General features: G+C 41.8%; 4 protein-coding genes across 8 annotated transcripts; 1 reads left to right on the top strand and 3 right to left on the bottom strand.

The window, feature by feature from the left end:
• Positions 1-3917: 3917 nt before the first annotated feature.
• REEP5 (receptor accessory protein 5) lies at positions 3918-22245 on the top strand. The gene is made up of 5 exons (XM_063424056.1): positions 3918-4111; positions 4219-4312; positions 15953-16091; positions 20332-20500; positions 21906-22245. The coding sequence occupies exons 1-5, from the start codon at positions 3994-3996 to the stop codon at positions 21953-21955; spliced, it is 570 nt and encodes a 189-aa protein (XP_063280126.1). The 5' UTR covers positions 3918-3993; the 3' UTR covers positions 21956-22245.
• Positions 22246-37400: 15155 nt separating this feature from the next.
• SRP19 (signal recognition particle 19) lies at positions 37401-41984 on the bottom strand. The gene is made up of 5 exons (XM_063423283.1): positions 41882-41984; positions 40737-40812; positions 39728-39799; positions 38653-38764; positions 37401-37730 (listed from the first exon to the last, which is right to left on the bottom strand). Exons 1-5 carry the CDS (start codon positions 41923-41925, stop codon positions 37597-37599), a joined length of 438 nt encoding a protein of 145 aa, XP_063279353.1. The 5' UTR covers positions 41926-41984; the 3' UTR covers positions 37401-37596.
• Positions 41985-52594: 10610 nt separating this feature from the next.
• On the bottom strand, positions 52595-172216 carry APC (APC regulator of WNT signaling pathway). 5 transcript variants are annotated; one of them, XM_063423790.1, is made up of 17 exons: positions 127083-127180; positions 116457-116609; positions 100505-100589; positions 99389-99590; positions 92955-93063; positions 91278-91391; positions 85589-85672; positions 79078-79182; positions 75257-75379; positions 71546-71924; positions 70332-70427; positions 69634-69773; positions 68522-68599; positions 66450-66566; positions 65587-65801; positions 59314-65171; positions 58789-58960 (listed from the first exon to the last, which is right to left on the bottom strand). In XM_063423790.1, the coding sequence occupies exons 2-17, from the start codon at positions 116589-116591 to the stop codon at positions 58932-58934; spliced, it is 7869 nt and encodes a 2622-aa protein (XP_063279860.1). In that variant the 5' UTR covers positions 116592-116609; positions 127083-127180; the 3' UTR covers positions 58789-58931. The 5 variants fall into 5 exon arrangements, with proteins under 5 accessions (XP_063279857.1, XP_063279859.1, XP_063279856.1 ...); XM_063423787.1 differs by lacking the exon at positions 127083-127180 and adding an exon at positions 171917-172216 and having other exon boundaries at positions 52595-65171; XM_063423789.1 differs by having other exon boundaries at positions 52595-65171; positions 75281-75379.
• Positions 172217-265074: 92858 nt separating this feature from the next.
• On the bottom strand, positions 265075-275666 carry LOC134564426 (serine/threonine-protein kinase PAK 1-like). Its single transcript, XM_063423279.1, has 5 exons — positions 271590-275666; positions 270018-270605; positions 268938-268986; positions 268520-268632; positions 265075-268260 (listed from the first exon to the last, which is right to left on the bottom strand). Exons 2-5 carry the CDS (start codon positions 270095-270097, stop codon positions 267891-267893), a joined length of 612 nt encoding a protein of 203 aa, XP_063279349.1. The 5' UTR covers positions 270098-270605; positions 271590-275666; the 3' UTR covers positions 265075-267890.
• Between the last annotated feature and the right edge of the window lie 12692 nt (positions 275667-288358).

Genomic DNA, 288358 nt, shown 5'->3' on the forward strand with positions numbered 1-288358 from the left:
GTGCTTTCATAATTAGATCAAATAATTTATGATCTAAGACTTCGGAGGTGATCATTAATTTAATGGCAATAACATGTATTGTTTGACATACATGACATGACATGCTACAGGTCAAGAAGTAGGACTTGTTTAGGCAACAATGATCTCAAACAGGCTTAACCAGCTGGTCCAGGTAACACATCCCTTGGGATGTGATCATCCATTCAAACTCCAAGTCAAGCAGACTGCTGGAGGAATTCCAGCTCTGGAGCCCCCAGTTAGGGGGAACATTTATTTGCTGGAGCAAGTCCAGAGAACCACAAGGATGATCAGGGAGCTGAAGCACCTCTCCTGGGGAGATAGGCTGAGAGAGATGGGGTTGTACAGCTTCCAGAAGAGTAGATTCCAGGGAAAGCTTTTAGCACCTTCTTACACCTAAAGGGAGCCTGCAGGAAGGATAGGGAAAGACTTTTTGCAAAGGCATGTAATGACAGGACAAGGAGGAATGGTTTTAAACAAAGAGAGTAGGTTGAGATTAGCTATTGTGAAAAGACTCTTTAACTGTGAGAGTGGTGGGGCCCTGGCAGAGCTTGCCCAGAGAAGTTGTGAATGCCCCATCCCTGGAAGTGTTCGGGGCCAGATTGGACAGGGCTCCTGGTCTAGTGGGAGGTGTCTCTGCCCATGGCAAGGGGGTCAGAATGAGATGAGCTTTAGGGTCCCTTCCAGCTCAAACCATTCTGTGAGTCCATGAAGTACACACCTATGTACACACCAGTGTCAAGCTGACCTTTAACTCTGGGTTGCTTATAGCAGTGGACCACAGCTCAGGGTGAAAAGACAGTTGAAGTGTGTTGAAGACAGTTAAAGTAAGAGAGCTATCAAGTGACTAGGCCACTCTGATCCTAAACTCGGATTAAATAGCTTAAAACATCAAAGAGAAAAAGTAAAGATACCGATTTGTATTAACTGGAAAAATAAAGGAAGAGAATAAAGGACACAAAAAGGGAAAATGAAGAATGGAGTATCATGAAAAGGATATAAACCTGTAATACACTATTTTCAATTAATTTGTTTCAAAGCACAACCGTCAGCAGGCAGGATAGGCAGCCTGCCATTCTGCATGTGGTGTATAATTCTAAGGGTGCAATTCCTCTCCCTATCCAAAGTGTGTCCTGTAGCCTGTGATTTTAGATGTCAGTTCTTGTACTTCATGGTAATCTACAGATAGTGGCTGTGTAGCCTGACAAATGGGCTACTGTTTTATGTGCTTTCATGCTGGTTCCTGCAGAAGCTGCTTGAGCAGGTCACATGATCTGCCTTTAACCTTCCTCTCTAGATCTTTCAAGTTACAGTATTCCTCCCCTGTTCATTTTTTCAGGTTTTTCTGGAAACATGGAAGGCCACTGCCTAATACAGCATATTCTCTATATTGAGCAGGAAGACTGTTAATTTTTAGTACAGTATCCTGCCATTATTTCTATTTGACTTTCCAATTTCTTTCTTCCAAAAACTCATTTTTTCTCTTGCTCTGTAACATAGGTATCTTAAACAAAACAATTACGCAACTTACCGCCTAAAAGAGTTTACACAGCACACTGTAGTGCACTGAAAACATTTGTCTATCATCGATCAGCTGGGAGCTATTAATGCCACATTTTATAGTTGAGTTTTAAATAAAAGAACAAAAGAGTTATTATGAAAACTCAGGAGGAATTTAGTTGGTTTCAACATTTTTATTAAATTCTCTTTTTCTATAATACTTTTGTGTCTTACCTGCTGTCCTCCTTGGTCCTTCAGTCTTACCGGTATGATGAAAAAAACCCAAATTTTTAAAGCAACCTTATTAAGTGCAAAGAGAGTGAGCATGAGAGAGAAACAAACTCCAAAAGACCAAAGTAAGTTTCCATGAGGTTTTTGCACTCCTGCAAACCATGATCCAAGTCTGCAAATCTTAATTTTGAGAATTACTCATTTAGAATTTATAAGGTCCTGTACTTTCTCCACATCCCAGCATAATCATAAGTAAAATGAGAGTGACACTGCTTTCTGCAACCTTTGGTGATGCTTACCTTGTTTCTCTTTTAACCTTTAGGCACATGAGAACACTAAAGTTTCCTTATAAGACAGGGAATTTCTGCACAGTAATGTCTTTCTACTTGACAAAAAGGGAATCTCAGTTGAGTTGCTAACATTTTTAATAGTGCTGTATTTAAAATTAAGGTGTAGAATTTTGTTCTGCTTGAAGCCAAGAATTAAATCTCTCTCAGATTTGTTATGGAGCATTTCTTAAGGTTACATGGCACTGTTACAATCTTTATTAATTTGAAAGCATCAGTATATCCATTCATGCTAGGTAATTCCAGTCCAAACAGTTTCCCACATTCTCTGTAAAACCCAAGGCATATCAGATGGATCCAGCAGAAAAAGAAGGGAAAAGGAAGGGGCTGGAACACATGGCATAGGAGGAGGGTCAAGGATCTGGGACTGTTGTGCTTCTTCTCAGAAGTGAAGGCTAAGTAGGGACATCATTGCTACCTTTAGCTGTCTGGAGGTTAAAGTGAACTGGACCCTCCTCAGAAGTAAAAAAATCAGGGCAAAGGACAAGATGGAACAGTCACATGTGACATCAAAGGATATCTCAATTTCAAATGTGAGGAAAAATACCTCTGTGGTTGCAGTTAAGCATAGTGAAGGGCAGTCCAAGGAAGCCGCAGGATTTCCATCCATGAACATTTTCAGATCCTAGGGGGTCCAAATCCTGAGCATCAGGGTCTAGCTTTAGCACTAGGCATATTTTGAGCAGAAGACTGCATTACATAACCTCCAAAGATCACTTTTAACTCTATTTTTTTGTCCCATTTTAAAAAAGCAGAAACTCTATCACAAACCAAAACAAAATAACAAACCAACCAACCGAAACCAAAAACCCAACCCAAAACAAACAAGTTACAAGACAACTCTTTTTGCCAGGGTTATGGACTAAATATTATTCTCCCTCTTCACCTCTGCTTTAATAAGACAGTTACTGGAAAGCAGAAAATGTATTTCAGCAATTAAATTGCTTTCCAAGATGCTTTAGAAAAATATTGAGAGCACCAAAGCACAATACAATTTTACATTGTATTGTGCTTTGTTTACATTTAAGGGTTTTTTTACGTTAAGATAAGACAAACACAAAAGAAGACTGATTAGTATTTTCTCTCACACTCAGGTGCAACAGAGATTTGAAGAGGGCATGAAGAGTTCCAGTACTGGTTATAATGCGGAGTCAGACGCAGAGGAGTTGCTCGGAAGGGTCAGCCCAGCCGAGGAAGTTTCCAGGACTACATCACAGCCAACAAATAATATTTAATTGGCAAGAACATTGCCCACATCATAAATTCAGGGTACATTACACCAAGGCACTGCTGCCCTCGCCGTGGTCACACACGCTTTTTGGGTACCCATAAATTGTCATAACCTTTCTTCTATATCACGTCAATGCCTACCATCTGTTTCTGACTCTTGCTTACCGTGTCTGATGGTATCACGCGCTGATTTTGGGTGTGGGGGGACATTCTAGTTGTAGGCAATTCAAGCCGGCTACGTGCGTGGCTTCCTTCTCTTTGCTATCTTTGACACAGGGAACTCGCTGTTTGACTACCTGAACGAGGCACACCATCCTTGCAGGGATCTATGTCCCTGGCTCCCCTCTACGATTAAAAATCTACCCCTGCCGGCGGGGCAAGGAGGGCGGGAGGCCGCGGGGGGACTTCGGCTCTGCGCACCGCGCCCGGTGCCGCATCCCGCCCTGTGCCCGGGGCCCCCCAAAACCATCGGGGACCGGGTCTGCCCCGCGAAGTGCGCTCCCACACCTCCATTTCGCGCAGGAGCGGGCTCGGACCGGACCTACAGCCGGCGGAAGATGGTTCCCGGGCGCGGCGCCACGGGGATGGGCGCTGGGTACTGGGGCGGCGCCTGCGCTCGACTGCGGGGAGCGCAGGGCTGCGGAGCGGAGCGTGCGGCACCAGCGCCATGACCGCGGCGATGCGGCAGCGGTTCGACCGCTTCCTACACGAGAAGAACTGCATGAGTGCCGTGCTCGAGCGGATCGAGAGCAAGACCGGTGTCAGCCGCACCTACATCGCCATCGGTGAGTCCCGGCCGCCACGCCGCTGGCTCCCCGCGGGCGGCCGCGCCCTTGCCCTCGCCTCCTCGTCCCGCTCCCTCGGTGCTGATGGCTCTCTTCTCTCTTCTCAGGCATTCTGGGGGTCGTGGCCGTGTACCTGGTGGTGGGATACGGCGCATCCCTGCTCTGCAACGTCATCGGCTTCGCCTACCCCGCCTACGTCTCGTGAGTGTCGCGACTCCTGCCCCCCATGCCACACGATGGTTCTGGGTGCCACCCGCGATGTGGTTGCAAAATTGTATCCCTTGCGGCGGTGCCGAGCCTGTCTGGGGTGGCATTCCGGGACCGTGCTCCGAAGTGGGGTTTTTTGCCGCCCACCCGTTTCTTTGAGCAGGTACAGGTACCAGGTGAAGAATGAGGCTTCTCCCAGCTGGCGAGTGCTACATCAGGAGTTACAGATGGGAGATGCTGGGTGGTTTCCACACTTGATAACCGATTCCTGTAACGGGTTATGCTTTGAGGTTGGGTTCCCAGGTTTGTCATCTCCAGCGGGAAGCTGGATTGTGCCTGGCTGCTGGTAACGGGAGGGAGGATCGCCGCTTTGAGGGTGTTTGTTAAAACTCGCCCTGATGGTTTAGGCGGGCAGGAAGGCACTGGCGCAGCGTCAGAGTACTGGGTACTGTGGCGGGCTGGAGACAGGTTTATAAAGGAGTGCTGTTTACTCCAAACCTGCCTGGCTGATGAGGGATGGAGGAAAGGAAAACGCGGTAACTCTTCTTGAGTGTGAAAGACTTTTAAAAACTTCCTTTTTCAGAGGAAAGGCTCCTTAGATAGTCTTAAAAACAAAGTAACTGTTACCTTTCACGTGTTATATAGTCCCTTAGAACAAAATGCATTTCCTGTTAGGCAGGACCACAGTCGAGTATGATCCTAAAGGCTGCATAGACATACTAAATAAAACCTTCTGTGTAACCTAATACATCCATCAAATGGAAGTCCTTCCCAGCAGGACTGCTATATTGTTGAAACATAGTGCTTTCCTCTTATGTAACTCTATTTAAATACAGTCACCAGCTTTTAAAAATATGTTCTCTGTAATTGGATCCTGGGCAATACAAAGTAAGTTCTTTTATTTTTTTAAGATATGTGAGAGGTTGACTTCGTTGAGACTCTTGAAACATCCTGTGGTTATGATTCTTGAGACCAGACAACATTTTTCTAAATACCATTCCTGGTGTTTGCTAATTTTGGAGATTATAGGCTAAGAACTCTGGAGAAATGTAGGTTTTGTTTCCTAGATGATAATTTTTAGTGAAAAGATTAATTTAAAAGTATTATTTCATTACAATCTGAATGGGGAAATATCAGCCAACCTGCAAAATAGTGAAATAGTTGTGTAGGAATTACGTTTATGTAATATTTTGTGTCTGACTTAGGTCACTTTTTAAATTATGTAATTAGTTTCTAAAATCCCATTTAAATAATTTATTTGTTTTAAAACTGGTTTGGGATTATATTTTAAACCTTCCATTATGCAATGATACTAATAAATTGGTAACACAAACTCTTGGAACTGCAGAAGCACAGCAGTAGCAAATCAAATACGAATAATAAGGTTTCATTACCAATTTTTTTCTTTCAAATCTGGGATTTTTAAAAATCTTGTTGTAGAGTGTCTCCCTTTTTCACATTGAAATGTGTTTTTAAATGTATTTTAATGTGAAAAATTACCTCCCAGATCTTAGTACTGTGGTGTGTTTCAGTTTTTTGAGTGGTTTTGTTTTTTTGGTGGGTTTGTTTTGTTTTGTTTTGTTTTTTGATTTTTTTTAATAATGGAAGCAATGTCCTTGGCTACATGCTTTACTTAAACAAAAACAAAAAAGAACTCAAATATAATGCCAGTTCTGGTTTTGTTTTTTGGGGTTTTTCCCCAGTTCATGCTCAGGTAATGCTTGTCCTTTAGTTGCCTTTTTAATGCTGGAAAACATTTATAGTAGGAAGTTATAATCCTAACTGAAAATCTTATATAAAATTTGTGTGGTGTGCTGCATGCCACTGTCTTTCAGTGGCAGCCTGTTGACAACACAAGTGGGCTCAGTCCTCCCCCCAGCCCTTCCCTTTAACTCCAGAGCTGGTATGTAGACTTTATCTACATTTCACTCTGCCTGCTTTTGTTTTGGTTGCTCTGGGTCATGTACTGTAATCAGGGTGCTGCTGAGTGCTGTCCCCCATGCTTATAAAGCAGAGACCCAAATCATAAAGAACACTACCTACAGTTGTTTGTTTATTTTCTTCTGCTATTTGGTCTGTCCTCCTTGTAAAGGCAGATGAAGGGTGTGCTGTATCAACTGACAGTAGTGGATTTGCTTCCTAGCATTGAACAGAAAACAGTTTTCAGCTGTTCTCATCAGCTGCATGCACCCTCAAATGCCTTTTGCTCTAAAAGCTGTGGCTTCTGGAAGAGGTCAGGAGCAGTAAATGGAATGTATTGTGCAGAGTGTTAGTTTGATGTTTACACAGGTGTTTTAACAATGAAACCAAGCCTGAAATGTCTCAGAAAGGCATTGAAAGAGGAAAACCAGATTACTTTTCCTTGGTTAATTTACTTTCTTCTTTTGTGAAGTAGGTCAGTGTATCATTTCTCCATTGTCAGTGACTGAATTGTTTAAGTGAGAAACAGGGAATGGTTTGGGTTGAAAGGAACCCTGAAGGTCGTGTAGTTCCAGCCACCCTGCCACCACCTGGGACAAAGTAGTGGGTCAAGCTCTTCGTCAGCAGAAAAGGCACTCATGAAGGAGTGGGACAGATGTCTGTGCTCTGCAAGGGTCATCAAGTCCTTGATGTTACAAACATCAGATGTTTTAAACAACTTAAGCTGTTTAAAATGGCAAACAGGCTGCCTGCTGGGTGACCCACAGGCATGTTCCAAATCTGTTTTACTGGGATTTCAGTTCTGGGATACTTTAGTCATGGTAATTATTGTCCATCTCTGTGCTTTCCTGAAAGAAAATATATTGGAGTCATAGCAAACCCAGAGACCCTCAGTTCAGAGTTAAGTCTGTTCACGCATGAAATCAGGATAGTTTTGTGCAGGTGTTTGCCTGTCAGGCTTTGTATAAATCTGCAGTTTATTTTCTTTGGTCTCTGTCATTCTCTGCATTCACTATGAGCGTGTGCAGTGCAGCAGGTGTGAATTTCAGTGGAGGAATGCTGGAGGCTGTAACTGCTAGACCAAGCAGGTGGTGTGAAGTGGTGCAGTTACAGCTGCACTGCTGCCTACTTTCTCATCACTGTGGTGCAGTCAGTGGGAGGGGAGGGGGCAGCTCCCTGATCAATGCCTGATACAGCTTTGGGCAGGCACAGCTGTTTCCCTTTTTATTCCTCCTTGTTCACCTTCAGCTTTGCCTTGGGTAGCTGGTGGTTTTATACAAAGAGGAATTTCTTCTTTGGCAATACAAAATCTCCCCGTAGATCCAAGTCAATGACACGTCACAGCAATGGCCCACATAAGTCTCTTAACATAGGCAAAATGAAGCAGTAGTTCTCTGGCTGTTTCCCCAATAAGTCAGATAATCTCTATTCTTATTCCTTAAAAGTCTGTAAGTGCTATGTGATGAAAGAGAATAAATAGTTTTAAATTGAAATCTAATGACTAATTTACAGGCTTTTGTGGTTGCAGTAGACCAGCACTGAAAAGTTTGCCACAGGTAATAGACACAACTTTTTAAACTTCTAGCAAACTTTAACTGCACAAGGCTAGAGGTGGAAAAAGTGAGTGTTGGCAAGTGCATAAATACCATTGCCAGTATTTTCACTGCTTCTGTAAACTTTCCAGAGCTAGCATGTTCAAATGTAGCTCCACCCATAGTTAGTGGTGGTTAACTGCCTCAGAAAAATTAGAGTGAAAGCAGGAAGGAAGCCTTTGATGACTAAGAAATATGTGCAAAGGGTTGGAAATTTCTTAAATGCTGTCATGCTTAGTTTAGAAATTGCAAAGATGAAAATAGCTTTCGGCAGTAAAACGTCCAAACTTATTACTGATGTCTTCAAGGGAGAAAAGCAGTATAGTCCAATAATGTCTTTGTCGGCTTTGGCTAATTTTATGCTGTTATTCAGTTTAGCTGTGTTTACTATGTACATATTGCTCATGGCTTTTTACTAGCAGGAAACAATCTGGATTGATTGTAGAGAAATATAAACAATTCAAGTTTGAATATTGTCATGGTGTCTTGAGTCTGTCTCCTAGTTCCTTTTCCACTTTTATACCTGTAAAACAGGAACACTACTGTTTTTTGGTCACAGTTATTTAGAAAAGATAAAATTCTTTGTGTATTTCTTGAGAACCAGGACAGCAAATTTCTTTTCTCTTAACAAGTTTTAAGGTGAATGCTAACTTTCTTCCTTCATGAAAAATGATGCACGATGTGCTAAAGTTCAGAAGTAATACTCTGCTGCTTTTTCCTCTTTGTTTCAGGAATCTAGCTTTGTGCTGAATTAACATGTAGGCTGTAAGACTCCATGGGTGGGCAAAATGGCATGTGCTCCTCTTGCTGCTTCAGTCCGCATTTCCTTTCAAGAAGCACAGTTAGAACCCTTTGTACTACTGTCATGTAGGTTTTTGGTGTATTCTAATAATATCTGTCTGTGCATGGTCAGTGAAACTCTCCCTTGCTATCCTTCATGAGTTTTTTCTGCTCCCATCTGCTAGATACACAAAATTGTGAGAGAAGGGAACTGGTAGACTTCAATTACAGTAGTTTTGTAAGTGCAGTTGCAGTCAGTGAGGAGGAAGAAAGATGGAAAGCAGAAGGCTTTTAGGTGATGGATAGAAATGTAGAAGCCAAAATGATAAAGCGAATCCAAGGGCACAGGTACTTGTTTCACTGAAATTATGTGAGATGTCAGGGAGGCAGCCTGCCAGGATGAGACTGACATGAGAATGAGAGAGAGGCACTAAGCTAAGGAAATCTGGTGGAGTGGAGTGTCTGGGTAGATAGTGAGATTGATTCTGCATGGGTGTCTAGATGCTTCTAGATAGCTAGAAGCAAATTATTTTACAATCTGCCATAAAGACTTAGGGCAGACCAGTAGGCATAAGCTCTAAAAGAATATGTGATTTCATGGGGTTTTAAGTAAAATGAAAAAAGAAAAAAACACTTGGCTAAGGGTATGACAAATATGTCTACCTACTCACTCTGTATAGCACTGATAAAAAAACTGAAGGAAGGATGCACAAAATGGTCCAGTCTTTTCCACCTACAACATGAGCACTGGGTTGAAGGGAGACTGATCTCTTGCCTTGAACTTGTAACTTTATACAAGAATCCTCAGGTACACCTTAAAAATTGCAGGGATGCTTCTATGAGACCACAGCAAGAAAAATTGGTATTTCTTAATTTCTGCCTCCCACATCTGAACTCAGCTCAGTAAAACTCCCACTCCAAACTCATAACTTAGCCTGCGAGTACTATATGTGTGAATTTACTGTAACAAATGATTAGTTATGCCTGAGCTAATTGAGGAACGACAGTCTCTTCTTGGAAAAGAGCTGATTTTTTTGTTGTAATGAGTCAGATGGTCTACAGGAAAGAACTCCACTTGGCAACTTACTAAAATTAGACCCGTGTCTGTTACTATCAGTAACAGGATAAGTAACCACACAATCTAGGGTTCAGTTTGACTGATTTTAGGATGCACAGGGTCAGAGCTGAGCCAGTGCTCTGACACTGTAAGTTACAGAGCAGACAGGAGCCTTGGGATGCTACAAAATGTGACAGCCTCCGCTCTTCCCTCTTGGCACCACCAGCTAGCAGGACTACTGGGGAGCAAATCTGGCTGAAAATGAAGTTTTTCTTGGCTCCCCATCCATCACAGTGCTGGCCCACAACAGATCATTTTCACTCTTGGTCAGGCAGCTGTTTTTAAAATAACTGAGCTGTGATATTTATTATTTAGGCTGCTGGAGCTGTTCCTAGTGATTGCTTTTACCTCCAAGGTGCAGAACTACTGTAAGTAGTTGTTTGAGGCTCTATTTAAAGTCCTCTACAGTTACTGTATAATCAGTATAAAAATCCTTGGGAATATGCAATTACTGTGCACAACTATGCATAACATCTGCATAGTTAAATCAGCAGTAGACAAAACAGTATCATTTTTTAAAATCTGAAGCTATTGTCTTTGGACAGTCCTTCATTTGTTAGAAAATCTTAATATTATGTGTTAGTGAGACTGACTTATTTGCTCTTGCAACACAGAAATAATTTATAAGAAGGCAATCCTAATGTAGGATGTAGTGTCACTGCCTTTTGGTCTGTAACTTTTCACTTATTGGTGGAGATTGCATTTTGAATATCAGACTGCTTCCTTGGTGACCTTACATGGCAAAGAATGAAGTTTTCTTGGCTTGATGTAATGTCTATGATGTCTCTCCTAAGCTTAATTGTACAGGGCATTACACCAGGAAAATACCTCTAGAATAATTTGGAAGACTAAGTTTAATTATGATGTGATTCTCGTGTTGAAAAGAGTGTAGTTATAAATGGGTAAAAAATCCCTTTCTGTTCAGATATTGTACGTAGCTTACTGTGCTTGTTCTTGGACAAGTACTATTTTCTATGACTTACTATTGAAATAGTGTGTAAGTAGCAAGGGATGGGGGTAACTTTTGCCCTTTTATTCAACAGGGACATGTTATGCTGGATTTCTCTGTCTCATCTGAGGGACATACTTTCCATTTCAAAGCAGGATATTTATAAAATACTTGCCTTTCCTTGACTTCAGTTAAAACTGTAATTCACGGGCCTGCTGTAACCTGCTTTCCCCTCCTTCTCTCTACCCAGCTGGGACTGAAGTCATGGCCAGCAGGAGTAGTTTGAGCTGATGTAGCTGTTGCCTGCTGGCTGTGGTAGAGGGCTGCCCCTGACCTTGCCCACCACGATCAGACCACTGTGAAGAAGGGGAGATTTTCCCTACAGTGTGTAAGAAAACAGCCACGTGTGGATTTAATGCTGCATACATCAGCTGGCTAAATCAGATGGGGCTTTGACTACTTGTAGTGCTGCTGCTTGTAGCTCTCTTGACAGTAAAAGTGTGTTGTTCACGTATCCCCTAAGGAACTATAGCAGCAGATGGTGAACGTTCAAAGGGAGCACACCGATGGCACTGCATTTAGGAGCTCTCAAAGGCCGTTTGTTTCCAGAGGAGAGAAGATAATAGAGTGTGACCCATTAACACAGTGATATGCCATTTGCCTTTTGCCACAAAATTGAAGATTCTAAGCTTTTCTTAATGAAAACTAATTTTTCTGGTTACCGAGATGACTTTAATAATGTTAAAAAAGAAAATGAAACAATGCTCCCTTAAATCCATATACGACTTCACATAGTGACTGGAAAACAGGAGTGTGAAAAAGGCATATTGTGGGACTCTACGCAGATATTTACTATATGTAAAACGTTAGGTAGAAAAGTTATACTGTATTAACATTTGAATAATATAGTGAATATAGTTTTGTAATTAACATTAAGCTCTAGTAATTAAAACTGAAGCTATGTGTGTGGGATATTCTTTTTAACTCAAGAAAGAGAGCAAATAATCAAGAACTCTTTGCACAGAGATAACGGTTGCAGAGACTTTAAATTTTCTAGGGAAGAAGAATTTATGGCCTTCTTATCAACAAAAAGGAAAACTTTTGAGGACCCACAGACTTACCAGCATCTAGAGATTAACAGAAGACTTTCGTGACATGAACCAGCTGAAATTAACTGTTTTAAATAAAAAATGCATAGTCATGAGGATGATCCTCAAAAGAGAGGGATTTTTCCCTAGTTTTTTGCCTTCTCCTGACTAGCCTTTGTCTGGGACGGGGAGGGCCGCAGCCTGGGCTGCTTCTCTTTGTTTATTGTCTCATAAATTGTCCTACTCTAAATTGTTTAACTTTTATTATTGTTGGTGTATTACTAATTTTTTTCTATAACCATTTTTATTTTTATTAAATTTCCAAAAATCACAAAACGAGTGATTGGCATTTATTACAAGGAGACTGCTGCCAGTTTCACTGCAAAGTGTGTTCTCACAAATACCAAACTAAGGTGCTTATTTTGGTAATATAAGCCTTCCCCTCTATGCCTCTAATGGAGAAATTGTCAGCAGAACTAAAGGAATGCACATAGTGAGCCTCTACAGCAAGTTTTCATTAACAGAAACTTTCCAGTTGGTTCCTTTCTCTTCTCCATTTATCCACCACTCTAACATCCTCACTTTTGCTCCAGAGTGCAGTTTCACACATTGAAAATAGCTGTATAGCCATCTTCTTTAACTCCTGTGGTCTCCAGGGGCTGTTTTTGTACAGACCCCTCACCTGGTCTTACTAGAATACTTCAGAAGTGTGAGTGTGGAAAAGATATGCTTTACAGTGGGAGTAGGAGCAGCTGGAGTTTTCACTGCCTTTGAGCAGACTGCTTGGACTAGAGCTGTCTGTGATGATAGGAACGGCAGGAATTAGATCTGCTGTTGCAATACCTGAGGAAAACCTGTTCTTCCAGGTGTGCTGGTGCTGTGCCTTTAAGATCCTCTTATTGATGGGATATGGCAAGGGCTGCTGCTTTTCCCACTGCCGGATACTGCTGGCCAGCCTCACACTCCAGTAGAAATAATGCATGGATTAAGTATCAGATCCTCGTACTGCATTTCAAAGTAATTTGATCCAGCAGCTGTGCTAGCTCCCTCTGCATGTAGTGGGTTTGCTAGTGCTTTTGCTAAAACATACAGCATGTCACAGGAATTATTCCCCCCAACTCCCCCCGCTTTCCCTCTGACTTAGGAGCTAGGAAGAGGAGAAGAGCCTCTCCCACTTCCCTAGAGCTAAGAAGTGACAGATTCCAGAGTGTTTCTCAATTCACAGACGAGGAAATGGACTTCGAGCCAACTTTCTGATTTCTGCCTTGTAAACCATCCTAACTCAGCCTTTTTAAGGGAACTAACAGAAAACTTGGCACTTTTGGTACATCTCACACATGCTGTTTCAGAAACAATATAGCTGATATTAAAGGAAAAAGTGATAGAAGAATTTAAATTAAATTCATTAAACTGAGTCTACAGATTTTAATCCTCCAGCATGAGTGGAGAGGACAAATGCTTTCTAGCACTCTCTAAGCTTGAAATTATCAGGCTTAGATTTGCTAGTATTTTCTTTTAATACTTCTTACAAATCTAGGAATTTAGTGGCTTCAGAAAGTCCACTACTTTTACTGAAAGAGCACATGTGCATCTTCTAGTTTCTGATTTTTAGAACTGTATAAACTTGAACTGCATTCTTGCAGCAGATGGAGAACAAAAGCTCATTATGCAGAAAGCTGAATACTTTATTAGAGGTTGTTTTACCTTGTTTGTAATAATTTAGTCTACCTCAGACTCTGCAAGTCCTGTAGGAATTAATTTATACAGCAATTCACTGGGTGATGCAAATACATATTCCTCAGCAAATGGATCTGGATCCCGTCTGCTTATGTAGACCAAGTACACCTTAGGACTTAGAGCAAATCTTATGGATAAGTTTCACTCTTTTCAAAGAGGAATCTAGTGCATGTATGTACAAGTACATTTAAAATGCTATTTATTAGAACTAACTACGTAAAAAACCCAGAGAATAGTATAGACAGTCTTATACTACTGGTGGTGCTGGGAACCCCAAGCTGTGCAGCACTGAATTAATTTCTGATCCACATGTAGCCCACCGTGTGGGCCTTGTCTGGGGGCAAGGTTACCCCATTTTGATAACTTAAGGTATTGTAGAATTTTTCATCCAAGACAACAACTCTGTTCATCATTCCTTTCCAACCACCAGAGAAGGAGGATGGTCACTGATGGGTGTAGGCAAGGCCAGGCAGGTGTTGTGATCACTGGCATCCTGTGCCTCACAGGACTGGGCTCACTCAGGTTATCTGCTATGTGGATGTTATGGGTTAACACAGTTTGGTTTTTAGTTAAAGAAGAATATGGACTATTGCCCTGTTAGGACCTTAGATTTCTTCAGAAAAGCCAAGGACTTATCAAGGGCCAGTTCTTGACTATTGGCATGTGGTTTGACCACCGAGAAAACAAAATGCGACTTTTGGTAATACCCATACAAAAGTGAGGCTTTGTTCAAGCTCTCCCTCTCTCTTTTCTCCCGGTGAGCCACCAGGTAGCATCGTGGGCCACAGTGGGGCCCGACTTAGGCCTGCTCTACCTTGGGCGGCCGGCCGGGCCCAGTCAAGTCTCTGGGAGCTGCTGCCATGGGGAGTGGGCCGGCCCGGCCGGCTGAGCCCCTTTTCTGTCCCGGCTGCCGGCGGGGCAGACGGGAGGCTCTGGCTCCACAGGGCTGGCCGCATGCCAGAGGCTGTGGCAGAGGGGGCCAGGCCATGGCCGGGCCCAGGAGCAGCTGGCAGCGAGGAAAACATGGAGCTTGCAGACTCTGATGGCAGCCCCGAGCTGAGCTATCTTGGATCATACCGAGGAGTGAAAAAGAAAACATCCACCCACCTCCTTCTCTACTGGCATGGCTTTGAGATCTTTTCAACTGCTGCTCAGCAGAGACCGCATAAGCACCGCAGGCCTGGGCAAGCTTTAACTCTTCCCTGCCAGCAAATGGAACTCTTAAGATCACTGCCCCTTCCCGAAGTGAGAACAGACAAAGTGATTGAACTATGAAGAGACATAGCATGAAACTTGAAGTCGGTGAAGAGTGAGTGAAAAGACTATTTAGAACAAAGGAGAAGGAGGGGCCTAATTTGACTGGACGTCTCTAGTAAACGATGGATAGTGGACTTTTTTTTTTCTTGTAACATGTGAATACTGTTGGGGGCGGGGTGTAAAGCTCTAGTTAAAAGTGATATGAAGCTCTCTGCTCCTAAGGAAAAGGAGATTTTTAGTTTTTGAGATGAAGATGACTTTGGAAATAGAAGAGAATCTTTGTTTTTTACTAGAAGAGGCATCTTTAAACTGTACCCCTAAAAAGTAGACATGGCCCATATGCAGTGTTGGGAAAGCTGCTATTGGGAAGGGCCTCACAAAGGCAGGTTTCTGGGTGGCTGTCTTTGTGAGAGATGGGACCCACAATAAAACTTTTATGTTGTTAGTGGAGAAATTCCATAGAAGTTTCTAAGAGAGACCCCTTTCCTAAAAGAATTGATGAAAGATTATTTTTGAATGGTAAAACTGACTGAAAATTACAAGTTTTGTCTCTTTATGTTGTATGTGAGAAAGTTAACCATTGGCAGGGGGGGAGGAGTGTTTTGAAAGCTTTCATTTAATTTTTTTTTCCTTTTCCTCTTTCTTCTGTTTTGCTTTTTCTCCTAATCTTATTTTCACAATAAGAAAATATTTAAACCACTACACTAAATTTAACAAGTTCAGCAAACATGAAACCTCTACATAATTTGGTGTTTCTGCCCAGTTACGAATTCAAAACCATTACAGTGATCAATAATGCTCTGATGTACAGTAGCCTTCTGGTGAGGATTACGACAATGCCTCCAGAACTGGAACTATGGCCAAAGATTATCCCTCCCTTTCTTGTCCCCCAAAATGTTTCATGAACAAAATCAGAATGCTCACTGATTTTGTTTGGGCTTTTTTTTCCTCCTTGTAATCCCAGAGCTAGAAATAGCTTGAGTGTCTTTTAGTTTTGAAGTGTGATATGCAGGGAAAAGCTTTGCTATTCAAAGATCTTGACACACTGTCTGTATGATAGATACTAACTGGTTTTCTTGGTGTAATTCAGTTATGGAGAGTCACATAAGAAGAAGAATCTGACTCATAAAATCCTCATCATTATCGATGGGACTGATGGTACTGTTCTACTCACTTGATTTGTTTTCCTTGCAGAATCAAGGCCATTGAAAGTCCCAACAAAGATGATGACACGCAGTGGCTGACTTACTGGGTTGTGTATGGCATTTTCAGCATAGCTGAATTCTTCTCTGACATCTTTCTGTCCTGGTTCCCTTTCTACTACATGCTAAAGGTATGTTAGTTCATGTGGCCCCTCTCCTAAAATGGGTCCTTTTGATATAACTGATCTAACGTCTCCAGGAATGGGTAGATGACAACAGATTTATTTGGAATTATTGCCAGGCCACACTATTTTTTTAGATGCAGGTTATGTGTAATTTAGTACTGTGCAAGTGACCTATTTACAACTGATGGTTTTGTGAGGCAAGAGGGGAAGTTGGGGTAGGTGGAAGGGAAAGGTCCGCTATGTTTTAGGAAAGAAAAAGAGACAGTGTAACTGTCCCATTAAAAAACCAACCAAACAAAAAACACCCCAACCAACCAACAGAAAAAATAAGACAGTTCTTTCTCTTGGTGCTCAGGTAAATTTGGACAAAGGACAAACATGGTAAGCCCCACAGAGTGGCTCTACTTTTGCTTTAGGAAAAGCGGAGAGCAAAATAATGAAGGCTGTTGAAGGACATAGTAACATCTGTGCTATTGAAGCAAAGGAGGAAATTGGAATACAGGAATAGTTTGTCCTACAGCTTTAAGTTTTTAATTAAGCTCAGTTTCCTGAAAGGAACTGGTAGGTATTGGTGGAGATGGTTACTAATGTGCATTTGTTAATGTGATTTGGGCTGTTCTCTTCCTTCTCTTCTGTTTTGTTAGCCTAGTTTAGTCTCACCAAAGTTGTTAAAACAATTTGCTTGCCAGCTATTGTGGTGGGGTCATTTAAAATTTTAATGATAAGATGATGCCAAAAGCTGTTTCCAGGACATGCCATATTTTATAGACAAAAATTGACTGTGACAGCTGGTTTATACATCTGCCTTGCTCCTTTTCAGTCTTTAACACGCCTCAACTGTGGCAATCATTTGGACATTTTCTGCTTTAGTAGAATTATGACTTTAATCCATCATCTGCAGTGGTATAGATGCACAACTCTGAATTCATACAGTGTATTTTCAGAACTTCTTTTCTAAGTTCTTTTCAGTGATTTCTTCATGCCACCACAGCTCTCTTTCTGAAGTGCACATGACTGAGATTCAGATTGACTTTGTAAATAAACCACAAATGGCTCTGATCAAATGGTATCAGGAGTGCCACAGTTACATGTAGTATTGTAATCAAGGGAAAGGCACTTTTCTCAGTTCTGCAAAAGCAAACACAAGGAATTATGTCAATACACAGCCTTCTGTGGTAGCTGCAGAAGGCACATAGAAGCCAAGTGTTGGCTCTCAGTAGAGGTTGGTAGGAGAGGTTTGCTTTTGTTGTACAAAGGCAGGCAGGTGTTGGCTGAGAATCAGAAAACATTGCTGAATGGGTGGAAGGATAGAGGTTATTCCACAGGGGGAGAAGGAGGAATCAGGCAGCTTCCATACTTCATTCCATCCATGAACTAAAACCTCTTGGAGAGTAGTTATGATGTCTCCATATCTTTTTCGTGAAGTAGAAGCCCAGCTAATGTCATTCGTGAAAATTTTCAGCTTGCTTTCATTCTCAAAATGTGCTAAATGTACATACTCACACCTGCTTGATACAGCTTGTAGCTTCCACACCAGACTGAGATTTAGTTGCTAAGTATTTCAAAACACCTTCATGTGCATGGCTGAGACATTAAGCACTGCTGCTTCCAGAGTCCCCAAAGTCAAGAGTTTGGACTCTGCGACATTAAAGTTTTCAGCAGACTAGAAGATTTTATGACTGGGAGAAAGGTACAGTGAAGAACTCCTTTAAATATGTTACAATGTTTGTATATACTTTTGTTCTCCAGATGACACTTCTTGGATTTTATGGGCTTTTTTTCTTTTTTTTTTTTTTTCTTTTTTTTGAATGCCCACTTCTTATTTATCTGTTTGGTTTTTTTAATCTCTGAAGCACAGGACATGCATGCAACTCATAATTTCTTGTGCATATGATTAGTTTTTAAGTACTTCTGTTCAAGACTTAAAGATTTCTCTAGTATTCAGGTATTAGAGTACAGTAGCCAGTAAAAAGTAGTAGAGTTTATCATCCTATGAGTATTCTTGGTGGTGGGAGTGAGAGAGACTCCTTACTCTGTGCCTTGAAATACTGTAATGCCATGAACAAAATTGGTGCTGCCAGGGCAAAAACAGCTGCTAGGAGCAGGTCCAAGAGGATTCCCTCCTCTATCTGGTCTGGAGGGTTGCAAAGGGTTTTAGGTTTAGGGTTTTGTTTTCTGGTTAACAATTTTATCACTCTGAGCTTGCTGGAACTTCTTAAACTTGCTTTATTTTCAATAGCCTATGTTAGTTCAGTTTTGTAAGAGACAAGGTAAAATAAACTAAGTTAGCAGTCTAACATTCTCAAGCTTTGAAGGAGTGAGAATCTCAGCTTTGGTATATGTCTAATAGAAAATGCATATAAACATCTGTTTCAGTACAATTCAAAACTAATGGGTATTTGAGAACAAATCAGTAATTACTTTTTTATCAACTAGACTGGGACCAAGCTGTTAAATCAAAATTACTAATTTTGTGCATAGGCAGGGAAAGGGAAATTTCAATTCCTTTTGGTTTTAGAGGAAGTTGGACTCACATATGAGGGATTTTTCTAAAACAAAGGAGAACAAACTTTTTTGTGTAGAAGTTGAGATACTTGTACAGTTTTGTGGGAGAAATAACTTCCAGTAATTGATCAGATATTCTTGAACAGGAAATAAAGTCACTGTACTTCTCAGCTTTTAACGAAAGATAACAACATATGATAGCACCATGTATTCTTTCTGTTATGTTAAGCACCAAAGAATTGAAGCTTTTGAAAATCAATATTTATATTGATAAAGGCACTTTTTGCCCTAATTTTCTCTGACCATACTTAATAATTCATCAGTTACTACTTACTGGTGCCAGATTTTATTGCATGTTGAATTATTTGTTTTAATTCATTGGAATTTTCCTGATGGGTCAATCTCTCTGGTGAAAACTTTACTTTAAAAAACATTTCTTTCTCTTCTGGGCAAACACTTCTTTCAATCATTCGGTTTTGACACCACTATCAAATAGTTTAACGAAGAAATCTTAATGCTTACCCAAAAGGGTGGTAAAATGGTTTGGCACTGCAGAGAAGACAATGCCAAAATTTTACAGATGTGAAGAGCAGAACCTACAGAACATTCAGTCTCAGTATATCTTGTTGGGAAAGAACAGAGGAGGTATATTCCAATATATTTGAAGGCTTGCTTGAAGAAGACTGTTTATTTTGTTTCCTTTCCGTCCAGAAATATGTGGAAATCCTCTAACATGGAATACTTTCTAACATGAAAATAAGGCATGTTTTGAGGCTGAGCTTGTTTTCTTTTGGGTTTCAGGAAAGGGCAGCCTTCATTTTATGGAGAGGCTTTTGACGTGGAATAATAGTGTACTATTTGTGTACAGAAAGAACTGTACAAATGCTGAGAAAATGTACTTCATTGCAGTTGCAGTTTTCTTGCAGTTTTATCCTGTAAAATAATTATATATATATCTTCATAGCTCAAGCAAATTTATTGTATGGCACTCTCTGTCCCTTAAATGTTTTGTCTTACTCTGCATGGCTGTATTTTTGTGGCTGTATGGCAATGAAACTGCAGCCAAATAAAAGTGCTTCAGTAGTAAAGACAGGGATTTGTAGTACATGTAACTTTTGTAAGGTGCAGAAACATGACCCCACCCTGTGGTCTTTGATTTTTCTAGACAGAAGATGGTGCTCTAAAAGCTATACCTAAACTGTAATCCTGAAGCATTACTCTCGTTTGTGCATTGGGTGTAGCTTGGGTTTATCTCTCCTCCTTGTCAATTTACCTCTAGGCTACACACAATCCTATTCTTTCCCCCACTGTGTTTTCAAGGTAGAGAGGCAGAGAGGACAGGGATGTATTTTGGATGAATTGAGGTCATTTAGAGACCTAGACGTTCAGTCAGACTTGTGCCATGTGTTTTAGAAATACTGAGAGAGACTGATGTTTTTGTAACTGGGTTTCATAGTTCTACCTTAAAGAGAAAAAAAAGTGCATGTAATCTTCATACACCTGACACCAGATTAGATTTACTGCTGCAGCCCTCCTCCTTTGTCCTTATACTGTCCATGAAGTTATTCCAATATAAAGATTCACTGTGTGTACCTGTCCTGGTGTGTGCCCTCCTGAAGCCCTGACCACACAGGGAATGACTCACTGTTCTCAGTGTGCTCAGTTCTGTGGCACTTAGGAAAGGCACCTTGTCTGCTACTCATGATTCCTTCCACATATGCCAATCTTCTTGCTCTCACAGTGTGGCTTCCTGCTGTGGTGCATGTCTCCAAGCCCTTCAAATGGGGCAGAGTTTCTCTACCACCGGATTATCCGTCCTTTCTTCCTGAAGCACGAGGTCCAGCTGGACAGTGTTGTGCAGGACCTGAAAGACAAGGCTGCAGAGACTGCAGACACCATCGCTAAAGAGGGTGAGCAAAAGGCCCTTCACTGGTCGCAGCAAGTAGGGGGAATTTCACTGGGGAGCTCTTATTATTTATCATTTGGAGGAAACAAAAATAAATTGCAAGAAGGTGATGTAAATTACAATGGAGAAGTTAAATTTGGGAAATGGAGGTTGCAGTGGATCTTGCTTTCTAGAATTGCAGTTAAGCTAGAATGAGTGGAAGAACTGGAATTGTTTCTGTCTCTTCCCACCATTCACACCACTGAAAACATTCTCTCTAGACGCAGGTCCAGACATACCTTTCATAAATACAGTTATTGTTTCAGGGTATCCTTATATCTCCTAAAATACTCCCTCAAATACCTGGTAATATAGAGGGGCTCCCAGTTGTGCAGTAAACAATTAACAGCAACACACAGCAACATGGAAAGTGCAGTTTTCCCATCTATATGTTTTGCATTTTTCCTTTGGTGGTCAAAGGATTCATCACTCTTAAAGGAATTACTTATATTTTATTTTTATGTGTTAGCACAGCCTGTAGGTTGCTTAAGTTTTTTATTTCCTTGCATTCTATAGTGAACTCTTGCATTCTAAAATATCTGATTATATCTTTATGAATAAGAGAAGGAAGTAGCTAAAATAAAGGGGTTTTAAAGTTTCAGTTGAAAGGAATTTTATCTGTATGCTATTTCAAAGCATCTTAATTCTCCTTTCCACTAAACAATGAATGCAGCCTTATTTCATCCTTCCAACTTAAGCAGTTTTCCTGCTTAAAAGATCTGCTTTGCTCAAGTATTCTTGGAAGTTTTGCTGCATGATTCCTCCCAAGTCCTTGTTGTTAGGCATGTATCTTAGTTACTGTCCTTCCATGTTGCATGTGGGATATTCCTGTCCTCATTTCATCACTTAGTCTTTCTTTTTCCTATTTTTATATATAAAGATTTCCACCAAAAAAACCCCAACAAACCAAACAACAAAACAAACAAACAAAAAATTAAACAAGAACCTACCAAAACACAAAAATCCACCAAAACAAAACCACAGGCTTTTTTTTTTTAAGAAACCATGCACACACATATGTATGTACACAAATATTAGCATTATTCCAATCTGGTTTCATTATGATATATTTCTTGCTGCAAACCTGTATATTTCTAACACTGTGAGCAGCCCTGTTTTAACAATATCATAGTTATATATATATTACCCTTTAATGTTTATTGTACTGCTCATTGCTTATGTTTTATTATTTAAAAATATTTTTATGATGAGTTTTATCACTTTTTCTGCATGTATACAAAAGCTATGATTTTATTCTGTGTTCTTTTGCTTGAGAGTAAAAGGAAATCTTTTTTCATGCATCTTAAGAACATCTGATAACCCACTTTTTCTGTAGGCCTACGACTAAACTTGATTTTATTTTCCTGCAGCCAAGAAAGCAACAGTGAACTTGCTGGGTGAAGAAAAGAAGAGCACTTAAACTGGATAAATTTCTCTACTGCCTCCTTTGTGCAATTTGATGTTACTGGGTACTATGGTATAAGTTCAATAATACTGCCTTGGAAACATTTTGATATACTAAAGGAATGTGCTATAAGTGTACTTACTACTTTGCTGTGATTGATAGAGAGTATGCATTTTTATTTAAAAGCAATGCAGTGGGCAGCATCTGAAGCTTAATGAAAATAGCTTATTCATCTTCATCCAGAATAAGTCTTTCAGTAATTTCTTTCTGTAGTAACATTAATAAAATGTATATATCCCTCAGGCTCTGCGCTTCAGACTTCAGTCTCTTTGTCTGTGAAATTACTCTTAACACTTTGATTGTGGTACGTCTGATAGCTCAAAGCTATTTCACAGGGAAAATTCTGAATGGATATTCTTGAATATACAGGGAATTATTGTGAGAGATGGCATAATGGATGTATTCCCCACCACTAAAGCTGTAAATTGTGAAATTATGTGTTCTAGACACCTGATTATAGCGATTATTCACTGTTACATGTTTTGTTGTAACACAGTATTTGATACAGTGTATGTATTCTCAAATGGATAGATACTAACTCAATGGAAAGAATAACTTCCTTGGAGTGATCAAGCTTATATTGGCCTGAAGTGATTTGCAAAAAGTGGATACATTAAATTGTACTAGATTAACACAATGTGACTGAAGGACAACTTCTTCCCTGTTCTTGCTAAAACAAGTTGTTATCCAAAATTGTTAATGGAGTGCTTTTTAAGATCACACTCAAAAGCACAAGCCACCTTTAGCTAAGGAGTGGTACCATTACAAACACTTTTTCCTGAATTCCTTTTAAAATATCAACTGCCTTGGATGTCGGTCCTTGGAACTACATCATTTTCTGCTCATAAAGATCTGCAATCTCTTCTGACTATACTAAGAAGAACTTTGTATGAGCACTTAAACTTCCTGAAGTGCAGATGCTCTTGTTATTTGATATATTACTGACCAATCAATAAGAGTGCAACCAAAGTTACTAAGAGAATAAAGGGATTTTTACAATCAATTTAGAAAAATATATTTTTGCTTAGACTTGCATCTGTACTCTTTCACGCTGCTGTATTTTGAACAAAAAGCAATTACATTAATTAATTAGGCATTAATTACTGAAATTTCCCTGTTTTCATCTCTATGCTGATATTTCTTTAAAGCCTGGAGTAATGGTATGGCAGTTCTGAGCTCACAGAACATGTTGAAAATAAGCTTAAGCTTTTGATAGGATAAAAAATTATTTCCAGTCCACAATCTTGAATTCCAAAGACTTAATCTTAAAATAAAGTTTTGAAGACTTCTGGTTTCTGCAACAAATTGTTGTATAAACATTTATTATAAATGCTCAGATGCAAGAACTGCAAAAGAGTGAAGCATACAGCATACAGTGCAACTTAGCAGGTCAGTTTTAACCTGGAGTTATAGGTATGTTTTATAAGAGGGGATGTAAAAGTGTCATTAAGAGAAAACATTTTAAGCTTTGAGCTGGAAAACCCCTTGGGGCTGGCAGCTTGGATAGGGAAATATGAGACCTGCTGTACCTGATGTTCTCCAGGATAGCATGCAGTTAGTAATTTGAAGAATGATGAAAGTTAATCATTCCTTGACAATTTTTTGTTAGGAGGGGATGTGCTGAAGAAGATAAAGTTTACAGCAAAGTTCTATGTTTTAAGCAAGTAAAAAGTTTGAAGTGTATCACCATTTAACTGATTTAATTTCTTGTCTTAACTTCTTCTGTCATAAACCCACTGAACTTTCTTGTAAGCCTTACCTTAGTCCTGTGTTTTAAAATCTATTAGTTGTATGTAAAGGACTCATGTGACTACTGTAATTTAGTTTCACTTCTTGAGATTAGAAGAAAATAGATAAAAATAAATGAGGATTCTTAAACGACTGTTTGGTTTCAGTGCAAAGCACTATGTAACTTGTCTAAAAGCTTACAGTAAATTTTAGACTTTACAAGCCTAATGATGTCTGTAGCAGAGACAGGATTTACTTTTTATTTCTTATACTACTCAGCAGTTCTTCCACTGTTATTAATGGGGATAAAACATTCTGGGTAGGTGTTAGGTAGGTGTGAAAACAGTCCCTTGCATCTCTCTCAGAATCTGAAAGGCTTTAAATCAACTTCTTGTCTTTACCAACTTGATATTACCAGCACATACAATCAGTGCTCTTTTCAGTGCAGTCAGATTTCTACTTGAATTAGAACTACAGTCTGATGTTAACAAAAGTTGCCCTTGGTTTTTTGCCTTGATGCAAGTAGAAATCACTGAATTTCTGCAGCAAGTTATCCTTTCCTGAAAGTAACTCCACTGGGCTGGCCCCATAGATCAGTGCTTTTCTTTGTGTCTTCACAACATTTATGTGCAAATCTTGGTACACACATCTGCTCCATGGCTTTGCTGAAGTTGTAATGTGCTAAATAAAAATGGACACAAATAAAGAGATTCTTACAGGACTGGTATGATGCCTCAGTATTTCTTAAGAACCTTGCACCTCAACAGTGAAAACCTGGCTACTTTAGGTAAGAAGAAGGCTACTTTTTTCCCCCTCACTGAAGTTCATTATTGTGGAACCAGTAGAAACCTCGTAAACTCCAAAGGAAGTACTTCTGCTTCATGCCAATCTGAGGGTGCAGCCAAACAGACTTAGAGCACCAGGCCCTTACAGAAGAGTTTGGAATGTAGAACTCTTCCTAACAGTGAGCACCACAAGCATCTTTCTAGGCTTAGTAGCCTGGCTTAGGTGAGGAGTCAAGGTTTAGGATTTTCTAGAAACATAGAGAGGAAAGACTAAACTGCAGGGATTTTGAAGTGTTTCCTCTCCCATGTGTTTCCTGGTGTTCCATAAATTACCTCAACAAACAATGCTGAATACTTACTGGCAGTGGTGTTACACATTAAGACTTCTGTTGATAGGACACTGTCTACAGGACATTTCATCTGCTTTATCTGACTGCTTTCTGAACTGAGCAGAAAAGGAAAATAACTTCAGAAAAACATAACCCCCCCCAATGATAACATCATCACTAGTGATCAAATAATGAAAACTCTTCAAACGAGAGTAAGCCAATTAACAAAGCATAGAAATTCTTGTAAGTAGTGGAAGGTGTGACTAGTATTTGTCAGGTCAAACCCTCACTACTTTTAATTTACCAGTGTTGCCAACTCTTTCTAAGTAATCTGATAATCAACTAAAATTTTTATGCCTAATTCCTTAGTCACCTTCCACCTCCACTTCATATTCCACAAACAATAGTTTCCTTATGCAAGGGAGGGAGAGTGGCGTTTCCTACATTCCTACAAATCCTTGTAGGTCATGAGAGACTCATTTTCTGTAAAGGGCACCTGACAAATACGATGAACATCTTTTCTTCTAGAGAACTTCTACATCCAGTGTGGTGGAATCAAACTACTTGAGGAATTACAGCTCAGGACTACTAAGGAAGCCGCAGTTGTGCAACTGTGTTGTTATAGCTTTTTGAAAATTTTGTTTCACACTGGTACAGAAACCATTAAAAGATTCTGTAGCAAAAAATATTCAGATGACAACATGATCTCATGAACTAGTCAAGTAAAAAGAATTGAAGATAAACTTTGAATTTAGCATACTTTGGAATGCTATGTAGTTGACACTTCGCTGAGGTATGGAATTCCTCAAAACTTTATATTTTGTATTACTGCATCTTTGCAGGAAAATTCTTAAAGACTTCTTAGAAATGTCTAAGTTCTGCTACTTGAGAAGCAAACAGAAAAAGCCCAAAAAACTACACCCCAAAGAACCCCCAAACCTTGATAGATGAAAAGAGGCACACATGCTGTTTCATAGGAAATAGCACTACATTTCAGGCTACTCAGTTCCTACCTGGAGTGTCCCCTGCTCTTTTCCAGATCCCAAACTACCAAAGACTTGTCTGTTTCTTACCATCTCCCTTACGCAGTCACTAGGACAAGGGGTACTTTATTAGTAGTAGTATTATTAGTAGTATTATTATTATTATCTAAAAACCTTGTTCTCAGGGTTGCTGTTCCCTGAGATTCTCCTTGGGGTTGCTGTTCCCCAAGGTAATAAGGTTTTCTCCCAAGGTTGCTGTTCCCTGGGAGTCTCCTCAGGGTTGCTGTTCCCCGAGGTAATAAGGCTTTTCATCTTCTCTTTGCCCTAAGTGTTTCACACCGGAGGCAGAGGCGACAAGCTGAGTCCACCAGTGCATGTTTCCAAGGTTGTTTATTCTTCATTATCTCTCAGTTCTTTCTCAGCTCTGCCAGGGCTCCCTGGCAGGGTACCTTATCTTAGTTCTTTCCCAGCTCTGCAAGGCATTCCCAGCAGAGCAGGACATGTGGCGGACTGGGCGGATCAGAGAGCCCCACACCTTATGTACAGTACCCTTGACCCAACCACCATCCAAAACGTACTTTTTATTTACAAAATTTTACCAATGCCTATTACCTGTGCTAACATGTCGTTTCTACTCTAAACCAATCTCTAAAATCCAACTCAGCAAAAGATGGGGGATGAGAGCAAGAACAAGGAGCACAGGGGCCACTCCCCAATTCCTCCATCTTGTCTCTTCAACCCCATATACTAAAAATCCTAGATTCTACATTTAGATACATCTATGATAATAATACTACTTATTTTGAATTCTCTCAGCTTGTGATTCTTCATACAGTGTGGGCATTCACTCCCATGGCCAGGGATCAGAGGCAGTGTCCTCCTGGGCTCTGTGTGAGGCTGGTTGACCCCTTTGTACAGATCCCAGACCCCCCCTGTCTGGTCTCCAAACCCTCCAGGGTGGCCAGAGGGATATTCTAGACTCCGACAGTCAAGGGTCTCAACTCCACCTGGCTCACTGGCCAATGATATGGGTGCATCCATGCTTCTAAGGGGTTGGCTGAGGTCCTCTGTCTGGGTTTGAATCCAGCTTATCCTTGTTGTGTCCAGGGACTTGGTTACTTTGAGCTAGGCTGGTTGATCTGGTGTCTGTTAAGCCAAATCATCTGTGCAGATATATTCCAGCTATATCTGTTACAGTTTCCCCTTCTCAGTTTAATAAAAATGCAAAGCATTCTCTGTTATCTTACCTGCAAGGACCTTTTGCAGATAAAATGACAGGACAGCATGATGACACATATGATTCTACCTAACTTGGCAAGTCTAGTCTCTCCCAGCTAGTGATGCATCCTACATATCATTGAAAATGGTACATCTATTCCCAGGAGCTGTCAGGCAGGATTACCAACAATACAAGTTTTCAACTTGGCACACAGCAGGCTTATTACTTGGAAGTTACAAACTTAAAACTTAACTCTATGAACAAGAAACATTTCAACTTTAGAACTGTGGGAAAAATATAGGAACAGGGAATGCACCTTGTCCAGTTCAGGTTTTTGCCTTAAATAAACTTATCATCTCAAAAGGTCCCAGAGCACCACCACCATGTATCAATTGCACATGTCATTTAACTCCTTGGTCCACCACATATGCTGTAGCTTCATCAGGAAGATGTTGTCTCTGGTCTGAGCAGGGTGTAGAGCAGGGAAAACACACCTGGCGGGTATCTGTCATGTTCCGGTGTCCATGGAAACACAGGCATACACATATCCCCATGTAATGAGGTCCCATGGAGCTTCCCACTTGTTCGTGATAATGTCTTTTAACATCACTTTAGGTGTCTGGGCATCTCCTGATGTTTGCAGTGATAGGAAATGATTTAAGATTACTGCATTTTGGGGTTGTTCTGGTACTCTTAAGTGATTCAATGTGTAAACAGCTTTTGCTACTCTGCTGTGTGGGATTGCACTACCCATTCCCTTCTTTTGTCTAATACGTGTTTTAAAGTGCCACGTGCACTTATGTTTTATTCTTTATATTTCATGTGTATGTTCAATAATGGCCTGTCCAGTTGCTAAATGGGGTATTACCAGTTTGGTGTGACACACACCAGAGCTGTAGAAATTGTCTAATTTTTTATCATGTGTATGCAGGTCCATTATCTCTTTTGAGGGATACCCAAAGCAGCAAAGGCTAATCGCCAATCTGCAATGGCATCCTTGCCTTTTTCTCCTGAGTGGCCTGATGCCCATGTGGCAGAGGAAAAAGTATAAATTGATACATGCATATAGTTTAAGTGCCCAAATTTGGGAATATGGCTGACATCAATCTGCCAGTTTTGTAAAGCTTTTAAGCCATGAGGATTAACTCCCATCTGTGGTGGTGCATGTGGCCTTGGCAGTCAGCACAAGTATTGACTGTGTTACAAGCCTCTGTGTTCGATAGCAGAAATTGCCTCTGCAGAGCTCAAACACCTTGATGAAAGAAGTCAGGTAAAGCTTTTGCTTGTGCCAGCATGTCTGGCTGTGGTGCTGTCCAGGCACGGCTAGCTAGGTGATCTGCTTGTGTGTTGCCCTCTGTAAGAAAACCTGGGAGATTTGTATGGCTTCTAATGTGTAGAACATGGTATGGGTAATTTCTTGTTTGAATGGTGTGCCACAAAGTTTTTAGTAGGGCAAATAACTGTGCATTGTCAACTTCCTCCAACAGAGCTCAGTCTAATCTCTGTGTTATGTCAGCAATGTAGGCAGAGTCAGTGACAATATTTAAAGGGGTATGGGGAAAACACTGAAAAGACATAGCTACAGCACGTAGCTCCACCAACTGAGGTGAGCCATTCTCACTGCCTTCCAATATTTGCCATTTGCTTTCTTCCTTCCATGTCACAATTGGCTTTCCCATTTTCCTAGAACCTTCTGTAAGCACAGTTATACCTTTTAAGGGTGTGTGACTGTTCAGGGGTTTTAGGGACAATGCAATGGTTTTACTCGTTTGCAGTAAGGTATGACTCAGTAAATGGTAACCAATTTGCCCTGGGAAATTTTGTAAGGCACTTTGCAAATCAGTGCTGTTGTCACAACACCTCTCATATTCTTCTTGTATCACAGGTAAAATTACTTTTGAAGGACCTCTTGCAGTCAATTTTAAACACCTTTGACAACATTTCGCAATTAACTGGGCAATTAACTCAAAACTGGTAGGGGCTGTTTCTCTAGGTTGGTGAGGTAGGAACATCCATTCTAAAACATGCAAAGGGTCAGACCACTGAGTATCCCACTGTCCAATAATAGCAGGAGGATGGAAATCAACAATGAAAATAAACACACTAGTACACACTTCTAGGCATATTCAGTGGATTTGTCTGTTTGTGATGGCTTGCTCTACTATCTCAAGAGCAGGGTTAATTTCCTGGGAGAAGTTAGATCAGCATCACCCTTTAGCAGGTGAAATAAGGGTGCTAATTATGGAGTGGTCAACCCTAGGTAGGGTTTGAGCCAGTTGATGGTACCCCAAAGTTTTTGAACATCATGTAAATTTTTAGGTTTTGTCAGGAATTGAATTTTCAGGGGCTGTATAGTCTAAGCCATAATTTTGAGACCACAGTACTTCCCACGTGGTTGCTGCTATACCTTTTCTGGTGCTACTTCCAGCCCAAACTTTCTTAATGCTTGCAACAGGCTTGGCCTAATCTGTGAGAGTTTCCTTTTCGTTTGGGTTGCTATCAAAATGTCATCCAAGTCACGGTAACAGTATGCCCCTGGAAACTGTTCTCTCACTGATGAGAGTGCCTGTGCAACATACCGTTGACAATTTCTAGGGCTAATTTTAATACATTAAGTAAGTATTTTCCATTAATAATGCTCCACTGGTGCAACGTTATTAATAGAAAGCACAGTAAAAGCAAGCTTTGGGGTATCATCTGGATGCAGTGGAATAGTAAAGAAACAATCTGTCAGGTCCACAATTAGAATATCCCAGTTGGCAGGAACCATTGTAGGAGATGGCAGGCTGGAGGGTGCCCATGCTCTCCATGGCCTAATCTTTCTTAGGTCACAGAGCAACCTTCACTTACCAAGCTTCTTTTTTATAACAAACACTGGAATGTTCCAAGTGCTCATGGGTGGCCCTATGTGCCCTTGAGCCAGTTGTCCCTGCATCAAAGACTTAAAGGCAGAATCTCAAGACAGAATCAGCTTTGGGATGAACAAAGAAACAACCTTGGAATGGACAAAGTTGGGACAAGATCTGAAGTTGTGGTTTTATCTATGAAATGCAAGGCTGATTTTTTGGAACATAATGCTTACTTACATAACACAATACTGAGTAGACACACACAACCTGTAAGGTTATCCAAAGGACAGTGAGGAAGACTGCAAGCCTTCATCTGGAAAAGACCACCATAATGACACAAGACCCCTAGCAACAAGTGGAGCATATGCTGTGCAGTATAGTGACCTAGATGTCAAGAATTGGAAATGGGAGGGGATTTACGGGAAGTAATAATGAATATGCATGAACATAACAGTATATAAGTGTAGTTTGGATAACTCTGTTTTGTACGTGAGGAGGGAGATGGTCCCTCTCCATAACCTGATCAGTTTTCCTTATGCCTTATCAGAACCTTAATCAGACTTAATTAACCACTGCCAAATTTATTTTGTATATGCTTGTATTTGTCTCAACTAAAAAATTGCTGCTAAATTTAAATTTTGCTGTTTATGGGACTTCATTCATAACAGAAAGAACTGGCCACTGGAAAGGGGTGTACTTGTCAGTAATTCTGTTGCTTCTTATTACTGGATAAATGGCAACTGTTCCATCCTCAAGCTCCTAGTCCCCCAACATGGGTACATCTATGAGTTCTGCCCCTTCATAGTCCCCACTAGCAATAGACACCTGTTTTACTTTTTGTCAGACACTCACAGGATCGGGCAGGGCTGTTGGCAGTGCAGCGATGGCAGAGATAATATGGCATTCCACAGGGGGACGATGGCTCTGTCTCTCTCTGATGGTCTCCCTTGTGTCCCCTGCTGGTATACATTCCAGGGACAGCTCTAGATCCAGTAATGGGGGTGCCCTCACGGCAGAGGCAGAGGTGATTCCAGGGTCACTGAGTCTGCTGTTACTTCTGGGTATTGTATCTCCAGGAACTGCTGGTGACGCATTTCCCCGACCTGTCCATAGAGGCTGGGACGGAGGTGGAGCCATACCCCATGGAGGCTGGATTGGAGATGCAGGCACGCCCCACAGGTCTTGGAGCTGCCCCACTTAGTCTTAGGAGGAGGCAGTCCTAGCGTGCATGTGGTAGCGGGAGGTGTGTGCGGTCCTAGCGCGCACTGATCTGGTGGCTGCGCGGGCGCGGTGGGAGCTGTAGGATGCTCTGTTTCCTTGGGAACGGCGCAGCTCGCACTGCTAGGCATGGTAACAGAATGCCTGCAAAAGCGGCTAAATTGTGACAGTAGCTGAGTGCCTGGCAGGAGCTAGGCGCTGCCTCAGAGCGGCCGGATGCGGTCTCAGGGGTCCCAGCAGACACAGCAGGGGGCAGAGCAGCAAAGCACAAAGGCAGGTACAGTTTTGTGGCAGCCAGACAGGGAGCATCAGCATGACTCCAGATAGTTTCGTGGCATGCTGTGACTTCTTTTCCCATCCTCCTCTCCCACTTGCCTGGTGTGGCGTCTGTGCCCCGTTTCCCCCAGTGCCGCGCTTTTGCTGCTTGCCTTGGTGGATGGTACCAGTCAGTGGCGATCCCTCTGCTGTCTTTACCTACCACTGTCTCTTCAACTGTTCTAATAAGCCCATGATGAACCTCCAGGGTTTTATAATATTAATGGCAGTCTCGTTGCCAGTTGAAGCTGCTGATATGTCGACCAGCTTGCTCCCATGTTTTTACATCTAGGGTAGCTCCTTTGGACACGTCCAGCCTGTGGCTTTCACACCATGCTATTAGGGCTAGTAAAGCCCATTCATTATATTTTTCCCATCTATTTTTTAAAACTAGTGTCCATACCTGCAAGAGGGCGTCCTCTGGTGTCAAAGCCTGCTGCCCCCATGTTCCTGGCAGCATCTCTAATCCACAAAAAAGGGAGTCTAGGCCTATGCAGCTTTCCCCACTGCTCCTCAATGCACTCCTTGCTGCCCACGGCACTCTTTGCCACCTGCAGCTTTCTTCTACCTGCAGCTCTCCGCTACCTGCAGTTTTTCTTTACTGCCTACAGCTCTCTGCTGCCTGCAGTTTCCACAACTCTCTGCCTGTGGCCCTGTCCACTGTCTACAAAAATTTTGCCCACAGCTTTCTGCAGCCTCACTGGCTGCCTACAGCAAGCCTGCTGCTTTGAGGCACCATGCCACAGCCCCGTCTCCCTGCAATACTGCCACCGCTTGTTGCAATCACACTGGGATCACTAAATGTTGCTGTGGAGTCAGAGACAGGGATGTGACATTATCCCCCTGAGATCATGCAGCAACAGCCCTGTTTATTGTTTGGCAGCTCCTTTTATCAGGCTTTAAAATTTCCCATGCTTACAGACATGATTGGTCAAGGGTCTCAACTCCACCTGGCTCACTGGCCAATGATATGGGTGCATCCATGCTTCTAAGGGGTTGGCTGAGGTCCTGTCTGGGTTTGATTCCAACCTATTGTTGTTGTGTCCAGGGACTTGGTTACTTTGAGCTAGGCTGGTTGATCTGGTGTCTGTTAAGCCAAATCATCTGTGCAAATATATTCCAGCTATATCTGTTACAATTATTTAAAAATAATAACTATTTGTCTTTTTATTTAGGGGAAATAACCCCTAAAAGGGTATCCCTTTTAGTGAAAATAACCCCACAAAGGCCAGTCTGTAACAGGAAGAAGCTAAATACCTGGTGTCCAGTGACAGAACATGTGGGAATCATTCAAAGCTGTGCCAGGGGAAGTTCAGACTTGACACTGGGAAGCATTTCTTTATCAGGAGGGTGCTCAGACCTTGGAACAGGCTTCCTAGAGAGAGTATGCCCCAAGCCTGTCAGTGTTGAGGCATTGGGACAATACCCTTAATAGTGTGCTTTAACTGTTGGTCTGCTCTGAAGTGGTCAGACAGTTAGTTTGGATGATCATTTTAGGTCCTTTCCAACTGAAATAGTATATCCCATTCCATTCCATTCCATTCCATTCCATTCCATTCCATTCCATTCCATTCCATTCCATTCATGTGTAGCTCCAAAGAAGGAATCAAAGGAGCCACCATCTCTCATGTTCCCAAGTAGAGCACGTACAAATATCCCACAGGTATATGTGCCCCAAAAGGGAGTTCTGGCTACAGAATTCTTAAGTTTATCTTAAGTACACACAAGGAACAGGATGTACACACATGCAGGTTTTTTTAAGACCAGTTATTTTTTGCAGAGCTGGTCATTGAGTTACTTCATGGCTGAAAGCTGACAACTACATACAGTCACACGTTATCGTCACTTCCCAAGTCAAAATACATTTCAAAATAACCTTTTAAAGCTCCCTCTCTACTTTAAGAATTGAGTAATTATGGTTGTGCTTCTGCTATAGCAGCCACATACTATACATCTGAAAGAACAAACCACGTATTTCACAACAGTGCTGAATTCTCATTTTTAGTTATTCTGTTACTGATTGCCTGTATCGTCACACTTTTCTGATGCTCAATGTCAACATTATCATTCATTCCTGACACAGAAATTGTTGTAAGGATTGTTATAAGGGTTTTGAGCTCAGATGTCCATTTGAAATGTTTCATTTTTGCTTAGATACCTAGAAAACTGTATAGGGAAATAAGAGACATGTACTTTTAGAGAGCTAGACTGGGACACTAGCTCATTATCCATATTCCTCCTGTCCTGGATGCTGAGTGAATTTCTACTCACAGATGCACGGCTTCCTTTGTTACTTTTGCGACCTAAAAAGGAAATCTTGGACCAGAGTGTCTTTTTAGCAATGATGCTGCATAAGTAAAACCTCACAGAAAACTGTAAAAGCAAGGCAGGTGTACTAAAAGGACATTCATTATCACTCAGCTTCCCCCCAAAAATAAAATAATAATAATAATAAAATTATTCACAGCATTCAGACTAAAAGTTGCAACATTTCTGTATTTTTACAGAAGACTTGTCTGTACTCCCAGTCCCACAATGAACCATAAGATTTTTCCTGTTCCCAGAAATGAGGCATAATCTGTGAACTGAGGAAGAACTGAGGTGGTCTTGACCTGTTTGTTTTTAATCCTCCAAGGAACCCAGTATATTAAAATATGGAAATGAAAGTCTAGTTTGTAATCATAACTCTGTCAGGAAAAGAGGAGTTGTGTTTAACTTTGCGCTGCCTTATTTAGGAACAAATATTTCTCATATAATATACTTAGTCTAAAGACAGAAATCATAAAAAGTAAAACAGTCCCATTTAAAGATGGGAGGATAAGCAGATAGGAGTTAGGGAACTCAGTCTTCAACTTCTTAATGGTAGTGGTCATTTAATTTCCTAGTAGGGCTTTAAAAAAATAATCTGCTTTACCAAAACTACCCACAGAGCTTTCTTTGTTAGTTTGACTAATTTACATTTTATGTTTTTGAGCTCAATATTGCCGTTTTCAGAAGTCTTTCTTGTCTTTCCTTGCAATATCCCTGGACTTTAAAATACCTTTATTATTTTGGGTTCTTAGATCAGGAAAGTTTGCTAAGCAATGCCACTAAGACTCTTTCTCACACATACAAATAAGTCAGACCACTTCTGAAGGTATTTCATTTCAGACCACAGTAAGTTATATCCCACAAGACTTAATCTCCACATTTTTCAGCTGTCTGTAGTCTAAATCTCTGACTTTAAAAAGTTAAGCATAACATAATCATAACTTGGCTGGAGTCATCCTCTCTAAGTTTACATCATGAAGATAAGTTACCTTGTACCAATTAATTTTCACAGACCTCTCCATTAAAAGCTTCAGAAAAATTACTTATCACTCAACAAAATCCATGAATAATTTGATCCTAACAATCTGTGGGCAATTATGGTCTTTTATATGACAAGCATATCTTCCACTCCTGGTTTTTTGCCCCATGTTGCAACTAGCTTTAGCACTTCCCTAGACTGGATGTGCCTTAACAACTTCTAACCATGTCCAGTTGTTTTCCGCCACAAAAAACCTCTTTTCATATAGCGTTTGTTTCCACATTTCATACCCCATGACACTTCGTCAGCTCACAGGGATACCATTTAACTTAACTTCTCAAAATTTAGGCCAGACATTCCAAAGATAACTTGTATAGACTCTTACATTACCTGCCCACCCCGCCCCTCAAAGACCTTTGTATATGACCACGGTCAATTACAGCCTTAGAACACAGGACTTCCTCTCCTAAGCATTTCTGGTTTAGAGAATCTGCATACTGCTCACACTGAAAAGCAAGAATTCTCCCTAATAGTGAAACGAGAGCAGGAGGGATGTGTGTGTGCACACAGACAGTCATTTTCTGCAGAATCCAATATCACTCTGGAATGAATCATGGGGTGACACAGGCAGGGTCTTGTCCTAGCTGAACTGATGTTTGAGGGGTGGACTTGAGCATGGACACTACCACAGAGGTTATCCATGGATGTGAAACAGGCAGTGTGATTAAGCCAAACAGCTAAAGCTTCTCTGGTATGGAGGATGATGGCTGAAATGTCAATATGAGGGGGCCAGGCATCTTGAATGTATCAGTCCCCCAAATCTACCAAGGCGAGAGCCATGTGCTCACCGTGGAAGGATCAATCATTCAACCATTGGATGGCTGGAAGCACTCTTTGTACCACACCATGGTCCTGGGCCTTGAAAAGCAGGTCTTATTGCAGCATAGTACACCAGAAATTATCGAGTCAGAAAATGGGAAGGGTTTCCAAAGCAACCTTATAGACACTTGGGCCAAAGAGCATGGCACTGAGTGGGAATATCACATTCCTTGTCATGCACCAGCCCCTGGAAAGATCATATTATGCAATAGATGGCAAAAGACCACACTCAGAGCGGTGGGTGGAGAGACCTTCACACCCTGGGATGCACATTTATCAAAGGCTGCCTGGTCAGTCAACACCCAGGGATCACTCATTGACCTGGTGCCGCCTAGTCTAAACTTTTGCTTATTGTACAAGGGGATAAAGTTCCTGCAGTGAACATTAAAAACATACTGGATAAAAGAGACAGCGTTATCCCTACCTCAGGCAAAGGTAAACCCACCCCTGGGATTGCTTTTGCTCAGGAACCTGAATTCATGTGGTGGGTCCTGTGAAAGAATGGAGAAGTCTAGTATGTTTCAAAGGGATCTGATTTTGGGAAAGAACAGCCAATAAATTAATTACTGTGAAACACTGTGAATTATCACTTCCATTAAGGCCCTGTGCCCATCACCACATTGGCCATCCTGTGGTACCTGTCTGTGCCATGCTGGACTTAGGGCTCTGACCTCAACTCCCTTTTGATCACACATGAATGAAGAACGAACTTTGATGGAACCATGAGCACAGCAGTAATGGACTCTGCTTTCCACATGCAACAGTTCAACATCACACACTCTCTTTCCTGCCTGAAAAGTGGTTCAACAGATGGAGCCCAGGGTCATGCACTCAGTGGGCTTTTATAGGGATGGTCCATAATTTAAGGGAATGTTATCTGTGTACACAGACGTACCAAATGAGAGGAAAGTGATGGGAGTTTTGGGAAGTGGTACCTGGCATTATAGAAATTACATGGAATAAGGGGTGCCTGCTGTCCTGATTTCAGCTGCAATCCGGTTAATTTTCTTCCCAGCAGCTGTTAGTGCTGTCTTTTGGATTCAGTGTGAGAATAATGCTGGTAACACACTGATGTTCTGCTTGTTCCTGAGCAGTGCTTATCTTAAACCCAGGACTTTTCAGTGCCTCATGCTCTACCTGTGTGGCAAGAAGCCAGGACAGGTGACCCAAGCTGGCCAAAGGAATATTTCACATCACAGATTAGCATGTCCTGTATTTAAACAGGGGGAAATTGGACTGATCACTGCTGTAGGTGGGCTAGGTATCAGTCAACAGGTGGTGAATAACTGCATTGTGCATCACTTGTTTTGACTTTTTTTCTCTCCTTAAAAAAATTGTAATTATATTTTATTATAATCACTATCACTTGCATTATTGAATTTTATTTAGTTTAAATTATTAAAATGTTCTTACCTGAACCCACAATCTTTTTCTTTCCTGATTATCCTTCCCTGCATCCCATTGAGGATGGGGACTGAAGGAGGGGCTGGATAGTGCTTAGTTGCCAGTGGGGGTGAAACCACAACAATTAGGTTGCCCAAAGTCCCATCCAGCCTGGGCTTCAACACTTCCAGGAATGGGACATCCTCAACTTGTGCCTCCACTACCTTCATGGTGAAGAATTTCTTCCTAATACACAATAGCACAGAATTAAGACAATTGCTTCACTATCATAAATAAATAGTTTACTAAGGCAACCAGATTTCAAAAGGTGCATAATTCTTTCGGGAAAAAAAAATCTCCCACCCACCCCATTTGCTTATGTTCTTCCACTATTAACATGGGTGCTAATGTCAGACTTGCAGGTTATGTGTGAAAAGAGATTTATTGTTACACAGATGCAAGGCAGTTACAAGCATTCCAGTTCTGAGAAAAGCAGGCAGTTCTACTCAGCTTCACATCTTCATTTCTTGCTTGTATCTTCACTTCAAAGTTGCTGCATGGTGTCCATCTGCACTTGTAAGTACAACTATGCGATGCAATAGCGACTCCAGATGTTGATTTATTTCTTTTTCTTCCCTTTACCTTTCTTGCCTCCCTCTCCTTGCTGAAGGCTTTGATCACTACCTCCCATCTTCTGAGTTCTGGTTTTCAGTTTGGGAATGGTTTCTGCAGCATACAGCATCACTGACTTACCTAAAATACAGGGAGAGATCAATGCATACCTAGGAATGGATATAAAGCCTAGGATCTGCTTCCTTCCCCTGGTATAACACGTAGCTTGTGAAAAGTTCTTGGGGGAAGGAAAAAAGTGCAGGACTGATAAATGTCACAGTAGACTGGAAAAGCCACATAACCTCTAAAGTGTCTACACGCTTCCTGCTACTCTTTCCCTCCACCTCCTACTGGCCCAGAACACTGGGGACAGAATGATCAGACAAAAGCCACAAAGGCACTGCTGCCTTCCAGCAGGAATCCAGTTTTAAATTATCTCACTCTGTTACACTTATGCTAACGTACACCCAGCACTCTTCTTGCTTTTACCTTAAGATATATACTGTTTCCCTTTTACACAGGGAATCATCTTCCGAAAAAATGCAAAAGATTAAATTGTCATTCAAGATGAACAATTCCTATTAATTAGTTAAGGGCAACTGCTTCATTGCTAGTTTATGAAAATGACCAGTGGAAAACTCTGTTGAACTCAGTATTGGGTTTTATCGATTTAGCATCTACTCTGATGCCCAAATGATGTATTTATCCTAAGAAAAGAGTGGAATTTAGCCATTTAAGCAATAAACTGTTTTAAATGTCAACAAAGCAGTAAGCCAGAACTCAATAGATGGTTTATTCAATGCAGCACTCACACAGCCTTCCTCACACGCCCCCTCCAGTGACACTGTTGCAGAAGCAGCAGAATCAAAGGCAACTGCATTTTACAAACTTTATTCAGTACTCGCAACTTAATTTTGTTGACTTACACAGGCAATAACATTTAATTTAAAACTGTAGGATTTATAATAGTTAAAACTAATTAAACAGGCTGTTTAAATAAAAGAAACCAAATCTTTCTGGTTTATTAACAGGTGAAGTACCTTAACCCAGGCACTCTACTCACGTGTTGGAAACTGAGGCAAGCATGGGTTGCCATCATCTTGTTTGAGCTGGATTCGTACTCTACCTCTGTACTGTACATCTCTGTTCCACTCTCTGGGATACATCTTGTTTTTCTGTCATACAAAAGGAGAAACATATTACAACATGCATTGAAGACAACTGTTTCCGAGGCATTGCTGAAAAGAACTCCTGGTACTGAGCAATTTTGTGAGTAAACTTACAGGGATCATTTTACGTCCCCAGTGGTCTGGACCATAGGGGAACAGGTTTTTGTTTTATCTCCACTGCTACAAACCCTTCTGGAGACCTAGGGATAGCAAGTGATAGGTCACAGTCACTGCTTTTGGCTAATTATACCCTCCACTCTTGAGGAAACATCACAGGTACAGACGATGTGCACTGCCCAGATGCTTTGGAAAAACCAAGTGATTTTGCACCAGGCTTTTGAGTACTTCTGGATGAGGACCTATATTCTTCTTAGTAAAAACAACTATTAAATAATTTCTAAATTAATAATTACTTCAGGCAATGACCTGTGAAGTTATCTCTCTAGAAATCTAGACTCATTACCTAGGAAAAAGTAACCAATAAACTATTTAAAGAGCAAGCACATACTGCAATAAAAAGCTAACATTCTCTGGCTGAAACATAACTCCAAAGGAGTATGAAGATTCCAATTATCAGAATCCTATTCCTATACAAGACTCATTGCAAAGATCATCACCTTCCATTAAAAACATTCCCTTTTAAAAGCTTAATTTGCAGAGTTGCAGCTTGCAAAAGCAGCTTTTATTCTGACACACTTTTAAGCATCCAGAAAGTCTTCTAAGAAGGATGGTAAACCAGAAGCAATCCTTTTATAAGCTTTACAAGTCACACTGTCTGAGAGATCTTAGGTATTCCTGACTTGCTTCAGTTTTCCAACATTTACTTCATGATTATGGTCAGTTATATAAAGCAAGTAAGGCTAATAACAAAACTTCTGAACTGCATATTATAAAAGAAGATATAATGAAAGAACAGACACAACAAATTTGGGGGTTATTTTTGTATGTGGGGACTTTTGTTTAAATTACCTCTAATAGCACATTGAATCCTACTGCTGCACATACATCTTGGATTTCTGTAGATGTTGGATTTTCAACAGCCTGTTGAAACAATGTGTTAACATTAATTAGTTTCAACTATGACCTGCCTATACAAAAATAGTTACTAGTTTCCCACTCTGTAACTAGAAAAAGCTGATGGGGAAAGGGAAGGTACAAATCTAGTGTAGAAGTCATCTGTCAGTGTTGCTGTCGTTTAGAAAAGATTAAAATAAAATAATAAAAAAAAAGAGCTAAGACATCAGGAAACAGATGAGATAAACTCACTACGACAGGAGAGCAAGTTAAAGAATTGCTTAGAAAAAGTAATTGAATTTAATTAACAATTATTATATGTACAGAGATATCAAAAGCTGTGAATCAGCAACAGCAAACTTACAGCAAGGACTGAGGAGGAAATAAACACAAAATTTCTATCCACAGGGCAACAGATTCCTCCCATAGGTGGACTTTTGACTGGCAACTTCCATAGTCAAGAAAGATTTTATTTCTAAAAAAATGCCAAACCCAAAGCAGTAAGGAAAGCCCTTTATATTTCCAGAACTGCTTGCTAAAATTTTTACAGGTGAGTGAGATGACAAAAAAATATTTCTGGACAGATTCAAAGCAACAGTAACTACCCTGCCTGTGTGTCACATGCACAGGACACAGATTATAGGCTCATATAGTCAGCCACCAGAACTCTTTTCTCTTTTCTGCACCTCTTTCAAATTCTGCAAACTACCTGTGTAGGCAACTGAGTGCATTCAGTTGCTCATTATTTAACTGCTTGCTCAAGGTGTTGCTCACATGAAAGCAAACACTTCCACCCAGGGCTTTCCTACTAAATTTTCATGCTGCCACTAGGTTACCTTCAAATACACTGTAATTTCCACACCGTGGGGGAATGGAAAGATCAGAGAGATGTATTTTCCAGCACTCTACACACTGCTACACAGCAAAATAAAACGTTGTATTTCCCTGCCACCCATGAAATTACCTTATCTATAGGTATCCTTCTTCCTTCTGCTATTGTCTTCTTGTTATTCAAATAAGCTGGATAAATGCAGATGAATCTAAGAAGAGAAAATAGTGAGTTTAAGCAAGCTATATCAACTCCTTAATGCTTATGCAGTATTTTCCTAGTAAAACAGAAAACAAATGTCATGGCTACAACACAGAAGTTCCCACAGCAGCTTATAACAGTTATAACAGCCATTTATTTTCCCTAGACTGCTTAGTAAGATGCTGCAAAATCCCACTTTGATCTATCATGGACACTGCATAATACTATTTTTGGGGGGACTATGTACAAGGGATGACACTATCCATTCTGACAGAAAAAATAAAAAAAAAAAGAGGCTGAAATAGAACCTTTTGCCCTATTTCTTACAACCTTGAAACCTGGAACACGCGTACTTCCCTGAAAAGAATTAACATTTCCCTAAAAGGTTTTACTACAATATTAGCTAACTAAGTTCTGTGATTTTTTTTTTTTTTTTTTAATTCACACACAGATCAACCCAGATTTGGGTACATTTATAAAAGCTACTAAAAAACTGCACTTAGAAACTTGCTTAAGATTTTTAATATATTTACATTTGTCAAGCACATACACAGGATTAGCATGACAGAACCTCTATTATACTAATTAGAAAATTCAAAAAAAAATTAGCTGAGACCAAGGAGATGGTGGAAGAAGGCCTACATTGATTTGAATAAGGATCCATGAGAGCGTAAGAAAATAGAGGAAATTAGTAAAACATATGGTGCAGACAGATTCCAATTAGCTGAATGACAAGAGAGTGACAAGGATCACGTTTCTTGCTGTCTCTAAAAAACCGAATCACCTCACCTCTTACTGTTTGAAAACCTCTTGTCTAGTGGTTTTCTCCACTCTTTGCTACTGCCGTCTTTATGAGACAGTTAGGGAATTCTCCTTACTGACTTCTCAACCGCACAAGTGTCACCACCACCCCTTGTCCTACAGGGATTTAATGTCAAGCACCATCATCCCTCGGTCCACAAGGATTTAAATCACCACCCCTTCCTCCGCTCGCGTTTTCTTTCTAGCGAACCCTGAGTAACATGTAAACAAACGAACCCACGAAAGACCTGACCCTAAACAAGCCGTGACCACGGTACCTCTCCTTATCCGCTGGGGACGCGACGCCGGCGGCGGCGGCCATGACATCCGCATCTCCCCGCCCCGCCCCGGCCGGCGCCACGGCGGCGGAGAGGGCCCGCCCCCAACGGCCCAATGGGAGAGATCATTGGACAGCCTGGCTGTCTGTGAAATGCCGCACCCTGTGAGAAAGCGCGACGTCGACATAGGGGCTGCGCGAGCCACTTCCACCAGGCTGAGGGAGTGGAGGCGGGAATGGCGGCAGGAAGGGTGGAGGAGGTGCGGTGATGTACGGAAACGTCGTGACACATGCGCGTGAACAACGGGCTGCAAGCGCCAATGAAACACGAGCCCAGAGGGTGGCGGTGGGCGATGCAAACTGTGGTCGGAGGGCGCCAAGCCGCTGTGTGGTGCCCTTTGCTCACAGAGCTCTAGCGGTGTTTGAATCAACGGTCTATCTAAAATGCTGGGAAATGTTTATTTGGTATTACCACAGCTTCCTGTACAATTACGTGAAAAAAAATAGGCTAATGCTACGGGGTTAGTAGTGCGTCCAGTCCTGTGTCACACCTTCCTTAACGCCGTGGATGAGGGGCAGGTGCACCCTTGGAGATGATGACATGGCGATAGTACACCCTTGCTGGTGACACCAAGCTGTGAGCGGGGGCCTGATAGACCAGAGGGTCGTGGTGCCATCCAGAGGGACCCGGACAGGCTGGAGAAAGGAGCTCACAGGAACTTCAAGCAGTTCAGCACGGGAAGAACCAAGTCCTGCAGCCGGGGAGGAACAACCTCAGGCACCAGCACAGGATGGAAATGCCCAGCTGGGAAGCAGTTTGTCAAGAAAGGCCCTGGGGCTCCTGCTGGACCCCGATCCAAATATAAGCCAGCGATGTGTCCCTGTGATAAGGCCACAGTGGTGTCTGGGCTGCACCACGAGAAATGTTGCTGGTAGGGCAGGGGAGGTGATCCTGTCCCTCAGCACTGGGGAGGCCGCACTAGGAGTGCCAGGCCCAGCACTGGGCTCCCCAGGACAAGACAGACACAGAGTCTAGTGAATGGTCACCAATGCCATAGAGGAACTGGAGAAGCTCATCCAGGAGAAGGCTCAGGGGATCGCACCAATGTACGTAAACACCTGCTGGGAGGGTGCAAGGAGGATAGATCCAGGCTCTTTCCAGGGGTGCCCAGTGACAGCACCAGAGGTAATGGGCACACACTTGTGAAAAATATGGGATGTTAATTTGTGTTCGTATGGGTTATGGTATGTTAGAAATTATAAAATCCACTGTATATGTGTTATATGAGAATATAACCTTAGTTTCAGCCTGCCTTGGAATTCACTGAGACTGGAGGCAGGCACCACCCCGGAATTTCCATTTAGAAAAGAGACAAAGGATTTACGGGAAACCCAGGCCTTCTCTTTGGCATCAGAAAGAAGGACACATTAAGCAATCAGTCCTTCCTACCATGGGCGGCAGAGCCATCAGAGCACTGGCAGAATCATCAGCACACCATCATCACCCGGATCCCTGGAGAAGAACGCCCCTCCATTCATAAACTTTGGTGTCCATTCTCCCACGGGAAACCAGAAATTGACACCTTGCAACAGAGGGGGAAACTCTTTTCAGCTAGCGAGAGACGACTATGAATTAGAATAACCAGCCCTGGAAACAAAAGGACTATAAGGAAATTTTGTGCCAGAGGCGGAATAAAGTGTATAAAATCTAAGCCCTGAACAAGGCCAATTTGTGAACTCTGGGGGGACGGCAGCGTGCCAGATACTTCGTCCCAGTTTGCCTGCTGACAATCCCGGGTATATTGTCAAAGTATCTCCGCTGGGGGCAGGGTTTTGCCGAAATTCTGTAATTCGATTCTCTTTAATAAATCAAAATTACATTTTAATTGGACTACTGGATTGGCATTTATAACACACTGAAACACAGGAGGTTCCCTCTGAACATCAGGAAACTCTTTTTCCCTTTGAGGGTGACTGAGCACTGCAACAGGTTGCCCAGAGAGGTGATGGTGTCTCCATCCTTGGAGATATTTAAAAGCTGTATGGAAGTGATCTTGGACTACCAGCTCTTGGTTACCCTGCTGAAGGAGAGGTTGGACCAGATGACACCCAGAGGTCCCTGCCAGTCACAACCATTCAGTCACTCTGTGAATTTCACAGGTCATACTTTGTGCACTGTTGCACTCTTCATACAGCAGCAATTTACCAGGACAAAGAACTGAAGTTATCTATTCAATATTTATTTGTGGTAGAGTTTTTTAATTTTTCTGCTCCACCAACACATCCAGCTGGCAACGAAATACTAAAGAGGGGATGCTAGGACTCAGTGCACACAGTTTCCCCAGGGGAGAACTGCAAGTACTGTTCATGAAACTTGGAAGAGTTAAGAGGTATGGAGAAGCTTCAAAAAGAATCAGGGTGACACAGATTAAAAACTTACTGTCTGTTATAAATGTTCAGTCCATTCCAATTAATAAAATATTTTTATTAATTAAAGAATTACAGAACAAAAATTTTAGGCAAACCAGCAATCAGAAGTTCAGTGTCAAGACCTGGGATCGGAGCTGGGTAAACCTTAGCCATGGCCTGTATCTCACCACAACTCCCCCTGTTCACGAATCTAGTCCTTTTCAGGGTCTCCTTTTATACAGTTTATTTTGCCGGTGGTGGAGTATTTCCCCACAGTTCTTTGTCTGGTCCTTCTTCTTCATATTCAATTCTGCTGTCTGGTCTGCTGAATAGGGCTTCCAAGGGAAAAGGAATATTAAGTTTGTTCCTCAGAAGCATGAATGGGGAGATGAAATCATGAATGGAGAGGCGTTTTCCCCAATCCATATCAACCTTGATGGCTGGGTGCTTCACCGTTTCACTGGCCCGGAGGACTGATTCTGATCTCGGTCCACCCTCTTTTCTGGTGTTAATGTTGCGCTTCCCAAGTTCCTGGTAGGGGTATTGTTTCTCCTGCATTCCTGGCCTTGGGTGCTGTCCATCCTAAAATTCATGGGCTTCATACCTCACCAGCTTGTACATTTTATTTTACAAGATATTTTTTACATCACATTTTATATACACCATAACACAAATTATTCTACTGCATATATCACACTGTCTATTCAGGCTTTTGAACGAAAAGCAGTTTTGTTGTCTTCTGGTTTTGTTCTCATTTTGTCAGAATGAATGCACTGTACAAAGTACTGCAGAAAACATGAATAGCACAACTGTGTGGCATCAGCAGGAGCAAGCAGCTCTTGGAAGTGTGACTGTAGCTGTCTGGGACCAACTCGGCGATTTGACAGCTCCTCATAAACATGACTCAACAAACTCCTCAGCTGAAAAACAATGTTATGTAAATGAGTTGTGCCAGTTATGTAGGAAGTTTTTTATGCAATACTTGTCCAGTGGTAAAAACAGGTTTTTTGAGGGTTTTGTCAGATTACCATCAAACTGACTGATACAGAGGCAAATGCAGCTTTCCAAGAGGTAATCCATTACAAACAATTACTTAAGATATTTTGTTGCTTAGCAACAAAATGTTCTCATCTTGTTAGCAGTAGCCTGATAATGGATTTCCTGTGTTTTTTTCTTTGCACAGTGTTTTTTATTTTAAATCTCCATTACTTGCACACACTTGTCTTTCTATTTAATGACTTTTTATTGAGATCCCTAACACCTAAAAAGTGTCAAGAGCTGCCAGTACCTTGGAAGTTGTCCTGTTGTCCCTGCTTAAATCTGTGCATCAGCCAACATGGGCAGAAGCTTCTTCTGTCAACTGCTGTCACCCGTTTTTAGCAAGACAGATGTGGGCTGTCGGGGAGGAGAGGGGTGTTAGTGCACAGTGTGCACAGGGTGACCTGTGGACAGACCAAGGTGCAATATATTCATTGTCTTTGTGCAGGCATGGAGTGTGCAGGGCAGGCTCGTTATCTGACCATTGCATGAAATGTGGTCATCCTAGACCTTGTTATAAAATATGCTTACTTTGAGTTTGAACAATATGCATTGCCCTTTTCTTCTAGGACACAGAGGTCTGAACCTACTAAAAGGGTATAAATATTAAATCTCCCTCTGCAGGACAGTGCTCTAGCAGGGTTTGAATCAAAGAATAATCACATTTAATCTTTTAGGAATTAATGCTAAGAAATATTTATTTGGCATTGCCACAGCTTCATTTTTTTACAATTGAAAAATAGGCTAAAACTCAATGAAAAAATACTGAAATTTACTCCATACCCTTTCCTTGGATTTCTATAATGATTTTAGCTTTTCAGTTAGATTGTAAAGCAATTTCTGGTGCATTACTTTGAGAACAGTGCTCTGAGACTATGTTAAAGGCAGTGAACACAGCTGCAGTTTGTGAGTACCATCATTGAATATTAATATTGCCCTCAGTCAGTCCACCTAATTAAGGGCACAGATAAAAGGTATTTTCATGTTGTTTTATTTTATTGTATTTTAATGTTGTTTTATTTGATAGTTGCATGGGTTTTTTTCTTCAAATTCACATTGCTTTTAAATACCAGCATATTGATGGCTTATCTTGTAAAACAATATTTACATTTAGTGTTGAAAAAGATACATAGCCTGTATCAGCACTTGTGAAATACAAAGGGTACAAAGACAAAAATTACTTCCCCATCATTTTCAGATGGAAAAATAATTTTTAAATTGTCACAAATGGAGTTAGTGGAATTACAGATTCGATTACTTAGCAGACCACACAGGGAAGCATGGGGTTTATTTTCTGCAGATCTTCTTATTACTTACCAATCTCCTTTATACGTGCTGGAATTCACAGTATTTTGAAACCAGGATGCCTAAAATGAAGCAGTGAATAGAGACATGTCAGTTTAATCCCCATCATCACTGTAAAATTACTTCATTGAGTATATGGCATCCAATCACTACATTTGTTCTAATGCCATAAGAAATACATTTCAAAGTTAAATTCTGCAGATTTCCAGCCTGAGGAATTCAGAGACAGAATTAGGTCACAAACATTCCAGCTCAGGCATGCTGTAGCTGCATGCACTTCCTGAGTATATGCTGGCCCTGGACTCAGAAATGGAATGAAGCACTGCAGGGGTTTCAGGTTGCCAATTTCCGTTTCCCAAAATTAGTGTAGTGGTTTGAGTGCCCATTAGAATTATCTACTAATTTTCTGCTGTGAGATAGGATTAGGAGAGAAGCGAAGCAGGTTCAAAACTTAAAAGAGTATAAAGACAGATTTATTAACAAAACTACAAGACCAAAAAAAAATATACTAAGAATCAGAATGAAACCTTCAAAACACTTCCCATCTCCCACAAATTCCTTTCTTTCTTTCTGGCAACATGTAGAGACAATACTTGAAACTCTATGGCAGTTTACCACTTATAAAATAGTCTTTCATCAGTTTTTTTTAGAGAGAGAAGTCTCTTTTGATATGTTATGGTAACTTCCCCACAAGAAAGAACTCCTCTTGTGGCTTTTAATTCTCATAAAAGCAGCCACCCAGAATTCTGCAATTGTGAAGCCCCTCCCATATTACACAGCTTCCCACAGCTGCATTATGGGCCATGAAACTCATGGGGTATCATTTTAAAGACAAACAGTTCCACAAGCAACAGTTTTTCTTCATCTCTAGGAACACAGATCTTTTTCTAGGGGCAGATCTCCATCTTCATCTCTCTCTCTCTGTTCAAGCTTCTCATAAGATCACAGATGCTTCAATATTTACTTAGTCCACCATAAATGCCTTTGCTTGTATCTGCAACCTGAATACTCTCATCTCCCCAATGCCTATTTTTCCCTGACTTAAAGGGATATTCTAGTATATTACAGTCCATTACTATGACTTACAAAAGAATTTCAGCCTAAAACTAAGGCATCTTCTTGTTCTTTTTCATCTAAGATTCAAGTCCTCCTTCGCTGACTTTATTAATAGTGTTCATGTTGTCTCTCCATATCTTCACTCTGTCTTTTCTCTCACTCAGAGAGGATTTAATATTTAATGTTTTGCAAGTTTCATCTGTGCAAGAAAAGAGTTAACAGCCTGCAGAGGGCATTATGGTTCTTCCCTGGGCAGTGACAGAAGGTGGTACATTCAGGCCACACCAGCGCTGTGCCAGGATTTCGGGGGCCCCAGCTGCACTGAAACTCCAGATGCAGGTCCACTCTGCACAGCCCCCTCCCCCAATTGGATGACTTGGTAGTGGTAGCCAGAGCTGTTTCCGGTGAAGGATTCTTTAGAAAGCTGCGCTAGGGGTGGGGGTGTGGGTTGGGGGGAACAGGGGCCTGGCTCCTGGCAGGGGCTGCCCGGCCCAGCTAAGCCTCCTGGGTCCATGATGGAGGGGTGGCTTAGCAGCAGAACGATCCGGCTGGGATGGGGCTTACTCTCCTTCTCTCCTGGCCTCAGGCAGGGCCTGGCTGGCCCAGCACCTGTGGCAAGGAGGGAGCCGGGGCTCCCTTTTAACATGTTCCCAGTCTGGAAGGAAAAGAGAGCTTCTCCTGATTTTCTCCGATTTTTACCCTGTGTTTTCACAGAGGCATATCATCTTCCTAATGGCTTTACCAGATGTCAATATTCAAACCTAGTCACTGATTGGTTTTGCTATAACTTTCTTGAAAAAGTCACTTCCATGCAAAACCAGCACAAGCACTCAACACCTGACAGCTTTTTAACAATTAAAAGCAGTATGAAGGTACAATTGCTCAGGATAGGATTGTGAGGATAGGACTTGTACACATCTGCAGCAAAATATCAAGTCTGCAGCGAATGCCTTTGGAGAATCGTAGCAGGGATACTGGTCATGGGAAGCTGTGTGTAACTCGCTGAGGTTATTTCATCTGCAGCAACTGCAGTGGAAGGGAAGGGGCAGGGAATGAGAATTATGCTACAAAACCCTAAAGCAGAGAATTCTTTATGCACCATCACCATCAAGTCAGGTGTCTTGACTGAGACTCTACTGTTAATGGTGTTTGGGGAAGAAAAATAACAAAAAATCAAAAACCAAAAAAAACCCCCCTCAAACCTCAAAGAAAACCCATTCCCAAACAAAACAACCCAGCAACAAGAGCCCTGTACTATTGCATTTCTCTGAAATGGTATGCTCTGTGTCACCCCTTGAAAGTGTATGGTTTATTCCAAATCTGTAACCCTCCCCTGAAGTATCATGTGTCTGTAATTTCATTGGTCCAAGTCCTCTTCCATTTTGAATCTCCCTCTTAAGCTGTGCAGAGAGAGAAGTTTCTCTCTCTCTTGCTCTCTAGCTCCCCTGCTCCCTACTCTCTCCCTCTCTTCACCTCCCTTCCCCTTTCCCCCCTCCCTTTTTCCCTCAGAAGCCATGCTGCGCCCTGGCGTGTGACCTCCAATAAATCCTCCTCTAACTAGCACCCCCAGAAGCCGTGTGGAACCTCACTGCCTGCCTGCAGCCACCAACGAACCCACAGCCTAGGGGACCCCCCGGGGAACCAGCCTGGGGGACCCCCAAAACACACTGCAACACTGTACAAATATGAAATAGCAATTCAAAGTGGTTGTGATATTTTCCTGCAATTAACTTGGGGTAAATGCAAATGCCCTAACTGAAAGTGGGAGCCCAAGAAAACACAGGCGGTTTGAGGTCACACAGTGTTTTACTAGAATTGTCATATACACCTGCTTTTCAGACCTTGCATTCATGTTCAGTTTCTTCTCACTTGAGGCTACATTCCGTAGTCTAAACATGCTAAAAATACCTATATAATAATAGGATTGGTGAGGTTATTCAGGAGAGAGCGGATTTTCAGCTAGATTGGTGGAACAGCTCTGTAGTGGACTGCAGATGAAATGCAGGGATGTAGAGAGAAATCTTGATTTGTTCAATGGTCACTGAAGGGAAGGGGGCAATAGAGGAAGGATTTTCTTCGCAAGTTTTGTAAATTAGAATTCCAAAAGGATATTTTTAGGTAAAATATAAAGGCTGGGGAAAAAAAACCCACAAAAGTTTCATTGTGAAAAGCCGTTCATGAATTATGACTCGAGTTGGAAACAACAGGCAGGTCTGTGCAACACTGAATTTTCAACAGCATAGAGAGAAAATGATGCTGTCTTTCATTCAGTTTCATTTTGCTGGTATTTACTTACCATGAACATCAACACACAGAATTAACCACACTAATTGCCACTTTCACAAGACTGTATGCACCATTTTCCCAAAGCAAGTGGTGTCCCTACCCATGCACAGTTTGAACCCAGAACTGGATGATTTCTAAGGTCCCTTTCCTACTCAAGCCATTCTGTGATTCTGTGATTTTAAATCCATAGACTAACCCTTCAGTTTTAACAATCCAGAATCCTCTCTGCTACATAAGTGTTTTCAGAAGAGGCACTACCTCATGCCCATGCAGAGAACACCAACATAGCATTCTTTATGAATCAGCAGAAGCACCACTTCTGTTCATCTCAACGGCAAAAGTCTGTAAACAACGTCAATAGCTTATTTAAGGAGCATGAGATGTTCTAAAAGCCGCTTGAGGCTTAAATGTTTCAATCTGTCTAAGTGATGCACCACCAAGAGCAGCTGACAAGTGGTCTTGAAACAACCAGCCTGACATGTAGAGTGTTTGGAGCCAAAAGTCTTTTGGAATATGTCACCTAGACCCAAGCCTTGACTTGCATGAGTAAATGTAGGAAGTAGAGCAAACAATATATACAGTGTTTCACTGAGATCCTGAGGAGAATGCTGGGCACCACACTGCCAAGATTCTGTCCAAATCCTAATTAGCTGGCCAAAATGGAACTGGCAAAGTGGAAAACCATGCATTTCTACCCATCTCTATTCCTTCTGATTGCAAAGACTGTATCTCTTAAGTACAGACCTCCGTTTTACACCCATTCTTCATCCCAGCATTGTACAGCAACTGACAGCTGTGTAAATTCACAGCTGTGTACAGCCAGCATCCAAGATTAAAAGAAACCATCAGTTATCTGTGGCAGTAATACGGCATTTGCACTCAATTCATAGCTTTACTTCAGCTAGATTTTCACTTCTAACAAGTCCAAATGGTTTATGTTCTGGTTTTGGCTGGGACAGTTAATTTTCTTTCTAGTAAATAGTGTAGTACTGTGTTTTGAACTAAGTATGAGAATGTTGAAAATGCACTGATGTTTTTTGTTGCTAAAGCAAGTTTCTCATGTCCTGCCAGGAAGAGAGCTGAGGGGCACAAGTAATTGAGGTGGGACACATAAACCTGCCAGAGAGATATTCCAGATCTTATGGCATCATGCTGAGGATATACCTGTGGAGAATGTTGGCTGGATGCTCATGCTCAGGGATTGTCTAGATATCACTCACCAAGTGGTGAGCAATTGTATTGTGAGTAGTTTTGTGTATTCTCTATTATTATCATTATTTTCTTCCTTTTCTGTTTATTCAACTGTCTTTATCTGAATCTAGTTTTCTCATTTTTACTCTTCTGATTGTCTCCCCCATCCCACTGGAAGGGAGCAAGTGGCTGAGTAGTGCTTGGTTGCCAACTATGGTTAAACAAAGCCACTTTAAAACATTAAAAAGTGTCAAATAATCCATCATGGCTGTTCAGCTGCTCAGTGTAGTAGAAAAAAAATGATGCCAACTCCTTTTCATCACCCAGTGGAGTAACAAAATACTACTAGGAAAAAAAAAAGGAGGGGGGAGTGTTCTCGTAACTCATATTATGACTTAGTTTTTACATCTCTTTTTGTATTCTTCCACAGTTACTTCCAGTGTGAATGTGTGCCATCCCAGACATTAGCAACGGTCAGATAATGTTGCACAAGCCTTCCCCTGCTACCAATGTGCTTTTTGTACAGAGGATTGTTAAGAGAAAAAAGGGCAGAATTAGGCTTAGCCTGCCTTAATTTGTATTTAGTATAATCATCACTTGAAGTCTCCTCGTTTTCATGATCCCTACTGATTTTAAATTGCAGGTGATAGTTGCAATGCTTTTAAAATTTATTATTCTTAATAAAACATTTACATTTCTAGCAAGGCATTTTCTTTTTCTATATACAGACCAAGACTTCAGTGAATTTTTTTCTAGAACAACTTGAAAACCAGACAGACACCAGCTATTCAGTCCTCAAATTAGAACTCAATATGAAAAAGTGGTACAACTATTAGAAAACAAGGGATCTTAGTAATCAGCAACAATACCCTCTTAAAATTTTAAATACTTTTGTCAAAGTCTAAAGTGAATAGGGGAGTGTAAAACATGTATGTAAATATAAATAATATATGTATATGTGTGTTGAGAATTAATCAACTTAGGTCCCTTAATAGTCTCATCAGGGACTAAACAATTCATTCATTATAGGAAAGAAAGACTTTGAAATTAATCGTCTCTGCTGTGCTTATAAGTCTTAATGAAATAAACCCTGTGAAACTTTTTTAAGTAATGGAGGGATTATGGAATTACACTGGTGTCAGAACTAGATTTTGTTTTGTGCAGTTCCTTCTAAGGTGAAACACAGAAGAGAACAGAGAACTCTACTGGTGAACCAGGTTTTCAAGCTTCTTTTTCCACTTATTTGTCAGAAATGTGAGTATCACTAAAATGAAAATGCACAGGGTTTTTTGAGCATTTTTTCTGATATACTGAATTACTGAAGTGTCCTAACAACAAACTCCTTTTTAAATGAAATCATATTTCTAATACAGTGGTCAGACACCTAACTTTCAGTGGTAGCCAAGAAAACAATTCCACTCTGACAAGGTGCAATCAGGAGGAAATTTTATGTAACACTGCAAGTAATAAATAAATTATGCATAGCAAGACTAAATTCAGAATAAGTATACTGTGAAACAAAATACATTAGAATAATTGAAGAATTAATTACAGAGTTAGAATATAAACAGTAACGCATCTTAGGCAGAAGCAAACAACAAAATTGAAGGAAAGATAATTGTGGGCCGAGTTTGTTCAAGAGAAACAACATTTACAGGTGGGTAAATTAATCTGATCTCACAGGATGACAGTTGCAGAGAACCACCACAAGCTTTTTTCATGTTAGATCCCACCAGAAAGGATGGCATTAGGTATACTGTTTGTATTATGGCTTGAGCTCTGGACAGAAGTGCATTCTACTGAGTGAACCATCTCCCCCTACATCTTCCTGGTATCTTAATTGCAATTCTACATCCACTCAAACAATGTTTTCACAAACAGCAAAATTCAAATAATTTCTTTAAATCTTGAAGTGGCACAGTGGAAATTTCCTAAGAAAGGTATTTTGCCAAACTATGCTAGGGAGGCGTTCTGCAATCTTAGAGGAAGTAAACAGCATATCTGGTAAACTGAAACTTGACAGCAGAAAATTCATCTTGGCATCACAAGTTGACACCTGCATTAATTATGTTGTGAACTCTTAAAGTTCTTCTGCACCACACCAAATTCCCTTGCACTTCCAATATGTAACCAAACACAACACGTAAACAGTTAACTTACCATTCTGACTAAAATCTCAACCTCAGCTACGTAACATTCTCTATAAACACATTTACAAACTGTTATTCAGCATATAGGAATCTATGATGCAGGAATCTTATTTCTACATGTGATCTGAAATGAAATTAAAAGTGGGCATCTCTTCTGGTTAAATGTCAAAGTGCAAAGGCTGTGGAACCAAAGAGTGAATACACTTGGGTAATTTGGTATCAAGAAGGTCCTTGGAGTTTTAAAAATGTGGAGAAAGTCATGCTTTACATTAACTGATACTTCACTTCTGATTCACAGCTTCATCCAAATCACACATCTCATCAAGAACAAAGCTGACGCACAGGTGGATCCAACTTTGCAAGGCATTACAGTAGATGTAGGAAGTTATGTTTAGGTGAAATCTACGTGTCATTTTTAGTGATACTCTTATGGGTGTTCATACTATTTCATGAAAGGTAGATTGCAAAGACATTTGGGAGTAACTTTAGAAGAGCTTGTAAGAAGAGTCCACCTGAACATTTTCCAGGTCATCCCTACAATACTAACATTAAGAAAGGGAGATGTTACTTCCCTCTTCAAGCCTCTTCAAGGAAAGAAATAGTTGCAATAAGTCGTTTTACTGGAAGCATTTATTGCATTGAATTTAATACTGCAAATCTAAAAACTGTCTCCCAGAAGTTTACATATGGTACTTTTTTTAGGGGAGTATATTTGATGAAGAAATATACCTTTTCCACATCCATATACTGATGTAATACTTCTGAAGTTAGTTGTCAGAACTTCCATGATTAAGGACTTACCTGAACATAAGGTATTTAAATGCAAAGCAGTAGAGGCCATTAGGCAAAAATTCAGTAAAAAAAAATAAATCCAACTTTAATTTGCTTTTGCTGTATCAAAATGGGTGAAGGTCTCAAACTTGGCATATAGGCATAAAATTGCCTCTAATGGCTTGATCCAATGGCCCCCTGTAAAGGAAATGATATCAACCAGCCCTAGCTGTTTTCTTTTTTGCTGGCTGAGGTGGCACTTGTCCAACCATGCAGCACTAGTCCTACTACCCCATCAGGAGAGCAGGTAAGAGGTGAGCAAGTCCACTGAAAGGTCACATAAGAGCCAGGATTAATAGCCAGGAGCATGGAATGGAGAAGAAAACTTCTTTGAACAGCACATGCCATTTCTTCAGTTCTAGAAATAGTATGGATCATTATCCTTAAGAAGAAAGAGGAAGCTAACAGACTTAGCTTTCTTGAGAGTATCAACTTCAATTAAGGGGATCAAGGAGATAGACTGCTATGATGTATTCCAAAGTAGACATCAAATATTTCAGTTTCCAGATTATTAGGCAAAGGTTCTGCAGTTTTTGTGGTCTATACTGGTATACTTCAAAAGAATGCCTCAATAATTTGTGCACAAGCTGTTCTCTCTCTAGTGCAGTTTATGTAATTTACTGAGTAAAAAAGGAAAGTACATCCCTAGGACGACATGACTCTCTGAAACTGTCCCTTTTCTATCCCTCCTCCTCCTCTACCAAAGACAGTGCAGCCAACTTTCCAAAGGCATCAAAGGTACTAGTCTATGTTGAAGAATACTGGAGCTTACTGACATTTATAGCATAAGCTATACCTGTATTCTGCAACTAAATCCTGCTTGAAACAATATTCCAGTCTCATCAGGAAACTGTGTCAAGGCTTTCAATTTTCAAGCTATCATATCTGACAGAGCTGTGAGCATTATAAGGGGAAAGTACTCCCAAGAGAGAACTTCACATGAAAAATAGAAATAGATTAGTTTCCCTCTGAAGATTGTAATATTTAGTCAGAAGAGCTTACACAGAAATTGAGCAGTAACCTTAACAGTGGCACACTGTAAGAAACTAAAAAGGAAGCACATTTTAAAAAGTGAACTAATTACAAATTTTGAGGAGGTGAGATCCCCACTTTTCACATGAAGAGGACAAAGCTGGAAGACAGTCTGAAATAAGCTTTATGAATTATTTTTTAGTATAAACTGATTTTTAAGTATAAGTTTTGGTATGCACTAGATATGATAAGCTAATTCAAGGACAAATAAAGGTCTGAGCACAAGTCACAAAAAATTCTACCAAAATTGGTAGAAAGAAAGGCAGTGCATCCCAGAAGAACAGTAAATTGAGTCTTGGTTTCCTTAGCTCCTTGCTATTCTTTGTTTTGTGTTCACATAAATAATGTCCTCTTACCTGCTGTGGCAACTTCATACAAATGAAACCAAAGAACAAGTGGTTATCTTTAGCAGCATAAATCAAATCTGACTATCGTGACTGACATCATTAATAAAATCCAAGACCAAATATACTTATTGCAACCATTTTTCATGTCTTTGATTTTATATTTCTGGGATCTGTTTTTAGTTAACTTACAGAATATAACTTCATATCCCCATCATAAATCAAACATCATGGATGTCTTTAAATATTCTGAAAGGCTCTTAGTGGATACTAAGTATTTTAGATAAAGAATCAGAGAAATGTAGATCTGGAAGAGATTTCAAAAGATCACCCATCTCTGCACAGGCAATATGAAATATACTACAGTCCATCCCTATGAGATGTTTCATAAACCTCTTCTTAAAACTTCTATAATGGAAATTTAACAACTCCCATGGGAAGCATATTTTAGTGTATCACTACCCTTATAGTTGGAAAGCTTCTCTAGCCTGTCTTTGCTACAAATATACTTAAGTGGATACTAAGAGAAGCTTTCCAATTATAATGATCATGAAGTATCCCCAAGTCCATGTCAAGAAGCCACTGTAATTTTCAAAGACATTCTGGTGTTTGATATGCATACAATTATTTATAGTTTCATGTTATCTTCTGATTAAAAAACTGATTTCAGTCATTTTTTCAGTAACTAAAACCAGAATTTCTTTTCTGAGACTGTGTTTACCTTTAATTCTTAAACTGACAGAACGAATTTGTAATGCCAGTGTTAAAAACTATTCTGGATTATGTTGTATATTTTTGTGTTAGTTGTTAAAAGCCCAGCACAAAATAATGATTAAAAAAAATCAAAACATTTACAACAAAAGTGGTCTTTCATTTTAAACTCAAGGATTGAATTCTGTATTCTACTCCAGCAGGAAGTCCTGACTTTAAACACATGACATAGTCTGTTTCTATCTCATCTTTAAAAGCACACTAATATTCATTCATATTAGAAGTTTAATGAGCATACTGTTTGCAAAATATTTCAAATGCTAACACAAGGAGTGCTGCTTCTTAACAGGTTCATAAAGTGATACAGGAACATGGCGTATCTCTAAGTAAATCTCACAGGAAGCAAAGATCAAAAGAGCAGTTAAGATATCCCTTCTGCCGAGCAAGTATTTTTGGTGCTGGCTTTATATAAATTGACTTCTGTCTGCTGACAGTGTCTTGATTGTTCCTAATCAGTGCATGACTTATAATGAATTCAACTGATTCATTATTTCGGTATCAGAAGTACAAAAGCCACAGAAGTAATATATACTCTGCAACAGTGTTAAAGCTACCATAAAGGTAAATTGCTCTATTTCAAGGCTTCCTGAAATCAGAACATTCTAACATACCACTTCTTTAGAAAGCTACTTTTAGAACAGTCCAGTTGAGATACAATGAAACTGTTTTACACCATTTCATTTCATGGTTTGTTCAAACATGTACAGAATTATTTATGTTCTGTTCTCTCATGTTTTTCCTTTGAAGTAATCCTTATCTAAATTCAGACTATATGTATATTTTTAAAGCAAAATCTCTTTTTCTTCAGCATTGTTCTAGCACAATCTATACTTATATCAAAAAGGCTCGAGGCAGAAAATGTCATGTTTTGCATAAAATCCTTTTTCTACTATGGTAACAAATGTCTTGGTGCCATGGGATTCTTGCAATATTTTTCCCTTCATATTTAAAAAAAATAAATAAAAAAATGCACAGAGAGCACAAATAGAAGCAAAATTTCATCTTATAGTCACTATCTCACATTCTACATTATATCCCCAATCAAAAATTGATTTGTTTTACAAATAGTATTTGTATAGATATAACATTGTTTCAGGCTGCAGTCATGAGAACAATTACACTCCGTGGCTACTGGAAATACCCTGCCTTTAGTCTTGTTATGCACCTGAGATGTGTGAAACTGTCTCAATTACAAATATTTTACAGAAGACCAAGGGCCTGATTCTGCAAATGTTAAAAGCATCCTACAACAGCCATTTGCCTGCAATAAGGAAGAACAGATATTGGAGGTGTAGGATTATCCCAAATCAGGCCTTAAGTGTTAAGTGCATACAACCACATTGTATGGTGACATCTTGAAGTAAAATCCTGTGTTTTTATGTAATGCAGAAGTAACACACACAACTTACATATAGTAATAATTTATTCTGAAATGATCATTTTAGTCTCTGTTGAGACATCACCCACGTCTCATTAATAAAAAGAGCAGCCATCTCACCTCAAATACCAGAATATACAACAAGTTATAGCATAGCAAAAAAATTCTACCTACTTTAAGATAATATCTAATTCAGGTAAAATAATTTGTTCAAGGTTTTACAGTTACACAGTTGTTTTTTTGTTGTTTTTTTTTTCTTTTTCAGAGCACAAAGTAAATTGTTACACCATAACTATCTATGTATCTATGTGACCACAGAAATGTTAATCATTACTTCATAAAATGAACCATCAGTTCCATTCATGCAGAAAAGCAGGCTAGGAAAGCTTGTTCAGCGGAAACCATATTACTGTGAATTTCACAGCCACATGATTAATTATTGGGTTAGATGAACTCACAAATACTAAACACGATTATATTTTTTTTCATAAATAATACCAATTGTTCCCTGATGTAATTTAATTGGACTGTAATCTAGAAATTATTGGTAAAGCAATATGACTGCATCATTTCTATCTGTGCTATTCCATTACTTCAATGACAAGCAATATTCAAAGGATAATGGGATGGGATGCATGTCAAACATGAGAATACATGTTAAATATACTGTAGAAATACACTTGCATTAGCAATTTTATTCCAAATGGTCAATCAGGTATTCCTGCAAAATATCACCAGCGGAGACAAAGTATACTATCAAATATGGCTTCCAGAACAACGACCATCTAACAAGAATCAAAGCTATTTACAACAAATAAAAATGACAAAAAAAAAAGTAAAGTAAAAAAAAAATCAATCCCCTTTTTTTGCTTCATTTGAAACAAAGTTTCTAAGTATCTGCTGTATATAATACATCAGTTTGGTTGCTTTTGTTGCACCTAAACAGAAGTTACCAGGTAAGAGCCAGAGTGACGTTTAGGGCTTTGTGTTCCACTGGAGTCAGTGCTTTCAGACTTGGTGTCACGTTTCTTGGTGCTATTATTCACTGGGGTTGGTATCTGTGAGGGCCGAGCAGAACTATTGTCCACGCTGCTCTTCCTGCGGCTTGGGTTGTAGTTGAAAGGAGTCACCCTTGCTGCCACAGCACCGATGGGGGAGCTGTGCTTGCTTGAGCTACTGGAACCGAAGGGAGTACGGTCACTTACAGTACTTTCGTTAATTTCTGGTGCAGGAATGGGATTATTCTGCAGAGGCTTTGCTTCAGTGCCTTTCTTGTCTGGACTGTCTATCTGAAAGAAAGAGTTCAGACGGTTTTCTAAGCCAATGGTACGAACAGGAACACTTCCATTCCCTGAGGTTTGCTTTTCTTGCATCTCTTTAGGATCTTTACCATTCACACCCCCTTTCTCTGAAACACTGTCAATAACAGGGGGAGTATTTCCAGTTGGGGACCTTCCAGATCGAGGGTTGTTAATTGGGCAGTCCTCTATCCTTACCCACACATCCTCTGTCTTAGAGACAGCTGGAGCCATCTGATAGATAAGGGTTTTGGAATCAGAGCCATTTGTGGCACCTGAAGAAGAATGTTGAGGATCATTCATTATCTGAGGAATTTCATTTTCTTTTATTTTTCTCCAAGTACCTTTTGTTGGTGCTTGGCTTTCTTTACTTTGCTTGTGTCCAGGAAAAGAACCTCCATGCTGCTTTTCATCTTCACTTTTTGCCTTTTCACTGGATTCTGAAGAAGCTGATAGGATTGAGGAGGAACTTCCAGTTCTTCGCCAAGTGCTTACACGAGGAAGTGATGAGGAATGCTTACTGTGCTCACGCTTCCATGTTCCCGATCTGTTGATCAGCAGCCTAGATGGACTCTCAGAATGGGAACGAGCTATGTCATGACGCTTTGCTGGTCTCCCATCAAATTCTATAGTAGGGCTCTGATTAGGGGCTAATTTTCGCCAACCATTATTTTGAGCAGGTGAGTGAGTGGATAAAGACATATCAGGAAGAGAAGGACTTAAAACTGGGGACTGCAGTTGGGACCTTGTGGGAGAATCTGGCCTGGAAGGTGACAGAGATTCAAATGAAGCTGATTCTTCTAATTTTCGTCTCAGAGTTGGGCTTGGAGCCTCTTTAATAAAAGTTGACTGACGAACAAGAACTGGTCTCTCAGATCTGTCAGATTCACTTCCACTAGACTTTGCAGATGACATTCTGGATAGGTCAGTCTTTTTGTTTGATCCACCAGTGCTGAGAGTTTGATTTAACCCCTTTGAAGCAGATTCACTTCGTGGAATGCTACTGGTACTCTTAGGTAAGGCAGTTTGCTTTGTAAGGTTTTGCTGGCTCATCTGCCTGCCTGGTGGTGTGTATGACATTCTACTTGAACTTGAGGATTTAGTTGAAGCTGTGCTAGGAGATGATGTTCTTGGCAACTGTGACAGTTTGTTGGGAGGACTGATACCATTTCTTCCTGGGGAAATGGAGTTTCGTCCAGGAGATTGCAGAGGCCTAGTTAATGGCTGCTGTTGAGGTCTAGAAGGAGTGGAATCTCTAGATCCTGATCTAGAAGGTCCTTTACTTGATCCACTCTGGTTCAACCCTGATGGCTGCCTAGTCACAGGAGCTGGATCAGGTTTCACTGATGATTTGGCTCCTCTTGGAGAACTAGTCAAACTTTGGCCTTCACTGGGACTCTTGGAGTTCATGTTTTTGATTGGAGGTCCTTTTTTGGAAACAGGACTAGTACTTGAAGAACTATTTCGAACTCCTGGAATATGGATCATTGTTCTACCACGTGAAATTGAAGGCACATTTGTCTGCTGTGGTTGCTTCAAACTTGAAACTTCTGAATTGGAGCGTGCTTTTCCTGTGATAATACTTTTAGACACTTTCTTCCCTCCTTTGATTCCCCTACTTTCTGATTCTACTTTTTTAGACTCCAGTGTACTCTTCTCTCCTGGCTTAATAATTCTTGGACCTTTATTACTAGTGAAAGGTTTTTCTTCTTGGTCTGGGGTAAGATGAAATGGTGACCCTAGAGAAATACCAGATTTTAATGAAAGGATAGAGTCAGAGTCTGATGAAGCTTGTCTAGACAATGATGCAGCAGCTGCAGCTTGATGCAAGCTACTAACTATAGAGTTTGCACCTTCTTGTATAGCTTTCCAGTCAAAGTTCTCTGAATCAGGCGAAAAACCATGTTCTGAATCTGGCCTCTGTATCTCTCTCAAATCCAGTGTTAAATCTTCTGCTAGTATACCACCTGGGTTTCTGGAATTATTTTTTTCACCATCACTCTTCATTCTTGAGGGCTTTTTCTTTTTAGGCATAGCAGAACTAATGCATTCCTGCAGGAGATCATCTTCTGAGTCAATGCTAAGAGAACTCAGAGAGCTGTTTCTAGAGAAGCATACAGGAGTATCTTCAACATGAAATGATTTAGGTGCATAACCAGAAGTCTGTGGTCTGTTGGATTCTACCTGTGGCTCAGGAGCCTCGGGACGTTTTGCAGGTTCCCCTTCTTTGTTGTTATTGTTTTCTTGATCAATATCACTGAGGGAGCTAAGAGACGAATTGCGAGAAAAACAAACAGGTGTGTTTTCAATAGCAAAATTCTGCATTTTCTCATCTGTAGCTGCTCCTCTGTCTGGAATATTTTTAGCTGACTGAGAGAAAGTTTTTGTCTGGCTTCTGCCCACTGGATGTTTTTGACAAACTTGTGTCCTGTTACTTGGCTGCTGATTTGACAACTGTTCTGCATTAGAGCAATCTTTACTTTCAGCTTCCTTTCCTTCTTTTCCTTTTCTTAATTCTGCCTTTTCGCTTGAAAGGTCAACATCATCATCATCAAAATCTAAAGAACTCAGGGAATCATTCCGTGAAAAACAATAAGGAGTTCCCTCAATAGGTGTGTAATGATGAGGGGAATCAAAAGCAAAGCTCCCTCTTACACGCTCTTCGTTATTTGGTAATTTGTCATGAAAATCTCTTGAATTATTTTTAAGGTTCTGTTTCTTTGCATCTCTGTTCTCTGGATAGCCTCTTTCATTACTAGCATTGCTTTTCGGTTCTGTGCTTTTTCGGACACGTGCTCTGTATTCATTGTTTTGGGAAACAGGTTTTACTGGTGATGTTGGCTTCTTTTTCTCACTTTCTGGTTGGTTTTTATTACTCAGGGATGAAGATGCTTGTTGAATTTGATCCATTATCTTCTTCACTCTGAACGGTTTGTGACTTTTTCCTTTCGGCATAGCTGAGTTAATGCACTCAGCCAATATATCACCCTCTTCTGTTTTGTCATCATCCAGGCCAAGGGGAGTCACGGCTGAGCTTTTGGCTCTCTGAGAATCATCAGTACTTCTGCCTTCTGTAGGAATGGTGTCCCGCTTTTCAAACTCGCCTGACTCTGCTCCCACACCCACATTTTCTGCATTAGCCAACTCACTTGGTGGGGATTCTATTGTCAAGTCACTCAGAGATGTGGCTGTTGAAAAATTTATTGGTGTACCCTCAACACAATATACCCGTGGCATATCATCTCCTGGTGTAAAAGTCACATGCTTTTGTGACTGCAATCTGCTTTGTGAAGGCAAAAGTTTGTAAACGGGCAACTGGCTGGGCTTTCTGGCTACAGGAGGAGGTATTTTTGGAGCAGATGCTTGAGGAGGCTTTTTGGCTTTACGTGAAGACTTTGTTGGCATTGCAGAAATAATACACGCTTCCAGTATTTCAATATCATCATCAGAATCATCCAGAATGTCTTTTTCTGCTTCAGCTGGCTTCTCTGCTTTCTTCTCCTGGTTATCCTTTGTATCATCTGACTGTTCAGGTTCTGCTTCATTTCCATGCTCGTTTTCATGAACTGGAGGCATAATTCTTAACTCCGCATCTTTCTGTATAAATGGCTCATCAAGGCTCAGAGCACTCAGGCTAGAAGAGCAAGAAAACCCATCTGGTGTGCTTTCTGTGGCAAAGTGTAATAGTGTATCAGCATCTGGCAGCACCTGAACTCTTTGAACAGCTGCATTTACAGCTGCCTGTCTAGGACCAGGCTCTCTCTTCTCTGTAGTGGCTGCTTTTCCTTTAGGTAGCTCTCTTTTTACTTGAACTCCCTGAGCAGGTGGTGGTGTTTTACTTCTGCTTGGAGGCATTGTTTGTCCAGGGCTGTCTGGAAGGTCACTGGGACTTATAATACCACTTACTATTCCACTGCAAGGCTCACTTTGAACTGAACTAGCAATTGAACGGCTTTCAAAACTATCCAGGGAACTTACAGAAGTACATCTGCTGAACATGAGTGGTGTTTCCTGTACATAATGTTCTGGTGGACTTTTAGGAGTTTGGGCACCACTCTTTGAGGGAGATTTGGCACCTGAAGAAAATTCAACAGCTTTATGTCTGGAGGAATCAGAAGGAGACAAGCTAGAAGTCTGAAGTCTGGTGGATTTTGTTCTGATGTGTTGTGCTGTTGATGTGATTTCACTGGCTGCACCTTCTGTAGGTAGAGCCCCATTGTTCTCCTTCAGTTCTGCAATCTGCAGTGTGTTATTGGCATCTGTGCCACGTGTGGATTGTTCACGTCCTATTTCATCTTCAGCTGATGACAAGGATGACAAAGAGCTACACCTTGAAAAGCATATTGGGGTATCTTCCACGCAGTAAGTTTGTATCGTTTCCTGATTAATAGAGGGAGTCTTACAGGAGGGGTTCTTGTGTGCATGACCACTTCTATTCTGTGCAGAGCCCGGGTGAAGCTGGTTTTGCCTCTTTGAACCAGCTGAGGGGGCTGATGTACTCCCACTGCTTGGGGGAATATGGTCAGTTTTATTGAGCTGCACTGAAGAAGTCTTTGGAAAAGTAAAAGATGGCTTCTGAGAAGATGCTGGAACTTCTGTTGAATATTTTAAACTATAATCAATAGGCTGATCAACATTATGTTCCTCTTCATTGTACTTTATGCTGTAATTAGTTAGTCTGTCTTCCTCTTCATGTTGCTCCTCCTCAGAATAACGTTCACTATAGTTGGTTGGCTTATCATCATCATAATCATCAACCTGGCACAAGGACTGGTTTACTTTCTGATTCATTCCGAGAGTTGGGCCTACTCTGTTCTGATCTGAGCCACTAGATCCTCTTGATCTAAATGAAGAAATGCACTCCTGCTGTCCAAAAGGTGTCTGATATTTCATGTGTTTATCATCTCCACTTTCAGTGTACGCAGAGTAGGCTGCATTTTGGTTCCTTGACTGTCTTTGTTCATTTTGTTTCATTTCATCATCTATTATATGCTTAGGCCTTGTCCATCTTTCATTCTGAGAGGGACTTTGCCTTCCAGAATTTAACTGCTCATCTGAGTATTTAAGACTATAATTAATAGGAGTGTCTAGTTCTCCATCATTGTCATCCATGTGATTTGCACTATGAATCTTGTGTGCCAAGTCAGCTGGATATTGGCCATAACTACAGAATTTACTTTCATCATCTTCGGAATAAGATTCAATGGAAGGTTTCATTTGGCCTCTTTTACCATAGCCATCACTGCTGCTGACACTATTTAAACTATCATTTGAAGCTCTTTTGTATTCCATTTTTGTATAAGGCACAGGACATGTCCTGTTTGAGTTCTCAGATTTCGGAAAGTACGTATTTGAGTGAGTATGGGCAGAGGCTGATCTCCTCTGGGCATTTCTGTCTTCCGTCAAACAGTGTATTTCAGAAGAGGAACCAGAACTTCTGTCTTCCTGTGGAATGTGCATGCTTGTTACTTCTTCCATAACTTTGGCAATCTGAGCTGCAGCAGTAGAAATCTGCATTCCTATTCTCTTAGAGGAATTCCCAGAATTCTCTGCAGCTTGATGATAGGTATTTAAACCCACAGTTCGGTCCCTTTCTACACTCCTGTCTTTCTCAGAACGAGAATTTTCCGCGTTTCCTCTATTGGAAGAGGAGGAGCCAGGCAATACTGTAGTGTTTACATATGGTGAGAGCACAGTCATATTGCCAGCATTAAAGGTCTCTGACCTGCACACCCCATCGTCATGGCGGCTGGTGTCTAGGACATACTCACTGTATATATTTTGTTTATGTCTCTGCTTATTGCGGTGAGATGCTTTTGGGCTTAAGTTATCAATGTTGTCAAAAGTCTCTGATAAATGCTGAGCATCTAATTCCGCTTCCAGTGCCTTTTGCTTTCTGACATGGAGGGATGGGAGGCTTGATCCTGGAGACATAATGTTGGCATCCTTGTACTTTGCTGGCCTGTTTGCCATGAGGTTCCGTAGAGCTGCGGCACTACCCATGGCTATCATTTTGTGTTTTGAGTGAATCAGGTTTTTCAGCATGCTCACGGCTCCCATGTCCCACAGCGCTTCCTGATCCTTTGCATTTCGAGCAGAGAGATTCCACAGGGTCCCACATGCGTTACTAACTATTGTCAAACTGTGTGACTTCAAGTGCTGTAACAAGGTTTGTAAGCAGCTGTTCTCTCGTAAGATTTGCCTGGTGTTGAGTAATTGAAAACAAAAATCTGTAAGTGGCATTTCAAATGGGTAAGAGAAAAAGCAAAACAGAAATCTATTATTCTAGAAGCAAGTTTTGCCCTTACAAAGGATAATTAAGAATTCTCCAGTGCAAATAACTCGCATTTCCACTAGCTTTTACCTGAATGCTAACCAAATCCTATTACAAATATGCATAGTTAGCTTTTAGTACAGTTCATCATTAACAAGCAGTAGCTCTTAATCCGTTTGCATATTCCTGTGATGTAAGTGAAATCACCACTTTATCAAATGTACTACAAATTAACTGGCTTTAGTTACTATACTTAATACATGCATTCATATTAAGGCTTGGTCTTAGAAACTATCTTAAATATACATGTGGAACTGCTAAAAATTGTCAGAAGTGTACCTACCTGTGATCCTCATTAGTAGCAATTAGGCTAGAAACATTTCTTAGTATTCCTCCTCCACTTTCTATGATGGCTAAAGTGTTTGTTTGGCTTCGGTATGTCAGTGTGCTGACCAGAAATGCAAGAGCACCATCAACAGCACATATGTCAGCTTTATTCCCAGTGCAGTGTGCTGACAAATTCCATAAGGCACTCAGAACGCTTTTCAGGGTGGATTCCTAGGAAAACAGCAACATGACAGGAGACATTTTCAGCTATTGATCTGAAGCTCTCAGAAACACATTAAGTTAGCTTCACGGAGCTGTGTACATTCCAGTTCTGCTACATGAGGTGGTAAGCTGGGTGCAGGCAGCAGTGCACATGTATTTTGTTCACTTTGCTCCTTCCTTCAGCCATGGGTTTGGTACTGCCTGCCCAGAGACATCAGAAATATGTGCCTCATTACTTGTTTGCTGCCACAATGATAGAAAGCGGCTTGAAGACCAGTTGTCAGGAGTCTCTGAGATGGAATATACTCCTATCTACAAACCAAAGAAGTGGTAGATACCTACTAATTAACTGAAAAGAGCTTCTATTAAATGACAAAATTATAAAAAAGACTATTTTAACAGCACAGCTCATGCAACTGAAAAACCAAAGAGGTCAACCCTCTAAAATAAAATCATATCAACACTAGTTTTGAGGTGCCATTGCTCCATTGTGGTCTGCTGCTATATTAAATCAAACTTTTCTTCAAAGCAAATCACCTGAACCACAGCAATTGTTTGAATAACTGCTGTTACCAAAAATGGTCAAACAATATTAGCGTTTTGTGTAAAATAAATGAAATCTCACAAAAATTCAATTTTATCACTTATAGAAGGTACCTTTTTAACTTCTAAAGCACATTCCATCAATGCTTTCACACTTCCAACCTCTCTTAGAGTCTTTTTACTGTTTACGTCTGCTCGCCAGGACAAGTTCCTCAACACACTTGCAATGACCTGCAAAATGTGAAAGAAAAATAATGTATTTCAAGATAGATACTTTCTTAGCAGGTTATCAGACTCTCCTCCTAGACTTACCAAATGCTATAATTAATTAACAGTGGTCATGTTCAGTTTCTGAACTAAAATTTGCTGACATTTGTCGTATGGTTGTATTGTCTGCTACACTGGTCTAACGTTTCAACATTAACTTTGATCAAAGGTTTTTGTGTGCTCATACTTAAAACAGAGATTTGAAATCAGGTCCCCTGCTCCCACACAGTAGAACATGTGTAGATAGATTTTTTTCTCTACTGTTATGTCTGTTCTAGAGTTATGTCATCTCAAGGGAGAGATTTATATAATATTTTTCTCAGCTTTTCCACTTAGAAAATAGAACAGTATCACTTGCCTGTATCTCACATATTATTATTTTGATGTTTATAAAGCTCTTTAAAGTCTTTTTAAAATATACTGTGCCTTTTACAACCAGAATAATTATTTCCAGAAGATGTCCTTGTACTTGGCAGCAGTTAGACTGAGATAGGTTGTCACTGTAGTGGGCAGTCATTACACATTAAACTCCATCCATTCATGAACAGCTGTAAGAAGCATGCAATATCCCTCATGAAATGAATTTGATAGAAAACTTTTGCGTATGGATGTTCCCATGGTCACAGAAGTCCATAAACTTTACAGGTTACAGTATACTCCCTTGCTCACCCCCACAGTGGAGCAGAGGAAGCCAGTGGCTCATGGAAAGGCCTGGGAACACCCTGCCCTGGCTGCTCTCAAGGAGCCACCAGCCCATCACAGCCCACGTCGACACAGCCAGAGGAACAGAGGAGCCCAAAGCCAGGTGGGAACTGTGCCCTGTCCAGGCTCTTCCCAGGACTCTCCCAGGGGACCCACCATCCCTCCATTCAAGGGGAGTCTAAGGAAGCAGCTCTCTGCCCCTTTTGGACTGGGGATGTGGTACACTTTTTGGGATCAAGGGGAAGAGCATTCTGGAACTGTAGAACACTTATTGTGGGATGGCAGGACCCAAAGGTTTCAAAGGCAGGAAAACAGATGGACTGAAGGGAACTTTCAGCATAGGGAAGCACAGGGGACAGAAAGGCACAGTGACATCTGAACAATGCCTTCTGAACATCTGACTGGCTGATACAGTTGTGTGGACATGCATTTTGAGTATGCTCAGTCCCATATTCTTACTAAATCCCATTTATAACTTGTCCTGAGCGGAGGGCTTCCTGCTCTCTGTGTGTGTGTTGTGTCTAGGTGCCAGTGGCTGGAGACACCCTGGAGGTCAGAGGGCCCATGGGGCTGTGACTCTCTTTTCAAGAATATTCAATACCTGTCCTAATACCACATCATGGAGTTTATCCAATAACCTCTACTGTAATTCTAATATCGTCCTCAATTGTAACTAGTGAGCTCCTCCTCTTAAGAAGAGAATATTTCATTAACAGCATTTTAAGACACAAGGTCAATTTTATTTAAAATTGATCTTTTATCTGGTGATTCACTCAGACTGCATGGGAAACAGGGGTTTTCTTTTAAAGAGCTGTTCCACTTTGTATGCAATAAGCATTATTTAAAGTTGATTATAACTGAATATTTAATACTTTTACACAAGTTCCAACAGTTCTGCTCTCTCAACTCTGAGGATTACTCTAAAGGATTACTTCCTAAAGGCTTTATTTTCAGGCTGTTTTCCTTACACAGCAGGACATATTAGAACAGACACTAACAGATCAGGGTCATAAAAATAAGATTTAAAGCCCATGCATTATTATTAAAAAAAAACAAAACAAAACAAAAGAAACACACAAAAAAATCCCAGAACATAATCCCACAGATAAGAATGTTTTACAAGAAGAATGTGCTTCCTAATCAATGAAGTGAGAAAAGTTTCGCATCAAAGTTAAGGCAGACAAAACAACAAATATTTTATCTCAAAAGAGCATTACCTGCTGCAAGTCTTCACTTTCAGATTTCAGCTGGGCTACAAGAGCTCTCATGCAGCCCTTCATGGAACATAATGTAGCCTGGTAGGAATCAGGAGAAAAAAGAAAGTGAGCAGTATGAAACAGCAAGTTAGATGGATACTTTTGCAAAATGTTTTGATATTTTAAGCAAATCATAAAGAAGGTTCAATAGAAACTTAGTAAATATGTTGTCAACAATAAATACTTGGTTTACAACTACTAAAATATTCAGCATAGTTTCAATACATAAGTGGTAAAATTGTGCTAAAATTTTCCATTTTTTACAGCAGTTCTAGGACATGATCTGGACTTTACTACCTTAGAAGCCTTCTTTCCTATGCACCAGGTAAAAACCCCTGTGTGCCAGCAATGTGTTGTTACCTACTGCCTAGTGAGAGAACAAATACCAAGTTCTCTGAAGTCTATTATTTTGAAACATTTACTTCTGAAATGCCTTCCCTCTAGAGCAGAAAGGTCTGAAAGCACATACGTCTTCAGTATGGAGTTATTTTAAGATCCACTGGCAAACTTTGGGGCAAAAAAATCTATTGGAAGTTTCTAGCCTTTGAAAGAAATGTCCTTGCCAGAAATTAGGGGAACCAGTTTTTTCTTACAATGATTGAACTAATGCCCAGTTTGATCCAGATATGCTCCAGATATTTAAAAGCAAGCACAAGCCTGAAGAGGTTTGAAAAATTTCATTAGACAGTAGGAGTATTGTTTAATAACTGAAAACCTCAGAAAACTTGACCCAATTATGAATTTTAATTCTATGTTCTCAGAAAGAATCAGTTACTATAAAATCACTGTGTGTCCTACTAACCTAGTTCTCATTAAAAAATCAGGCAAATAGATAAAATCCTTTATTTCGGTGACAAAAGTGACTTGGGAGCCAATACCATACTTGCATGATGCAACACTGTTTGTAGTACTCTCTGTCAGAAACAGGATGGAATGAGAGAGGGACTTGGAACTCTTGCCTTAAGTTTAAACTCAAAAGCCTATCTTGGAGATTATAATCACCTGTGTTGAAAGCTGTAATTTAAACAGCTATGAACTGAAATTACTGCAAGTTTACAGTAATCTACTCTCACCTTGTTTGCCACATCTCCAAATGTCAGGTTTGTCAGAGCCATACCAGCATACCTCCTTAGGGTAACACTATAGTGATCATTAGTGAGTCCATACATTTCACAATCCACTTGCAGCAGTTCAGCAATGGCCTGCAAACCTCCTTTAGAAAGATTCAGGTAAGAAAAAAAAATTCTGTATTCTAATATTTTAAGTACACGACATATACTGCAAGGCACAGATTGCATTTTTATGTACAGAACAAGCCTGTAACATCTGAAAACCACAATGCTCAGAAAGACACATGAATTGCGAAAATTGCCTGCATTGAATTTACTGAGCATGGACTAAAAAAGTTCAGGCTGTCAAACAAGAACAAATGCAGGATGAAAATCCCCACTAAAACACGAACTAAAAAAAACACTCACTCCCAGGAAGTAGTCTCCATTTTAGATCCAATACTTGTAAAATTGCAAATATTTCCACAAGAATACTACTCTTCGAAAATTCACAATTCATGCCAGAAAAAACAGTAACTGACATAATAATTTATCCACTGGGAAACAGTGTGATTAATTTCAACTGCTTTCAGCACTTAGGGGGCAACAACTGACACATATAAATTGTTGTTAATAGCTTAAACTGTTAATAAAAAGAAGCCATATATGCAGTGACATGCACAAGATCATGTTTCTAGCAAGCTTCTCAAGCCTGATCTTACCAAGCTCATTCATTGCATGTCTGTGTTCTTCATCAAATGAAAGTTTCATCAAAACACACACAGCAGGACAAATCTGATGATCCACAGGAGCAGGCACTGATCCAGAAAAAGGTAACAATTAGTACCTCCCAGGTGATTTTGTCAAGCTCATAAGTTTTCCAGAGCAATTCTAATCTTAAAAATAAATCACCTGCAGTTTGGTCAGGGGTGTATCTTCCCAGTAATCCATGAACAGATGATTAGTTAAGACTATTACTAAAGAAAGTGTGTACTGTAAATATATTTGATGCTTGAAAACAAATATGGGAGAATCCTGAATGTATGTGCTGACTTAGAAACATGACTTGCAGTGCAAAAATATTACCTTATTACTCTTAGAAGCTGACAATCTTTGTGAAATAAATCAATATAGTCAAATATTCTGGTGGCAATAAATATTGTTTCTTTGGGTGCTTTATCCTTATGAATGCTTAATTAAACCCTTAGCTTAATGAGCTAGAAATTCTGAAGTTCATACTTTTGTGAGCTAGGTTCTGGATAATGCAGAAATGGTACTGATACAGCTTGTGCAGAGCCCACTCCTGCTGAACGGCAGCAGACACAAGGCAGTCCTGATTTCAGTCATGTATCTGCCACAGACACCTATGGGCTGCACTCATGGGATGCCCTCAATTCAGAGAAGCAACTAAACTAACTCTAAGGGTTAAATCTATTTTTCTAACTGTTCCCTGAGAAAAAAACCTATTAATTTACATTTCTCACATACAACATTATAAACAGCAGTTCATTTTGATAGATGGAGATTATTTAACTTGTGCTCTCTGCCCCTCTCCCAAATGGAATGTGCTATCTCCTAAACATTTGCATGAAAAGCAATTTGGGATTGTTCATCCATAAAAGTGTAGAACAGAATGAATACATATTCAGTATTATTTTACAAATTACAAATACAAACTACTAGAATTGCTATCTGGAAAGCACACCAAAATCTAAGATTTAAATTAACGGCTTGTAAGTAGGGTATCATACCTGTGACACATACTATTTCCCAACACTAGCTGAACTTAAATAAAGAGGAAACCATGTACACACATATAAGTATATAAGAAAACTTGCATATATTCAACAAGAAGTCAGATTAAAGTTGTACTTTTTGTAAATTCACTCTTTTCAATATATCCTCGAAGTGTTTTTATATGGCTTGCGGAACCTACTTGGGTTTTTGTCTTGGTCCATGCCTTGTTCATGTGCCTCCTGCCATTCCCAACATGTTTCACAGTAAGCACGGATTTGCTCCAAGAGATGAAGCACACGGATTTCCCGTCTGCCTCGCTTATCATCAGGCTGGGAGTGAATGATGTTGTGCAGTGCTGCGCTGGCTCTGGCACGGGCCTCTTTACTGCCACGGGAGTTTCCTAACAACACAGAGTCCTTATCGTTGCCATGTAAAAGCTGGATGAGGAGAGGAAGACATCCAGACTGACGCATGGCTATGCAGCTGTCCTGGGAGCTAGACATTGCTAGCAATGTTCTTGACATGTCATCTTTATCATGAGTACCAAGCATCGATAACAATGAATACACCATTTCCACCTGCAGGTCAAATGATTTTAAAAATACTGTTATGTTTTAAAAACACACATCAAATTGAAACGAGATTTGAATGAGCAAAAAACTATCTTACTTCACAGTGAAAAAAATTGTGCTATTTAGAAGTAATTAAATGCTATTACTACTTAAGCATTCATACTCTTAATAAATTCCACTTAGTGGTTAAATGGCTGGAAGTGGGGGATAGCTGTGTGTAACTGTATTAATCTACCAAATCAATAGCAAAGACTTCGAGATTTCCATTGTACAAAAAGATTTACTCAAATGTATGAAGTGTTTCATTTTGGGAAACAAAAATACTTTCAAAATTACATGCTTCTTTAAAAAGCTATGGTCTGTGTTAATTGATTACACTTTATTTATAGTCTACATCATGCTGAAAAAACCCTGACATCCATGTATTTTAAAGTTTTCCTTTAAAATACCTCAAATTAACCAATAATTTTTTGTTATGACTGACTTTTATATGGACCAGATTATTTAGAGTAAATGCAAAACTAAAGAGTTAATTTAATACTTTTTCAAGTTTACAGAGATAAAAACAGTAAAGCAAACAAACACTTATTCAGTATGTATAAAATACCGAGCATTTGTCAAATTAAGTCACGCCATGAAAACCCAGCACTACGCATTTAGTAACTCAATTTTTAAAAAATTTAAAATAGTGATTTTTGAGTGATTTCCTTGGATTTTATATAATATTGTGGTCAAAGTACTGTTTGATTTGTACTCCCTCACTTAAGTAACAGCTTTCAATCAAGAAACGTATTTGATTCTAGTCAACTTTTAGCAGAATAACAAGATATAGAGGATGATTTCAGATACTATCTAAAAACTCCCAACTCCTAAACCAAGATAAACCGGAACATTCAAAGCCAAAGCACAACATAAATAAACTATCAAAGGGAATTATAAAGGAGCAGCATGTGAGTTTCTCTAGAATATAGTAATTAAGGAAGAAATGAGACTTTGGACCATTATAAAAATTTTCCTACTAATAAATAGGTATTTGCACTGGTTACCCTATCAATGAATGATTTGGTGTCTTCAGTGACAATTTCAATGTGCCTGAAGATTAATACACATACTGAGTTAAAAAAAAAAATGATCAGCAGCAGGCAGACTAAACAGCAAGTCTGGTAACACGGACTTCTCTAAACACTACAGGATTGCTGAGACAATACAAATTTTAGAGTCTGTGAAACTGTATGGTCACATAGCAAAACTCTTTGAAATACAAGCTAGTTCTGTGACAGTCAAGCATCTCAGTTTGGAGATCCTATCTTCCTGGTCTGGGAAACCCCAAATGTAGCAATTAAACAAACCCTTTGATTCTTAAAGGAAAGTGAATTTAATTTATGTGTATGTCTTTGCAAACGTTTCAACTGACACCTATAATCCACTGTTACTTGGATTTGGAAGGTAAAGTTTTTGCCACAGAATAAAGCTGAAGAAGCCACCAAATCAGGCCTCCCAGTTGCAGCTCATGTATTATAGGAAAAACAAACAAAAAATCTCTTTGTATCTCTACTTTACACACACTGCTGACAGACTCATCTCTTTTTGCATTTGTAAATGCACTCCTCCATTTAGAATCTCTACCATTTTCGCTTTTTGGGCATTAATATTAATAATTTCTTACCCCAGAGCACACTCAGTTCAACCTGTGTCTTTGCCTGTATCCTTCCATACTCATTCCTGTTCCTGCCTACAGGGCTTTCCCACTGTTCGTAACTTTGTGGAGTTCTACAGTTTGAGTGAAAACCAGCAGACAGCTAAGTCACCTCCATTTAGGATACACATATGCTGTATGCATGTGGGATATGCATACAGCGTGGGACTGAAATTACAACATTGTAACACTGTTTTAAGGCCCAAAATAATTAACACAATGCAAAATTAGTACATCTAGCTTCCCAGAGGACTGTGTTCAGCACAGCACCCACAGTATCCATACTGCTGCTGATTCCAGAGGCAGTATGAGATCCAGTGGCTCATCATTTTGCCCTTTTCCTCCCCTCTCTTTTTATGCTCCATATGTATTTTTGAGTGCAGTCTTCTATCTGCAGATGCTGTGGAGGGTTACATAATTTTCTGTCTGTTTAATTTCTTGGCAACTGTATCTGTTCTATGGATTTGGATTCTGCAAAAGTATTTGAAGAAGTGCTCTTAAAATGGTTAATTTTCATCATTGATTATAAAGCAACATCACAAGGTGTCGGAGTCTAGAACATCTCTCTGGCCACCCTGGAGGGTTTGGAGACCGGACAGGGGGGTCTGGGATCTGTACAAAGGGGTCAACCAGCCTCACACAGAGCCCAGGAGGACACTGCCTCTGATCCCTGGCCATGGGAGTGAATGCCCACACTGTATGAAGAATCACAAGCTGAGAGAATTCAAAATAAGTAGTATTTCATTTATCATAGAATGTAAATGTAGAATCTAGGATTTTTAGTATATGGGGTTGAAGAGACAAGATGGAGGAATTGGGGAGTGGCCCCTGTGCTCCTTGTTCTTGCTCTCATCCCCCATCTGTTGCTGAGTTGCATTTTAGAGATTGGTTTAGAGTAGAAATGACATGTTAGTATAGGTAGTAGGCATTGGTACAATTTTGTAAATAAAAAGTACGTTTTGGACGGTGGTTGGGTCAAGGGTACTGTACATAAGGTGCGGGGCTCTCTGATCCGCCCAGTCCGCCACGTGTCCTGCTCTGCTGGGGATACCTTGCAGAGTTGAGAAAGAACTAAGATAAGGTACCCTGCCAGGGAGCCCTGGCAGAGCTGAGAAAGAACTGAGATAATGTACCCTGCCAGGGAGGTCTGGCAGAGCTGAGAAAGAACTAAGATAGTGAAGACTAAACAACCTTGGAAACATGCACTAGGGGACTCAGCTTGTCGTTTCCGCCTCCAGTGTGTAACACTTAGGGCAAAGAGAAGATGAAAAGCCTTATTACCTTGGGGAACAGCAAACCCGAGGAGACCCGCAGGGAACAGCAACCTTGGGAGAAAACCTTATTACCTTGGGGAACAGCAACCCCAAGGAGAATCTCAGGGAACAGCAACCCTGAGAACAAGGTTTTTAGATATTCCAGTAACTTTCAGAATTGCTTGTTCGTTACTGTAACAATCCTTAACTCATGATCAACAAGTTAAAAAAAAAAGATTTCTGTGCATATATTTTCAAAGTTGAAAAAATATCCTAAAATTTTAACTTAATAAAAATTACTATGTAAGGACAAGACTGTTCAGATAATATTAGTACTATTGGCAGAAACAACGAGGTTATTGTATTAGTAAAAATGTAGCATTAGCGACCTGTGGTTTGTAATCTTCGGTTACCTTGGTACCCAGATGACTTGTCAGTCTGCGAGGAACAGAATAGTTACTACTACAGCTCATAACACTGGCTGTCTCGTGGTCCACTCGAGCAGCAGAACCCTACGGATTTAAACAACAACTCATATAAAACAAAGTCTGAGCAAAAGAACAACATCGGCTAATTGAGTTTCAGCACTGGATGATGCAGTCGTCTCGACAGCAATGAACTGCCAACCTGTTTCTGTTAGGTCCTCTCTGCCCTGACGCAACTTAGAGGTCACTGTTAAACCTGGTTTTATTAACTCTTTTTCATAAGATTCAGTCTCAATAGAACTGTATTTTCAACTGAATGGATTTATAGTTATTATTTTCACTAAGAAGAAGTGTATTTTGGAACAAACAGAATAATAATTTTGACAGAGTGAAGAAAACAGACTCCATTTTTATGTCAGCTTTTGTAGTGCATTGGAATAGGTATCCAAGAACCCACCAGTAACAGGAGACTGATCTGGGCAACACATAACTCTACTTGAATCTGTACATTTCAAAAGCAAATTATAAGTAGTTGCATAGATTTTTTTAGTGAAAATTATAAAATAATGTTGACACTACTTGATGTAATTTTCCTAGAATCTAGGGATGCTCCCACCTGCAAGACTCAGTTATTAGCATCTTTGTTCTCTTTCATTTAATTTCATGTATTTATATTTTTCCTTCTTCTGCCACTTTTTATCCACTCATATTCTTAATTTTTTTATTTGCTGTAGTTTTCTTTCTAGCTGTGAAGTTTCCCTTACTATCACTCTGTCAGTCCCTTCTAATTTGCTTGGGAGATTAAAAATATATTTGTTTCGAGAACACTTAGTATCGATAACTGTTTTCCTGAGGTAGTCACCAGTTTTGCTTGATCCTCTAAAAAAGCTAGAATCTCTTAATGGAATTATTAGCCTAATTTGCAAAACATTTTCAAACTATCTACGGATCTCAAACTATCTATGGATTTCAAACAAACTATGAATAAATGAAGACAGGGGTTTTTTTCAGTAAAAGTAGGTAACACACTGAAGAAAACTCCGTGGAAGACACTTGGAAATAATGTCTGTTTCTTCTATGAGCTCCATAAAGAAAGGAATTTTGCAGTTCATAAAGTTCAACACCTTAAAAGCAAAGTTGAAAGAGACTGTAAGTTGAAAGTAGGAGTAACTTAATGAAGTGTTTGTATAGACAGAAAAGAATCTAGTTATACTGGAATATTTAAACACATTAACCTTATTATATTCATTTTACTCTTGCATTTCAATCCAGAAGGTGTGATACATGTTCCAGCACAAGTATTTTATGCTACAAGAGTGTAAGTCGAGTTATTTGTATTATCACCATTTATTCCAATCTGTATTTCCTATGTAAAGAAACCCTTATTTTCTCTACTGATTACAGGGAAAAAAATGAAAACTAAAAGCTTAGGAAGAAAATCACACTACATTTTCTCCATTATTCATTTAAATAATGTTCAGTGCTAGGAATATGGGAATGAATTCCCAGATTTTTATACCATGCAATTCCTTCATATTTCCTCAAACTACATTCAAAAGATTACAGATTCAACACAATGTATGTATCAAAATTATTTGCTATTAAGCTCAGTGTGATTGTTTCACCCAAGAAGGTAAAAATTACCTTCTGGTAATCTTGTTTCACCCAAGAAGGTAAAAATTACCTCTGGGGCACTATATATTAAAATTCACCATGGTGTAGATGGAAATAGCGAAATTTTTGTATTGTTTCCCCTGAACAGTATCAGCCTCAGTTCAGGTAACCAATTCCTTCAGAGCCATCACATGCTTGGGGGATGCCGGGCTGCTCAGCTGAAGAGTAACTACATTTCTCACAGACTTGTGAAGAACTTGGAACTAATGTCACGTGAGCAGCCATTCATCCAAGAAAATGGGAAATGTCAACGAAATGTTACACGGATCCTTCCTGTGTAGGACCTCCTCCTTCAAAATCTGTTCCTATCTACTTCATCTTGTTTCTGCCTCTTATACTTCACTATCCTTCAATTATTGTTTTATCCTGCTGTTTACCATGCCCATTGAGTAATTTTCCCTGTTTTGTGACATATTTTCTTAGCAAGAAATGTCGACGTATTGTCCATCTCAACAATTTCCTTTATGGAACTTGCAAAACAAACCTATAAACAAAATTTTACTTCAGTGGGAGAATAGTGACTGCAATGGAAAAGACAGCTGAAAGATGGTGCTGAAAAGGACACACTTAAAACAGTGAAAAATTCTGGATTCAATTAAAACTGACTACAAAACCATGTAGAACCAAATAAATTGGTGAAAACTTTTTATTTTTTCACTCCACTGAATGGTGATTGCTCTAAGTGTATGGAGCTGGTTTATCAGAAATAAACATTATCAGAAATAAACATGCCCAATCTATTAAACCTTCTCTAATTGGACTTGCACTGAAAGCAAACAATCCCCAGATGACTGTTTTAACACAAATGCAGTGCCGTGGCTCTATCGCCCACCAGGAGGAAGGAATATGTATGTTTATACATTTTTACAAGGCAAAAGTCAAAATTGCACAAATCCTCAACGTTAAGGCCTCAACTGAATTATGAATGGATCTTCCATTTGCATAAATCTGCCAAGACATGACAAACTCTTCTTCCCTCCTTCCCTGTAAAATACATTGTCCAGGAAAAACTCCTAATTCATTTTCTGAAGATGGATGCAACAATGCATCAATTATTTAAATACATTAAGCTTTAAGCCCCAAAGTAGCAGTGAACTATTTTCTTCGCAAACAATAAAGCTGACATAAGAATTAAGAATCAGAACCTCAATAAGATATGGATGATAGAATTTAATTCCAAATGATGAACAAATGTATTTCAAAAGCAAAATTATGGTGTGTGCCTAATGTTTAATCAAATGAAATATTTCAGCCAAAACCACAATTCTTTTCGATAAATCTTCTACAAGACACTTTTGGAAATATTTAAATAATTCTACTTCCCTAGAGTAACACAAATAATTTGTATATGAATTCAGCTATTAAATCTGTAGTGTAAAGTTTTAAAAACAAAAAAATTACTAGTGGGAATGTCTAAGCTACAGATGGAAACCATGAAGGAAATAATCATGGTAAATAAACAGAAGTATTTTTAGCCAAAGAGAGAAGTAATAAACATTGATAAATATTGGGTTTAAAAGACAAGTAAAGATTTTAATGTATACTTCAAAATATTCCACTATTATATTTCAGTAAGAAAAGGAGGAAAAGCAATGAAAAATTACTTTGAAGCATTTAAATAAACCTTCAGCCAACTTTCAGGAAATTAACTCATAGATATTTCAGTTTCAAACCTTTAGATAATACAGTATTAAAGAACCATTAATGATAAACCTGTCATTTAATTATTTTTTTAAAAATCACCAATATCTTATCAATTGGTAATTTCTAAAATGAAAATGTGAACGATTTTCCATGATTTACTAAGTCTTCTTATATTACAATTCACCTACAATGAAATACATTTTCTGTAGTTATTCGTGCTATCTCTTTCACACCATTAGGCTCATTAATCATTTTAAACAAAAATACTCCCTACATTATTGAATATTAAAATTTATTGAAACACTTCCTTCCAGTAAATACATGGCATTTTCCAGATACAGATGGAAAGAAGAAAAACATGCATTTTTCAAATGTATAGGCATGCAAACAAAGTTAAATACCAACATGTAAGCATCATATGCCTCAAATATTTAATTATAGTAAAACAAGCAAAATACTCCATTTACCTGACCAGTACTGCTGGTTGGCATGCTGATTTCTGCTGCTCCTTGACCTTCATTCTGCCTGTCTGCATCATGGGAATCTGCCTCATGCTTGCTTTGAGGTACTCTCTGTTAATACAAAAGTTTATAAAATTACAAACAGAAATGAGATACAATTTACCATTCCAAGTTTTCTTGGCTGTGAGCACATCAATACGGCACCCTCAGGAAGCCACTGAGCAGCACTCAGCTTTTCATAACCCTGAGCCTCAAAAATTAACAGCCGTGACTGACAACCTTCAAAAACCTGCAAGATGAAAGAGAAGCATTTCCTCTGAGGATTACAGCCCTGCAAGACAAAGGATCCACTGTGACACACAGCAGCACCATTTTCCACCAGCTGTACTCACATCCCTATCAGAAATGTAACAGAATTGGAGCAAACAACTGTCTGCTCTGCTTGGCCACGTGATCCCTGCTTTTACTGGGGACCATGGTCAGCACTGTTCAATTAAGCTTCACATTCAAAGATGAATGATTTCTGCTTGAACAGAAAGACATCTGTACCGTAAGAATCCTTCTAAATGTCAAGGACAAACACTGCAGGAATTACCACTTTAAGAGAAAAGAAATTTATATAGCCTGATACTGATCCGTCTAAAATGTTGTCAAAATAAATTTAACCAACATAGCAAGCTAATACAGACAGGTTTCAGTTCCTTTAGGAAAACAGATTTTTATACACCTACATAAAAATTAAAACTGGTCTCCCTACCACTGATAGGCATTTGTATGAGCAGTTACAAAATATGTGAGGTATCAAATATCATCTACTAATGTGTTTAAAACATTTCAGATTTTCAGAAAGACATGAAAATTCCATGGAAATAGCTAAAGTCTGAACCTGAAAGCAAGATTATTTTTAAGTATTATTTTTTTGTTGCCAAGCTTCATTTCATAGACTGAGAGGCTATTACCTAACAGACAACACGATCTTAATTAATTTGTTTAGCCACATATGGTGTATGTCATGCAGTTTCTATGTGGCTCAGCAATGTTCTTGAGCTGCAGACCTACGATAGCACAAACTGCCTCATATTGCTTTAAGGATATTTATCTCTGACTTTTAACAATACCTCTCTTCAATGTACACATCCTGAAACATCTTTGGATACTCTGCGTGATTAAATTCATACAGTATCACTGGCAAAAATATCTCTGTTTTGCTCATCTAAGACAGAAGAATCTCACTTAACATGGAGCAGAATTTTAGAAACCAGTAACCAGCATGTGAAGTGATAATTCAGGCATAAACTTAAGTGTAAATATAGTTTAACTAAAGGAATAAGATATGTCAAAAATGCAGGGTATTACACAAACTAGTAATATGAGAAAACTGGAAACAACTATTGGTAACAAATTCCTTGACACTGTATTTCATTTATGGAAAATGAGTAAGCCACAAAGCAAATCTCAAAGAATTTTAGGACATACAGTGTTACTACTATTTAAAATCTGATCTCAAATTTTCACCTTGTCACTGTATGAAATGAAACCGCTATTGATACTCATACACTAACTGAAGAAACTTTGATTCCCAGTAGAAGAGTGGGGCACACAATCAAGATCAGGCCTTGCTGTACATGAGGTGAATTCAGTATAATGCTGAATTCCTGCCTCCTAATACATTCAGTGTTGAATAACATGTAATTATGAGTTTGACAAAATTTACATCTAAGCCTCCAGTGTAATTGAAGACATAATTTTCCAGTCACTAAATGACTTTTTGAATCCCACGAAGAAAGCAGTACTGAACACACCTAGGAGTAAAAATCTGAATGGTTCATTAGCAGGGCTCTGATCCACTGGGTTACCTGAGGGGGCATAATACTCCCCTTCCAAGAACACTCTGGCAGTTGGGGCAAGGTGGTGAAAATGGGGTGTATCTATTAAATAGTTCTGCTGCATCCAGAGCACAGACACAGAGATATTTCATTCCCTAACAAGAAAAGTTTCTCCTCTCCTTCACTCTCTGCTCCTATACGTTTGTTTGCTACATGCTATTTATGAATGAAATGCCTTCCCATTCCCTCTAGGCACTCTCAGGAATATGCCAATACAAAAAGTAGTCAATACACAAATTAATTTGCAAGGCAGTTTTTAACAGTTACTAGCAGGATTCATCTAATTTGAAATGCAGAATGTGCTCTCAGCAGGCAAACGCTTTACTGTTGCATGAGTTAATCAGCTGGACTTCAACATCAAATCTGCAAGTTCTCCCACATCAAGTCTGTGAAGACTCTCTACCACTTTGGTCACTGAATTAATTTGAAGTGAGCTGTCCTCTTTATGCAGACTGGCACAAAGGAGTTAATAACAACACAGGCAGCAGAAAGCAGGTTATTAGTTAAAAACCGAGTATTTATAAAAATGTGTATTTTATATATACGTGATTACACATATTTATTTATTAGATATGAAAGTAGCACATATCCATGCACATGGATAATGTTATTTTAATAGATACAGTATTACTGTAAACAAATTCATATTCATCTGACAGACTGCAGATTAATGGTTAGAAAGGCAATATAACCATGGAAAGTATGTCCCTCTTCATGGTGCTTTTCAACACAATACAGGACCTACCAACCACTACAGCAAAGAACCAGAAAATGTGAACAGCAGCAGGCTCTGTAAGCCCTACGTGAGGCACAACTACCAGAGAATGGTACTTGGGTCTCCTGAGTAACTCAGGGTTAAACTGCACAACCTGTTTTGAGGTACTGCTTTTGAGGAGGCCTAAGCTGGGTCTGTAACCACTGTCATTGCTGAATTTTGGCAACACACTGTGAAAGTCAGTTTGATAGAGTTCACTTGTTTGCTTTTGCAGCAAAATTGCGGGAGACTGCATGTGCCAATTACAAGGACATGGACCTGCTCCTTCCATGGCATTTGCCACAATTTTTTAAGTGCTTCTGAAGTCAGCAAGCACTATCATTATCAATTATTAATTTCCATGTATTTATTAGCAGAAAATAATAAACTCTAGCTAGCACAGTAGATCTTGACTTTTTCTGCTAAGAAAGCCAATTACAAATAATTTAACCTTATACTTTGTCCATACCTGAGTTGCCAAAGCAGACACTTACATATTCATTATATTAAATGCAATATATACATACATGTATAAGTAAGGCATATATAAGAAAATGGAAAATGCAACAAATGAAACTAATAAACTATAAGAAATAATTTTGCTACAGTTGATTCAAAGACAAAAGAAAGTCTTGTGAGTCAAATCCTTGAGAATACTCCTGTCTATCACCATTTAAAACCTGGTAAGCATAATCTCAGGAAGAAAAAAATGCTCCACATTTTATCTACAGCAACACTGCATAATGGAAGTACTTCACATATTTCAAATTACAGATATTATGAAAGAATGGCCTGTACTACTACTGCTAAAAATTTCTTTTCCTTTAGAATAGTTTCCTATTGTATCCAACAATCATAAATTCTTTTTGGACAGGTCTAACCCTACAATGGATAAAGATACCACCACTTGCAGGCAAATGACTTCAATCTTTTCTAGAATCATTCATGATATTTAGCAATTTGTCAAATCTTAAAAATATGATACAATACATGTGAGAATTTTCTCTGTTCATTGATTTCCAAAAGCTGCTTTTATATTTGCAGTGTTATATTTAGTCTTACTCGTCAAGATACACTGCACTTGAATTCCACAGTGACTGGCATCTCTCCAGGGTCTAGTGTATCAGCAGACAAGGTGTGATATTTATTATTGTGGTTACCAGACCTTTATAACATAAGGAGCACATTCAATTTGGTTATTGGCATGAAAAACCAGGAAATAAACTCTCCAACAAATTTACCAGGTTAGAAAGCCAACATTTCTTTATTACCAGTGCTGAACACATGGGGAATTCTCCTCAAAGCATGATCAGGAACAGACTAACAGACCAGGCTATATTCCTGAAACAAATACATATTCATCACATTTCCTGAATACACGCATTAATTATTTCCATGGACTTATCTGGATATGGTTCAGATCTTCTGATGAATCTTTTCTCCTTGAGAGTATCTCAAATATGTGATCAGGCCATAATGTACTTCTTTTATCATTCTTTGCTGTCACACACAATCCTTTTTCTCAAAACTAAGATACCAGCTAGTACATATTAATTACTGATGTAAGTAAATGAGGAAGCATTAGTTGGAACACAGCTTATTAGTCACAGATGTAGGGAGTTAACACAACTCCAGGCTAAACTCTGGCATTTGTACGAAGCACTGTATGGTACATAACTAAACATTAACCACAAGTATAGGGATAAAACACTATTGTGCTAACGTTAAAAAAAATTTCCAGCATTTTCCGACTGCTGCATAGACTTCTTAAAGAAATACACTTGTTCGGTAAGAGTATGAGGCACAGGATAAAAATATAAAATATGTCTCATGTTTGTATTTCTCGATTATATGGACTTTTCAGTGTGACTGCACCACCAGACAATTTCAGAATTAGATCTACATGTTCTCTGTAGGAGATGAGGTCAACACTTAGAAATTACTAAAACACACTACAAAGACTAGTGAATTACTGAAACACACATCAAAAACACTTGTGGGAAAAGCACCATAAGCATCAACATTTAGTGGAGTTGGAAAGCTACAACTTTAAGCTATAATTTTTTTTTCTACCAGAGTAAAAGATAAACACTCTGGGGATAGGATCTATCTGATTATATGGGGCAAATGTATCGGTTCAGAGGCTGGTCAACCAGGCTTTACACCAGAAATGACAGGGGACGAAGGGTAGGGCTGGCAAGGCAGGAGCCCTAGCTGGTGGGAACACAAGGGCAATGCACACAGCTGAGATAGGAGGAATGTCCTTGGGCACAGGCATGCAAGGAAGAACAAGGTGCAACAGAACTGCCTTGCTGGGAAAGCTCCCAAGCCTCTGCCGGGCAATGGGCATGGCCAGGTGCTGCTCTCTGGCACGTCCCTGCATCGGTGCTCATGGAGCAAGCAGGAGGTGAGGGTAGAGAGATATGGACTGAAAACTGCTGGAATAGCTGGGAATCAGGGGGTTGCAATCAGGAGCACAAAGTACAGCTGGAGGCAAGCCAGAGTTAAAACTGAGACCAATAGTGTCCAACAGCTGCATGTCCAACACAGTGCACCCTCCCCAAGTTGAAGAAGCTGATACAGCACAAGAGTTCAGCTGCCTTTCCAGAGGGTGGGTGGGAGGAATGGGCTGAGGGGAGGCTCAAGCTGTTCAAGGAAGGGAGTGCAAAGTCCTGCACCTGTGAGGCAATAACCCCAGGCACCAGCACAGGCTGGAGCCATCCAGCTGGGAAGCACCTGGAGGTCCTGGTGGGCCATCCTTTCAAAGGCCTCGTGGCAAAATGTCCAACAGTGCCCTGTGCTGCAGTGAGGGACATATTGCCAGCAGGGCAAGGGAGGTGGCTCTTCCTCTCCACTCAGTATCCAAAGTCCTGTTGAGGCTTGCCCAGCACAATAAAGCTGGATTTACAATTAATTCACTGAAACAAGTCCTGCGCGGGCTACAACAGCCCTTAAGGGTCCTGAGCACCTCTCCTACACAGAGAAGCTGAGAGAACTGAGACTCTTCAGGTGGAGAAAGAGAAGGCTCAGGGAGATCTTGGCAATATCTAGAAACACGTGGACTGACTCATGTCAATAGACCAGGCAACTTTAATTTCACACACTATGGTCTGCATCACTTACAAGAATTGATTTCCTCCCAAATCCTGGAACTACAAAACCAATATTATACAGAATTGGGAAATATACATAATTTAGTGATGCAAATAATGCTTCGAGCTTTTCCTGTAGTTATTTTGGGTGAAGATAAGTCATAAAATATTCATGTCAAACACACAATTTAATTTATCAGTACAAGAAATGGAGTTGACATTCTAAGTGAATTTCCATGAGAGCAGTTTTTGCTAATGGCAAATTACTGCTATGGACTTTGTAATTTACAGGAAAGAGCCTCCATTTGTTAATATAGAACCCTGTACTTACACACTAAAAACATACCAGGCTTCTATAATGAAGTCTGACAGAAGCTCTATTCATCCTTTTTTTACATCTTACCTCTTTCAAAAGACAAACAAACCATGAACGTGCTTATCAGAGATTCATAATTAGAAAGGCTTGTACAACTGATTGTTTTAATTATTTTTAAAATCCGGACTCAGCCTCTATAAGCACAGTGTACATTGATATTTTTATTGAAATTTCAAGCTAAACTTTAAACTTATATATGATTATTGATTGAAACTCCATAGTAATATGAGGAGTAATCCAAGTACTCCAACCTCAGTTCATTAGAAATATGGTAAGTAACAGTGTAAGAATACTGACTACCTGAGAGATGATAGGAGTAATCCTGCCTACCACTTTAGTCAAATATTTTAGGTTTTTTAGAGAAAATATACATACCATAATAAAAAAAGGCAAGTTATTGCTCACTAACCTCTGTTTCAGCTGCTTGTGTTTGCAGGAGCTGTCGTATACGAAGAATGTCCTTCTCTATTTGTTGAATTCTGGCCACCCTTGCCTGAAATGAATAGATTTTCCCATTTGATTTTGTTCAGATCTCATTTTACTTACTATACAGACTGATATTTATACAGGAAGAGTTCTTGGCAAATACTGACTACAAAACAAACCTTTTAGGTTTATAGGTACATGCAGCAGGTACTACATGCAGTAATTCAAGTGTTCTTCATAATGAAAGGAATGATTGCAAGCATTCAAAACATGAGTAGCTGGAGTTTAAATAATATTGAATACTCATTTGGATGTAACAGGTCATCAGACAGCACACATTTAGGTATTAAAAATGGTCCCCTTAACTTGCACAATATTCCTGTTTCTGAAACTGATATTTCATGCTGATCTTTAGCAAATTATTTCACTTTTATCTCAAATGTATGATTTTTACTTGCATTACATAGATCTGAGACATACTTTTATTTGCGGAGTGTCTTTGAAGGTATGAGACTCTGACAGATTTCTATTATATTCAGTTGCTGTATTGATTTGGGAATTTTGCTAATGCCCAACCTCTGAGATATTCAGGCATATTGATACTCATTTCCCACAGCAATCATTCTGTGGTTAGAAAAGGGAATGTTAAGAGACTCCAAATGTAACAGGATACATGTACTCCAAATTGTACAGTGAAGCACAGGATGCATTATCAGTCTGTGAAACAGTAAGTGCACAAGCTTGATAATTTAATAAATTCACATTATTGGACTTTAAATGTGGGCAGAAGACCAAATTGATTAAATAGTTTGGGGTTTTTTTTGTGCCATAGATAGATTAATAAAATGGACATATGGTTCAAAAAAGTTCTGATGCCTTTACTTGATTAACATTTACAGTGCTATACTAAAAAAGCAATATAGTGGACACCGTAAAGATCAGCATTATAACTAACCTTAGTTGACACATTTATAATCTAAAAATGGAAATAAGGTGAACTTTCAAAAGGTGCTAATGCCAGAAGATGCACAAGAAATAGAAATACAATCCTATCTAGAAAATTTGGAAATACAAACAAAAACATAACCACCAAATATGAATTACTGAAACACCCATCAGAAACACTTGTGGGAAAAGCACCATAAGCATCAACATTTAGTGGAGTTGGAAAGCTACAACTTTAAACTATAAATTTGATTTGATTTTGTAAAGCAAAATATTGGAAAACACATAAAAGCTTCACTACAGAGGCAAATAGATAATTTATCCCATCCTTTGCTCATGGTTCAAGAAGTTTTTAAATATTAGAAAGGTAATAAAAAATATTTCTGGGAATATCTATGCACTGGTGACATGATGCATGACTGACAAAATATGTCTCACTGTCATTAAGAATGATTTAAATTTTATAGAATTATAGAACAGTCCAGGTTGGAAGGGACCATGGAAGGTCATCTATTCCAAACTCCCTGCTAAAGTCAGGAACATCTTCAAGTAAATCAGGTTGCTGAAAGCCCTGTCTGACCTTGAATGTTTCCAGAGATGGAGCCCCTGCTGCCTCTTGGCAACCTCTCCCAGTGTTCCACCACTCCCAAGGTAGAACATTTCTATCTTGTACCTAATCTGACTCAATTCTCCATGAATTTAAAGCTATTACCTCTTCTCCTATCACAACTCCCTGATAAGAAGTTTCTTACAGGTCCCCTTTAAGCATTCAAAAGATGCAGGTCTCCCCAAAATTTCACATAAATTGAGTTTCTTTCTGTGTAACTAGCAATGTATCCAATAAAGGGCATCAAGAAAATCTGAGTATCTTTATACATGCACCTAAATGCGGGAAAAAAATTTGTGCAGATGAAAACAATTAAATACTGCATGATTTGCCAAGTATTACTGACTGAGTCCTTCAAAGTAATAGGAATTCTACATGCCTTTTCAAATTTTAGTTCAGAGATTTAAGCATCAGATCGTTCTTCTAATCAATTTTTTTCTATTACAGGGAAAGTGGGGAGTTCCACTAACCAGGAGCATATTGTATGCCAAACACTGTAGAAGCAGAAAAAAAGAAATGCATTTCTTGCCACAAAGGGGTAGAGCCTAATGGCAAATGGGCAAAAGTCTGAGATACACAATGGAACAAGCAACAACAATGTTTTTAACTTTAGAATCTATCTGAGAAATAATTACCTTTGATTTCTATTTGTCCGTACTACGTTCCCATTTACTGTTATATTTACTTGTAACTTTTATTAACGTAAAGTAGTTGTATAAATAACTTTAAATTTGAATTTACATATTATTTGGCTTTCACTGCCCCAGTAAGGTGTCTAACAAAACAAAAATAAAATTGTCACTTCATAATCACAGTGACAGAAAAATAATCATACACATAGAAAGTATATAGAAAGTAAAAGTAAGGAATAACATTTTGCTTTAAAAAATGATGTCTGCCTTTTTTGTTTGGCTGGGTTTTTTTCCAAAACAAACATATACAATAGACAAATGCATTACTGGCTTGATGTACATACAAGACCACTGTATAAATAAAACAGTGCTGAAATGTTTATCTGTGTAAAACTATAGGATCTAAAATTTCTTGTATCTTTAGTGCTCTGCTGTTTTAGCAAACTGTTACAAATCTTGGGATAAATTCTTATAAGAATGGTAAATTCATGTAAGATTTTAAGGCACTCTTAACCTCAAAAAAATTAGATCCTTTTTGTTCTGACTTGAAGGAAAAATAAATTCTATGTGAATATGAATTCAGTCTTAGAATTGAGGTATTTTTAATATATCTTATAGTAATTAAGTTTTCTTCTACTTATTACTAAATATATGGGCTACAATCTTTGAACAGTAAAAAATAAAGCATACCTAAGAATAGCTCTTTCTTTTTTAAAGTAAGCACTATTGTGTGAAATTACCAACTTCAGAGAATAGTTACAAGTTTACAAGTTAGTATAAATAATTAGGGTAGCTGAAATAAATTGCCAAGAGGCTTCTTATCTATCTTTCTGAACAACTACTGGGCACATGCTTGTCAACTATCTTCAACAGTGAGTTGCTGTGAGTTAAGTCACTTCAGAAGGAAACAAGGCCTAATTGTGCCAGACAAAGAATGGGAGAAAGCCATTGTTTCAAGGCCACAAGACAGGGCACCTACAGAAAAGTGCAACGACTACTTAGGCAACTACAGGTTACCAGCTCTCTCAGAGAATAATCTCTGGGACTCTTAATTTAGAGATGTCTGCAATGCCAGCCTTTATGTGGCTGAAATGTTCCCCCCCTTCAGCCTACATTTTGCATAGTACTGTATATCCCAATCAGTTTGGGTGTATAGAAAATACTGAGCAAAAAGAAAATGTTAAAATTACTAAGTTGAATATCCTTGCCAGATACAAATGTTTAATTTTGAATATTTAAACATGACAATGAAATAATGCAGGAACCACTCTTATGTATTTGTACATCAATGAGCTTCTATACATTTTTGGCCTTGGCAGAAGGTCCTTGGCAGAATGAAACTAAAGGGAATTACCAATTAAATTCACAAGAAGCACATGCAGAAGTAGTTACTTTGTATTCAGTAATTTTTACATAATCACAATAGGAACTGTAATTTCTGCAAATATGTGTTACATAGATACAGAGAGAGAGTGAAACAGCTTTGACAAACCCCATGCCAAACATTATTTCAGGAACCCATAGGATGTTTCAAAATCATCTTGGCAGCACTCTTCTCCCCACCAAATTTAAAACTCCTCAACAATCAGGGAAGAAGCAAATTCAGGGTCAGCTTGATTATTTTCATACAGTAAAGTAACTACAGCCAAGTTTTATGTAAGAATAATTTCTTTTGATCCCTGCCTAAGTTTATTTAGAATGCTGCCAAGCAGCTTAGCCTGCCTATTTAGCTCAATTCACATGTCTTAAATTGTAGTGCAAGATGTAACCAAAAGTATGTATTCTATTACCATCTGTTAAAATCAGGTGGGGCAATGTTCTTTAATTCTTCCATGACCCATCCTCTGCCCAGGGAGATATCTTCTGGTAATGGGCCAGTGAGTCTCACTGCATGACTGATAAAATTATATCATCCCATTGTGAGATGCTCACATCTCACATGCCAAGAATTCCTATCTGGATATAATCTGAGAGTCAGAACACCAAGGCAGCCTGTTTTCCACTGGATTCCCAGAGGAAGACTGGACCCACCTCACCACCACTGCACCTTCAGAGGAAGACTACCCCCTTCTACGGGATGATCTCTGCGCTTCAACAGAACCACATCTGTTTGTTTCAGTTTTTTTACTACATTTTTATTTAAATTTTCCTAGTAAAAACCTGTTATTTCTATTCCCATATCTTTGCCTGAGAGCCCCTTAAATTATAAAAATTATAATAATTCAGAAGGAGAGGGTTTATGTTCCTGTAACAGCAGCAGAACTTTCCCAGGAGTTTTGCTGTGCTGGACCTTCTCTTGGGACAGGTTGACACAAGCTGAATCTGTGGAGGGCATCAGCCCTTCTGATAAACCTCAGTAACAGCCCTACAGCTTCCAGATCAGGACCAGTGACTCTCCAAGCAGACTGAATTTGGGTCTGAGAACATCAGCACAGACAAATCCCTGCACACATAACTTGAGAGCTGCAGGGTATCTTTTTGGCCAAGTACTTTTAACTGTAGGAATTTTCTGAAAAGTCTTACTAGATTACTCACTTTAAAGTTTAAAGCAGCTATTCTAACTACCCCTTGTAATCAGAACAGCTGCTTTAACTTAAATGTAAAACCAAATTAGAAATGTTTCTCATGTAGTAAAATCTTGTGTTGAGTCAACCTAGTGAGGAAGACAGAGCCTAAAAAGACTTTGTATTAAAAATACTGATTATTGCCACATTCACCATAAAACCCCAGATCTTACTCAGTTGGTTATTTAATACATCTAGAAATAAATGGAAATAAATAATTCAAATTTTTGCTTTCCTACTACAGGGGATTATTTTTTATAACCAGCAATCAAATGATTATTTATGATTTGCACATTATTACATTCTAATTTATACTTCCAAATGGGTGTGCCATAAGATTAGATATGTACATATCCTCATCAAGAATGCAAAACAACTCTTGGTGAGAGCAAACAACTTCCAGATATGTATGTCAATTACATTTTACCTGAATACCTTGTTTGAAAAGCTTATCCCCTGATAAATCTTTTCTGATCAAGGAAAGTTAAGAACAGTAGCTGGATTTTATTCTAAACTTACAAGCATGAAGAAACCCCACAAAAAATATGCAAAATAAAACAATTGCAAATACATTGGCTTTTCTAAAGCTAAAATGGTAGAAAATTGTAAGGAAATTATAATTTAAAAGTATTTTCTCTTGAATAAATTGTTTGCATCTGCTGAAAAAAAAGGCTTACTTACAAGAGGCAGATGAGGGTACGTTTTGCCAAGCAATTATTTCCCTGCATCCTGATTCCTATTTTTTCTTTCAAAGAGCTAACTAAGTGCTGTGTCTACACACAGTTTAAAGATACAATTACCAATAATTTAATAAATATGCAGGTGTCTACACACAGCTTAAAGATACAATTACCAGTAATTTAATAAATATGCAGGAAAACGAAAATCTTTTCCCTTACTTCTAACAGTGAGAGACAACTCTACCTGTGCTCGCTTCTCCATGTCCTGACAAGTGCCCAGTTGCTCTTCCATTGCAGCTCTAATTTGCCTGGCCTCGTATTCCAGCTGCCTTCTGGTCATATCGGTTTGCAAGGAGAACTGAAACCAGAGTACAGAAAATTTGTTTTTAGCAAATAACATTTATGTAAGCAATGTGTTTCTCAGAACAAAAAGCAGAACAATTACTTTTCTACAACAAATTTCATAAACAGACAAAACATAGTAATACATTCTTAAAACATGACTGTGTTATGAAAAACAAGAACACAATGATGTTCAACCAGCAGACTACAGATGAGTTTTGTCAAATATAATAAGCATTGAAAAAGCATCATTCCTTACAGGAACATCTGGCTGCTACCAACGAAACTGTGACATGTGCTGCCTGAATTGGCACTTTCAAAAATATTCAGAAGTATCAAGCTACTCCACATAGTGATGGTAATCATAGTGCTGGTATTTACCTTATTTCTAACTACCCTGTAAAAAGAGCACAAGTGTTAAACCCAGGAGCAGCAATACAGCCTAAGGGAAGACTTTTGAACTAAATGAAATTTCGAGGCAGGAGCAAAGCTCTTCACTGGCTTTGGACAATTACTGAGTCTGTAAATAAGTGAGTCTCCAATAGCAGTCCTTCCAGAAGACTTCACCAAGGTCATTTCAGAAAGTCAAAACAAGACAATCATCTGCAAGCACCAAATGGGACTGTCATTTTGCTCTGCCTGGACTAAGTAGTAATGGATCTAAATTGCCACAAAAGGCCTTTAGCGTAGATGTTAAGTAACGCATTCTAATCCCAAGAGAAGCTAAGCGAATCTTATCTATGGAACAGAGAAGACAACCTTAAAACCTACAAGAGAGTGACACATACAACTGACAGTGCTTTGAGAAAGGATTGCACTTCCTCCAAATCTTCCTCCAAAGTAATTTTCAGGCCTTCTCCCTTGGTTCTGGTGCTCTGCGCTAAGATCGGCTATGACTCAGTATTACTTCTGCCCACTGAAGAAGTGTTTCTGTTGTCTGTTTCCATTTCCAGAAGGCTGACTGATCCTTCATCAGGTGTGACTCTTTCAACCACACCTTCCCAACTCTATGCATGAAGGAATTCACTGCAAATACATCCATGTTGCTGACATCTAACAGGAAATCCTGAATTATGTGGGATATGAGACATTTTTATTATCCCAAATAATGGTGACTTGACTATAAATAGTTTGGAGGTGACAAGGTAAAAGCTTACAGCAATACCTGCATAGGCTACAGAATCACCTTACTGATTGTTATGAAAAAACAGCTTTTGTGTACATTGTCTGATGCTAATATTAGTCTCAAAAACTAGAAAATCCACCAAAAAAAAGAACTGGGGGAACAGAGTTAAGGAAGTGTACTGACATGCAATTAATTTGTCATAATGGCTTCTCAATGCTCCTCTGATTTCACTGATATTTACATTGATATGCATGAAATCTGATATGTAAAATTCTACGTGAAAAATTTATTATTTAGACTAAGTTATCATTACATAGTGAATGAAAAAAAAATGAAGTAAAATTCTCTACTAAAGTGATAGTAGAGAATGCCACCAAATTAATAAAATACACCCTGCATCTGAACAGAGAATGTAGCAGTAGACACCTCATGAAGCACTCAGAAGGTACTTACATTTTCAGTTAGGGGGAGACTATCAATCCTTTTAGTCAAGTTCTGAAGCTGCGCATAATACCAGTCCTTTTCTTTCTCTTCCTTCTCAAGCTCCGCAAGCAACAGAGATCTATTAAAAGCAAAAGGAGGAAGTGTCTCACCGCTAATGACTCATTTCCATCTGGAGGTTTAAAGAAGGCACTAAAGAGACATTTGAGTTCAGTTCCCTGGCCCTGGCTAATCAATCTGTCCACTCCTCTGTCCTAAGCATTTCAAGTTCTCATCTATGAGAGAGAAAAGTATACATATTTCTCTAAAAAGTCCATTTTGAAATCCAAAGCTAAGAGATCTTATGTGAAAGCAAAACCAGTTATCAGTTGTGTGTTAACTTGTATCCTGCTTCTTTAAAAAATATACTTTGTATAGTGCAAACATAATTTAAGAAAAGGTCTGTCACAGAAGCAAGCACAATCCTCAATCCTGTTACTGAATTGAGAATCTTCATGTTTCCACTGTCCTTTTACTCATTTTGCCACCCACAGCAAAACTATGGGTAAAGCATACAAAAAAGGCTTTTCTTTGAGTGTCTAAAATACTTTAAAGCAGTATTTTCCACCAAATGTTATAGACAGTATACATCTGCAGCTGTTAAAAACATTTTAAATGAGTATCATAAGCATACTACATACCTGAGTAATAACTCAGAAAGACAGAATGAATAATATATGCAGACTACCAAGGGAAAAAAATCTATTTTCACATACTATTTTATCAATCCTGCATGCACTGAATTTTATATAATTTTTAATTTTATGAATATAGTGAAATAATGCTCATGGCTACTATATTCCTAAAAATATATGTTAAAAATTTCCAGCAAAATCTGGCTAGTAGGAATAAACAGAAAAGCCACTCTTATTTTTTTTAATACAAGTTCATTGTTTTCTTTCTAATGTTTTCTGTGAGTATTGGTCTTCCTTCTGATGTTTCAGTAATGCTCATTAACAGAAAAAAAATTACAAAATCAACAGTTAACCAGGAGACAGAAAGCTCTATACAAGTTTGCCCAGTATTATTTCCCATCCCTTAACCTTTGCATCCCTCTTTGGCTGTGGCCTTTCTAAGCAAGAGCATATAAACCTTTATAAACCCCCCAACACATATTATGGATAATTATTCTAAGTCATTAAGGAACAATTACACAGGATACAACTGAAGTACAAATTTCCCCCGTCTATTTCCATAAGGCATCACAGACATGATTTGAGAAGGTAATCCATCTTCCACACAAAACAAAGAAGAAAGAATTTTAAAATTTGTATTTTAAATAATCTGTCTGACTTATTTCCTGCTTTAAAAATGTTTCAAGCTAATTTTGATGATTTTACATTTATTCCATATCCAATAGAAATGACTTGGCCTGTGTACAAAAGGAAAATTACAAGAGATAATCCCTCCCTTCAACATGAAATTGGAAAACTACACACATATAAGAATGCTGAATAGTTGTAAACAATAACAAACTGACACAAATTTCCAGATTTGATCCAATAGTCGTGTTGGAATGGATTTGTTCTAATGATGCCAAGGTTTACAATAAGAATAACTGAAAAGAAGTAACAAGCAATTACCGTAATTCGGCAGGTAACTGGAGCAATATCACAGGACAGCAGTAATTCTTCAGTCACAAATGTAGTGGTGTGGGTTTATATTAGTTCCATGTTTATGTTACGTTAAATGTGCTTTGTATAATGGTTTATTCCTTGTACCCCTGTTGTATCCCTAAGCGGGTTGTCCCTGAAATTCCCCTTGTTATGTAACCTATCAATCCCTTTCCCCTCCCTCCTTGGAGCCTGCCTGTCACTCCGGGGCCCTGCCTCGGGACTAGAAAGTTCTGTGGAGCACATCAAGTGATAGGCCAGGTCCAGGGAAAGTCCCTCCCTTTACCCTGTGGTTGGTCCTTGTATCTGCCCCTCACCTCCTTGTTACCACCCAGGCCTCTTCCTTACCACCCCTTGTACCACCTACCAATAAAATGGGCTGTCACAAGAGCCCCAACGGCTCAGCCTGAGCATTCCCCAGGTGGAAAGGAGGTCTTTACTGACCCCCAATAAAACCCCCTTTGGTTTACTCGGCTGGCTCCTCTCTTCACTCCTCCGATTCAGTCAGCAATCCTCCACCGTGTCTTTGAGTCTCGGGAACCAAGACTCACGGGATCGGCTGGCTTGCGCTGCTTGCTTGGCAATACCCACTGCATGCCATGGTGCCTGAGCTAGCCCGGCAAGCAGGAACCGAATTCCTACAAGGCACCGCGACACACAAGGATGTGGCTAGCAGAAATTCCTAATGTACTTTGGACAGACTAAAGGCAAAACTAATAGATGGTGCTTGGGGAAAGCTTGTTGACAAAGTTTTTTTTCCCTTCCACTTGCCCATTCTCTTGCCATGGACAGAGTGTAATTCTGCACAGCTTTCCTTTTTACCACCTTGAATGCCCAGGCACCAGTTGTGTCCAGGCTGTGAAATGAAATTTGCAAAAGTACAATAATGCAATCCTTATAAAAAGTATTGTTACTTTTGAGGACTTGCAAATGTGAAAGGACTGACTATTTCTGCCTCTGGATGTCAAAGAACGAGTAGAAGAAATTGGAGGGATAACTTTCAGCTAAATAAACATGTGATTAAGTTCCTCTTATGAAATGTAGGGTATTCAGTATGTGAGACAGTGTGTCATTCAATATGTTTTGACATGCACAATGGATACTAGAAGCAAGAAAATAACTAAGGAACCATCAATGCTGCATAAACAACATGACCTGAAGGTGACTTGTTGAATTTAATAATGTCATTTCATCTTCTGAAGTGATACTTCATTTGGGATTACTAGCTTGGTATCACTGCACTGTGAGAATACAGCATAAATTCTTTCAGCAAAAAACCTGAAGGGTCGCTACAACTACAGCAGGCTGCACTTCAGTTTCCTTGAAAATAAGCAGCAATAAGGGGCAGTTTTCTGTAGATGTGTCTGTAAGCTGTTCCCCACATTAGTCTCATGTACTATTCCAACTAGAAGTACAGCTGCCTCTCAGCCTCCTGGAGTTTCTTGGGGTTAGCAGAAAAATTTAAAGATTTAAAGCAGAAAGCTGCTACTGTTCATGAAAAACAAGATAATAAAAAAAACAGTGCAGTTATTCTTTTTTATGCCCTGAAGATGTTTACATTAGGACTTTCACAGCATCAGAGAAAATTCTGTTCTCTGTCATACCCTGTCAAGTTCACTGAGAATTCAGCAAAGCAAATGGAGACAGCATTTGGAACTTTACACTATTTTTATGAGTTAACAAAAAGTTTTCAATTTGAACCGGTCTTCTGAAAGGGTGGGTTTTTCAAAGGCTTCTCATGTGGTACTTTTGAAGTTCCCAAAAGAGGAAGCTGAATGAATGCAGAAAACTCTTTACTTCTTTCGGAAGTATTTTCTGCATAATTATGTCAGTTTTATTCCTAATGGCTAAATGGGAGAAAGGAAACAAACTATATGCTACTCTACTTCTATTATGTAAATTACAACTACAATTAATACTTTCACTTCAACTGGTGGGAGATAAAATCTTGAAAAGCAGTGCTGATGCTGTGAAGTTTGAAGCAAGTTTTACTAGCCAGCCAAAAGAAGATAAATATAATGGAGGAAAGAAGCCATGAGACAGAAAATGCTTCAAATCAATATTAAAGAAATAAAAAAGGAAATGGCATAAACCAGAAGGAATAAAGATGGCAGACAAACATTTTCATACAAAATTTCTCAGAAAACTGTCATCTCTCGTGGCAAATTACAGAATTAAAAAGGTGAGATTATTAAATTTGCTAAATTACCAAGGGCAAACAAACACAAAAATTGACCTGCAGTGTGCTCTGAAAGATTTTGTTGTTGATATAATGCTCCTACCAAGTATACCTGCAAATAGCCAGAGAAAGCAAGAGATATTTGATGATTAGAGAATTCTAAACAGCCAATTTAAAAGCACAGTGCTGCCACTGCCCATTTTTCTTTTTTTTTTCTTTTTTTTTCTTTTTTTTTCTTTTTTTAATTTTTTTTTATTTTTTAAAATATTTTGGAGTTAGAGGAGAGCCAAGCAAATGAGATATGCACCAATACTTTCATCTTTATTCTGGCAGGTGAATCAATTGATGGATTTTCTTCCCCTCACAAGCTCACTTTCAGTCATGTGTAGTGAGTTGACCCAGACTGGATGCCAGGTGCCCAACAAATTGCTCTAACTATTTAAATGCATCGTTTAAGTCCTCATGCAAACACTGTTGCCCAAAAGCAGCATATATTGTGCCAGTGTCTTCAAATACTGAGTGGAAATGCTCTCCTGCTGCATATTTCTGAAATGTGTTATTTTATTCTAAATTATTTTAGGCTTGTCAAGTTCCTCAAGTTCCTGAAAATCTGTTTAACTGCAAAAATCAAAAATCTACTAGCAAATATATACATTTACATACACAAAAATTTAGTAAGTATGTTGAACAAGTTTAGACACAAAACACAGAAAAATAAGTGGTTAATTTTCTTTTAGAAATGGTAGTGATTTTAGATGCCCAGTCCTATACCCTCCCAATGTTTTGATTGATTTTGCTACGCAGGGTTCTCATCAATGCCCTAGATGCTTCCACAGATACCCTGAAACAGCTTAAAGAACAGAGGAGTTTTGGATTATCTGTCATTGTACTAATAATGAAGCCAGATGTGATCTGGCCATTCCTCCATAGATCCACCTTCTCCACAGCACAAATATTTAACCCATCAGCTACGACAGTAAAAATGCCTAAGCTAGTCTGAAATTAAAACATGCTCATCCCTTTTCTCCAGTTTTATTTGGAACACAGACTGGCTCACTGCCTAAGCAGTCTTCATTGCCAAGAAAAATGTCCAAAGAATATCACCTCAGAATCCACCAGGGTGGGGAAGGATCACAGATCATAAATCAGAGGTGCTAACCATATTAAGGAACTCTGACTGCTATAAATGCTGCTTGTTCCAAGTGAGCAGGAGTTCACTGGAACCACACTGAAAGTTCCAACTCTGTTTAAAGATTTTAGTATCATCTGCAGTAAAACATGGCAGATGAATACAAATAAATGCACAGTTTGTTAAGACGATAAATAACAGACACATCAGACTCTTGAAGACTGAGTTAAGCAAATAGATAGATTCCCAAATTCCTAAGTATTGTTATATAGCTCAAGAATCTACATTTTATGCAACAGAACAAGTATCATTAGTGGTGGCCCTGGCTAGGAGAAGGAAAAAAAGAGTGGCTGCTAGAACAGGCTCAGTACAGACCCATGGGAAGTTGCTTTCATTCTGCTGATAGGACCAAAAAAAAAAAAAAAGGGGACCTGGACATAGCATCTTGGAAGAAAACGACTTTCAGGTCTTGGCTGCAAAAATTTTGCAGAATTCCAGAATAAATCCTTTAGAGGAAGGTTTCTAAAGGGCCGTCCACAACCCACTCATTACCCACAAAACTTTTCTATTAAAACTTCAAAATGAATTTTTTTGCTTGTTAATGTCTACTAGGCATAAAAACTGTTTTGCAGTTTATTTAGTTTTGCAGCCACAGTCTTGATATCCCATCCATTAAGTAGGGCTAAATCTTTAGGAAACCCCATCTTGTAGATGGGTTTTTGAAAACATCTGGTATTTCAGTCAGGTTCATTTTAAGAAATAAAGATAGCTTCAGTGGAAACAGCTGCACGTCTCTTACTTTGCATTTCCTTTGTAAGTGACTGATAAAGTACTACAAATCTGTACTATGACCTGAAAGTATGTTCTTCCTAAAAATGTGTACCAATGCCTTTCAAGAAAAGAAATTCCAGGATTTTGTCAATACAAAACATCTGATGGGAACATCTTAAAGATAAGAACATGTATTTTGTTTAGCTGATACTTTCGCTGAGAGAGTAGAGTCACTAGGTAAATGTCTGCTAATAGTAAATAATTGATAAACCAGTTATGGTACTTAATAACCATTTGCCAAAGAGAGAAAGTGATTTCACCAGCATGTTGTAACAGCTTCAGAATTTATCAACAGAAGTGAGGAGATATGAAGGTGGTTAGAATGTTCTACCCTTGCTGTTTAAATATATTTCAGACAGTGACAACCTGCTTACCAAAATTAAACAAACCCTTCAGCCAACAAAGAGTAAAAATGAAATGCACACATGAAGAAGCACTAGAAACAGAATGATACTTCCTTTTTTTTTAAATATTTTTCTACACGTGCATCTAAATAAAATGTAGGTTCCTTGTTTCTTACCTGTCAAGGTAAATGACAGGTAAATGCACCACTGATCAAAACTGTATTCATTATATGACTATTAGGTGTGTCAGCAAACTTCCACATTAAAATTAGAAGTCAATCTATACTGGAGGAATAAACAAATAAATTTACCTCTCTTTTTCTAGCTCTTCTAAGTAACCAGTGCTTTCTCTGCTTCCATTCATAAAGCCTCTTCTTGGAAATGACCCCATGGGGACTGGACTGCACTCCCCTGAGCGGCTCGACACAGACCCTTCCCGGCTCCCATATGAGCGCACGGACACCTTTGGCCTTAACTTCACCCCAGCAAAGCCGGTGCTTTCCAAATTCAGTTCTGGATAATAAACAGCAAACATTTTTCAGAGCTAAAGGTTCAGCAGCACAAAGTTAAAAGATAATTTCTAACTTAATTTCTTACTTCCCGAACAAATCTATGGAGTTTTTAAATGGAAACATTTTGCACAGAAATGCAGCAAAAATACTGTGAACAAAAACAATGGATATCGTGGACTTGGAGAACTGCAGCTATCTGAGCAGATGGCCAAACTGCAATCCTGGCAATCAGAACAGTATCCCCACAAAAGGCTGCTTCCATCCTTCCCACAGGACTTAAGAAAAACGGCAGAGTTTTGCATAAACATCATGTGAATTACCTTGTGGCCCATTTCCTAACAATTTCTTTTCCAGAGATCCTGCAAATGCTTCACTATCACGAGCAGATGACTCTGTTTATGACAGGGCTCTTAAACACAGACATCCCTATGAAATTTCTAGGTCAGTGGCAGGGATGTATACAGCGAGTTAGAGATCTGGGCTTGCTGGCATTTCCCATACAATGAGATGATACAGATTCCAGCACGTGCTATAGGGAAGAGGCCATCAATTTTCAGCATGACAGAAACAATTCCAGTAATATGACATGGAGAGGGCAGGACATGCGAACAAGTTTAGAAAATTGGTGAAACTACACCAATATTAACTTGTAAAATTTTTTTTTCTGAAGAAAGAAACGTGAGTTATAGCAAAAGCAATTTATAGGAAATCCTAGAGTAAACAGTAGCAAAAGTATAAATGGAGGAGACTTTTTTTTTGAGAATGCATCTTCAAATGTTTAGCAAAAATATTTAGGCATTGAGACTATGCCTAATCATTAAGGTCAGCACTGGAAAGAAGATATAAACAACTTGGAAAATTTTATTAAAGAGTTAAAAAGAAATGAACCTATTTAAAACATAATTCTAGATTTACCTTTAAGTCGTTCCAGTAAGTCAATTTGTCCAGAAGATGCTATTGCCTCATCTTCAATACTTCCTTGTAGCTGTTTCAGTACCTCCTATAAGAAATTAATCCTAATCAAGAAATCTTTACAATAATAACCCACAATGTAAATACATCTTATCTTACGCATACACACTCATGTAACAGCTGCTGAGACACTGATGTAAATTATATTTCATGTGGGCAGTAATCAAGTGTCATAATTTTAACAGCCATCAGAAATATTCTACAATGTTTCCCCCAGCAATGTCATGATATAAAGTGTATCCTGCATAAACCCATCTGGCTGTTCAACCTATTGGATTATTTGGAAGGTCTTCTTAAAGAGAATAGCAGTTATTTTGAATTAAGAGATGGAGAAATGCAAGCACAGAGAAATCAGACAGTCTTGTAAAAATATATTTTGGCTATGCAACTAACAGAAAAGTATTTCAACTAGAAGTAATCCCCAGGATTTGTTTCCTTTGAGACCTTAGCACCACTGTAAACCAGCAAGAACGATGCTATTATTACTACAAATGCTACCATTACCATGCCTGGGAGCAAAAGATTAGGTTTCCTTCACAGCATCTATTATTTGCATTATTACTACTTCTATTCAATCATCACCAGGCCCATCAGAAGAAAATGCAGACTCCTTCATGCAGCTGAAGCTTCAAATCCAAAAATAATGCCTGGTACTATTGAAACTATGTATGATAAAACTATACAGCTGAAGGAAGATAGTTCTGATGCCCCAAAAAAATCATTGTAAACAATGACTATTACACTAAAGAGGCTTATAAGCCCCCAGGTCCCAAATGCTCAGTGGCCTAAATTCAGGTAGAAAATTAAATGCAAGTTAGTGAAAGTCTTCCCAATATCATCATGACACATGCATCAATAGCAAGAACCAATAAAAAAGACTAGCTACAAGGCAAAAAGCATTTACTGTTGTTTAAAGTATCATTTTTCATACTGTGCCAGAGAAAATATTTTTAGATGCAGCAGCGGTCAGGAGACGAAAGCAATTCTGAATAATGGAAGATATTCTCTAATTTTCATACACAGACTCTACACACAGGATTGTACTTCTGTTAAGATCTGAAAATTAACGAATTCTAGGCAATTTTAAAAGATGTCCATACCAAAGTTTTGTTCTTTTAAGATGCTAGCACACCTTACTGTCAATATTGATGGGGTTTGCAGCTTACACAGAAGGTACCTGTTAAACGCATTTTCCTCTTTTCATGAGAAAAAAATTTGCCATTTACAAAAAGTCCAGATTTTCTTTAACAAGTGCAGGGATGAGCTTTTCTGTATTGAAAGTTGTGTTACTTGTAACAAAAAAAAAAAAAAAAGAGTAAAAGGATTATGAGTACAGAACCATGCAGAGTTCTGGGGAAATAATCTGGAGCCTTAGACTCAGACCAAATGGTGGTAGCCCAGTTGCTGTAGCCCCTGCCATGCTACTCTGGGAGGAATAATTCTGGAGTACAGACACCCAAATTTTCAGTTTACTGATGGAGTTAGGGCATTTGTACACATTCATGTCTTTGTTTGGACCAGTCTGATGCCAAACTTCCATCCTCCCTGCTGTACCTGGATTCTCATCCCAGGTATCTCGGAGCATGAACCAAATCCCTCCTGGATCAAGCCAAACCAGCAGTTACACCCAGGACTCCTAATGGGCATTCACTCCATGGGACCAGGCTGAAGCTAGTCTAAAGACAAAACACCCTGAAATATACATTGTATGTGCTGGGTCCTCAACAGAAGTCATCTACAGACCTGCTCCTACTGTACTGCCTGTTAATGTCAGCTTTGCCTTTAGGATCAAGCCTGGGGTGATAAAATTCATACTCTCGGAAAGATATCTTCCCTGTGCTTGCACTTTTAAGTGTGTTCAAGGGCACCATCATCAGCCATATGGCCCAGCCATATCTGGGCCACATAACATCTTCCCTGTCAGCAAAGACAGACAAACAACTGATGTGATTTTTTTCAAGGGCTCCTTGCACTTATACAAGGGCAGATCTGCACACAGCACTCTTAGTTTAAAGTCTAAAACGGGCAGTGTGGATACGTGGAGTAGCCTTGAGAGAGTTTTGTAGTCCTACTGGAAATCTGTCAACTCAGATAAGTTTTGAAATAACTAACAAATCATTTTTCTCTGAAAGCAGCACTGTTTTACAAGGAAAAAAACCACCAAAACCACACCTCTCCTCCCATTCCCTTTTTTTAGAAGACTCTCTCTCACATGCGTGGCACATCTGCTGTTTCAGCATGTTCAGGATACTTCCCTATGTAACGAGTCTTTCTGCTCTAAGAGCCAATATGAGAAGCTAAATGGAACTACTATCAGCTTTTTCTGCCCTACCGAATTATATGACTGAGGTGTCCAGGCAGCAAGGGCCTGCTCTTTCTAAATACTGGCAACAGTTAAACATTAGCACACTGGATCATCTTGCTCAAGTTTTCTGTTTCAATTAGTTATTTAAGTTTTAACTTTTAGTTTTTGTATCATCCCATTTTTCCTCCAATAGCACGTGCATTTTTCTTAAGTTAGCTTTTCTAAATTTTTCTACATTTCTTTTTTACAGTGCCATTGCTAAGGAAACAATGCCATTACGAGGATATGACATCAACTTCAAACTCCATCACAGTACACTTCAAAATTTAAGCTGACAATTCAATAGGCATTCAAATAAAGGAGACAAAGATTAGAGAGGGAGATGCAGCCCCTGAGCCAAGTATTGGTGGAAAATGAGGCTGTGTGCTAAAATGAAAAGTTAGGGAATTTGCAATTTTACTTGAATAAGGAACCGAGAAGTCTTCTGCAGGAACTTCTGTTCTGGAGGAAACATGGCAAGTTATCTGCTACCATGCTAATGAAAATTTTTTATTTATTCATTATTTGTAACCTAGGATTCAACTAGTTTGCACGCATACAGTGCTTTAAATTAGTACTTTTCCATGATAATTTTATATTAAATTTGATATCATGTTTGCTAAAGCATAAAATAGTCTCCAAGGTTCAATTAGCATCTGCTTAGTTACACAAATTTCAGTAACCATTTTAATTGTAGTTTACAGTATTATTCCAAGTAAATTCTTTAATGACTTACTGAAAAAACACACAAATGTAAGTCTATAAGAAAAGGCTGCAAGGTTTTTTCTGTTCTTCTAAACAATGCAATTCCAATTATTTTAATGATCACTTCAGTATAACCTAGTTTATCTTGTTCTGTGCAAAAATACAAATGAATCTTTCTGGAAATGGAGCAGGCAGATTATGACTTATCATCATTTAAACGGGTTTCTGTCTTCACATTCTGTGGACTGTGAAGTACTGAAACATTGCCTACTTTTTGTCTGGTGGGTTGGGTTTTTTTGTTTGGACTCTGTGAATATAACCCTGACGTAAAACCTACTTTATGAATAGTTAAATAAAAGAGATCAGATTTGTCAGCATATGACTACACAATTATGGTAAATAAAAGCACCTTGACTAACAATAGATGCACCTGGCTAAGTGGTAAGGGTTCTTGAAAATAAAATGGTTTAAGGACTGTGGATTTAGTCAAGCTGCTAATAAGGAAAGGAACCACAGAGCAATAAAGCTTTCAATGGCAGATTTAAAATACCAAGACTTAAAGGGTATTCCATTTTTGAGAACTGTATGTATAAATATTAATACTTAGGGATATTTCAAAATATGGTATATTGAAAAAGACATCTTGATGACAATTCAGTTATGTTTGGTTTTCTGTAAACACTATTCTTTCCCCATCACTTTTAAATATTAAGCTTTATTATTTGTATTCACTTTGTCATAGCTATTTGTTTTCAGTGAAGGCCAAAATATATGAAAATCGTAATGAAAATGAAATGCATGAAATTCCTGGACACAGCACACCAGGTATACTCACAGGCCAGTTATCTCAGTTACCATGGCATTTACAACATTTGAGTGTAAAACCAGGCTTAATTGCACAAATACAGAAAGTGTTCACAATTTCAGAGAGTGATCCAACATCTATTAGAAGCATACAGGATGGGAATACGCATATTGAATGAATAAGAAATCATGATTAACCAAATCAGCATTATTTTAAAATTACAGTATTTCTGACAGCATTGGTAGTCATGTTTTTAACCTAGTATACTGAAAATGTAACATAAAATTTCTACATTTAAAGTAATTTTTGACTTCCAGTGGACCTGAACGTTGTTTCAACTAATATTTAGAAGAGCAGAAAAAAAGGTAACATACTAAGAGAACATCACTCAAATTCCACAAAACCATTAAATGTCAGAACCATGTGGGGGTGGGGGAGATATCAGAATACTATTTTTTTTTAGAGATAGTAGAAACTTAAGTTCAAGATCTTACATGACCTGTCATAACTACATGAATTTGACAGTGCATTAATTCTGTCATACATGGTACAACATTCACAGGGGCTGAGATGCCTCGAGAGCTTACCTAGGACAGAGGCTAGACAGTGTTAAAGCAATAAAGTAGGTATTTATTAAAAGGCCTTCAAAGAGCAGTACAAGAGCCCAGCTGTGGCTCCACCCAAGATGGACAATGGGTCACAAGTCTCCATACTTTTATAAGTTTTGGTCGATTTACATATTGGGGTTAATTGTCCAATTACAGCTTCAGGTTATGAAGTCCCATCCTCCCAGATTGCTCTTCTCAATTCACCGCTGTTTGTATTTTTTGGGCCTGAGACTGTAACGGTTGTCCTTGGATCTCAGCTGAAAATGGATTGTTTTGTCAAACTAAGCTGTGAAAAGAAGTTGCTAACACTTTGTATGAAGTTACATACTAATGCAGTACAGAATCTGGAAAATAAGAAAGCTAAAACTTAAGGCATTACTTGGAAGGAGCTCTTTATCTGACACATTTTGGTGAATTATGCTGCTGCTTAAACAAGCTTAGTGGGAGCCCTTCTAATTGCCCCAAGTGCCAAAGCACTACTTTGGCTGCTCAATCCTGTAACCAGGTCAAAATGATAACACTACCAGACAGCACTGCTGACTGAGGTGGAACACTGGGGCAACTCAACTTTCACCCTTGTAGAAGGAGAAAAGCACTTCTTATGTGAAATGATGTTGTTCAGTTTAATTTCCAACAATGTCATTTTCTAAAAAGAAAATATTCAACCAGTGCCACCAAACTCGTACACTGTCACTTGCTGTAACCGCTTACAGAAGACAGTACCAAGTTTTTAGTACAAGCACACTGTCAGGTCAACTTAAGTTATCTGATGTTATGCTCAGAAGGAGGGTTGTCTAAAGTTATGGCATTAGCTATATATATAATCAGCTCAATTTCACCTAAATTAAAGTGAACAAGTATTTGTTTACTAAAGTAAACAAACATTTTCTCAAATTTCCAGCCAATTTGGATCCTGGCAGAAACTTTAGAATTGCAAAGATCTAAAAATATTACTTATTGTAAAATCATAAAAACACACAGACTCTCAATAATATAATGCCACTGCTGCTTCTTTGCAGATTAAATAAATTCACCGATATTTTAAATATATGTGTTTTGTAGGATGCTAAATGACTTTTGTAACATCATTTTAGTTCATGTGACCTTAAAAAGATGCCTGACTGCATTAGTTCAGTCACTGATTTCCCAGAACTTCCCAGAATTCATCACTTGATACAATTTGTAAGAATCAGTTCAGCTTTTGATAGTTTCTTCCACTAAAACATTAGAATTTATCAAATGATCAATACACATCATTATTTTCAAAATCGGTTGTTTATTTTGGATGATATAACCATTGTGCTATCTCCTGCATTATCTACCAAACTATTAGCGCTTTAATTCCCTGTGCCACCATCCTCATGTGACAGTCTACTTCATGTGCCTTCAGAACAACATCCCACGTCCTGCCTCCTGAAATGCTGGAGTGCCTGGGGCACAAAAAAGCATAACAAACATTCTGCAGATGCAAAATCCAAATAAGAGCAAGTGAAATAATTTGAGAATGAAGATGCAAGCTCACATTGGGGAAAAAAATAAAAAGAACATATAATGTTTCCTGTGATTACTGTTTTCTCTTGCAAGACTTCAAAAGTTTAAGTGTTTACACGCTGGGTGAGGATGTGCTGAAATTAAATGAAAAGCAGGCAGATATTGAAAGGAAAATACGGGGTGAATTCACACAGCACAAGTTACAGAAGCTGAGAATTTAGCACCTATTTCACAAATATTAACATGCAAGCAATGCTACTGCTGAATCAATCCCTTTTCTTCCTATTTGTTCACCAAACACTGCATTTGCTTGAAAAAGAAAGGAAACAAACAATTTCACTCTCAGACAAGACCATCTATTATCATGTATGGTAAAGCTGTTCATACAGGCAGTTACATACAGCAAATATGAAAAAATCAGAAAGCTTGCATGTCTACTCAAAGAATAAATCTAAGCTACATCATATTCTGTCCATTTTTATCACACTTGTTGTGCAGAATGGGATGAATCCAAAGCTAAAAGAAGCTCCCAACTGAGAGCAGGGGCATATATGCACCTGTTGTGCAAGTGCCTCTATAGCTAACCCTTTAGAAGAGACCTGACTTTTAGACTGTCAGATACTCTGCTACTCTTATGTTTCCAATGTTCTCCCTTAATAAGCAGGTAAAATGTTAAATTTCTACATCTAGCTGATTCACAGCTAACATACTATTTTTAAAAATCTGTATTATTTCAGAATACAAAACACAGTTGGGTTACCTTGAAAAGATTTTGTTAGCTTGTTCTGAATGCAATTGGATTTTTGAGCACTGTCTGTTCAGTGCCATCTGAGGCGTGTATCTCAATTCTCACTTAATTCTTCCTTACTAGCTTGGCTGTCCAAAGACAGTGTTTCTGATGGGGACTGCAGTGGTGCAATTTCCAGAAGGTATGTGACCCACTCATAATGAGACCACAGTCATTCAAAAAGACAGTTTAGCTAAGAAATCCAGCTGACAGAAGATGACAGTTTACTTTTAATAATGTGAAAGAAAGTATTTTCTAGCAAAAAATCTTCAATTCTTCCTGTAGACTCAATTTCTATTAGGGAGTAACTTTTAAGAGAAATACTTCACTCATTACGCAACACTATATGCCCAAAAATACGGATTTTAAAACTTCCTTTGCAGAAGTAAATTAGAAAAAAACACTATGTTATACAAGTATATATTTTCATCCGTCCTGGGAGCATTGAGCACGGTGACCTTGTAAAGTTTTTTTGTTGAATAGGTGAAATTGTATTATAGGATGACGGACCAACTGGTAAATCAGGATGGCATTTTCTGCCTAAAAACTGTCATTTCCTTACTATTTCAATGTGCAAACCTAAATAAAATGCCTTTGTTTGGTTTTTTGAGGGTTGTTGTTTGTTTTTAAGTCTACAAGTGAGAAAGAATAAAAATACATTCAGTTGTGCAAATTATTACAGGTTTTTTTGTAGTTTACCTGAAACACAAAGTTTGTTATTGCTACAAGCAAAGAGCAGATCTGGTGGTCAAATTCTGATACAAACATGAATAGCACATAAATTTTATTCATTTATGCTTCTAATTTATTGAATCCCTGACATAGCTTCTTTCTCAAAAGCAGGAAACTTATTACACAAACTCTTCACTTGTTACTGCATCTTCAGCTGCTCTTCAAAGCACTTCCAAATCATTCTGCATTTCCCTTTATCAATGGATGGAATTTATGTTTCTGCTTAATGCTCTTCAAAAGGGAACAACAAAATCCAGTGAAATATCAGAGAAATCAGGACAAAGCACTTCCTGTGAGCCACACAGTGTATGGATCAAAACATTTAAAAGAAATGTAAGTTTAGAGAAGAAAAACAAGCTCTGTTAAGACAGCAGAGCCTGCAGTACCACACAAACAACTCCTAAGAGCCAGGAGTACGAAAGTGTTAAAAAAACCCAACCCCCTTAACTTTCGCCACATCAGCCAGAATGCTGAAAAATCAGTCAGACAAAATGAAGTTGACTCATTAGAATTGGCTGGAAGCTGCAAGGACAGAATGCCAGACAAGGACAGGACAAGGGCAGATTCAACATAGGCACCACTTTCTGAGGTACACTCCTTTGCACAGCAGTGAGAAAATGAAGAGCGTTCTACAAGGTTCTCTTCTTTGGTGACACAAAGGTTAATTAAAGAGGGAAAATTTATGTTCATAACTGCTTCAAGTAGGAAGCAAAAAAAAGTTTCTTTCACTACAATCTGTATCCAGGTAAACAGGATTCTTCTCTGAAGAGCTGTAAGCCAGACATGCACAGAAAAACTTAAGATGATGGGCAACAAATAAATGCCACAACTGAAGGCAGTAAAAGTGGTAATGTGTCTGCAACCCCACAGTAGCATAGTGCTGACATTACAGGATAACCACAGAATCATTGAATCTCTTAGGCTGGGAAGAATCTTCAAGATCAGCCATTAAACTCACCACTGGATTAGTCCTGCACAAAACCATGTCCCTCAGTGCCACATCTACACATCCTTTAAATACATCCAGGGATGGTAATTCCACCACTGCCTTCAGCAGCCTGTTCTGCTCCTGGGCTTTTCAACTCCTTCAGTGAAGAAATTTTAAAATCCAATTTAAACATCTCTGGTACAACCTGAGGCAAATTCCTCTTAGCCTGTTGCTTGTTACTTGGGAGAAGGGACCTACCACCCCCAGCTCACCACAACCTCCTGTCAGGAAGCTGTACAGAGTGAGAGGTCCCCCATGAGAATTGTTTTCTCCAGGATGAGCCTCCCCAGCTTCCTCAGCTGCTCCTCCTATGACTTGTGCTCTAGACAAGAATCAAGAACAGAATCAAAAGCAAACTTCATCCTTAACAATGAGAGAGACTAAACATCTTTCCAAACCAACCTCTTTCTTCTCCAACAGCAAGAATCTAGTGAGGATACATGAACAAAATCAACTGTTATTTCTCTTTTATGTCCTCTCCCCAGATTCCCTCTGGCCTTGACTTGCAGACTTCCTGAAACCACATCTCCAGAGGTTCTACCTCTCATGTAAAAACACTTGATACAAAACAAGCTTTGTTTGGTTTGTTTCCCACTGGCTATCTCACAATGCTATTTGATGCCCTTAGATCTAGTATTCAGGAAAACTACTAATTCCCTAATAACTCTCCTCATGACACTTATGATCCTTTATTAGAGCTCAACAGTCTTCCTCCCATCACATCCCTCTCCTTTTCCTGTGTCTTCACCTGAAAAGTCACATTTTATTCAATCATGTCACTTATGGAAGATTTTCAGATCACTTGATTTTTCTGGCACCTAATATGATCAGTTCTACTAGGTCTCTCCTGAGGATGTTCATCAGAATAGAACATAATATTTATCTACTGGATCAGCATGTATTCATCCTGACACAATTGTAACTGTTCTGTTTCCCTGTTTATGCCCAGTAATTTCCAGTATCAGACCAACTTTGTGCATTCAAACTAAGCACTAACCTGACACTACATGGAAAAGCCTTTTTATTTTTCTGGTATTTAAAGTATCTCTAATACTTCTTTCTAGGCTGTTGCCATATGAATTCAGTCCTCATGGTACACATAAAGTTAAGGCTCTTTTCTAGAAGCTATGATTCTTCTAGACTTTTGACCATGGAATTGTATTTGCCATTTATTCAATTCACTCACTCAATACCAGAAGATTCTTTTGCAACTGTTCACACTCCTGTGTTTGTTTTTACCACCATGAAACTCATGGGTCAAACTCTTCTATCTCACTCTTTTTTCCACATGACTTAAGACTGTTGAAAAGAAATACAGGTAATGGCAGAAATCTCACAAAGATACCGCTGGTTTTCTAAAGTTTAAAAAAAAAAGAAAAAAGAAAAAGCCTATTTATTCTGCAGTTCATTTTCTACCTTTAAGTTGAGTAATGACCAAAGAATCAAGAAACTTAGAATTCCAGATAGGGCCACTAATATGTTCTCAGCATAGTAGGGAAACATCCTTAAGTTCTCCATGATCAGTTCCTGTGGAGATATCACAGCACTGGTTTTGGTCCATGAAGCAACTATAATCCACTATGTCATATCTGACTTGACTGCTTAGCAGAAATAACAACATACCAGACAACTCAGATCAGTCAGAAATCAAGATTCTGGAATCTAGATCTGGAAATAATGCTAATATTCTAATGTACAACACGATACAGTAAGAAATGTGTATTTTACTACATTCATGATTCAAATAAAACATCTCAGGTTATACTGCAGTTTAATTACTACAAGTAGCCTACTCACTAACAGCAATTCCAGATCAAATATATATTTTTAACATTCTCTTCTGAATGGTTTGCTTTCATAGTTTAATGTAATTTTGCAGTTGTGTTTTTCTATATATGCCTTGGTGAAACACATCACTGTATGCACTGTATTGCCAACAAAAATTCTTTTCTCTGAAGGTAAAATGAGAAAAGGAAAAGACAGGATGCAGCTAAAAACACTCTCCCTTTGCACAGAGATGGAAAAGTGATGTTATTTGACACAGTAAGTATCCCCAGAAAAATGCATAATTTCTGGTACCTTAGAAGTAAAACTGTAATTAGATTTCCAAAGATGCTATTGCAAACCTGGGCATCTGTCAAATGTATTCATGTACCACCTACTTGAGGAAGCACACATACAGACAGACATGGACACTGCAGGTGCATATAGCACATATCGATATGTTAAGCAGTGTGTATCAGAGGTCTCTGTGAACATGCTGGGCTTTGAATTCTAATTTGCAAGCACTGGCTTACCACAAGACATTGAACCAAAAATTGCTGTGCCAATTAGAATAATATCTCCAGCACCTTCTATGCTTTACAACGTCGATCAATAAACAACAATGATTAGAGACAGCTGATCAGAACAAAACAGGTTTTCAAGGTTAAATATCAGGAAGTGGTGGCTAAGCAGACTATAAGGCCAGAAGGTGTAGTTTGTCAATTTAAAAGAAAATGGGATCACCTGCTTACCTGATCCGGGAGACATCTGGTAAGAGCAGTTAATCATTCCTAAAGAGAGAATTGCTCAGTAGACATTTAAAAGGAAACCTTAAATTTGGTCAAGGGGCATAATGGGTACAAATAGTACCTGAAATCTTACTCCTAAAAAATGGTGTGATTAAGCCATGAGTATACCTGATGTAAAGGATCAGCACTTTTAAATTTTTAACTCTTATGACTTACAGATCACAAAGTACAGCTTCCAGGTCAAAACACTGCAAGACAGTTAAGCTGGTATCTGGAATATTCTGAACATCCATCTTCTCTTTTTTATAGACAAACATAGGCGAATAAGGTCCAATCTGCAATGAGCACATTTTCCAGAGTCCCTCTTCTTAAAATGAGACAAACAAGCTACTGTAGCTTCTAAACTGCTAACTTGCTGGTCAATCTGGTATTCCTGATAAGGATTTATATATTCACTGTTTCAAATAGTCATAAAAAGATATAATAAGAAGTTGAATTTGCAGATAAAATAAAATACAACTTGATCATATTTAGACATAGAAGTACACTGTAGTTCTAATATGATATAAGCTTTCTCACAATTTTTTCAAAGCACTCACGAAAGAATATGAAAATCAAGCACCATGGCATCTTCTCTAGCATTGTTTTTTACCTTAATTTCTTCTAATTTGAGTATTAATTCATCAACATCCCAAAGTATGCACAAGACTGAAGTAAGTCTGGGATATTATATGCTGGAGACTTAATATTCCTTTTGCTACCACATTAAATAACCGTAGCTTAATATTTTACAAATACATTCAAAATAAAAATCCTTAAAATAAAATATCTTCATTCTTGCTTTTTAATTTAGTGAAATCCTATTTCAATCCAACATAACAGCATCACAAGTTTTACTGCCTGGCTGTCTAATTATCAGAAGAAACTCAGGAACACCATCAATGTCAAAAATCATCCTCTGGATCTGCAATGGACATGATCATTATGAGCTCTCTAGGACTTTGCCTTTTAAATATTAATTCCTTCAAACAAACAAGCTAAATAAAAACTAACAAATAAACAAAACTCCACAGAAAATAAAACTAAAATGTTTACATGAAGAAAATTATCTCCCTAAACACCACACTCCACAACACATGAATGAACAGCTCAAGATTTTCTGGAAAGAGTTTAACCACTACCATGTTTCTTTATACTGTATATTTATCTCGTTCAAACACTTGTCCAAAAAAAATCAACAAATTTGAATCACTTCTAGGAATAGTCTTCGTATTTTATTTTTGATACATGTAGACACAGTACAGAAGACACTGAATAAAGTGAAAAGTCACATGTAGAATAAAATTTTAAGTGCACTATATAAAAATAAGAGACAATGTTTTGCTCACATATACTAAAAATGGTTTTCTTACACATGATATTATGAATTACTGACTTACTGTAAAATTAAAGCATTCAAACAGTGAGTGTGAAAATCAAGCATGATGTCACTCTTATGCTACTTTTAGAGTTCCAGAGGTTAAGGTAGACATATCTGTTTTCCACCAGATTTTATATGAGGGAAAATGCTGATATTAATTAGCTAGGACATTATAAACAAACAAACAAATAAACAAACAAAAAACCTGTCTTTAAAGAGAAAAATACTTACCTTCTACATGAACCAGGCAGGAAAGTCTCACAAAGTCTTCTAGAAATGTGGGAGACATGTAGGTATATGCACAAACTAGTATAGCTGACATTAGATTACTTCATGTCTCTCCATGAATTTTACAGGTTTTGAATTCAGATAAAACTGTTCATATTTTTTAAAATTTGTCCATAGTCCATGTTTTATGCGAATACTCTTACATCTAGACATTGAAACGATTTTTCTTTAGTTATGGGCCAACACTGTTATTCCACTGACCATCAAAAACAGTGTATTTGTTGATTTAGAGAGACACTTTATCATACCAAACTGCTGTATTTCATCTGACAGTAAGCCAATAAAAACAACTGAATTTCCCAAGTTAGTCATAATACTCTGAGGGATTTCTTCTGTTTGAACAGCTAATCCCTAGGACAACACAAATTGAAAAACAAAGTGGAGATTGTTTTACTGATCATTTTGGCACCTCCAACATTATCACATTTCTCTTTGATAATACCAATTAGCACATTTCTCTTTGTTTAGCCATCATGTTATGCTCTGGTCAGCAAATGGAGTTTTAACTTTTAAATAAGAGATTTAGCTTTAAACAGGAAGTATTCAGACATAGTTCTTGTATAGGTCAGCAGTAGTTTACAATAAACACATGTGCAAGATGGGGTCATGTTAAGCTTTTAATTCCTATATGATTGCCTTACAATTCTGAAATGAAGGGATTATAAAGATGGGGCACATTTACACAACGTTTTAACATTGTTACTTCCAAAACCAAATTCTTTAAATATCATCTTTAAAATGCCCTTCCTAACTACTGCCCTTCACAGCGGATTAAAGAATATAAGGAAATGAAGAGACAAAGAGAGCAGCAGTCCAAAGAATCACTGTGAGATGTCCTTGCATTGGGCCACAGATCAAAATTCACATTGCAAGAACAGGCATGTTTGCCATGGAACCACAGCTTGTTTCCCCCACTGCTGCTCCCCTTCTTCCACTAATATCTGGAATTTCTTGGCAGGACAGGTTACAAGGGCTCTGTGACACTTTTGTGCTCCCAAAGAATCATGTTTTCTAAGACACTGGGGAAAGTTTTTGACTGCATATATGGTAGTCAAAGGGTTTTTAAGCCTGACTGCTCTGGCTCTGCTAATGACTTTGCTTGTAATTATCCCTAACTATGGCACTGGAACCATACAAAACATGCAGTTTCTTTAAGTGCAAAAAAAGCCAACACATACCTTCTCCGAAAGCCTGCAAAACTAAAATTATCTTCCAATTAAAGAAAATCCTGCACTGATCTCCATCAAGCTTCACCCACAGATTCCAATTTGACCCCAAGATCATTCCCACATCATCCTTCAGATTCTAGTCAAATCAAAACTATGTTGTGTCCCTTTCCAAAGAAAAGGGTCTGAAACAAACAAGGGAAAGACATGACTTCTTGGTTCAGGTGAAGGAGCAAACACATCTTAGTAATGAACCCATGATTTCCTAATAGAACATGGTTTTAAAAACTCCGAAATTCTTAACAATCTCTTTTCCACCCATCTCCCAAAGTGAAAAGAAACATACTGAGTTTGATAATTGACTTGGAGGGTTTTTTGTGTTACATTCTTTAGATCTAGAACAGAACTTTGGGATAGAAAAAAAAGAGTCCTCTACTCTGGGTATGTTCATAAGCACAGAGGAGTGCAATAGAGCTAAACTTTCAGTTTAGCAGTCTGCCAGATTTAAAGTAAGAACATAAAGCCATTCCACATCCCAAATTAATGCCCTAGAGACCAGTTTGTATGGCTGGACTGTCTTTAGGTCACTGGAAATTTAATTATCTGCACAAAAGCTAGAAAAACCTCAACCAACTAAAAACCAAAACACCTGTATGTGGATGAAGAAGAGGAAAAAAAGACATTTTTACTCTTGTTTTGTAAAATTAGCAGGAAAATCATCTGTCCTGTTCTTCCTTTCCTTATTTTAGACTGCAATGACAGGGAGTAGAAAGGAGTTACTGACAAATTTGTTGTAATAGTATCTTAAGAAAAATCATATAAATGACAGAACTAGTTTTCAGACATGTAACTCAGCAAACAACCCTTTTTTCTGCAGCTGCTAATGATATCCATTTCAAGCAGCTGGTGTAAAGGACTATAATTTCCTTTTAATTTAGGTAGGAAAGCCATGTTTCTTTTACACTGCAATGCAAGGATTAAGTGCATCTGAAACATCTATGCTTTTTTCAGGGGCTGTAACCAGTGTTTCAGAAAGCAGGAGAATTTTTCTTCTTACAGTTAATATGCAGTCTACATGCTGGAAGAGAAGAAAATTTGAGTTCAAATATTTTTAATTGCTATATTAATCGAATTACCATATTTTTAAAATTAAAGATTGATTATAAAGGAACATTAAGTCTATCATAAGAAGACTGGGAAGCAAGGAGATGGAGAATAAAATTTTGTTTAATATTTAGAATATACCTACCCCATACAGGAGTCTACACAGAAATACCAACAATTTTTGAGACCTTGCAACTGAGGTACCAAAAGCAGACCAGTTTTGATGGCTGCTAGCAAAAAGCAGCAGGATTTGTCAGCTTAGGAAGAGCACTGCATTAATGCAGCTCTAAGGCTTGCAAAATTCTGCCTTGTTCAGTATCATGGATCAATCATATAGATGCAGCTGGTGATGTACTGTCCCACTAATTAAAATCCATCTAAATTCCACTTAAGCCTAGTGTTTGCTCTTGGATGGGTGGCTGTGAAGGCCTACATTTAGCCAACAAACACCAGCAGGAATGGATCCGAGTGAATTTTTTAAGTACTCATTTAGGCTTGCTTTGGGAGAGGTTGGAGAACTTGTGGTTTTATGTTAAAAGGAACTTCTCCTGTTAAATAGACCTTAAATACTGCAATTATAGTAAACCCCCAAATTTTTAGCATTACCTGAAAACACTGAAAACTTCCAGTGTTTTCCATGTTTTCAAGAGCTGAACAATACTTGCTCTGTCAGCCTTGGTCAGCACTCTGGACTTCCTGCTGGGAAGTACAGCTGTGCTAAAAGGGTAGTGTTTATCACAGCACACTGGATGCTCTTTCTAGAAAACAGTTTTGAAATTAAAAAATAATAATAATCAAATGTAGCTTTGACAGTTTTTCCTTTACACAGTCTGGAAAAGGACTTCCATAGGAATCTAAAAAGCACACAAAACTCTGAGCGATTCCCAGTCCATGACACAAAGGGCAGTGACAGAAACCCCAAACAGGCACAGAGCTTGCAATACCTTCATAGTGGATGCCTCGGTTTCCAGTTTTGTGAGGTGATTTGAGTTATCCTCTAGCTCTTGCCGAAGGTTGGAGTTCTCCATCTTTAAAGCCTCAACTTGCTTTAACAATTGATCATATGAAGCTGCAGCCATCCTGGGCTATCCCCAGGCCTTAAAAAAGTAAGAGAAAATATTAAATTTAAGCATTTTAGAAAAAAACCCTTCACTACCCAAATGTATCTAACTGCAAAATCAAGTCTCTCTCCCATTTATCACAGGACCTTCTAAACATTTAATTTAAATCCATTACACCAAACTGTTAATGACCAGAACTAATGCCAGATCAAGACTTTTTCTTCTGTGGGCTTCCATTTGGTATGCATGATTAAGCAAATGAAAAACCTTAATTGTCAATTTCATCAGATATTAGGGGAAGCTAGAATACATGAAAGAAAATCACGGCATCACACAAAAGCATCTTTATTATTGTCACTTCAGTTTCAACATGGAGAAATTGCAGATAATATACCATATATATTAATTTTTGGATAGATAACAAGCATCTTCACACATATCTAAAAGATGCTGACTGCCTGCTTATTTTAGGAAATGAATGTTAGTCACAGATGTTCAATGTTTCTAGGAATAGCAGAATGCTGAGGGAGATGCTATATGAAAGGAAAACAGTAAATACTGGGGAATTTTAACTATAAAAACACTCCACACCATCAAATGCAGTAAATATGTAGGTATTTTGTAAAAATATACCTCAAGGCACGACTAAAATCATGACTAAAATCACGACTAAAACAAGTCTCTTTCACATGAAGTGGTCATACTGCACCATTTAATTTAAAGATGAAAGGCCACTCTTGATATCAAAGCATACCATACTGTTTCCAGTGAAAATGTATCACAGTCCCAGAACACCAGGACAACTACTCAGCCATTATAAAAGAGAAAGACACAAATACTTCAATTTCAATTATAAACTAGAAATTGTTCCCCACTTTCCAAACCAAAAGCTGCCAGAGTTGTTAATCTAACAACATGTGGCTAATGAGTGTTTGCAGCTTTTTAGAATTAATGCTATCAGTTTCTTATTCATCAGTCATTCCAGAAGAAAAAAGGAAGCCTAGCGTTTCACAAAACACAAGTTATCCTTCCAATGTCATTGCAGACATTTCATATGCAGACATATGGCCTGTAACTCAGAGGAAAAAAAAAGTTAAAAAACTTACAGTGCAATATTCTCTTTCATCATTACTTCAGTACTTTGAAAAAGATGAAACAATTAAAAGCTGTTATTTAGCATTTTCATTGTAACCTCTGACCAAACTTTGACATTACTGTTTGTGTCACCCCTTATGAAATCAAGTTTCCTCTTCCTGATGAAACTCAATTGAATTCTCCAGTCTACTAACAAGTAGGTAAAATTATCTAAAAATGTTTTAGTTCTTCAGTACAAATTTTGAAAATTGTACTTAACCTTTCTAAATTTATACTGAACAAAATGTAAAGACTGTACACAACTGAAAACAAGAAAAATAACAGAAGTTGTAGTGCATTTAATATGACTGGTGTATATCCTTTCCAAGCACCTGCCACCAGCAAAGACGGGAGAAGGAAGACACCTGCCACTTATGAAATTGTGATTTCCATGAATGAAAAGAATCTGTAACATTTATTTTTCAAAATTTGGTCATGCTTTACTGAAGACCTCATTTTCTGAGAAATAAAGGCGATCTGAAGTAACTACTCTACAATGCAAATCTTGGGATTTTTACCATCAGGTTGTTTCACCTAAAAGGTTGAGTCATGTCAAGGAGAGTTGCAGTAAAAACAAAACAAACACACAGACACCAGAAAATCACTAACGCTGGACTGCTTCTGTTACATTTCATGTATACTTTATCTATTAAGTAACAGTTTCCATTAATGATATTAATAGCTATAGTTCACATTTCAGAACACACTAGGTGCACAAGTCCAAGGAAAGGCAGACAGAAGTGAAAAAGAATGGGAACTTCTTCCCATTGTTTGTCATGAATTGACACTATATTGTCATACTGATAGAATATTTTTACTGAAGTACATCAGTAAAATATATCATATTTATTCATCTACATGTGATTTACAGAAGCTTCTCTGTGCCACACAGTTTATTTCTGGATAGAGTATCTTTTTCTCTCATTGCTATAATTCATTACTAATATGAAAGGATAGGTAATAAAGTATCCAGTTTTTCCATTTACTGTCCATTCCTAGGAATTCTAATTTACAGATCTGAAATTCAGAACTGTCAGGTCTATTAACAAGATGTACACACTCAACAAATGGAGAAAAATGGATTAGGGGAGGAGCACAGTAGGAAATACATAAATTGCACAGCTCTGGTATTTTACATGCATAACCAACCTAGGCATATTTTTGCTAAATGAGTAAGGATCCTGAAGGGGAGATTTGGTTTGGCTTTCCACCCTTCTGATCTAAGTTCCTAAGCTTCCTTTATTCTCAAAACATGGAAGCAGGACATCGCCACTAAGAAACAGTATCCTACCTCATACTAGGAGTCACTTCCTGATTTATTCAAACGTCAAGCTCTGTGGGTTTTCAGATTACAAAACAAAAACAATAAGAACAAAAAAAAAACCCAACAAAAAAAACCCAACAAAAAACCCAAAACCAAACCAAACAACAACAACAACAACAAAAAAAAAAAAACCAAAAAAAACCACAACAAAACAACAAAACAAAACCAAAAAAAACCACAAAAAACCCCACAAAAAAACCCCAAACCAAACCAAAAACAAACAAACACACACAAAAAAAACCCAAAAAACAAACAAACAAAAAAATCACACCACCACAACAACAACACACCACACACCAAACAACAACAACAACAAAACCCCAACAAACAAAAGAGCTGATTACCACAACCAGGGTAACCTAAAGCATTTTTTTCTGCTAAACAGATGCCCAAAGGAAGTGATACTGTCACCACAGTTGCAACACAGATGAACAGAAAACTGTACATAGGTAAGGAGCTGTTCAAAGACATCAAGACAAACACAGAGCAGTGCTGAAAGCCAAATTATTGGGCTGGAGGCAGGCTGTCAGCAAAGTTCCCCCAAAACTAGACTGTGACAGGCATTTTTAAATGTTTTGATATTGACTTTGGCATCAAAACTTGCTTCCATAAATTCAAGAGACTGCACAAGGTCAGAGGACTCCAAGTCATGCACAATGAATTTGATGAACTGAGAAATAAAGCAGTAGAAACAGGGTGGAATTGCAGAACATAACAACACAGGGTCACTGACAAAGGAATCTCAATGTGGAGCAGTGAAGCTTCTCAGCAGCCAGCCTGCAGGGCACTGTGTGCTGCCAATGAGACTGGCACAAGGAGAGTAAACACAATCCCCAGAGTTATCAAATCATTTTACAAAGAGGTGGGTAAGAAAAGTGAATTTAAGTGAGTGCAGAGAAAGATGTGATCAGGGGATGAGAAAGTATCTCAAAAGAGATTAGCCAAGCAAACCGTGGCTGCCTCAGCACATCAAAGGCTGACATGACAGAGCCATACTTTGTTATTAGGGAGAGGAAAACACTGAAGAAGGAGAACAGTATTTAAGTTAAAACACAATACCGACATAGAACAAATGGGTGTAAATCATTTGTCAACCTAGGCTGGCAACATTAATTAGAACTTGTAGTTCAGTGAGATCCTTGCCAAGCATACTACACAAGGAGCCAGAATTCATGGCTCGGGAAATCCCATCTTGTATTCCTGAACTTCAATATAGACAAATGCTGTACTTCTGATGTATTTTTCATATCTCCAAGACATTTGCTACTTCTTCTGAAAAAATGCACTGCCGAAGTATTTCACAAAAGACACCATTATTTAATTTTAAAATGAGGGAAAATGACAAAGATAACGTATGACCACAAAGCAGCTTAGGCTTTCTGATGCTGAAGTGTCATCTCCCAGGCACGTGATTTGTAGAGTGAAGTCACAGGTTTCCATTACACATAAGCTGTTCCATGCATGAGATAAACCACTCAAAATTAAAATCTGCCTCTCTTCTGAAAATATGTTTTTACCAACTGCCTCAAACTTGATACATCAGATCAGAATTCAGGTCCCAAACCAATCCTTGGATTTATGCTCTGAGTAAAAAAAAATCAAACTTATAAATTAAAATAATTTATAAATTATATATTATAGGTTTTTTAAACACAGAACAGTCAGCATAAATAGAAACTGACTGTACCACTTCATCCCCTTCTTGAAGTTTCTCAGTGGTTAAATTACTTGCCTTGAGTAAAGGGTTAAACTCTGGACCCTCTTGGCCAGGCAGGTTTCCCAGCCACATCCCACCTCATTCAGAGCAGAATTAACCAGCCCAGGGGAAACACAGAATACTTTAGACACAGCCCACTAGTCTGAAGCTCTACCATTGCATACACAAACATGTTCAACTGTGTCAGAATCAGCTGGATCATGAGTAAACAGTTCTTCTTCCCCCGTAGGAAATCACCGTAGTAAGGGAGAATGGAAGAGAAGGGAAGAACTCGGACCTCCAGAATCCATTTCACCCAGCCCAAGGAAAAACGTATCATGAATGCAACACAACCCACCTTTGAGAAATTTACTATTACACTTCAAGTCAAACTCCCTTTTACATTTTAACTGCATTGTTCCTTCACAAAGTGGTGATCAAAGGCAAAGAACAGATCCTGAGTTCTCTATATTTACTCTGAAAAATAACCATCTCGGAATACAGAAACTTTGAAATTCAATACCGTCATGTAAGAGACACCCAAAATCCAGCTGTGCTAGTTCCCTGACCCATATTTCTAATCATTAAGAAGCTTCTTCTCCATCTCCTATCAAAGTAAGGTGAAATTGTGACAAGAATTTTCACACTTTACTGAATCAGCACTTTCCATGAATATACAAATCAAACAGGAACTTCAGGCTGGATAGAACTCTTTTATGCACTAAAATCAAAACTAATGAGAAACCTTAATTTATGCAAACAATGTTACGATTTAGATATGCGTTTTCCTGTATTAAGAAAATTTTACCACTGCCACTGCCCAGGCAGGAATTTACATGTGCCCATTTTGATCTCAAATCCCAAGAGATAGGAAAAAATGTAATGTCTGAAAACACAGAATTTCTTAATTGATCAGTCTTCTTCTGAAATCAGCAAGCATATATACTCAATATGCCCTGAAGAGGTTCTACATAAGAACCCTGATTTGTCATATATTAAATCACCTTATGAAAATATTTCAGACTCCCATTATTGCTTTTATCCATAAAATCTATCAACACTACCATCACACTGTACTACCACCAGTAAGCAGATATACTCCTCTGCTTTGCCACTCAGATTTTTCACAATGTTATTTCTCTTCTTAATATAACAAATTTAACTCTACATATACATACAATGTATTCACATTCTTATAAATTTTGATTTTTTAATCTCTGTATCCAGATTTTGAAATTTTTTTGTATCTACATTTAAATATTGATTCTGTTCAAAGTTCATGAATATCTAAAATATAATTTAGTAAGCATGGGAAGGACCATTAACTCTGGTTTCTTTCTATATCCACAAATTCCATGCAACTCTTTAGTCTGGAGTCCAGTATCTCATCCTTGTTATTCTTTACCATTCTATTAATTGTTGACATTTATTTATGGGAATGAGTCTAACGGGGAATTGTTTCTTCAAGGGCACACTCCACTGAATTCAAGGAGGAAACGATGACACTGTCATGACATTTTTCCTATTAATTTCTCTAAACTACCTTTAAAAATATATTATTTTTAAGCACTAGGCCTATGGGTCCTCACAACCAGTGCCTAGTGGTGGGGTGGCCAGAGGGCTGTGCTGGTGCCTCTCCAGCAGTCTGCCACACCCATCTCTGCAGGGTTCCCACTCAGGGAAAAAGAGAAGGGCTCAGCTGCTCAAAGTGGCAACTGCTAAACCAGGGCAGATTACTGCGGACTGCCAAGGTAATTCGAAATAGGTGTCAGTTTAAGCTTACTGTGCAGTTTAAGCTTACTTAGCCACGATGCTTCAGCAGCTGTTGCACAGCTGTTTCCAAAAGAGGGGCAAGGCTGACAAAGCAGGGCCAAAAAATCCAGCACAGCTGTTCTCCAAGGTAAGTGAGCTCCTTAAGTGGACCTTTTTCATGCAGCTTCCTTATCTATACACTCATAACAAGAAAGTGTGTGAGGGTTTTGCTGTTCTTATTTTGAATGTAACCAACACGTCAATTTGCATTCAACTTCTCTGTTGACTGAATCTTGTATTGAATTTTCCATTATTTTGTCTGAAGCTTGCCTTCAGGTTTTCAGCTCTAGCAAAACACTAGCCCAGTAAGTGCTGTGTTCAAGAACTGACCAAAAATGAGTACCGCTGTGTCAGGGACTGTGTTATCCATTTCAGTTTGGGCACGCTTTCAAGGTTTGCCAATCTAAAAACGTTTATCCTTCACTGGCGTGGTCTAATTCTCACTTTCCCTACTCACTGAAAAATACTCCACTGGCCTCAAATCATAAAAGCCCATTATCCTGATTCTCTCCAAACAGCAAAAAAAAAAATTTCTGCTTTCTCCAGCATGACACTAAAAAACTACATTATTTCCACCTGATGATAAGTCCATCCTTTACTAAAATGGCCTTTGTTGCCAGCGTATTTGATCCTCCTATCCCCAGTCAAACTTAAGAACAACCCCCAAAACTTGGAGCCAGGAGCAGCTGAAAGAGAAGCCATTTTGTTTGGGTTCTCTTCAACTGGGCAATGCAGGCACAAAAATATAATTAGCTGTCTGGAAGTGGCTTTGAGTGTGGTTAGAGACAACTAAGAAAATACTCAGCCCAGAATGAGAATTGCCCATGAGTGGAGCAGCAGATCTGTCCGTGTTCTCATTTGCTCTGCTTTAGCACACTTAGGTGATCAGAGATGGACTATGAAAAACAATCATCACAGAAAACTGCTCTTATCCAGTTTATTTTAGCAACAAGGGCTTTGATAACAGAAGATTAATTGCAAGTTATATAACACTACTCTTTTTAATAAATTTGAAAAGGATGACATTGAAAAAAACTGATAACAAATCATACCAAATTATAACCTCTAGATTATGCATACTGTGGATTCCTGGAGTTTTCAGCCAAGAAAAATAAGGCAAAGGCCAGATAAAGAGCCATTACTGTTATTAGTTATCCTAACACAATCTATGAAAGTATTAGTACCTTTAAAAGAAGACTACACAATTTTCTCTGAACTTCAGTAATGTGAAGGTTTTCTTTTTAGTTTTAGTTTTTCTATGCAGTTCTGCATATAGGCTATTTTTGTGGACAGCAGACTAAAACACTCAAACATTACTACACCTGACCTTCCTAAATCCTGTTGAGTGGGGATTGGGTAAAGACTGGGATTTTGTGTTTAATTCTTTCAGAAATTCATTCATAACTCAGCAAGTGATTTCAATCTATGGATTACATTTTGGGGTATTTCTGCAAATTCAATACTTGGCCTGAAAACACCAACCATGAACCATCTGTTCACCTTAACCAGAAGTGGTAAGTCATCCATGTACTCAGCATTCTGTAAAAGACTGTGAGGGGAAGGAATGACACCACCATGGTCTGAACACTTGTGTGCCCCATCATATGTCAAGTATGTATGTATGTTTGTGTAAAAAAACAGCAATAATTTAATGTTTGGACTTTGACTAAAGAATACTAACAATGAAAAAACCATTCTTATTAATATGAAAAGAGTAAAACCAAGAAGTCATATGTTTCAGGCTAAGAACTGTCAAGTTCAGCTTCTTTACACTTTCAAGAAAATTCCCATTTCTTCCTTTATAATTCTGGGTTGGGAAGTTCCTTAGCTGGTTAGTGATGCTGTATTCAGAATATGACTGTGAAAATTTGAAACATGATTTGCATTTAAATACTACACAAACCGCTCCAGACATTATCTGAATCATAACTTACGTTGGATCAGGAATGATTCACAAGCCTGAACACTCATCCTTCAAGATGATCATCTTTGTAATTCATGACTAATTGTGTATGCCCTCACTGCACATGACCTGCTCCTGTTTACTTTTCCATTTCTTGTAATCTGTAAGGATTCAATTCCACGAAGTTTAAGCCATTAAAAAGCCTGAGACAGGTATTTCCTTTCCTATTTTACCTGTAAACACAAACTCAAAACAATAAATGAGAAATAAATCAGTTGTAATTAAAAACATTATACATACTATAAAAAATTCTATTATATATTACAGGAATTATTTACAATAAGTAAGTATTTCTCCCTCTTGGGCAACTATCAGGGCCATCTTCAGAACTTTTAAGGACCAGAAGACCATTTGTCTTGCAAGAAATGTATCAGCACCTGATCACACAGGTGCTGCATGAATTTTAGAAAACCATTAGTGGAAAGTAGGTCTTTGCTGACAATGATTTATCATCACAGCACATCATTAGCAGTATGGCCTATTGAAAAAGGATTTTGCCACATAGATAATAAAAGAATTGACCACATGTCATCAACATAAATATTTTACCAACTAAATTAAGATGCACATTGAAATCCAACACAAAAATTTAGAGACCAAGGGAACCAATTGTAGCCATATACATTTCCAACTTGTGCTGCATTATTCCATGCCAATATAACAACGGCATACTGTGACAAGATGTATCAAAATATTTATCATAACCAAGTATTTTGTATTTAAGGGATGATGTTTAGGAAAGCTTGCACCCACACATAATTTAATGTGTTATATTTTAAAGTGATATTTTATTCAAGTTACCATTTTTTAAGAGTGTGACTTACAGAACTACTAGAGTGGTTACACTGAATGATACCATTAAAGAGGTACAGGAAGAAGTATCACCATAATAATCATAATCACTACTGTGCTTTTGTCACTCTCTTTCCTTTTAGAAAAAAAAAGGGTGAAAACACCTCTACATCTTCTGATTCTCTGAACATTTAAGCAATTTTAATGAAGATTCAAAATGCCAAAGCAGAAATATCTAGTATCCCAAATTTACCTTTTGAAACCAGCTATTCCAAATAGTAAGTTCTCAAGTTATGTTTTAAAATGTAGTATTATCCAAAGCCTCCCTCACTGGTAAGACAGGAGACTCATGATTCTAAAAATAATGGTATACACAGAAAATGTTTTGAGGGGATGTATTTAAACTGAAACATTTCATCGTCAAACCTTTTTTGTGCATCACTGTTATTTAACAGAACTGGGAAGGAGAAGAGCATTTTAACAGTTACTTCAAGTCTCCTCAAAAATACAGAGGAGTGTGGTTCCAGGAAATGGCTTTCAGTATACATGCTTATGTATTTTCAAAGAACTATAATCTTGACAAAATACTCATTATTATTATCACTATTACCTGCATTAGATAACACAAAAAATTAACCAAATAGTAAAACGACATTATAAAAAAACATGAAGAAGCATTTTCAACAGAACAAACAGCAAAGGCTGAAAGACGTACTTAAAAACGAAAATAGATCTATATTGTGCTATACAGGTATACACATTTACTGAAAATACGTCTATGCACACTAAGAAGCTGTGTGTTTCTTGCTACGCCTTTAAAAGGCCATTTTCAGGGTATGACTCTCCAAATCAATCAAAACCGGACCCTACTGTTCCTCTGAAGTAAATCCTACCAAAAGAAAAATGCCCTTTACAGCCCACCGACAAGGTCCTCCATGTGACTCAAGAGGAATACTGAATCTTGACACGAAACCCGAACAAGATGAAACGATCTGGCAGCATACGAGTCCTCCAAAAATCGCAACACATTTTTGCAGAAGCAAGGAGCGCTCTGTTAGCACTGACCTAATTACTAGCATAAAAGCTGCGTATCTGACAAAGGGGAAGAAAGGACCCACTGCTTCATACATAATTTATTAAGATTTCCCACAGCATTCAGGTTAAGTCGCGGACCTAAGCACCTCTTTGTGATGTTAAATAAATCTGTGAGAAGTCAGGGGATCCCAGGGCGCGCCAAGCTGCCCCCCGAGCTCTCCCGCCGGCCGCCCACCCGCGCGTCCCCCGCGCTGCGGCAGCGGAGGCGCCGCCGCCGCCCGTCCCTAACAAAGCCAGGCCGGTGCCACCCGCCGGCAGCGCCTCGCCACCCCGCGAGGGGCACCTCCGCGGCTCTGCCCGCCCAGACCCCTGCCTGCTGCTACCCCTCCTCCGCCCGCTCCTCCCGGCCCCGGAACCCGAGCAGGAGCGCCGCAGGGCTTTGTGCCTCCGGCCGGCGCGGCGTGCTGCGTTCGGTCCCGCCCGTGGCTCCCCGGCATGCCTGCCTGCCCGCCCGCCCCTGCCGCCGCGGGGCTCCCCTCCCCGCCGCGCGACAGCCCTTTCCCGCATCCCAGGTTTTCGGTTTTTCTTTATGGTTTTCCGGGGGGGCAGCGGGAGTGGAGGAGGTGGGGGGAGAAAGCAGTTTGGTGGGTTTTTTTTTTTCCTTTAACCCGCGAAACCGCGTTCTTCCCCCTGCCCATCCCCGGCGCGGGGAGCCTCGCCCGCGCAGGAAGCCGCCGCCGTCGCCGCACTCACCCCATGGCCGCGGCCGCCGCGCCTCCATCACCGCGCCAGCTCGGGCCCCGCCCGCGCCACCGGCTGTGCCAGCGCCGCGCGCACGGCGCGACCCCGCGGGTCACGTGCGGCGCAGCCAATAGCGCGCGCGGCCACCCCCGCCCCGCCCCGGGCGGAGCTCCGCGCGCGGTCCCGGCGCTACCCGAGCGCCCGCACACGGAGCGCGCGCTGCGGAAAACCGCCCGGGCGGCTCCGCTGCCGCTCATCACCCGCCTGCCCAAACCAGAACATCTGACATTGTTAATGTAAAAATGAGGTTCTGCGGTTCTAGCATTAAAGCTGGTACAGCTCACCTAAAAATAATTTGATACACAGCTTATTAGAATTGCAACGGGAAACGTGTCCTTCAAGGGCATCTCAGATTTCTCAGCGGTTCAGTAAAATACTGTTTTCATGCGCTTTTCAGATAAGAAGTTATTACTGCTACTTGGTAGCTTAATAACAAATCCAATATATGTACATTTAAGCTATGTTAAGTCAGAACAATAAGTAGTAGTTGGAAAAATTCTAAAAGACAAATGCATTTATGAAAGAAATCAATTTATGAAACTGTTTTATAATCTCCTTCCAGAAATTATCTGTCTCCAAGGGTAAGGATGTAACAATGTGTTCATGAGGATGACTTAAAACCTCACAGACATACACTATTAAAATCCAAGAGACAGCAGAAATTAAGCCATATTTCAGCTGTTTGTGTTTTTCACTTTAAAAAACAACAATTATCTATATAACAGGTTCTGTAGGAATCTTTTAAAAAACTTTGATATAAAAGTCTGCTTCGCAGAGACAGCACAATATTAAACCTTTTAAATCTCCTACAATAATTCAAGAATAGATCTATGGGCAGTGCAACCCATCCCAACTAAATAGGGCATGATAGAAGACATCTGAAAAGGTGCAATGGTTCCTCGACTAGAGCAGAACAATGCTCTTCCCTGTGATATTACATAAATTATGGAGTTACATGCTTATACAAGGGGTCATAAGGATAGGTAACTCATTAAAAAATATATCCTGATATGCCTTTTTATAATTCTTTATTCTACCTATAATAATATGTTTGATTTGTACGAGACAAGCAGACATGTAGGAGCCTCGTGGTTGGAATGAGATTAAAGGCACTGCAGGCCTGTGCATGCATGCGAGCAATTGCACCACATATTACTTAAATGCTACTAATTTCATTTCAGCTGTTTCCTCAAACCTCCTTTTTCCAGTCAGAGAACACAACAATCCACACTCAGAAAAGATGGTCTTTACCAGATAACCTTTTATCAAACATCTTTACCATTAAGAGGATGTGTGGTGTAATCTGCTACCTTCAGGACAGTTTTGCACAAAATTGTCTCTCATTTCATCACTCAGGCTAACTGCAGAGGTACTGTCACTTCAGCTGTTACGGTAAAACACTTAAAGCCAAAGTTCAGTGGGCCATTAGTCAAGGGTGTTCCAGGTTTTATGATTTTTTGCTATAAAGCTTCTATTAATTCCAGTAATTGCTGACATACTATGGTTTATGGTGGTTTATGATCCACTTGATTCCATTTCAGAGCAACCAAGTTCATCCTCCCCCAGCTGTAACAAATTGTCACAGTACTCTTAACAGGTTCAAAGTTTAGAACCTAGCTGGGCATTAGACCTAAAGCCATCTTACTCGGTATCTTGGTGATATACACCACTGCTCTACCACTCAGAAAAGCAAACCCAAATGCTCCCAGTTGTTATTGTGAAGCTCTCCTCATCCTAAAATTCCTTATGTTAATGTAAGTGTACATTCAAATAAACACAGACACCACTCAACACCTGCATTATCAGTTGGCAAGTTGTTGCAATAGACGTTGTAGCTTAATATCAAATCAGTTTGCTCCAGTAATAGTTTTAAAACTGAAGAATGGCAAGTTCAGAAGTGGCACGTACCACACAGCCTGGAATGACTACATGTGCAAAGATGACATAAGAGAGCCAAAGAAACTGAAATGCTACATACTTTAAAGCTAAATTCCACACTTAGAAGTGAAAAACTAAGCTTTGAGAGGTACAGTGGATTTCCTGGAACCCAAACCAGGTGTTTAAAGACGGAAGGCTACAAAATGTATTCATTTACACACCATAGTGCATTTTCTGCAGCTCTGAAAAACTAACTGTAGTTCCCACTAAGTGAAAAGATTTTTGCTACTCCTGGAACTGGCTAATCATTTTCGAGTCTGGGAGTCTCACTCTGAGCAAATTCACTGCTCTGTGGCCTGAAGTCCCACATTTATTTGCAGAACAAGCAGACGAACAAATTCTTTAACGCTATCTGCCAAGATGACAGCTGAGTGGGGGGGGGAAAGCCTTCCCTTTCTCCCTCATAGTAATGCCCATTCTGTTATGATTTCATAAACATGGAAGCTTATGGTCTATGTCAAATGGACTTGCCTCTGCAGCAAAATCCAGTATTAAGTGAAATTCAGTTTAATAAACAGCATGCTTTGACCCTTTCCATATTGCAGTTTCCAGTGGTGTCAAACGACTGCTATACAAGTGAATAGATTTCCTCAAAACTGCTTTCTATGTGCAGTACTGAATTTTCCTAATAAAACTGATACTAATGAAACACTGTTTGAGGAAAAAAAAAAAAAAGGTCAGGGTTTCAAGAAAAAAGAGGACTTGTACAGGAAAAATCTTTAGACTAAGTTTATTTTTGGCTAGCTATTTTCTCTCTGACAGATGGAACAATATGACTTTTTCATCCTTTGAAAGAAACCATTATCAAGACAGACTTAGCAATACCTACAAGATATTACATAAATCCACCCTTTAAAATCTGTTAGAAGACTCAAATCTCTGCATTAGTCATGTAAGCTATCAAATCCAAAGGACAGAAAATTTCAGTATTTGTATCCCAAATCATGGAAGTATTTTGAAACTATTCAGTTTCAAAATACTTCCATGATTTGGGATAAGATCCTTGAAGTCTACTCAGCCCAGCATTCTCAGTCAGATGGGAATTTGGGTCCAGAAATGGAATTGGCAATATTTTTAATGCAATTTTTGACGCAATCTATGTGGTGTTTCCCACTGCATTTATAGAAATACATTTTGAGACCACATAAAACTGTCATTAACTGTTATAACCCACTACAAAGTAGTGCTAATTATAATCTCTGAGTAGATTAAGGTCTAAATTTTTAAAAACATAAAGTACATTTCCCCAAAGTATTTATTCATACTCTTAAGATCATGATTACTACAACAGAAAATGTGTCGCTGATGTTGGAGACAGGAATGCAACAAGAAAACACCAACATCGTGCAGCAGAAGTTTATTGTTGGGAATTCTCTTTTATAGGGGCTTCAAATTTCCTGTGCTTACATACATGATTGGTTAAGGGTCTTAACTCCACCCAGCTCACCAGCCAATGATATGGGTGCATCCACCGTTGAAAGGGTTGGCTGAGGTCGCCTGTTTGAACTTGAATCTATCATTATTATACTTCAGGACTTGTTTACTTCTACTCTCTAACGAGCTAGGCTGGTCGAGTTGGTGTCTCTTACGGCCAAATTACCTGTGCAGCTTACAGACCAGCTGAAGTTGTCACAGTTCCACCTTTTCTGTTTACAAAATGCAGAGTGTCCTTTGTCATTTTCTGCAGAACTCCTTGTAGATAAGATGACAAAGACAGCATAATGACAGAAATGATAAGCCTAGTTGGAATAAGTCTTTTCACCCAACTCAACAAGCCTAGCCCATCCCAGCCAGTGATGTATCCCATGTATCACTGAAGACCTAACCTGCATTCCCAGGAGCTGTCAGGCGGGATTACCAACAATACAAATTTTGAAATTGCCACACTGCAGGCTCATTACTTGAAAGTTACAAACTTACAACTTAACCCTAGAGACAAAAAAACATTTCAACCTTAAAACCATGGGAAAACCAACAGGGAAAACAATCTTAATTTGGGATTGTGATTAATTTCCTCAAATAGATAAAATCCTTAGTCCTCATACCTTTAACTATATAAATCCTTCTAATGGTGTCAAGTGATTTAAGGTATAGATAGCACCAGGCACTCCCAGGTTTTCTGTTTAAAAAACGCTTAAAATGCCATGTGGGGAGCACCAGTGTGGTGTAACACATCCCAGAGCTGTAGGAGTAATTTTGTGTTTAGTGAGGCATACCACTGCTTTTGAAAGTACCATTTACCAAATCAGTTCAAAATTATGAAAGGAAACATTTCCTTGTCTTAGGTTTTACTGGATTTCGCATTTACAGGTTTCGCATTCTGGCATATGATTAAAAGCCACACGTCCCTGTATCAGTAATTTCCTTAAAAAGATGTGATTTTTGAGGTCTTTGAGTGAAGTCAAAATAACAAATTGTAAAACAAACAAATTGTTACTCCTAGGGTCCCATAGATGGTACATGATGTATATTTGGAGCTTTTGGGTTTCCCTTGTAAAGGCTTCTTTGCTTGATCATGATCTTAACTTATTATTTGATGGATAAATATAATACTAATAACATTATTATTCAGCTGTATTTGTAGAATCGTTTTGCATAGTCACAATGCCAAAAACAAAGTGCAAAATCAGTTAGGCTATCTCCACACATACAGATAGCCTGCAGTACCACAAAAGAGAGTCATCAAAACTGGACCATCTTGCTATCTAAGGGCATCTATGAGGTTGTTTCTTGAGGTCAAAGGGAACCAAGTTATTTACTTACACAGTTATTGTACTGAGTCATTCACTGTAAGAGCTGACACACTGTAAGTTTTCCAGAAATTAGAAGAATTGATACTGATTTAACATAATCTTTGTTATTTGCATAGGTGGTGAGCACAATGCAGGCCTAATTAAATGATATCTGGTAGTAAGGGTTTCAGTTTACTTTAATTGATGGCACATCATTAGGTAAGTGAATATAAAACATCTGTTTTGGTTTGGGACTCTGTTTCCTCTTGAATGCTGCAGTACTTAAACTTGGCAAATCAGCACTTCCATGAGCATTCATTTTGCAGAAATCAGTATTGGGCAATAGTTATGAATTAAAACAATAACATTCCTCTGTATAAATTAAATCATATTTTAAATAAATGAGTCCTAGGAGTTATGTACAAAAGAATCCAACAAGCATTGTTCAAATTAAATGCAAAAATGTTACTCCTGCTGTCTGAAATACCTTTAAATAAATTTAACACAACCTTTAGAACATATTTATAGGTCTACAAACAAATTTTTTAAAAAATCAAATAATGTCAAAGAAATTTCTATAAAACAATAAAAAGCATATGTGTGTTTTCCTTATAACCTTGGGATCTTACTCCTTAAAGTTGTTAAGTTTCCTTATCAGTCTGCAAGGTACCTGTTTGTCCTAATAAGCTTTGATTGCAAATAAAGCATTGCACCTTCTTTTAAATCAAGGCATCTGATCTTAAATTATAGCGCCAGGTATGCACAGGTCACATTGTATTCATTGTCTCAAACCAGGTAATCGTAAACAAATAGATCCCTCCAGGCATGTAAACATGCAGTCTGTTATCCAACTGCATGAACACCTTCTCTCCTAAATCAAATCAGCACCTCTGTTTGCTTTCATGAACTTAGGAAGTTCTTTTCAGGACATTTAAAACAAACAGTGCCTTTGAATTTTAAAACGTCACGAATATTTAGGAAATCTATGTTTCAGTGAAGTTGCCTTCTGTGTGAGAGGAACTGGCAACACCATGTACGCCACCCCTCCCCACTAGGCAACCAACTGGGTTATTCATAGGGTAGATTTGTAATAGAGGACAGTACCTCTGTAACACATGACAGCTGTTTTATGGAAAGTCTTTCAATGGGAAATATTTGTAATATGGTTGGAATTGAAGTTTTAAAATATTAAAGGTATCAGCTTTATTTGTTAGCAAGAAAACGTCCTTTAGAGTAACATACTACTTGTCTTCCTGATTAAAACTCAAGGCACAGCAGTCTAGAGATGGATAGCAAAGTATGTATAGTCCGATACAAGGTGGTGAAGTCCAGGCAAACATAATCATGAGCACTGATGCATACAAGATGTATATAAAAGGCTTTCTTTTTACAAGCATATTTGTGGTGGTCTCTATACCATCCACAGAAAATGATCCACTTCCTTAGAAAGTGTACAACCCCTAACCTGCCTTGGTACAGTTACTCTCCTTTGGCAGGTCCCTTTTAAAGATTTGCTTGTAGCTCAGGGTAAGCAGAAGCGCTTCAGCCCATGAGCAGCCCCTAGGCTGCCTCAGCTCACAGTGACTCTCCTTTGGGAAGTCCCTTTGAGAGATTTCCTTGTAGCTAAAGCTGAGCAAAAGTACTTCAACCCATGAGCCTCTGCAGTTTTATGGTAATATTTCATACCCTATTGGTTATTCCCCTTGTTCCTGGTGTTTACCCTTCCCGATTAGTTCTTTCTGGAGCCTTTCCCTGATTGGCCCCTTTCCCAATTCCTTGTCCCAGTGACCAAGTTGTGAAACCCCACCCCTGGCTACCCTATATAGTCCCTCTTCCCTGAGGCCATTTAGCTCTTTCAGACCTAGTGGAATAAAGAAGCTCTCCTGGAGATTGGAAAGGCTGCTTTACTCCCGCGTCACCAGGGGTGGCAAGCGTGGTTCTGCTGCTCAGGCAGCCTCACAAAGAACTAATCACTCTGCACCTGAGAGTCTACAAAGAGTTAATCACTCTATGCCTCAGAGTGCCTGTATCTCTGTTGAGCTGGGTGTCTATTTTTAAAGACGCTTCTGACAAGGAAGACTGCAGCACCTCCAGCACTGGACCAGACGAGTGACACATATTTAATAGGTTTCCTTTTGATGTTTTCTCAATAATCTTCTAAGCTTTTAGAGCTTTATTTTGGCTGGTTTGATATAGACTTGGTAACTTTGACTGGTTTGCTATAGATTTGTTAACTTGTCAGATAAACCAGAAATAGCCAACAGTTTTTTATCCCCAAACAAACTGCTTGCATAAATTTAAATGACCAAGAACAAAACCTAATTTTAGATTTGGAAAGCCCATAACTGAAATTGTAAAATTTTTGGAAGAGGAAAAGAAATATCTTAGTGCTTCTCTTTCTTTGGAGGGTAAAAATAACCTAGAAAATCACTGTGAGTTTTATAAGGAAGAAAGTTATTAAGTTAAATTAAAGTCTTTAAATATTACACAGTATTATACCAAAATTCAATGCACGTTTGAAAGGATCTAGCATTGCCAACCATAATCTGAGGACTAAAACTGTGAAGGTATACACAGAAACTAATATTAGAATGGTACCTGCTTTTATGATAACTTTTTGCCATGTTTTATGTTTGAAAACCTTTTAAAAGGTTTAAAATGAGGTTTTAATGTGTCTTAACTCTGCGGTAGTCACTCTGGGTTCACCCTGCATGCCAGGCACTTGCACTGCCAAAAAGTGAATGACTATGGTGGGCTGTGGTGCCCGGGCAGCCCCGCCATGTGGCATCTCTTTAGCACATCTGTATTTCACCTGATTGTGCTGCTGCAGGAAGAAGAAATGGGATTTGCAGTGGCTGTCAGAGAATGCTTCGGCCCTGGAAAGCTGCAGCAATGACCCCACCAGGGACAATGACTGTAGTTATGGCGGGCAGCAAACCAGAACCTCAGCACAAACCAGGGCTGCGCCAGTCCCTGATTTTGGTACTTCTCTTCTCAGCAGCGCCAAGGCATCCCTACAACTGCCAAGTTGTGTTCTGAAAGGCAGGAGAAGGTTGATGTCTCTGCCTGCTGAGCTCTCACAGTCCCAGTATGGTGGCTTTTCAGAGCTTCCTAAGGTGGCAAATTTTGGCATGGCTGAACTCACTGGGGTCAAACAGAAAACTACATTGCAGTGCTGACTCAACAGCAATGAAGGAGTCTTCTCCAGTGTATGTCATTTCTTTTATTGGTGTGTATTTCAGGGATAGCTCCATCTCCAGTATTAGCAGTGCACTTGAAGCAGCAGTGGTTGATCTATCATTGCCTTTGGGTATGATGTTCAGCTGCAACCCAGGCACTTCTGATGACATGTTCCCAGGGTCTACCCAAGAGCTGTAATGATGGCTGGACACACCCACAGGAGGCTGGGTTGAAGGCATGGTCTCTGAGATGGCGCAATCAGCTCTGGGAAGAGGCAGTCTGGGCATATCTGTGGTGGTAGGGGGCATGTGTGTCTCTGGTGCACATTGTTGGGATGGCTGCACAGGTGCACTCGATGCAGCCACAGGGCACTCTGTCTCTAAAGAAACCATGTGGCCAGCACAGCCAGACACGGTCACAGAGTGCCTATCTGTCACAGCCACAGAGTACAGCTCAGCAGCAGATGCAGCTTGCCATTAGCCAGGTGCCTGGCAGCAGCCAGTGGCAAGTGCAGCCTCACAGCAGCCAGTGGCAGTTGCAGCTCCAGGGGTCTCAGCTGGCATGGCAGGGCACAGAGCGACAGATGTGGCTTGACAGCAGCCAGGCACTTGGCAGCAGCTGAGTACAGTCGCAGGGGTCTTGGCCAACACAGCACAGCAGGGAGGAGCTGCAGAACACCCATTTAACGTGGCTTGGCAATGTAATGATTCTTTGTCACCTGGTTCAGCAGCAGCACCCTTTGCTGACAATGCGTCCCGGTGAGGGCTAGCTCTACCACTCCATGCAGCTGCAGGGCATTCTGCTGACAAGTCATCCCTGTGGTGGGACAGAGACACAGCCCCAGGTGGCTGCAGGACGTTCTGTGGGTGACTCATCCCCACCTGGGGAAGCTTCACAGCTCCACTCAGTTTTGTGATTCCCCCATCCGCCTCCCCAGCATGCTCGATGCAGTGTCCATGCTTCCTGCCACCTCGCCCAGCATCCTGTCCTTACTGCACACGTCAGTGGGTGGTGCCCCAGCATCCCCTCTGCCCTCCTCGCATCCTGCTCATTCCCCAGCTGCTTCAGTAAGTCCAGGATGAGTGTCCATAGCTTTATAACATTGATGACAGTCTCGTTGCCAATAGAGGCTGCTACAAGTATATACTGGCCAGCCCACTCCCAAGTTTTTAAGTCCAGGGTGGCCCCTTTGGACACGTTCAGTCTGTGGCTCTCACACCACGTTATCACGGCTAGTAAAGCTTATTTATTGTATTTATCCCTCTTTTTCTTAAAATAAAAGTCCATACCTGGAGGGTAGGGTCTTCCAGTGCTGAAGCCCACACTCCCTTTTTTCCCAGTAGCATCTCTAATTCTCAAAGAGGTCTGGACCCACATGACAATCTCCACTGCCTTCTGCAACATTCTCCACTGCCTGCAGCAATTCTTGCTGCTCCACCAGGACTCCACAGCAATTCTGCTGCCCATGGCTTTTGCTGCCACTCTCTGCAGACTTCCCTGCTGCCTGCAGCAATCTCTGCTGCCCCATGGCTTTCCCTACTGCTCTCTTCAGCCCTACCAGCTGTCTGTAGCAATCTCCACTGCCCTGCAGCTATCCTTGCCACTCTCTGCCACTGTACCAACTGCCCACAGCAAATTCCACTGCCCTCTGTCTCTTCACAATACCGCAGCAGCCTGTTATATCATGTCGGTGGTCACCAATTGTTGCTGATGTTGGAGACAGGAATGCAACAAGAAAACACCAAGATCATCCAGCATCAGTGGAAGTTTATTGTTGGGAATTCCCTTTTATAGGGGCTTCAAATTTCCTGTGCTTACATACATGATTGGTTAAGGGTCTTAACTCCACCCAGCTCACCAGCCAATGATATGGGTGCATCCACCGTTGAAAGGGTTGGCTGAGGTCGCCTGTTTGAACTTGAATCTATCATTATTATACTTCAGGACTTGTTTACTTCTACTCTCTAACGAGCTAGGCTGGTCGAGTTGGTGTCTCTTACGGCCAAATTACCTGTGCAGCTTACAGACCAGCTGAAGTTATCACAAAAATGCAAGAGGTTTTCTGGTTTTAGATAGCTGGCCCATAAATGGGACAATTCTTTCAACCTTTGCAACCTTACCCTCTGCATCAATACTCTTCTCCCTACAAGCTTTTCACTATTTAATATATTTAAAGTGATTGATATTTTATTATTAGTCATTGAACATGCACAAAACTACCTACCTCAGAAACCCTGGGCAGGGAGTGGTTGGGTAACGAGCTGAATTCTCTCTCTGGTGCCAGGAACTATTTTGGCATTACTTGCAAATGTGAAACAATAGTGCAGCTGAGAACTTGTCTTCAGAACTTTCTAGTGTAAGATTTAGGCATTGATTTATATTAGACTGCACTTTTTAGAAAGATGGTACTTTACAGATTTCATTAACAAAATGAACTGAAGGCATTTCACATGTTTTATACACAGGCAAAAGTTTCATCTCAATACAGGACTTGACGAATTTTAGCAGCTGCTATAATCAAAGGTTGTCTTGTGCATTTCAACTTTACATGTGAAAAAAAAAATCAATGAAGCTAAACATTCTCTTTGTTTCTCATTTTCTTTAGTACTGTGAAGGTACACTCATGTCTCTCACTACCACACAAAGACCAGGTTTCCTCTGAGGCCTGTTCTTACCATGTTACCAGGACCAGTGAAAGTTTGTATCACAGAATCACAGAATAATGAGGTTGGAAGAGATCTCAAAGATCATCAAGTCCAACCTATGCCTTAACACCTCAACTAGACTATAGCACTAAGTGCCATGTCCAGTCTTTTTTTAAACACATCCAGAGATGGTGACTCCACCACCTCCCTGGGAAGACAATTCCAGTGCTTTATTATTCTTTTAGTGAAATTTTTTTTCCTAATATCTAACCTGTACCTTCCCTGACGTAGCTTGAGACTGTGTCCCCTTGTATATACCCACTTGAGTAACTTGCTCCCACTGGCTCGTAACTTGCTCCCACTAATATCACTGTTAAGAACTGTAGGTTTGCTTTCTCCATCATAATTCTCTCAGATATATTGTATATTATTTCCCCAACTATAGGAACTTCAAACTTGAAAGGTCATAAAAAAAAGGTTTCCTGAGGATCAAGAACCTAAAAGACTGCCTTTTGCAGGCAAATGAAGAAAGAATGAAAAGAACTGTCATTGTTCCCAATGCATCATCCAGAACACATGCAGCAGTCCTACAAAACCAGACAGGAATTTTCTGTACTGAGAACAGATTTTCTACTATACTAATGTACTAAATTCCACTCTTTTTTTCCCCAGGAAGTTGTGCTACCAGTTCCTGAACTTGAGAAGATTTTTCCACAAGCAATGACAAGGTCTGTCTTTCACAGGGGTCAATTAACTACCTCACAGACATGTATCATAAGCTAAATGAGAAAAGCAAAAAAATTCATGCTGTTTAGTTATTTCATAACTAACTCCGAGTACAGAAATACATCGCTTGCTCTTTAAATCCTTTACCATGTATTTAATGCTCTCTACTGTTTGCCAATTCCTTGCTCCTGTCCAGAAGTAGTCTGTTCTCTGGGGCATCTCCCACTTGTACTTTCTTCCCTCTTACTGAGTTTTTCCATCTGCATGAAGCTTTCTTGCTTGGAATTTAAGAGAAAAAGAAAAAAAAATCACGTAGAAATACTGCTTTCTTTTTCACATCTGTTAGCTCTACTGAGGAGCCATGGCCCAGTCTGCAATATTAGTTACATTTTCTAAAAACACTAAAGCAATAATGAAAACAGTTTGTTTAGAAAATGTTAATCCAATGTTGCACCATCCATTCTTCTATCTCACCTATATAATAAGCACCACTTGACACAACTTTGTGTCACATTACCTATGATTTCCTCATTCATGAACTAAGAACATCACACTATCCTGGCATTATATCACTGTGGATGCGTGGCTAGAAAAGCAGGGACATGTGCACAATCCTGCTTTTAGCCTAAAGGATGAGTAGAAGCTGAAACATCCTTGAACTGTTCTTTAGATGGGATAAGCATGAAGCAAAGTTTGGAACAACAGCTGTAACAGGATGCTAGACAGGATGCATTGACCATAAGTTGGAGAAGGCTCACAGCATCCAGCCACATGGACAGAGCTTCTAAGCCAATTATGTGTACCGCAAGGACGCATGAACCAATGATGTTCAGAAGTAGGTGCATGATACGCTTAGCACAGTATAAATGTATGTCAAACAGCTGAATAAACTGGCAAGATTTTTAACTCATATTGAGTGCTGCCTTGACTCTGGCTGATCTCCAGCAACATATCACTTCATTTCCTTTGCTGTAGTTCTTTCAGGTTTGTTAGGTAGTTTACTGTATCTGTATATTGCAAATTTCACTTCTTGCTTCACAGACGGTGCTTATTCAATCCACTAAATGGCTCAACCTTTGAAGAAATTTGGAGGCTGATTTTAGAGATGTGAGCTAGGAATCTTATCATTTGTCTGTGTCCTAGGGTGACCTTGTGATGCTTATATCCCCAGTCATCTGTTCTGTCTGTGCTGTATATTGAGATCTGTGCCTTTAACACTGGCTCTGAGAGCAAAGCAAGGAATGAACAAGCACCAAGTTTGTTTTGAAAACAGCTGTCATGCTGGCACATTCCTCTCCGGACTGTGTTCATCTGAAGCACAGACTGGCAGCTGGGACAGAGGTCTTTTTTTGCTTTTAGTTAGTTTTAGCTAGCTAGGGCAGAGAAGTTCCCTGGACTGTTTTTTTTTTTTTCCTTTTTCTTGGGACTCTTTAAATCTGGACTGAAAACCCCAGAGGAGCACTGAGGGATAGCACCTGCAGCCCATTGGGCCTGGACCTGGGCATTTTGTTTGTTAAATAAATAGTTTTTTCCACTTTTCTCTGAGGAAGTTCTTGTCCTGGACCAGCTGGGGGGAGGGGCCTTTTAGATTTGCTTTCCAAAGGGACTCTATTCAGAGGTTTCCTCCCAAATTTGCCCTAAACCAGGACAATACATTTTGTTATTGGCACCCAACTGTGGGGCTCGAGAGACTGGAAAAAACTTGTATTGATTATTGATTGCATTTTGGTTTTACTTTGTGTGGGGATAAAACAGTTAGTTGCCACATTGCTGCTTGAATTCCTAATGTTTCTAGGAATGGAGTCCTTCTTGTGTTTCTGTTCCCTAGGCTTTTTTGAGGTTTTAATACCTCTCTGGTCCCTAGGTTTGTTTTTTTATCCGGAAATAGCTCCAATGTTGTCTCTAACACATAGCTTTTACACTGGAGGTGCACAAATTAGGATTGTTATTTTGTTGGGCTCGGTGATCATGATTTATAGAAAGTTTATAAAGGTACCAGAGTTTGTGCCAGGTATGTGTAGTTTGTGGTTTCTTCGTCCTAACCTGCTGGAACCTAGTTCCAGTAGCATGTTTTGGGGATTTATTAGTAACTGTACCCAGTTTGTTAGAGGAGGAGTAGGGGATGAAGCTTTGCAGCCTTTCCTTTCCTTCTTTTCTTTTGAATTTGTTATATCATGTTTTGAGAATGTTCAGTGTCCCCTGAATGTTAAAGATACCACCCTCTTGGTATTTCATCTGGTAAGCTTCCTCTGTATGGTTTGTAGCTTATCTAGAGTGAAGTCTGAGATTTCCAGTGGGGCTGATGAGACCCCTGACCCAGAAGTAGACCCAAGTGTGGGTCTACATCCTGAGTGGTGTGGAGAATGGGAGAGAATGGGCCGAACCTTGAAGGAATTTTCTGATCCCCCAGCTTGGGAATTTTCAAGTGAACAAATTCAGAACCCAGATGAGGTGGGGAAATATCTGGAGGAGTATTGTCATGATGACTCTAAGGAGAAAAAGCTCACTGCAATAAGCTGGGCCCTGGCATATGCTTATCGCATGCTAATAGATACCGTAGGGCAGCAGATAGAGGCAGGGGGCCAGGGAGATAAGTCAGTAGCTACCCCAGTCCCTCAGACTACAGCCAACACCACAGCTACTCAGACAGCAGCTAAACCAGACAGTGAGCCTAAGACACTGGCAGTCGCTGCAAGAAAGAAGGGAAAGAAGCACACACAAAACCAATTGACCAGTGGATAGTGATCCAGGTGAAGGACCCTCAACGCTTCCTGACACAATCAAAAGCTGAACCAACTGGCACCCAATCAGAAGCCAAAGCAACTGACACACCAAGCCAAATCAATTGATACACAAACAGAAGCCAAACCAACTGATATAAAATCAGAAGCTGAACCAACTGATACAAAATCAGAAGTCAAACCATCTGGCACAAGATCAGGAGTGTCCTGGGGGGACAGGACATTTTCATGCTTTGTATCCCAAATCATTTTTTTTTCCCTGTTCCCATGTTCCCAGTTTGTTTTGTCTATAGCTGAGCCCCCCCCCAGCTGCTTGCTTTTGGCTTGCTTGCTGCTAGCTTTAGGCTGCTTTGCTGGCTTTGCTCTCTGGCTTTCTGCTTTTTGCTTGCTTTTTGCCATTTTCCTGCTTTTGTGTTCCCCCTTCTTTCCTTCCTCCCTTCCCTGAAGACATTGGACCTGCTTCGGGCCCTGATTCGGGAACATCAAGGGAAAACCCCTGGAGTCTGCACCTGAAAGAAGCTTTGGCACCCTCCCCAGCAGAGACTGCTCACCCTCTCTTGGACTGGTGAAAACATTTGTTGTCATCTCGGACTGTTTTTCTTGTGTTGGGGAGTGTTTTTTTGTTGTTTCTCAATAAACAAGTTTTTTCCACTTTTCCTCTGAGGGAATTCCTCCCAAACCTGGTGGTGGGGGAGGGAGTTGTGGGAATTTTCCCCTAAATTTGTCCTAAACTAGGACAAACATTTGTGGTGGCCCGAAGGGTGGAGGATGATGATGATCCAAGAGAAGGACCATCACCAAAATCAGAGACCACAGCAAGTGGCATAGATTCCGGAGCCCATATTGATTCCTTCTCCCTGAAGGACCTTCGAGGCCTTAGGAAGGATTATAGGCGACGGCCCGATGAGTCTATAATTAGTTGGCTAGTCCGCCTTTGGGATGCGGCAGGGGAGGCTACCATTCTGGATGGCACTGAAGCAAGGCATTTAGGATCCCTGTCACATTATCCTGTCATTGACCAAGGCATGATGAGGAGGGCTAGCCCTCACAGCCTCTGGGAACAGGTCCTGGACAGCGTAGCACAAAGATACCTGTGTGCAGATGACCTTTATATTCAGCAGACACGGTGGAAGACCATAGAACAGGGGATCCAACGCCTGAGGGAGATGGCAGTGGTAGAGATCATTTTTTCAGATGACATAACAACTAGGAATCCGGACTTCGTACCGTGCACACCTGTAATGTGGAGGAAACTTGTGCGCCTTGGGCCACCTGAATACGCTTCTGCTCTAGCAATAATGAAGCGGGATGAGGTATATGAGACTGTGCTCGATATGGCAAAGAAGCTTTGGGCATATGCAGATGCTGTACATGGCCCGACTCATGCCAGAATTGCAGCTGTGGAAACACGACTGCAGAAATTAGAAGATAAAATAGAGGAAAGTCGTAAGAAACTCAGGGAAGAGATTGAGGAGGACCTCCTCCAAATCTCAGCTATACAAATTAGAGGCCCTAGTATCCAACGCAGACGTTCCTCTGTCGGGGAGAGAAGGTACACCCCACGAGCTGAGTTGTGGTTCTTCCTACGTGAGTCTGGAGAAAACATGAGGAGATGGGATGGGAAGCCTACTGCTGCTCTGGCACAACGGGTGCATGAATTGAAGGAAGGTAGGAAAAGGGAAGCAGCTCCAGTTGCCCGTAGTCGAACTGTCAGGCATAATGATGACGATGACTTGTCCGATCCCCTTGAAGGAACCTCCAAGACATATGTCTCAGGAAAGAAGGATAACCAGGCTTAGAGGGGCCCTGCCTCTAACCAGGTAGAGGTTAGGGAAAACCGAGTTTTTTGGACAATATGGGTTCTATGGCCTGGCACATCAGAGCCACAGAAATATAAAGCTTTGGTTGATACCGGTTCTCAGTGTACCCTAATGCCATCAGAACATGAGGGAACAGGACCTATTTCCATTGGTGGTGTGACGGGGGGATCACAAGAATTGACCCTGTTGGAAGCCAAGGTGAGCCTGACTGGGAAGGAGTGGCAGGAACATCCGATTGTGACTGGCCCAGAGGCTCCGAGTATTCTGGGCATAGACTGTCTCAGGAATGGCTATTACAAAGACCCAAAGGGGTTCAGATGGGCTTTTGGAATAGCTGCCGTGGAGGCAGAGGGCATTAAGAAATTGAACACCTTGCCTGGATTATCAGAGAACCCATCTGCAGTAGGACTCCTGAAGGTAGAAGAGCAACGAGTACCTGTTGCCACCTCGACAGTGCATCGCCGGCAGTATCGAACGAATCGAGATGCTGTGATCCCCATCCACAAGATGATCCGAGAGCTGGAGAGCCAAGGGGTGATCAGTAAAACCCACTCACCCTTCAACAGCCCCATCTGGCCTGTGCGTAAATCTGAAGGAGAATGGAGATTGACCGTGGATTACCGTGCTTTGAATGAAGTGACTCCACCGCTGAACGCCGCTGTGCCGGACATGCTGGAACTCCAGTACGAGCTGGAGTCCAAGGCAGCAAAGTGGTACGCCACAATTGACATCGTTAACGCGTTTTTCTCCATTCCTCTGGCTGCAGAATGCAGGCCTCAGTTTGCTTTCACCTGGAGGGGCGTGCAGTACACCTGGAACCGACTGCCCCAGGGGTGGAAGCACAGTCCTACCATCTGTCATGGACTGATCCAGACTACGCTAGAAAAGGGTGAGGATCCAGAACATTTACAATACATTGATGATATCATTGTGTGGGGAAACACAGCAGCAGAAGTGTTTGAGAAAGGAGAGAAAATCATCCAAATTCTCCTGGAAGCTGGCTTTGCCATTAAGAAAAGTAAAGTAAAGGGACCTGCTCAGGAGATCCAGTTCCTGGGAGTGAAGTGGCAAGATGGACGGCGCCAGATTCCTACTGAGGTCATCAACAAAATCACAGCTATGTCCCCACCAACCAAAAAGAGGGAAACACAAGCTTTCTTAGATGCTATAGGTTTCTGGAGGATGCACATTCCTGAATATAGTCAGATTGTGAGCCCTCTTTACTTGGTTACCCGTAAGAAGAATGATTTGTATTGGGGCCCTGAACAGCAGCAAGCGTTTGCCCAGATCAAGCAGGAGATCGCTCATGCGGTAGCCCTTGGCCCCGTCAGGACAGGACCAGAAGTGAAGAAAGTGCTCTACTCTGCAGCCGGGAACCATGGCCTGTCCTGGAGCCTTTGGCAGAAGGTGCCTGGTGAGACCTGAGGCCAACCACTGGGATTCTGGAGTCGGAGCTACAGAGAGTCTGAAGCCAACTACACCCCAACAGAGAAAGAAATCTTGGCTGTGTATGAAGGAGTCCAAGCTGCTTCAGAAGTGATTGGTACCGAGGTACAACTCTTCCTGGCACCTCGACTACCCGTGCTGGGGTGGATGTTTAGAGGAAAGGTTCCCTCTACCCACCATGCTACCAATGCTACATGGAGCAAGTGGATTGCCCTCACTACACAGCGTGCCCAAACTGGGAAACGAAATCGTCCTGGGATTTTGGAGGTAATTACAAATTGGCCTGAAGGTGAAAGCTTCAGTCTCACTGGTGAAGAGGGAGAAGAGCAAGTGACCCGTGCTGAAGAAGCTCCACCATATAACCAACTGCCGGCAGAAGACACACGCTACGCTCTTTTTACTGATGGTTCCCGTCGCCTTGTGGGGATGAACCGGAAGTGGAAAGCAGCCGTATGGAGCCCCACATGACAAGTTGCACAAGCTATCAAAGGAGAAGGTGGATCGAGTCAACTCGCAGAGCTCAAAGCCGTTCAGTTGGCCCTGGACATTGCTGAAGCAGAGAAGTGGCCAAAACTTTACCTTTATACTGACTCCTGGACGGTAGCCAATGCTCTGTGGGGATGGCTGAAGAGATGGAAGGAGGCGAACTGGCAGCGCAGAGGAAAACCAATTTGGGCTGCTGAAGAATGGAAAGACATTGCTGCCCGGTTAGAGAAACTACCTGTGAAGGTTCGCCATGTAGATGCCCATGTCCCTAGGAGCAGAGCTAATGAGGAGCAGCAGAACAATCAGCAGGTAGATCAGGCTGCAAAGATAGGGGAGTTGAAGATAGATCTTGACTAGGAGCACAAAGGAGAGCTGTTCCTAGCACGATGGGCCCATGATGCCTCAGGCCACCAGGGTAGAGATGCCACGTATAAGTGGGCACGAGACCGAGGGGTGGATCTAACCATGGACAGCATTTCTCAGGTTATTCATGACTGTGAGACATGTGCTGCCATTAAACAGGCCAAGCGGGTGAAGCCCCTCTGGTATGGGGGGTGATGGTCCAAGTACAAGTATGGGGAGGCCTGGCAGATTGATTACATCACGCTGCCTCAAACCCGCCAAGGCAAGCGCCATGTGCTAACCATGGTAGAAGCCACTACGGGATGGTTGGAAACCTACCCTGTGTCTCGTGCTACAGCCCGCAACACCATCCTGGGCCTTGAAAAGCAAGTTCTTTGGAGGCATGGTATCCCTGAGAGGATTGAGTCAGACAATGGGACTCATTTCAAGAACAGCCTTATCAACACCTGGGCTAGGGAACATGGCATTGAGTGGGTGTACCATATCCCCTACCATGCACCAGCTGCAGGTAAAGTGGAGAGGTACAATGGATTGTTAAAAACCACTTTGAAAGCATTGGGTGGGGGGTCTTTCAAGAGCTGGGAGCAGCATTTAGCAAGAGCCACCTGGTTAGTTAACACTCGAGGTTCCACCAACCGAGCAGGTCCTGCCCAGTCTGAGCCCCTTAATATAGTAGATGGAGATAAAGTCCCAGTGGCCCATGTCAGAGGTTTGTTGGGGAAGACAGTATGGATTAATCCTGCCTTGAGTACAGGCAAACCCATTCGTGGGATTGTCTTTGCTCAAGGACCAGGTTATACCTGGTGGATAATGCAGGAAGATGGGACAACCCGTTGTGTACCTCAGGGAGATCTGATTGTGGGATGATATCATTGTTCGCTGAGCGTTACCACCATTATCTGTACGTTAGATCATACATATATGAGACAGAAGGAAACGTGAAAGTGTCAAAGCTCTGAGCAAGTAAGATGGAAGGAAATGTGTGCGGAAGGTTTGAGCAAGTGAGAAGAAAGTTTTTTTTTCATTGTGTTCAGTAACATGTTCACGATATGGGATAAGGGGTGGAATGTCCTGGGGGGACAGGACATTTTCATGCTTTGTATCCCAAATCATTTTTTTTTTTCCGTTCCCATGTTCCCAGTTTGTTTTGTCTATAGCTGAGCCCCTCCCCCGGCTGCTTGCTTTTGGCTTGCTTGCTGCTAGCTTTAGGCTGCTTTGCTGGCTTTGCTCTCTGGCTTTCTGCTTTTTGCTTGCTTTTTGCCATTTTCCTGCTTTTGTGTTCCCCCTTCTTTCCTTCCTCCCTTCCCTGAAGACATCGGACCTGCTTCGGGCCCTGATTCGGGAACATCAAGGGAAAACCCCTGGAGTCTGCACCTGAAAGAAGCTTTGGCACTCTCCCCAGCAGAGACTGCTCACCCTCTCTTGGACTGGTGAAAACATTTGTTGTCATCTCGGACTGTTTTTCTTGTGTTGGGGAGTGTTTTTTTGTTGTTTCTCAATAAACAAGTTTTTTCCACTTTTCCTCTGAGGGAATTCCTCCCAAACCTGGCGGTGGGGGAGGGAGTTGTGGGAATTTTCCCCTAAATTTGTCCTAAACTAGGACAAGGAGTCAAACCAATTCACACAAGATCAGAAGGCAAATCAAGTGGTGCAAGATGAGGAGTTCGACCAACTAGCACAAGATCAGAAGTCCCACAGACTGACACAAGATCAGGAGCCACTATTGAGTCCTTCTCCCCGAAGCACCTTTGTGGCCTTAGAAAGGATTACAGTCAATGACTTTATGAATCTATAATTAGTTTGTTAGCCCATCTTTGGGATACTACTGGTAAGGCTACAATTCTGGACGGTACTGAAATGAGGCATTTAGGATCCCTATGACATGAGGCAATTATTGACCAAAAAATGATGAGGGAGGCTCACCCTTGCAGTCTCTGAGAATGGGTCCTGGGAAGTGTGGCACAAAGATATCTGTGTGTAGATGATCTCTATATGCAGCAAACCCAGTGGAAGGCCATAGAACAAGGGATTCAACACTAGAGAGAAATAGCAGTCGCAGAGACTGCCTTCTCAGATGACCTAAACATTAGGAACCCAGACTTGGTACCATGTACACCCATGATGTGGTGAAAACTTGTATGACTTGGGCCACAAGAATACTCTTCTACTTTAGCAAAAATGAAATGGGATGACACAGAGGAGACTGTGCAGGATATGGTGAAGAAGCTCCAAGAGTATGCAGATGCTGTGCATGGCCCAACACATGCAAGAATCACAGCTGTGAAAACACATCTGCAGAAATTAGAAGACAAGATAGAGGAGAACCACAAGAAGCTCAGGGAGGAGATTAGAGAGTAGATGAAAAAGGGCTTTCTCCAAATCTCGGCAGTACAGATCAGAGGTTCTGGCACCAAACGCAGATGTTCCCCAGACAGGGAGAGAAAGGACACTCTACAAGCTGAGCTGTGGTCCTTCCTGTGTAATTGTGGAGTAAACATGAGGAGATGCGATAGAAAACCTACTGCTGCTCTGGTGTGACAGGTGTCTGAATTAGAGGACAGCAAGTCTCAGAGAGGAAGTTCTACCAAAAAGGAAGCAGCTCCAGTTACCCAGGAAAAGAAAGATAACCAGGCTTAGAGGGGCCCTACCTCTAGCCAGGTAGAGGCTAGGGAAAACCATGTTTTTTGGACTGTGTGGATTTGTTGGCCTGGGCACATCTGAACCACAAGGGTAGGAGGCCTTGGTTGACACTGGTGCGCAGTGCACATTAATCCCATCCAGATATGTAGGGGAAGAATCTGTTTCTATTGCTAGCGTGACAGGGGGATCACAGAATTTTACTTTGGTGGAAGCTATTGTGAGCCTGAATAGAAATGAACGGAAGAAACACCCTATTGTGGACTGGCCCACAGGACCCATGCATTTTGGGCATAGATTTTCTCAGAAATGGGTATTTCAAGGACCCAAAGGGACTTTTGGAATAGTGGCTATAGAGACAGAGGGTGTCAAGCAATTGAACACCTTGCCCGGACTATCAGAGAGCCCATCTGCAATTAGACTTCTGAAGGGGGAAGAGCAACAGGTGCCAATTGCCACTTTGACAGTGCACCACTGGCAGTACAGAACAACTCGAGATGCCGTGATTCCCGTTCACAAGATGATCCGTGAGCTGGAGAGCCAAGGGGTGTTCAGCAAAACCCACTCACCCTTCAACAGCCCCATTTGGCCTGTGCACAAGTCTGATGGAGAATGGAGACTGACTGTGGACTATCGTGCCCTGAATGAAGTGACTCCACCGCTGAGCACTGCTGTGCTGGACATGGTAGGGCTCCAGTATGAGTTAGAGTCCAAGGCAGCAAAGTGGTATGCCACAATCGACATCGCTAATGTATTTTTCTCCATTCCTCTGGCTGCAGAATGCAGGCCTCAGTTTGCTTTCACCTGGAGGGGCATGCAGTACACCTGGAACCGACTGCCCCAGGGTGGGAACAGAGCCCCACCATCTGCCATGGACTGATCCAGACTGCACTAGAAAAGGGTGAGGCTCCAGAACATCTACAGTACATTGATGACATCATTATGTGGGGGAACACTACAGCTGAAGTGTTTGAAAAAGGAGAGAAGATATCCAGGTTCTCCTGAAAGCTGGTTTCACTATCAAGAAGAGCGAAGTTAAGGGACCTGCTTGAGAAATCCAGTTCCTGGGAGTAAGTGGCAAGATGGATGGCGTCAGATTCCCACTGAGGTCATCAACAAGATCAACAGCAATGTCTCCACCGACCAACAAGAAGGAAACACAAGCTTTCCTAGGTGCCATAGGCTTTTGGAGAATGCACATTCCTGAGTACAGCCAGATTGTAATCCCTCTCTACCGGGTAACCCGCAAGAAGAACGATTTCCATTGGGGCCCTGAACAGCAACAAGCCTTTGCCCAGATCAAGCAGGAGATCGCTCATCCAGTAGCCCTTGGCCCAGTCAGGACAGGACCAGATGTGAAGAACGTGCTCTACTCTGCAGCCGGGAACCACGGTTTGTCCTGGAGCCTTTGGCAGAAGGTGCCTGGTGAGACTCGGGGTCGACCACTGAGATTCTGGAGTCGAAGTTACAGAGTCTGAAGCCAACTACACTCCCACAGAGAAGGAAATCTTGGCTGCCTATGAAGGAGTTCAAGCTGCCCCAGAGGTGATTGGCACAGAAGCACAACTCCTCCTGGCACCCCGACTACGGGTGCTGGGGTGGACGCTCAAAGCAGATGTTTCATCTACCCACCATGCCACCAATGCCACATGGAGCAAATGGACTGCCCTCATCACTCAGCACACCCGTGTGGAAAACTGAAAACTGGAATTGCCCTGGGATTTTGGAGGTAATTACAAATTGGCCTGAGAGTGAAAACTTTAGTCTCATGGATGAAGAGGAACAAGAGCAAGTAGCACGTGCCAAAGAAGCTCCACCATATAACCAATTGCCAGCAGAAGAAACACGCTACGCTCTTTTCACTGACGGTTCCTGTCACATCGTAGGCAAGAAATGAAAGTGGAAAGCAGCCGTATGGAGCCCCACATGACAGGTTGCACAAGCCACTAAAGGAGAACGTGGATCAAGCCAATTCACTGAACTCAAAGCTGTCCAATTGGCCCTTGACATTGCTGAAAGAGAGAAGTGGCCAAAGCTCTACCTCTACACTGCTTCGTGGATGGCAGCCAATGCTCTGTGGGGATGGCTGGAGAAGTGGAAAAAGGCTAACTGGCTGTGTAGGGGAAAACCAATCTGGGCTGCTGATGAGTAGAAAGATATTGCGGCTCGGGTAGTCAAGCTACCCGTAAAGGTCCGCCATGCAGATGCCCATGTCCCCAAGAGTCGGGCTAATGAGGAGCACCGAAACAATGAGCAGGTAGATCAGGCTGCCAAGACAGAAGTGTCCAAGGTAGACTTAGATTGGCAACACAAGGGAGAGTTGTTCCTAGCTCAATGGGCCCATGATGCCTCAGGTCATCAGGGTAGAGATGCCACCTATAGGTGGCACGAGACTGAGGAGTGGATCTAACCATGGACAGCATTTCTCAGGTTATTCATAACTGTGATACGTGTGCTGCAATCAAGCAGGCCAAGCAAGTGAAGCCCCTATGTATGGTATAGCGGGTGGTGGTCCAAATATAAGTATGGGGAGGCCTGGCAGATTGATTCTATTACACTGCCCCAGACATGCCAAAGCAAGCATTATGTGCTCACAATGGTAGAAGCCACCACGGGGTGGTTGGAGACCACCCTAGTGTCTCTCACTAGGGCCCGTAACACCATTCTAGGCCTTGAAAAGCAAGTTCTTTGGAGGCATGGTATCCCTGAGAGGATTGAGTCAGACAATGGGACTCATTTCAAGAACAGCCTTATCAACACCTGGGCTAGGGAACATGGCATTGAGTGGGTGTACCATATCCCCTACCATGCACCAGCTGCAGGTAAAGTGGAGAGACACAATGGACAGTTAAAGACTACCTTGAAAGCATTGGGTGGGGGATCTTTCAAAAATTGGGAGCAGCATTTAGCAAAGGCCAGCTGATTAGTGGACACCCAAAGTTCCACCAACAGAGCAAGCCCTGCCCAGTCTGAGCTCCTACCTACAGTGGACAGAGATAAAGTCCCAGTGGTACATGTGAGAGGTTTGTTAGGAAAGACAGTTTGGATCAGATCTGCCTCGAGTACAGACAAACCCATCTGTGGGATTGTCTTTGCTCAGGGACCAGGTTGCACATGGTGGATAATGCAGAAAGATGGAACAACATGATGTGTACCTCAGGGAGATATGATTGTTAGGTGAGAACCATGTGTAAATATCATTGTTTGCTGAATATCACTGCCATTGTCTGTATATAGTTGTATACTGTGTATATATATGCACGTATGAGGTGTGTGTGTAGAGTTAGAATTTATTTAGTTTTGGTAGGAAGTTGACGATATGGGGGTAAGGGGTGGAATGTCCTAGGGTGACCTTATGATGCTTGTATTCCCAGTCATCTGTTCTGTCTGTGATGTATATTGAGATCTGTGCCTTTAAGACTGGCTCTGAGAGCAAAGCAAGGAATGAACAAGCACCAAGTTTGTTTTGAAAGCAGTTCTCACTCTGGCACATTCCTCTCCGGATTGTGTTCATCTGAAGCACAGACTGGCAGCTGGGACAGAGATCTTTTTTTGCTTTTTAGTTAGTTTTAGCTAGCTAGGGCAGAGAAGTTCCCTGGACTGTTTTTTTCCTTTTTCTTGGGACTCTTTAAATCTGCTCTGGACTGAAAACCCCAGAGGAGCACCGAGGGCTCGCACCTGCAGCCCACCAGGCCTGGACCTCCAGAGGGACTGGGACTGAAAAAAAACCTGAGTGATCTGAGCCACCCACGGCACAGATTTTTTCAAGTTTGCCATCTCTCTTCAGAGCTGTGAGAGGTTTTATTGTTTCATATTATTCATTCTTTATGCTTGTGGGCATTTTGTTTGTTAAATAAATAGTTTTTTCCACTTTTCTCTGAGGAAGTTCTTGTCCCAGACTGGCTGGAGGAAGGGGCCTTTTGGGTTTGCTTTCCAGCAGGACCCTATTTAGAGGTTTCCCCTCAAATTTGCGCTAAACCAGGACAGTCTGTAATGTCCAGTAAGTGAGTTCACAGTAATCAGATAAAGAGCTGACTTTCAAGTGTAGCTTACCCCAGTGACCAGACCGTGTTGGTACCTGCCAACTCACTCACTCCAACTGCTTATCCGGTGAATTTGAAAACTTGTAATTGCACCTTTTAGCACACCTGTAATTCTGTTTCAGTAGTCTGTTAGTGGTATGAAGGCTGAACATCTTCAGTATACCTCAGGGTATACTTGGTATACTTGGTCAGCATACCTCAGGGATTCTCTGGTGATTTTTTTTCAGATGAAAGTTTATTCCTAGAGGACTTTTTTTCATTCGTACTTTTTCTCTTTTCCCTATTGGGGCTATAGACTAAAAAATGTGCTTAAAGAAAGGTAAAAACCAGTATATTTTCCCATGTTTCTTGGGAGGTGTCAGACTCTGGATCTGTCTGATGGCAGATCTGCACTGAATGCACACTTGCAACACTTGCAATGGCCAGTGTTACAAGATAATGCCCGATCTTGCTTCTTCTTCATACTCAGCTTTAACCATAGGAAGTTACAGTACTCACATGACACACCGATGACTGCAGGTGCAAGTGGATGATCAGATTCAGTTTCCTGTTACACTGCAATTGACAGAGGTCCCTGCTAAAAGACGGATACTACACGGTTATATAAGCTTTACAGTGCCCAGAAGCATCCCAGAATTCTACACCACTCTGCCAAATGGAAGCTCCAACAGTGGAATATTGCCTTTTTCCTCACAATCTTCTTTTCAGTCCTCCTTTTGGTTGGTTTGAACCAGATTTCTTAATGCAAGAGCTGATGTTTTGTAAGAATTTTGACATTTAGTAGTAATAAATCAGTTAGCAGAAGGTCATCTATTTAGCTAAGGGTCATCAACACATTTTTTGCCACTGGTATTGAAAAGGAAAGAAAGTTAATTTTTGTGGAGTCCTATAATCAAGGACCTTTTCCAAAAAATGTATATTAACCATGACCATTCTCCAAGTCTGCTAAGATTAAAAAAGTTCCAGCTAGAGACACGTTTCTTAAAACCCACTGCATTATGAAAGGCTGTGACAAGGTCTAGAAACACAAACCTCTTGCTAGATCATGGCTGTGAGTTCTCTCATATAATAAAAGATTATTATAATAATAATCTTTTGAACACTTAAAATTAAGGCTCAAGCCTTAGAGGTTCTTAGCTACAACAAGACAACTATATCAAATCAATCTAGAAAAACTCATTTACAAGATAAAGTGTTGGCAAGGTATCTGAGGACACATATGTCATACTCAAAAATATAACAAATTCCACATTTCCAAGTAATTACTAGAGAGTTTGAAGAAAGACCACAAATAAAAGTGGCTTGTCAAGGAAGATTTATGCTGTATGGTTTAATGTGTACAACTTAGCTGGTTTAGAAAAAAAAAAAAGGCCATTCTTAATCACTGTATACTGAAAATATTTTTAAGTGTCATAAGTTTAAAGAGATCCATCAGCACAGATCAGACAAACTGCAAATGAATTTTCCAACATTGCTGCAGTTAATCAAATCACAGAAGTTCAGTCAGGAACTGAGCCCACAAGTTGAGACAAGGTATTTGAAAAAATACCAACTTTTACTGTTCTACAGACTCTAATGTGAGGGTCACACTGAACATTGCTGGGATCCATTCCAGGACTGAAATACATTAAAGTTTACAGTTCAGTTAGCATGGCAAGAATTTAATTCCCTGCAGTGTGCATGTAGTCATAATGTCTTGGAACAATTATAATCAAGTCTCACACCACCAAGATTAAGCTGATTGCTTTGTAAAGTTAAGAAAGAAAATCCCCCAGCTCATTTCTCAGGACCGATGCAGAACTTCCCCATTTATTGATTTCTGTGCCTGCAGAGAAGAGCTTCTGTGGGAGGCAGCACTCCTGCAGGAAGAAAATCAGCTCTATCTCAGCTGAAAACCAGGACAAGAACAGACTTGTGCTCTCAATTAGCACAACCCTCCAAGACACCTGGCCAACAGGCAGTTTTTCTGCTCATGCCCTAGTAATCATTGCAAATAATGATTCATGTCATATTTTTGGGTTACCTTTTGTTTTGGAAGCATTCTTACCCTCCTTAGCTTATTATTCACCATAAAAATATGTCATTGGATGATTCAGGTTTGACTCCCTTACTCGATTGCTATTACACAAGCCTCTAGGCAATGGTGGCAAACTAGTTTTTTTCCCTCCTCATTTGGCACACAGTTTAGTCAGTTTATTGAAAGTTAAAAATACACAGCCTCAATTCAAAATACATGTTGCTGGTATGGGTGCTAGAAGTTACATTTTTCTGTTGGGGTTTTCAATGAATGACATATTTAAATCTTAATTTCAGTAACACAAATGAGGTGGGAAAAAACATTTTCCTTTCGTTGGAGAAGGAAGTGTTTTTATAAAGATCTGAGAAATCTATAACATCTTATGATAGATTCTCCTGATAATGAAGGTCCAGCTTACTGAATAGCCAACAGAGGATAAAAATTCAAGCATAAGCTGCTCTGCCTGGTATTCAAGCAGCATGAATACTTTAAAAAAAATTATCTACCTGCAGAGTAGAAAAGGAATACAAATTCAAATCGTATTTCTAGACAAGCTGCTTCCAGTACCAAGCTCTACACATGTAGCAACAGTGCTCTATGATCCACATTTTTTTGAGTCACAAAAAACTCTTCTTTCTTTGGGCCATTCATCATCTTGGAAATTATCATGCATCTTCAAAGTAACAAATCCAGCATCTGAGACAGATACAGAAAATTTACCACTACCCAGGTTACTTCAGTAAATACTGGGAAAAACAGTTGAAGAAAAAGACTGATAGCCATGCCTAGAACAAATAAATGGTCAATGGAGTAAAAGTGCAGAAAAAATACATTTAAGTCTGTCAAAAACTGAGAAGGCAGGAATTCCTTGATCTAGATGGAATATATATATTTCAGTGCCAGCTTCTCCTCCCAGCTTGAATTCAAAGTCACCAGCTACTCAACCAAATATTTAAACTGCATGGATTAAATCTTAGAACTCATTGCATGATTAAAGTATATAATGCTGCAACTCTATAAAAACAGATTAAGATGTAACAATTTTAAAAACTAAGATTACTGGTGTACTCTTGCATGTTAGATTCCAAACCCTATTGCCATGAGAAGGGAAAATTTTAATTAATCACAGAAATATTATAAAAGCTCTCCATCACTAAGTGTACTAGAAGACTACTTTTTCTCCTAATACATAACCCAAATACTTCAATCTTAAATGAAAAGACAGTGTATTCAAAAATCTCCAGTGCAAGTCAGCTAGAATACCAGCACTAAGTCATATTTGACACAAATGGTCCTTCTCAGCATGGATTTGCATTTCATTGATCCATTACTCTTTTATAAATGTATGTATTTCTAATCAATACTGAATCTGTTGCTAAAAGTAATTTGTAACATTTAAATCTTGACCTATTCGAGCTTAAAGTTTGCCACACAAACCCAAGAAAACCTTGGCAAACAATGCATTCTTACTACACAAAGAAAAATTCCAAATAGAGGTCTTGCAGTGAAACTTAATGCCTGAAAATCAAGGTAAGCTGAGAGCTCAAGAATTTTAAGTATTTCCCACAACACTGAAGGAGTTAATTTTGTAAGGTAATTACCTCAGCTGGCAAGAGAAAAGCAGAAATCTTCACAGTAGGTAATACTTGTCCTAACAAGGAAGAAACAATAGGAGAGATCCCATGCCATTGACAAAATCCCTTCTGTCACTCAAACAGAAAACCAAAGTCCTACTCCAGAAACACAACAGGCAGTAATTGAAATTTTCTTATTCAAGACTATGAATGAGCTGTTCTCCAGTCTCACTTTATTCTTCTGCTTTGCTTGATTTTTTGCTCCATCTTGCGACCAAACACTTGGAAATCTCATGCGACATTCACATCATGGCACTCATTCATCATGTTACCACACACAGGGGTGACTAAAGTCACCTGGATGAGTGACTCGACCAGAACTATCCCTGTGTGCCTACATGTGCACCCACCACAAGAGGGGTGGGAACGCACCTGTGACAGCACACGGCTACTCCACTATATCCAAGCACTTCCAGAAAAGGTGGGAGTCACACATGACTTCACTGTGTAAGCTACAAGAGCAGGGGCTTTCTAGTCTACACATGGCTGACACTTTTCCTGAGGTTTTCATATTTACTGGTTTTTGCCCTTCCTTTCTTGGAGAGCAAATGCTGCCAAGTGCTGGTAGTGTGGCTCATGACAGCCTCATTGCCCAAGGCACTGGACTACCAGCCTAAGTGCCTGGTAGTATTCTGCACCACAGACTATGAGCAGTGGAATTACTTTAGCACAAAAATTGTGTATTTTTAAGGATTTGAGGTTTCCTCAGCATAAAGCCATTCTGAAGCTTTATGGGGCTCCTATAGAACAGAAGAAATATATTTAGAACACAGAAAATTCAGAACAGAGGCAAGAATGATGAAAAGCACTATCCATCCATGTTCAGAAATGGTACAGTAACCTTAAAGGAACACAGATTGAATAAAATAGACAGTTCTTCTTCAGTGAACCAGGTGGCAAACTGGCCACACGATTACCTGGCATTCTAAAGAACCCCATCACTTAAATGTCACCAGTCAGAAAATTTTCAAACAATAAACACTAAGGGATGAACAGGTAAGTACTTTCCAAAGTACTTACTTTACCCACATTCAGAGCAGTTGACTTTTAAGACAAGAGTTAATACATCTTCCAGTAGTTTATGAACAAGTTAAAATATTCTAAACCACCTGAGACTTCTAAATTAGAAAACAGTGAATCACAACCAGGCTTTATCACTACAACTAGTTTCAGGTCTTCCTTGCTGCATGCATACCAGACTGTCACATGGACTCTTCTCTACCTTTTCATCATTCTGGGCACTATTTCACTTGTGGGGAAAAAAAACAAACAAAACAAAAACAAACAAACAAACAAAAAACCCTGGACATCTTGCTCACAATTAAAATTGAGAGAGTCATTTGGAACAGTATAAAAACAGTCATGTATGGACAACTACTCTTTCACGGAAAAAAGGAATACACAAATCCACTGGTTTTAGAAGAAGACAAGTTCTCTTTCTCCATTCAATTAATTCTTTTCAGCTTCCCGCACTTGAAACTTTTTTTTTTGAAAAAGCTTTATGAATCAGGTCTAGTTCTCAAGGTCTTAATGACATTTAGACATTTAATTAGCCAGCCATCACTTGGACCGGCATCTGAAGCTTTTGTCAGAGACCTAATTCCATGCCAATTCAAACATCCCATTAGTCTTATATTAACTAAAAAGAAGCCTTGTAATATTCTGGCTGCTTGATTGCACTGGCATGCATTAACACAACAGTGGAATGAATCTAACTGAATGCAAGGATATAGATTTACAGTGTATTCATGTTGAATTAGCAAAGATGTTCTAGGACAAAAATACAATAACCATATATGTATACGAACAGGTACTCAGGCATACTTTATGCTTCTTGATACCTGTATGAAATGTCAGTGACACTCAAGTGAAAAAAAGAAAAAAAAGACAAAAAGATTGACTTAATTAAAATAGTTTAATTGATTCCAAGCTATGCCCTTCTCTTAAAACTTTCTGGAGCTCATTCTGAACATACTTAGACACTTATACGTGTGAATTAAGTATCTTTATTCTATGTTGTCATTTCTCCCCCAAGACATGTTCAGTACATCAGATTTCTAAAAAGTTATTAACATGTATGACAATACATATAAACAAATAAATTATATTTGGAATGAAAGAAAAATCACAGTAGCAAGTGTCCTTTTTCATCTTGTAATTCTAATTTAGACCCATAGTTCTCATTGAAATAACAGAACAAAATGTAGAAAAATGCTAGAGCAAATGCTTGAAATCATTTGCATGCATTCTGTAAGGTTTTTTCCTTGCTTTTGTGGAAACAGAGTCACTGCTTCACTATAATGGGCTAAAATTATAGTCCTATACAATGAAATGCTTCTAGTTGAATAATTTGAATACCATGTGTACTGGTTTTGCATTAATTGACACTTGGTAAAGAGAGAAGAAGCCACCCATGGAACTGATTTTTCCAAGAGAAGCTGCTAGCACTTTTCTCTGTGCCTGACAAAACCAATCAGTGGCAAGTTTGAATACTGACAACCTGTTAAACCAATTAAAGACCTGAATATGCCTGCATGAGATTCATATGTTAAGACAAACAAGCCTGGGAAAAGTCTCTTTTTCTTCCAGACTGGGAACAGGTAACAGTCCTGCCAGCCCCCTCCATGCAGCTGGGTGGGCCCTGTTGAGGGGCTAGACCCCTTCCCAGAGAGCCCACTGGCCCCCATCCCAGCGGCTGTTAACATCTTGTCATCAGGCTGGTTCCCTCCCCACCAGTGCAGTCAGGCCAGGCTGCAGCTGGAATTAAACACAGTACAGGCATGAGACCAGCCTTGCGGCCAGAGCGGCCACCATTCTGGCTGGGCCCCTGCAATCCTGGCACAGCCCCAGCGCGGCCTGAATCTACCACCATGACTGTTGCAGCCACTGCACTGTAGAAAACCATCACGATCTCTGCAGGCCCCAGTGAGATATTAACTCTTTCACTGCACAAATAAAACTTGCAGAGCACTGATCCTCTCCTGAGTGAGAGAAAAGGACACAGTGAAGACAGACAGAGCAAAAACATGAAGCCACCAAGGTCAGTAAATAAGGAGTCAACTCCTAGATGGGAGGAGAATGAGAATATGCCTTAGTCTTCGACTGAAATTCTTTTCCAAGGCCATGGTGCTGGAGTGTGGTACACCAGAATATTCCTTTACTTCATGACAGAAGTTTGGGGAGATGGAGTGTTCAAATTGCAGACATGAATGAAGGAATTTGTGTTGAAGCAAGTAAATGCGATCTCATGAGAAGCTTGAACAGAGAGAGGGAGAAGAGTGTGATGAAGACCCTTTGCCTCCAGGGAAAGAAGAAGACCTCTGCTCCCAGAAATGAAGATGATCTCAGAGATAAATGAAGAGAACCTTTACTTTTAAACAGCTCATCCTTAAAAGAGTACCTCGTAAGTTTGACATGGCCCATGAACACAGCTGTGTGAAGGATGCATGAGATGGGAGGGACTTCATGATTGCAGATTTCTAAGCGGCTGCTATTTGTGAAAATTGAAGGCATGAGATAGCTGTTTTCTTGTGAAGAAGTCTCCATAACACAGTAAAAGAGACTCCTCTCCCTAAGAGAACTGATGAAAAACTATTTTAGAGGTGATAAACTGATGTAAGTCCCAGGTTTTGTCTCCATATGTAGTCAGTGGGAAAGAAAAGAGGGTTGTGGCAGGAGGAAAAGCATTCTAAAGGTTTTATTCTGATTCTTATTTTTTTTCTTTTCTTTCAGTTCTTTTTAAATGAAAATTTTTTATACCCTTTAAAGTTTTGAGCCTGTTTTGCTCTTTTCCTAATCCTATCTCACAGCAGAAAAAGAGTACATAATTCTAGTAGGTGCACTGGCATTTAGCCAACAAAAAACTCACTACATTACTTGGTACACTGGCCAAACAATCTCAAATTAGTGAACCAAAACCACTGCATCATGGAACAAAATCCTAATACAGTAATTCTGCTGAAATACAGAGAAGAAGTATATAAAGAAATTAGCAAGTATACAGTTGTCTTTAAATCTGGTATTGATAAATTCTGTAAACAAATTTTTTAGTATATTTATTTTTAAAACTCAGTTTAGCTTTATGTTAAAAAGCAACTGTGTGGAAGGATATATGATCATTTATTGGATTTGCTAACCTTGGAATCTCATGAATTTCAATACTGCCTGCTGACACTATCTTCTCAGCAATGACAGGTGACAATTGTAGCATCAGGGTTACTAGTACTGAAGCTTTTACTCCAAAACTGTTGACAAATACACTATTGATGCCAGAAGTAAGTAAATTGTAACATAATCAGTTTTTGGTTTTTTAAATTGGTCTAGAGCTGGTGTATAGCAGGTGCTATACAGCAATTATTTTTGTTGTACAGCACCTGCTGATAGCCAGCAATTTTACTCAAACTTCATTACACATCCAGATCTTTCATGACCAATACAGACTAGTCAAGGAGACTTTACCTGAGCCCTTGGATTGCTAATTCTGTGGGAAACAGCTTAGAAAGAGTAGAGATCTTAAATGTAGACCTTTCTGAGCAGAAAATGCAGATGTTGCAAACAATCTCAGTGAGAGAAGGTGGGCATTTAACTCCAGAAATCCCATTATTCAAGGCATATACAGCATTTTCTTTGAAGAATGTCTAACTCAAATACTTCTGTTTCTTCCTTCACAACACAGCAGAATTCTTAAAGGCACAACAACAAAAAAAACTCAAAATACACCCCCCTCCCCCCCCCCCAAAAAAAAGTATGGAGGGGTGGAGGGGTTCAAGATGATTTTGGTCATCCCTTCCACTATTGTAGAAGAAGAGCAGCCACTTAGCTTTTTACAACCGATGCTTTGCACATCATAAATGGGAATTTTTCACTCAAAGAATCTCTAAACATGACGATAAGAGACACTCTTTCCTTCAGGCAAGAATTAGGGGCTTTGGAAGGGCACTGATGCAGGCCTGAAAGTACAAATTTTTCTTTCAGAACGAAAGTTGATTTCCCTTTGTCATGAAAATGAAGTGTCTACTTATGTTCTTGAAGCTTTTACTTAACAGCAAAATGGTAAGATGGTCAGCATTTTCACTGAAAAAAGCAAGTTGCTGCAGAATACTACAATTTCAAACCAGGAACTACATCAGCTACAGGAAAAGTATTTTTTAAATAGGCAAGAGCAGTGCAAAGGTCACCCACTTGGGTCCTTAAAAGATAGTAAGTAGACTTCTGACAATGTTTCAAAGCATTGGGCACTAGAACTCACTATTTAATTGCATGAAAAAGCTAACAAATGATGGCAAGCCAAATTTCTGGTCCTAAGAACAAGCTTACACTTTTTTGAATAGTAAAGACCAATGTGACCAACCATCCAGATCCATATGATTATCAAAAGACTTTGCAACACACAAAAAAATACTTTTAAATGTGTCTTTTCAAAACACATTAAATATTAGGGTGGTGTTTTGGAAACAATGGAAAAGACATGAAAAAGTATGAAATCTGAGCAGCACTAACCAAGATGGACAGCAGCAGTATGACACTAAGATGTCGGCAACTTGAGACAAAGTGGAAGTTCTTTGCAAGACTTGCATCTCAATTTAGAACTACAAAGACAGCACTACTATGGCCTGTGTCCAAGAAGAACAGCTGAGGAACTCAGAATTTTTATTCAGACACACAAAATACAACACTATACACAAAAAATACAACTTAGTAAGAGCTTGTTCCATCAAACTACTTCACATCATTTCCAAAAGAAATGTCTTGTTTCATAGTTTGATGAAGCTTAGCCTGCTGCAAAAGATGTCAGACTTACAAATGCAACTGAGATTACTGTTGATGACTGAAATTACAATCAACACCGCTGCAGTAAAAAACATGTTACACTACCCGACAACCTCTTTACAGATGGTTCAAGCAGGAAAGGAATGGAGTGCAATACTAAACTACATCAAAGAAATTAGGGAATTTTTACTCCACATTTTTTTTAAATAAAGAGGCATTTTAAATGTTTCAATTATCAGTGATATGTTTCCACTAAAATGAAAATTAAAATAAAAGCTGTTGCTACATCACACTAGTAGAAGAAACCTTGACCATCTATGAGGATAACAAGCAGTACGACTGCTTACAAAATGAACGTATCTGCTCAAATTCTTACACCACAGCCTCACAAAACACTTTTCCTATAGCTAGTGAGTTACATGACAGTATTGTGACTATGTCTGTCTCCAAACAAAGTTGTAATTTTTTTAAAACAGAGTCTATGTAGCAGTGGGGGAAAATGTTGAAAAAATTTTATAACCTTCACACAATAGTGTTTGATCTCTATCCACGACTAATGCTTAGTTTTCTACCATATAATGCTTAGGTAATGATATAACTTTCCCAATAACTTTTCTAATTAACTATTTTAATTAACTTCTCTAATTTATTGTTTTAATTAATCATTAGTAGCGTGAGTTTCTGTTCTGTCATCTGTCACTGTAGCCAGCATTTAGCAAGGTTTGTCATAGCCTGCTGTTGTGGGAACGGAGTTTGGGAAAATTGCTGAAACTTCTCTAAACCAATTCCAATCCATCTGGATAAGCTTAAGTGAAGTCAGACCTAGGATGACGTTAACAAAGCCTGGAAGAGAGATCTATTGCTGAAACTGGACACAAGGAATGCAGAATTTATGGACCACAAGGACATTTTGCAGAACCCTGAAATAAGAAAGTAACAAAGAAAATTCAGCAATAGTATTGAAACTTTTTCTTTCTGCGATAAAGATAATAAAAAGAGTGAAAATGTGGGCAATTAGGATGAGAAGCAAGAAATCAGTAACCAATAGAAGACAGAATACTAACTAATGAAGATAATTACCTGATTTATAGACAATGAACATTAATTTTTTATTTCTACAATGTGTAGTGAAAAGTTCTAACAGTGGGTGTGGATGTTGGGTGGAGCTATACCCATGCACTCAGCAAACTGAGTAATGTTGACTTCCAAACTTAACAAACTGGTTGGAGAGCTTATTTCAATGACAAGTCTGAAATAAAAAAACACTTCTAAAAAAATTACTAACTAAACCAATGTACTCTCCCAAGCTGCTAAATTCGAATGTCCAAAAGTAGGTATCAACATGGTACACTTCCTTCCCATTCCATCCTACATATTCTCCCAAAGACAGCCAAAGAAAGATTAATATTAACTATGCAGCAGGACTTTCCAAAACTATGTTCAGAATATAAATCGTTTGTACATTAAAATATAATACACACTATCTGTGAAAAAAATATTATCCTCTTGCCTAATAAAGAGCCTGCATACCTGTGAAAAAAGCCATTTTGATAGGCAGTCCTCTTGTAATAGCATATACTACTGCTTTTAAACAGACTATGTAAGCTTGATCTTCAGGTCTGTGCTGCCAGCAATAACTAAATCTACCTCTTCACCTCCCTGCAACAAAAACACTGAAATGGAGATCTAGCTATAAACTCACCACAATTTTACCTTTCTCTGCAGCACTAACTTTTTTGTAGTTGTATGTTGTAATTAAGAGAAACCAAGGAGTGGCATGAAAAGCAGTAATACTTTAATCAAACTCCACTACTTGGCAAATGAATAATTTCTGAGAACAGAGATCAGTGTCAAGCAAGAGCTTCCTATGCACACTAAGAAAATACTACCTGTGGCAATCAGGAAAACCATCTTTATAATGACTTGTCTAATGAACTGTTGAGAAGGAAAGAGTCTACAACTCTATCCCAACTGAGAAGAACACAAATTTATTACAAAACTACTTATAAAAAGCCTATTAATTATAAAATCTAAAAATAAGAAACACTTGTCACAACAAGATCTCTGCACACTATATGCAGTGTTTCTTAGTTTCTAGTAACACACTGGAATTTCCATTAAATTATTCTAACACAAAGCCACATGACATATAACAAGTAGATTGGACAAACTCCTTATAATAATTCTGATGTAACACTTTGTTTCTATCACTCTGAAGTTTATTCTGTTTCTCCAAGCACAACACAAGCAGCAACATGGAATACAGCTCCATTCTGTATATATCTGAGCATGAAGTCTGTGATCAAAGATAATCACACAACTTCTGCACAAAAAAAGTCTTGCAAGACACTGATGAGTAACATCCATTGAAGTTAGGTGGATACATTTAATGTTACAGTATTTTTTATTTTCACCTCTATGTTTGAACTTCATTTCTTATTTCTATAATCAGTATGTATGATATTTTTATTCACTCTCTTACCTTTCCATATTCCCAAAAATAGCTACAAAATAATACAAACTAAAATCACAAACCCCAAAATCAAACAATTCACATGTTAGAAGACAAACCAAAATAAGGAGCAGGAATCCACTTCAGCATATACAATGACAGCCGAAAGTTCTATCCTGACATGCTTACTAGCGTTCATTTGCTAGTTTTTTTAGGATCAAAGAATCATTTACGTTAGAAAAGACCCTGAAGATCATCAACACCAATAACACTGCCAAGCCTTCACTAAACCATGTCCCTAAGTGTCACAACTACATGTCTTCAAGTACCTCCAGGGACTTAGAAATGACAACTTTTCTTACAACTTTGTGATACTCCATCACTTCCTCTGTCAGCCTGCTCCAGTGCTTGAGAACCCTTTTGGTGAAGAAATTTTCCTTGCTATCAAACCTGAAGTTTGATAACTTAGGATAACTTTGATAAACCTAAACCTCCCTGGTTTAACTTTCGATTGTTCCATCTTATCCTATCATTTGTTACCAGGCAGAAAAAGATCTCCACCTCATTACAACTTCCTTCCAGGCAGTTGTAGGGAGCAATATAATTCCCGCTGATTCCTCTTTTTCTCCAAGCTGCGCATCCCCAGCTCCCTCAACTGCTCATTTGACTCATGCTCCAGCCCGTTCCGCAGCTCCCTTGTCCGTCTATGGACACAGTCCAGCCCCTCAATGTCTTTCTACTTCAGAGGGGGCCAGAACTGGACAAAGCACTCGAGCTGTGGCCGCAGTGGTGCCCAGCACAGGAGGACGGTCACTGCCCTGCTCCTGCTGCCTATTGCTGATGACCTTGGCCTTCTTGGTCACCTGGTACAGCTGGCTCACATTCACCTGTTGTTGACCAGCTCCCCCAGGTCCTTTTCCCACTGGGCAGTTTTCTAGCCACTTTTAACAGAGCTTGTAGAGCTGAAGGGGTTGTTGTGACCCAAGGCAGGACTGTGCACTTGCTCTTTTTAAACTTCAGGTTGTTGGCCTCACCCACTGATCCAGCCTGTTCTGATCCCTCTGCAGATCTGACTGGCTCTTTGGCAGATCAACACTCCTGCCAACTTAGTGTTGTCTGCAGACTGACTGAGGGAACACTCCACTAAATAGGACTGGTCAGCCACCAGCTGGATGTAACTCCCAGGGTCCAGACATACAGACAGTTTTTCACCCAGTGACACAGCACCTGTCCAAGCCATGAGCCAGTTTCTCCAGAAGAATGCCATGAGAAATAGTGCCAAAGGCTTTACTAGAGCCCAGGCAAGCAACAACCAGAGCCTTTCTCCCATCCACCAAGCATTCACATTGTCATAGAAGACCAGGTTGGTGAAGCCAGACTTGCCTTTAAAAATCCATGCCAGGATCCCAGATAGGATGGGCCTGATCCCCCTAGTCATCCTGCATGTGCTCAGGATGGCATTCAGCACAACCTACTCCACAGCCTGCCCTGGCACTGAGGTCAGGTTGGCAAACCTGAATCAGAAGTCACCTCACTACCCACACAGAGTCTTCAACTCATGAACTCCAGTACAGTCTGTAACACAAGCCAATGGGGGCTTGAGGGAAATGTTTCTCATTCATCAGCTGAATTTCTACTTATAGTATGCAAATAAATTTAAATCTTACTCCAAGAAACAGCAAAGCACAACCAAGTCCTATATTGAGTTTTATGACTTACTTCACTTAAAGTGAGAGAACAATGAGACAAAGTAGCCATATTTGAGTAATATGCCTAAATTTCTCCAAAAACTGTGTTAAATCAAAAATTTTAACACTGTTCCATAAGAAAAATTATTGCTTAGTTCTAAAGAAATTCTTGGATGAAGTTTTTTAAATAGAAGAACTGCAGCAATGTGGACTCTCCCATAGCAGGGGTTTCAGAGAAGAGAAAACGTTCATGTGATCCTGGGAACCTTTTTCCATTAATAAAGGGAAAGCCAACTCACACAATTTATGCTTTCATGATTTCTTTGCACTCTTGTCACACAACAATGAGAAGTCCTAGTTTTTCTTCCAGTTCCCTTCACATGCCAGTTACTACAAAAAAAGCCCAATCTACTAACAGTCAAACTCAGTTTTGTGAAATTCAGCACATTTCAGAATCTATTTAAAGCAGCCAACAATCATACCATTAACAGCACAAATAAGAGCTTTTTTATTGATATCTGGTTTCCAGAAAATTAAGCAACTTTCACTCCAAGACTTTAACCTATGTGTAAAAAGCTAAAGTCTTAAGTAATGTTTGACTATGTCACCAGTATTCTATTAGAGGGTAAGAATATAAAACTTGTAGCTTCAAAAAAATCACTGCATTAAGAGAGGTATCATTATACTATTTTGCACAGCCTAAATTCTTTTTATTTTGAAAATAAAGTCTACATGAATAAGGTCTCTTCTTCCATTACAGATTAATATTTTATCAGTTTAAGGTTAAAATGCACCCCTGAAGAATAATACTACACTTAAGAATGCTATATCAAAATGCTATTGATATTTAAACTTCAATGTTTTAGTTCAACATTTCCATAGAGAAATCAAACTACTTGTCCTCTAACATAGCTGTATTTACTTATTGTCGTGGTTTAATGAAGTCTGTTTTCAGTTGAGGGAGAAAGTCCCTGGGCTGCAGGGGTGGTTACCCTGTGGGGACCTGGAGGAACCAATCAATTGGCTAGTTTTAAAGACTGACACCTGATTAAACCACTTAAAAGAGTTAAATACACCTCCACAAAACACATTTTAAGGACACGATTGCCCAGGAAAAACTCTCTCGGCTTCCAGCCTTTGAACAGGTCAAGTCGGGTTGGGCCAAGCCTATGAGGGCCCCCCACAGCTAGGCTACACCAGGCTCTGCTGCAGTGCTGGCCCTTCCCAGGAACCCCGCTGGGCCCTGTGCCGTTGGGGCTGGGCCTCTTTTGGGAGAGCCTGCTGGTCCATGCCATCCACGGGTATATACTGGCGCCAGAAGCAATCATGCAGCCAGGACCAGCACCAAGAGGAGCAGCTGGGGCCAGGACTGGCTGCCACCAGCCCAGACTGGGATTGCGCAGCCAGGATTGGCATGACCAGTGCGGTGCTGCATGACTGCGCCTGCCTCAGCATGACTCACAATGGACTTTATTTGCTTAGCCACTTTTAGCCAGCTATGCTGCGGACAGAAGGACAAAAGTGGTAGTAGCAGCTTTTCTTGGTTTCGGTGCTCCGCATGAAGGAAAGCACAGAGTACAGTCAGCGGTTGGCATGGCTCGTACAGTGTCTGTGGAGACCATGTGACCAGCAGTGAGAGACATGTCGAGTGATCTCTCCATTGCAGAGTCTGGATGAGATCGGCCTTTCGTTGCTGCAAGCTGTTTTGACTGATAAAGCTTGAGAAGTGATGGACTTGCGAATGCCAGTTCTCTCCTGAATCGGAAAAGGGAAGGGGTGAGAGATGGGGTGAGGACACGTGGAGAGAACATGAGACACTGAGGTCAGTAAAGAGCGAGTCAAATTCTAGATGGGAGGGGACTGAGGAGATGCCTTATTCTTCAGCTGAAATTCTTTTATGAGGCTATGGTGAAGATATCTTTTTGATATATCGAACTTGGTTTTCTCCCTGTAAATTCATGGAATGCATTGCGGGGATGTCACATTCTACCATAGTCATGAGCAAAGGCACCAGTGTTCAGTGTTGCAGCAAGCAGATGCTGAAGCAGTTGTAATTCAATGAGAAGCTTGAACAGAATATAGAGAGATGAGAGAAAGGAGAAACCTTGCCTTGGGAATTAAAGCGGAAGACCTCTGTTCCCAGAGATTGATGAAAAGAACTTTTGTTTTTATGCTTTAACAGTCCATCTTTAAAATCGCACCCCAATAAGCTGACACGGCCTACAAAAGCAGCTTTGGGAAAGTTGCAAGGCATGGGAGGGAGTTTTCACACTGCAAATAGACTTTCCTTTCCCAGGCAGCTGGTTCACTGTGACACTGAAGCCACAAGAGAACTGTTTCTTGTGGAGAAGTCTCCGTGGCATGGCAAGAGAGACTCCTCTCCCCAAGTAGACTGAAGAAAGATTATTTTAGAGATGGTAAACAGACTTAAAGTTCCAGGTTTTGTCTCTTTACATTGTCAGTAGAAAAGAAAAAATGGTGTGTGGGGGAGGAGAAGTATTATGAAGGTTTATTTTGATTTTATTTTTCTTTTCATTCTGTTTAATAAAGTTTTCTTTATACCCCTAAAGTATTGAGCATTCTTTGCTCTCCTCCTAGCCCTTATCTCACAGCAAAAGAGAGAGTAAATAATTGTAAATAACTGTAAATAATTGTAAATAATTATAAATAATAATTGTAAATAATTGTAGCGGGTGCCCTGGTGTTTGGCCAGCACTAAACCCACTACATAATTGGTGCATTGGCCAGGAAACTTAAATTGGCAAGCCAAAACTGCCATACTTATTCAGATGATAGTCCTGTCTACTGAATTTTATTCTTTATCTTCTGCAAATCCATGTGGAAGTAATGGCAAAGTGAATTCTCTCAGATCTCAAAAAGCATTAATGTTTCTAAAATTTCTTGTTTCCACTACAGATGACTAATATTTAATAAAGAACAACTGCTTTAAGACACAAATGAACCCAATTAATCTTTGACAGTCGGTTTAAATTAGCATATACTATCTTTGTTACCATGATCAGCAAGCACTATCAGAGGTACTGTTACAGTAGCACATGGAGACACCAAATCCAAACATGTATTTATCTTTTTAACCTTTCTTCCAATGACATACCTATCCTTCACTATCCCTGTTAAACTGACGTACAATATTGAGCAAATGCTCACTGCCCAGTAACTTTATCACCCAGCTACAACTGATGCAATTCAATGCTAACTTTCAAATAAAGCTCAATAGCAATCATGCAACGATTCACATTCTATGACAGCTCACCATGATTTGCTGTTGAAATAACCATCACAGTTACTTTAAATACTGTTTTAACCAAAGTTACATTTGTAGTCAATTCAAGTTGATTAGAACCAAAATCCCAATAGTGTGTGGTATTGAAATTTTTTAAGTTGGGTATGTTAATCTGAACAGTGTCAAAGTTATGGCTATGAAGTAATAGGGGGTTTGCTTTGCCAATACTGGTAAAAAAAGGATTATGAAAATGCTATGAGCTTGAACAGCAAATAATTAGAAGATTCACTCAAAAATCAGTAACAACTATTTCCCAGCAGAGTTCACATACAATCATTCTTTATGTTTAGTACATACATTTGTAAACTTATAATGGAAACTATGAATACACTTCAATGATCATGGAAACTATGAATACACTTCAATGATCATAAAATAATCCTAATACACTTTTTTCTTTTAACATTCATAATATTGATACTTCCATTAAAACATGAAATGTTAACCAAGCTCATTACCTACATAAATTCAGTTCATTAAATGATTGCTTATTCCATCAATATCCTGTAAATTACTAAAACCATACTGTGAAAATATGGTAGCTTGACATAAAAAGACTACATATTACTTTCTAATGTCCCAATTATAGTGCGACAACTCAAAGAAGAATATGAGGCACAATAAAATCCCAAAGGATTCTTACATTGGCTTTCAGGCAACTGTGAGAGAAGATCACAAAATTAACAGATTTCTACTGTACAGTGCTATGGAATAACTTCTGAGAAGCTGCAGAAGTCCAGACAAGATGCACACTACCCTAGATCAGTGGTGTGTTTTCACCTACCACTCACAGGAAGGGTAGAAGCAACACAGTAGCTCATCTGGTCCCTCCCCTCTATTCCAGCAGGGTCATCCTAGAGCACATTGCTGAGGATTGTATCCAGGTCCTGGAGTATCTCCAGTGAGGGAGACTGCAGAGCCTTTCTGTGAAATCTGTCCTAGTGCGTGATCATCTGCACACTAAAGAAGTTCCTCCTTATATTCTGATGGAACTTCCCGTGCATCAGTTTCTGCCCATTCTGCTTTTCCTATTGCTCAGCACCACAGAGAATAATTTGGCTCTATTCTCTTGACACTCTCCCTTCAGATACTTACAGACATTGATGTGATTATGGTCTTTTCTTCTCCAGACTAAACAGGCCCTGCCCCCTCAGCCCTTCTTCATGGTATTTCATGCACTCATGATACTTCAAACAGCTTGCTAATATTTCCAAAAGCATACCTCTAACACCTGTGTGACTAATGCTGTTTAATATTACTGAGCTGCTTGAAGCACTACAAAAGTCAACTGTTAAAAACCAATTGAACCTATTTTGCTTGTGCAGAAAAAAGGAATTTTCATAGTTTAGCTAAGATAAAGTGAGTCAAATCAAAATCTTCTTTCTTGATCATGACAGGATTAAGAAAGATTTATTGTTAACTAAGATGTTTAGTTTTAAATACCATGTTAGAGAGATATAACTGCCTTACTCTAGAGGTTATCTAGATAGAAAAGATTCTAAAAATAACCTAGAAGTATTTATGAAAAATAAATTCTTACACTGATTTTTAGACATAAAATGTATATATTTGTGTATTAAGCATACTTGAGATACTGCATATGCAAAATGCAAGTGTTTGTTAGGTCAACAGCTACTAGTTTACAAAAGCTACTAGTTTTCTGATACAAAACGGTATCAGAAACTCACTGCACACAGTACCATAGCACACTGCTGACAGTATCCATTGTATGTTCTAAAAACCCTTTGTATTTGTGATGTCAGTTACGTGAGGAATATTTTGTGCAACAGATGCCTGGGTACCAACACTTGACATACCTGAGCATCAGTTTCATTGCATGAAGATGTGCATAAAGGCCAGCTGTCATAAATGCTTTATGCTCAGCAGAGTTTCTTATTGTATTTCTTAGGAATACAAAACCATTCAGTAACTACATTACCATATGGTTGTCCACAATTTTTTTTTCTTCTTTATGCAACCAAGTACATATACATCCTTAACCAAATATACTTTTTTGACACCTAAAGCATCTAAGGAGAGCAAGTACTTGCAAGGCCTTTGTCAATGGGTACAACTATGCTATAAATAGTCTTCACTGTAACTACAAGAAAAAACAAATCAAGGAAGTTGAAGCTGAAGCATAACAATGATCTCAGAACATTCACTTTAATATTTCTTGAGTGCTTAAGACTGGATGAATCTATCCGGCATACAAGTTTTTTCAAAGACAGTTTACAAATGTAATATTATACCATGTGGAAAAGAAAAAGTTCCGTTTCTCTGCATTTCAATTAATGACCTAATAATTAATGACCTCACTTAACTCTTGATGTAGCTTTAACTTACCAAAACATTGGCAGTACTCCTGAAGCAAAGTTTTCAAACCTGTGCTTCTCTTTCTGCACATAGAACTATCTCCTCTTCAACCAGTAGCTGGTAGAAGCAAGGATATGAAAACAGATTCTGCAGAACTACGTTTTATTTTTTCAGAAACTTAAAAAGTTTCTGTGACAGCCTTACCAAAAGGCTTGTCTTACAGCTCTACAGGTCAGCACCATTATATGGTTTATAGGTGGGGGGAAACACACAAGGCAGCAGCGAACAAGTCAGGTAGTTTAGTATACCTGCATCTTAATTTCTCTGCACTTACTCAATGAAGTCTGATATTTACAGAAATCTGAATTATTTTGCTTTACATCCAGTCAATTCTGAAGCTGTGAATGGCCACGAAGGCTAAAATTACTAGAGAATCTGAGGCTGTGGTCACAGACACCTGTACAGGCCCGCCCTTCATGACCGGGGGTCAGAGGGCATATAACAAAGAAACAAAGCCGCCTAACATAGAGATTCGAGGTTAATGACTCGTTTAATAGTGGAGTTTTTAACTAAGGTTTTTGCAGGTCGAGGTCTTTAAATATCTTTACACAGGAGACAGCGGCTCAGCTCTTCCTAAAACGCAACCTTCGTATTCCAGGGGTATTCTAGCTATGGAGTACCTGAATGCTTTCACTTACTTTGAAGGACCAAACCACTAAATGACGCCAAATTACATCGCGATACTGCAAAACAAAGAGAAAATCAGAGCGGCTGCATGGGCTTTGAGTGACACGTACTGGACCGGGCGGGGTCAGCGCCCCGAGGACTCCTCCCAGTCCCAGCACTCACCTGTCCGCCTTCCTATGCCCCAGCCAGCGCCGCCGCGGTTGCTCCGACGTCTCCGCCGGGCCGCCGAGCTGCCGAGCTGTGCCCCGACCGCAGGGCAGTGAAGGGCGCCAGGCAGCCGCGCATACGGGGCAGTCCCGTTCCCTCCTCACCCGCTCCGTGCCCTGGCTCCACGGTTCCTCATCCCCGCCGCAGAGTTCCGAAGCACCCCCGGCCGCCTCCTCCCCAGCCCCTGCCGCTGTCTCTGCCCGGCAGCCGCCTTCCCTCACCCGCAACACCAGAGCTAGGTTCCCCCCGTCCCTCACTCGCCGCCCCCGGCCCGTGCCCCCGCGGCCGCCATCTTGTCCGGGAGGAGAGAGAGGCGCACGCAGGCGCGGCCGCGGAGATCTCGGGACCTCGGCGGCAGCCGCGCGCACGCGCGGGGGCGCGCCCCGCCCCGCGAGCGCGCACCTGCTGCGGCGGGTCCGGGGCGTGGGGACTTCGTCCAGTACCCGGGACTGGTCACTCGGAGTCGGTCACTCCGAGTCAGTCATCTGCTGCGGGTTGGTCACTCAGGGTTAGCCACTCAGGGTCAGTCACTTGCCGAAGATTGGTCATCCAGTGTCAGTAACCCCCGGAGGGTCAGGTCACCCGGAGTTCATCACCCTCACAGGGCCCGTCGCACCGATGAGAGTCAGGGTCAGTCACCCGGGGTCCGTCACCCTCGAAGGGTCGATCAGTCGTGGAGAGCCGGTTAGTCACTCGGGGCCGGTTACTCAGGGTCGGTCTCTTGAGGCTGCGGCTGCGCTGCCCTGGCAGAGAAGGTGGGCGGCGTGGCACGGTCCGAGTGGCTGGCGGGCAGTGAGAGCCCGGGGCTGCCGGGGTTGCATCAAACACAGGTCCCTGCTGAGGCGTGGGTGCGAACAGCTCTCAGGTGTTGGGAGGGACGGGATGCTGGCGGAAAGCTCAGAGTGCCCACGGGCACTGTGGAAGCTGAAGGAAAACAAGGGATGGACCCTCGTGATGCATTTCTTGAGACCCTCAAGCAGCAGGCAATCAGGCAGTTTGCCCTTTAAAGATCACAGAATCACCGGATGGGCAAGGTTGGAAGATATCACAGAAGCGCATCTGGTCCGACCTCCCTGCTCAAGAAGTGAGTGGCACAGCATTGTGTGCAGACAGTTCTGAAACATCTCCAGGGAAGGAGTCTCCATAACTTCTCTAGGCAGTCTGTCACTGGTCACACGTGGATAAAACCTTCCCTGTGAACCCCGTGTGCTCAGTGAGCTTTGTCACAAGTGGTTCAGCTTCACAATAGATGAGGTCAGCCTCTCAAGTTTCTCCCTCTCGAGCTCTCGAGTCTGTCATGGCAGTGATGCTTTGGTGGCCACCTCCCAACCATGAGGGTGCATTCTATGCCGCAACCAGTAGTCTCACAGTTTGGTAGCTGAGGACTCTCATCACTTGTGCCTCAATGTTGCCTAGTTTGGATGACTTCCTTCACTTACAGGTGAAATGTTTGCACAGCCTGTATTTTTCTCTCCTATATAGGCTCCTATTTCCTGTGAAGTTACTCAAGTGGATGTAGATCCCATTCTCCTCAGTGGGAGGCAGGTCTGGTGTCATGAATCCCCAGCATCTCCAAATGCAGCCTGGGGCAGACAAGTTTTTGAGCTTCCCCACTGGCTTTGCCATCCTTGACCAATCCCTCCTACTCCCAGTAGGAGTAATCCCCAGTAAAGACTTTTGCTTTTAACCCATTTCATGAGTTTTGTAACTATGTTCTTTTTTTTCATGTATGTAAAGACCTTGTTACTACCAGTCTGAGCATCCTTTGCAAGGTGTTCCTCAAATTATTTTCTAGTCCTCATTTCCTGCCTTGATGTGACCTGCAGTGTTTTACAGCTTTCCATTCTCTTTATTTTGGTCAAGACAAGTTCTGCCGCCTCATTATCAAAGGAATTGTCTTGGGCAGAGATCATACTAGAGCCCGTCACAAAAGGCTGTCAAACTACAAATGTTTGTGAGTGTTAAACACATATTTAGGAAAGCTGGTACATAACTGATGATACTGTGTCTGTGCATTTTACGTTTTGATATCATTTTCTCTGCTTGATTTAGCAGTGAAATTTTCCTGGGATCCGAATATAATTTTTAATTGCAATTTCTGTCATTGCTGTGTCATGATTATCACTGTTTCAAGTGTCATAAAACTATATCCTACAAACCGTGATCATGAATAACTAGGTATAGGCTGATACAAATTTGACCAATATTATAAAAACTGGCACAGTTCAATATCTGGAAGAAATACTTTACTATGAGGCTGTTGAGGCACTGGCACATGTTGCTCAGAGAACGTGTGGCTGCCACATCCCTGGAAGTGTTCAAACCTGGGTCCTGACTGGATGGGACTTTAAGCCACCTGTTCTAATGGGGGTCTCATGACAGGGGGTTTGGAACTTGAAAATCTTTATAATGTCCCTCCCAAACCATTCAATGATTCTGTGATTCAGCTGTTCCAAATGGTATCTTTTACAGAGGAATATAATGTATTACACTATTATGTTTTTTTGAAAGACAATTGTTCTTGGTAATATTTTTCAGTCACCTTTAGTTTTGCTAGTATATTGCCTAGAAGTTGAAGGATGAGAATCATAATAATTTTATATTCTAACAAGTTTGGATTAAATCAAAGAACGTTCAGCTGTGTGACAGTCTAAATAAAGACAATTTTAAATGTCTCTGGTACACACAATAACCTTCCACTTCATAAAAGGAGAGAAACCTTCAACTGTTGTAGTTTAAATTTTGGGGGGCTCCTGGGGAGGGTCCCCCGGGAGACCCCCGGGTCCTTGGGTCGTGGTTGTTTCCGTGCTGGCAGGCAAAGAGACTCAGACGCCGGTGGGGTGCTGATGAGATGAGGGTTTATTCAGAGTCCCACTCCAGGCAGGGAGCATGGTCCTGCGGGAGTGGGGGAAGGGAAGGGGAGAGGGGGAAGGGAGGGGAAGGGAAGGGAAGGGGAGCATCCGGAGGCCTCCAGGGGAAGAGGGGCAAAGAGGGTGAGACCCCTTGCATTAGCACTCTTAACACCGAGGTTCAAAGGGGCACGGTAACATTCTCCAGCCAATCAGGTTACAGATACAGAATACTGCAGGGAGGTTACAGACTTGGAATAAACCATACATTTTCCAGGGGTGAACAAGAGCAAACCATTTCCATAAAATGCAATCCCACATTCAACTTTTCTTGAATCCAATTTATGAGAATGTCTTCGAACAGATTTACTCTTGACTAACACAGTAGCCCTCTATTGTGGAGTAACTGTACCAGTGGACAAGGAAGAGCTATGGGCTTCTGTAAAGCTCTTGGTACAGTCCTCCACTGACGTGGCCTGGGGGTGTCCACCGAAGGCCACTGACCGCCTCTGGTCAGCTACCCCAAGACTTCGGGGTGCCGCGTCCTTCCACGGCAAGTCGTCCTTAAAAGGACGCTCCTTGCCTCAGAGGCACAGGCAGTCCCCAGTGATTCAGCTCAGTTGTGAGAGTGGTTGCAGAGGCAACCGAGCTCAGAGGCCTGCAGTGCCCTCTGAGGAGGAGCGGGTGGAACTGCTCAGCCGGGCAGTTCTCCTCTTCAGATGGAGCAGGAAGGAGAGGCGAGAGTCAGGATGATTCTCCAGAGTCTTCTTTATTCAGAAACCGACAACCCCAAAGAAGCCTAAGGGCTCAAAAATGCCCTGCTTATATAGGGACTGAAGGGGGCAGGGCTTGCCACTAGGGCCTATGAGAACACGGATTGAAAAACCAACCGATCAGGGGAAGGGTGTGTACCAATCAGGGTGCAGGATAACAGGGAAGTGTAACCTTAACCAATGGGGAATAAAGGATTAACATGGGGGCAAGGGCTCATGGGACTATGCTCTAGGGAGGTCGCCCTATCAGGCTAGAACATGAACCAAGGAGACTCCCCACAGGGATGATTGCCTTTCTCTCCAAGAGAGAGTGCTATTCTCCTGGAGAGCTTCTTGGGCTCTTGCGCTCCCCAGCATTGTTATCTTTAATTTGGAGAGATTTGATCTTGATAGATGGGCTGTAGGACAAAGAAGGAAGTGCCTGGGTGGCCACATACAAAGAGTTGCAGTAATTGGCTCAATGTCCAAGTGGAAACCAGTAATGTGGGGTGTCTTTCAAGGAACTAATCGTACTTAATGGCTTTATCAATGAGAGAGACAGTGAGTGTACACTCTCAGCAAGTGGACAGATGACACCAAGCTGAGTGATGAAGCTGATGAGCTTGAGAGCAGGGATGTCACCTGGGGAGACCTTGATAGGCTTGAGGAGTGGTCCCATGTGAACTGCATGAAGTTGAACAAGACCAAGTGCACGGTCTTGCACCTAACTTGGCAAAATCCCCACTATTAACACAGGCAAGGGGATGAATGGACTGAGAGCAGAAAGGACTTGGGGATACTGGAGTATGAAAAAATGGATATGAGCCATCCATGGGCACTGGCAGCCCAGAAAGCCAAGTATGCATGCAAAGCTGCATCCAAAGCCCTGTGGGCAGCAGGGGAGGGAGAGGATTCTACCCGTCTGCCTTGCTCTGGTGAGACTCCACTCTGGGCTCTCAACACAGTAAGGCATGGAGCTGTTGGGGTGAGTCCAAAGAAGGGCCCTATCACTGACCACTCCTTCCAATCCCAGCTAGCCCCCAGGAGAAGGAGGGTAGTGATAAGGTCCTTAAGCTGTCAAGGCAGCGGCTGCATGGCTGAGGATTGGCAAAGGATGACACAGGACCAGTGTGCAGGCAGTTCCGGACCAACTTTATTATCCGCAGGGAACCAGGCTACACAGGCGCAGGACAAAGGCTTGCACAGCCTTTTTGAACAGGGGTGGTACAGACAAGAGGATACATTCTCGGGCCAATCACATAACATGAGGGGAGGAGGGAGGGAATAACAGGCATAAGGTTGAATCAGGGCATAACAGGGGAGTGGCTGGGACAAGCCAGCCTATGAAACATCAAACTGGGGAGAACATTCTAGAGAGCTGGGCTTGGTCCTGGGTGATAGACAAACAGTGGGAGTGGGGTAAAGTAACTCTTCTAACTGAGTGACACCAGGGCAAGACCATTAACAGGGAGGAAAGGGATGAACTATTCAAACAGATTACCACATCTCCCCCTTTTTTTCTTTACAAATGAAGGTAGGGATAATATTATTGGGGGTAAATGTCTTGAAACCATGGGTTAGGAGGTTCCTGGGGGCATTCTTCGTCTTCTCTTCCATAGCCAGGGGCAGAAGGTTCTGGGACAGGTTCAAGGGCATTAACAGAAGGGGCAGAGAATAACTGGGATAAACAGCATTTTTTAAACAGGCCAAGCATAAAGACTATGAGAAATAGTGTAACAAAAATCCACACAATTGAACGAATGATGGAGGTGACCCATCCAGACACTCCCCATCCAGAAAACAATTGGGAAAGCCAATCTCCAGTCTCTTGCTTGATCCTTGATATCATTACTTGCATGTCCTTGATGGTTGAGTCAATACTTTTCTTCTTTCTGGTCAGGTCCATGCAACAAAGCCCTTCAAATTCGGAGCAGTCATGGTTGTGTAGAAGCAGCAAGAAGTCAATGGCCGCGCGATTTTGCAGGGTTGCCTGTCTGGTAATTTGCTCGTCTTGTAGGAGGTCACTTAGTGCAGTTGATGTTAACTTGGCCTGCTTCACTACCCAACATTCTAAGTGTCCTAATTCTCCAAGAGCCTTTGCTGCGGCCACCCAAGGCAAGAAAACCGAAGCAGCAATTCTCTTGGCCTTTGACCAGTGTATTACTTCGGCATCACAACTGTCATCAAGATCTTTGAGATCTCTTTTTTTCAATGCCAATTTCATTGCACCTTCTGAAACTTCTTTGGGTCTGTCCAATGGGCTAATACTGTTTGTATTACCAATTGGTTGTGATGCGTTCCGCCAATTAGCAATTTGCGTGTTGTTGGGCGTGAAGAGACTCAACTGACCCAAGGTGCATGGGCCTCCGACAAGGTGAGTAGGAATTCCAGCAAATGCTCTATCCCCACAAATTAAAAACATTCCTGGTCCAAGGGAACGGGGGTAATCATCTTGGGTAGAGGGAAGGGGAATCCGTGCTAAATGGGTACACCATTTGCTTGCAGTAAAAGTTTCCTTGTACTGTTTTAGGTGATGAGGGGTAAACTGGAATGGGGGATCCACATCAAAGTGAACACAAAATGGGTTGCCAACGATGAACCTAAAAGTTCAAATTCTTGGGGTTCTTCGTGGGTTTTGGGAAGAGATCGGACCCATTCGGTCCATAACACAAGGGGTTGCTTTATTGGAAGGGCAACTTGATATATTTTAAAATCAGCCTGAATTGTACACACCTTTCCAGGCCTTTTATGTATTCTATTTCTCAAGTCTAATAATGAGGCGGGGAATTTGTCCACATCAACTGGAACTCCTACCAGACATGTTGAGAGTGGATTGTCGGTGGACGAGGCAGAAAGGCATATATGTTTTTGCTTCATGGCTTCTGCCAGAGCAACCCACACATTCTTTCGTGGCTGTGGGACGACCCACGCAGAAACACCGACTGCAAGGATCAGGAACACTGCACTCGTTCTCAGGGGGTGCATGCTGGAGATAGGTCTTTTTCTGCAAAAGAAATCAAAGGAGGGTCAATTAAATGGGGAGAACTGAGGGAATTGGAAAGGGTCCTCGGGCCATCTCTGTAAAATGGATTCAGCTGGCGTGACATTCCCATCCGGGGGACGGACTGGATGGCGTGTGACATACGGTTTTACCCACTTTTGTGGGATCCACCGCAGCCCTTGAGGGGTGGATACGCAAGCCTATCCACGCCCCCACATCACTAACTCATGGGGTCCCTCTATTTGCCTGCTCTCTGGGTCCTTTATCATGACGCGTGGGCGTTCCTTACTGTTCAGGTCCGCTGGCTGAAAATGTCTGACTGCCGGAGGAAGCGGGTTGTCAAAACTGCAGTTCAGGAAGTTGATAGTAAACAAGGCTTTACATACCCGTTCACTGGGGGTAAGGCCTCTCGCGCCCTCCCATTGTCAGAGCAGCACCTGCTTGAGAGTTTGGTGGGTTCTCTCAACTATGGCTTGACCAGTGGGGGAGTGAGGGATGCCATATTTATGCTCTACTCCCCATTCTTGCAGGAATTCGTTCAGAGCCTTGGAAATGTATGCTGGGCCATTATCTGTTTTGATTTCCCTAGGAACCCCTAACGCAGCAAATGCATGTAACAGGTGGTTTTTTACATGATCTGCCTTTTCCCCCACATGGGCAGAGGCATAAACTGCACCCGAGAAGGTGTCCACAGAGACATGAATATATCTGAGCCTTCCAAATTGTGGAAAGTGGGTTATATCCACCTGTCAGATCTCACAACTTCTGAGCCCTCTAGGGTTCACCCCTGATCCTAGCGACGGGAGGGCTAACTTCTGGCACTGGGGACATGTTGCCACAATTGCCTTCGCTTGGCATCTCCGCAAATGGAACTGTCGTGCCAAAGCTGGGGCATTCTGATGGTACATTTCATGGCTGAGGCGGGCCTGTCAGAAAAGGTCGGGCACGTTAGCGAGATCAACTGCGCCGGCAGCAAGGGAGTCCGCTCTGCGGTTCCCCTCTGCAATGAAACCAGGTAAGTCAGAATGCAATCTAACGTGCATCACAAAAAAGGGATGCTCTCGGTGGGAGACAGCAAAAATCAATTCCGAGAGCAAATCAAAAAGACACTGGTTGGGCACTTCCTTAAGAACTGCATTCTCTGCTCTCGCTACAACTCCCGCCACATAGGCTGAATCTGTAACCAAATTAAATGGCTCTGCAAACCTCTTGAATGCCCTGACAGCTGCGGCTAACTCAGCGATTTGAGGAGAGCCCTCAACTTCCTCAACATCTGTCTCCCATCACTGAGTTTGAGGATCTTTCCAGGTCAATACTGACCTGTGAGATGCTCCAGACGCGTCCGTGAACACTGTCAAGGCCTTCAGAGGCCTACGGCTCTGTTTCTCTTTGATAGTCAATTTGAATTTTGCGTTGAACAGCTTATGTGCCAGGGCCTGGACTGAAACCTGCCCACTGTAGCCTTGAAGAGCAACTTGTAACGATTCTTGATTCTTAAGCAAGAACTCAAACATGTCCCTGGTTAACTTTTGTGATCCTACCTTTTTCATAGAAAGTCCAATTGGAAGGTGGATGCACGAGAAATCACATCCAGCCAGTTCCCTGATACGTGTCCTCCCCTTCTCCACAAGCTTCGCCATCAGCTCTTGTGGCATAGTAATGTTCTTGGACTGGTGGTGACTGAGGAACACCCACTCTATGATTAAGAGTGGATCCCTCTGGTCCTGGTCCCACTGGAATAATAACTCATACAAATGTGGCAACTCACCTAAGACGATAAGCTGAAAAGGAAGATCTGGTTTGTATCTGTGTGCCTGTCTCCGGGATAAGATGTTTCCCACCTTTTCCAGCACGGTTCTTGCCTCTGGAGTCAGTGCCCTAGGAGAACTAAGCTCTACTCCCCCTTTCAATAGATTGAAAAGGGGGGCTAGGTCCTCAGTAGTGATGCCTAGCCAGGGCCTGACCCAGTTTAAAGTCCCACATAGGGAGTGGAGATCCGCTAGGGTTTTGGGATTACTGTTCAGGGCCAATTGTTGCGGAACAATGGTCCGCGCAGTAATCTCCAGACCCAGGTATCTCCAAGGAGGCATCCTCTGAACCTTCTCATCTTGGAGAATGAATCCTGCAAGTGTCAAAATGTTGACTACTTGGTCAAGGACACGCTGTAGGTCTTCGTCGGTTGGAGCACACACAAGGATGTCGTCCATATAATGGAAGATAGTGGCTTGGTTTTCTTTTGCACGCAGTGGGGACAGCAATGAAGAAAGATACCATTGGCAAATGGTGGGCGAGTTTTTCATGCCCTGGGGTAGAACTTTCCAATAGTATCTTCTCATTGGGGCTTCTCGGTTGGTGGTGGGAACTGAGAATGCAAACCATGGGGCGTCGGCAGGGTGTAGGGGAATTTTGAAAATCAATCTTTAATATCGATAACGGCCAATTTCCAATCTTGGGGGAGCATCGTAGGGGAAGGCATCCCTGGCTGAAGGGGTCCCATGTCCTCAATAACATTGTTGATAGCTCTGAGGTCGTGGAGGAGCCGCCACTTGTTTTTCCCCGGCTTCCTGATAACAAAGACCGGGGAATTCCAGGGGCTAAACGTTGGTTCAATGTGTCCCTGTGTTAATTGCTCTTCCACAAGCTCATTGAGCGCCGCTAACTTTTCCTTATTTAACGGCCACTGATCTACCCAGACTGGTAAGTCAGAAGTCCAGTTCAGTTTCTGGGCGGGGCGCTCATCTGTGACTGATATTAAAAAGTCCCGAGGGGTTTTCGGGATCTCAAGTCTGACTCCCCATTGGGACATGGTATCCCTCCCCCACAAGGGTACCTTATAGTTGGTAACGTACGGCCTTACACTAGCGAATAGGCCGTCTGGCCCCGTAATTTGTACGACGTCCTTGCTTATATAAGCCAATTGAGCACCCCCTATGCCCTGTATCTTGCCTGCCACGGGTTGCAATGCCCAATGCGACAGCCATCCCTTTTCAGGGATGATCGTGACATCTGCCCCCGTGTCCATCACACCCTTGACATTAACATTCTCCCCATTCAGTGTGAGGGTACAGGTAAGAGTAGGTTTGTCTACGCCCACCGCTTCTGCCCAATAGACTTCCGGGGCAGTTTCATCAACCCGGACAGTCTCCGGGAAGGGGATTGCCTGAGCTACTGTGGTTTCTGCTGGCAAGAAGAAAGGAGGATGGACACAACTTACTAAGATTAGGTAGCTATTGTCGAGCCTCCCTGGCATGATGAGAGGTGCCACCCTAATCTCAGCAGGTGTGCATTTGGTGTCTCCAACGACCAAGTACTTACAGAACCGGACTTGGTCTGACAATGGGCTCTCCAAAGGGCAAACCTGCACAGGCGTCCACTCCCTAGAATTAAAAAAAACTGGTGTTAAAATGACTAAGAGAGAACGCATTTGAGGGACCCAGTCAAGAGTAGTCAAGGCCGATAAAAAATCGTCATGTCCAGAAGCTGGTCCATATTTCACTGGCCCTTTCTCCCCTGCTCCATTTCTGTCATTGCGCGGGGCAGGGCCGCGCTGCCTTCTTAGTTTTTTGTCTGAGGAGCAGCAGATTGAGATTGTTGTTGGGAAGGGCTTACTCGTCCAGGCTGTTGCTGCTGAGCTCCCTGCGGGTAGGGGGCTCAACAGTAACGTGCCACGTGTCCTTTCTTCCCACAGCGTAGACAGACGATGTTACTCATGTCCCTTCTAGCTGGTAGCTGATGAGCGGGTGCTGGTACTGGTGCAGTGGCTGGGCTTGCCACAGCCCCATTCTTGAGAGGTGTAGTAAGTGGTGACTGTGTCGACATCAGCAGGGGTGCCCTCTGCATGCAGGCCTCTATGATCACAGGTAGGGACGGTGGTGGGTCCAATGGGAGGCTGAGGATGATTTGCTTGCAGGCTAAGTTCGCATTGGCTTTTGCCATTTCCAGGAGCATCGGTGCAACGAGGTTGGAATCTGTGACCTGCTTCTCCATTTGTAGCTTCAATCTATTAACGAAAGCTGCAAAATTCTCTGCTTCCCCCTGCTTTATAAAGGCAAAACCTGGGTGTGGGTCACCAGTGGGCAATCCAGCAAACGCTCTTTCTGCGGCATCTTTTATTCCTTTTAATACTGTTCGGGACAAAGCTCTCATTTGATCCCGAGGTTCTGCCCATTCCCCCTCACCACACAGGTGATCCATAGTGATGGCCTGGCCAAAAGTGTCAAGGCCATCTCCCGAGCTCTGCAAAAGCTCAGTGTGGAAGGTCTTAAGGAGACGCTTCCACCCTGCTTCCCAAAGCATGTACTCTGAGGCCGATAAGAGACATGCGAATAAATCTTTTATGTCATGTGGGAGTAGGGTATTCGAGGAGCAGGTAGCCTTCAAGAGTCCCTTGAAGAACTCCCCTTCTCTCCCGAATTCTTTCTGGGCTCTGCAGAGCTCTTTCTTATTCTGAAAAGAAAAAGGTTCCCAAGTGGGCAGTGTATCTCGCTCATCACTAAAGGTCACAGGCAGTGCGGTGGGTATGTTGTCACATTCCCTGTTCCGGATTCCAGGCCCCTCATTTCCGGGTTCCAGACCGTGGGAACCGGATGGGGGGGCGTGGGAACCGGAAGGAGGACAAGGATGGGCGTGTTTGCAACAGTGGGTGTTACCAGAGGTGGGACAAGGGGTGTTGCCCACCTGACGAAATGGGAGGGGACACGCAGGGGTGGAGTAGGGGGCGGACTCAAAAACAGAGGAGTGGTCAGAGGAGGGGTTAGGGTAATAAGAAGGGGGGGTATCATCAAGGAAGGGGTTGGGCAAGGGGAGAAAAGGGTTATGGGAAGAAGAAGCACAAGAAGGGGGGTCGACCATGTGGTCCCCTCCATCTTGTACTCCTCGAGGCTGGGCGCCATCTTGTGCCCTAGGGGGTTTGGGGGAAGGTCTAGGGGAATAACGAGAGGGTTTCGGGGAATACCGAGGAAATCTAGGGGAATGGTGAGACAAGGACGGGGCTGGGGAGGAGGATCGACATAAGGGTTGGGGTGAGGGACTCGGGGTCCGGAACTGAACAACTTTTGGAATAGAAACTGGGGTAGCAGGGTTGCGGGTAGGGGTCTGAGAAGTGTGGCCAGCACTCCTGAGACTAGGGGATCTGGACGGACGCACAGGGCTGGGGAGACTCTCGCTCGATCCCCGTGCTGGGCCGCTTGCTCTGTGCCTCTGACCAGGTGAGGGATGTGGGGATCGGTGAGAGGGGTTAGGAGAACGGGGGGAAACATTGGTCTGGTGAGTGGACGATACCCTCTGGCCAACTAAAACCCCATGAATCAAAACAAAACAAGGGAGAAATCGAATTCCTTCTGCATCCCCTTCTCCAGCTAAATCTGTTAAATGAACACCGACCTGATTCCAAAAATCAAGGGAGGTAAGGTGTGAGGAAGAAATCCGAGGGTATCGCTTCAGCAACCACCTAACAAAATCCCTGAACAACCGTTTTGAAAACTTTTTCCCTCCCCCCTTTAGGATGCCCACAACTTGGATATAAACTGCGCGCTGAGGGGCAGACAACGACCACACAGCACCCATTCTTCCACTGCCCTCTCAGCTCCACCCGCACCTGTCACAAAGGCAAACGTAAAAGAACAGAATAAAATGGTCTGCTATCCTGTGTGCGCACACACTCACAACACTCACAAACACTCCCCCTGTTTACTTACAAAAAGCAACGTGGAGGGAGGCAGGAATCGCAGACAGGGTGACAGGAACGGTCCAATCCTCGGCAACGGCCTCTTAGCTGCGTTGAGGGTCCCGTTGCCACCCTCGGGAACGCTGCTGATAAAACTCAGCCTGCTGCGACCGAGGTGGTTCAAATCCCCAAAGGAGAGCAGACAGGCTCTTGAAATCCGTGAGCCCGGGTGAGGCTAGAGCACGGTGGGGTTTGACCGTCATGAGCACTGTCCTGAGCATGTTGGGTGCCAGTTATCACTGACCACTCCTTCCAATCCCAGCTAGCCCCCAGGAGAAGGAGGGTAGTGATAAGGTCCTTAAGCTGTCAAGGCAGCGGCTGCATGGCTGAGGATTGGCAAAGGATGGCACAGGACCAGTGTGCTGGCAGTTCCGGACCAACTTTATTATCCGCAGGGAACCAGGCTACACAGGCGCAGGACAAAGGCTTGCACAGCCTTTTTGAACAGGGGTGGTACAGACAAGAGGATACATTCTCGGGCCAATCACATAACATGAGGGGAGGAGGGAGGGAATAACAGGCATAAGGTTGAACTAATCAGGGCATAACAGGGGAGTGGCTGGGACAAGCCAGCCTATGAAACATCAAACTGGGGAGAACATTCTAGAGAGCTGGGCTTGGTCCTGGGTGATAGACAAACAGTGGGAGTGGGGTAAAGTAACTCTTCTAACTGAGTGACACCAGGGCAAGACCATTAACAGGGAGGAAAGGGATGAACCATTCAAACAGATTACCACAGGGCCCCAGGGCTGGTCAGAGGGCTGGAGCACCTCTCTGATGATGAAAAGCCGAGGGAGCTGAGGTTCAGCCTGCAGAGACCTTGGCTAAACAACTGTAGGAAAATGAACCTACAGCAGTATTAATTTTCAATTTGCAGTCCCTTGGTTCCTTGAGGTAATAAAGAGAACACATGCATTTGAGCATGAACTGCACATGAACTGCAGCACGGGAGTGTTGCCACAGGTAAAAAACAGGGAATGTATCTGCCACAGCAGTGTGATCCAGCTCACTGGTATTCTGAGAGCACTTCAAGCAGCTGCTGCAGAGCTTTTGCAGCTATAGATCCTCCCTGGCCCCTGTGGCTGAACACCTGCAGCTAGTAGAGAAAGAAACTTAGGCAAATACACCGTCTTCATGAAAAGGGACAGTAAGGCACTCTCAGGCAAACCTGCCTCACAGAAGACAAAGACATATGAGATAGGAAGAAAATAACTAGTTAGGATTTTCCAGGGACTTGGCTGTAACTGCTCTAAATTATGGCATGATGATTTCTAATGGCATGACACATGCCATTAGAAATCAGTAGGAGTTTGCTCCAACTATTTGCCCTAGGGAAAAAATATAGTCATGTTAAAATCTCTCTTCTTCTGTGTATAGGAATAACTTACTGCTACGACCTAGCTATGACCTTTCCTTTCTCTCCCACTGTGCCTTCTGCTGCTAAGTACCTATTCTGGAAGTAAACACAGGATTTGTCTGTGTGCTGGATGGAGAATTCACTGAATAAAGGTGAATGATATACTGTGGTAGCATAAATGATGTGGATGAGAATATGTTTCTCAAAATAGTCTTTGAAACAATCTGTTGCCTTTTCAGCTTGCTGGCTAGTCACTCAACTGGAGATTTTTACCACTTGTTGTTTAGTTTTTAAGACAATGTTCAGATGATGGTCAGATGAATATTCCATTGCACTTAAATGTTTGATACATGTACGTAAGTCGATTTCTGCCCTCAATCAGTAAACATAAAAACATACACGAGAATAAGCCCAGAATCTACTGAACAATATAAAGTGACAGCAGCTCTAATTCAGTAATTTGACAGTTCAATAAGATGATTATACTGAATATTCACTCTGAAAAATTATAGTGTGTCCTAAGGGGAATTTGCCCACCAAGACAAATTCTCTAGCTATTGGTTCATTTATTCAGATGTTTGTTGTAAGATGGATGTTTTCAGAAGTATTTTCATCAGGGCACTTCTGTGGCTCACTGTGAAAACCTTTTCTGTAGGACTACATTTTAAATAAAGGCATGAAAAATGTTGATGTTAACTATAATACTAAGTAGAATAATATCCTCCTCACTGGAGAATATAATTATTGGACAAAAGCATTTCTCACAGTTGGCAGTTTGCTGTGTTGTGTATTTAACAACATTTTGTAGGAGCCATTTTGGCAACATTTATCTTTCAGGATAAAGGCCAATATGGAGAACCTTGAGTAAGTAAAAGTATAGACAGAAAAGTTTAGATAGTAGTTTTACAGATGTGTGCTAAAGAGGGACTAGCCTTCTCTATTTATGGATTGCCAGTTATGAAGAAAATTCACCCTTAAAAAGAATGACTTCCCTTTTTTGTGTTTGCTTTGAGTAATTAATATTTTAATATTAATAGGTCCCTCATTCATATATTTAGTTTTGTGCTACACAACAGTAAGTTTACTGGAGATAATTTCAATCAAGAGAAAGAAATAAGAAAGCACGAACCCACAACACCCTATGTCTTGAGTTTCAAGAGGAAAAAACTAAGAGACATTTTTCAGGATAAATAGTCTAAATTTGTACATTCTGTAATCCCAGAATCATAAAGGTATAATTAGAACCATAAAGCTTGTTGTTTTTCAATAATTTTATTTTTGGTGTAGTTAAATATCAATGCTAATTAGATCAGAGAACTTGAAGCAATGAAGCATGTGGTGGGTAGTTTGGTTCATGTTAAGGTTCACATTTCTAAGAGAAAACAAAGGGGAAAAGAAAAACACTAATGTCAGAAAAGAAATCCCAACTTGAGATCACAGGATCAAAAGGCATATTATTTTTAGTTAATCTTATTCTGTCAATATAAAGGAAAGGGATAGTTGAATGGAATATGTCCAAGTTTCCTGTGCTGGAACTGAAATGGGAAAGAAAATGAGATATGAGGGTAAAGAAGTCACTTCTCATAAGAAAAATTTGAGGAAGAGAACAGAGATTTGCTTATTTTGGAAGAATACATTAAAATTTTGTTCAGTAACATTGCTAATTCTATTGAGTTTAGAGCTCATATGAAGTCCAATTGACAAAATATTCTTTACTGAATATTAATGAAAAATGGCTTTGAGTTTAGTCCAGAAAATGAGTCATTGTGAGTTATGCTCAAGTGTTGACATCAGAAGAGGTCTGAACTTGCACCCTGAATTTTCAGCTTTCTAAAATAAGGGGGTTTTTTTTCACAAAAGAGAGATGTCTGCATCTTTAAACAACATTGTTGCTTCCCTTGGGAGGTAGAAGGGATAGAGACATCCTAAAGATGAAGTTCAGTTGATATGCTTTACATACCCAAGTCTGTCAAGCCTAAAAGATTTTTAAATAGTTCGTGCTTTACAACAAGAAGTGTCATTAGGCAAAGAGACAGAGTAAAAAAAAAAATCTCTTGGACTAATCAAAAGTACTGCAAAGGGTAGAGAAGTTGGTATCGAAAGATGGGCAAGAGAAGCTCTTGAAGCAAGGTTGAGATAGAAGTCTTTGGTAGCTATAGCTACCAAAGATTAGCAGGACCCAAGTGATAGAATCTTTGGGGAAATTAGAATCCAGTCATTGCATCTAAAACTTTGCCTATGATAAATAGAGGAATTACATATGGTGACCCAAGCTACTCTGATAAAACCAGACAGGCAGCCATCTGCACAATAATGTTCCAGTACCGAGCAAACAGTAATGGTAAACACTTCACAGTGCAGACACTAAATCTGAACTTAAAAAAATTAAATTGGAAGACTTTTGTTCATGTGGTCATTTCCAAAAGTGGAAAAAAAAAATAGCTGTGTTAAAATGTGTCTCTCCTCTTCTGTGTAACTACTGCTACAAACAGCAAGAATAATATGGACTTCATATGCGCTCTAAACTCAATAGAATTAGCAATGTTACTGAACAAATTTTTAATGTATTCTTCCAAAATACGCAAATCTCTGTTCTCTTCCTCAGATTTTTCTTATGATTAGAAGTGACTTCTTTACCAGGGAAACAACCGTGCCAACGTGTGGGCTTGACAAACTTTTCCTCTCTATTAGTTTTTATGTAGAATAAATGAACTAACACTACTGATTCCTGAACTTGCCATTTTCTTGGAAGAAAAGTTAAAAATTTTATGTGGGAAATGGAGCAGTACATTTCAGCATTCCCCAGATTACATCATTTTATGTCTTCATACTGTGTTTCAGCATGCTTATGCTCCACTACACACTAAAAGAAACATTTCCATATTAAGCTTTAATTCCTGTGAAATTTGAGTAAATATGGCAAATAACACAGAGTGCTGTTAGGATATGGTTTTGTACACCCTGGGTAAGATTCATCTCAGCCATTTGAAGTTGGGTTGAACATATCGCGTGGGGCACTTATTCTTACTTATTTTAGGCATTCAAAAAAAATTGCCCACTAGAGTTACCTGATTCTGTCTGCTGATGATATGTAGCGTCTAGAGAGACCAATTTAGACTCATAGTTTAGCATTCATGTTCTTAAATGAACACACAATAATCTTGTATTATAGATCAGTACATTATAAGATACTATATAATCAATGAATTAATGCAACTAATACACTTTAGAAACTATGTAAGAATCAACATGTGTAGATAATTGATGCTGGCGGTGTCCACTGAAGGCCACTGACTGTCTGTGGTCAGCTACCCCAAGACTTTGGGGTGCCGCATCCTTCCACGGCAAGTCATCTTTAAAAAGACGCTCCTCACCTCAGAGGCACAGGCAGTCCCCAGTGATCAGCTCAGTTGTGAGTGAGGTCCTGAAGCAACCGAGCTCAGAGGCCTGCAGTGCCCTCTGAGGAGGAGCAGGTAGAACTGCTCAGCGGGGCAGTTCTCCTCTTCAGGTGAGGAGAGGAGGAGAGGCGAGAGTCAGGATGATTCTCCAGAGTCTTTATTCAGAAACCGACAACCCCAAAGAAGCCTAAGGGCTCAAAAAAATGCCCTGCTTATATAGGGACTGAAGGGGGCAGGGCTTGCCACTAGGGCCTATGAGAACACGGATTGAAAAACCAACCGATCAGGGGAAGGGTGTGTACCAATCAGGGTGCAGGATAACAGGGAAGTGTAACCTTAACCAATGGGGAATAAAGGATTAACATGGGGGCAAGGGCTCATGGGACTTTGCTCTAGGGAGGTCACCCTAACACCAAGAATATGAACTAGGGAGACTCCCTGAAGGGATGGTTGCTGGTTCATAATTCACTCTTCTTCCAAGGGAGAGTGCTACTCTCCAGGAGGACCTTTTGGGCTCCCACAGATAATTTTGTGTAAAATGTTGGGGTGCATGTTTTTATCAGTTCTATGTGTGTTCATTTGTTCTATGTATAAGCCAGTTCTGTGTACCCCAATGGAGTCTCTCTACCCTCACACACCTAATTAATATTCCTTTGTCTTCCCTCAGTCCCTCACAAGAGTCTAATTTTAGTCTTGACAGTTAACTGTCAATCATTTTTCCCGCCAGTTCTGTTCTCCTCCCCTGTTATCCTGATAGGTCCAGGTTCTGTATCCACCCCTCTGTCTGCCCACAGTTACAAGTCTGGATTGGCTGGCTGCGTCTAGCCACCCCCATTTCTCCTCCCCTAGAGAGTCACATAAAACCCCTTGTCAAACCCTCCTCCGGGCTCTGTCTCTTCAGGGCTCAGGAGGTGTCAATAAACTTCTCCTGCTGCACCTGGACTGAGTTCTCCTTTTCTTCCTTCGTCTTCGCCATGGCTAACAACTGTCCTGCGGCCCTCACGATCCCCAGGGCCAAGAACTCATGGGGAGCAAGCCTGGTTCATCTAGCTACCAGCTTGCCCCTTGACTGTAAAGTGGTGTCCGTGGTGCAGAGCCAGCCAGGGCACAGAGGCAGGCACCGCGGCAGTAAAAGGCACAAATTTTGAAATTTGAAATGTCTGCATTTCTGATTGTTAGTGTCATTGGTCTCTTCCTTAAGTAATATACCCTTTATGTGAGATATCACTACTGTTTCCCTGGGGAAAAGCCAAACCAACACAGAGGCCTATTTTATTAGATCTAAGTCAGATGTAACTCAGTTTAAACTAACACATCAATATCAGTGAAATCAAATAGATACAGTCAGGACCATCTTTACATTCTTTCTAAACATCTGCATCATAGCTCACTGATAGCAACAGTATTTGCATTCCTTATGTCAAGTTCGAGATAACCATAATTTCTCTGTCCACACAGTATGCTGGTGAAGGAGTTACTCCCTGAAGGTAGAGTCGGCGACAAAGTATCTCTATAAGCAAAGTAGCATGGGTAGCACGTGGTTTATTGTGAGGTCCTTGCTTGTAGCTGCTAGGCACAGCTAATGCAGGCCAGGAAAGCAGGAACAGGAACCAATCTAATACAAGATAACATTTACATACAGCCAATAGAAATGTCCCATTACCTAAGGCAAGCAGAAGTTTATTGTTTAATCAAGGGAGCTGGCCCTCAGTGACAGGGAAAACAGGAAGTGAGGAATGAACCAATGAGGGGTAACAAATTAACATAGAGCTGCAAAAGCTCTTGGGGGTGAACAGTTCTGCTCGCTGCGAGCTCAAGAGAAGTCTTGCAGACTTCCCAGGTGAGAGATCCTCACTATTAGAAACAGCTTACACCCTGTGTTCTCTCCATGGGAGGGCAAGCTCCCCTGTGGTAACTGCAGGGGTTACCAAACATTCCAATGCAATTTCATAAAATAATCTAGCTGTCTGGGCTATAAATGCCCTATTAAAAAAAAAAAGCGCACGGTTCACTTCTTACGCAGTTGATTAGATAGAGATAATAAGGAAAGGCAGAACAGTGCAGGATGGCAATTTTACCTTTACCTTTACCTCTTCTTACCTGTAATTTATAGTGCTTTTATGGATTACTCAAATAAATAACCGGAATGGATTATCCATTACATATTTGAAGAGTGGGTAAGTAACTGTGCCCTCAACTCTGACATAAGCAAAACCTCATCTTGGTGACTTAATTGAACAGATATTAAAAAATCAGCATCTAGCAATTTGGGAACTCACATACAATATCTTATACATTCAGAATCCCCCAAATTTGTATGATTTACAATTTAGATATTGAATCAAGCCTAATGTGATTGTTAGACATTCTGCCAGTTTCTCAAATGAAACCATTATCATATATTTTTGAAAATATAACACAAAACAATAAAAAAGCAGTCTAAATTCCTGTACTCTCAAGAAAGAATATGAAATTAAAGGAATGAAAAAAATTAGAGAAATTAACAGATGATGATAAAGAGTTAGAAGTAGGCCTGAAAGAATCCCTTATTTTGAGACCTTGAAAACATATGACAGCAAGCTTACTTTTTACAGATCAAGTTGATTCATGCAGAACTGTTCAATATCTACAGCTTTATGATTTCATGATATTAAAGAATAAACATTTACACCATTTGCTTTGACTAAAAGTTGTGTGGTCTTAAAGTAGTTTTTCATATAAAGACCTTTATGTTGCTACTATCTCCTCTAAGTTATTCCCTGATGCTTTTCTGGTTTTCTCTGTTCACCTTGTTTACAGAAATCTGCTCTGCACAGCTGCAACAATATGTCAGGAATGAAAGAGACAAGAGAGAGAACAGAAATGTTTTAGCTCAACCATCAAATATGTGGGATTGAAAGAAATTCAAGCCTCAGTCATGGGATCATTTGATCTTTTACTAAAAATGTATTTAATAGGAGGAACAGTGCTGTGAAAGATTATGTGTTTATGCAAGCAAATCCATGCTTACAGCCTACGGATTATGGATTAGAAATTTGCATGGTAGAGTCAATAGAATTCATCTATTTAATTCTTCTGAGGTGTGAAATTGAAACTTTTTCTGAAAATGGAAAATATGTATAACCTTTCCTACAGAAGCAAGAATTTTAAAAGGTCAAACACAGAGTTTTACAAGCATAGCTGTCTCTTCATGTCATGTATCTGCCTGTTCTGTACTGAGGGTGGAAGATAAGGGTTGAAATGAGGGAGAGGTGGTGCAGAACTTTTTCTGGATCAGTTAAAAAGGCTTTGACAACAAATGGCTTAATAAGATAACTGTGTTAATTAGACAAAGTAAGAAGAGTAATATAGATAGGAAAGAAACCTGATGTTCCATGAGTGGCTGGGGCACCCTGAGTTTGTGTACCGTGAGATGTAACCTGGATGGATTTTCCCATGGTACACTGTGCAGAGCAAATCCTGTTTGTGGGGAGAAGCTCTCTCCGTCAGTACTGTGAGATATTCCATTGTTTCATTACAAGAAAACAGCCCTATTCCGTTGGGATTATGTAAATGTATTATTATCTTGCTGCACTTGTAAAGATGAGGCCAGGCAGGTGGTGAAATCACTGGTACCCAGGGTGTCTTGGGTTATGTAACCAAAACAAAAATGTATTCTATTTCATCTGTAGAAAGCAGTTGGGAGATGATTTCTTTTTTCTTATCTCTCGTAATGCCAGGGAGGAGGAGGGCGGATGCCTTTTGATAATAGACCATCTGTTAAAACCAGGTGGGGCAGTGTTTCTCATCTCTTCCACCTACTTTGTCCACCCTCTAGGGGATATCTTCTGTTAACGAGCCATTAAGGCTCACCAATGACATGACACATTACATCATCCCATTGTGAGATGCATCACTCAGTGGGGAGGAGCCAACCATTCCCTACCCAGATAAAAATGGGGACAAAGGGACCCCAGACATCCTCTTTCCACTGGATTCTCAGAGGAAGACTGGACTTATTTCACTGCCACTGAATTCTGTCTACAGGATCATCTCTACTTGTCGTGGTTGGGGGGGGAGGTGAATTCCTCCAGGGGGATGTGGGCAGTCCAATCAGTGATCAGCTTTTCTGCTGGCACCTGGGTTGGTCACTCGGAAGTTTGGACACGCCTCTGAGGACACAAAGAGTTAAAAGCAAGAGTCTGAGGGGCTCGGCCTCTTTTCGGATCCGGGTGTCAGCAGAGAGATGTCTCAGGTCTCCTTCCCCCGCCTGGCCACGAGGCTGGGTGGGGGAGGGGAAACACGTGGTCGGCTCAGGTAAGCCGGAGCCCCCCCGGGGGTGGGGAGAAGAGAAGGGACAGAACTGGAACTGAGCTGCCCCGTCCAGGATGGAGGGGTGGAAAACTGTGGAAGTGCCTTCTGTGTGTGTTCAACCCCCTCCTCCCCCCCCAAACTCCGGGAGAAGGTGCTCAGCCATGTGGGGGGTTGCCGAGCCTGGGAGTGCCTCGCCTGCAGCACCCTGCCGAGAAGAAACTGTTAACCCTTGCTTGGCAGAAAGAAACTTTTCTTAGACATTGATTCTCATGACTGGTGGTTTTCGGAGAGAGGGAAGCGGCCTGGGACCGAGATGATAAAGCATGATTGGAAGGAACTCGATGGAAGAATGAGAGGAGTAGCCTTGGAGCTGGACTTTTCTTGCATAATGTCAGCCATGGACTGAACTTGAGTCTCTTTTGAACATAAACTGCATTTTTGGGTGGATACAGCTGCCCCTTGCTTTTGCTACAGTGACTGGCACTTGAAGTGAGTAGCGAGCAGAGAAGAGAGGGGGAGGGTGAGGTGGCACCCTCTGCCCTCAGGGCAGACCTGCTCCTGGAACCCCGGCCCCTGGGTGAAAAGGAGAGAGCTTGGCATGCAGCATCCTTAAAAAGCCCTGTATGCAGTTGTGGCCTATGAGACAGCGGTGAGAGCGCTGGACATAGGAAAAAGAGAGTGTCACCTTAGCAGACTTCTCCGGGCGGTGCTATGGGTGACATAGAAACACATAAGGGGTGGACCCGTGTTTTCTGAAGAACAGTCTGTGGTGCGAGAGAGACTCCTCTCTCCCTTGCTGAATTGAAGATTAGTTTGTTTTTGAGTGGTGATTGTTTGATCTAAAACCCAAAGGTTGGTCTGTGAAGAGTGATGGGTGGGGAAGTAAAAACTGAGAGAAGAAATGTTCTAAGAAGTTTTTATTTCTGTCTTTGTGTGTGTTTAAGAGTATTTCTGTCCCTGTTCTTATGTAATTAATAAAGTTTTGGTGAGGTTTTTTTTGTTTTCAAGATTTAAGCCTGCTCTGCTCTGTTCCTGATCACATCCCACAGGAGTTGTTAGAGAAAAAACATATATTCATGAGTGCACTAACATCTGGCCAGTGCTAACCCATGACACTACTCCAACAGAACGTTGAAGAGAATCACTAAGTCCTCCAGGAGGACTTATTTGGACTGCTTCCAACACGCTGACCAACAGGGTGTCAGATGGTATTCCTGACTCCATCAGGGCTTTCTAGGACCATTTTTGTTTGCTTGCTTGTCTGTTTTTTGTGGGTTTGTTTTGGTTTGGTTTGTTTTTTGTATTACTGCATTTGTATTTTTTTAATATTCCTACAAAAGAACTGTTATTCCTAATTCCATATTTTTGCCTGAAAGCTCCTAATTGCAAAATTGTAATAATTTGGAGGGAGGGGGTTTTACATTCTCCATTCCAAGGGAAACTCCAATACCTGTCTTTCCAAACCAAAACACAGGAGGAACTGCCTGTGGGCTCCTCTGTTCCAGTGAACTTGCTGAATTTATCCTGCAGCCAAGAGCATTGTGCAGCACAGAACAGGCCTGAAAGCCACCCTATATATTCAGCAAAGCCCTCTGCCTACTCAGGTGAAATCTTGTGTGGATTACTAACTTCTAAACGTGGAATGTGCTCCTGGTCTAGATCAATACACTAGCTATGAGGAGCAGGCTTAGGTTCTTTGAGAGCTCACTATAAGCAAATCCTCATTCGTGTTTACTTTGATCGGTAAACTTCTGTTGTTAAGGCTGTAAAAGTATTTCTTCTTCTAATGAGGGGCTGTTGTATCAAACAATGTTGTCTAAGGAAAAGGAGGAAGACTAGATAGATTGGAGGAAGACTAAATAGACTAGAAGTGGTGAAAAAGAGGAATGTTATTGCCCTCCATAGTCCAGGAATCATAGATATGTTTCTTTTTCGGGAAACTGAAATATATTTTAGAAATAATGTTCAAGATATTTTTTGTATACACTTCTAGAAGAAATTCTAGAAGTTGGGCTTTACATAGGGACCGTTGTCATCATTTTGTTCAATTGTCTAATTCAGCCTCAGGTATTCCTGTAGTTTCAAACGTGACCTGAACAGTTACAAAAAAACTTGAGAAAAAAGCATTCAAGTTTTATTTACTTCTGGAGTCACTAGAGGAAAAAAAAATTGTCTATATTTTCAAGGTTAAAAAATTTAATGCCTAACTTGCTTATAGCAGTATTTTACCCACAGTTTTTAGCTGGGATTATTTGTCAGAGAAGCAACTGTCAAATGAAAAAATAATAAGGTCAACAATTAAGCTATTTTATTTGTAGCAATGAGGGCATTCAAAATTTCTGAAAATTGCTAAAACATAATTCTAACCAGAAATGCCATTTATTAATAGCTCAAAGGATTTTGGCCAGTATCTTTTTGTGTTTCATAGACATCTGGAGTGGTCACAGCTGAGGAAGAGGCTCATCTGAGGAACCCTGAGGTTGTTTACTTGCAGCAGTAGAAGAGCATTGGTCAGAGAGTTAGTTTTTTGTAAGAACATCCCTACTAGAGACATGTTTCAATATGTTGCTTTGGATGTATAAACTCATAACTCATAAACTCTAACCACTCGGAGTGGTTAGAGAGGTCATCGTGATCATCTGTTCTGGACCCCTTTGGGGCTTATTTCTGTTTTATGCTGAGTATTTATCAAAAACCACATAAACGGTCTAGGGAGGACAAATCACTGGGCTTTGGAGAATACATCTGCAGCACAAATACAAGCCCTTTCCAGCTGTTTCACTAGCATCCTGCCACTATGAATCCTGCAAAGCTACACTGATGTGCAATTAACTTAAAAAAACCCCAAACCCCATTCTTTAAAAACAAATGTTTACCTGTTTGTCTTGTTTTTTCATATCTTTATCTCCATGGCTCTTATTTTTGGAGTCCTGTCTGGTAATCACTCATTCTAATCCACATTGTGCTTTTTGCTTTGGATAAAATTATTTTTCCCCACAGGCTCATACTGATTGACAGCTGTCTCATCTTTAAATACTGCAAGTGCTATAACCCTTTTTGCTTTGTAGAGTCACATGCTCTGCTTGTAAATACCTCATGCACAAAATGTTGATTTATGTAACTGCTTTACCAGATAGTTCTTTGCTCTGCATAGTTACTTCAACAAAATTCATGATATTAAATCTATATTACTATTAAATCTATATTAATATTTTGGCAGTGCTCTTTAAAATTTACTGCATAATTACAGGTATCTGTCTTTAAAAAGTGAACATTTTACCCCTGTATTAAAACACTCAGTGTTTCAAGACTGGCTGCAAAGGCATGAATTATGTATCGTCTCTTCCCCATGCCAGATTAGATCTTATTTGAGTGGTATAACTGTAGAACTAAATGAATGCAAAATTTAACATTGTTTCAAAAATGCAATTATAAATTTTTGAGGCTGAAGGGTATACAGGGATATTTCTCCCTATTTACTATTCCAGTTTCAAACAGTTGTTACCTACAGGACTTCCTGAGCCTTTTAACTACAGGTCAGATGTTTTCTTCCATAAATTTGTCCAGCTGATCTTTATGCATTTATAGTTTTGATGTTCAGAACATATTGTATTAGGAAATTCTACCATTTAACATTCGCAGTATGCAAATTTACCTCTTTCTTTTTTTAAATGCTTTGTGTAGTAAGACAGCTTGATACTCCCTCAAATTAAAATCATAAAATAAGTATTGGGGAAAAGAAAAACTGTCACAGAAACAATAAAAGGTATGTATGTTATTTAGCTGCAATTAGTGGAGAATTGTCACTGAGACTGCTTTTTCTGAAGTAGTGTCCAACTTTTAAATATTGTAAAGTGAGCTGCTTGGATAATAGGTTGAAGACTGCTTTGAGCATATTTTACTGAGAGTATTTCCAGTATATATGATATGCCTCCTAATCATTCCTCAATCTCTGCTTTTTCTCCTCTTGAAAAATGCAATAGAAAGTTTCTTTTTAAATAATTTATTACTGTATTGTAAGACAAATGTGGTAAGCTATGGCTGTCAAAAATTACATAGAGAACCATTACTTTAGAGTAATCTTCATCATGTCCTCTTGATTTCAACTCCTTGCACATTTAAAACATTTTTAAATATTTACATTTAAATATCCTTTAGCCTTCATTTCCTCCTCTGAGACATGTGTTCCTACTACCTTATTATTAGACTTTTTATTAATGAAAAATTACATCAGGATACTTTTTATTTTAAATGGAATAGTGAAAATAGCCATTAAATATTTCTACTTTGTACTGACATACTTCAACTATGATTTTGTACTGTACTGCAGCAATATGTCATTACTTACAGTGGATTTTTTTTTATTTTCAAAGCATTAAAAAGAGTCTGATGTAAGTTTACTCTTGTGATATCCTTCCCAGTTTTCTTGTATACTGGAATAATTGTTGTTAAAACATAATTGTTTTTATGTCATCTTTTTTAGCTGCTAGTTTGATGCATCATTTCTTCCTGTTTAAATTTCATTCTCATAGGAAGAAGTTTCTTGAATTGACATGTACTTTGGGAGTAAGAAAAAGAAATTATTTTTTGCTATCATTGTTTTAATGTTCGTTAAAGCCAGTGGTAGGTTTTTTGGGAGACTGGCTTTTTGGCTGTGAATTCTCACAGTTGACAGTATCATGATATACTGCTATCTAACAACACAAATTTCTTTAATATAAGATATTTATATAGTTATTTTTCTTTCTTTTTATTCTACTTAATACATTAATTCTGCTACAGTTTATTGCAGTTTGAAACACTTCACTAACTACGTTGCCATAGATCTCAAAAAAAAAAAGGCTGCTGCTACAGAAATTAAAATAACTTGGTTTATCCTTCTATAATTATATCACGTAATTTCCTAAAGTGGTAGCACTTATTTTGCTAGGGGAGAAATCAAGAAAGGATTTTAAGTGCAAAAAATTACATAGACAATGTAGGTCACATGTCACAACAACTGCTTGTTTCCATGTCCTTGCTTACACCTGAATCTGCAAAGAAGAAAAAATACATTGTTTGCTCTGAAAACACCAGTTTAAAAACTGAAATGAGAATAGAGAGAAACAAATGTTTTTCAGCTTTTTTGTCATTATTGTAACTCATGGACATCACACAACATTTGATGGTATGCTCAGTATTTGGAACAGTATGCATGGAGCACTGGACATTATGTGCCTACCATGTCTCTGTCTTTAAAAATTGTGGCCCATACATATTCTTTTAACTAAGAAATCAATAAAACTGTCCTGACTATATTGTTAGTTTTACAGAAAAAAAAAGTTCTGTATGTTAGTAGTCTTCAGAGGACAAAAATATTTCTTGTTATTCATCTGACACTGTCATCAACCTTTGACTTCTAAGCAGTTCTGAAGAAAGCAAGGAGGAACAAGGTAAGTAGCTGTCACGAGCCAAAGGATGGTCGTGATGGTTCGTTTTGATTTCAGAGTGCAAAAAGAGGCAGTGATAACTCAATTCAAGTGAAATCAATTGTATCTTTATTGATACACACAGTTATGCGATAGAAGAGAAGGGGTAAGAAGAAAAAGAGAGAGAAAGGGGAGTAAAGAAAGGGTGATAGCTACCGACTGACAGACGGGAGTCCTCGTGACGCTGATACCAGTAGACCACCTTCGCAGTCCTCGTGGCATGCGGGTCAATGGAGCTGTCGTCCGAAGGGGAGGCCTCAAAAGCCTGCTCTCCTGGTGGGGTTGTTATAGCTCTTTTCGAAGCGAGAGGCAAGGTGCCAGAGAGGGGGGTCGGCTTCATGGGCATCACAGGTGTTCTCTCACAATAGAGGGAGCGGTGTGTCTCAGGTCTTACCAAGTACGGTCAGTACAGGAACATCTCTTTGCAAACATGGCCAGAAACCGTAACAGTCCCCCATTGTTTCATGCATGGGTCCCTGAGGAGGGCTGTCACTTGGTCCAGTGACAGCAGCTGCAGGGAAAACTTGGCCTATGCTGTGGCCCAGGGTCCATGGGTTAGGGTCTTGGCCTCTGACAGTCGTGAGGCAGAAATGAGGGATTTTCGGACCGACTCTTACAGTAGCTTAACATTTTAAATCTCATTTACCTTGTGATAATGATGACATCTATTTCCAAAACAAAATTACTTAGCCTACAGGGGTAAAGGGGATTACAGTTCTGCTGGAGTGTTAGCACTCAGCACAAATCCCAAAGTGTGATAACTTAATGCATTTATATTTCTGGTTCCTGTCTATACTAATACTGCTGGTATCATGACATAGACAGCATCTAAACAACAAACTTTCTGAGCTAAGGAGCCAGGTTTAAATCTGGGATATTTATCCTTGAAAAAGTAATACCCAGTTAAATGTGTTCCACTCCAGGTAAGGACAGTAAATTCTTAAATATCAGTCAGGCAGTCAGTTATTAAGAGATCAAACATATCCAAAAAAGGTTTTAATTCCTATGCAGAAGAGGTTTAGTATTATTTTTTTACCTTAGAACATAGTGATAGTATGAAGAGCAGGGTACAAGATATCATTTCCCTCCCATTAAACTTCATATGACAGAGCTTATGTCTTTTTAGAACCTTTCAGTTCCCTCAAGGGAAAATTTTTTTTCTTCACTGTGAATGCAAAGAAATCCTTATCGCTTTTATAGAACCTATCTGCTCCAAAAACATTACATGCATAAAAAGTTAATCTTCAAAGGAAACTATTGATCTATAGAAAGATTTGGCATCTCTGAAAGAGCTCTCTGTACTTATGATCAGAAAACATGCAGTGTTCAGATAAAACAGGCTTCATCTTAAAAGGTCTGCGCCAAGTGCATATTTTGAGTTTTGATTGAGGTTAAGAAAGAGGAGAGCCTAAACACATGCCACTTTTATGACTTGTCTGCCATGTATGGTCTCTTGGGAAAGCTAAAACACAAGCCAGGAATTTGATGGGTTCAAAGCCTGCTGGGATAGCTTTCTAAATTATAGGGAAATTAAAAGTTTCATCACAGGCTGATCATTCTGTTTGCTTCCACAGAGTTCAGCAAATCAGTGGAACTGTGCATGAACTCCAGTCCAGCAGAGCCCCTGATCACTCAAAATGTATTGTTCAGCTGCTCAGCAAGACTCTTCTTGCTGCAATGTTGTCATACTCCCAGATTTTGCAGGGTTGGAGTGCTACAGAATTAGATCCTTTCAGTACGATTAGCTCTTTCATCGGTCTCAGCAATCACACAGGATGTTTTGCTTAAACACTTCTAGGTAAATGAAGCATGGATATTTATGTTTTGGTTGGATTGTGACAAAAGTGGCCTATTTTTATTTCCTAAACAATACTCCAATCCCAGCTTCAAGGTAAGATGTAAATCTAAGCAATTATCTGCATAAAAGAGATTGATCAATATAATCAGTAAATGAAGTTTTTTAATGTGTTTTGTAATTCAGGAATGAGAAGTTACATTGCCACTGTTAGGACCTATGAAAGCTTTATTATTTGTACTTGGTTTTGTTTATTGGAAAGACAAAGTATGAACTGAGAAAAATTTATACAGGAAAAATGGCTTCTTTTCAATTAAATATAGAATTGAAGATATAAGGGAACTAAATGGCTCCAAATACTCTAAAAATCTTTTAATTGCTAGCTTTTGGTGTGAATCAAAAACTGCAGGGTCAGACTGATGAGCTAGGGAAGCCTAACTTGGGATGTCTGATGAGATGTTCCTTTTCTCTCTGCTCTGCAGACAGCTTAGTTTCTCAAAAGCTAGACCTTAAAACACCATTGCTCAAAGCACAAAATTGAAAAGGAGCCATAATCACCTCTACAGTTAAGAAGGTGCAGCTGTTAGGTATTTGTGCCACTGGTAAAGGATGGACAGGTGACAGGAGGACGTTTTTGAACAGTCTTAACATGAGGGGCCCCTGCTTACAAGACAGTATCCAGAGCAGCATGTTCATACAATGGTTGTTCAGAGCATAAATATATAGAATACAGTATATTTGCTTGTCAGTTTTAACTGTGACACCTGATGTAGCTAATAGGAACCTTACACCAATGGAAAGCTGGAGGAAAGGAAGGCAGATTAAGAAAGAGGAGAGCCTAAATGCATGCCCCTTTTATGACTGGTCTGCCACGTATGGTCTCTTGGAAAAGCTAAAACACAAACCAGGAGTTAATCAAATGTATGTATAATGCTTCTCATACTGTAGTATTTATAAAGTTTTTGGCAGATCTGAAGCTGTTAGTGAATTGTGGGAAGTCCTTTCAGATGGAAAGATATGGTTCATTTGTTCATTATTTATGTAAACTGGGAACTCCAGGTTTTTGTGAGCTAGATGCCATAAATTATTAAGTCTTTTCTTTGATGTCACAATTATTTTCTTGGTAGGAAATATAATAATTCAGCAAAATTATTGCTGTAAATGGAAAGAACAAAATCATAACATTCTAATCTGCATCTCTTTAATGTTAGTAAGACAGTTTAAACTTGTAATGACTTTCAATTTGCCATTGAATATAATGGCAAAATTGATAAAAACTGATACCCTTTTCAAAGATGATCTGATAGGATTGGTTAGGTAAGTGACTACAGACAAAAGTGTGAAGGCAACACAACCAGAAATGTACAATGTCAGCTGTTCATGGACTTATGAAATCATAGAATGGCTTGGCTGGGAAAGGACCCCAAAGCTCATCCAGTCCCATGGACAAGGACATTTTCCACTACTCCAGGTTGCTCAGAGCCCCGTCCAACCTGGTCTTGAACACCTCTAGGGATGGGCAGCCACAGCTTCTCTGGGCAAGCTCTGCCAGTTTATGACCAATCTCACAGTAAAGAACTGATTTCTTATTTCCAAGGTCAACTTTCTCTTACAGCAAACAGAATTTAAAGCTCATTGAAGTAATTTTGTTCATTGAAATATAATGAACAAAAAGCAAAACTGTAAAGACAGTTATTCAGAGATTTATGTTTTGATGGATGAAAACTCCCTGCTATTTTTAATGCTTTGCTATATTATGCTTGGGAAATTCTTGACTAAGGAATTCATCAATAGCATTCCAGTTAAGTTTTGAATTCGTACACAACATTAGAATGTTTAAGACCTATAAATTCATGTTTTTAGCTCTATCACAAAACTGACTTAGCAATCTAAGAAAGAAATGTAACGTGTCTTTTGAATATATGTCTTACAAAAATTAAAAACACCTGCAAATGGGCAATTTAATTAACTCATATTTTCAAAAAACTGTAGAACCTATTAAGATCTTTCTAGAACAAGTGATTTGTGGGATATATCTAATCACATTTATGTGCTGAGGCTTAAAAATTTAAATATGATATATACTCAAGATTCTCAAATTCTTTGATGCTTGAGGAGAATACATCACAAACCCCTCAAAATCAGGTTATACTCATCTATACTCCTGTACTTAGATATATTTTTCAATATTTGAACTGGATAACTAAAGGAAAGCAAAAGTTCAAATTTCATTTCCATTTACCTAACGTATGTAACCAAACGGTTCACAAAGTTAACACAAGTACTGCTATCTACAAATGGTAATTAGTATTAACAATCAAACCACTTGGTTTCAGTCCCCCTTTCAATGATGGTTTATCCTAGATGAACCAATGACAGGTTTTCCAATTTTTATTTCTCCCATGAAAATAACAGAGCAAGGCTTGCAGTATTTATTTTTCCACTGTAGAAGTAGCAAATGACTTGTTGGAATACATTTATTGTTTCCATAGCTCAAATCACAAAAGATCACATGCAAATACCCATTCCTTCTGCCCAAGTCATTAATTGGTTCCAGTGTTTTGTCAGCTGAAATAGGAACTAATATTTTAATGACAGTTCTTAAATATGTGTTCTGTTCTGCCAAGATACAGGAGAATGGAAAACACCACTACTTTACATGAGGTGACAGTTAAGGGATACTGACATGGCTGGAAGAATCCCAGTTAGCTCTGAATCCTGGCTTTGCCAAGGAATGATCCCAAATCTGTCAGCAGATTCAGGTAACAGTGCAGAACAAGGCTGTTCTTCTGTGGCAACAGGTGTTGCAGTGTCTAGACTTAGGAGCAAGGACTAGAGAAGACTCCTTTTTTTACTGTTTCTCAGATATCTTTATTCCCCAAGAGTGGGGCATGAAAAGGAGCAAGGAACAAAACCTGCACCTGCTATTAAAACTGAGGGGTGACAGGTGTGGTAGAAGCAGGTGATTGGTCCCAGGACAGATGGACAGTGGCTTTTCCATAACATAGGGCAGAGTCAGGGGAAAGATGGACAGCTGACCGAAGCTTCTAGGGACAGAGCAGGGGTAGGGGAAGTAGATAAAGAGACAAAAAGGGGGACATGCCTGGGCAGCACCCATTGAGCGGAGGGAACCAGGGAAGAACCATTGAGATACAGAACTCAAAACAGCTTAACAAAAACCCACCACCACAGGATACTCATGGAGACCGTTTGCTATTTAACGCATAGTTACTGCAGAAAGATAGTTACTGCAGAAAGGAAGATGAGAACAAACATTGGAATTGACTGATGTAGTTTGTAGGATAACATTTGTCACTGGAATTCACAGGTCTAGCTTACCTCTTTGTTTATCTTCATACAAAACTTCACTAGGAGTGTATGGGAAATAAAACAGAGAGTACAATGGAACTGATACAGGAGCCTGATATCTTAAGCCTGATCAAGCAGAAAGTTTGTCTGTTTGCTGGGCAAGAAGTGACCAGGAAACCTGTAAAACTCTGTGGTAAGATAGTGTTACCAGGTGAAGTAATGTCATAAAGTATGTGTAACCAATGGGAAATTGTTACCAAAACCAGAACCCTGTATAAGTGCCATACAAGTAAAACCTTATATAAACAGCTTGTATACTCATTAAAATTGGCTTCTGACCCAAACTCGGATGTCCCCATCTCTCAATGGCCAATAGGAGAGTATTTCCCTGTTGCTAATGGGGAGAAGACATGCACTGTGTCTACAAAAACCTATGTTGATGAAGAAGATTGCTGCCCATCAGCCTCTCCCGTTTGCTTGGGTTCCCTGTGCCAGAGTTGATGACAAACTGCTTGTGTGTTCATCACAGGAGCATTTGGGAAGAGCTGACACTGGGCTAAGCGCAAGAGAGTGTCTGGGTTCTGGGAAAACAGTCCCATTGGAGTCTCCACCTTACAACAATTGGCGGGGACATACTCTGCTTAGGTCTTTTCTTATACACAGAAATAGCAAGGATTGTGTTCAGTTTAAACTGAATTCTTTCTGGAAAGATGATGTGCCTGAATTACATTGTTATTAAAAAGCTACAACTAAGGGGCACATGAATTTAAAGGATTAACTTGAGCATGTAACTGTAAATTTAACAACAACAACAATAACAACAACAAACACCTAAGGCACAAAATAAGGCACAGAGTGTTGCAGAGGCTGAAAAAAATGTGTAAAGTAAACTTATTTTGGGGGGTCTACAAAGAAATTTATAATTAAACAATTTAACTACCAGGAAAGGAAACAAAGGAGAAATAGAGAAGTCTGGAGCATTTGTCTCTCTCTTTTGCTTCTTTCTTCGTAGAAAGGCAATCTATGATTGTTGCCTGAACAAAACATAGCTTTAGCTAGCAGTCAAAGAACTGGCAAGAAAATGGGAGAAAGAGCCTTGAAAGAATACCAAATAAGTTATGTGTATTCCAGTCAGCACTCTGTAAACTCAAGCAATTATTTTCAGGATCTCTTCAAAGAAAGAGTGGAAGAAAGCCCACTGTATTGGTTATCACTAAAAAAGGTATGTGGCAGGGACAATGTGAAGAGTTGCAGAGCAGTCCCACTTGTCGCTATCTCCTGGGAAGACAAACCAAAAAATTATACCTGACTGTTTCAAAGTATTCAGATAATAAAGCAGTAAGACAGAGCCTGAATGGATTTGTCTGGAACAAATCACATCAATTCAACTGAATTTCATTCCTGACAGAGGGATAAACGTAGTAGACAAAGAAACAGCTGTTATATCTGTAGCCTTTTAAAAAATTTTACTGTTACTGTCTTTGATAATTTGTAAAGCAAACTAGTGAAACGTGTTCTAAATTAAATTACTGGTACATGCATGTACCACTGGCTGAAAGGCTGTCCCTAGAAATTGGTAACTAATGAAGTGCTCTAAGAGAGAGGAAGAATTTCGGGCTGGGGTGACAGGTTACTGTCCTAAATACTTTGTGTAACAGTATTTCTATTCATAGCTGAATATGTACTAGGCAACACCAAGGTAAGATAGTTTCCAGTCACTCTAAGGGGCAGAGTTACAACTAAATTCTAAAATGCTTTTGCACAGAAAAGTGAATGCCATTCTTTATTACCTAGTTCAAAAATCAGCCTGACAATCACCAAAACTCCCTGCCAGTAATAGGGAACAGAAACCTCCAATTTAAATAAATAACTATAATTATCATTTGCATAAATACCTACTTTATAAGCACAGACAGTAAATTTGTTTCTGACACTGGCATGCATATATGTTCATCCAGTCATTTCAAAATATGAAATGATGGCAATATGAATGTAGATGAGATTTTACTCTGTTTCAGAGGAGGACCAAGGGATAATGGCATTAGAAGGCTGTAAGTTGCACGCAATTGGTGTTTTTTCAGTATTTCCCTCTGCTATTATCACCATTTTGCCTCAAAACAAGACCAGCAAAATGAATCCAAATCTTCCCATGTAGCATCTAGCATTCATTAAAAGAACAGTATGAAAAAGAATCCATTAACTTTTCCCCCAAGAAAGTATTTTGTGGGGTATCAAAAGAACCCACAATATTTATAAGCAGAAATTTCTAAAATACAGAAGTTAACACATCAGGCACTTCTGTCTTCAGCACTTTACATGTGTGGTGTATTTGCTTTAAAACCAAAACTAAAAAATGAGTAAAATAATTTGATTTTTTGACAAGAAAAAACTCAGTCAAAATCTCAAAGATTAGTAATACTATTTCCAAAGCACTCAGTTTCAATATATGAACTCAACAAGATATGAAGAAAACTGTTGGATAATGGTTCAAGAAACAAGTGATTTCAATACTTTTCTACCATGAGGAATAGATGGAAAAGAATGGCAGCACTATGTAGAGAAAAATTATAGTCCTTACAAGGTGGCTTCATAAACAACACAATCAGGTCCTCAGTCTTGATTTGCTGCTGTTAAAATATCCAAGGATTTTGCAGTATTTTATTTGCTTTTCCCAATGGAAGTTTTATGGGTTTGTTTTGGTTTTTTTTATTTTTTGATTAGGCTACTACAGCTTTTACAGAGATATGACAGAAGTATAAAAGATCTGATATTAAGTTCTATGAGGTTTGGGGGGGGGTTGTTTTGGGTTGTGCTTCTTGTTCTTTCCTTTTTAAGTTTCTTTTTCACTTTTCTGCATTTTAAATTGGGCATATTAGTATTCCTTTAAGCTCACATCTTGTCTTGTCAGTGTACTGCTTTGATGGAGTGTTTTGTTTTTCCAGTCTTCTCACTTTATGTTTTCCTTGGACCTGTTTTTATTTTATTTAAATATAAAGTCTGTTATAACACGTTATGACTGAGTCAAAACACAGCAGTCAAAAAAAAATCAGAAGTGACGAAACTATCCTAGCTACACTAAACTGAGTGTCAGGGGAACAGTGGGTCCCAAGTACTCTGAGAAAAGACATGTTGAATGTTTATTTGCTGCTTACAGTCCCAAGACTCCATTCCATGTGAGCAGAGCTGAAATTTGTAGTAAGCCTGGGAAGGCCTGAGTAGAACTACTGAGCAACCAGCAGAAAGGAACTGAAACCCATGTCTGCATGAAGATCCTTCTTTTCAGTGTGACTACCCTGGCAAGTATTCCAAACAGAAAGCACTCCTCTCCAGATCCAGACATCACAGAACCTCCTCATGTGACAAACATCAAAATAATCTCAGTTTATTTGTGTCTTAACCAGGTTGGTTTGTCTGGGTAGAAGAAGGAGCTATATAGCTTGAGTAAGCCAAAAAGGCAAAGACCTGCCAGGCACGGTCTCTGGTGGGCCCACATCCACACCGAGCAGAATCACAGTCCTGCAGAAACACAGGAATCTAGATCAGAGCAGGCCTCTTGAGCCGAAATATTTTTTCCAGCTCTTCCCTTCTTCACTCTCTGCCCCAGTAATGCCATTCAAAAAAAAAAAAAAAAAAAAGAAGAGCTGTTGCCAGGCAACCTCTCACCATATCTTGAAATCAATTTTTTATGCAGATGTTAGATGCTGAAATCTGTATGGATGTATTAGGCACAAGGTAATTATTTAACTGCTAAAAAGAATAATCACACCTTTCTTAATTATATATGCACTAGATAGAGATCAGGCTTGTTAATTATTAACTACCATTCCAATCAGATTTTTCATTAATCTTCATAGAATGTGAGTTTAAAGTGTAACAAATCCCTCTAAATTTATGGGGCCTGATGGGATTAATCTGAGGCTACTCCAAGAGTTGGCTGATGTTATTCCGACGCCTCTCTTGATTTCTGAATGGTCTTGGGAATCAGGAGAGGTATCTGTTGCTTGGAAGCTGAAAAACAATTTCCCAATTTTCAACAAGCACAAGAAAAATGAACCTGGAGACTACAGGCCTGTCAGTCTCACTTCAGTGCCAGGTAAAATTATGTAGAATATTATTCTGAGAGGTAATGAAAAACACCCAGAGGACAATGTAGCCGTTGGACACAGCTTTCTGAAGGGAGGGTCTTGCTTGTAAAACCTAACTCCTTCTGTGACAAGGTAAGCCACCTACAGGATCAAGGGACATCAGTTGATGTAGTATTCTGGATTTAGTAAAGTTTAGGAACCTGTTTCTCATGGGATCCTTCTAGACAAATTGTCCAATCCACAGCTGGATAAACACATCAGGTGATGGTTGAGCAAGTGGCTCACAGGTCAGGCACAAAGGGTTACAGTAACTGGGGCTAAAACATGCTGGTAACCTGTCACTAATGGGATTCTACAGGACTCCATCCTCGGCCCTGTGCTCCTCAACAGCTTCATAAACAACCCTCATGAAGGACTGGAAGGGAGACTCAGCAATGCACAGATACCAGACAGGGAAGAGCTGTTGACTCCCTCAAAGGCAGAGAGGCCCTGCAGAGAGACCTTGAGGAATCAAGGGGCACCTGCACCTGGGATGAAGAGGCAAACCTGGATATATGAACAGACCAGGCAATGAGAGGCTGGAGAGCCGTGCCATGGAAAGGGACCTGGGGATCCTTGTCAGTGGCAAGGTGAACATGAGCCAGCAGTACCCTCGTAGCCAGAAGGGACATCTCTGTCCTGAAAGGGCAGCAGGCCCAGCAATCACCAACCAGGCAAGAGGGATATTGTCCAGCTCTGCTCTGCAATGGAGCAGCCTCACCTCAAGTCCTCAGGGCAATTTGAGGCACTACAGTATAAGAAAGACATTCAACTATTAGAGGATGTCAAAGACAGGCCATGAAGATGGTGAAGGGCCTTGAGCAGAAGCCTTGTGAGGAGTGGCTGAGGGAGCTTGGTCTGTTCAGCCTGGAGAAAAAGAGAGTTGAGGAGAGAACTCATTGGGGTCGGAAACTTACCCATGATGGGAAGAGGAGGGGCAGACACTGATCTATTCTTGTAATGACCTGAAGTAAAAGCTTGAAGTTATGTTGGGGAAATGTGCTTCATGCAGGGTGTGTTTGGGTACTGGAACAGGCTCCCCAGGGAAGTGGCCACAGCAACCTGTGTTCAAGAAGTGTTTAGACAGTGCTCTTGTGCCCATGGCGTGATTCTTGGGACTGTCCTGTGCAGGATCAGGAGATGGACTTGACAATTCTGGGTCTCTACAAACTCTGGATGTTCTATGGCAACTGGTAAAAACAGATTTTAAAAAAAGGGTGAGACGGCCTTTTTTTTGCCTCAGCCTTCACTGGTAATCTCTATTCCCAGAGCTCTTGAGTGTATGCACAGCATGATAGAGTATGGGGAGAAAAGTGCTTCTCACTGTAAGAAAATCCCTTAGATTTAATCACATTCAGGACCACTTGAAGAACCTGAATGTGTTTAAATCTAAGGGACCTGACAGGATTCATCCCAGAGTTTCAAGGGAATTGTCTGGTGTAGCTGCCAAGCCACTCCCCATGATATTTGAAAAGTCAAGACAAACAAGTGAAATCTGAGGTGACTAAAAAAGGGAAAACATTGTACCCATCTTTAAAAAGAGTAGAAAGGTCTTGTCAGCATCTGTGCCTGGGGAGATCATGAACAAATTCTCCTAGAAACTCTGTTCATGGAGGAAAGGAGGTGATGCCAGACACCCAGCAGAGCTGGACAATGGGCAAGTCCTCCTTAATCAACATAGTGACCCTCTCTGATGATGTGACTATACCAGAGAACAAGGGAAATGTAGAGTTTTCATTTATCTGGAATTATGTAAAGCTTTGACACAGTTCCCCATAACATCCTTCTCTCTAAATTGGAGAGACATGGATTGGGTGAATGACTGCTCAATCGATAAGGACTTGGTTGGATGGTCAAATCTGCAGTCAACAGCTCAGGATGCTGATGGACATCAGTGACAAGTGACAAGCCTTTCAGGGGTCTATACTGGGACCAGTTCTATTGAATATCTTTATTAATGGTATGAAGTGCACCTTCAGAAAATCTGCAGATAACACTAAGCTGAGAGGTGCAGTTGACACTCCTGAGAGATGGGATGCCATTCAGAGGGCCCTGGACAAGCTCGAGCAGTGGCCCATGGGAATCTCATGACATTTAACAAGGCTAAGTGCTTGTCAGGGGTCAGGGCAACCCTGAGTGCCAACCCAGGCTGGGGATGAACAGATTGAAAGCAGTCCTGCCCAGAAAGACTTGGGGATGTTGGGGGTGAGAGCTGGGCATGAGCCAGCCATTGGCACTCCCAGCCCAGAAAGCCAAGGGTGTCCTGGGCTGCACCCAAATACCCGTGGGCAGCAGGGCAGGGAGGGGATTCTGCCCCTCTGCCCCGCTCTGCTCAGACCCCACCTGCAGAGCTGCCTGCAGCCCTGGGGTGCCAGCACAGGAAGGACATGGAGCTGTTGGAGAGAGTCCAGAGGAGGGAATCCAAGGTGGGATGGATCACCTCTCATATGAGGAAAGGCTGAGAACATGGGCTTTAAGCAACCTGGTCTCATGAAATGTATCTCTTTCTGTGGCAGAGGGTTTCCATCAGGGAACCAGACACATTTTAGGGCTCTTCCAACCCACCATTCTATGATTCTATTAGATTCTATTGTTCCTGAAAAATTAGAAAAGGTGATCAGCATTATAACTGACATTCTTCAGTGCAATGTTCAGCCCTCTTTCTGCCTAAACATTAATTCATCAGTATTTAAATAAGTATAAAAATATTTTCCTTGAAATGCATGTTTTCAAGGAAAAAAATCAAATAGTTATTACAGTGCTCTGGTTTTATTTCTCAGTCAAATTTTTGCATTTTTGTTCAGTAGTCTGTTGTAACAGAACTCTCTGCTTTCAGATGAAAATAACATCTAAACTATGTCACTTCATTTTAATATTAATAATGAAGAGAGAATTAAGAATAGGAAAGTCTAATTTATCACCTAGGGAGAAGGGGATTTTACTTCACTTTCTACTTCCTAACTAAATAATCTAATAATGAATGAGTTAAACCTATAAATGGTGGAGATGGCCTTATCATCAGTGCAATGTCAGATTAAAATGATTGTTTTCCTTCAGTTTTAATTGCAAAATTGTAAAGACACCAACAGATGTATCCTTAGGGTTTTTTGCTGTCTCTAAATATGTTTTTGCGTATTTATCTGCAAAATGGTCAATATACTCCCCAGTTAGCTTTCTAGCCAAAGGAAGTAAAGAAAAGGAAGCAGTAGGGAAGTAAATTGAAGGTAAAGAAGAAGGTTACACGTAAAATTGAGTGGCAAAAAGAGAAAGCACAGCTACTGTTTAATGGATTTGAATTTTCTTTACTGTAGACATTGCACGAGGGCACAGGATTAAAGGCACAATACTTGAGCCCTTCTCTTTAAAAAGTTGTAGATGGATTTCCACTAAAGTTAAAACACTGCTAAAGTGATGTACTGGCCCATTCCCATTGACCTCTTGAGGAATGCAAGCCTTGCAGCAGAAACCAAAATTCTGTGTCATACCATATTTTCTTACTGTATGGAATTTAAAATATTTCATCCCATTGTTATTTACCATGTCCTTCATATCTTCTCATTCTTGTAACAGCTGCAACTGTCCAGTAGTTGTGTGACAGGAAATAAAGAGCAAATATTAGCCCGAGCCATAAATTTTCATATTTCTCTCTGCTTTCCTAAGGAGAACTTTCTGCCTTCTTAATATTGTATTATGCAGTGTAATGCAAATTAGTGAGTTTCTGCAGCATCACTGAAGTAATTCTTCTTGGGGAAAAATAAAACCAACTGGCATGAAATACTAAAACCAGTTTCATTGCAAGTTGACACTTTGTGAATGCCTTCAAATTTTTTGTACTATTGACAAAAACATGGGGGGGGGGGGAAAGCCTGTCAAATTTGTTTGTGTGCAAGTTATTGCCTCCCTGGCAAAAGCAATCTCATTCTCTGAGAAAAGCTGCTGTCAAGTCAAATAAAACATTTTTCTGTGAACAGACACTGTTTGTGGAACAGGAGGTTACCCCATTTTTGTTAGTGACAATGAAGAGCAGTTTTGGCCGTAGTGTGAGGTGGTAACACTGCCAGAGGTCTCCCTTCTGACGGAAGGTTGTGCTGCCCCAGCATGGCATGAGGGCTACTTGACTCTGCTGCTGTGAGGTCGGTATCCAATTACAAGATGAATCAAGGTGACGTACGTGCTGTGTGTCAGGGATTGTTCTGAACAGGAACAGGATTGTTCTGAAATTAGATGTTCAATAAAAGGATTCTCTGTAGAGAATCCTCTCTTTAATGTCAGGATTCAGCGGCAGAGGCAATTCATTCCTCCAACCCTTAGATAAATAAACTGGAAAACTTTCAAATTAAAACAAAAGAGCCTTATTCAAAAGCTAATTGTAAACTGTAATTTTTGTTCTGTGAGACTTCACATCTGAAAATCTAGTTTTATCTCAATGGAATGAAGTCCAGGCTTTTAAATTTCTATTAAGACCTCACTTTTATACAAATACTTAAGGAACCACAAAACAAATGAACATAAATCCCCCAAACCACAGAACATTCTGTTGTGATAGAAACCAAACACTTCTTTCAGCTTTTGACTTTTTCTTTTCAGAGCAACAACTATATTTGGGGATGTTGATAGATTAGCGTTTTCTGTGGAGAAATATGAATCAAGGTAAACATGTTGATTTTTGAAACTATTGTCTAACAAACACTATGTTTGCACAATCTATAAAAAACACTTGGACAGCTGTTCTGATTCTTTCAAGCAAAGGAGGAAAGACTGGATCATGAGGAAGAAACCAAGGAACTGGCAGATGTCCACTGTATCACCTCGTCTTCATCATCGCTTGTTATCATGATAGATTACACAAAGCACTCAGTAATTCCACTCAAAAACTCTGCCATGAGCAAAATGAACCGTTATTAAAGATATTTGTTTGCATAATCTTTTCATATTACTTGTTCATCTTTCCCTGATCGCGACTGTTAATATTTCTGTCCTTCTAACTACTTATATTGCTTACAATTTGGGGGTTTTTTTTGTAAAGGAAAAAAGATTAAAACAAAATAAATACAACATAGTGTGAAACACATGAGTTACAGTTGTCAAGATATTAGAGTATGATATGATTCATGAGCTGTAGCCTTTTAATATTGTTGATCAACATGGGCCACGAGAAGTATTACATTAGTAAGAAGTGTGATGACGTTCTTCTGCAGAACTCTACAACCTGATATAGCCTATCAGATCTACCTCAAAACACCTAAATTTCTTTATAAAAATAAGTCTCCTCTTTCTTTTATCTTACAATGGGTATTCTTTTTTCCTCCCATTTTGAGGGCTGGTTATGCATCAGTTCCGGTCCTAAACCCAGCATTTTTTAGTGCTTGCTGCACAAAAACACAGGGTCATAGTCACAATTGGGTCAAAACAAAGGCCATCCAGTAGCCCATCTCTAACAGTAACTTAGGAAATTATACAACATTCTTGAAAGTATGTAGCATTGAAGTAAGGCATAGCTGGATTAAGGAACATCCTGAACTAGAGTTTGAATTGTGTCTGTTGTGTTCAATAGCCACCCCTTATTTTGCCAGCTGTCAGTTTTTCTAATCCCACTCCCACTCTGACTACTTGATATTTGAGGATGAATAATTTCCTGGCTTAACTGTGTATTATATCCCTTTTACTTGTTTTAAGTTTTAATAGAAACCTCAGGCATAATAGAGGAAGTTTGACATCTTAAGATCCCTCACGGCACTTCAAAGGAAGAAACAGCAATCTCACAAATTAATATCTTAATCAAATCAAAAAAAGCAGCCTCGAGTAGACTGGTTAGCAATAATCGAGCTTTAGTCCATGCAAGTAAAGTCAAGAAAACAGAAGTGAATTCAATTTTTCACAGAAAGTACATATTTCTCAATCTAGTGCACCTATTAATGGAAAGAAAAGAGACTTCTAAAATGAAAATAGCTTTGAATTTTCAAAATCCAGTTAAAAGTTGGGAGTTCAACGGGTTGGAATAGTGACCTAGCCTTCATTAACAATGCAGGTATCAACTTAAGGCCTTGAGAAGTGGGATGTCAGGAAAAGAATAGATGTAGTTATATTATGGTAAGGAAAATGGAATCATGGGAAAGGTTATGTAAATATGTTTATGCCCAATAAAGTTACATTTCAAGTTCTTGTTTGTGACTAGTTAACAGTACTTTGCATACAAGGCAATGTTCTGAGTTCTTGTTTTTCATTGGTTCATGATTTAGTATATATGGTGATGTTCACCCCATTGTTGGAGTCTTCCAGGATTATCCCATCCTGTGTACAAATTACCCTTTTGTCTGCTTCTTTATTAAAGTAATTTTTCTGACAGCCCTCATCATTCCTGTCCCTGTTTCACCTTGCCAGCCTGGCTGGTCCAGTCTCAGAGTCGCCCACTGCTGGCAACAAAAGCTAATGCAACACATCAGCATTTTACGAGAGAATGGAGAAATGAAAACTAATGTCATTTTGAGAAAATCAGGTCTTTTATTTTTAGAAACAAAACGTTCTGAAAAAGTTCAACAGAGATGATACAAATCAGTTTTGCCTGTGGACTTGAAATTTCCATTGCATGGATCTGACTGATGAAAAATGTTTTGCTACTGGTCTTCCTAAGTTTATTACTATTTTATCAATATTGAGCTACTAAAGATGTCCTTCAGTGTGCCACAGTCTTTAAAGCTGTTGAGGACTTATACCTCTGTGAGTCAGCAGTGGGTTATAGAGGCTTCTTGCCACTTTAAAACTGTATGCCCAGTCAATGCAACGAAACCAGTCATAAAACTGTCTCTATAGGAATATTTAACCTGTGTCCAAATACAGCATTATCTGAAAAGGTAGGGTAATGAGCTGACCAGCTGTTTTAGAGAGGGATAGAGATTTTTGCTTGTTCAAAAATGTTGGTAAATGAAGTCAGCTATTCCTTACAGTCACATGTGTACAGTCACACATCTCCATCCTGCCAAATTCAAAAGAGAATTAAGTTTTGAAGATCCCTTTTTAAACACCCACTTCAATTTCCTCTATTTCTTTTAAAGTGTAGGATGTATCCTAACCCTATGCTTAATTAACAACACCTGAGAGAGATTAAAAATAGAGGTAAAGAAACATCATACAGTCTAATGTTCACATTCATCCCAGTTGAGGAGAAGTGGTTCTTTAACAGCAAAATTTCAAATGGTTTCTGCATTATTTGGGACCTGCCCTCCTTTCATAAATAGATTTTTCAGATAAAACATACCTATCACCATTTGGATTAGAATTATCAGACGTTGTTTAGAAATTAAATCTATTGTAAAAATTGAGCAGGGGCAAATATTTAAGTGTTGCTGTTGAAAAGTTGTCTTTCTTAGCTTTAGCTTTTACAAGAAACAAAACAAGACCTAAAGCAACAATGAATAAAGCTGGTCTGAAATATTGATTTGAAGAGTACCAGTTCCAAACTCTGACACTAAAGAAAGAAAATGAGTGAGTTCCACAGACAGACAAACAGAAGCTTATTTAATCTGCACTGAAATGAAGTTGGAAAGGACAATGAGTACACTAGGAAGGTGGTTTTGGAAATCAAAATAATTTTGACAAATGAAATGATTAGGATGGAATTCAAAATGAGCAAAGGCAATGTTAGTGATTGTCATCACTAATAAAAAACGAGGAAATGTTTTGAGGCAGCTGTCCTAGGGTGACTTTGTGATGCTTGTATCCCCCATCGTCTGCTCTCTTTATGTTGGATATTGTGTTCTATGCCTTAAGACTGGTTCTGAGCGCAAAGCAGGAAGAAGGAGAAGCACAGAGTTTGTTTTGAGAAACAGCACTCCATCCTCTGCATTCCTTTTCCTGGACTGTGTTTGTCCAAAGCACAGACATACAGCAGGACAAAGATCTCCTATGTTTTTAGTTAGTTTAGCTAGCTGAGGCAGAGAATTTCTCTCGATTTTTTTTTCTTGGGACTTTTTAAATCTGGCCTGGACTGAAAATTCCAGAGAGACACCGAGGGCCCAGGATGGCATTTTCCAGTGCTGAAAGAACTGGTCAGAGACTGAATGAAACAAGCAATACCGACAGCAAGGACATTCCCAATTTGCCATCTCACTTTGGAGCAGCGAGAGGTTTTATTGTTTCATGCTAATAATTTTTTATGTTTGTGGGCACCTTGTTTGTTAAATAAATAGTTTTTTCCACTTTTCTCTAAGAAGATTTTTTTTTCCCAGACCAATTGGAGGAGGGGCTCTTTGGGTTTGTTTTCCCAGGGAAACTCTATTTGGAGGTTACCTTATTTGCCCTAAACCAGGACAGCAGTAGACCTCCAGAAAGGAAATTGAAGATCACTATATACAAGATAAGTTCAAGATAAACAACGAGATAAACTTCAGTTAAAGCCTCCAAAATTGTTGCTGTTATGAGGGAAATAGTATTCCAAGCTGTGTACAGGTAGGAATAGTGAAAGGTGAAAAATACAGGCAGTTGAGCAGCTGTCCATAGGGCAGTTGTCTCCACACACAGAGTTGTTTATGGACACAGATGTGAAATGCACAAACTTGTTGGCCACACAGCCTGGACAGCTGGCAACCTTGAGAAGTGTCTGTTCATAACTTCAGTCTCCTCTAAGCTAATCAGTCTGTAAAAGGTTCACCTTTTATTTGCTAAGTCAATTTGCAGTTTTCCAGTTTTTCATTTGCATGTGGTATTGCATTCACTTGCCTCAGTTGCTTATTTATCTGGACTCACAAAGTTGGTTCTATTTGTTTCCTGTATCCACTTTCCCCAATCTTTCTTATCTCTTCCAATTCTGCTTAGATGGCAAACACTCTTCTCACTAATGAGAGTAGGCTCACCCACTGGTTATTCCTTTTTGCTGTTGCCCATGGCAACAAGGGGATATTTGGAATATAACAAAGCAGTAATCTCTCGGCTCGGTGCAGCTCTGGCAAGGTTCAGCTGGAGTCTGACCCAGGCTTGGGTATTGCTCATAAGGAAGATGTAAGTAATCTAAGAGTCCGTAGAATTTAATATGATCAAATATGACCAGTAAGGAAAGACAAGAGGACTTTGTGTTCTATGGCCCAAAGAGGGCACATGATAATTATCTGAAACTACATAAATGCTTGCTATACAACAAAACACTTAGGTACTGGGGCAAAAATGCTAATGATTAAAGTTAAAAGGCTTAAAGCAAAGCAAGAGAAATTTTAGCTATATATGTTCTAATGGAAATAGATGTATTGGAGAGGCACTGCCAAAAGAGACAGGAGCAGTCTAGGACAGGTATTGGCTGCAAAAATTATCAAGGATGAGACAATCTCTCAAAAGTCCTTCCAGTTGTGCTTAATATGACTCTGCAACTACTGTTCTCTCCTTATTTTATTTCCTTTTGGGACAGTAACATATTGTCTAATACCTTAAAACTTCGGAAAACTATTTTTTTAGGAAAAAACTATTGTTTGAAAACATTTATGAAGATGACAAATTTTATGAAGAAGAAAGGTTTATTTCATATGGCCTCTCTGACACATTTTCACAAGGGATGCACCGACCCTAAATGAGTCTTTCTTGTAGGAAATGAGAATCAATGATGTTTTATAAATACATGAACATGAAATAGCATAAGAATACATATGTGTGTTGCAGTTAAAACTTCATTTAAGCAGAGAGAATGATGTCGGCCTGTAGCCATCTGGATCAAACAGACACAAGAATGACACATGGTGCTTAAAATTTCTTGCAGAACTTCTTGGCTCACACAAGGACCAGCAGTCTGAGCAGGGAAGATGTTGAGATACTGAGAAATGGACAGGAGCAGAACAAAGAGCAAATGGCAGTATCGGAACACAGCTATGATGGGTACAGTGGAAGAAGCACAAAAGATGTTAAACACGAGGGATAGAGAGTAGAAAAATATGTGTCTCCAAGTTCATGTCCTTTCCTGGTGCTGCACAGTCCCATCTCAAACACCCAGGAGCTTTGACAGATGCCAATGAGTCAATATTGGATCTCCAGCAGAACACTAGCTTGGATCCCAGAACAGCAGCCACCTTGGTGGTGTGTTGGTCCTCATCCACAAAGTCCTGCATTGATGCAACTAGACTTGGAACTGGTTCATACAGAGTTTGTGTACCAGGCAGGATAACAAGTATTCTGAATTTCAATATTCTTTTACAGACAAAAAATGTCCATGAAATTCAAAGGTAAAGTATCTTGTTCATTCTATGATCATATTCTTCCTCATCTTCTTCAAAAAGCAAAGCATCCTAATACAGAATCAGTTTCTCATCTTGCTCCAGGGGCAGCAGTTGGTGCAGTGGAATGAGTTCACACCGACCTCTGAGTATTACAAGCAGAATACCATTTACCTGGCTGGTGCCTCATGAGTTTTATTAGTATTGTCAGAATTCTGGATACTGTTTATAGAAAACTTCATAGAAGAGCCTATAATAATTTCTTTGAAGGAAAGACAGGCTTTACAGCCTGCAGAAATACCACCCTAAGGTCTATTACTCAAATTCTGACAGTGAGTAGAAAAAATAATAATTTATCGAAAGTTGCCACTTCTATACCGTTGACTCAGGCATAGATACCAGACACAAGGCAGATGTAACTGAAGGCTGTCTCAGACTGTATACGCAAGATAACTTTAATTTTGACATTTTCTTGACACTCAAAAATTTGCAGCCTCAGTAGTATGGAGACAGGGTTAACTCGAGGCATCCATCAAGGACCATAGACAGCTGAGGAAAACAAAATTGCCTTACTTTTTGGCCTTTGCTGCATGCCAGGAAAACCAAACACTCCATATCCTCCTACTAGTTGGCAATACCACCCAGGCCAAAGCACCCACCAGTCCCTTTCCTTGGCAGCAGGGGAACAGCAAGCCTGGCCCGACAAACAGGAAAAACCAAGTCATATTTAGTATCAGTTCACAGTAATAGCTGAAATGTCTTGGGGTGGAGGAGAGCAAACTCTTTGGCCTTCACTACAGCCAAGCTGCAGAAGCACTAGCCTGCAACTGCTGCAATGGCTCAGGGCTTTTCTGTGCAGCTGCTTGTGCAGTCTTTCCCCAACTCCCACCAATTAACAGGGGATTTAGCTCTTCAGGCTTGTTTGATCCCTGGTGGAAAATCTTCCAGAAGAGTCAGGGAAGGTGGGAATGTAGAGAAAGAAAGAGGATTTAAAGGGGCAAGGGGAAAATTAGAGCGAGGGAAACTCAGATCAAAGAGGAAAGCTGAACAAAGAGAAGTTAAGCGTGGATGGAGGCACGGGAAGGGAGATAGAAAAACACAGCTACTGAGATATGAAGTCAAAAAGAATCTCATAAATACACATATTCAGTAGCCTCCTCTGAATCAGTTGACTCATTAACTTGGCCAGAGGAACAGCTCTGGGCTTCTTTATGACATTCAGCTTGAATGGCAATACCTCTGACACTTGGATGTAGTGCACACTGCATCCCAGAACCTGATCTGTGCATTGTGCCTGACACATCTAGTTGTAAATAGAGCAAGACTCAGTGAGGTCTGAGGGATTTCAAGGTGTTACTTTTAATCACACAAAAATTATAAAAGTCATTGCTGTTCCATCAACTGTGGACAGCTTTATAAGATCACTTAATAAATAAAACATGAAAAAACCAAACAAAATCTGGACTAACTTAATCAGGCGATAAACTTCTTTTATTTCCTTCATTTCTTAACCTGTAGTAAGATTCCTCATGAATGCATGAAAATAAGCTGGACACATCCTACCAGATCTACTCCAGGAAACTAATCTACACTTGCACTTGGAATCTATTTGCAAGAAAAAAATAAATATCTTAAATTTAGTTTTTTAAAAAAGAAACAGGTTAGATTTCCCTGTATGATGCTTATACAAAATAACAAAATGGATTTCTCTATAACAGTGCTGTGGTTTCCTATATGTTTTGTACTTATAATGCAATTCAGGTGAAAGCATGTCACAGTCTATTGCTTGTATTCATCCTGATGAAGTAAATGCAACGATCCAATATCATTTCATATGCTGAAGCTAATGAGAAAAGGTAATGGTGTATTACAAAGACCACTGTGCTACACAGAGCTGAATTCAGTGTTTCATCTTTTTTTTCCAACAATACATAATTTCTAAAGTTGTCTGATGGTTTCTGTGATGAGGAAGTGTCAATACAGTTCAGGAGAAAATCCACTTTTTTATGCCTGTAGTGTGTGTAAAAATATTAGATAATGAATTTTCTGTTGTGCTTTGCTCAGAGAATCAGCTGCACATGAAATACCTGAATTTACTTACATACTTTGGCCTCTATGGGTTTCAGTGTAACAAAATTTCTGTACTCTTTTAAGAAGAACTACTTAATAAAATAATAATTGTTAGTAATTATTAGTAAACAACTAGATAGAAAATACAAAATAAATAATATATATAATTATTAATGTAAAATATTAATAAAATTATAAAACATAAATTGTGAATGCTGATTATTTGTGGGAAGGTTTACTTACCACAGTAAAGTCAAACTTATATGGGAAACACTGAGAGCTAACTGTCAATTGAAAGCATTTGCTGCTTACCTTTGAAGTACTTAATGTGGTAAAGAACTTTAGACCTTCAAAACATCAAAACAGAAATTCTGGCTTCTTTAGTGACCGGTTCCTTACTCCAATTTTTCTTTGTGCTCCAGAAGGTGATATATTCCACCAATCTAGAACTTCATCCTTTTCTCTTCAGCTCCTAACAATTTGGCTTTTGCTCCATGATGAATCAAGACCACGTTGAATAAACAAAAACTGGATATAATGACCACTGCTATGTCTTCAATCTCCTTCAAAATTATGTGCTTTTGCACCTGTATTTGCCCTGTCTTTTTTGTGTTTCTAAGATTTTATTAATTTTCTTGGGTAACAAACTAGGCTACATACATTGATTACAGATTAATTTAACACCTCGGGTCTGTGAATTCACTATTTCAAGACAAGGACTGTTACTGATTGCATATAACATCTAGTAACTCATCTTTACAGGCAATGTAAGAGACATAAAGTCCTTTTTCCTTGTTTTCTTGGCACATGCTGAATTGAGAATACTCTTGGGAAGATGAAATCAGAAGTGATGAAATTAGTCCCTCTGTTTTTCCCAAGGGTCCTACTCAGTCTTTAAAGAAATGCACCAAAGTAGCATAAAACTTCATCCTGAACACACCTACCTGGATCGTCCTTGCATATATATTCTCTCTGAAATGAATTGCGGGTGCGTGTATTTATAGTTGTGTGAGCCTGAAGAAGAGAAGCAGAATGTAGTTGTGAAAAAAGAGAGAGAAAGCAGAAACTTAAGTGTGTCCTTGTACTGTAATTAGGACCTTATTCCTCCATGTTTTAAACTATGGTCCCTGTATTTTTTAAAACAAATTCTTTTCTGTATGAATCAATAATGCAGTTTCAGATAGATTAAAAAAAAAATCTGAGCTTATAATGTCTGTCCAGACATGTTTTTGCTTGGAATCCAGGTTTTCTGTCCTTGGGCCTGTCAAGAGGCATATGTGTATATTTGTTATGCAAGCATATGTAGAATGTAGCTTTCTAGCTTGGATCTCTACAGACTCCACTCCCCCTCTCCTCATCATTTTCAAGAATTAATTTATCTAATCAGAATATATCTGGGTTATTTCATAATTAACTTCATCTACAATTCCTGCTTTTCACAGCATCATAGAGAGAGAAATGCCCTTTAGCCAGGTGACGTCTGTTTCAACACTCCCTTGATGCGTCAGCATCATTATTTGAGAATTCACGGAGTAAAACCTCACCATCTTCTGGGCACATAATGGCTTCCCTTAACTTATTACTAATGAGATAAGGAAATCCTGGGAAAATGTCAGAAAAATTTATAGCTCATGCTTTCAATACCATCTAGTGGTGTGTGCCTTGTGCTGAACGGAAAGAGAGAGACTTCTCATGATACTGTCCCTGAGCTTATAGAGCATCTTTTGAGCATTTCACTCGTGAGAGCCTAACATATAGAATGAGAGCTGAAAATACAGCTAGGGCCAAGCCAGTTTCCAGTCAAATGTGGGGGAACTGTACATTTTCTTTCTGTCAAGCACCAATACAAACATTAGTCAAACACCAATAGAAAAATTTGTTTCATTTCAAAACAAATTGAGGCTCAAAACAAGCTGAGAATGAGCTTTGCCATTCTCTTTCTCTCCACAGCTTTGCCGGCATTTTGAGCTATCTCTGTAATGTGTCCTGGCAATGCCTACATGTCTTGATCCAAGGCTTTCTTCTGAAATTTTCAAGGACAAATGCTCTGCCTAAACCCACTTACGGCACTTTGAACTTAGTCATATTTGCATTATGTCAGCGATGAACTGAGCATGGAGGGCCTGCTGTTCAGTGATGCATTGAGCAATTAGGGTCTGCTTATCAGTGCTGAGAGTCAGCAAAGAGGATTTACTTACGCTGAGGTCTTTTTGACCAACTATCTGACCCAGTGCAAGACCATGCAAGGCCCTGGTATGGAGAGTCAGACGTGTTGAACAGAAGAAGTGAAAAAGCTTATTACATCTTTTTCTGCAAAAAAATATCATATTTTGCTGAATAAGCCTGGCTCATTCAGCTTACAGTCTAAAAATATCTATGACTGACTGTTAATTATGTCATGCTGTAAAACCCCAGTCCTATTTTTTACAGTGAAGACTTCTAGCATATCTCCCTAAGGTGTAAAAAAATACTTCCCGTAGGAGTGGTTGCATTTCAAGGCTACTCCTGGAGATTAAGTGAATGACATTTGCCCATGGTAGTTCACATGAATGAGCAACAGCAATCTCTGCTGAAGAATGGTTTTTGCTAGCCTTGGTGCTATATCAGTGCTTCCACAATAGTGCGTTACAGTAGTAGTTGTAGCTACCCATACTGTGTGGTAAGCAATTCTGATGGAAGTATTTATTGTCTACTAACTAGGATTATTGTAATAGTTGGAAATATATTATGGTTTACCATCCTTAATCATGTTGGATACAAGGGTTATGTAGCAGCTGTATGATCGTATAGGCATAAAGAATTGACTAAGTTTAGGGATAAAATTGAAATGATATGCACTTTGATTCCTTTCTGAGGAGGAGTTTAGGTAGCAAAGAGTTCCTTTTTGCACTTTGTGTCTCTGTTTGTCTTACAAATGTTGACTGATGCTTTCATTCTGCGTGCACCACAGAGGTGTTGAGGTGTGACTGTTTCTGCCTAATATGGTACTAAGTTTGTCACAGACTATTGTGGGATCCTAATCCCAAAGCAGTCAAGTCAGTCAGCTGGAGAGTCTTCCATTGCCTCAGTAGCCCAGAGAAAATTTCTCATATTTAATGGAAGGTCAGTAGCACAGGAGTTACCAGAGACTAGCCTCAAAATTTGTCTTTCTCCCTGATTACAAGGAAAGCCTTTCAGAGTTTTTGGCAAAATCATAAAGGAGTAAAAACCAGAACCTGATAACCGGCAGGTCACATACTTAAGCAAAAACTTCCCTCTCCCTAGTATGACTAACATTTGTATTACACACCTCTTTGCACTATTGTCATGTTGTCTAGACTGCACCACAAAATGAAGCCTTGAAAAAGGACCTGAGCCTTCTATAACACAAGGTCATGCAGTGTACTTAAACGACTTTTTCATACATTAAAGAGGTGAGATCTCAAATCTCATTTCCTGTTTGTACGGATAATTAGAACTATATCGGTAAGACACAAATTATGGTTAAAATTATACTGGTTCAAAATAATACTTCACATAGTAGTTATGCTTACTAATACTAGCACATTAACAAGCTTTTGGGAGGAAAAACTTTCAGAAACAGATAGCTCATTAGTCTTACTTTCTTAAAGAGCAAAAGAGGTTAGATGTTTCTTAAACAAGAGAAGAATTTCAGATTGCATCAAAGGGTCTTTTACCACTGACCATTTTTATTTGAATAGGAGATATCATGAATGGCATACAGCATTGTTGAGGAGGTGCTGAGGGGGACCACAAAACCAGAGGAGTGCATAAACTATCACTAGCAAGAACATGACTTGCATCTACAATCAAGATATATGTCATGATAATTTTTTTTGCAAGAAAAGGAAAGACTAGCATATTAATTTTTAACCACAAAAATATTATTGTCACTAAAGCACAAGCAGATAAGCCTGGCACACAGTCTTCTCAGTGTTAGGCAGCCACGCTTACTAGTCAAAATGCAAGATTTTAAAAACGGTGCTTTTTCCCTGCTATTTGTTATTCACAGTTTTACAACCACTTCTGTCTGCAGGTGTTAGAAATAAATCTGTAAGTATACAAGTGTTACAGTTTATCTTGTCTTTGAAAATAATCCATCTGGTTAATTTCTAACAGTGCTAAACCTGTCTTGTCACCACATACAGAGATATCCTTGCTTTGCCAAGAAAAAAGGTAGCTATGCTGAAATAGAAAGGAAATATGGGATGACAACTTCATTTATCCTTAGCATTAAGACAGATATTTTGGCAGACCAGCAGCTATTACTGCATCTCAAGCTTCTGTACTAGCAGGAGTATTAAACAGCCTTGACCTAGTTCTGAAAGCCAACACATAATTACATCACAGATTACTTTTCATGTCTAGTGGGTGCCAGGCCAAATCTTTCCCTCATTTACTGTCTCCTTCTATGCTTCCTATTCAAAAATAATTCTAGTGCCCCAGGAAACTTGTGCCACTCCTGCTGCCAGCTAATGGATTTAGCCCTTGACCATATTGTTGCTTCTGCTAAGCCAGTTGCATATACACTTTCCACTTGCCTGGAGTCTGGTTTCCAAGTCAAAAAATGTGCATTGTGTTAGGGCATGGCATTCACATCTGGGCACTGCCCATGGTGCTATAAATGGCACTTTCTCTTCTTGTGTACTGCAATTGGCCCTGGGGGAAGCTTGAGGGGGCTTCTAATGTCATGCCAGCTCTCTCCAACCTCTTTGGGGACAGCTGGACCCTGCAAGAAAGGGCTGATAAGAAGCAGAGTGATTTAGCAATGGCTCAGTTTCTCCTCTAGCCTGTCTCTTTCCACCTCTCACCTCCAGAATTTTTACTTTAGGCGCCTCCAGTTGCTTCCAAGCAGAGGGAGAGCTCCATGAAGGCCCTGGATAAAGCCGAAGCCCTGGTGAGCCTTCCTGAGTCAAGCAGGTAAAAGTTGCTCACATTGGCTCCAACAAGAAGGGACTTAGCTCATGCCTCTGGTATTGCCCATCTAATACAACCATGCTGGTAAAGGCTTGCAGGCTACCCCAGGCAGAGGAACCTAACAGGAAACCATAGCAAGAGGAGGCTTGAGCTGCAAAGAATACCAGCTCAAGAGGAAGAGGAGGAAGAGGAGGAAAAAGGACAGCAGGAGACACCAACAACACAGGCTGTGGCAGGCCAGCAAGTCCAGGTGTGGAGATGCCAGGCTCTGCTGCCTGCCTTTCTCTCCACATTACCCTAAGTCAGACCAAGGTGCTGGCACAGGCTGCTGCTGGCCAGGACATGGAAAGAGCTCCTCTGCAACCCTTGGCATTCAACAGAGCCATGTGCAGGAGGAGTGCTTGCCACAAGGGAAAACAACTGATGGAGAGGTTGTGAAGATAAGTCAGCTGCAATGCTTCTCCTTTCACTTCTCAGGGAAGTAGCTGACGTTTGAGCTGCACTTTTGAGATAAAATTTCAAACTAGAGGCCTCTATATCAAAAGTTCTAGCTCCATGGCTAAGGAGGTGGGTCTTGCTCTTATTAGGCTAGGTCCTGGACCAGCTGTGAGTGCTGAGCTCCAGCAAGGAAGGAGCACCACAGGCAGAAGAGCTGCAGCGGGAACAGAGCAATGAGGATTGCCACCTCATTCATCAGGTCAATGATCTCCTTACAGTGGTGGCTAAACTTAGAGAGAAAAGTGAAGGAAAAGTGAAGGAGTATCAGGGAAATTGAAAGGGAAGTAGATTTGTGGAGCTCAGCCTTCCCATCTGTCAGGGAGGCCCACCAAGAGTCAGAGGGCTCCTGTGACTCCCATTGTCAGATGATAAAACGACACCTGGTGGATCAAAGGGAGTGGGAATGGGTCTCTGCTCAGGGAGGTAATAATAAAAATTCTTCCAGATCCCCATCCCCTAGCCAGGTGCCACTTCACAACAGGTATGAGCTCTTGGATCTAGAGAGTAAGCCAGATGATTTAGAAGAAAATTATCTGCCTCCTAATTAATTTGTCAGACAGATCGCTACTTCTAACATCAAAGAGAAAAGAAGAGTAGTTGTAGTGGGTGACTTTTTTCTGAGGGGAGCAGAAGGCCCCATATGTCAACCAGACCCATCCCACAGATAGGTCTGCTGCCTCCCTGTGGCCTGGGTATGAGACATTACTGAGAGACTTTGGTGGCTGGGAAGAACAATGAAAGGAATAGGAGAACTCACATTATCAACAAGTGGCTCAAAGGTTGGTATTACAGGCAGCATTTAGGATCATGGGGCAACTTTTAGGACACCTGGCCTGCTTAAACCAGATGGGTTCTATCTTTATATTAAAGGCAAAAGAGTTTCAGCTAATGAACTGGCATAACTTGAGAGGGCTTTAAACTAAGTTTGAAGGGGGAAGGGGATACAGCTGGGTTACCTGGAAGCAGGCCCAAGAGTGACAAACATGAGTTAGGGGTGAAATCAGTAGCCCAGCTAAGGTGCATGGATACCAATGGGTAACAAAATATGAGAACTTGAAACCATGGTGCAGCAGTGCTATGGTGTACTCGCCATCATGGAAATATGGTGGGATGACTGGAGCACTGACTGGATGTTTACAAGCTCTTCAGAAGAGATAGGAAAGGGAAAAGACATGGAGGGGTGACCCTCTATATTAGGGAGGGTTTAGATGCTATGGGTGTTGAAATTAATGACAACAAAATTGAATGTCTCTGGGTAAGCATTAAGAGGAAGACCAATAAATCTGATATCCTGTTGGGAGTCTGCTATCGTCCACCCAACCAGGAAGTAGAGGAAGACAACTTATTATATAAGCAGCTGGAAAATGTTTCAAGATCATCAGCCCTTGTTCCAGTAGGTAGTCTAGGTTTAGACAGACACATATCTGTCAGGGAAAACTGGATTCTGCCTTGGAGTGGAGAACGTAAAACCCTCTCCCTCCAAATTTTTACAATTTTGCAATTAGGAGCTTTCATGCAAAGATATGGAAATAAGAACAACAGTTGTTTACTAGGAATTATAAAAATGCAAATGCAGTATTAAAAAAAACCAAAAAGAAGCAAAGAAGCAAACAAAAGTCCTAGACAACCCTGATGGTGTCACAAATACTATCTAGCACCCTGTCGGCCACCATGTAGGAAGCAGTCCAAACAAGTCCTCCTGGAGTGACAGATGTGGTTCTGTTGGAGAAGAGATGATCCTGTAGTGGCAGTGAAAGGAGTCCGAGCTTCCTCTGAGAATCCTGTGGAAAAGAGGATGATCAGGGGTCCCTGTGTCCCCATTTTATCTGCATAGAGAATGGTTGGCTCCTCCCCACAGGGTGGTGCATCTCACAATGGGGTGATGTAATGTGTCATGTCATTGGTGAGCTTTAATGGTTTATTTGCAGAAGATACCCCTGCGAGGGAGACAAATTTAATGAAAGAGATAAGAAACACTGCCCCATATGGTCTATTATAAAAAGGCATCCACCCTCTTCTCCCCTGCAGAGTTACAAAAAATAAAGAACAATGTCTCCCAAACAGTTTCACAGATGAAAATAGAATACGCACTTTTCGATTACATTTTTCAACTCAAGTCATAGGTGACTTCAACCAGCCAGACATCTGCTGGGAATATAATACAGCAGAAAAAAAGGCAGTAGAGGAAATTTTTACTGTGTGGAGGACAACTTTTTGTCACAGCTGGTGAGTAAGCCCACCCAGGGAGGGACCATGTTAGATCTGTTGTTTGTCAATAGAGATGGGCCGGTGGATGATGTGATGGTTGGGGCACAGTGATCATGAAATACAGAATTCTTTATAACTGGTGAAGTCAGGAGGAATATCAATAAGACTTTTACATTGGAATTTCAGAGGGCAGACTTTGGCCTATTTAGGAGGATTATCCAAAGACTTCCTTGGGAAGCAGTCCTTAAAAACAGAGGAGCTCAGGAAAAGTGGATGTACTTCAAAACAGAGATCTTGAGGGCAGAGGAACAGACTGTCCCTGTGTGCCGAAAGAGGAGTCCAGGAGGCAAATATCCAGCCTGGCTGGGCATGGAGGTTTTGAAAGAATTTAGGAATAAAAAGAAGATATATCATCTTTGGAAGGAGGGTCATGTCTCTTGGGAAATATTTAAGAAGGCTACTAGAGCATGTAGGAGTAGAAGCCAAAGTTCAGTTTGAACTTAGAATAGCAACTTCTGTAAAGGATAATAAGAAATGTTTTTACAAATATATTAATGATAAAAGGAGGGATAAGATCAAACTTTGTCCTTTATTAGATGCAGGAGGGAACCTAGTAACTGTAGATGAGAAGACAGAGGTGCTTAACCTCTTCTTTGCTTCTGTTTTTAGTGGGAAGACTAGCCTTCAGGTCAGTTGGCCTCTTGAGTGGGTTAATGGTATTAGGGAGCAGAGAGGTCCCCCCATTATTCAGGATGAGGCAGAGAACTATTGAGATGTTTTCATATTGATAAATCTATGGGCCTAGATGGGATCCATACCAGGGTGATGAAGGAGCTGACAGATGAACTTGCAAAGACACTCTCCATCATTTACCAACAGTCCCGGCTCACTGGTGAGATTCCAGATGACTGGAAGCTGGCCAATGGGACACTCATCCACAAAAAAGGGTAGGAGGGGTGAATCCTGGTAATTACAGGCCAGTTAGCCTGACCTCAGTCCCTGATAAGGTCATGGAGCAGTCTATATAGATTATTATCATGCAGCATTACAGGATGGCCAGGGCATCACACCCAGCCAGCCAGGTTTGGGAGGGGAAGGTCGTGTTTGACCAACCCGATCTCCTTTTGTCACCAAATGACCACCTGGTGGGTGCATGCTGTTGTGGCAGTGCTTTAATTTAATCAGTTATGTTCCATATGTTCACTGTACTGGTTCAGTTCCATGTACCCTACCCCCCTAATTAATATTCCTTTGTCTCCCTCAGATGAGTTATTTTTAGCCTGCACCTGCACCTGTTATGTAACTTTCAGTTATGTGTCTGTCACCCTTCCCGCCTTTGTAACTCCCCTCTTACCCTCTCCTGATTAGTCCACGTTGTGTTTCCCCACCCCTGGGTCCCTCAGCAACTGGTCCTGGTTGGCTAGTGGTAGCCAACCACTCCCCTTGCTCCTCCCAGCTAGCCCTTGACAAAAACCCACTGCACCCTCCCTTCCTCAGCCAGTTCTGGGCTGTGGAGGTGTTTTTTAATAAATCCTCTGTTCCGTCAGAACTGTCTCCTCCTTTCTTTCCACTGCCTGCCGCTTTCACATCGTTCGCAAGAGTCCCTCAGGAAAAAGAACCCAAGGGAGTCAGCCCTGCCTGCACTGCTTGCAGGCTGACCCCGCATGACACTTGTCAATGTGCCTGGGCTTGCTGGGGACAGAGTCGGTCGACTCTAGTGGGCACCGTGACAGGCTGTAGATGTTGTCTATTTGGTCTTCAGCAAGGCACTGTCACCCACAGCACACTCCTAGAAAAGCTGGCAGCTCAGGCTTGGATAGGAGCACTCTTTGCTGGGTTAGGGTCTGGCTAGATGGCTGGGCCCAGAGAATGGTGGTGGACAGTGCTGCATCCAACTGGTGGCCAGTGACCAGTAGTGTCCATGAGGGGTCTGTGCTGGGGTTTGTTTCATTCAATATCTTTGTTGATGACATGGATGAGGGGATTGAGCCTTTTAGTAGTAAATTTGCAGATGACACTAAGCTGGGACAGTGTTGATTTGTTGGAAGGTAGGAGGGCTCTGCAGAGAGACCTGGAATAGTTGGATGGATGGGCAGAGTCCAATGGGATGAAGTTCCATAAGTCCAAGTGCTGAGTCTTGCATTTTGGGAAAAAAAAACCCTGCAGCGCTATAAGCTGTGGATTGTGTGGCTGGACAGTGCCCAGGCAGAGAAGGACCTGGGGGTACTGGTCAACAGCCGGCTGGATATGAGCCAGCCATGTGCCCTTGTGGTCAAGAAGGCCAATGTCCTCCTGGCTTGTATCAGGAACAGTGTGGCCAGCAGGAGCAGAGAGGTCATTTTTCCCTCGTACACGGCATTGGTGAGGCCGCACCCTGAGTACTGTGTCCAGTTCTGAGCCCCTCAGTGTAAGAAGGACGTTGAGGCACTTTAACACATCCAGAGGAAAGTAATGAAGTTGGTGAGGGACTTGGAACACAAGCCCTGTGAGGAAGGACTGAGGGAGCTGGGGTTGTTTAGCCTGGAGAAAAGGAAACTCAGAAGTGACTTTATTGCTTTCCACATCTTTCTGAGAGGTGGCTGTAGTTAGGTGGGGGCCGGTCTTTTTCTCCAGGCAACAACTGACAGAACAAGAGTACACAGTCTTAAGCCGCATCAAAGGAAAATATAAGTTGGATAGTGTTGTATTTCTCAGGGGAATGGTTTCTCCCTTTCCAGAGACCCCGGGAGTGTGTAACCATGTAGTTCAACCCTTCCTCCTCTTTCTGACCCACCTGGCTGAGTTCCAATTATCTCTTCCTTAGCAGGCTCACCAATGTGAGCCAAAGATGCCTTTCCATTTCATTGTTCTAGGAAAGCTGCCACATTTGCATGGTTTGATTTTCCAATGGATTAAGTAGCAGAGAGAGTCACTCTTGATCATAGAGTGTGTCTTCCTCTTTCACCAAAGATGCAAGACCATCACTGAGCCACAACAGCTGATGGGTCAGCTGATTCAGAAGGTCACGGTGAGATTGTGTGAATTGGTGTGTTGTGACTTTACAGGTATTCACTTTCTGGTCAGACTTTCTGAGGAGGGAAAGAACTCTCCTGAGAGACTGACCAAAGAGATGTTTGAGCATTTACTCCAGAGCAATGCCAATCTCCAATTATCTCTGGACACCTACAAGGGACAAACATCAGTCCATGTCCCATCCCACAAGTTGTTCAATGAGGGATTCCATCTCATTCCTGGTCAGAAGAGGAATCAGAGACCACTCAAATATCTCACAGTTTTCACAGACACATCTGGGGCTTCCAACAAGCTAGTGATTACTCTGAGGAATGCACAGACTTAGCACTGCGAAGATGACGTTGCATTGGTGGAGGGATCCCCTCAAGTAGCTGAACTGGCTGCCGTGGTAAGAGCTTTTGAGAGGTTCTCAGAAATAATCCATTTGGTAACTGACTGCCTACATGGTGGGAGTATTGTCTAGAGAGGAGCAGGCCGTGCGCAAAGAAATAGATAATGCACGTCTTCAGATTGCTTTCAATGCTGATTTATTTAGTTTCTCATTGAACTAGGCATACCACATTAAGAACCCTTGCCCCAAGTTATTAATTTGAACTGACCTTCAATTTTTTCTGACTCTGGGTTTTTGACCAGGACCAGGGGATTCTCTTTCAATTTTGGTTGAGAGCTATATGAAAAGTGTCTAATGATGAGTGGAGTGGGCTCTGTAAAAACAGCCTTCAGGAAATTCAACACATAAAAATCTTTGTTCAGGCGCATGTGAGGTGGTGCGTCCGCCTCCCCCCTTTTTTGTTTGTCCAAAAGGGACTTCAGTGTATGATATGTTCTTTCTATGATTGCCTGACCTCTTGGGGAATGTGGGAACCCAAAGGTGTGATGGACACCCAATCTTCTCAAAAATTTGTCAAGCACCTTTCCTGTATATGTTGGACCATTGTCTTTTTTAATTTCCTGTGGTACGCCTAGCGATGCGAATGCTTGTAAAAAAATGTCTGCATGTGTGTTGTGCTGTTTCACCTGCGTGCAGAGATGCAAAAATTGCACCTGAAAATGTGTCGACTGAATGACATGAATATTTTTAAGTTTTCCAAAAGATGGGTATTTTGTTTCATCTGTCTGCTACAACTGCAGAATTCGCAATCCTCTTGGATTGACTGCTCCCATGGATGCAGGGGGTTGCACAAGCTGACAATCTGGGCAAACGCTTATGATTTCCTTCGCCTCATTTTTAGAGATGCGAAAGTTTTCCATCAGTGCCTGTTCATTCTGATGAAAAATGCATGACTCAGCCTTGCCTGTTCTAAAATGTTTGGCAGAGTCTTTGAAATTGGCATTGTCAGTTCATCTGTGTGTGCATTCCTTCCGCTAAAAATCCTGGAAGAGAGGAGTGTGCCCTGATACATGAAACAAAATATTCATGTTTCCTTTTCTGCAACAATGACCTCATACAAAGTAAGTATGTGTATAAATCTTCAATTCTCCTGACCACATTAGCAACATATGCTGAATCTGTGATGAAATTGAAGGGTTGTCGGAATAATTCAAAAGTTCTCACTGCTGCTGACAATTCTACAATTTGGGGAGAGCCCTGCACTATTTTTATATTTGATTCTCACTTTCCTGTATTTTCATTCTACCACATAAATACTGATTTGTGGGTTTGTCGTGAGCCGTCAGTAAACACCATTCTGGCGCCCAAGGCACCTCACTTATTTTTGTTTTTTTCCTTAAACTTTTTTTTTGCTTTCAGCAATCTGTGTCTTGGAAAGTGAATTGCACAAATACCTGGTTAATCTAACAATGCAATTTGTAAATCTTCTGATTTCTGCAACGCCCAATCGAGATACTCTTTTTTCAGAGACAGGTAAATTGTTGCAAAGTCTTTGCCTGCCATGGACAGACAGCTGTCTCACCCCAGCTTTCATTATAATTTGAGTTATCATTTCCAAATTCGTGAGGATTGTTTTGGAGGATCTGTAGGGTAAGAAAGTCCATTCGATGATCAACAACGGGTCATTTGGTGACACATCCCACTGGAAAATCAACCCGTACAACTGGATTTCTTCTCCTAATTTTGCAAGAAAGAATGGTAATGATGTTACAAAGCGATGTGCTTGTCTTTGTTCCAGAATCTTTGAAATTTTCTCGAGGGCTTCTTGAGCTTCAGGTGTGAGAGCTCTGGGAGATTTGATGATGCAGTCCTCTCTCAATAGATCGAACAATGTTTCAAGTTCATCATTCGTGATTCCCAAGATTGGCCTCATCCTATTGATTTCTCCTAAAAGTTGTTGCAGATCTTGTAGAGAGTGGATTTCCATTCTGATCTGTATCTTCTGCAGCCTGATTGTTTCCTCCATGGTCTTCCATCCTAGATATCTCCATTTTTGAGGTGGAGATTTCCAATCCTGCACCTTTCACTTCTGCAATCACGCTGTCACGAGCTTTTTGCAGTTCTTGTTGTGTTTCTGCTGCGATGAGCAGATCATCCATATAATGAGCGATCCTTGCTTCTGGGTGTTTCTCTCACACTGGGGACAAGGCTCGCACCACAAACCATTGGCATATCGTCAGTGAGTTCTTGAGGCCTTGCGGAACGACCACCCAATGATATCTTTGCATGGGCTCCTCCCTCTTGATGCTCGGGATGGAAAATGCAAATCGAGGAGCATCATCTGGATGAAGTGGGATATTAAAAAAGCAGTCCTTGAGATCAATGATCAGAAGTGGACAATCTCTCGAGATCATTCAGAGAGCTGGGATTCCGAGGTGCAATGGAACCATTTCTTCAATGACCTCGTTGATTTTTCGGAGGTCATGAAACAATGTCCATGAGCCTGAGGTTTTCTTGCCAATCAAGAACACTGGAGGGTTCCAGGGGCTGTTCGTTGGCTTGAGGTGTCCTTTTTGCAGCAGTTCTTGAACCAAGTTTTTGAGTACATTCAGTTTTTTCCATTCAAAGGGCCACTGATCCACCCAGACTGGGTTGTCTGTTTTCCAGGTCAGTTTCAAAGTGGCGAGTGCCACAGTAATCCCTATTGAAAATCCATTTTTAACTTCATGCTCCATTGTGACAAAACATCTCTCCCCCATACCGTGATGGATTTTGGCACAATGACCTTCCACCAGCTCCTGAAACAACAATTGCATTCTCACTCTGCAGACACAAGGAGCTTCCCTCTATGACTGAGAGAGAACTCAGAAGTGCAATCAAATTCCATTCTCTGGGCCAAAAGATGTACGATATAACTGAAACATCGGCCCCTGTGTCAAGCATTCCACTGACTATGATCGTCTTCCCGCCATAGGACAACGCACAGGTGATGATGGGTCGATCTCGACCTATGTGCTTCACCCATGAAGCACAAATTTCCACCTGCTCCGCAAATGGAAAGTCTTGTTGGCCGAATACTGGCATTACTTGTTTTGGGTCATGGAACGGCAGAGCAATGGCTTTAGCTATAAAGGTGTTTTCTGGAATGACCAGTGGTGTTCGATGAGCTGTGGCTAAAACTGTCAGTTCTTCATTACGTTTTGCTGAGACAATGAAAGGATAGATGATGAGTCCTAGAAAGCTGCTCCTACCTTTACCTGCGATTAAAAAGTCTTGTCTCTTGAAAGATGTTCCAGTGACTCCAGTGGAAATCACGGCATGATTCCCATCGAAAAAGCATGTCAATTTGGAAGCTGCGAAGTCGCATTGTGCCTCTGGTGGCAGCAATTCTGGGTCACTGGGGATCCTGCAGATTGCCCTGCTGAGGGCATCTGATTGATGTTCCCCAAGAGTTGTGTGTTTTGCAGGACCTGGTTTGGAGTCATCGCCATCACTTTTGTCCTTGCACGCTGGCGGCTTGCCCTCTTCTTCAAGTTTCCAAGAACTGGTAAAGGTGTTCTGGTATATCTGTCTTGGGGCGACACTGCTTCACAAGATGTCTTCCTCTTCGGCATCTCGGACAAAGGCCTATCTGTTTTGAGGCTTTCGCAAGCTCCGGACAATGTATCTTGAGATGCCCTTGTCTGCCACAATTGTAGCATATTGCTTTTGAAAATTTCGTCACCGCTGTTTCTGAAGAATTAGATTGATGAAGTGCTGCAAGACCTTTGTTAAAGTTCTCTTTCTGGGCTTTGAGGATTTTGTGTCAATCTGCTCTCCCAAAAAGCTCGCTTGAATTGATGCGATGTGTTGAGGTGTGGCCACTTTGTTGCATGCTTCCACCATATCTTCCAGAGAGGGTGGACCTGGCATGGCGCTGATGATGCGCTCGCATTCCACATTGGCATATGCAAAGGCAAGACTTCGAAGTAGATGTGGTTTTGCTCCTTTATAATTTACTTGTCTGTCCACTGCCTGTGTGAGGCGATCGAGGAATGAAGTTGTGGCAGTGTGTTAATTTAATCAGTTATGCTTTGTATAATTTTGTACTTGTTGGGTTCTCTGTACCCCACCCCTCGATTGTTCCTTTGTTTAACTCACATGACTCCTGCACCTGTTATGCGACACACGGTTAGCAGCCTGTTATTTCTCCCGCTTTGGCAAAATCCCACCCACTCTCTCCTGATTAGCCCAAGATATGTTCCTGTACCCCCGGATCCCTTGGCAACCTGCCCTGGTTGGCTAGCAGCGGCTGACCACCTCCTTTGCCCCTCCTCCGAATCCCTCGGACAAAAACCCCCCCGCACCCTCGAACAGTTCAGGACTGGAGAGGTGTTTGTAATAAACCCTCTGTTCGTCTGGAATTGTTTCCTCCTTTCCTTCCACTGTCTGTCGAATCTCCATCGCTCACACAAGCCTCTGCTAGGCAAAGAACTCACAGGAGTCAGTACTGCCTGCGTTGCTCGCAGACTGACCCCCCTTACGGCGCCTGTCGATGCTCTGGGCTAGCTGTGACAGAGCCCGTCGGCTCTCAGTGAGCACATCGACAGCATTGTGGCGCCCACCGTGCGGCACTAGAAAGGGGCTTTCAGCGCCTTTACGGACCCCACGGGCAGGATTGGTGCGTCTCAGCGAGGAGCTGAGCCCACCTGAAATAATCCGTGGACGTCACACCGGCCCGGGTTTGAGCGCCCTCCGCGAGGGACCGCTCCGCGGGAAGAGGGAGGCAGCCGTCGTCGCCGCGTCCCGAAGACGGTCTCTCTCCAGCAGTGGATCTTCTGGAGCAGCTTTAGAGCACCCATGCCAGGGGTTCGTAAGTAAGCAGACCCCCCCCCTAGACCGCGGGGCAGGTCAGTGGGGATGGGGTTCCCCTTGTGGCAGCCTGTGGGGGACAGCCCCCCAGGCTGAGGTCGCGCGACCCCTGGGAATCGGGTTTTTTGGCCCCCTGTCCCGGGTTCATCTCCCCTGGAGGTTTTCGGTTCCCTCGGTTGATTTAAGGCTTTTTTTTTGTGTGCGAGCGCGGGCTCGCGCAGCGGCTGCCGGCAGGTGCGGTTTTTTGCCGGCCAGCCAGTTTCGGTTTCGCCGTGTGCGCCGGCTTTTTGCAGCAGCGGTCGGGCGCGTGGTACATCGGTTTAAAAGGTGCGCGGCAGCGGCGTTTTTTTTCTTTGCAATTTTTCGTTTGCTGTTTCCAGAAACTACGCAGGCAGAATGGGTGCTTCCCTGTCTGCTTCCCAGAAAGGAGTGTTTTACAGTTGCGTTGCGTTGTTAGAAGCTAATAAGGTTAAGTTCTCTAAGGATTGTTTAAAAAAGCTGGTCCGATGGCTTTTCCTGCACTACCCGACGGCGTCCCCGCCGATGGTACACACCTCCCGGTTTTGGGAGCTGGTGGAAAAGAAACTGTTACAATTAGGCAACGCCCGGGAAAAGAACACACAGAAATTAGCTTTTTTAATTTTGCAATTAAAGACGGCAGCAACGAAAAAGGGAGTGCAGAAAAGCTCTCAGGAAACCCAGCTAGCCCCCGTTTCCCTTCAACCCAGTCCCAGGCCCTCTGCCCCGAGAAGGGGAATTTTGAGGAAAGCAGCGACTCAGGGAGTCGCTAGCCCAGGCTCTCCGAAAAATTCCTGGCCCCTATCACCGTGGAGGCCTAACCAGGAAAAACAGACTGGGGACACAGATCTGAGTGCAACAACAGCAGCAGGGCAGAAGACCCGGTTTATTTACAAAAACCTACTTTTATACTTTTACTATGAGGCCTGTGGATTGGAGGAAGGAATTCCCACCTCCACATCACATTGGTGAAGGGGACTGTCACACAGTCTTGTTTGTCCCAGCAGAGAATGTAAAAACAATGGCTAAGTTTATAGAACATAGCTGATGTTTACGTTAAAAGAGCGTGAGAAGGTACGAACTTCTCCTTTAATATGAACGCTCAGCAAAACCGGGAAAAACTCATGGCAACATCTCACCCTTTTAAGTATATTAAAAAAGAAAATTAAAAAAGAAAAATGAACAATTCTATGACAGGAAAAAAGAAAGAAAAAAAAAAACTGTATAAAGTTCACCGACCTTCATTTAGGTAACGGTGTGAGGGCTACATGTTGGTCTGATTCTGCCTTTGCTACCCAGGGTTTCACCCTGAACCCCTTGCAATAACTTGCTCAAAATATCTCGAGCATAGTCTAACATAATTCAACCAACACCCTCATATTTTTAAATTTTTATAAGATACAAGGGAATATACGGTGCAAAAGGCAGGAGCATTCCAAGAAAAATTAACCACTCAATTCAAAATTCTGAACCCCAAAAGTTCTGTCCCAAAACCACAACCCCCAAACAACGTGCACTTTCCCCATAGAGGTCACAATGGCTACAGTACATAAAACTGAACCGTAGCAAACAATTCCTCTGAGTCCATGATTAACAGTCCGCTGGCTCTCAGCATCACACTGCTTCAGTCTGTCCTTGTCCAGCAGCTCCACAGGATCCAAAGTCTCTATGGAGGCCATATAGGAAAAAAGAGGATGCCAGTCCGTGTCCATGTTAATCAGATCTCGAAGAGGCTTCTGTGATGGGTGGCACTAGGGTGGCACAGGATGCACAAGGTTTCAGGATCGGTCCAATGCACCTGAGGCAGCTCAGCAGACTTTCAGTGGCCGCCTTCTTAGCACGGATCGCAGAACCTGAGGATAGAGAACTTAGAAAACACAAATTGAGCAATTGACTTTTTCTCAAAGAATGCATGCAACATAGGATGTGGACGTAGAAACCCACTGCAAGGTCCAAGGAAAACTGACCATAGCTATGTGGCAACATCAACACTTCCTACACTTGAGATGATGGCTGTAAACCAGCCAGAGAATTTTGCTCTTGTTCTAGAGCTTGGGAAACTGTTTCGTCCCCCTGACGTCTTCGTCTTTTTCTTCGCCTCCGAGTTTTCGGGCTTGGCGTGGGCTCGGCATGACCCACTGCTTTGCAAGTTTCTACAGTATGGTCTGGACCCCCACATTGTGCGCAGAAAAACAAGGGAGTCACTTTCTGTGCCTCCTTTTCCTGTTCTCCACTAGCCTGAATATTTGCCTGTGTCTCATGTCCAGCATTCTGCCTCTGTTCAGCCAGCTGTGAGCAGCCGTTGGGGTAATCACCATAGAATCACAGGTGTTCAGAACTGCACAGGTCTGGATCATTTCCATGACATCAGAAGTCTCTGGAATGGTTTCCAGGAGCCTCTGGCAAGCAGAATTAGCATGGCTTCTTGCTAATTGCTCCAATAATATCATTTTCAAAGTTCTATCTTTGACTCTCGTCTTTAAAAAATACAGCAGACGCGATAAAAATTCATGAAAAGCTTCCTCTGGCTTCTGTGCTATGTCTAAGAAGTCTTGCTTTGGGGAGAAGGATAACTTGGTTTTTATCAATGCAGATATCCCTATGTATCTGCACGAATCTAAGACAGCGCAAGAAAGGCCAGCTTGCACATCAGGGCAAGCATATTGACTCCTCCCCATAAGTAGGTCAGCTCCAACCCCAAACAAGGGATCATCTCGAGGCAGGTGGCTATTTATGACAGTCATTTGTCCAGCTAGTAATTTCCAGCTTCTCTCAAAGGTAAAAACCTGTTGAGGTTCAAACATCACTGTTGCAAAGCCTCTTATTACATAAGGAAAGATCAGATTCTCAAATTCTGCACTGATCCATTGAATTGCCTTAGTGAAGCTTGTATTATTTTTTGCCACATCCCTTAATAAGGGAAACGGGACTGCCCATGATGGGTCATCATGGCTATGATGTTGTGGAACCAAACTCACAGGTCCCTGAACTGGCTCAGGCAAAGCTGCATCTGCAGGCAGCAGCTCTGTTAGGTCAGCAGCCTGATTCACCTGGCATGCAGGACTAAAAGCCTCATCCGATTTCATGACAGGAAAAGCGTGCATATCAGACAACGCTTTTGCCCCGTTATCATCTCCCACAGCTGACCCGGCCCTGTAGGGGGGGTGGGCGGGGGACAGTGACTCGCTCAGACTCCTCTCTGAGCGGGGGGGCGATTGTCGCGCTGGGCAGGGGGGCGTGGCCGATGGGCCACAGCTTTCAGCTCCCGCCCGGCCAGCCGATGGGTCAGTGGGCGAGGCCAGAGCTGGCGGCAGCTCTGCGGCGTCAGCGCTCGGCCCCGTCCCCTCTGAACAGAGGGGGCGCGTGGCGGGGCTGCGCGGCAGCGCGGGGGAGTCGCACGGCGCGGAGGGCCCCACAGCAGCGGGCAGCGTTGCACCCAGCCCTCCCCCCGCGGCGCCGGACCGGCACCAGACGCGTGGGGCGGGGCGCGGCGCGGTGGGCAGCGGCAGTGGCTCCGCGCACAGCATTTGGCGCGGCGGCGGGACCGGGCAGGGAGGGGCCGTCCCCGCCGGGCTCGCCTGCTGAATCCTGTGCAGAGCAGGTCGCGGCGGGGCAGGGCGGGCCGGGAAGGCGGCGGCAGGGGGCGGCGCCGGCAGCGCTGGGGGCGGCGCGCATGGCAGCCCCCCCGGCTCCCCGCAGGGGGCCCGAGGCGGCGCGGCTCCGCGCGGCAGCTGCAGGGCGGACCCCGCAGCGGTGGCAGGCAGCGGGGGGGTCGCCGCGGCACGGCGGCCTGGGGCAGTGATCCCCCGCACTCGGCGTGGGACCCGATGCCGAGTGCTCCGCCCCCTCGGCACCCCAGCTCCCCGCCCGGCCAACCGCGCGGGGAGCGGACCGAAAAAAGCTTCCCAGCCCTTCCAAAAACCCCGCTGGGCGTGCCCAACCCCTGACATGGGGGCTGGGATCTCCCACATCGGCTCTAACCCTGCATCAGAGCAATCCTCGTCAGAAGCGACGGAGCTCGCAGGGGAGCCAGTCCTGCTTCCTGTCGAAAGCCCAGAATCAACTTCAAAGTCCTCCCCAGCCTCTTTTAAAAGTGGGAAGACTGTTCCCCAGGTCCCTAAGAGAGCGCTAGCTCTCATATTTCCGTTCAGAACGGATAAAAAAAGGTTTTCCCCCAGGGTTTTCCATGGGTCGATTGAGAGTGCTTTTTCAGCACTATAAAAAATTCCAAGTTTCTTTCCCCAGCTAAGCAGTTCTCTCACATGTTTCCTGGTCAAGTCAGCGTCACAGGACAACAAAAAGGAGTGGAGCAGTTCCATCATCATTCGTTCCTCTGAGAACATCGTGGGTTTCTTCTTTTTGCAGCTGTAGAAGGCAGGTTTTTTTCTTCTTTTTTCTTTTTCCTTTTTTTTTCTTCTTTTTTCTTGCCTCACTAGCTTGCAACTTGACCACGTGGGTGCCAGTTATCACTGTGGAGGCCTAACCAGGAAAAACAGACTGGGGACACAGATCTGGGTGCAACAACAGCAGCAGGGCAGAAGACCCGGTTTATTTACAAAAACCTACTTTTATACTTTTACTATGAGGCCTGTGGATTGGAGGAAGGAATTCCCACCTCTACATCACATTGGTGAAGGGGACTGTCACACAGTCTTGTTTGTCCCAGCAGAGAATGTAAAAACAATGGCTAAGTTTATAGAACATAGCTGATGTTTACGTTAAAAGAGCGTGAGAAGGTACAAACTTCTCCTTTAATATGAACGCTCAGCAAAACCGGGAAAAACTCATGGCAACACGGCCCCCGAGCCTCAGTAGTCTGGGACAGACTGCTGGGGACCCCTCAGAAAGCTCTGGCTAAACTGACCGAGGACCTTTCCTTCCCCCTGCTTCCCCGAATTGCAAACCCAAGGTTCAGTTTAATTTAAGTGCGTCACACCGGCCACCAAATGGCAGTGGTGATCCATTTAATGGTGCCCACTCCTCCACGTGGCCGCCACCCTTCCCCCATCCCCTGAATCCCTTTCTTCCCTCCAACCCCTTCCTTCCCTCAGCTCCTCTCCCAGCCCCTCCCATAGCCCCTCCCCAGACCCCTTCCTCCTCCCCAAAGGTCCCGCCCACTCACCCTGCCCCCCTCAACACGCCCCTGAGGCGGAGCCGAGTCCATCTCCCCACCCCGGAAGGACGCCATCTTGCCAGCAATTTTCCCACGCCCTCATTTCTGGTTCCCACGGTTGGGAACCGGAAGAAATGAGCGAGGGTGAACCGGAAGTCACTCTCTCTGCTGCGCCTGTCACCTACTGCAGAACACGTGGTGGTGACACACCAAAACCCAATTGGCATGCTTTTTCCCAAAGCATCTTTCGGGATTTATGCAAGGCGCACAAGGATTATGGCAGGGAGAGTTCCTACTTCCGTGGCCTCCTCACTGCTGATCTCGCAGGTGTCCATGTTGTTCCAGCAGACCTCTGGCAGCTTTTCTCTTGCCTGATTAATGACACAGAGTTCAAGCTCTGGGACGCAGCATTCAAACAAGCCCTGCGAGAAGCAATGCCTCAGTTGCCCTTTCCAGCCATCGATGAACAGGGCAATCCCCTCTCTCTTGAGTTGCTTGCTGGTGAAGGTTCCTATGTTTCCCCTGAGTCCAAGGCAGCCCTAATACCCTCAGCAGTCCTCTCTATTATAAAAGATATAGCTTGCAAGGCTTTCGTTTGCAGCCAGATGCACCATCACCACCCTCTACCACCATTAGGCAAGGGCCTTCTGAATCGTTTGTTGCCTTTGTAGAGCGGCTCACCAGAGCAGTGGAAGTTCAGATTAAGACAGAGAGTGCACGGGAAGGTATTATAGGGGAGCTTGTTTTCGTTAATGCTAACGACCTGTGTAAACAGGCAATTTTGAGTCTTCCCCTAGATCCGCCCCGCACTCTCCAGTCAATGCTCCAGGTGTGCCAGATGAAGGTGCCCTTCCTTGCCCGGAGGAACCCACCACCACCCTCCCAGGCAACCTTTCCGCCCAAGGCTGTGCGTGCTGCAGAATCATCCCAACAGCCTCGACATCGTCCACCTCAGCGGCAACCTTCCTTCGGCAACCGCCCTGGTCGCTGCTTCTTCTGCAAAGAGGAAGGACACTGGACTGACAACTGCCCTAGGAAACCTTCAAAACAGCATTCTCCATCTACACCTCCGGGAACACCGGTGCCTTCCCAGGCACAGCAAAAAAACTGAAAGGGGAGCGCGGGTCCACCCAGCGTGACGACCCCAGTCGAGTGGACCGGGCAGGGAACTCCAAAGGGGGTCAATTGGATGGACATTCTACACTGGACTCGACATCACCTGAACATGACATAGCAAAACCTATTCTCACCACCTCTTCCTTTTTTGAACCCTACAGGTTGCATCTCACCAGACCATTGCACCTGACGGATAGGGACTTTCATTTCGTCACCATAGACCCAAAGAAGTTGCATCAGTGGCCAATGACTGGCGAAGGTAAGTTCATCGTCGTCGGTGATTGCAAATATACTCCGCAGGAGACTGAGGTAGTCCCAGGGACACTTCACAACAACCCCAGGGCCCTCATTCTCTGGCTGTGCTGCACTCATCCGCCCACATTTTTACCCGAGGGCCAGGTCATTGCACAAGCAATCCCTTATGGTGACCCAGAACCTTTACTGTAAATGCTGTACATCACATTTCCACCCATAAGCCCTTGGTGCGATGTACGCTCACTGTGGGAGATGAGTCAGTAGATAAAGATCTTGTTTTCGACACAGGGGCAGATGTTACGCTTATTCCGACCGCGGAATGGCCGTCGCATTGGGCCCTGGAGGACGTGGACGGACAGATCCAAGGTGTAGGAGGGTTCCAATCCGCAAAACAGTCAAAAAACGTGGTAAAAATTACAGGGCCAAAAGGACAATTGGCTGCCATCCGTCCTTTTGTTTTAGATTACAAGGAACCCCTGCTTGGAAGAGACCTCATGGCCCAGTGGGGGGTCACAATTGAAATTCCCGACCCCTCGCAAAATTTTCAGGCAGCGGCTGCTGAGAAGCGCCCGACCCTGAAACTGAATTGGACAACAGATAAACCAGTCTGGGTTGAGCAGTGGCCGCTAACAAAAGAGAAATTACAGGTGCTTGAGGAGCTCGTGGAGGAGCAATTAGCTAAAGGTCACATCGTGGAGACCAATTCTCCATGGAACTCGCCCATTTTTGTCATTCGAAAGAGTGACAAAAAACGATGGCGCCTCCTCCACGACCTCCACCAAATTAACGAGGTAATTGAAGATATGGGGTCTCTCCAACCTGGGATGCCTTCCCCAACCATGCTGCCAAGAAATTGGAATCTGGCTGTAATTGACATAAAAGATTGCTTTTTCCAAATTCCTCTACACCCGGACGATGCTCCGCGTTTCGCCTTCTCGGTTCCTTCCATCAACCGAGCGGCCCCAAGGAAGAGGTACCACTGGAGGGTGCTCCCGCAAGGGATGAAGGCCTCCCCAGTGATGTGTCAGCAGTACGTCTCTTCCTTGCTGTCCCCTGTGCACGCAGCCATGGAGGGGGTTGTCATCCACCACTATATGGATGACATCCTCGTTTGCGCGCCGACCGAAGATGAACTTACGCGAGCGCTTGACCTTGTAACCAATTCATTAGTTGCTGCAGGGTTCAAGCTGCAAAAGGATAAGATCCAAAGGATGCCACCCTGGAAGTACCTGGGCCTGGAGATTGGTAAGAGGACCATTGTGCCTCAAAAATTGGAAATTTGGACAAATGTCCGTACCCTTGCGGACGCCCATCAGCTTTGTGGTGCCTTGAATTGGGTAAGGCCCTGGCTAGGTCTGACTACCGAGGATCTAGCCCCTCTTTTCAATTTATTGAAAGGGGGAGGGGAGCTCAGTTCTCCTAGGGTGCTTACCGCAGAGGCAAAAGCAGCGTTGGAGAAGGTCCAGCAGGCAATGACATCGTGACAGGCACATAGATGCGATCCCGAGCTTCCCTTTCGGTTCATCATTCTGGGTAAGCTGCCACATCTACATGGGATCATTTTTCAATGGGACACAAGTGCAAAAACATCAGCACACAACACCAAGGGCCAAAGCAGAAAGGACCCTCTTCTTATTATAGAGTGGGTCTTTCTCAGCCACCATCGCCCCAAAAGAATGACACAGCCACAAGAGCTTATGGCTGAGCTCATCTGCAAAGCAAGAACGAGGATGAAATATTTGGCAGGGTGCGACTTCGAATGTATTCACATGCCAATTGGATCGTCAACAGGCCAAATGACCAAACCCATGTTGGAGCACCTGCTTCAGGAAAATGAAGCACTTCAATTTGCTCTAGATTCCTTTACGGGCCAAATTTCAATTCATCGGCCGGCCCACAAATTATTTAATTCAGATGTAACATTTAGATTGGCTTTAAGGAGTGTCCAGAGCAGGAGACCTCTCGATGCGCTGACAGTTTTTACAGATGCGTCCGGGAGTTCTCACAAGTCAGTAATGACTTGGGAGGACCCTGAAACTCGGCAGTGGGAGGCAGATATTAAAGTGGTTGAGGGTTCACCTCAAATAGCTGAGTTGGCTGCTGTCGTCAGGGCACTTGAGAGATTCCCTGGACCTCTCAATATTGTAACCGACTCCGCATACGTAGCGGGGGTGGTATCTAGAGCAGATCAGGCAATTTTACAAGAGGTGTCCAACACAGCTCTGTATGAGCAGCTCTCGAAATTAGTCAAACTTGTCTCCCACCGAGAGCAACCATTTTATTTGATGCATACCAGGTCGCATACCGATTTGCCTGGGTTTATTGCTGAGGGTAACAGGAGGGCTGACGCTCTTGCTGCCCCTGTAGCGATAGCCCCGTTGCCTGATGTTTTTAAGCAGGCCAAGCTCAGCCATCAGTTGTTCCACCAGAACGCGCCTAGCTTAGTTAGATGTTTTAACCTCACACGTCAACAAGCTAAGGCGATTGTCGGCTCGTGTCCTTCCTGTCAGTCCCACGCTATGCCTACCCTGCATGCTGTCGTGGTTGTGGGGGAGGTGAATTTTTCCAGGGGGATGTGGGCAGTCCAATCAATAATCAGCTTTTCTGCTGGCACCTGGATTGGTCACTCGGAGGTTTGGACACGCCTCTGAGGACACAAAGAGTTAAAAGCAGGAGTCTAGGGGGTTTGGCCTCCTTTGGGGTTCTGGTTTCAGCAGTGGAAACATCTCCTCTCCCCTGCTCAGCTCTGGGCTGAGTGGGGGAGGGGGAAGCCACGTGGCCGGGCTCAGGACAACCACGCGGTGGAACTAAAGTAAGCTGGGGCTCTGGGGGGAGAAGAGAATGGACAGGACTGGAACTGAGCTGCCCCGTCCAGGATGGAGGGGTGGAAAACTGTGGAAGTGCCTTCTGTGTGTGCTCACCCCCCTCCCCCCCCGGGAGAAGGTGCCCAGCCACGTGGGAGTTGCCCAGCCTGGGAGTGCCTGAGCCTGCAGCCCTGCCGAAAGCTAGAAACTGTTAACCCTTGCTTGGCAGAAAGAAACTTTTCTTAGACATTGATTCTCATGACTGGTGATTTTGGAAAAAAGAGAAGGAAGCGGCCTGGGACCGAGGTGATAAAGCACGATTGGAAGGAACCTGATGGGCAAAGAATGAGAGGAGTAGCCTTCGGAGCTGGACTTTTCTTGCATAATGTCAGCCATGGACTGAACTTGGGTCTCTTTTGAACATAAACTGCATTTTTGGGTGGATACAGCTGCCCTTGCTTTTGTTACAGTGACTGGCACTTGAAGAGTGGAGCGAGCAGAGAAGAGAGGGGGAGGGTGAGGTGGCACCCTCTGCCCTCAGGGCAGACCTGCTCCTGGAACCCCGGCCCCTGGGTAAAAAGGGGAGAGCTCGGCATGCAAGTATCCTTAAAAAGAGCCCTGTATGTAGTTTTGGCCTATGAGACAGCGGTGAGAGAGCTGGACATAGGAAAAAGAGAGTGTCACCCTGGCAGACTTCTCCGGGCGGTGCCACGGGTGACATGGGAACACATAAGGAGTAGACCTGTGTGTTCTGGAGAACAGTCTGTGGTGCCAGAGAGACTCCTCTCTCCCTTGCTGAATTGAAGATTAGTTTGTTTTTGAGTGGTGATTGTTTGATCTAAAACCCAAAGGTTGGTCTGTGAAGAGTGATGGGTGGGGAGGTAGAAACTGGGAGAAGAAATGTTCTAAGAAGTTTTTATTTCTGTCTCTGTGTGTGTTTAAGAGTACTTCTGTCCCTATTCTTATGTAATTAATAAAGTTTTGGTGGGTTTTTTTTTGTTTTCAAGATTTAAGCCTGCTCTGCTCTGTTCCTGATCACATCCCACAGGAGTTGTTAGAGAAAAAACATATATTCATGGGTGCATTAACATCTGGCCAGTGCCAACCCATGACACATGCTGGAGTCAACCCTCGCGGGTTGGAGAGCTGTGAACTCTGGCAGACGGATGTCACCCACATTCCATCATTTGGGAGACTGAAGTACGTTCACGTCTCCGTCGATACCTTCTCTGGTGCTGTCTATGCCTCTGCGCACGCAGGTGAGAGGGCCCAACATGCTATCCAACACTTTGTTCAGGCCTTCTCATTCATGGGCATCCCCAAGGGGATCAAAACAGACAACGGCCCTGCGTACAAGTCCAAGGAATTTGCTGGCTTCCTGCAGCAATGGGGAGTGGAGCACAAAACAGGCATCCCCCACTCTCCCACAGGCAAAGCAATCGTAGAGAGGACCCACCAAGAGATCAAGAGGGTCCATAAACAACAGCAGCAGGTGTTAAATGTGGAACCGCCGGCAATCAGATTGGCCCGAGCCCTTTATGTGATCAATTTCCTAAATTGTTCCTTTGAAAGTCCCAATCCGCCCATTACACTTTGGGTGCAATAAGGAGTGGCAGTTGGATCCCAAGCCCCCGGTGCTGGTGAGATCGCCTGAGTCAGGGAAGGTGGAGGGTCCATTTGACCTGGTCACGTGGGGGCGTGGGTACGCCTGTGTCCTCACGCCTACCGGGATCAAATGGATACCTGCCAAGTGGGTAAAACCATTCATTAAAAGGAAGAGGGAGCGTGACGACAGCATCCCGCAGGTGGCTTCGACGGCATTCCGCCGTCGAAGGTGAGTCTCCTCCAGACCCTCTCTTCCCATCCTGTGGAAATGGGACCATGACCTGCCCTTTACCTATTTTTGTGACCCAAATTAATAATTTTTGTCCCCCAGTTTTGTTTTTCAGACCCGGACCCAGGATGCTAAGCCTCCCGACCGTGCTCTTCCTGACCAAGCTGCTAACATTCACCCAAGCTTGGACCATCCCACAGCCGCGAGCCAACGTGTGGGCTCTGCTCGCGGAATCTATGGGACAGGATCACATCTGTCTCAATCAAGCATCAGCCTCAGACCCGATGTCCACATGCCTCATGGGGATTCCCTTTAAACAGTGGGAAATGCCTGAAAGACTTCTCCATTGTGCCCACTGCATCAGTAAGACCCCCCAAGTTAATCCTTTCATTGGCTGGAGGAATTTTGTGTTTTCCCTGCCAAATATGAGGGAGGAACCCCGAGAGCTGCGGCTCCTCGGAGCGACTACAGCTCCCGCCTGCATTCGTCTTACCAATTCGGCCGACACTTTAGACAACCGCACCAAGCACGTTTTTCAATCTAAGGTGCTAGATAGAGCCCACTCGTGGTGCAAGAAGTTGGCCAAGGGAGTTCTTCCCCCTCAAATTCACAACCACCCCAAAAAGTTACCCGAGGGAGTCTTTCTGATCTGCAGAGATCAGGCTTGGGCAGGTATCCCCTCTCATCTTTCTGGAGGTCCGTGCACCCTAGGGAAGGTAGGGCTGTTCACACCCAACAAGATGCAAATTACAGATTGGAAGGAGAAGCAAAAGAGACAAAGTGGTGCACATGGATTGGCAGTTTCCAAAAGAGACCTTAGAAAATTGGACCCGGATTGCGATTCGGAAATTATTCATTGGAACAAAACTAAAGAGGTCGCAATCATGAATTTTGCCCCATGGGTCTCCTTTGCTAAGGCCGTGGGAGAATTAGGACATTCAAAATGTTGGGTGGCGAAACAAGCAAATTTAACCTCCAGAACCCTATTCAACCTCCTGCAGGATGAGGAAATAATGAGGCAAGCTTCCCTCCAGAATCGGGCAGCCATAGACTACATCATACTTCTCCACGATCGCACGTATGAGGAGTTTGAGGGTCTATGTTGTTTTAATCTGTCAACTCGGGCTGAGAGCACTCGAAAACTCATTGCACAGATGCAAGATATGATCAGTGACATCAAAAGAGAGACAGGTGATTGGATTAGCAACATTTTTAAAGGTTGGGGTTTATCTGGATGGGCCGGGTCCATTTTAAAAACATGTCTGTTGATTTTGTTTATTATTTTAATTATTTGTCTTGCTTTCGGACTAATCAGGAGATCGTTAATTAAGTTGGTTTTAAGTTCCACATCTGCCCCCTCTCCGGCTGCTGCTCGGGTCGCCAAGGCCACGGCTCCTGAAGACGAAATGAAGGAGCTTGAGAAAGAGCTTGAAGAAGAAGGTGACGGTGAAAGCCTCGCAGACGATTAGTGGCCAGCTCAGCAACCTTGATTTGCCAAATGTTACCTGGACTCTGAGCATGTGCCGGACCCCCTTCAGTTTTGTTCTTTTTAGTAAAAAGAAAACGGGGAGATGTGGCAGTGTGTTAATTTAATCGGTTATGCTTTGTATAATTTTGTACTTGTTGGGTTCTCTATACCCCACCCCTCGATTGTTCCTTTGTTTAACTCACATGACTCCTGCACCTGTTATATGACACACGGTTAGCGGCCTGTTATTTCTCCCGCCTTGGCAAAATCCCACCCACTCTCTCCTGATTAGCCCAAAATATTTTCCCGTACCCCCGGATCCCTTGGCAACCTGCCCTGGTTGGCTAGCAGCGGCTGACCACCCCCTTTGCCCCCCCTCCAAATCCCTCGGACAAAAACCCCCCGCACCCTCCGCCCCTCGAACAGTTTGGGGCTGGAGAGGTGTTTGTAATAAACCCTCTGTTCGTCTGGAATTGTTTCCTCCTTTCCTTCCACTGCCTGTCGAATCTCCATCGCTCACACGGCCTCTGCTAGGCAAAGAACTCACAGGAGTCAGTACTGCCTGCGTTGCTCGCAGACTGACCCCCCTTACGGCGCCTGTCGATGCTCTGGGCTAGCTGTGACAGAGCCCGTCGGCTCTCAGTGAGCACATCGACATGAAGTGAAGGACTCCGAAGGATCTTGCTTGATCTCAGTGTAAATGCTTTGTAGAACTCCTGTTCGTGGAATTTGCATGATTGCTTTGAGTGCTGTGTCTTTGATATCTGTCAACACCCCTCGTGGTAAGTTTCTGGCTTGCTGCTGTGGGTTGTCATTTGGTGGGTCTCCTGACATTTCTGCCACGGTGAGAGCTGCATTTGGACCTCCTTGATATTTATTTCTGAGATCTCCAAGGGCTCTTCTCCATTTTGCATCCCATATCAGGATTTGTGAGTCTGTAAGAATCATTGAAGCGATGGATCTAAGATCATACGGTGTTAAGTCATATGTGTTGAGTGTGCCTTTCAGGAGCTGCTTGAAGTAGGATGATCCAATACCATTTTCAAGCATTGCTCTCATTAAGGCTCTTACTACATCATGATTTAGTCATTCCCATCTTGGGTTTTGACCCTGTGCATCAAAAGTCACTGGCATTGCTAAACTTCTTGTGCTTGTCATATCAAAGTCTTTTTCTTTAAATGCTTTCTTTTTAATTTCATTCCAATCCATTGCTTCAGATACTTGTGGATCCATATAAATGTATTTATGAAATGGAGTCAGTTGCTGTACTTGTTGCCATGATGCGACATCTTCCTCCCGCTCTCCTTGTTGAGGAATGAAAAACTGCTGTCCTTGTGCAGCATGCTTGGAAAAAGCTGTTCTTGGCTGAATAAGTTGTTTTGCCTTTACTGTGTAGCTGCCTTTTGCAGGAGTAAAAGGTTGAAAAAGTTCCGCAGGAGAATCTTGAGAAAATTCCTGCACACAATCTCTGCGTTGAAGGAAGAATTGCTTTACAAAATCTTTTGAAAGTAGATTTGCTTGAGAAGCAAGTGGAATTCCTTGTGAATCTGTGATTCTGACGATGTCATTATCATCGTCACTATCTATTTCTTCTTCTTCTTCTTCTTCTTCTTCTTCTTCTTCTTCTTCTTCTTCTTCTTCTTCTTCTTCTTCTTCTTCTTCTTCTTCTATTTCTTCTTCTTGTTCTTCTTCTTCTTCTTCTGGTTGTGGGATATCATAATCTGTATCTTCTTTAAAAAGTGGCAAAAATTATTCTTGTTGCTTTGGAGGTTGTTGGTTTTGCCTAGGAATCATTTTTCTTACAGAATTCTTGCTTTTATAGGAAATCGGGGGAAAGTGGTGTAATTTTGGAGTTCCGCCACTAGGTGGCGCTGCTGCTGCACTGGCTGGGTGCAGTTTTAAGATGTAGCCACCAGGTGGTGCTTGCACTACGCCGGCTGGGTGCAGTGAGTCTGTGTATTGTTTTGATTGGGTCACTGTAGCGTGACTCTGTAGCTGCATACTTACTTTTACTTTTGGTCGTGCGCCAAGGTGGGATGTTGATTTTGTGTGATGTTTGGTGGGAGGAGGTGGGCATGGCATTGCTTGCACCTGCTGCGAGGGGATAGCGCCCAGGGGGAAATCCCCTCCCTGCTCCTGCCCCGTTCCTGCCTCTCTTTGTACAGTGACGTTCTGCGACCCCGCCTCCCTTTGCTCGCGTGCGCGGTGATGTGGCCCGAGGCCGTTCCCGTCCCCCACGCGTACTGACGGGTGCGACCCCTCTTCCGTTTCCCGGATGGTCATGACAATGGCTCCCGCTCCCGGCTGCGTGGCGAGAGTGTGACGCGACCCAATTCAGCTTCTCACGGTTTTGTGGCGCGCGGAGGCGACCCCTCCCAGCACAACGGCAATGCCCGTGTCCCCTTTTGGCTCCATCTTGAGCTATGCAGGCACGGGCAGCTGCTGAGTCTGCCCTGTGCTTTTTGGAGTAAGTTTTATTTCGCGAAAATCGCACAGAAGTGATTCATCCTCCTCATTTTCTTGCTCTGATCGTTTCAAAGGAGACTGTTAAATTTGGCTTTCTCCCCATTCAATTTCTTCCTCCTCTTTCGAACCCCTCTTCCTCCCCGCTGATGTTTCCCTCCCCGTATCGGGAGTCTGCGGACCTCTTCTCTTCGTGCTGTGTGCTCCCCCCGCCCCCGGCCCTGGCGGGGCGGCTGGTGTTCATTCCCCCGCTCTTCCCCCTCTCTCCCTTGTTTTGCAGTAGGGGATGGGGAGGGCAGCGTGGATGGACCACAGGGAGGCCGCTTCTCTTTCCTTGCCGGGGGGCAATGGAGTTTGGGCTCTGCAGCACTTACATGTCTCTAGATTTATACTCGCGTGCAGAGAAACCAAGTTCATAAACTATCACATCAAGATGCTCCTGCGAAGCAGGATGAATGAGGAGTTGTAATTTACATGGAAGTGGTGATGAAGTTTGGGGCAGACTTATAGATTGTTGTGGAGTTAGGGGAAGTGCTAGAGACTGATCTTCAGCATTCCCTCCACCTTCTGGGGTTATGGTCGAGGTTTGGGATGGCTGTTGTTCAGAGGCCTGGGAATCTGGTTCCTCTTTGCCTCTCTGCTGCCGTGGGAGGTTTGATTTCTCCCCAGTATGTTGTGTTATTATTTCCAGCAGTGCTAGTGCTGGTGCCAATAATTTGTGAACTATCTTATCTCTCTTTGTGGCTTTTTGATTTTTTGTTCACCTCTTTCCAAAATTCTGTTTGGAACAGTAGTTCCGTTTTACATTGTGGAATTTCAAGGTGAATCTATTTCAAGAGAGCTCGTAGATCCTTATTAAATAGAGCCGCAGGCTGTGTGGCTGTGTGATACTCTGCAGAGATGATAAAATATGTAAGTGCTCTTGGGATACGTTCCCCCCCATGATCTGGGTTTTTGACCGGTCTCACTTAGATGCAGTCTTTCCTCCTTCTCGAACTGGTGTTCTCCCTCGCTGTCCTGTAGCTGTGGGATGATGCAGCCCAGAGCCCCTGGGTTCACGTCGGTCCAGTTGAAATTCCAAGGTCGGCGACCTGCTGAGTCTGTTATTATCTTCTAGTGCTGAAGTTTTGTCTTCTTCTGAGGGTCCGTGGCTCCTGAAATGTTTTCGGACACCACTCTCTCAGGGTTTCTGTTCCCTGAGATTCTCCTTGGGGTTGCTGTTCCCCGAGGTAATAAGGTTTTCTCCCAAGGTTGCTCTTCCCTGGGAGTTCCTCGGGGTTGCTGTTCCCCAAGGTAATAAGGTTTTCTCCCAAGGTTGCTCTTCCCTGGGAGTTCCTCGGGGTTGCTGTTCCCCAAGGTAATAAGGTTTTCTGTCTTCTTTTTGCTCTATGTGTTTCACACCGGAGCCAGAGACGACAAGCTGAGTCCACCAGTCCACGTTATCAAGGTTGTTTATTCCTAATTATCTATCAGTTCTTTCCCAGCTTTGCAAGGCGTCCCCAACAAAGCAGGACACCTGGCTGGACTAGGGTGGATCAGAGAGTCCCGCACCTTATTTACGGTACCCTTGACCCAACCACCATCCAAAACATACTTTTTATTTACAAAACTTTACCAATGCCTACTACCTATACTAACATGTCATTTCTACTCTAAATCAATATCTAAAATGCAACTCAGCAGAAGATGGGGGATGAGAGCAAGCACAGGGACCACTCCCCAATTCCTCCATCTTGTCTCTTCAAACCCATATACTAAAAATCCTAACTTCTATATTTATATTCTATAATAAACTAGCTACTACTTATTTTAAATTCTTTCGGCTTATGATTCTTCCTGCATGTGAGTATTCACACCCATGGCCAGGGATCAGAGGCAGTGCCCTCCTGGGCTCTGTGTGAGGCTGGCTGGCCTCCTTGTACAGATCCCGGCCCCCTCTGTCGAGTTTCCAAACCCTCCAGGGCGGCCAGAGGGATATCCTGGATTCCAACAACAAGGCCGTGCAGATGAACATGCATGGCTACATTGGTTTTTGCCTTGATTCTTGTTTCCAGGGCCCTCTGTGACAAGGACAGAATAAAAGGAATAGAGGCTGTGCACAGTTTGCAGTCTATGCAGTCTCAAGGAGAATGGCACAGCTGTGACAAAGGAGATCTCTTAGATGGCCAGCAAGTGAAAGATGACGTTTAGTAACAGCCAAGATAGGTGTGGCTCCACACCTATTTCTCTGTACTTCAGAAGTAGTAATCCATGCCTTGGTACTCTGTGGATACATCTTGGGCTATGAGCAGGTGTCTCTGTGAACCTCACCATAAAGGCACACTGGAGTCCAGAGTTTGGGTATCTCAGAGCATCAGGGAAGAAAATCCCCTGCCTAGTTTATTACTTCCTATTTTATACTTCTTGCAAAGTGACCATGGATTGGAGAGTGGGCATTTGCACCTCTCACTACATTGGTCAAGGGGACTGTCACACAGTCTTGTTTTTCCCAGCATGGAATGTGAAAACAATGGCTATGTTTATAGAACACAGGTGGTGTTCACATGAAAGGAGCGTGAGAAGTTGCAAACCTTCTACTTTAATAAGCATTCTCAGCAACTAGTAAAATCTCATGGTGATAGGCAGAACTTAGGGCTTTTAGGGATGCCTTGCAGATCTCTCCCTATGGGTAGTTCCCAAATGTAGTACTGCAGGTGGCTAAGGTACTACCAGGAACTTTCAGATGTATTTGCTGTCAGCCAGAAATGAGCATTCAAGACTCAAGCTGTAGCCCCAAAGAACACTGAGATGCTCTAAGAGGCACCACCTTTGTTTTAGCAATTGAGTAAGTTAGCACAAGTAATAGTAAGTTAGTAAGTAGTTCCTCTGAAAGGAACTGCTGCCCTCCTTGCCTTCCTTCTGGCAGCTGAGAAGGACAAAGACTGTCCCAAATGCAATTTCCAAGCTGGCACCAGGCTGTGCTTCTTGTGCCTTTTCAGCACAGCTCTACTCAAAGCTGCAGCCACAGCTCCAACCAGAGAGGAAAGCTCTCAAGAGCAGCAGAGTCTGTGGGGGCTGTTGACATTTACCTCTCATCCTGTGGCAGTGTCAAGTGCTCTACAAACATCTCCAAAACCCCTAGAAACAAAAGAGAAGTGAAGAAAGGAGAAGCCCTTTAGCTCTTGGAGTGAAAGCCAACCCAGAGAGGAGATGTCTGCTGTAAATGCCTCAAGCCTGCAGGATGCAGGAGGGGTCTGTCAAAAGGCAGAGGTTGCATTTTTCTCTCAAGTGCATGGCCACTGGGCCTATTCCTGAAGCACTGGGGTTTTCTGCCTCATCTCAAAAAGAGAGCTTATTATTTCTTCTCAGGTTTCAGTTTCTAAACTGTGCAGTTCTCATCATGACCATGGAGAAATCCTCCTTCAGCAAACTCTTAGAAAGGAATGTTCCTGACAACTGTTATCGGACAGCTATCACGGAGTAGGTTGCTCTTTCAGGCAAGCAAGATTCCTCTCCTTTTAACAGTGTGGCCAGTTGATTTAAAAATATGCAAAAATGCTAAGGAAATTAACACAGAGCTGTTCCACATTTGAGAGACCAGGAGATCTACCAGGTCCTTTTCCTTGCTGCAGGCAAGACCTTGGCAGCATGGAGATGTCTTTGAAAATGCCTTCTGACCATGTTTACAAATTTGGACCAATACTGAGAGATGAGACAATCTATCCTCAGTGTCTAAACATTTTGCAGCTTGCCTGATTTCAGAATTGATATATTATGAAAAATGTGAAATTATTAATTCACGTTCTTATAGTTAATGAAATATTATTGAAAACTATAAAACTGTATATATGTGTGTGTTGTATGAAGATGTAAGTTTCAAGACACCTTGTAACATTTTGTTAAACCAAAATGTTGAAAAGGAAGGCAACACCCCAGAAACTCACATTCAGAAATAGACAAAAGGTTTACGGGAAACCGGCAGTCTCCTCGACCACGGGGAGGAGACCCATCAAGATAAGGTGGCAGAAACATCAACGGTTCCCGACTACACCCTCTCCGATCATCAAGCCTCATCATCCATATCTCGACCATTCATCAGCCATACGGATCTATAGAAACTGGACATTAACATATGAACTGAGAGAAAGAACTCTTTTCAGCCTAGCCGGAGACACCCTTGGATTTGAATAGCTAGTCGGGAAACAAAGGGAAATATGGGGAAAATATTGCCAAGGGCAGAATAAAGTATAAAATATAAAATAAAATATAAAATATAAAGTATATAATTCTATTCTATTCTATTCTATTCTATTCTATTCTATTCTATTCTATTCTATTCTATTCTATTCTATTCTATTCTATTCTATTCTATTCTATTCTATTCTATTCTATATAAAATCTAAAGTATAAAATATAAAACCTAAACCCCGAACAGAGCAAATTTGTGAACCGAAGGGGAGGCAGCAGACAGCCAAGTTCTGTGTCTCACGGTTCACCCTTGGCATTTTCCCGGGACAAAGACTGTCAAGTATCTCCACTGTTGGTGGGTTTACTGAAATTCTGTAATTCAATCTTTGTTAATAAACCAAATTATTATTTTAATTGGAATATCGTATTGGCATTTATAACATAGATATTCTACAAGAAAAACACCTGGCCCATGGTTGTGCACTGACTTCCACTGTCCAGGGCAGCAGTTGAGATTCAAGATACCAAGAAATGTCCTTCAGAGTGGCTGTCATGAACCCTACAGTAGGATGGCACTCAGAGGCATCATCCTAACCACCTGAAAAGAGTTTCACATCTTTAAACCTCTTCCACAAAATTATTTGCATTACAATAGAAGTCTCTTCTAAGTCTCTGGTGTTCCCCATGAGATGGGGAATATTTCATGCCTCAAATTCTCCTTTGATGGTCAAGAGCCTCCTAAAACCAGCTTCTTCTCCTTAAATACATTGAAGCTATCTGTTCAGCAGGCTCACTCTCTTTATTCTCAAGGCTAAGAGATCCCCTTGCACACATCAGTCCCTGGTATGAGGGAATACAGGACTAAGAAGTGGCTGTTAAAGTTGAAGGAATTCACAGTTTGTCAGAGTCAAACATTTTCCCACCATTTCCCTCTGCACTCTATTGCCAGCAGACATCACCACCCTGTCCATTCCCTTTGCAGAACCCTGTACCTACTATCCATGGGCACCTGGCAAGAGGGGCAGTCACAGAGGAAACACAGCTGCCACGCTGGGCAGGAACCAAAACCCTCTCCAGTCACAGCTGCAGACAGGTATTTGCACAGGAGGCTCTGACTTTTGGCTGCAAATGCACTTTCTGCCTCATGTAGATGTACCACGGCTGTGCAAAGAATGCCAGGTAAGCCATATTCCAAAGGCGTTGCAGTGTGAATGAAGTGATGCCCTAATGACTGAGAAATAAAAGAACACACTTTTGAGACAATATTAGTATAGGAGGTATTATCAAATCTGGTCTTTCACTGGAGGCTTCCAGGAGCAGATATGGAAAAATGCCCACCCCACATAGGGCAAATTTGGTTTTATAAGTTTGGAAAATTAGCATAATTGACAAGAATTTCCAATTAGAAGCACAGGTAATGAGGGAATTCCTTCCTTTTCTTTCACCTCTTCTGAAGCCCCTCTTTCTTGCTACTAGCTCTATTACCTGTACTGGCTGTAGTGACCTTATGAGAAACTGTCTTGAAAAGCTGCTTTAGCCTTGGCTCTCAGAGGAGGCAAGATAGGATAAGAGCCTTTGGAAGGTGTTTTGTCTTTCTGCCCATCAGAGGAGAAAAAGTACTGAAGTTACCTAGGAACTATATAAGTATACCACAATAGTCTACAGAGCTATGAAAATAGATGAATGAAATGCAAAAGCAGAAATCATTTTGGCATCAGGAGACCATTCCCCAATTCCTAATCATACCAACACAACCATAAACAGGATTTTGCACCTTAAAAAAAAAATGGATGATTCAGAAAGTTAATGTAGAGCTTACTCACAGGGTGACAAGGAAGGGAACATTCCAAGAGAGTTGAGATTTGATAGAGTTTCTATTCAGAGTCCCACTCAGGGCTTGAACTGGAGAGGGTCATCCTGAAATGATCCACCCAGAACGACAATTTCCATGTCAGAGCTGCAGACCCACTTTCCTGTTGTTACTTTGGTGGATCCCAGGGCAAAAGTTTGGACTTTGTGACAGAGAATCTGCTCATCCAAGAGACTGATAACTCCACCCACAAGGAGCTCAGCACAACCAGAGCTTTGGCGATTCCTGTGAGACCAGTTGAAGATGCCCTTGTGGCCAAGGGGACAGGAACACTGCCTGTAAAAGGACAGTACTAAGGCCTGAACACCGCGGCCTAAGGCAAAACTAACCTCCAGATGAACCTTCCTCTCAGGGTTATGATTCCCTGAGATTCTCCTCGGAGTTGCTGTTCTCCGAGGTAGTAAGTTTACCCCAGGGTTGCTGTTCCCTGGGAGTTTCCTCGGGGTTGCTGTTCCCAGAGGTAATAAGGTTTTCAATCTTCTCTTTGCCCTAAGTGTTTCACAGCGGAGGCAGAGATGACAAGCTGAGCCCACCAGTGCGTGTTTCCAAGGTTGTTTATTCTTCATTATCTCAGTCCTTTCTCAGCTCTGCCAGGTCTCCCAAGCAGGGTACATTATCTTAATTCTTTCTCAGCTCTGCAAGGTATCCCCAGCAGTGCAGGACACATGGCAGACTGGGGCAAGAGAGCAAGAACAAGGAGCACAAGGGCCACTCCCCAATTCCTCCATCTTGTCTCTTCCACCCCATATACTAAAAATCCTAGATTCTACATTTACATTTTATGATAAACGAAATACTACTTATTTTGAATTCTCTCAGCTTGTGATTCTTCATACAGTGTGGGCATTCACTCCCATGGCCAGGGATCAGAGGCAGTGTTCTCCTGGGTTCTGTGTGAGGCTCGTTGACCTCCTTGTACAGATCCCAGACCCCCCTGTCCGGTCTCCAAACCCTCCAGGGTGGCCAGAGGGATGTTCTAGACTCCGACACCTTCCAACCAAACACTTATATTCGCTCATAAACAAAATATGCATTATCATTACCAGTATGACATATTAATCTGCTCCTTAGTCAAACAGGTGTTTAACTTTCCACACTTAGAAGCTAGACAAGGCCACAGAATCAGATCTCTCTTCCTGGTCTTGTTTGAAGCTATATGGTCAAAGCAAACTGCCTTGGTTCCTCCCTCAGCCTTGGCCAAGAGGAGGATGAAACCAGGTGTTCCTGCACTAGAAGTTATGGTAGTTTGTTTATTCAACAGTATAAAATCGAGGCCCTTTCACACCAAAGTTTGCGGCCTTGCCTGTGAGTCGGTGAGCCACGTAGTAATCCCCAGTTACTGGGAGTGCCTCTCCAATCCTGTGGTATGACATTGGCTCCCCAGCTGACAAGTGTGTCAGGACGACTGTCAAGTATTAAGGTAACTGCTGATGTACCTTTCTTAATCCCTACGGGCATCCTTCTGTAGTAATAATCAGGTGCATTGCTTAGTTTATGCTTCTCTACTTCTTTGCTGCTTTGTACTACTTATTCCTCCAACTGGTGTTGGTGTCTTTCGTGCTGACCCCGACTGCTGACAAAGCAGCAGCATGTTTGCTTCAGAGCTGGACTAGGTCGATACACAAGATGGCAGCTGGGGCTGAGGCTGTGCCTCCCAGCGCGATCTGCAGCCCCTGCCAGCCTAGCCCCGGAGGCACGTGGGGCAAGCACAGCCACCTCCCTCAGCCGTCTGTTTAAATGGACATTAACAGACACCTGGGAAATGGACACGGTGTGGTGCCTTGGGTCTGTGAACACAAACACAGACCAGCCGGTTTGGAACATCCACTGGCAGTATTTTGATGTTGAGGCAATTAAATTAGGTGAAAATAGGAAGAAACTCCAGGGACTGAATGTTTTAAAATAAGTTTTTAAAAATTCCAAAAGAGGGCCAAAAGCATTTCCTGTGCAGATAGACTTCCTTTAGCATAAAGAAGCATCACAACTGGTTTTGTCAACGCAGGAGTCATGGTGACTGTGAGGTGATGAAAATAGAGATGAGATCTGCTTGAGGCGGATGGTGCAGTGGCTGCTTACCTGCGATGTGTATCCCTCGGGGTACCTATTTATCTAGAACACTATGAAGACTATAGGGAATTGAAATACAAACCAAAACTGCAGCAGGAAGTGCAGTGCAGTTCAGGTTGTTCTTAAGGAGATTCTTCAAGCTAAGCACAGACATTCTGTTCAGCAGATGCACAGGCAAGAACTGCTTGGACCACTGCTCTGGCACCCATTATTTTGAGTAGACGTTTGCAGGAAAAAAGAAGGCCGTCAACTCCAAAAGAGGAATAGTCACTGACAGGAACCAGTAAGCTAAGAAATGTGAGGGGGAAAAAGGCAGCAAACGTGAGGTCACAAGTGTGAGGAATGTGAGTGAAAGAAGGCGAGAACTGTCAGGAAAGAAAAGGGTCGGAAATCTGAGTGGGAAAGGGTTAAGAAAACTGAGGGGGAAATGGTGAAAAATGGGAGTGAAAATAGGAGAGGAAGGTGAGAGGAAGAAAAGGCAGGAAATACGATGGGAAAATTCTAAGAGACATGAGGGGAAAAAGGTGAGAAACATACAGGAAGAATGAAAGGAAACATAGAGGAGAAAAGAGCGAGTAATTTTCCTGGCAAAGAGAGAGAAACACTCAGAAAATGTGAGGGGAACATTGTGAGAATACTGTGGGGGAAAGAGTGAGAAACCAGAAGGCAGAAAAAGGCAGAAAACGTGAGGGAAATAAGGGGTGTGAACAATGGCAAGAAAAGTGGCAGAAAAGAGGAGTGAAGGAAGGGCACAAAATGCGAGAAGAATAGTATAAGGAACATGACGTAGAAAGAATACTAAAAGTGAGGGGGAAAGTGTGAGAAATGGGGGAGGAAAAGGGTGTGAAACATGAGGGTGAAAGTGAGAAATAAGAGGAGAAAACTTTGAGAGAAATGACTGAGAAAAGGAGAGAAACGTGAGGGGAGAAAATGGCAGGATTAGTGAGGGAAAAAATAGTGAGAAACGAGAGAAGAAAACACAGGAAACCATGGGAAGACGGGGAAATGTGAGAGGTAAAGTGTTGAGACACTAATTTTGAAGCTTTGAGAAAAGCTAAGGTTACAGTTAACAATAGAGGTTGCTGATTTAGCTGAAATGAATAGATAAGCTTTGCTGAAATCAGTTAAAAGTTAGAGGATGGTTAGAAGAAACCGGATTTAAGATAAGCTACCCCAGACCTCCTGTTTCCAGAAACCCACTGAAATAGTCCTGGAAAACAAGAAACAGGGAGTTCTACCAGCCATTAATCACATCTGCATTGAAAAGATTGTAAGTTTAGAATGAGGAAGACTCGTTTTACTTCCTCCTTTTGGTGACCACTCCTCACAAAAGGACCACCGACCCATTTCAGGGAACAAACTACACATGCTTAATAGCCTTTTTGTCAATTAGCATACGAAGCGGAGAAGAGGAAGTGACAGGGGTATGAATATGCATTTGTATTTTGTGTATTTAACATTTTTGTAAATAAAAGGCTTTGTAATTACCTGTGATCTTAGCAGTGCGCATTAAAGAACTACCCCATGCGCTGCCCAGCATCGCAATAAACATACACTTTCTAACTTTAACTGTTAGAGAGTCTTTTATCCATCACAGTTGAATATTGATATTAGATCAATATTCATATTTTAATAAATCAGTGTGAAGAAAGGGAGCTGAAAAGGGTGGGAATAATGAGTAAAAATTGGGTGGGAAACATGAGATGAAAACAGTGAGACTTGTGGGTGGGAAAAGGGTGGAAATGGGAGAGGGAAAAAAGCAGGAAATGTGAAGAGAGAAAAGGAGAGAAGTTGATTTGGCATAACAGCTGAAATGTTTCTTAACACTGTCACTAGCCAAAGTATGGTCGTGATGGTTCGTTTTGATTTTGGAGTGCAAAAAGAGGCAATGAGAACTTAGTTCAAGTAAAATCAATTCTATCTTTATTGATACACACAATTATGCGATTAGTAGAGAAGGGAAAAAGAGAGAGAGAGAGAGAGAGAAAAGAGAAAAAGGGTGGTATAGCTACTGACTGAACAGACATGAGTCCTCATGACGCTGAACCCAAGACCACCTTCGCAGTCCTTGTGGCGCTTGTCAATAGATCCATCGTCCACCGGGGAGGGCTCAAAGTGTGAGTTGCAGGGGGAAGTTTTTATAGTCATTTCAGAAGCAGGGGGCACTCAGCCAATGCAGGCAGAAGTGGGGGGCACCTGGCCAACATGGGGGGAGCACCCACGAGTCACTGTGAGGAGGCCCGTTGCTCTGGGAATCAGGTGCAACCATTCAGATCAGGCAGGTTTGGGACAAGCAGGTCTGGGACAGCACAACCAGTCAGAGCAAACACGGCCTCTGCAAACACGGTTCAGGAACCGTGACAGTGTCCATTGTTCCTGCACGGGTTTCTGAGGCGTCTCGGTCCAATGGAGGCACCTGCAGGGAGAAACCTGGTTCCCACCTCGGTCAGGCCAGAACTCTTATGCTGCGGCCCAGGGTCCTTGGGGGTCTCGGCTTCTGACAGTCATGAGGCAGATGAGGGATTTTCAGACCCACTCTTACAAACACATCCCCCCCATATTTGCCCATTTATTGGACAAGCCCAGGGCTTTTCTCTATGTCCACTTCTACCGCTGCCTTGATTCTTATTTGGAAGCAATAGAAGTGGCAGGATCTGCTCACCAGCAGCAGCTGCTCCAAGCTGGGAATGTGTCTGGCAGCGCTGATTTCCAGAGGCTTCTGTGTCCCAGTGACTGAAGCCAAGGCAGGAGTGGGTTGAAAGGTGCTGGCACTGCTGCTGCTCTGTGCCAGAGAGCCCCGGCTGGGCAGGACACGGCACCCACTGCACTGTGCGCTCTTTCTCCTGCCAGAGCTGGGCACACCTGGGAACAACTCATGATGACCTGTGGGAAAACCAAGGGGTTTGTGGAGGCTGCATTGCTCTGCACATACCTGGGCCACCTGCAGCACAGAGCTTTGGCCCCCAAAAAGGGAAACCAGAGGAAAATAGATGGAAAGGGTTTCATTTTCGCTTTTCAGTAGAAGTGACTAAAATGAAAGTTCCCAAGCAGGTCCCGATCCCTGGTGCCATCTCAGAATGAGAAAGGAGGCATTACCTTATTTCAGTGCTTGCTGCATGGGAATCACCTCTGTAACCCATGCATATGCAGAAATCTCACCTACTAATTTGTAACCATGCAAATAAGATATAGTCATTACTTTGCTGCAACTCCCAGGCTAAACATGCCCTCCAATTATTGGACATATTTCAATCACTTCTCAGAAGTTAATGATCAGAGAGTAGGGGTCTCTTGAGGGTCTCTGGTGGTCATTTGAAGAACATCCCATTCCTCAAATACTCCTCTGGTAGTCAAGAGCCTCCTACACTTCCCTGCCCTTGAATGCATTCCAGCTACCTTCTTAGTACTACGCTATTCTCAAGGCTAAGGTAGCCACTTGCACACATTCATCATTGCACAGGGGAAGAGAGGGCTCAACCCTGCCTGTTAATGTTAAAGGAATTTGTGGAAAATAGGGTTATTTAATTCATGTTCTATAAATAATTATAGACTGGAAACTGTAATATATTGTATAAAGGTATGTGTGTCTGCTCAACCCGCACGTTTCACGGACTTCTGTAAAGCACCTCTCCTGATCTCCCTGGTCCAAAAATAGAAGGTGAGAACACGAGGCACTGATGAGACAATGAACACGGACCAACCTACCCCTGCCTACGTGCAGCGAAAATCATCGGGACTCCCACTGATCAAATGCTACGTGCCAGAGGGATCGTCACACACTTCTACTACGGTTAAATTACTCAAAGCAAGGACTAACTCTGGACATTAGCATGTGAATGGGCCAGGGGACCCTTTCGGGATTTAGTATAAACAAAGTTAATGGCCGGTGCTTAGTGAAAACAATGGGAGAAAGGCTGCCGAGGGGGAAATTAAGGGTATTTAAGTTAAGCCTCTAGGTGGGCAAGGTGTGAACCCAGCTAGAGACACACACGGCCAGGGTCCGTGTCTCAGGGTCACCCTTGGCTCATTTTTCCCGGGAGAAATTCTGTCAAGTAAGTGTCGCTGTTTGTGGGTTTCGTATTGTTTTGTTTTTCATTACTTAAAATTCTGTAATTTGATTCCAAATTTTGTGATTTGAATTTTAATAAACCAAATTATTGAATTTGATAATAAATTGTCCTGGCATTTATAACAGAATTCATCTTTTGTTAAACATTTTCTCAACACCTTCCTTTTCTGTGAATTGCTTCCAAGAATTTCATTAATGCACCTTGAAAATATTTTTGCTGATTGAAGCCATATTGTGTCTTTCTTTCAGGAATTAATCAAGAAAACACAAGTTGCCTACTGAAACCCTTCTGCTCCCTTCCAAATCAGTTCACTGCTCAAGCATAAACAACAGGCTCATCCCAGATTCCCTCTGTGATATATGAGGCAAAATTTTGCTGCAGCCAAAAGATGATTAGAAAAATGAAAGTTGTTGGTTCTAGGTGTTGTTATTTATGGTTTAGATTTGTTCTTGTTAATTTATGGGGCGTTGCTGTGAGCTGGGAGAAGGGCCAAGTTGAAGACCAGACCAAAAGGGTAGTAGGATAAGAGGGAAGGGGACAGAAAAGTAGGCAGTGAGGAAAGAATAGAATTCCCCAGTACCCAGCCAAAAGGGAAGGAGGACACAGTTCGCCATGGGCTGGGAAAGGCAATAAAAGAAGCATTCTGTTGGACTGTGTGTGTGTGTTTGGCTCTTGGGGAGCGAGATACACTCACAGCTCAGTTGAATCCTTACTGAGAAACAGCTCTCTTGCTTTCAGGACTTTGTCCCGGTTTAATTTAATCTAAGAGTTGGCTTCTCTCTAACATTTCTCCCCCAGCAGCTCAAAGCTGCATTGCACAGTGCTTGCTGTGTGCCAGAGAGCACAAAGCAGGCTGGCCTAGTGCCCCTGAATATTTCTGCAAGACACTCCGCATTTCACACCTTTGCTCTGGCTCAGTGCAGAATTCCAGGATTGCAGGTGCTTCCTCCCACAGCTGTGTTAGGCACTGGCTCCTGCAGATGTGACCTGACAAGCTGTCACTGCCTCACGGTGGCCTCAGTTCCCCCTGGCAGAACTGCCGTGCCTCAAGGACGCTGCCCTGTGCTGTAGCCTGGAGAGTAGCCCGGCTCTCTCCCACTGTGCCCCGAGTGCTGCACACACTGCCAGCCTTTGCCAGGCCTTACAGGGCAGCCGGCAAAAGAGTAGAAAACGTCAGCCAGGGCTCCAGCCCTCAGCATGCCTTTGCCTTTCTCTCTTCCTGTGCAGACTCCAGACAGCCAATGCCACCAGTCCATGCTGTGCCCAGCTCGGCTGTGCTTCCCCTTGGGAGAAGCCAGCTTCCACTTTTGTGGGAAACAAAGGCCAAAAATATCTCTTACCTCATATTTATTATGGATAGTAGGTAGTTGATTCTTGTGAAAAATGTGAAATGATTAATTCATGTTCTTATGGTTAATTGAAAAACTATAAAATTGTATAAATGTGTATTGTGTAAAGTATATGTTTTAGGAGACCTTGTAGCAGATGGTGAAACTAAAAATGCTGAAAAAGCAGGTGCCACCATTCAGAAAAAAACAAACGATTTACTGGAAAACCTGCAGCCTTCTCAAGTACCGGGAGGAGACTCATCAAGATAAAGTGGCCAAGCAATCCGCACCCACCTCGGCTGACACCCTCACAGATCATCAGGCATCATCATCCATGTCTCGACCATTCATCAGCCATAAGGATCTATAGAAATTGGACATTAACATATGAACTGAGAAAAGAACTCTTTTCAGCCTGGTCAGAGAAACCCTCGAATTTGAATAGCTAGTCGGGAAACAAAGGGAAGTATGGGAAAATATTGCCGAGGGCAGAATAAAGTGTATAAAAACCAAGCCCCAAATTGGGCAAATTTGTGAACCGTTGCTGGAGATAGCAGACTGCCATGTTCTGTATCTCACGGTTCACCCTTGGCATTTTCCCGGGAAAAAGACTGTCAAGTGTCTCCGCTGTTGTTGGGTTTATCGAAATTCTGTAATTCGATCTTTATTAATAAACCAAATTATTATTTTAATTGGAATATTGTATTGGCATTTATAACAATGCTGTTTTTAGCTATTTATTTAGTTAATGCTTATTGTTCTCACTGTTCACTGGCTTTAAGTAGTATATTGTGCCCTTTGGTTGTTGTACTGCCTTGTAGCCCTCTTTACCCGTTTTTCTACCCTATTGTATTTACCCTTACCCTCCGTCAGGAAACCGCCTCTGCTGCTCTGCCTCTATTGCTCCGCCTGTGCCGCTCTGTCTCTGCTGCTCCGCTGTTTCAATAACAGCTTCTAAAAGTGGTCCCTTCATCTTTCTGTAACCCCAAAATGGCACTTGCACGTACAGAACATGCAAATGAGCCTCTGTGTGACAGCACAGAGAAGAATAATCCCCTAGACTGATGGGCCAGAGATGAATTAAAATTAATAAACTATTTCCCCAGATAGGGAAAAGGAATAGCTCCCTTGAAGAGTGACTAGCAGGTGTCACCCTAACTGGTATAGAACTGGACCAGAATGGAGACCCTTAAACAGGTCTGCGAGGTCTTCCTATAGACTCCTGTGAGGATGGAAGCCCGGGATCTGCAGTGAACAGCGACAGAGCCGAATTCCTCCTTCTTGGCGTTGGACCTGGGAGCAGTGGCGGTGCACGCAACCCCTTGGGCCCCCACCCCAAAGCTGTTTTTCAATAAAGGCTTTTCAAAGGAGAAGAAGATCTCCTGGCCCTAATTTCTAACACTTTGGCTCTGAGAGTTGTGCATTTGCCCAGTCCCAAGAAGAGGCACCCAGGGCCTTGCTGCTGCCTCTTGCAGCTACACGGGCCTCCTTCCAGCCTGCCTCTGCCAGGCTCAGGCTGCTCAGGCTTTGCCAGGGCCCTGCTGGAGCTCTGCCCTGGGCAAGGCTGGGCCTGCTCTCACCTCACAGTCACTGGGCCCCTCAGTGAGCAGGGAGAGACTTGGGCCGCTGGGAAGCAGCGCAAAGCCTGGTACTGTGAACAGCACAACCCATCCAGCACACACAGATTTGAAGGTGCTGTCCAGCTTAGGCGGAGTGTGGCAAGGAAGGGAACTTTCCAGGGCTCTGGGGGTTTTAGAGGTTTTATTGACAGTCCTGCTGAAACCAAGGGCTGAAACAGAGGACCTTCGGATTCATCATCATTGTCATCATCAATCTGTCTTCCTGGTGGCCTGTTCAGGCTGACAGCTCGGAGCGCATGCCTGGTCCAGTTCTGCTGAGTCACAGCCTAATTCTTAATATTCTTTTCTCCTTAAAGGATGCTTCTGAGCTTCCTACGTCAACTATACTCTACTCTTAACTAAACAATGATCCAACAAGGAAAATTCCTATGGTCTATAGTCCTAACTAAAAACAGCTAAGCTAAGAAAATCATAAAATATTAAATTCCCTATCTTTGGCACAGCTCCTCATCAAGTCCAGGGGATGGCTGACTCTGCCTAAACATGATACATCCCACCTTTCACTCTTCAGAACAGGCGAGTCTTCCTCAGAACAGGCACACTCTTCAGAACAGGCACAGAGTCTTCCTCAGGTGCAAGCGTTTCCTCTCCAGTCTTCCTGCACTTGCCTGGCTGAGATGATCAGAGCAGCCAGGCTGGAGGCAGGCTCGCCTGAGGTCACAAATGGATGCTGCCCAGAGGAAAAAGGAAAAAAAAAGGAACCATTACTTTCCAAGATCACATCCTCACAGGCTCAAGTGGGATTCCTCGGCTAACTGAGGCTATTCCTCGGCACAAGGAGGACCGAGAGTACCATCTGCCGCTCTGCCTTTCTGTCCCGCACCTGTCTCACCCAGGCCCATGTGGCCCACAGTCCTCTTCAGCCCTTCCTGCAGGTGTCCTCACCTCACAGGGCTTTTTGCTGCTTTGCATTTTCTTACCTGCAGGAGTTCCTGAGCAGACCAGCACTGTCCTCGTCTGCCTGCAGGCAGCAGCGGAGCAAGCAATGCAGGAGAGTCGAGTGGTGCCTGGGGTTTTGCAGTTTTGGGGGCCTGTTCCTTTCTATCCGTTAAAAACCTACCAAAAAAATTGGCAGAGGACATTTTACCTGCTGATTTCCTAGCCACAACAGCTCTCTCCATACAAACCTCTCTTTTGAAGCTGCACCTTATCTTGAGATGAGGTTCCCCTCTGGTAAGGAGCTTCCCCTTCCACCATTTCCAGCCCCATGATCCCCAGGGACCAGATGTCCACTTTGGGGCCGTAGGCTTCTCCTCTCACCACTTCCGGTGCCATCCAGCTGGGAGTGCCGACCCTGGAGCTTCACTTGCTGCACTCAGAGGTGAGCTGAGAGCAGAGGCCAAAGTCAGCTGAGGAGAAAAGCAAACCCTGTCAAAGGCAGCTCCCACTGGCAAACCAGGCAAAAACACCCCTCACTCCAAGCCTGCCAAGGCCATTGTGAATCTGCCTGCAAAAGCAGCAGTACTCTGCTTCCAGGGGTTGTAGCCAGGGAAAGAAGGCACTGGCCACTTCAAAAATGCCCTCACAATTCACACACTGGCCAAGCAGCACTTCTGGGCAACTGGCACTCACCCAAAACATTCCCACAGCCCATGCTGGGAATGCCTCTTATATACAGAGGCATATAAGAGTGCCGGAACAGAGCCTAAGAAGTGCAGGGACAATGGCAGGTAGCTTACTTCAGATGCTGTTTCTCCTTCTGGTGTCATGACAGAAGCACCAAACCAAAGAAGGGAGCAAGAAATCTCTGCTCTTCTTACCCACCAGTTGACAAGGAGCATCCTGTGCAGACCAGGGGAAGCACAAGCAGGATCCCTCACCTCCCGACAGACAACGCCTATCTGTCCTTCTTCCAGGTACACTGCCCCGAGTACATCAAACAAGGTGCCACTGTCTATGAACTCCATTGCCAGCCAGACTTCCGCATCTACCAGGTAGCTGAAAGACGAAGACCACAGCATGGAGAGGGACAAATGGGCACAGCTCAGTCACCCGAGGACCTGACGCAGGTTTTTGCAACTGCTCTCCAAGTGACATATGCCAGAAGAGATTATTGCACGCCAAGTGCAACCTCCTCCCATGTACTGGGTACAAGTAGAGAAATCAGAAATAGCTCCATTTTCTGCTGCTGACAAAAAGGGTTTGTCATTTCTGGCATGCATTATCTAAAGGAACATTGACATAAGAATACCCTAACCTGTCTAAGTAGGTTACAATGTTGGGATTCCTGTTGTCCCTCATGACCAGGATTTCATTGACAACCAGCTCCTCAGACATCTCCTCTTGAAGGGTCATTTTCTTGATGGCCACCTGAAAGGACATTGAAGACCGTTTACTTGAAAAGTTGCTCCTTGCATGAGATCACAAGGAAGATGGAGTGAGTGCTTGTGCAATGATGCAGCCCAGCTGTGCCAAACTGCCCTGTTACTAGGCAGCAGAGCTTAGGAGAAGCACCAAAGCCCATCCCAAATGCATTCTGCAAGCTGAGCCTAGTCTGTGCTTCAGAGGAACAGCCTCTGCTGTTGGAGAGGCCTCCCAAAGCTCCAGCCACAGCTCACAGCAGCAGGGAAAGCGCTCCAGAGTGGCAAAACCTGCCGGTGGTGTTGGCACTTTACCTGTTGTCCTGTGCTGGTGTCAAGGGCTTTATAAACAGCTCCAAAGCCCCTAGAAAGAAAACAGCAGCAGAAAAAGCCCTTTAGTCCCTGTCACTGCAAGTAAGACTAGGCAGGAGCGATCTCCCCAGGCTTCCCACAGTCTTTAGAAAATGCCTGGCTGCAGCGTCTCTGCAGCCAATAGCACATCAGCCTGCCAGCCCTCTGCCATGCAGGGTGTCCAAGAGAACGCCAAGGTGCAACATGAAGACCAAGGGCTGCTGCAGATCTCCAATGCCCAGTTAGTTCCATACCAAACCTAAATGATGCTGTCTGTGTCTGCGTGTCTCTTTTTCTGTGTGTTTGTGTGTCTGTGTGCACGAATAGGTGTAAAAACTGGAGAAGACTAATTTTGAAAACACTATCTTTGAGAGCTGTACTTTGAGAGCAGAAAGGCAGTACTTGCAAGACAAGTTGCTCTTCTAGGCCATAAAACTGCAGGGGCAGGAAATCTTCCAGATCCTGCTCCTTGCCGCAAGCAAGACACAGCCAGTATCATGTTGCCTTTGCCGATGCCTTCTGACTGCTCTTGACTAAGCAGTCTGTTGCCTTCAGGTAGAAGGCTGGCGACCTGGTATCAAAGGACAGCACCGCGGCTGAGCCTCGCCCCAGCCCCTCCGGCCATAGACAAACACTGACACCAATATGGTGGATGGTCAAAATGGCGATTTATTAGCTGGTATCTTGGGGTTACATACTCGAAGGGGTTTTGCTACGTCACAAAGGGATGGTGGGTCTTAGTTAGTAAAGGGGAATGGAAATCTACCGAAGTTAGAGGGGAGTTGCATACCTCAGAGGGACTTTTTTCGCTTATCTCTATGGACAAGGCTGTGGATGAGGGGGAGGAAGAGCCCTAGCTGCCTTCCTGTTACATTCCGAAATCTTCCGCGGTGCCTGTGTCCTTGCCTGCCTCTCAGCAGTCCTGAGAGGTGGCAGGAGGTAAAGGCAGAGTCTGACCATGTTTGGAACTTGCCTGACTTCCTGCTTGATATTGCACCAGCGAAAGGCCCACGGTGTTGTACAAGGGGTAGGCGTCAAACTTACCCTCGTCCAAGTTCTTCAAGTGGCATGTATTTGCTCCTTGGCTCACCCAGACTCACAAAGTCCCTGAAAGACAAAGCCATGCATGCCTTCAAACAGACACACTGCTCCCCAGAGCATCCAAAATGCAGCCCCACTGTCAGGAGCTTGAGAGCTCTCTGGGGCCCAGTCACTCGCTAAGTGCCAGCCTGCTCAGGCAAAAAAAAATCTCTGCTTTTGCCTTTGGCACAGAAGGCAGCCCAGGCAGAGCCAAGCCAGTGCCAGCTGCCCTCAGAGGCAGCAGGAACACCCCAAGTGCTCTCTTGCTGCCTCAAAGAATAACAACAACTTCTGCAGAGAGGCCTAAGTGCCTCTGAGGCACTAAACCCAATGAGAAACTTCTGGCATGCCTACACCAAGACACGCAGACAACACACAGCTTTAGCAGACCAGAAATACACCACACGTACTCAGTCTCGTCAACCTCTGCTCCTCTCTCATCTCGGGCTGCTGGGCTGGGCTGCTGGACGGAGCGCCGGCAGCTGGGGGAGTGCCGGCTGCTTCAGTCCATGCTGCTGAGGCGGCACCTTGAATGGCAGAGGGGGTGTCCAGCTGCGACAAGGAAGGATTGCCCATCAGAAGGCTGGCTGGCACAGAGGCCCTGGAGAGCACATGGCAAAAGCAAGGCAAAAGGAAGATGCTGTCTGCCACCACCAGGGCTCCTCAGCTTGGAGGTTTTGGATATCCCCTACTCAAAGACAGTGGGAAAATTCCAAAGGCTACTTTGATACAGCAGCTCATGGCCAGTTCCAGGCTACATTTTATTGGCTTTGCTGCAAGATGACTGCAACCAGGTATTTACATGGTTGCAAGGATCCAAGAAGAGATCAGAGCAGGGCCCCAGAGCCTTGTTGCTTTCCTCCTTCTGGGTTCTCCTGGGCAACAAAGTCATCGCAGAACTGGTTTGCAAATGTCTGACCAGAAGGCTGGAGCAGGTCCCTTTTCTGATCTGTTTCACTGATTTCCCCTCTATATTTCAGGCTTTAGGGAGCAGCCCTTTGGAGCTGCATTCCTACCCTTCCAAGACCCACCTGCCATTTACAATGCAGAGCTGCGTAGGATTCTCCTCACCAAACTCTGCTCTGACCAAAAGGAAGTGAAGCACAGTCTACGTTGCACCTGAAGCTAATGAGTCCATGGAGAGGGGTAGGTCCCCTCCAGGGGCCAGCGTCTCCCAAGTATCCTGCAAGGCTGTGAACTGCGTCTTTGAACCGTTCCGCCCGCTCACCACAGGCAGCCTGCACCGACACTGGGCACCAAGGGGGCTCAATTCTACACCAGGAAGAATTTTATGCCGCCTCCTGTCTGATCCCAAGAGACATTCTCGGGCCCTCTCAGCATCCCAGCAAAGTGATGCCTAAAGGTCAAACTTCAGAAGCCCTTAGCCAGGGCTCCCTGCCTTGGCTGAAGCAGCACTACACCATGGCAGGCACAGAGCCCCCAGCATCTTCAGCCCTGAGCACCAAGGCCTGGGTCATCTGAAACTTGAAGCTTGGCCCTGCACCCAAGGCAGTGCCAGCCACAGGTGCCACTTACTGGCTCTGCACGTTCAGGCCATAGAGGGAGAGCAGCTGGAGGCTTGATGTCCTTTTGCTCCTCCTCAGCCTCTTCCTCAACAAGAGAGGGAGCCAGAAGAGGTGTTGACCCTGCTTTTGGGCCCTGCAGACAGAGAGCAGTGAGAGAGACTGGGAACGGTCAATCCATTAGGAGCTGGTTGCTATTGCCAATCCTTCAGGAGCTGGCTAAGCACCTGGACTAAGGAGAAACCATAGACTTAGATACCAGTGGGATTCTTAATCGCAACAACCCTATAAAGATGGGCAAATTAGGTGGTAGTCCATCTTGCTGCATTCCATCTTCCACCTGGGCTTCAGTCAGCAAGATACCTTTTGGGCTGCCACACTTGGCTTTTACCTTTTGAAAGGCTCTTCATTGGAAAGTTAGGAAAGAGCCACTGCTGCCTTTGCTACTGCCGATGCCAAGAGCCACTTGGACTGTCTTTCAGCCTCCTAGGCAGGCACTCTACACTCTATTTTCAAACAACAGTCCAAGTTCACAGCTTGCTGCACAATTCTTACATGTCAGCAACATCAGAGATTGCTTTGCCACTCACCAAAGGACAGGCTTGTCTCCATCCTGTGGTATACCCTGAAAATGGTTTATTCCCCCAAACCCCATCCATGGTTCAACCCTCATGTCTGTCAAACCCAACTGTTATCTCACCCCACACCCATCCCATGTCCATCATCCCATACCCACCTCCCCAATTCTGTTCCCCATTTGGCAATATGTTTAAACCATACCTTAGTGTTTTCCCTGATTGGTTCTCCCCCTATGGTGTGATCCCATACCCCACCCCTGAAAGTTATTGATTGGTTCCTGTTCATCTCCTGATTTTTGTACCACCCTTCTTTAAAAAGGCTTGCACTCCTTTGTTCTGGGTATTTTGTTGTCGGCTCCCTTTGGATAATAAAGTTGCTCTGGAACTGCCAATGCTTAAGACCCCGCGTGGTCCTTTATCAGCCCTCTGTTGCCACTCCTCTTCTTTTGGACCTTATCACAATCCACTCCAACTAGCCTGCTGGGGTTTAGGAGTCTGAGATTGTGATCCATTCCATGTGTCAGGTGACCTGCAGCGAGCAAGGGAAAAGGAACCAGATGCCCTTAGAAAAATTCCTGTGCTGGGGAGTCCCACAGGACAAGTCAGTCCCACCAGAGAGCATTTCTCTTTGCCAGCATCCCTCCGGGAGCACTAGTCCTTTGCACAGCAAACAAGAGAACAACAAGGACACCATACTAGGCTCTGTCTACATTTGGGTCTCTTTTGCCAGGAGAGAAATGGAAAGAGAGCCATGGAAATGTCAGTTGTTCTTTAACAGCCACAGCTTCTGTTCCACCCAAAAGAGCAAGCAGCTTTTTCCTCCTCTCTTTCCTGAATTTTATAATTTTTGCCATGAATTGCATGCACTAATTCCCATCAATATACTGAAGACAATATCCCAGGAAACTTTCCCTCAAGGCCCTTTAGCTGTGGCAGCTCCCTGCAGAAGCAGCCTGGGACAGCTCCTGGCATCAGCAGCAAACCCTAACTGGTTTGGAGTTTGCACATCATCGCCAAGGGTGATGATGCGCAACACCATAAAGGGTTAAGTCAGACTGTCAAAGTTTCTAATGGCACCATTTGGAGCAAAAGATGCTTTCCCCCACCCCTGGAGAGAATCACAGGGGTTTTGGAGGTACTTCTGAAGATCTCTCCTTAGAGTCTGCAACTTGCAGGTTGAAGCAGCAAGCTGAGGAAATTACAGACTCCACGGCCAGGCGCTCTCCCATGGAGGGACTGCCACCGCAGCAGGTTACATTGCAAATACTCTCCACCCTCCAGCCAGTACAGACGCCCCCTTTGCAGATGATGCTCTTGGCAGGAGCTTTACCAAAATGCTGGCATCTTAATGGCAATTTTGTTCCCAAATCAACTGGGTCACACGGGCATGGGCATAAGGAGCAGAGTGAAACAAGAGCCAGGTGATGTTACCCCCAGGATAAACCTTTCCTTACATGTCAGCTGGATCACGTAGTAGGCAGAATATGCCACAGAGAAGGCAGTGCAAACCACAGCACAGAATTGCCTGATCATTTCAGCAGTGCTGTGTGGGTTTGCACACTGAATGACATGCGAGGGAAAAACCGAGATTCCTCTCGCGGTGCAGGCCGTCTGCTGAGAGCTCCTTGATCACAAGGATCCTCCTGCAGCCAGCGAGCGGAAGAGCTGCTCCGCAACAGCGAGGCCTTGTGCGTGCCAGGACAACGTTGTGCTGGCAGCACTGTGACGTGGCAGCGCTCCCTTGACCTCACAAATAACAGCCGCTCTGCCTTTGTTGCCAAAGTTGTGCCCGGCAACTGAATCTTCCATACAGCTGACACAAAAGAAAAGCCCAGGAAGTTCTCCTCAGTCATGAAGCAGCAGAAAAAATGCTGATAGTCCATAATCTAGTGCTCAAGGCTTCCTGGGGGAGCTGAGAAAATGCAGCAATCCTGCAGGTCCTGTGCCCCTGTGAGAATCCTGGGAAGGAACAAGGATGTAAAGAAAGCAAAGCAAACATGACTTCTGGTGCCCAAGGCCACAACTAAAAGCAAGTGTACTTCTTCTGGCTGGCATCTTGGCTCTGAAGAACCTACCTTCTTCCGTGATATTTAGGGGACAAAAGAAGCAAAGGAAGTAACTTTCCAGGAGTATTGCAATGTACAGTTGCTTCTTACGCATGTAGCTGTATGCTGACCTTTGCTCTGACTCACTTTGGAGCCTGACTTCTCTTTGTGGCAGGGAGATGTTGGCTTATCTCCTGACTCAAAGCTCCCCTCTTCCCATTTGCTGTTTCCCTGGCATATTCACATCAGAGAACATCCAGAAGAGCTCTCCAGTGATGTGGATGCTGAAAGCCTGGTCAGAGGAGAAAGTCAGATAGATCCCAGGCATTTGCTCTGGGGGAGCTGAGAGAAGACATTCTCAACAATTTCTAATCTTTGAAAAACACTACTGTTTTTCCATCTTGTTTACTTGCAAAGATGTTTATGAAGAGGTGTTGGTTTGAATGACCAATCATGTCCATGTTGTACGAGAACAGTGTATCAAAAGGGAGTGCTTTTTAATAAATGTTGCTATTTGCCTTCCAAGAAGATTTGAAATCATATTGTTATTTCAGCTGTCCCAAATACGTAACAATATGGTGACTCTCAGGCTGCCACAGTTTTGTTGTGTTGGGGCTCTGACAGCAGCCACTGCTCTGCAATGTCCTGCAGATCTCGGGCCCAAAGGAGGCCTCTTTTGAATAGCCAAAAGGCACACTCTCACAGATGTTTGCCTAGGCTCCATGCTCCTTGTAAGATTCCTTGCAGACTTTTGGATAGCCACATCTCAACCATGAAAATGAGATACACTTGTTCCCTTCCCTTGCAAAGTCCCAAGTTAAACCCAGGAGCCAGCTTGAAAATGGAAAAAATGGACAGGCTGGGAGAGAGAAAAAAGTGCATGCAACTCCTCTGGAATCAACTCTGTTCACCCATGGAATAATGATCCTAGGCTTAGCTTGCTTTCCTGGTCACTCAGCACAAACACTGCCTCTGCAGGTGGACAGCACAGTGAATTCGAGGAGCTTAACACCAGGCTCTTCACACTTGGGATTCATAGTGCTGGACTGCACTTCCACCAGGAGGAATATCTGAAGAGAGCATGTGAGTAGGAAATAGGTTTGCCTTAGCATCCCAAGACATGCCAGGTATTTTTAGTTGTGAGCAGAGTTTTCAGAAGTAATGGTGACTTGAAGACATCTAACAGATTAGATTAGATTCTGAGTCACAGCAGTGCAGAGTGACCTTTCAACCCAACCCTTTCAAAACCAGGAATTACCAACCAAAATGGATTTTCTCAAACTTGCCCAGATTTACTTCTGCTTTGTGAGCAGATTTTCCTTAGAGCTTTTTTATTAACGTACAGATTCTCTCATTTCCCCTATTTGGCCTTAAGCACCTGGTTTTGAAATGCAGCTCAGATGCAACAGTTTCTGCTCTGTTGTATAACTTTTCTTGCACGAGATGGAAATATTTAGTTGTGCTCTGCTTTACAGCATTCTTTCTAATTGTGGGACAGAAAAAAAGACCACAGGAACTTCTCCCAGCAAGAGAAAGTATGTAGAATAGAATTATAAATATGCTCTGGCAATATTAATGCTTTAATGCTTTATACATAACTTTATTAAACTCATACTTTAGAACAAATGTTACCTAGCAGGATTTCAGCTCAATTATAGCAATTGCTTTTCAGCAGTCAAATTTTCCTGTAAGACTGGACAAGGAAAGTAATCCCTAGGAAAATGAGTTTTCCACGTACATGTGCAGCACTCTCATGTCTGAAAGGTCTGAAATGGCTCCATCATTTTGACTGAGCCCACAAGAAACTTAGTTTTTCTTGAAAAGAAATTAATCTGATCCATTAAATTATGAAATGACCTCTGAAACACCACTCCAAGGTACTATGTACTTCTAGGACCAACAGCTCCAGGGCATATCCCTGCTGTGGATAGATTCCTCAAAATTAAAATCAAGTATCCTGGGGACTCTGGAGTTCCACTCCAGAGATAACTTAGTTAAAAGTCACACCTTGAAACATATCTCCCATTAGTTTCAAAATAAAACAAAAGTCTTCCATATACATGCAATTCACAGATGAGGAGGGAGGGAGCAAGTGTGTTGGAAGAGAGGAGGAAAAAATACTATAGAACTACTCATCCTTGTCCATTACTTCACCTTAGTGTGACGCGGCCTGGCGGTGTCCTCCGAAGGCCACTGACCACCTCTGGTCAGCTGCTGCAGGTCTTCGGGGTGCCGCGTCCTTCCACGGCGAGTCGTCCTTCAAAGGACGCTCCTTGCCTCAGAGGCACAGGCACTCCCCAGTGATTCAGCTCAGTTGTGAAGCACGGTTGCTGGGGCAACTGAGCTCAGAGGCCAGCAGTGCCCTCTGAGGGGGAGCAGGTGGACCTGCTCAACCGGGCAGATCTTCTTCTTCCTCAGGCGGCGCAGAAAGGAGAGGCGAGAGTCAGATGGATCCTCCAGGGCCTTCTTTATTCTGGAGCCGACGACCTCCGAAGAACCCCGAGGGCTCTAAGTGCCCTGCTTATATAGGGACTAAAGGGGGCAGGGCCAGCCACTCAGGCCAATCAGAACAAGGATTGAGAACATGGCCAATCAAGGGAAGGATCCAAAAGTGCACCAATCAGGGTGCAGGATGACAGGGAAATGTAACTTGGACCAATAGGGAAGAAGCAATTAACATAGGGGCAAGGAATCATGGGTTTTGCTCTGGGGAGGTCGCCCTAGCAAAGTTGAACATGAACAAGGGAGACTCCCCAAAGGGGAAGACTGTTGGCTCACAGCATACTTTGTCTCCAAGGGAGAGTGCTACTCTCTTGGAGCACCTCTTGAGCTCCCACATTAGTGAACTCCTTGGTCAATAATTAAACTTATATTACAAAGTAATGAATCACTTTAATAAAGTTTTAAAGGTTACATTAACAGCTATGTTCCCTCTTCCCATACCAGTGCTCCGGGGATGGGGCACATTGTAACTCGTTTCTAATGCAGCAGAGGAATGTATTACTTCAAGTGGATTCTGTCCAAGAACACAATGTGGGTCATTCTAATTAGCAATTAAAGTTGCAAGAACTGACAATTTTGTCAGAATCCCATTTTTCCACAGATTTTTGATTCTTGTTCCAAACATTCCTTTGACAAACCAGATTGTACCTGGGACTAAATTTTCAAATACGCTCATGTTTCAGTATGTCCAACCCTCTCAGTTCCTGGGGGTTGGACATTTATGCATTTACTCAGACTTCTGATGCTGGAGGACTGCCCCCAGACACCTTCTGTAAGCAAGACCTGGGAAGGTGTCTGGGTCACCAAAAAGCTTACTGTATTCCATATCCATCTCTGCCCAGATACTGTTACTGTATGTTTAAGGCCCCAGTGGCACAGGCAAACCCAGAATTGTGGGGCAGGTGGAGGTGATGCTGTTCCCTTTAACAACGTTGGAGTACACAGGCAAAGTGCCTATTTTGCCTTTTGTCTCGCTGTCTTGCCTCTTGCCTCACTTGTTTCTTGGCTTTTGCCTTAGAGCTGAGCTAGACTGGGCAGAGGCTTCCCTTTTGAGCCCTCTTTTGCCTGATGTTATTTTGCCAAAGGCAGACACGTGTTTAGGGTGGGTTTTTCTGGGCTTTCCATAGTAGCAACTTGGCAAAGTTGCATCTCCCACTCAGAAACTCTTTCACAGTGACCTTTTCAAACCCTATAGTGAATCTTGAATGGTCCAGGGGCCAGGCTACCCCATGTCAGTGCCCACAGTGACTCTTCCTCCCTGTCCCCTCAGGCATAGGGCAGGGGGCAGCAGTGCCAGCACTGGTGGCAGGCAGAAGCAGCTGGTGGCAGTGCTGACCTGCACATGCTGGCTCTTCTCATCTGTGACTAGAACTGTTCTGTAAGCTCCAGTCTTCCTGGGAGGGTTTGCTGCCACCCTTTGTTTCTCAGACTGCATGGCCACCTATGAAGGCCACTGTGTTGAGGGGAGGGTCAGACACCATTTTCCTTTGGTCTCCCTGTGGCAGGCGCCATCTTGGAAGGGGTATTTCCACCATTTTCGGTTTCTTCTTTTTCTGTGGGGGATTTGTGAGATTTAGCAATTCTGTATCTAGTGATTATTTACTGGGGATTTTTGCCTGTTTCAATTTTGCTTGCTAGTAAATTGCTATTCTTTCACCGATATATATTTGTATTTAATTTCACCTTATTGGTGGAAAGGGATTGGTTAAAACAAAGGAGGAGAACTAATTTTTGAGTGTTCTCCTTTAAACTGCCTTAGGTGAGGCTGATTCCTGAAGATGCTGTGGACTTCAATGACCCCAGGTTTCATCACTTCATCTGAAGTGTGAAAAATGCATATTATATGGCTCTACACAAATATTTTCTATATGTATTATGCTAGGTTGAAAAGTTATGCTGTATTAACATTTTAATAATATAGTAAATGTAGTTTTGTATTTAACATTAAGCTTTAGTAGTTAAAACAGAAACTATGTGTGTGTGGTATTATTTTTATTAGCTCGGGAAAAGGAGAAGATAATCAGGGGGTTCTTCGCACAGAGATAACAATTACAGAAACCCCTAAATTTTCCAGAGGAGAGGGCTTTATGGCGTTCCTTATCAACAGAAATGAACCTCTTCAAGCCTGACTTAGACTCAAAGGTACCTGGGGGTTAACAGAAATTTTTTGACAAGTACCAGATGGATTTCTTGTTTTAAATAAAATATATGCATAATCATGAAGTGTTTTGTATATGCTATAGGTTACTCCTCTTAAGGAGTAAATTCTCTTTTAACGGGGTCCTTTTCCTGGCTCACTTTTGTCCAGGAAGAGGTACCCAGCCCAGGCTGTAACTCTTTGCTGTTATTGTCTCATTAATTGTCCTAACTCTTATTGTTTAACCTTTATTACTATATTTCTATTATTATTTTTATAACCATTTTATTTTTATTAAACTTTTATAAATTTCTAAAACAAGTGATTGGCGTTTATTACATGAAGTGATGATGAGAGTCCCTGAGAGGCTGCAGGATTCAGGTAGGTCCCTGCCTTGGCCTCTTGTTGGACTGAAGAGAATCCTGGGGACTAGGGGCCCGTCTCTTTTTAGTGTGCCAGGGCCTCCTGGATGAGCAGGTCCTGACCTGGCTGCGAGAGGAGGGGCTGCGGCTATAGCCCTGGGCAGAGGGACCTGCCATCACTGCCCTCCCCAGCTCTTCCTGGGGTTGGTCCCACTCTGTGGGGACAGGCACAAATGGTGTAGAACTGCAACTTCCACAGAGGGCAGCTTCTGATGTATCAGCTTCCTCCTCCATATTGGAGCTTGTAGGGCTGCTGGCAGAAATCCCCTTGTAGGAGCTGCTGGAGCTGGAGCTGGCAAACCTGATGTTGGCTGAAGGTCTGTGGGTTTCCTCCTTGTCGGCATGGGAGTGCAGCAGTCTCTCAGCTTCCTCACTGCACTGCCCCACAATGATATTGATGAGGCCATGAACCAGTTGTACCGTGCCTTCCCCTAGGCTGTTCTGCAGCCTCAGGACCAAGGTCTGCACATCCAGACCATAGACACAGAGATCATTCAGGATGCTGCTCTCTGCAGCCTGTACCAGCCACCACCTCTCCCGGAATATTCTCTGCAGCTTTTGGCACAGCCAGGGCAGCATGGGGTCCAGGAGATGCTGTTGTCGTTGGAAAAGTTCTGCCCATACCTCAGGCAGGATGTCACCCATGCCGGCTGAGGTGGGGATGGTGTCTCCTGTAGAGACAATGGAGGGGACACCACAGGATATTGTCTCCTGTTGAGAAGATGGAGGGGACACCACAGGGTAATGGCAGCCATTTCCCCCCATCACTGGGGCCACTGTCAACTCTCCAGGAGTTCCTCCTGCCTGGCTGCTGGCTTCTGGTGACTCTCTGGAGAGAGTAATGATACTCTGTAGATAGTCTCCTTCACTCTGCTCAGAGAATCTGATAGATCTTACCAGTGTTCTGCAGAGTGGGCATGATGGATTTCTCAGTGCCCATCTCAGGATGCAGCCCAGGCAGAACTGGTGGTGACAGGGCAGAGCAGAAGCTGTATCATTCTGAGTGCCCTGGCAGATAGGACAACTCCAGTTTGTTTCCATGGCCTTTTCTGTGCTCTGCAGCATGCTCGGGAGAGCTGAGGACCAGGAGCTGCTCCCTCTTGTTGGTGTCATGCAAAGCAGTGTTTGACTATGTGAGAACCCTCCTGATTGTCCCAGGAAGGGGAAGAAGAAATGTCCAGCCCTGTCAAGGACACCATCTTGGGTGCATGAACCCAATCACCTGCCCCAGTCTAGGAGGATGTTTTCCTGCACAGCCAACCTTCGCTGCTGCAAACACCTGTGGTGCCCAAGTGACTAAGCCAGGCAGGGCCAGGGAAACCGTACTGATGGCTCCAAGAGCTGCCAAAGGCAGCCCCCAATACCCCACCCAGCACTGCAAGAAGCCTGGCTAGACCCTCCAGACCATGCTCAGCAGGAGTCAAGCCTGGAGTCAAATTGACTCAGATTCTGCCAGTGCACAAATACAATTAGTGAGTGATGTGATGTCACAGTTCATCCAACAATGATGTTACAACCTGACACTTGGGATGCTACCTTCTACCACTCAGTGATGATATCATGGGATGCTCCCCCCTGTAGATGCCTGGCACCAGGAGAAAAATAAAGGACCAGCTGTTGACCGATTAGCCCCTTGTCAAGCCCCATGGGCACCTTGTACCCATGGTACCAGGTGCCACATCCAGCTATATCTTGAACACCTCCAGAGATGGTGACTCTACCATCTCCTTGGGCAATCTGTTCCAATGATTAACAACAATTTCCATGAAGAAATTCTTCCTGATGTTCAACCTGAACTTAACCCTGGAACAGCTTGATGCTATGTCCTCTTGTCCTGTCACTGGCAGCCTGTGAGAAGAACTCAGCCCCACCTTGCTATAGTCTCCTTTCAGTTGTAGAGAGCAATAAGGTCTCGTGACATCTTATCATGTTTGGCTAACCCGGTGGCCTTCTACAATGCAATGACTGCACCCCAGTGGAAAAGGGAGAAGTCCCAGAAGTCATCTCCCTGGACTGTTATTAAGCTATTGACGGTCTTTCACAGTATTCTTCCAGCTAAACTGGAGACATATGAGTTTAATGAATGAAGTAGTCAATTGATAAGTAATTGGCTCGATGGCTGCATTGAAAGTGTTACAGTCAATGTCTCAATGTTCAAGTGGAAATCAGTAGCAAGATCTGTATTCCTGTAAACAAGACAGGAAAATAAGGAGTATCTAAGACTCACTGGAAGATGTTAGAAAGAACCACTGTTTTAAAGCATGAAGTATTGATTTAGAATTTGCTCTTGTCCTCAGCTTTTCAGATCTAAAAATTTCCAAAAGTTGTTGAGTTTTAGGATTTTCACTCTACTAGTGTAAATAAGAGTTGTACACTAGTCTTTGAAAATGTGAAATCCAGTCCTTCACAAATTCTGTGGAGGTAGCTGCCCTGACCTGGTAAAGAGCCTCCACTTACGACATCTAAACTTCTGAAGCTGAAGGTTGAAAATCTTTTTCATAAGCTCATAAATTATCGTTATTCTCTCTAATTACTCTCTAGTTGCTACATCGGTTCTTACCTGCCTAGTAGAGAAAAATTACACCATAAAACCCCCCATAATTCATTGTTCTGCTATTACATGACTCCCAGAAGAAAAACATAAACTAGTGTTTACTTAGATTGAGACTAAAAGTTCTACCATTTGTATAAACAGGCAGATGTCTCTTTATGCAGAAGGTTGTTCTACAAAACAAATTTTAACAATCTACATCAAAATCAGCCAAAGCAAAAGTTAATATATGCAGATAATAAATATAGAAAAATTAATTAATTAATGTTAATTAATTTAACTAATTGTTAATTAGTTAATTAGTGTTAATTTTAAAACTTTTTTTTTGTTGAATTTGGGCTTCTAAAAAAATGTTTCTGAGAGAAAGTAAAGCTACTTTACATCACTGATCAACTGAGCCTGAGGTTAAAACCAAATGTGAAAAAGCTAGATTTTATAGATATTACATTTTTGTTAAATGTTATGCTCTGTCTCACACCTCAAAAATGTACGGCTTATTCCAAGTCTTTAACCCTCCCCTGAAGTGTCATGTATCTGTAGTCCCCTTGGCCCAAGTCTTATTCCATGCCCATTTTGAATCTTCCTGTGAAGATGTGTGAGAGAGACCAGATCTCTCTCTTGGTCCCTTGCTCCTTAGGCTCTCCCTCCCTCCTCCTTTCCCCCCTTTTCCTCAGAAACCATGCTGCTCCCTGGAGTAAGAGCCCAAATAAATCCTCATCTAACTGGCACCCTCGAAGCCATGTGAAGTCTCCTTGCCTGCCTGCTGCTACCAGCAAACATACAGCATAGAGGGACCCCCCAGAGGCCCCAAATGCACCACAACAGCTAGATTATACTGAACTTTCGTTCTGATCAGCAGGAATTTAGAATGTTTTATACAGCAGTTAAGTAGGATTTCAATATCTGATTAGCATCAAAACTGCATGTTCATCTCAAAACGAAAATTTGTAATTGAATTTGTTTGGAAAGTACTAAAATACATGACTTTGGAATGGTATGAGTGACTATATCTGTCATACCCATTTGGAAGTGGGATCTCTCCATCATGCACACCTCATAATATGGAACAACTTGGGAGGCCAAGAGTAAGGTTTTTTCCATCCAAAATTAAACATTTATTTGGATTGTTCCAAATATTTCAATGCTGAAACAAAGTTTCTCTTTCCTCCAGAGGAAGTGCAAAACAAATTGTTATAGGTGACTCCCTTCTGAGGGAAAAGAAGAGCCCAATATGCCAACTGGATCCATCCCACAGGAAAGTCTGCTTCCTCCCTGATGCTCTGGTAAGGCACAGGAGTAATCCCTGAGAAAATCCCTGACATAAGGTTGTTCTCTTCTGCCACATCTCAAGCAAAAGGAGTAGAGGAAATGACCTTAAGTTGAGGGGAGGTTCAACTTAGATATCAGAAAATTTCTTTTTACTGAAAGAGGGCTCAGACATTGGAATAAGTTGCCCAACAACGTGGTGGAGTCACGTCTGGAAGCATTCAAGAGGCATTTCGATGTGGCACTTGGGGATATGGTGTAAAAGTGGTTATAGTGGTGCTCTGTTGATTAGACTAGATGATTTTGAAAGTCTCTTTCAACCTTGATGATTCTTGTAATTGTGTGTGATTTATCAGAAAATTACATTTTTAATCAGAAAAAAACTCCCTACTGAGATATACTTCATCTGTTCCAGCAAGACTTTAAGCTTCTCAAGTGTCACATTGGTATGGAGTTCTAAGCATGAGAGCCTTTGCACTCAAAGATGCCTCTTCTTGCTAGGGCCAGCAGAGAGCAAAAGGTCAGTTGGTATCACTGCAGAGCTGGGGTTTGGAGTGGGTCACTCTGTCTTCTACTTTCTGGCACTTCGTTTTTTCCTGGGGTGATAGTGACAGCTACTCTCTGGGCTGTAAGTTTGCTCCTGTTCTTGCCTGTGTAAGGCTACTGGCTGGGTGAGCTCACCTCCTCTACAGGCACATTCTTGCCATCCAGGGCCTGTGGGCTGAGTTGCATCTACAGATGGCTCAGGTGTCTCTACCAGAGTGACTCTGGGTGGATTTGTAGAAGATCTTTAAAGTCTAATCGAAAGCTTACATGGTTTTATATATCTGTATAACCTGGGGGCTCACAGCAGCCCACTTGATCAGTAAAGCCAACAAGGGTCAATGGCAATGTGATGGAGCATGGCAGTCATACCTATTTAGTTATGGTGTTTGCTGCTTGTTTAAAAAAAGGGTTGCAAAGCTACAGTTTTTCCATGTATGACACCATGCCAGGGTCCACTAGCTAGCTCTGCCCCTAGCACTGGTATCAAGGGGGCCACGATTCCCAAGTAGACACCGGGAGCAGCGGCTTGTGAATGAGCTGTGATAATCCTCTGAGTCACGGTGCAGGCTGGGGGCAAGAATGAGAGGGAGTCTCTCTGGCTTGTATGACCCAAGGTTTAGTCTAATGAAGAGACAAGGCAGGAGATGTGAGCTGAACCAGCGAACAGCACATTTTAGCTGGGGGAGGATCAAAGATTGAAAACTTGGACACAACCAATCCCCGTGAGGGATGGGAGGAGATCAACATGAACTGATGGGATCCAGAGACCAATGGGGAGGATGAGGGGAGGAGGGTAGGTCACGTGGACCAATGGGGAGATGAGGATTGGAATTCCCAGGTGGGGTTTAGGCAGGGTCTAGGTCTCAGGAACGACTGACAGGGAACAATCTGGAAAAAGGGGCATGGCAGGGCTTAAGGGACAACTCCAGGGAGGGTACAATTTAGGGACAAACCACCAGCTTAACAATAGTGGGGGGTTACAGAAAATACCAGCACAAATAAGGCCTTGTAGAAAATACCAAGAAATTAAGCTAATAACCTTAAAACACACCGCTACAATATCATACACTAGCATTCTCTGTGTTCAGTTACCTGTGGTAGGTATTTTGAAGAAATATCAGAAAAAAAGAGACACGCTTAACATGGCTTTTTCTTTCCTTCTTCAAATGCCTTTAATATTTTTTCTTGCTCTCTAAAGAGTATCAACCACTATATAAACTGAATGTGTCTGAAAACAGTTTCCAAAGTTTCAAAGAATATTGTGTATAAACCTTTTTTATGTTTTTCGTTTTTTTTTCATTTTGGTTGGGTTTGGGTTTGGTTTTGCTTTGGTTTCATTTTGTTTGAGTTTTTTTTCATTTATATATTTATACTCATTTATATTCACTTATATTCATTGGAAATATGCCTGTAGTGTTCATAAGAACAATGCTTTTGGTATTACCTACTTTTCCTCTCCATAATCTGCTCTGTCTTTTCCTTTCTTCCTCCTCTCCTCTTAAAATACTCATTTTACATTAATGGTTAGGTGTTTCTTTTTTCCTCTGCTTAAATTGAACTCACTGCATTAAGGAAACTTCACTCTCTGACCTTTCAGGAGCCTCTCTTGGCAATCACACTCCCACCACCAGAGACTTTCACTTCTGGCATCAAAGCCTCTTCACCGGTAAGCAGATCTTGTACTAGGCATTATTGGAGTTTTCCTCATCTTGCATGAGGAGTGTCTAGCCAATATTTCACTCATGACTCCTCTATAAGCATGACTCTGATGTTTTTTCAGAACTTCTTCTATTGTCCTGTCTGCTTGAGAAAGAACCACTACTACTCTGATGGGACGTGCAGGGCTGGGGACAGTCCAGGGGCTGGAGGCCTCCTCTCTGGGGTGTTACTGGACAGTAAATTCTGACATGCTGTGTTGGTCTGAATACCATAGAGGTGGACATCCCATTGTGATGTAACAGGGTAGTGGAAGCAGATCACTGGCAGTGGATTGTGACATCAATCTATTGGATTGTCTCCTTGTGTCCCTTATTGTGTATACTTGGATGCTGCCAGAGCCTGGCCTAGTCTGGATTATGCCTGGACTCCTGTTGAACATATCCATGAGGTCTGGAGGGTCAAGGCACACTTTTTCCAGTGCTGCATGCTGCCATTGGCAGCTCTCAATATCTATTCAGGAGCCCTCAATAGTGTTTCCCCAGGCTCAGGCAGCTGAGCACTGCAGAGATGAGTTGTGCAGGGAAATGCCCCCTTTAGGGTGGCCACAGGATGAGTGTTCAGGCTTGGGGAACTTGGAGGGTCCTTCTTTAGGGGTCTGAGCATTTCTTCCTCCTCCTTCCCAGGACAACTCATGACCACAGCATTCCTATTTTGCAGGGTGTGACACCTTTAGAGAGTACCAGTGCCAGTGATGGGGAGCATCTTCTCATTCTTAATTCGATCCAGACTGCCAGAAGGCATAGACAGGGCCACGGAAACAGAGTGGAACTGCCCCATCTGCCGTGATGCTCGAGATGACCTTGCTTACGTGATGCCCTGTCTCCATCAGTTCTGCCTGGCCTGCATTATGCGTTGGGCAGAGATGCAAAGAGTCTGCCCACTCTGCAGAGAAGTGACAGAAGCTGTCAGGTTTTCTGTGCAGACAGACAGCTATATAGACTGTGTCTTCACAAGTTCTGAAGAGTCAGCAAATGCCAGCAGCTGGAAAGGAATAACTCTGGGACAGCTGGTTAAAAACAGCCCCTTTGTGGAGTCCCCTTCACGTGCTCCAAGGGGGATACTATCCACAGCAGACCATGGGGGCACAGGAACACAGCCTGTGGGTGGCCTCCTGCCTAGAGTGTGGGCAGAACTTTTCCAGAGAGAAGAGCATCTCCTTGACCCTGTGGTGCCTTGGCTGCGCCAGGAGCTGGAGGCAAAGTATGGGACTAGGTGGTGGATGGCAAGGATTGCAGAGAGCATCATCCTGCATGCCGTGTCCATCTGTGGTCCAGCTAGGAATGTCTTGGCCCACGTGCTGCAGGACTTCCTTGAGGAACATACGGAACCTCTAATCCATGGCATCATCAGCATCATTGTGAATGAGTGCACACAAGAGGCCCAAAGGCTGCTGCACTCCCGTGCTGTCTCAGAGAACAATCCTGTGTCCATCTCCAGCAGATTTCAGATGGATTCTACCACTTCCCACCCAACCCCTGCCAGCAGCTCTGCTGGCTCCAGTGAGGAGCACCAACCCAGCACATCGGAAGCTGTCCTCCACACTTTTCACCCATCTGATCCCACCCCTGCAGAGCAGGAGGAGCTGGGGGAGGAGGCAGTGGCAGAGGAACCTGCCTGGGAGGAGGACAACAGTACTGTGGCCATCTCCACCAGCCCTCAGGAGGATAATCTTGCTCCACAGGCAGCCCCTGACAGCAGCCCTGCAAGGTCCAGCACGGAGAACCAACCCAGCATATCAGAAGCTGTCCTCCACACCCTCCACCCACCTGCTCCCATCCCTGCAGAGCAGGAAGATCTGGAGTTGGCAGCAGTGGCAGTTCCCGCTGCCCAAGGAGGCAGCCAAAGACCCTCCACTCCCAGCCAGGGTAGGGACGCCTTGGCCAGGAGGCCTCAGCATTCCACAAGGAGGAGGGCTCCTAGCCTTCTGGACTCTCCCCAGCCCCTCAAGAGGCCACCCGATCAGCAGAAGTAGCAGGGCTGCAGTAAGACTTTATTCAAGAAAAAATAAATAAATTGCTATATCCCTGATAAAGTCTCTGGGTGCTGCTTTCTCTCACTTCTCTTACTATCTTTCCCTGATCCTGCATGCCATCATCAGCCAAGGGCACTGAAGATCTAGGATGATCTTGGGAGTGTCTCCTCCCACAGAGATTCTTACTGCAGCCATAGCAGGAATGGGATGGAAGTGTTTCCAAAAAGGCCTGGAAGAGGAGTACTGCATTTGCAAAGGAGAGTGTGCAAAATCAAGGCTGCTTCTGCCTGTGCCCAGATGGCATGACCATGCTGCTTCCTGCATTGCATTTCATCTGCTGCATACGGGACAGAAAGGGCCCTGCAGCGACCTGGTCAGAAAGGTTTCTGGGAAAACGGGCCAGGAAGCTTCAAAGCATAACTTCTCTGCATCCAAACACCACTCTGTAGGGATAACCAGAGCTCTGTGGCTGGTCACAGAACAGGCTCAGAGAAGATCTGGCAAAAGAGAATGGTGGTTTTCAGGCTCCTTGAAGAGCTGCAGTTTTCATGAAGGAATGTTCTTCACTCTCCTCATTTGAGTCCCTGTCTGATCCTCAGGAAATGTCCAATGACCTTCTTGGTATAGAGTTTTTTCATGTAGGAAAGAGAGAAACTTTTAGAAGAGAAAAAGAGAGAAGAAGAGAGAAAAAGAGAGAGAAAAAGAGAAAAAAAGGAGAAAAAAGGAGAAAAAGGAATTATTTTGCTAGGTAAATTACAGACACAAAAGAAGCTGTGATCAGAATCACAAAATCACTAGGCTAGAAGAGACCTTTAAGATCATCAAGTCCAACCCATGCCCCAACACCTCAACTAAATCATGGCACTGAGTGCCACATCCAATCTTTTTTTAAACACATCCAGGGATGGTGACTCCACCACCTCCCTGGGCAGATGATTCCAGTACTTTATTACCCTTTCTGTAAAAAAAATAAAATTCAGGAACGGTAAAGAAGCAGTAACAGAAGTATTTACAACTAAGGCAGACATGTCTAGCATATCAATT

The sequence above is a fragment of the Prinia subflava genome, chromosome Z, assembly GCF_021018805.1.
Source record: "Prinia subflava isolate CZ2003 ecotype Zambia chromosome Z, Cam_Psub_1.2, whole genome shotgun sequence".
Taxonomy (NCBI): Eukaryota; Metazoa; Chordata; class Aves; order Passeriformes; family Cisticolidae; genus Prinia; species Prinia subflava.

Excerpts from the sequence above, each read along its gene's own strand:
- SRP19 (XM_063423283.1), bottom strand. The coding sequence starts at position 41,925 with ATGGCCGCCGCCGCCGGCGTCGCGTCCCCAGCGGATAAGGAGAG. Across the intron at positions 40,813-41,881 it reads TCCCCAGCGGATAAGGAGAG|ATTCATCTGCATTTATCCAG; the intron begins GTACCGTGGTCA and ends TTCTCTTCTTAG. Across the intron at positions 37,731-38,652 it reads CTTGCCTCAGTTTCCAACAC|GTAAGTCAGTGATGCTGTAT; the intron begins GTGAGTAGAGTG and ends CCTGTATTTTAG.
- LOC134564426 (XM_063423279.1), bottom strand. The coding sequence starts at position 270,097 with ATGGCTTTGTCTTTCAGGGACTTTGTGAGTCTGGGTGAGCCAAGGAGC. Across the intron at positions 268,987-270,017 it reads CTTGAAGAACTTGGACGAGG|GGGCTTTGGAGCTGTTTATA; the intron begins GTAAGTTTGACG and ends TTTTCTTTCTAG. Across the intron at positions 268,261-268,519 it reads ATTGTAACCTACTTAGACAG|CTACCTGGTAGATGCGGAAG; the intron begins GTTAGGGTATTC and ends TTCGTCTTTCAG.
- APC (XM_063423787.1), bottom strand. The coding sequence starts at position 116,591 with ATGGCTGCAGCTTCATATGATCAATTGTTAAAGCAAGTTGAGGCTTTA. Across the intron at positions 99,591-100,504 it reads CTTACTGGAACGACTTAAAG|AACTGAATTTGGAAAGCACC; the intron begins GTAAATCTAGAA and ends TTTATTATCCAG. Across the intron at positions 93,064-99,388 it reads GAAGAGCTAGAAAAAGAGAG|ATCTCTGTTGCTTGCGGAGC; the intron begins GTAAATTTATTT and ends TGCTTTTAATAG.
- REEP5 (XM_063424056.1), top strand. The coding sequence starts at position 3,994 with ATGACCGCGGCGATGCGGCAGCGGTTCGACCGCTTCCTACACGAGAAG. Across the intron at positions 4,313-15,952 it reads GCCTACCCCGCCTACGTCTC|AATCAAGGCCATTGAAAGTC; the intron begins GTGAGTGTCGCG and ends TTTTCCTTGCAG. Across the intron at positions 20,501-21,905 it reads AGACACCATCGCTAAAGAGG|CCAAGAAAGCAACAGTGAAC; the intron begins GTGAGCAAAAGG and ends ATTTTCCTGCAG.